The 259,354-nt window shown below is 39.2% G+C and overlaps 1 protein-coding gene and 1 long non-coding RNA gene across 2 annotated transcripts; one reads left to right on the forward strand and one right to left on the reverse strand.

The window, feature by feature from the left end:
- Window positions 1-17,814: 17,814 nt before the first annotated feature.
- LOC127196261 (tomoregulin-2) lies at window positions 17,815-174,650 on the reverse strand. The gene is made up of 7 exons (XM_051153815.1): window positions 174,617-174,650; window positions 140,163-140,259; window positions 79,098-79,246; window positions 78,323-78,382; window positions 25,081-25,204; window positions 23,095-23,253; window positions 17,815-19,170 (listed from the first exon to the last, which is right to left on the reverse strand). The coding sequence occupies exons 1-7, from the start codon at window positions 174,633-174,635 to the stop codon at window positions 19,074-19,076; spliced, it is 705 nt and encodes a 234-aa protein (XP_051009772.1). The 5' UTR covers window positions 174,636-174,650; the 3' UTR covers window positions 17,815-19,073.
- LOC127196262 (uncharacterized) lies at window positions 31,322-76,142 on the forward strand. The gene is made up of 3 exons (XR_007831464.1): window positions 31,322-31,502; window positions 61,025-61,082; window positions 75,686-76,142. It is a non-coding gene; the product is annotated as an uncharacterized LOC127196262 (long non-coding RNA).
- Window positions 174,651-259,354: the final 84,704 nt, after the last annotated feature.

Here is a 259,354-nt window from a genome sequence, read left to right on the forward strand (position 1 = left end):
ACAGCAATATTGGGATGTTCCCTTGAGTGTTTTATCTGACTTCTTATGCTTGAGTTTGAATAGACAGACCGATAGTCTACTAAAGGTCGTTCTTCCCCACTTTAGGGGTTGATGCCTGCCCTGGCGAACCCGACATCTGTTTTCGCTTTTCTTACTTCATAGCCATTCTACTGGTACAGACCAGAGATGGTTAGGCAAAAAAGTCAGAGACGAATAAGGTAAGATGTTGCTGCTCTGGTCAGAAAGTTATATTTCTTGGGATTTTCTCTAGTAAGTGTTTCCTTCCCAAGCACTATGCCACCCACCACTCAGGTGTGGGGTATTTTTCATGTGACTTCGGTGGGGGGCAGGGGTAAGAGACTAGTGGTAATCAGCATACAGTCTCCTGGAGACTACTGTCTTTCTGCTAGACCCAGTAAGACTTTTCTAATTTGATAAAATGAGCTAGGAAGACCAGAGGGAGAGCTGAGTGACACATGCCATAGAAGCCCCCGAATGCAGTGGGGAGCCAGTGCAGTGGCTAACCAAGGAAACTGCTGTGGGGATGCAGCCCGTCATGTGAGAGCTGCATTCAGCACTGACTTATAGAGTCAAATGAATTTGCCCTCAAAACCAGTGGCCCAGATCACATGAATCCAGTACTGCAGAGAAATCAGTTGGGGAAAGGTTGCCAGAATAGCAGAACGTCTAAAAGATTCTCTTACGTCCATTTCTTGGACCAGTAGAGTTCTTCTTCTTCTTTAATGTCTTGTTATCTTTTTGAATCCATTATAATTTCAATGACTCTACAACTCCTTTCCCATTTCCTCTTCCTTTTTCTTCCTCCTCTTTCTTCTCCCTCTTCCAAAACAACATTGAGAAAAGTAAGTTTCACATTTATTCTTTGATTCCAATGGTCTGTTTCCTTGAGGTTAAGCCTTTGGCCCCTCACTATGCCTGATCATAAAGGCTAATCTTTACTTTTCTATCTTTTTTCTCAAGCACCCCTTTGTATTGGCCAGCAACCCTGGCAGTTGAACCCACATCATTCACTATAACGAGCCTTTTTGTGTGTGTGTGTTCTCTGTCATCCATCATTGAAAGCCACATAGCCATTGAAAGCTCCTTATTCAGTGTGTTTGTGGGTAAAGTTGGTTTGTTGAACTAACTGTAGGGTGTTAATTTTTACGTTTTTAATGTTAAGCACCTGTCTCTGTAGCTGTGGAAGAACGGAATGTATTCCATGCCTGAAAACCACAATGACTCAGAGGCACGCCTCTGCCAAGAGCGTGGTGGAGATTCAATTGCGCCTGGCACGCAGGGTTGGCAACAGGGCTGCAGATCTTCAGGGGAATTGTTCCATAACAGCATCCGCAGAGCCACCAAATATGTGGCATTGGAACCAACTTGCTATTATGGGCTGCTTTCGAAGGCATTTTAAATGGTAACTGTTTGTTCAAACAAGGTGTTTTTATCACTTCATTTACCAGCATTTAGAACTTCTTTTCTCCCCTTGGCTGTTTCTGACCTTTCCACTGTGTACTGCAAAGATCTCCAGACCCTCAGACTGAGGGGTGTTTCTGCTAAAGGTGGCCTTTTAGCCTCTTGACATACCCATTGCTTGTTTGAACTTTTGGTTGACCCACCTTTTTCCCTCACTGTAAGCCACAGGTCAGAAGTAAGTCCCTTTGGGCAGCACAGTGACTTGGTGATGTGAACAGGTTCATACAAGTGAGAGGGTTCTGTGTCTGTTCAGTTAGCATGACTGGTTTAGATTCAAAACTGGCTTTAGTTTTTTACAAGGATATAGTCCTGGGTAGACAGGCAAGTGTCCTTGATCAGAACCATCTGGAGTGCTTATTAAACATTTCAATTCCTGGATCTACTGTGTATCAACTGAATCTGAAACTATGGATCTAGGGTACAGAGTTTTCTTCAGAACAGCTTTCTCAGATAATTTTCATGCATTCAAAACTTTTCACACATGACTTCGATGGCCAACTTTTTTCTTTTATTTCCTTCCTTTCTCCTTCCTTTCTTTTGTTCTTTCTCTCCACTGTTGAGGCTTGAACTCAAAGCCTCATGAATGTTAGGAAATGCTCTGGCAACTGAGCTATAGCCCCAAACTTTTTATTTTATAATTTAAAGTGCTTCTGAGGTATTTATAAAATGCGAAGCAAAGGATAATAACAGGGCATACTCCTTTAACACAAATTCAGGAGGCTGCTGAACACATTTAAACAAATGCAGGCTTCCTATTTGTGTTTCATAATCACTGAATTAAAAAGCATTGAGTCCCTGCCAAGGCATGTTTAAGGCTTCTTCACTACCGTAACTGGTCTTTTTCTTCTGTTCTTTGCTATGAATGCTACCAGGATGTCATAACTTCTTATCCGGCAGCCATGCACTTCGTGCACAAATACTGGTTATAAAAGGATGAGGCCCTTCTTAAAGGGAGAGCTGCGTTTTCTCTTCCATGTCAGAAAACACCCCAGTTGGCCATTTTTATGAGGGAAGGCTACGAGCCAAGACTGTTCCATGGGCCAGGTGACAGTAAAATTCTCAAGTATAAGCAAGATGTCTATGTAATATAATTTATAGCTTAGCTTAACTTTGAGGGTCATGAGTAATTTTCATAGCAAAGTAAAAGTTTTAACAGTTGTTAGTATTCTCAAATGTGACTTTGTAGGGATGCAAAGTGCCTGGTGGCCCAGTAGGTCTGTGGTGCGGAGCATGTTAGTGAGTTCCCAGAGCCAGGTATTTTTCATTTACTAAGGAGCCCTGATTACTTGGTAGGAAACCATGACCGTGGTTGTTGGGAAAAATCAGAGGCCAAAATATGGAGGCAGGGAGCCTATTAAGGAAACCACAGTGGCTGGGCTGGGGGCATACTGTTCCTTTTGGAAACTATGTCTATCTATATTTTACTACGTGATACTACCCTCTTGCAGCACCCTTTGAACTGATTTTCAACAAGAAGAGAGCTAACTTAAGTGTAATCAATCAGATGTCTTTGAAGACGCATGATATAAAAACAAGGGACCACAGGAAGGAAACTAGTGGCCTTCATTTGATTTCTGGTAGTGTGATAGACAACAAAACACTTTTTGCTGTTGACTCTCCTTCTTTATTAAGGTTTTGGTTAAAACTTTTCCTAAATGTTTGAAGTTGAGGGACTGTAGCCTTATACAACAGCAAGATCAGTACACCAGACTTCTTCACATAATTTATGTGAATTGAACATACAAGTGGTATAGCAGTCAGGCAGATGAATGGCGAGGCCCAGGGGAGGGCAGGGCCTTCTCAGGCCCAGCTGCTGCATTGCTACAGAGCTGCCTCTAGATGAGCTGCCGCCCATGTCTGGAGCAAGGGAGGTGTTGGTTATTTCCCCGGCCCAATGTTCTTAATAAGACGAGAGAGAGAGAGAAAATCCACGCAAAGCATTCACCCTTAAGATTCAGAGACCAATTCTATATGAGTTACCTGTTGTCATCTATTATTCTAAAACCTAGTGTGTGAAAACAATGAATATTGATTAACTCAGAATTTCATGGGTCAAGAACCTTCAAATTACTTATTTGGGATTTTCTAGCTTAATGTTTGTCACAGGTGACTGTCAGTATACTTATTGGCTGGGACTACTGAAGGTCTATTTGGAGAAGCATCTACATCCAAGCTAAAATGTGTGGCTGTTGAGAGGCCTCAATTCTTGCTTCATGAACTATGTCATAGCACTGGCTTGTGATTGTGGTCAGTGACTTTTCCCAGAGAAAGTGACGCATGGCCACAGTTTTAGGACCCAATCTTGACATGGCTTACTCATTAGAACTCAATATGTGGAACCAACAGTCAAGGGCAGGCTGACACTGGCAGGAAGAAGGGATCATTAAGGTTCTTATGCTGCCCACCATAACCTTAGATTCATTGTCTTTTTTCTGTCTCTGAAATGGGAATTATTTCACTACCTGAAACAACGCAGATTCTCTTAATATGATAGAAATGCAATAGTCTAGAACAGAGTTTGGGTTTCATGGTGGTAAGATCAGGAGACAGCCCATAATACTTTTTATGAAGTTAGAACTGATCAATCTGGGCATGCAAAGTCTAGAAAAGTGAGTTTGTACTGTGGCCCTGGTATTTTCTCAGTATGTGACTTGTGGCAAGTTGTAAAGCATTCTGAACTTATAATTTCTACACTCGCTAAAGGATAACTCTCTGTTGGGGGAGATGGTGTGTACAAGCAGTGGAGTGACTGGGCAGGATCAATAAAGGGGATGCTTTCAGAGATAAAGGCAGTGCTAAAGGAAGAGACAGAGGGTTGTGGTGGGGAATACTTACCGTGCCTCAGCGCAAGGGAGATCAGTAAAGCGTCTAGTATTTGTTGGAAATCTTGATAGGACACAGCCAAACTTCTCTGACAGGGCAAGCTAGAGTAATACCATACTTGTTTTTTTCTCCCTCTTTCAGCACTCTGCTTGAGGTGAAATGTGTGTAAGCCTAGGCTCCTGAAGAGCTAAAAGACAATGAGAGCTGAAAATATAGTCCAGAGTGGTCAGCTTCTCAAAGCCCAGAGAGGCCCCAGAGTAGGTGAGGACTGCAGGGAGTGGCTCTGAAAGCAACTGGAAGTTGTTCTGCAGAACAAGCCCGTGAAGCTCCTAGCAGCGGCGGCATCAGCGAACAGGTGCGCAATTAGTGTTAACTATTAATGCAATTATCATTGCCTGCTAACGGGTCTATGAATGCTGATTAGGATGTTCGAGTGCGGGGGAGGGGGGCAACAAACCTCACTTTCCTACTTACGGAGTTTGAACGTGAGTATCTCACATCAGGAAAGTGAGGCAGAGAATTGCTTAACACCATTTACCTCAGTCAAGCTAAGAGAAAAATCTCATTCGATAAGACACTCTGCCCACTGACCCATTAACAGCAGCTCCCCTCTTCACCTTCTCTTCGGCACAGAACGGTAGAAGGCTTCCTACGTTATGTGTTCTAGCAACTGCCGAGATCAGACATCAACTCCCTACTGAGAGCCAGCCTTGCTAGGAACGGTGTGTGGCTGCAGCAATGCTCTGCTGTCCAACTTTCCTCCCACCCAGCTGCCTGCCTCTATCAGCTCCAACAGCCATGAAAAGTGCCACTCCCATGTCATTCAGGACCCGGCCTTCTAGGGGGTTCCTGAGCATCAGGTTGGAAACCAGCAACAGATGGAGAGCTGTGTAACATGGAGAGGTGGCAAGGAGAGGTGGGCAGAGAGGCAGGAAGCCAAGAGGGCAGTCTGGGAGATGGCGATGCAGAAAACAGGGTGGCAGCTCTCGGTGCAGGCAGGAGATTCTTAGGAGGCTGTAGTTTTCACACATTCCCTTTCTTTTCTTTCCCTCCTTTTCTGTGACCAATGTCCAAACGGAGCAAACCTCGGCTGCTTATTTTTCTAACATTACCGGTAGTGTGTTTTCTCTGCCCTGCAAGTCTGAGCAGTTCTCCAAGTCTGAACTTCAACAACTCTATTATTCTTTGAGGAAGAAGCCAATGTGGCACAGATGGTATTTTAAACGTATTTGTTTCTGTGTCAACTGTTCTGTTCTGAACATAAACATCAATCCAGTGACTTCACTGTTGTAAGCGATAAGCTGCAACAGCATTACTTGTTTCCGAGTTAAATGACAGCAACAAAATGAAAAATCACCATTAAAAGGCTATATTTGCATATTTTATGCTGTCAAAGAACATGGCACTAACGTACCATAAGGAGAATTCTTAAACAGAAACCTCACAGTTTTCAAAATCTAAGGAAGGTTTTTAAAATGCTGAAATTTCATTTATAAAAAGAAACAGGGAGCGCTTATTTCACTGGCAAAATAATAAAAGCACTTTCCGGTGACATTTTTAATAGCATATTAATTTGAAATTGTAATTTTGAGAAGTAATTCCATTTACATAAACATCAAATGCATTCTAAATGCTTGGTATTATCATAATGACTGGAAATTAAATTAATAATGATAGGGAAGTTAAAATCTGACATAGCCTTCCTGAATTTTTGTGTTTACTCCTACTGAACTTGCACACTAAACTTCAGTTGTTGTTTTAGTTTTGCAGAGATGAACAATTCTTCAATTTGGGGAACTGGAATTGCCTTTCAAGTGGCTTTCCTAGCAGTGTGAAACAACCAAGCATTTTAACAGCTATAAGGCCGGATTGGCCAAAGGCACACACACACACACACACACACACACACACACACACACACACACAAACACAAATACACACACATACACACACATGCACAAACACAAACTCACACAAACACACACACACACACATACACACACCCCTCACAATGTTAATTACTTTGTTCCTACATTGCTGTGTTTTGCTGAGATGGGTAAACTAAAGGTTATTATTTTAATAGGGTGTCTTTAGTAGGGTGCCTTTCAATCTAAATTGTATCTAAGTTATAAATAAAATCAAGACATCCACAAGGCATGGAGAAAAGGTTTCTTTTCCTACCCCAAAGAAGTATACATGTACTATAAATGGCTCTGGTGTCGGGACTCCTTGGGGTCGGCTCTTCGTTTCTCTTTTCTCTTTCAAGTGCACATCACACTGGTCAGCAAGTCTCATCCTGCTGCTCCTCTCAGGACCTTTAATGAGACACAAGGCAGCAGGCAGTCTTGCTTCAGAAGGTTTGCACTATTTGGTGATTCAAAGATTGAGAAGTCAACCTGAAATTTGTTATATGAGTGATTTATAGAGTGGGCAATTCTCTCAGAAGATGTAAACACAGCCCAAAACACCCAGGGATGTCTGCTGCCTGGCAAGCCGTTGTCACTGTTCTACATGTCTTTGAACTTTTTGTTTCCTAGAGTAGACTATGACAAGAAAGTCAGGAGGACATGCCACTAATTCTGAAATATGGTGCAAAACAAAGCAAGTCCTCCTCCACCCAGGATCTGCAGCCACTGCCAGAATGTTCTGTTGACATAACTTCAGCTAGAAGATCGCATATCAAGATGGTGCTTGTCCTGGTGATCCCAGGTGACCCTGAATAATTTTCTTAAGTTTCCTCTGTCCAAGTTTCAAAACATTAAATAAAAGGGAATTATGAGATAGATTTCCATAATTTATTAAAAATTACTTATTCTGAGATTTTAACCCAGCTGGAAAACTACAGGGTATTACACAACAGAATGAACCCGTCACTAGTAGATTAAATTTCTTGGCTTCAGAGGTCTTAACAGTTAGGTCGTATAGCAATTTGTACTCATAAATTAAAAGCACATGCCTAGCATTCTGCTAAGGTCCCATGCTCCGAGTGTGGAAGGTCTCACAGTTGGATGATCCCTTTTTTGTTAAGGGTGTTTAGCTAAAGCTGTTCTTGTACTGGTTTTGTTGTTCCTAATATGGTTCTGTTCTCATAGCCTCTTGCTGGAGCAGTTGATTGGGTGCAAGGCCGATTTGAATAGGATCAATGGAGACAACAAACACAATACAATGAAGTACCACTGGGACGTCTAGTTTGCTTTCCTTAAACCAAGCAGGAAAAGAATAATGAATATACAAACACACAATAGTACTATCTGCAGTTAAAACACGTTCAGCCTCCTCTAGTATCTTACACTGCTTCCCCAGTATAGCTTGATCTGACTTAAGGTCTTCTCTCTACTAATTGTTCGTATTTATTATTAACAAAGCAGGCTCTTTTCATCCGGACATGCAAAGCATTGCAGGGTAGTATGAGAAAGACCATTTTGTCAATAGCTTTTCCTCATCTCCTCTCTCAACTCCTCCACCTGGCATGCAAAGCTTAAAAGGTGAAGTCCAAAGCTGTCCCCTGTCCTAGAGTGGCCTCCCCGCTTGCTGCTGCAAAGGGGAATTTATTCCGAAAACAGTTCTTTCATTTACAGATGACCTCGTGGAAAAGGTTCATTTTTACAGTTTTTACCTTGGTAGCTTTGGAAGTATTGATCTCCGGTGGCAAATGCTTTTCTTTTGTGTCCTTTCAAATGAATGGGTAATGATAGAATTGGGACCTGGGACTCAAACAAGAGATCTAGCAGTGGCATTTTTACTCCCTTCTCCCTGCCTAGCTTTATGGATGCTTGAGTTTCATCCTGCCCCTCACTCCATCTTTTGCCAATTCTGATCTCTGACTTACAGAGCCAGTTAAAAAGCCGTTCTGTCATATTACAAGAGAAAAGCCCAGAAATAAGAAACATTGATGGGAAATAAAATAAGAGCATATTTATTTCCATCATGGTTTCTCAAAAAGTTTGTACCTGATGCGTGTCACACTGCTTTCTGCATGATCTCTACAGCATCCCTTTTCTGCTTTGGTGAGTGCTGTTTCACAAAGCCCTGTCTCTTCACACTGCCTGTACTGAGTGCTGGAAGGACAGAGTGAGAGATAAGGAAAGACAACATTTTTTTTTTTTTCTAAATGTGCCCTGGAGTTCAAGTGCCTTTCAGAAGCAGCCGATCATCTTAAATCTGACAACTCCTAATTAAACTGGTTGGGAAATAAAATGCATCCAACAAGTGTCAGAATTATAGGAGTTAAAAAGCTCAGTGAGTTGCCAAAGCCATTTGAGCTCCTAAACCTTCAGGAGACTGTGTGTCCTTGAACACTCACATAGCGGGAAGTCCCAGCTCTCAGCTGGGGGCCTGCTGTCATGCTGTAATCACTATAATTTATAGCACACCGGCTCTATACCCTTTGCCCCACCAGGGAGCCACCTGGAAGCTAGTCAGCTTGATGGAAGATCAGAATAAAGAAAGAGGAAAGGAAAAAGAATGCTAAATTCCCCTATAGACGCTCTACGATCAGTGTACACTTTATGGCATGTTTTTGAGGACAATAACTTTCAGAATAAACATGTGTTCAGTTTCTGCTGCTATGTCTATTATGACATATAGAGTAATTTCTCCAGGATATTTGGCAGATGTTCAATAATGACTCCAGTTTCATTCTTTCACTCACTCACCCATTCATTCATTCATCAAATATTTGTTGGGGTCTTACGCACAGGACAAACTTCTAGATCTTATAAGGTTGAACACTCCTTTCAGTGAAGTTGGAAAGAGACAGGATAAGGTAAATACAGATGTGAAGAAGATAATGTGTGGCATTCTGATGCCTAAAGTTGTTCAACTTTGGCTTTGTCACTTGTACTTTAGCTAGAAAGAGACATTGGCTCGCTAAAATTATTCAGATTAGAGTAATAAGCAGGACATGAGAGAGGCAAGGTAGAAATGAGACTCATTATAAGAAATAAGTGAAAGAATATTCATAAAGGGCCCCAAGTAATTTCTCTCTCTTTGAAAGATGAGCAGGAATAAATGTCTGCAGTTCTCTGGTTTAATCTCAGTTCACAAATTGTAATTTTTGTGTATAATGCATTATTACGATCCATAAGCTAGAGCACCAATTTCTTAAATGTCTCCAAGATGATTAGTATGACCAAGTCAGTAACTTGTTACTGTTAACGGGGGAATTACCTAGCCTGAGTTGGACTGTTTGGATGTCTGCAGCAGTTGCTTTGATTGTTAGCTGGCGTGAGCAGATCCAAGCACAATGCAGGCAGAGCGGCTTCATGGATAGGACCCCGCACCATCTACGGATGAAGAAAGCTAGAGGCTTCTCAGCCAAGCAGCCAAGCAAGGGTGCACTTGCTCACTCTTTGTTCCTGACTACATGTGTATGGCCGGCTGCTGGAGTTTGTGCCTTGATGCCCCTGAAATGATGGGTGCAACCTGTAATCGGAAGCTAGGGGAATCTTTCGTTTCCTCTGGTGCTTTTTGTCAGGATATTTTATCACAGCCACAGCAACAGAAGCAGGACAGGACAGCCCATTGCACTGCTCCAAAGCTCCATGCCTGACTCCTGACTGACACAGGGGAAAGGTTCTGGTTTGTCTATTTAGTTTCAAGCTCAGCAGCGTTCCTTTGCATCTGGCCACTCTTTAAGTTTGAACTTTTGAGACATGTGGCACTGTGAAGGAACAACTCAACGAAGGATCAAAGAACGGAACATCCAAGGTCACTTACAGCATTTTAAAGAAAGGGTGTCGTCGCTCTGGGCAGGGTAGGAAGCAGCTGGAGCTAGGGAGGTGGCAGGCAAAGAGAACAGAAAGGCCTGGATTTGAAGGAGGCAAAACAGACAAACAAGAGCCAAGCATTGGATGTCTGTAGTTTGCTTGGAGCTCTGACAGAGAAAATTTGCGAAGAGGAAAAGAAGGAAGTAAAACAGATGACTGGAAGGATTTCCTCCTGAACTTCCACTGGCTTCCTATCATCCCTAGATTTTCTAAAGAAATCTTGGAAAATTTTCCTCAGAGAAGCTTTTGGGAACTGAGAGCCGAACAGCTCTCTTCCTGTAATATTTAGTTGCAGAACAAGTGGCAAGGAATTGTAAAGGACAATGATTTTGTTTCCTGGGCCCTGCCTCTGTACAGAAAATGCAAATCTCAGTTAATGGCCTTGAGTCAACGGTCCTGCCAAGGCAGTGCTTGGCAGGCTGTAGGAAGAGAGTGTAGGAATAGAACTCCAAAAGTAAAGCGCCTGGCTTAGAGGCAGGATTCTCTGTTATCAGTGCATTGACAATAAGATCCCTTCTCTGATTTTGAGCTGTAGTCTTTTCCCCCAAATGCCTTCTGCTCTGAGTAGATCTAGCTCTTCCACACTTTTCCTGAGAGCTCACCAGATACCTCGTCTTTCTCTTTCCTCTTCAAAGCTTTTCCTTTAGTCATCCAGCTCTTCCACCTACTGGGTGAAAGCAGGGCTGAGGATGTGGCAAAGCAAAACTGCTCTCTTTGGTGGCCAGCCAGCACTATGAGCATTTGATCTGTCTCCTTGAAGTATTTTTTGTGCAGTTTCCCCTGAGAAGCATTTACTTGTTCCCACGGAACTGATAATGACGAAGCTTCAATCTCTGTTGCCTTCAATCACCTTCTTATTCTTGCCAGCTCAATGAAGCTGCAGGTATGGCAGGGGTGGAAAGGATTTAAAAAAAAAAAAAAAAAACCACTACAAAACAGAAAAGAAAACAAACAAACAAACAAAAAACCCTTTTGGTAGAAGACTTAGCTTTTAGTTGTTTAATTTGAAGTCTTTCTCAGACAAAAAATTATATTCATGTTCGTGGAAAAGAAAAGAGGATGTAGGAAAGTGACAGAGTGGGATGAGAGCACTGACAGTGTGTATTCATGCTGATGTCAAAGCAATGCCAGCTGCTCTTTAAGGAGAGTATTTCCTCCTAGCTCCCTAGTGAGCTATGGCCTCACTCTTTGTCTCTGAGATTCTGCACCCAGAGGCTTCAACTCCACCCTGAACGGAAAACTTCTGAACTCTGCATCCTTTCCTGCTACAAAACAACTCCGCTCATCTGACCACGTTTCAGAAGTGAACCAGTGTCTTCCAGGCGGAGTAAGACTAACAACTCAGTTTACACATCATGCCCAAAGAAGGCATGAACACTTCTGCCAACATCTAGTGTCTGAAGAATTTCTTTCAATGAGTGGACCCATTGTATGTCACGGGAAGGCTAAATGCTAGAGCATATACCTCAAGCGAAAGCTTTTCTCCCTAATCCCTGTATGACTGTAATTAAGCAGGAGAGTTAATTTTATGTAAATCATGCATTACTGTAATTGGGCGCAAGTGCACAGTCATGTACATCTTATTTAAAAGTGAAATATAATGTTATTATGTGCAGCAGAGTCTCAGGCCTCTGGGGGGAAGTCAACAGCATCACGGCTGTTTACAGGACTCTCTCTTCGGTCTGGGAGCTTGATTTTAACTCATGCAGCCCTGCTTGGCACTGCCCTGTGAAAGATGGAGCCACCTGCCTCCAGGAAGGCTGACAGTACACAGCCGGGGCTTCCGTTTCCATTTCTCTCTTAACCTCCACTTAGAGAACAGCCATTTTTCTCTTTCTATTCATCTTTTCAAACCCAAATAGTACTTTCCAATGTCTTGTTCCACTTGGCAGTCCTAACCCATAGATCCCCAGGCAGACTGCAGTTGGATTTATCTTCTGGAAGCAAGGACTAGCCGGTTTCCTTTTTTAGCTTGTCTTTTCTAATGCGACTCAGGATTGCTTTATGATCCTAGGATTTTGTTTTCCAAGTGCAGGCAGATTAGATACCATCCAGCAGTCTGTGTTTGTGATTGCTACCACTCCTGCCCAGCCCCAGGAGGGAGGCTAGCCTGGGGGGACTTGGGGGTGGGGGGTGGGTGGGGAGTGGGGGGGCGTGGGGGGTTTGCGGGACAGTCACTGCTCCTCTGTTCTCTATCTCTATGGCTGATCTAGGGCTTTGAGACCAGGTTGCCCTGCAGAATACAAAGCATCTAATATACATATTTCAAGGTCGAGGTTTGTGAGGAAGAAAATATGCAGGGAGACTGAATGTTTACTTTAAACACACTCTGCCATTTTGGGGAGCTGTGCTGTGGCCAAATTCTTGCCCAGCTTGCCAAACCAGCTATTCTACCTGCAAGGCGGCGGGGGGGGGGGGGGGGGGGGGGGGCAGTGGGTTAGCCATCCCAGCCTCAAGGGCAGGAGGCCTCTGGGGCTCCTCCTTTGTCCTTCCCATGCTCTGGCCCCCATTCCACACCCAGACACCCCACTAAAATGCTTCCGATTCCTTTCTTCTAGGAATGTTTGAACAAACTGACTTGTGTTTCTTTTATCACCGTTCCCTTCCTGCCCGCCAGTTGTGTGATGTGCCATCTCTCTCACCCTCTGGTCACTTTTCATTCCCCACCCAGATCTTATCTGTTCTTCGTGTTGTCATGTTGCAGGTTCTTTCACGGCATGTCATCGGCTTAGAGGATATGGATGCGAACACAGGAAGTGGCATCTAAGATCGTGCTCCAGTTAGTAAGGAGAGAGGTGTGTTCCCTGTTGGCCAAAGTGTTTCATCTTCATCTTTGTTCTTAAAAACAGACTCCTTAAAGCATGGCAGTAGAATAAAATGTCTTTATTGGACTAGTTTGTTCAGTGAAATTCAGTGTCTTTTTCTATTAGGCAACTTCAGCTTGGGCAATGAGTGGGAGCTATTTTTATATTCACTTATTTAAGTTATGCTTACATATGTATATATATAACTATATACATATATGCATATACATATATATACTTATGTATACTGACACACATATACATATATTACTTATATACATATACATATATACATATGCATACAAATATCTATCTATCTATCTATCTATCTATCTATCTATCTATCTATCTATCTATAAAGTGCTTGCAGCATTGGCTTGAAGATCTGAGTTCAATGCCCAGAGAATATATAAAAAAAGAGCCAGATATGGTGGCATGCAGTTGTAACTCCAGACCTGGGGATGTAGGGACAGGGAGACAGGCAGATCCCTGGGTAATGCTGGTCATCCAGCCTGTCTTACTTGGTGTTATCTTCCCAAGCCCTTTCTATCAAAGTAATATTTTTTTTGTATATGTTAACGTATGTGCATGTGTTCTTGTGTGTGTGCATACACTTGCATGCCCATGTGTGAGGCCAGAGGTCATTCTTGGGTGATCCTATAACTCAGGTACTATTCACTTTCTTTTGAGACAGAGCTTCTCAGTTACCTGGCACTCACCAAGAAGGACAGGCTGGGTGACCAGCATAACCCGGGATCTGCCTGTCCCTATATGCCCAGCTCTGGACTACAAGTAGATGCCACCACACCTGGTTTTACTAATGTATTCTCTAGGCACTGAACTCAGTTATTTTCCCAAGCCCTCTTTATTTTAATTTGATTTTACTCAGTTTTATAGTGTATTCATGTTTGAATATATATCCATAGAAATGATCAGAAGTGATAGCCACAAACACAATGCTATTTTCTCTTGGTCTCGGCATGATTTTTTTCTTTTGGTTTGGGTTTATCTACATATTCTAATCTTAAACATTAATTAAACATAACTTCTTAATATATTCATTTAAAATCTGATATACGGTGATGACTATCTGGGGCATTGGCCCATGCTTTGTGTTCATGAAAAGCTGGGCTCATATAAAAGAGTCCTGTTCTCAGGGTCTAAGCCATGGAGAGAACTAAGCTGGACTGGGCAATGAAGGGCTGTTATAAAGGATGGATGCTTCCCGCAGTGAAGAAAACAGAGCTGGTTAACATTCTGAGAATGAACGGAAGTCCAGCAAGAGCAAACATCCACAGGGAGGAAGGGCATGGAGTCATCTCAAAATACACCCCAAAGAACAGGATGACTGTGGGGCTCCTGAGAGTACCTTCCTCAGCGTGCTTACTGTGCCCAAGCATCGGGTAGAGCGCGTGCCTTTGCTGGGTCATGGAGGCAGGAGAGTCTGCCCAGCGCAGGGGCCTGGCCCCCTTCCTGTCCTTCTGCTATCTCCTCCCACAATAACCCATTCTGCTCTGAGTAACTCATCCGAATTTTTGTTCTGCCTGGATTGGAAAAGTAAAGGCCAATACTATTTTTTCACTTCTTACCTGCTGGAAGGTTAGTAATGAAAAGATTCTGGTTAGTCAATTTTACCCTTTGTGGATCTCAACCAAGGTTGTATCCATAGAGAAGCTGACGCTATGAAGCAGATTTCCAAGCATAGCGAGACTGGGTGGGCAGCACATCTTATATATGGTCCTGATGCTGATTTCAAAGGGCCACGTACAGTCTGATTTATGTGCTGGTTATAAAACCAATCCCATTACTTCATATAACCCTTCATCCTTCCTCTACCTTTCATGGGCGCTTCCTGTGGGTGCTCATACAGATATATCAATTAATTCACTGAAGAAGCTTTCATTATTGATATCCAGATGATTAATTATGTGAGTGAAATGTCTGCTGTAATTGAGGAAGAACAGTCTATACAGGTGCAGGCTGAATTGGCAAAGGGAAACAGCATCCGAGGACAAACATTAGCAGAGTCTAATGTGACTTTGAGATAAGCTTTGCCATAGTTCAATAGTCTGGACTGGCTTCTCCTTGAGGATCTGGTCAGAGACTGTGGTGCTGCAGAGTCACCCGGATACTGACTCATCTTGCATCTGAAAGCACAAGGGGCTTAATGCTATGTGCGTTATCAGGATTTAAAGGAAAAGAGCAAACGATGCCCCCCTTCAGACATGATACTAATGGATGAATTTAGGAGGAATTAGATGAGTTAGAATGTTTTTCACCTTTGGCCTCTATATTGCCGCCATTTCCTAGAACTAAAACCAGCTTTCTTATCTCCAAAGACATAAGAAACCTCCTTTGAGTGATTATGATTGCTGGACTGTGTCTAACGCTGATCCTATGATTCCCAGCATGCATCACTCTGCTGATGATAAAATATTATAACTATTTACTGATACCATAAATATTTATTATAGCCCCACAATGTATTTCCATACATTTCCATTTCACTTTGTGCATGCCAGTGTTCCAAGCCCAAACATTGATTTCTGTTTTATTTCTCGTAGTCACGTTGTGTGCGGGAAGGTGCTGCTTTCTCCATTTTAAATCAGAGGCACAGGGAATGAGGGCAAATTGCCCAAGGTCAGGTGGGTAGTAAAGCAAGCCTTGAGCTGCGACCCACATCTGCCTCATTTCAGAGGCTGAATTTTCAATACTATACTCACTTTGACACCCTACTAATCAGGATGGCACCCTGAAATATTTCACTCTAGTTTTTTTTTTTTTTTTTAGTTCTTTGGGCAGAACTTAAAGCTTTTCATTTTATGGCTTGTCAAATCTTTGTCTATCACCTTTACCTCTTCTTAAAGAAAAGACCTGTTGCTACTACACCACAGGCGAAGAATAGTGCCAGGAAAGCATGGAGAGCTAGGAAATGTAGACTACATGGAAACCATTGGTGGGCTTTGGCTATTTAGATGCACATTGCTCTCAGGCTGTGAGAAAGACTGATTTGCAGGAATAAATGGGGCACAAGACTGGAAATCCCACACCAGGATGAGGAGACGGGCAGTGTAACAGAGGCTGCTGGGGGAGCCCATTACTTCCTTTGATCATTGTGAAGATGAGGTAATGAACACAGCACGGAGAGTGTAAAACTGCGGCAATGAGACACCAGAACATGTGTGCAGAGTGCAACCATTCTGTGTATGTCATTGTGAAAAGGCGTATAGGTCCACCAGCAGTCCCATGCACCCAGAACTGGCTGGTGGCATAGCCTCTGCTACTTTCTTTGTCATCTTTCATTTACCTCTCAAACTCCCCCTTGGGTGTCTGAGAACTCTAGTTCAAGGAACCAGGGTGGGTTGATAGTTTCTTTCAGGTAGAGATTTAGTTTCTTCAGATACTTTTCATTACTATCTCATAGCCTAGCACAGGGCTGGTAATTGGTGAACCTCAGTAAACATATAACATGTTATAAATGCATATTAAATAAATGAAGTGGATTTTTAGATGTTTATTTAAAAGCAACTTGAATTTATGTTTACAGTGACCAACCATAAAAGTTAATGTGTCTCTTATAGCAATAGTCAAAATATAGTGCCCTTTTCTCAACAAGCTTAGACTTAAGGTGACCAAGCAAGTGACCTGTAGATGACTGAATTTGGTTTTGAAATATGAAATTATTTGGTCAGAGTTCCACTGTAGAGCTGTGGGCACAGGGGAAACTGAACAAAGTAGGGAATAGGGTTCTTACATTTCCTTTTCCAAGTTGGTCTGTGTATTCGACTGTCAGACGACAGTACTTTACTAGACTATGCCACATGAGCAGCACGCTTTAGTCGGTCTATTGATAAAATGCAGTCTAGGTTAAGTCAGAAGCAAATGATGTAGATGCCAGGAGAATGTGGGGATTGTGTGACATGATGGACAGAAGACAAAATTAAAAAAATGTCTGCTTGGAGCAGAAAATAATTGTAGAATTTTGGAGTGATTAAGAAAACGTGATTCCTACCCTTATATTTTAAATACATATATATCATTGTTTCTTTGCCCTAGATAGGAAACAAGGTGAGAGAAACTGCGGAGTGAGCTTTAACTCAGTCTGAGGAAGGTTGCTTAGATAACCAGGAAGGTACAAGAAGGGAATTGCTCATGATGAGAGATGCAGTGGCCAGATGCTCATGAGAGATGCAGCAGCCAGATGCTCATGATGAGAGATGCAGTGGCCAGATGACTCCGTCCAAGCTGCATGGTGAGTGCTTGTGGGTTAGACACCAAGTTTTAGTTATATTTTTCTAGGAACTAAAAGAGCACCCAGCATACAGCAAATGTTCACTTAGGGCTCGTTTTGCAAGTTTTAAAAGCAGTTCTTTCATGGGTAGGTCAGCATGGATGGGACAAAAGGTAAAGAGGACTCTCTCAACACTTAGGTTTGTGATCTTTGATAAAAATTAACATAGTGATGCATAAACATGTAACAAACTCAATCACCTCACGTTTTTGTAAGCAAGCGTTGGTGGACTTGTTTCTTTAAGCCTATACTTCACTATGGGTAGTACATTTTCCCCCCTTCTTTTGGGAGAAGAAAGGGTTTATTTGCTACATCTATTATACAAGGAATACTATGGTTACTTATACCTCTGTGCATGTAAGGTAATTAAACTTCCACACAGATTAAACAGGAATTTGCCATCTTTATCTACCAAGAGAGTGATTCACAGAAACACTTGAGTGATGGTTATGTCAATAAAGTCACACTTTTCAAATTGATGACTTACTTTAGAAAAACACATTTTCAAAGTCTTAAGACTTACATAGATTGTCACCTTTATTATGTACTAACAAATGCCTTAAATTTCACCTCAACCTCTTATTTTCAATGACTATTTTACGTCCAGAACATTTTGATTTGATAAGTGTCTTTTGTTTTCTAGCAAAGGAGGGGATGCCGTTTCTTTTAGTCCATGAAGAAGTCATTTGAGGGAGACAAAGAAAACTTTATTGAAATCATCCATATGTGCTACAGGAGCTACTCAAAGGTGAACGATAATAAGGAAGCTATTTAATTTGGTATTTCAACTTATTCTTTGAGAATTTTCACAAAATTTACTTTCCCCCAGCAACGTGATCATGTATGACAGGTTGACAACAGCTCTTACGAAAGTCTCATAGCTTCTCAGGGATTTTCTTTCTTATGTATGTATATATGTGTGAAACATATCTCTCCATTGTCATAGAACATGGTCATTTTGTCTCTCAATGTTAGATAACAGTACTCTCCGGGCCATGGGGCATTTGTTTGCTAGTCTAACTTCTTTTCATGAGAGACAAAAACAGAGTAAGTATCTTCAGAGAAGCTATGGTTTGGGTTCATACTTACTGACACAGGTACAATTTTGTCCTAGTTGTTATTTCTGCTTGAAGAAACAGAATAGGTCTGACTATTGTTTAAATACCTAACAGTACCTTACTCAGAGCCCCGAAGGCAGGTGTATTTAACTGAGAGGTATGCTGCTTCCCAGTAAAAACAAGTATCTTCTTTACATTCTATTTTGAGTCATAAAACACTTTCCCTCCCTTCTTCTCTTCTTTAATTTATATGCCAGAGAGTTTCTGTTCTGGAAATGAAAGTGAAAGACAGGGAGGAAAGTAGATGAAACAGAGATGATTCAAGGATATGACATATTTTATACTTTCTCAATAAAGTAAATTGTTTTTTTCTCTTTTCCAATAACCATCATTTCCCTTGATCTTGGAATCACTCAAAACCTAGCTACAGAGTCCTGAGCAAACTAATGTGCTGTCTGAAGATGCACAGAAGGATGAAATACTGCCGTCTGCACAGCCCATGCTATTTGGACTGTGCTTACAGCTACGAATTACTGCAAATTTAAGAATGCCATTTTTTTTCTCATCACTGAGTATTTATTATATATAACAAATACATGGGAAAGAAAAAACTATATTGTGTGATATAAATAGTTTATTTACATTACAGAAAAAACATCAAGACAATGTATACTATTTCAAATATATCCATACATAATCAAATATAGCTGTAGTACATGTTTTCATTGGTGTAGATTACCACAAACGCAAGGCAACATGTGTAGATCTCGTCTTATTCTTTTGTCTCTAATACTGTATTGTGTAGTCCAAGCTGTCGGTTGTCCGGCCACTGGGAAACATGCTCCCTCTAGATTAACCTTGTGGATGCTCTTGTTGTGTTGTCTGAACTGTAGTGCCCTGTATTTTGCTTCTGTCTGTGAATTCTGTTGCTTCTGGGGCATTTCCTAGAAGGTTGGAAAGTTTACAAATCTTAGTCTAATGCGATCACCTAAAGTTTGCTCCTACAGTCAAAGAGTGACGCTCTAGAGGAAGCAAATTGCTAACGTTTTTCAGGGCAAACAACTAATTAGCAGTCCAGTGTTGGGTCACTTGTACATATTATTATTATTATTATTATTATTATTATTATTATTATTATTATTATTATTATTATTTATGTCTCCTTGCAGTTGTCTTTAGGATTCTGTCAAGAATTGAAGAACCTAAGAAGTTGAAGAAAAATACTTTTACCTTGCCTTTCACTGTTTCTTCCTTAAGTCTGTTCATTATGTTATGTGATGAACAGACTCAGCACAACGCAATCAAGCAAGCCACGAGCTCATTAAAGGTCTTTGACAACTTTATATCTCGGTGTCTTAATGATGAGTGTTATACTGACATTTCAATGCTACAAGTCAAGATTCTATCACAGCAGAACAAACCAACTGATAATATCTGAATGTAAGTACAAAAGAATATTGCTTTGGTTTAGCCTAATATCATTGTTTTGCACTAATGTTATAAAGCTAGAGACATAAATTCGCACCAATTATGTTGCTTCTATAAAAAGCTAGTATTCAGTCATCTGAAAGTCTCTGATGTAGTATTTTTTATTATCATAAGATATTTCTTTGATAATGCAAACAAGAGCAATATAAAACTAATATAAGTTCTATTATAACTAAGGGTGGAACAGGTGAAAATATATGTATGAACATACATACACATGCTCATACATGCTGAGTAGGAGAAAATATGCATATGAACATATCTACAATGTTCACACATTAATAGTAGGTGAAAATTGTGTGTATGAACATACATATGCTCACACATACATGGTAGGTGTGGTGCATTTTTGTGTAGCTGTTGTGGCCGATACATCTGTCAAACACAAACACAGATCTAAAAAATCTCATTCTTAGCAAGTGAGAGTTGGTGGTATAGAAGTGAAAATCCAACTTTTCAATGAGACAACTCTTCGTTTTGGATCATGTCTCTAGATATTAATATTTTATGAGATATTGCTTAGGGGGCAGGTTCTTGGATAGAAAGAAAAAAAGGAGAAACACATTCGGGCAGAAATGGGTAGAACAGAAGAGAAAAGAAAAAAAAGTTAGACTAGAGACTAGAACAGGTGAGACCAACAGTAGGAGAAAATTGAAGAGAATGAGGGCCCTATGCTAGGAATCATCCTGTAAAGTGTCCAGCATCAACAGGAAAGCAGGGTATCGTGGAGGTCAGGGGTGGGCTTAGCTGGAGGGACTGGTATATAAGCACACTATTTTTGAATGAATGGAGTGAATCTACCCTGGATCCTGGTGTCATGCATAGAGTTATACTTTCCCTGGAAAATATTTTGAAGGTTTACTTGTACAAGGGGGACGTTTATATAACGCACCACGACAACGCTGACATGTTTGCTGTGTTCTTTCTCTTCCCCTAGAGTAGATACTCAGTTTTTTTTCATTTTAGCATAAAAGGTAAAAGAAAAAAGCCATATGCTTTGAAAATACAGCAGAGAAATCTCCCTCGAACTGGAGCTTGGCACAGGTAGTCAACGGCCGAAGGGCACACAACATCACACCGTGAGCAGCTAGGAGCAGAGCGGCAGGGCTACATGCATAGCTGAGTCAGGAGACAGACTGGGCACCATTTTGGCTGCATTGCTCAGCTGTGCGATTTCAGTATTTGATTGTGTCTCACATTTCAGGGTCTCCACCACGAAATTGAGGCTTACTGCTCATTTTCTTTGTCACGTTGTAAAGTGTGTATACACGTGCATTTGTGTACTCAAGCAAACGAATATATATAAAGGTATGACACAATTATAACATAAACACAGAATTTTTGATAAGATAGTCTATTTTTAAAATCATGGGTGGCAATGAAAATGGGATGAATAGCTTACTTAAAGATGTGGTCTGAAGCACTGAAACTCTGGCTTTGCTATATGACACAGCAATCAAGTTGCTCCTGTATGGCAATGGACAGGAATTTTATCTTTTCTATGTGCCCTAGGAGAAGTATGATACAGGTTTCTGTGTTTGGTTTACAAACTATTTTGATTCTCCCTGCATTTCTTTTCATGTAATCCATTGGCTCACTCAGCATCTGAACATGAAACTACTTGATGGAGTCCACTTGACCCCAGGGACAGTCTTCCTACACCTATAGGCCAGGTGAGGGAGGAGGATCCCGTTTTGTCTTTTTCAAGAGCAGATCCCACAGTCTTTAAAGAAGATCGTGTAACACAGGTGCCAGCATACATTATAGTCCCTATGTTTTCATAATGCTTCTTATTTTCTATTTTTTTTTAAGAAATAAAAATCTAAGGGGAAATTCTCTGGTTTACTATAGAGCTGTATAAATGTATGAAAGTCCAGATGTCTTATGGATTTGATAAAATCCTAGCTCTTCAATGGAATTCTTTTTTAAAAAGAGATAATGTATTAAAAATAACTGATCTGTATTGGCTTTTTGTCTGTCACAGGACAGGAATGATGTATTGTGTCTCTGTCTACCATGTGCTTACACACTCAGGAGGTCCTTGTCTACCATGTGCTTGCACACTCAAGAGGTCCTTGTCTACCATGTGCTTGCACACTCAAGAGGTCCTTGTCTACCATGTGCTTGCACAATCAAGAGGTCCTTGTCTATCATGTGCTTATGCACTCAAGAGGTCCTTGTCTACCATGTGCTGTACACTCAAGAGGTCATTGTATATCATGTGCTTGCACACTCAAGAGGTTCTTGTCTACCATGTGCTTGCACACTCAAGAAATCCTTGTCTACCATGTGCTTGCACAGTAAAGAGGTCCTTGTCTACCATGTGCTTGCACAGTAAAGAGGTCCTTGTCTACCATGTGCTTGCACAGTAAAGAGGTCCTTGTCTACCATGTGCTTGTACACTCAAGAGGTCCTTGTCTACCATGTGCCTGTGCACTCAAGGGGTCCTTGTCTATCATGTGCTTGTACACTCAAGAGGTCATTGTCTACCATGTGCTTGCACAGTCAAGAGGTCCTTGTCTATCATGTGCTTGCACAATCAAGAGGTCCTTGTCTATCATGTGCTTGCACAATCAAGAAGTCCTTGTCTATCATGTGCTTGCACACTCAAGATGTCCTTGTCTACCATGTGCTTGCACAATCAAGGGGTCAAACAAATTCTGTCTTGGCCCTTTCCTTGAACTGACACTACTCAGGAGTCGTGGTTTGATTTCCTGTTGAAACTAGGTGAAACCTTTTTTCTCTTTCTATTTCACCCTTGTTCAAGTAAAGACCACCTTTTCCTTGGGCTGGGAATTTGCAGTTAAGTTGTGATATTTACTGCCTGTTTCAGATATATATTAAGGGTTTTGGTTTACTACAGCATAATCTTTCTCATTGCAATTAAAATACCACTATAAGCACTTCCCATCTTAGAATTAAAAAGCATTTTTTGTTGAAGCCAAGTATATTAACACTGGTGGTGCTGAAAGTTCTACGTGGGAATGTATGCTTCTCTAATGAGACCTAGAGCTTGAGCACTTGTATGATATTGTAGATTATATTATATATTAGACCTTATCTATTACCTATTATCCCATTTGGTGTAGTGGTAAAAACACACTGGTTCATAGTTGGAATAAAAAGTGGCTTTTTAACAGATAAAAGGAGGAAAAAGAGGTTGACATTATATGTTAGAGAGGAAAATAACCTTAGGACATAAACAATCAGAATAACATAAAGATAAGTAAAATAACTAGGAGAACCCATGTCTTCCCACTTGGCTATCAGGTGTTCTTACGATGGGGACCTAGGACTCATGGGAAGTGGTGGCCTCAGCCAGTCCACCAAGAGATTCAAGTCAGAGCGAGGACTAGTGCTACTCAAATCCAATTACTGACCTTGTGATGCAGAGGACCACTACACAGATGACAGCAATCTGAATCGTTCCAATCACAGCTGCAATCAAGACATACTGAAAGCGGACAGGGCCGGGGACAACGTAGAGAACACTGTAGTCCTTCTTTTCACAGTGTTGACCAGTATAACCAGCATCACATCTGGAAGAAGGACCACATCTAGTCACTTGGGCCCAGGACTTCTTACTTTAATTTGTTTCTTTAACCTAAATTAACATGTTTATTTAGCGCTTAATGACACAGTTCAAAACAAACAAACAGAAAAGTCTATTTATTTGTTTTAGACATTTTCTTGAACAATTTTTTCATTGTTAGAGAAATGGTGAAAAATATCAGAAAAAGAGATGCCACAGGAGAAATTTCTTAAACTTACTGACCATAAAGTCATTAATTTTGAAGAGAGAATTTTTTTTTTCAGAAAAATTATGGTGTAGGGAATACAAGTGTCCAAACCAAGCTAGTGTGAACCTGTTTTGAGAATGAGTTGTACTCCTCACTCAGTCAGCCTCCCAGTCAAAAATTCAGACAGATGCCTGGTGGCACTCAGAGGAAGGATAGCAGGCTACCAGGAAGAGACTTGATACCCTATGAGCATATACAGGGGGAGGAGGTCCCCCTCAGTCACAGTCATAAGGGAGGAGAGTAGGGGGAAGGCGAGAGGAAGAGAGAAATGGGAGGATACAAGGGATGGGATAACAATTGAGATGTAATATGGATAAATTAATAAAATATATTTTAAAAATCAGACAGACAATCTGCATATGGAAATGAACATTTGATATGAAACTATATTAAGCTGGATCAATATGTTGCTGCTTTGTGGAGAGCTTCTAGTACTTGACTTCGCATTTTTTGTAACTACATCCCGAGGAGGCTCCTGTGGGCACCCAGAGGGTTTAACTTAATAACTGCTGTGGAGGGAGAGGCAGCAGAGCTTTCTCTGTGCCATGTTCACTCTGCCTCTTGAAGAACAGGCAGCTCACAGTATATTCTGTGAGAAGAAACAGGTAGAGAAGACAGAGGTAGATAAAAGATATGGAGAGAGAGAGAGAGAGAGAGAGAGAGAGACAGACAGACAGACAGACAGACAGACAGACAGACAGACACAGTACTGTTTCTGTATATCTCATTGTCCTAATGAAGTTATTTCATTATATGCCAGATATATATCAACTTAAATATAGATACATTTTCCTTTTGATTTGACATCTCAGAAATAATCAGTGTATGTTCTAGACATGAATACTTAGCAGATATTTATAAACTAAAGCCAGACTAGCAATTTCTTTGCATCTCTTCTGAGTTTGAAACTGGAGGTATGGCCAATCATTGCATGATAGCAGGCTCTGCAGAGAAGAGAGCAAGTGCACAGCAGAGCCAGGTCCGATGGTTTTTCACAGGAGAGCTGCAAGATTTTGGAAATGATAACCTACTGACAGCAGCATTCACTTGCTTGGGAAACCCTTAGACATGCCACGCACAGCTCTGCATTCAGAGAAAAGAATGGTGAATAAAAAGTGGCCCATGCCCTTAAAAGTATATAAAGACAATGTGGTGTGCTGCACACTGGATGTAAGAGGTATGCACATCTTCTGGTGTGTGTGTGTGTGTGTGTGTGTGTGTGTGTGTGTGTGTGTGTGAGAGAGAGAGAGAGAGAGAGAGAGAGGGAGAGAGAGAGAGAGAGACAGCGAGAGACAGACAGAGAGACAGAGACAGAGAGAGACAGACAGAGAGACAGAGAGAGAGACACACACAGAGAGAGACAGAGAGGCAGACATAGAGAGACAGAGAGACAGAAACAGACAGAGATAGAGATAGCGAGAGACACACAGAGACAGAGATAGACAGAGACATTTTGATGCTTCTCCCTCATTCAGGAGAATGTAAATCCATTTCCCACTAACACTTAAAGGCTAGTTTTACCTTTTTACTTTATGTTCTTTCAAAGTTTAAGAAGGAAAATGTTACCTGCAAGACGGCTCCTGCATATTGATGGAGTGTTCGCACTTTCCGTGCATGCAGAAACCATTGTAATGTTCTGGACAAGGTATGTGGTGTTCTCTGGCACTTTCTTCTAATTTGTTAGCATTCTCTGTGAATACAGATAAAAGCAGGCACCCCTGTAAATGCTGGCTATGCTGGGGAGCATCAACCAGTGCATTAACAAGCATAGCTACGGTAGGCAAAGCTATTTAAAAGGGCAAGAACTAAAAGGCCATGCTGCAGAAGAAAAAGGGAGAGAGAATTGAGAGACAGACATCCTTACAATTATGTGTAGAGATGAAACTGCAGAATTACCCGGTGCTTTTTATGCTTTTACGCAATTTCCTACATCTTTAACAGCAAATGATGTGCCCATGAGTTGTCAGACAGCTTTAATTTTACTTGCATAGAGACTGTACATTGATCATAAAATAATCCAAGAAGAAATCCTCTATTTTTTGAATTTCAAAGCGCAGCATAACATCTCTGAGAGCAAATTGCTGAAACCTTGATAGTTTCTCAACATGAGGGCTTAAAAGTTAAAATATGGCCGTGTTCAATTGTTAAACATTTTCCAAACCACATGCAAATTAGAACAAATGCATTTTGTCACAGGCTTTTATAATGTACTGTGAGTGTGAAGGTTTTTGTTGTTTTCTCTCCTAGCATCCATATATTTTTTATTGCCACAATAACGCAACTGAAAAACTAAAAGTTGTTTTAGAATCACTTATATAGATGGCCACAGAGTATACGCTAAATGCTCTAAGTTTATTTTAGTGCATACAATCAGCTTATGTTAAGAATTATTCATGAAATTTAAACTTAAGGAAAATGAAACACCTTATATTCTAAAATGAACCACTTCCACCATCATTAGAATGTTTCGTTTTCTAATGCTTTTATAAAAACTTGTGTTGTTAGGCTTCTATTTGCTCAAATGTGTTGCATTCACATTTGTTTTGTAATACCATCTCCAAGTAAGTGGTCACTCAGTGTCTTCTGTTTTTTTTTTTTTTTTTTTTTTTATAATGATGGAAGGTCTGGAGAGAGATGGTTCAGTGGGTAAGAGTACTTGCAGTGCGAGCATGAAGACTTGGGTTTGGTTTACATGATCAATGCAAAAAGCAATGCGAGGCCGGGTGCATGCCTGCAATGCCCCTGCTGTCAGGGTGGGCGGAGACAGAGACTTCCAGGGCTCATGGGCTGCCACTTCTACTCTATGGTCAGTGAGAAACTCTGATCAAAGAAGTAAGGCAAATGGTGATGGAATAGGATGCATAATATAATATTCTCCTCCCTCTCTCTCTCTCTCTCTCTCTCTCTCACACACACACACACACACGCACACACACACACACACAAACGCACACACACACAGAAACACACAGAGAAACACATATAGATACATATACACGCAAAGAAACACTCAGAAACACACACACATGTGCACACATGTGAGCACATGTATACACGCACGCGTGTGGGTGACCAAACACACGCACACACAGAGTTTTGTCTTCATTGTCTCTTCTGAAATCTGATATCCTTGAAAATCCCTGCCTGGGTAAGTGACAAATATAACCGTATCAACCTCTCCCTAAAGGCATTTTTCAATCTACAAGTATTCTTTAGCGCCGTCAAAACTGGTCAGCAGCACGAAAGATTGCAAGTTAATTACTGTTTTTATGGAACGGATTACTCCCTAGTATCTCTACACAGGGGCACCGTGTTTTATTATAGTGCATCCTTATGATTTTCACTGGCAGTCATGGATGATGAGCATATTCATCAGGAGCAGGACGTGCCTTTGCCATTCATGAATTAGATGGATGTATTATTCATATTTAGGCAGAGCTGTAAAATATCTTTCTATACATTTTAACATCTAGATGCCATCTGCAAATCATTAAAGTTTGAAGCAAACTGTTAAAATATTTAGTGCTTTCTTTTGTAGGGATATTTATGTATATTGCTCAGATGGGTAGTATTTCAAGTTTCGCCTCTAAATTTATAAGGTATATACTGTAGCGACGGTAGAGAGATGGCAGATGACATTTCAGCACTTCATTTGTTTTATGTCTGTGTCATTTTAGCTATGGTGTGGCTGGTGATCTTCTGCATAAAAATATTTCTACATTGAAAATTGTCTTTAAAGTTCATGAGCTATTTCCACAGAAGAGATTGTGAGGATATGGTTTTGGTTTCTCTTAGAAGTATTGTATACATTTTTTGCCTTTTTTCGGTGTGTGTATGTGGGGTAGCAAATTAAATCCATAGTAAGGACACACAAGAAAAATCAAAGTACACAGTGTTGAGTAAAATCTGAACAAAATGGAATCAGGGAAGCCATAGTATTTCGATGCGCCTTGTGATGACCTGGTTATTCAAGAATCCAAGGAGAAGAGTGGACTTATTTTGTGCGGGGCCCAGCTGGCAACAATTGCAGTAGCCAGCCCGTCTGCTCACTCTTTAAAGAGGATTTTTAAGCAGTGGGGGTTTCCAGGCCCACTGCTCATGAAATGAGCCAGCACTGATTCCCACTCTTATTTCTGGAGCTTCTTCGCATAACAAACTATTCAACACTTGTATTTAGTGTTCGTTAGTAACACCTCAGTGCTTCCGCACACCTGTGCGTGTGGAGCTTCTCTCTGATTCCCCTGCATTCCTGCTGTATGAGGCCTTTTCTGTCATACTACCTCGCATCCTACCAAAGGGCTGGTTTTCTTTCTGCTGGCAATAAGAGAAGACCAAGCATTTTCAACACTCACAATGCATTCTTGAGGATATTTTTATATTGTACCTCACCCCAAAACTGACAGTTTCTGTATTCAAATAATGTCCATAATTATGAGCTGAAGCCGAAGCGCTAACTGGGAGCATGTTTGAATGCAGGCATTGCCTCGGTGTGCTGTGAGCTAGATTCTCCCTGCTTCCTGTCTATGCAGAATGATGGCATTGGAAGGGAATGGTCTCCATTGTAACATCTGCTAATTAGTTTATACCAGTCCTTGTGAGCTTAGAGTGCTCTGTTTTGCTGCTCATGTGATACTGTCAAATAAGAAAGTAGAGAAATTGGAAAATATATGAGTAGACAAAATGATCCCTGGGTAAGAAAATGAAGAGTCATCAATGAACGTCAACAAATTCATAGTCAATCCAACCAAGTAAACCACTTGATTGAAAACATGAATATACAACCACTTCTAGTGATGTAATAGATATGCTTTAGAAATGAGACTTAAGTATATTAAGACAAGCAGAAACACAGAAATCTAATATCGCAAGCAAAAAAATATATATATATATATATATGCATATGAGTCATGATAAATGTTTGTGAACCTGAAGTTTATGTACACTGGTTGTTCAAGCAACAATAAAGCATTTGGAGACTTGAAATTATGTAGATATGATACTTTGGCAGAGCACATGTTTCTTCTAGTGGCTGACAGCTTAGAACTGAGTTCTCAGTTTTCCATTTTAAAAGGGTTTAATGTAAGTCAGTATTATACTCTCTCTTGTAATAAGATTGTAGCTAGGGCACAAACTCTTACGTCTCTGTTAAAATCAGAACCTCAGTTTCTGCATAAACGTTTACACATGGTTTATTCAGAAAGAGAACTTTGCCCTTCTAAGAGGTGGTCTCTGGTATACCTTGAGTTGTTTGAAGCGGAGCTAATATAGCATATAGCTGCCATACCCACTGCTAGTCAGCAATTGTGAAGAATTAGCACAGTCACACATACTGCTGTTTGCAGGGGAAGACAGACATGGAAAGCCATAGGGACAGGAAAATGGCACAGGAGAGTCTCATCTTATTTCAGGCCACACAGGAGTGGGTAGAAAGGGAACAGAGTCAAACCGTGTGGTATAGACTTGAGTCAATACTGATCAGAGTGAGGTGTGCTTGTGTGTTTACCTTTTGTTCCACATTCTGCTCTTCTGCTCCAGCCCAAGCTGGAAATACATATTTGGAGAACTCCTCTGTTAAACCAAGATAGTGTTGTTCAAAGCAGAAACACTACAATGTGAGATCTGACTAAAAATCACCCATGTTTCTGAAGAACAAATGCCTTTCTTTCGGTAAGGGCTAGAGACTGGCCAAGGAAGTGTTGAAAATCAAGTCATCCCATTGGCTCACAGGCTCTCCAGGGTTGTGTGTCATGAAAAGGTAACTTGAAACAGAAAACTACGAGCCCCAGTTACAGAGACAGGCGTGGCATACTGTTCTTGTGTGAGGCTGTTAAACATTTTGGTAGCCAATTTATTTCTCTTGCTCTGATGCTCTACTCTGTTCTTTTGACATCTATGTATGTGACATCTATGTACACCCCAAGAGGGAGTAACCCTGAGAGTGCAGGAATCCAATCCATCAGATAGCTAAATATTTCATTTGAATTTAGTGGTACAGAATTTTTGATAATTTTCCTTTGGGAGTCTACAACTCCTCTTTCTTTAGCTCACTAGCTGTGGGCATTTTAAGATCAAACATGAGTGGGTCAAATACCTTAAAAGATGGAAGACCAGCCACTGTGTAATAGTTTGGTATCCCTTTGGGAAGATAACATGTATAAATGCTCAGGTGATATTTTAAAGTAATATTCCACTGTGTTGGCTACTTTTATGTCAACTTGACACAAGCTAGTCATCTGAGAGAAGGGAACTCCAAATGAGATAATGTCTTTATAAGATCCACCAGTAATTAATTATTGATTGACGGGGACGGCCCAGCCCATGGTAGTGATGGCTTCTCTGGGCAGGTGGTCCTGGTCCTGGGTTCTATGAGAAAGCAGGCTGATCATGCCATAGGAAGTGAGCTAATAAGCAGCACCCCTCCCGCTCCTGGGCCTCTGCATTAGTCTCTGCCTCCAGGTTCCTTCCTGGAGTTTGAGTTTCTGCTCTGACTTCCCTCTGGGATAGACTGTTACCTGGAGGTAAACTGAAACAAACCCTTTCCTCTCAAGTTGTTTTGGTCATAGGGTTTTTTTTTTTTTATCACATCAGTAGGACAGCAATCTTCCTTTAATCATACTTTTGTTTCAAATAAATCAAATCTGTGGGTCCATCAGTTCCTAGGAGGGAAGTGATTCTGTGCCGGTAATTTAGAGTAAGCTGGGAAGATGCTCAGGACAAGACAGCATCAAGAATTTAGTGCCTATTAAAGCATCTTCCAGGGAGGCGGACTCCTGTTCACTGTTGAACAACCAGAGCTGTTCCTTAAGCAAATGTGGAGACATGAGAGCACTGGGTCTCTGGAGCTATAAAGAAGGAGCCAGGCTGCCCTTTCCTGAGGCTGAAGCATGCTGCTACTCCGTGGTAGGCTAGATTACTTCATCCATCTTGATTCTTTGAACTCTAACATAATACTTTTTGGTAGTATATAGTTTTTTTTGTTTTTGTTTTATGAGACAGGGTTTCACTGTGTCATCCTGGGGGTCCTGGAACTTGCTCTGTAGATCAGACTGAACTTGAACTCACAGACATCCAACTGCCTCTGTTTCCTGAGAGCTGGAATTAAAAGGAGTGTGCCACCACTGCCTGGCGCTAGTATGCAGTTATAACAAAATACTAATCAATGGTTACTTTTATTGTAAATACCATTTTTTTATACCCTAAGAGAAAGATGTGACTAAATAGAGAGATTAAGCTGACTATATTTAAAAAGGAAACAATTTTTGTCTTAGTTATGCGGGTATCATACTTTGGGGAAAAAAGTGTAAATGACTTAAATTTTGACTATGCCACAATTCAAATATGTCACAGAGTGATCTTTTCTATGCATTGTCTTCTTTTAGAGAACAATATGTTTTATGGGTTTAAATTCAACTTGTGGCATTATTATTTAATATCCCATATTATCTTGGAAAGCACATATGTCTGGATAACTCAGAGTAGATAATTATCTTTTAACCTGCCTCTTCCTGTAGGCTCACAAGGTGAACCTTACTTTTATAGAAGATCAAATATTTCACTGTTGAATGTATATAATACTGGCATTTTATTCAGTGATACTACGGAGAAACACACACAGAAATACTCATGTTCTTCCACCGATTATGAAACCTGGTTTTATTCTTTTTCTACTTACCACCTTATCTCCAAAGCAATTCGAAAGTAATTTTATTTAACTAAGTAGAAAAGAAAAATAGCTAACTGTTCAGTGTATTTACATTATGTCTGAGACAGAAATACATTATGAATCTGCAGCTAAGTTATGATTATTCCTGTTGCTGATTAGAGTTAGTTTTGGAGAAGATTTTCAATTCTTATGATTTCCTCTCCTCATCTTATCAGCATAAACACATGAGGTGACAGGAAGCCACGTATCTAGTTTGAATTGTAACGGAAGATTTCAGATCAAAAAGGCGTTCCTGCTGGATGGATTCTGAATACAGCAAATATATGTGAGTTCTTGCAATATAACAGATTCCATAGTAGGCTCGCTCGCTGTCATCATTCCTTTAAGGCGTAGATGAGGAGATGAGAACAGCCTCTCGTTTTCTAAGGCTCTAGACAGAGACTCAAATAAGAGTGCAGAAAGTCACAGTTGGGTATACAAGACAGAGTCAAGTACACAATCAGCTCTTAAATCTACAAGGGAGGGGACTCTGGGAATGATTTGGGAAAACAAAATGAAACCAAACCAAACAAAACAAAAACACTCTTCAAAACAGTGACCAAGTCCTTAAAGTGTTACACATTTAACATTTTCCCCTGACAGTTAAGAATGCTGCCCCCTTTCACCCCAAAGCATAACTGAAAGTGCTTGTGGGAAATCCCATGTGGACTGTGTCATGCTGCTGGGGAAACCGAGGCTTCTTCCTAGGACTGGTGGTCTCTGTAATGAAAGAATTTAAGAGCTGACTCAGGAAGAAGCTTGGTGACAATTTTATTAGTTTCACAGAGAAACTACAGGGTGGGAAAATCTCAGCAGCTGCACAGAGATGGGAGATGGGGAACAAGAGAGAATGCCCTTTGGGTTAGGCATGGGAGTCTGCTAAGCAGCCACATGGAAAGAAATAGGCAGCTTCAGAGGTGTAGTGGAAAGTCCAAAGCACCAAATGAGGCATACGTAGGATCAGACCAGCAAGCAGATGAAAGAAACAGAAAAGAAGAAAGTCATGTCTTCTCAAGTCAGTTTCACAGAAGCAGGCAGACCTAACAGGGCCTCATGGTGGGTTCATAGTGACTGCAGAGAGTATGGTTTCCGGGAAGAAAAATTATTCCTCCCATCTCTTTAACATAACCTGAGGTGAAATAATCTTCTTCTTGGCCAGGGGACTGACAGGCCTGGCTACCTTAAACTTAACATCTGGATAGTTTGGAATGGCAGGTCTCTAATAAGAGCCAGAGGTTGATCTCATTCTTTTGACCGGAAGAAAATAACTTTCTCTTAATTGGCCTCAACAGAGCTCTGTTCAAGACTACAGTCATGTTTAGGTGTGAGAGTTTGCTAACTGGGCTGTAGGAGAGTTAGGAAGAGAATAAACAGGATGTAAAGAATCGCTCCAGAATTGATCAGACGTGATCATAAGATGTGAGTGGAGATCCTTATCACCTCCTATAGGAATTCTCACTGGACATAAAGTTCAAGTCAGTAGAAGAAATCTACTTTTCATGTCACTATATTCACAAGCAAAGTCTTATTGGTGATTTCAGGACTTCCTGAATTTGAATTGGAGTAGCAGAGTTATGCAGAAGTATATGTAGTAATTTGTGGACTGGGTAACTGGAATACAAAATTATGTAGCTGTTTTTTCCCCTGGACTGTTACTACTTATGATTCTAACTGTAATGTATTTACAGGCACCAATGCCAAGGAATCTGTGAAACCTTGGTCTGGCCATTTATAGTTAATATTTAACCGTGGCATCTAGCCACAGTTATTATAATTCAAGAGTTTGTTATAAAGAGGCTTATTTAGTAGCCCATAATCCTGGATTTCTAAGGAAAAATGATGTTTTGTTTTTTACTAAGAGCAAAATATGTCAAATTTTAGCCACTTGATTTCTTTGAATCAGACATTCAGAGTTCTCCATCTTGATGAGAGCAGCAGTGGAGACAGAAGTTCCATTCTCTCTCTAATGTGTCTTTTCCACGCTCACTATTCAGTCAAGAGCCCATCTTCCAGCAAGTGAGGTACTCACCAGGCTAGAGGATTTAGCTTGATGACCTTTTAAAAACACAGTGGTTTTATGGAACTTCATATGGCTTTAACAACACTTCGGTCAATATTAGTCCTTGGGAAGAAGCCGGGATCCGTGACTCTGTTAGTCTCCTGGGTGGAGAGCTAGAATTGTCTTGATATGATGAGACCAGTTTGCTCCAGCCCCATCCCTTAGGCTGCTATGCCATCTTGTTCTGCTGTCAACCTTCTCTTTAAAAGTCAAAGCTTGCTAGAAACGTTAGAGGCAGAAAAACCCAAGAGCATTTCATGTCAAGAATATTTCCACTTCTTTTGCCTTCAAATATATTCATTTCTGGCCAAATTTATATGCTTAGAGGCTAATCAGATCAGCCTTTTTCATTGAGAATTTTTGGAGACAATTCTAAAAATGACTCTAAGTGACAACAAAAAGAAGCAATGGGTTGAGGCCTCATCTATTTTAGCTTCCTGAACTGAGTGTCCAACCATTTCCTTGTCCTTGGGCTGTGTATGAGGAAATGGATAAACATTCCATGTAAATATTATCAGGTGATGTATTTCCTCTTCCTTGTGACCTGAAGTTAAGAACCCACAGAGAGTCACAGGATTGAGATTGAAACATTTTCTGGGATACAATGAGAACAAAGGCTTTGATAATATAGGGACCACAGGTTTGAGCAAAACCCAAACCACAAAAGCCAAACAGCTTTAGTCACTCTGTGTAATATGTTAGATGAATACTCTCAAGTAGCTACTGTGTCTAGCACTGCTACATACTATACATAATGTTATATATAATGTAAATATTTATTATCTCTCAGCAAGTTTATCTTATTATCTTCTAAATTCAGTCAAAAAAATTGTTAAGACAAGATGATAGTAGATAGATCTACAATTATTTCAGATCCCCAAATAAAGACCGTCACTGTCTTAATATATAACACAGTAGCAATAGCCCCTCAGGGAACATTTGTAAAACTTGTATTTTGTAGATATCAGAGTATCAGTGCTCAAGTAGATTTAGTGATGTTTTTAGGAGTTTACATGGGAGATAGTGGACGTGAAGGCACAGGATCCGAGCCTATTCCAGCATCACCCACATGAAGACCAACTTTGGTTAAGACAATATCTGACCTCTCATTTTTTCTTTTTCCCCTTTAAACTGTAGACGCTTTGCTTCACGCTGACAACCAATTCTCTGCCTTCTTCCCTTTACTTCAGTAGAGGGCCCTCTGTGACTCCCACTCTCCTATCTTTCCCAAGGGCTCTCTCTGTCAAATTTGTCTTGTTCTCTTGTGTCCTCAATCTCTGCTCTATCAGCAGTTAAGCATATAGGATGACATTGTGAAAATAAAACGAGAAGTCTTTCTCAATCCAAGTCTCTGCACAGCACTCACTGTGCTCCTTCTGCGCTTTCTACCCTGACTTTACTCTCTCTTTTGACCACAGCTCTTCAGAGACACTGCTGTGGGCAGGAAGAGCAAAAGTGGCTGTGTCACTAAGGTTAGTGTCCCAGTCATCTCACATTCAGCTGTTCAAGCTCTCTGGAATATTGATACAGTTGACCCCTTACTTCTTTCTGAAGCCATGACCACTCCTGGTCTCTATGTTAGCATCTTATTCTTTGAATGGTGTGTGTATGTGTGTGTGTGTGTGTGTGTGTGTGTGTGTGTGTGTGTGTGTGTGTGTGTGCGCACGCACGTGCGTGCATGCTATCACTCCTTCACAGTGTATTTTGCAGGCTCCTGCTCTCCAACTGATTTTTATAAATCCTTATTATTTCTTAAGACTCTTCTCTTTATAGTCTTTAACAATTCTGACACAAACAGACAAATAGACAGACAGACACACACACACACATAATCACACACACACACACACAGACAGAGAGACAGAGAGAGAGAGAGAGAGAGAGAGAGAGAGAGAGAGAGACTTTACCCACTATAAAGCATATACAGTAGCCCTAAAATGAAAGATTTGTAGCCACCTTTATTTAACTATTGAAAAACAAGGGGTCACAAGCCCTTTGACATCTCTGTGTGTGCCAGATAACAAAAGTACCCTGAAACTTTGTGCCACCATCTCCAACTTGGCATCACACTGTGTCTGCAGTACTGTGGAGGAAAGCTCCTGAGAAGAACTCCGCTGTGGCTGATTAGAATCAGTACTGTGCAGAGATGGGGATATCACAGGATCAGAAGGTTAGTCACCATACCTTGGGCTAGCTCTAGCACTCCATAAGAGATATCCCTCACTCACCTCTGTGCTGGAACTAACATCTTGTGACTAACAAAAACCATTTAGAATCTATTAACTTAGCAGGCTATGGTGTCTACCAACCCAAAAGCTAGGAATGCCATCATGTGACACCTTGAGCCCCTCTGATGTACCTGCCAATGGATTTTAAACTTCTCTTGATTCATGCTTTCTTTGTTCTGCAAAACTATAAAAACTTCATGAAATTGCTTCGACATTGAAGCATAGAATTTGGGGTAACCTACATGTGTATTCCTAGGTTACCCCAATAGCTCCAGGATAAACTCTCTCTTGTTCCATTTAAAATGGGAGCTGTGGGTTTTGTGCTGACAGCATTGTCCAGCAAAAGGTTGAACCTTTGAGTGAAGTGAAGACATTTCTATTCACAAAACAAAACAAAAAATCCGGCATGTATATTCAAAACAGAATCCAAGACTGTATATTAATGATGCTCTGATTTCCTTTTTTATTTTGACGCACAGTCATTCATTTATTCTGACTGTAGCTACTTCAAAACTGTTAGCACTCCCATACTTGGTGATAACAGCAATGACCAAGGCTAGCTAGCAATCAGCTTGCTTTTTTTTCCCCACAAGAACACTACTTCATGAAATGGAGAGCTTTTATTATTTCTTCAACTAAGGAGCAAAGATATAGCTTTTACTCTTCAACAAGCTTTCATGAGCTGAGCCTCAAAAAGGCTTCGAGAGAAGATATTGGAGAGCAACATTCATCTGTGGAAACTGCCGAGAGCTGAACCTTTGTGAAAAAGCAAACCCACAAGAAACTAAAGGCTTATAACTTTAGTATTAAAATAACTTTGAATGATTATGACCATTTAGCATTTTTTCAATTGAATATTCAGCTTCAAGGCTCACTTCTAAATATTAATAAACTGTTTAGACTAGAAATTGTAAACAGCTATGATTATAGATACTATATAATTCAGATGAGTGGGTGGCACCTTAGTATTTGGCTGTCATAGAATCTTTGAAGATGCTTTTGTTGTTTAAATACCTCTCAAAGTGTGTGTGTGTGTGTGTATGTGTGTGTGTGTGTGTGTGTGTGTGTGTGTGTGTGTGTGTGTGTGTATAGTCTGCCTGTATGTGTGTACTTGGTATGAATGCAATTTTATAATTTTCTTTATGTACACAAAATTTAATGAGATAAGTACTAAAATGTAATCCCCTGTTAAGGCAATGTTGCCTGTTTTAGGGTGGGCTCAAGCTATTGCTCCCAAGATGGATTTCCTGGTTTCATTCTGACTAAATAATATCACCAAGGGGACTGGATCTTTAAAAAAATTATTGCATATGACTCTAGCACTCAAACTGAGAATCAAGCCAGCTGACCTCTCCCAGCTGTTTCCTCTCCTCTGTCTTTCTTCTGCACTATCATGTGGCTTCTCTTATATCCTAGCCCATCTTTGTCATGTGGTGTCCATCCCATACCTCCACCTTCTAGCTCCCAAGTCTGTGCTGGCTCTTGAAATGCTGAGCTATCAAGAGTCACTGTCAGCTGTGGGCTGTGAACACGCAAGCTGTGGTTTTCCCTCTGCTTCTCTCCCTCTGTTCACCCTTTCTTGTCACAGGAAGCTGTCAGGGCCCTTTAGCTTGCCAGCCTCTTTGCACTATTGGTGGTCAGCCTGAACAATTCAATTTAAAATGTCTTGAGAAGCCAACACTCTACGTTCTGATGTCTGTGAAAGCCTTCCAAGCCCTGTTAAATCTAGACTTCTTTAAGGACTCTGTTAGGTAACTAGCAAAAGCCCAACAAGACCTCCCATTGTGAAAGCCAATGAAGCATCCCTTTGGAACTAGGAATCAGTAACACAGCCAAGAAGAGGCACAGATTGCACCAATGCTTATCGGAGCATCAGTGCCCACATAGCAGGGAAGGGATGCTGGCTCAGTGTTCATAGTTACCTAAGTCCAGTTAGTCTATGTGTAACAAACAGCAATAAGGACAAGAACCAAGGCAAACAGGGAAACACACCAGAGTGAAATTGGAATTTATGCCTATGTGATGACTGCGCGAGGGAAGGCTAAGATAGCTAGTTTACACTGTGTTGTGCTAAGAAAGGACATACCTTATGCGGAATTCCTGTTCATCTGCTTATACAGCCTTTCTCATTCCTTTCCCTTTATTTCCTTTTCCCTTTTCCCCTCTTCTCCCCTCCTTCTTCTAACTGGAGATTGAGTTTAGGGCCCCTTGGAATGTCATCACTGAGCCTCTTTTTATATTTTATCTTGAAACAGGTTCTTATTTGACCAAGCTAAACTTGCTTTGAGGTCCAGATAGGCCTGGAACTTGCAATCTTCCGGCCTCTACCTCCCAAACAGCTGTATCATATGGCTTAGGCTACGAGGCCCAGCACTCCCCCCCCTTTTTTTTGAGGAGCATCAGTAGGCCCACTCATTAGACTATACTCTGGGGACACCACCCTAGTCATGGCATCGCTAAATGTTTTCCACCATGACATATATAAAACATAACATTGAGTTATTGGATCAAGGAGACAACAATTGGTCTAAGGCCTGTGGTTGCTTGAGCTATCCTGCGAACCAATGCACTAACACATATGTCATATGTTTAGGACACATGATAAAGCTTTGTCTTAGGCTACACCTTTTTTTGAGTCAGACTGTTTAGTTTTCTTGGCTGTCTTGGGGGTTTCAGTACATGGACTGACACAAAATGGGTGCTCCATGTCGAACATGAGTGAGTAAGCAATACAGGCACAAAAGACATATTTGGCAACCAACCGCCTGTGCCCTAGTAGAGGAAAGAGGCTTCGGAATCATCAATACTTCAGATATCTGTCTCTAACACCAGCTGCACTTCAGCGATGTGATTTTCTTCCTAAGACTCCAATCCCTATCTTAATGGCAACGTAAAGTACAATATGGTAAAGAAGAGTTTTTCTCGATGAAAGTATCTGTAGTTGCTGTGACAGGAGTGGGTGGTTACGGGTAATGCTATATTTGCTATACACTCCAGTCTTCATCAATGAGATGCAAAAAAAAAAAAAAAAAAAAAAACCATGAAGGGCAAAAATGTTCTGCTAGTTGTAACCGACAAAGAAGGATAGTTTTAAATGAATTGAGAAGCTAGTGTAAGCGAATGATGGGTTTGCATATTTCTTCTAAGTGATGTCATGGCCCAGAAAGGGCAGCTAGAGAATTTATAGCATGGATTTAGTTTCATTTACAAGTCTGGAGCATTGCCACATGATGGTATCTGACTAAATTAATGTAAGTGTTCCCCATTGAAAGGACAAGGAGGTAATAGTCTCTTGTGTAGTCAAGGATGAGGCAGAACAGTTTTAAGAAACATACACAGGTAATTGTTCAATGAGCAGTTTTAAAGATGAATTTGCTATTTCAAACTAGGAATCTAGATCAATTTGATTTAAAAAAAATATAGACTAGGTTCCAAGACAAATTAGGGAAATTTTGTTAATAGTTAACTTTTGAACAGTATAGCTCTTGAACAGTTTAATTGTGGAAAGCTATATTGCTTTAATGGCATTTCTCTTAGTACATATCATACATAATCAAACATTTGTGTTTCAGCAAAAGGATGTTGTTTAAGGTGGTATTGTTTTCTAAGACAAATTTTTAATGCTGAGAGAATCCGTCATAGATTTCCACATGTCCTTCAATGAATGTTAACCTGCTAAAGAAATGTGGTGTCTGTGAAAACAGCCTTTTAAAATGTATTGATAAATGGAAGAAAGGGGAAATAGTAGGACCCACAGGGTCCTGGAAACCTACAAGAAGAACTTTATGACAGGCAGATCTGGATCCTGGGGTCCTCCTCAAACTAAGGCACCAGCCAAGGAGAATATAGGCAGTAAGCTTCGAACCCCTACCAAAACCTAGCCGACGAACAGGATATTCTCCACCGTTGAGTGGAGAGTGAGATCTGACTCTCACACGAACTCTGGTGCCCCTTTTCTGACCATGTCCCCTGGATGGGGAGACCTGGTGGCACTCAGAGGAAGGATAGCAAGTTACCAAGAAGAGACTTGATATTCTAAGAGCATATATCGGGGGAGGAGGTCTCCCTCGGTCACAGACATAGGGGAGGGGAGAAGGAGAGAAATGGGAGGGAGGGAAGAATGGGAGGAAACAGAGAAAGGGCGAACAATCGAGATGTAATATGAATAAATTAATAAAATTTAAAAAATGTATTGGTAAAATCAGTGTATCTACTGATTAATGCAATTTTAAAAATTGTTTTTAGAGGGTTTCTGTATTCTTGATCACATCATGTCCCCTCAAAGTAGTAAGTCATATGGTGATAGAGGCAGAACTTAGGGCTACAGACCCATACATGAGGAAATATTGACTGGGAAGAGGCAAAGAAAGATGCCTTCTCTGAGTTTTTGGAGAAAGTTGGTCTTTACCCTTCTTGACTTTCATATTTCGGGCTTCTGGGACTGTGTGATAAATACATTTCTGTTAGATTACTTGTGTATAGAAGTTTATTGCAGAGCTTTAGGAAACTAATATAGTTGTTACCTAAAACAAACTTTTATGTTGATGAAGTCACTTTTCAATATTCATATGGAGTTGATGGACATGAGCTAAAGATTAGCTTCAGTTGCCAAGTGACCTGGAGAGGCTAGTTCATGCCTACTTTCCCAGCACAATTCTCAGTAGACTCCTGGTCATCCACAGATGATCTCTAGCATGTTTGGTAGTCTTAGTTTTAGCTTAGGCTAAAGTACTTGTTCATATCATTTGCATAACAAAATTATGTCTTTAGGGTGTCAATTCTAGCAGCTCCAGTAAAGAAGAGAAGTCCTTGAGGAAACTTTGAAAATGCAGTTATTGAGCAGTTATTATTCATCTATTTACTTCTCTTCTTTTAAAAAGACCATTCATTGTTCATTGTTTACCCTGCTACAGAACAAATGGTTCTAGGTGTTACTTTTAGTGCCTCAAAGTAAATGGTCAAGAAGCTGACTGACATCCGTGGCCTTTGTAACAAACGGATTCCAGGTAATGCGTAGAGTGTGCTTGTTCAACTTAGCTCTGTCTACACTTTCTGGATGCTCAAAAGCGGATGAAATCCAAACTAATTAAGGGGGTCCTAGAAATCTACAAGTAGAACAATATGATAGGCAGATTTGGGCCCAGGGGTCCCACTCAAACTAAGGCACCAGCCAAGGACAATACAGGAGGTAAACTTTAAACCCCTTCCCAGATCTAGCCAATGATCAGAATATTCTCCACAGTTGAGTGGAGAGTGTGATATGACTTTTTCACGTACTATGGTGCCTCACATTTGACCATGTCCCCTGGAGGGGAAGACCTGGTGGCACTCAGAGGAAGGACAGCAGGTAGCCAAGAAGAGACTTGATACCCTATGAGAATATATAGGGGGAGGTAATCCCCCTCAGGAACAGTCATAGGGGAGGGGAATAATGGGAAAATGGGGGTGGGGGAGGAATGGGAGGATACAGGGATGGGATAAACATTGAGATGTAACAAGAATAAATTAATAAAAATAAGAAAGAAAGAAAATGCAAGCCCTTTCTTGGCAAATCTTGTTTGTAAGAAGAATTCAAGTATTCCATTTTAAAAATTGAAATGTTTTCTACTTCATTAAGAAAAGTTCAAAATGTAATGTTGTGGTTTTTTATTAAGAAAATTTGAAAATGAAATGTCTGTTTCTTTTATTTGATTGAGAAAATTTCAAATTGACATATTCTTACATTTGAAATATTACCTCTCAGTTAAATACACACAGGCATGTATACATACATACATAGATACATTCATACACACATAATAAGTTGTGGACAGTAACCAAGTATTTTAAATAGCTGGGACTCCTTTAATTTCCAGCTTTGGGGGATCCAAGATGGCGGCGAGCAGTGTGGACCGCGTTTGGAGGCTCCAGTGAACAATTCAGGGAATTGCACAGATTTCTGAGCCAGGAACACCGAGATCCGAACATCACGGCAGCGGGAGTGCTCCACGGTTCGGAGGGACCAGGGTGCGGTGGACCTGCGTGCCCCTGCACACGGGAGGAGCGTGGTTTTTCTCTGATCGGAGCGGCAGCGGTAGAGGCGGCAGCACCAGCGGCACCAGCAGCGGCGGCTGAGGTTTGCAGCTCATAGCCTTCCGGTGGAGGCGATTGGTGTGGTGGCTGGTGGGAATTGCTGCGGGAGAGGGGACTCGGGGCAGGATTTGGGTCGCGTGGAGCCTTTGGACCCAGATTGGACTCGGCGGACAGTTCGGCCCCAGAGTCCCGGGTATTGGCCCGGCCCAGCAAACAATTCTGCCTGAGGCACTAACTCAGCGTGGCCATAGCTCCCCTGCTGTGGCGCAGGCGTAGTTGAGCACGCTGCTCCACACTAGGCACTACCTCAGCTCAGCGGCAGCTCCCCTGCGGTGACACAGTCTGGGCGGAGCACTTGGTTTCACCACAGGCGCTAACTCAGAGCAGCCGCAGTTCTCCTGCTGTGGCGCAGGCTTGGTGACGTGCTCGGTTCCATCCTAGGCACCACCTTAGCTCAGCGGCAGCTCCCCTGCGGGGACACAGTCCGGGCGGAGCACTTGTTCCAGCACTGGCGCTAACTCAGAGCAGCCACAGTTCTCCTGCTGTGGCGCAGGCTTGGTGACGTGCTCGGTTCCATCCTAGGCACCACCTCAGCTCAGCGGCAGCTCCCCTGCGGGGACACAGTCTGGGCGGAGCACTTGTCCCACCACGGGCGCTAACTCAGAGCAGCCGCAGTTCTCCTGCTGTGGCGCAGGCGTGGTGACGTGCTCGGTTCCATCCTAGGCACCACCTCAGCTCAGCGGCAGCTCCCCTGCGGTGACACAGTCCGGGCGGAGCACTTGTTCCACCACTGGCGCTAACTCAGAGCAGCCGCAGTTCTCCTGCTGTGGCGCAGGCTTGGTGACGTGCTCGGTTCCATCCTAGGCACCACCTCAGCTCAGCGGCAGCTCCCCTGCGGTGACACAGTCCAGGTGGAGCACTTGTTCCACCACTGGCGCTAACTCAGAGCAGCCGCAGTTCTCCTGCTGTGGCACAGGCTGGACAGAGCTCTTGGTTCCACCAGCTCTAAGACTCTGGTTGGACACAGTGTACAGTTTGAATCCAGAATTCCTGGCTGAGATTGGTGGTCAGTTCGGGCCCTGAGTCAATAACTGACCACAGCACGCACTTTGGGCCAAAAGGCCCTAGTGGAGCTTGGTGCGTAGTCCCAGCCCAAAAATTCTGGCTGGGCCCTGTGTGCATTTTGGGCCCAAAATCCCTAGCTGAGCTTGGCAGACGGTTCTGGCCCTGAGAATCTAGCTGAGTTCTGCCCGTGGTTCGGTCCCAGTGCTCCTGGCTGGACTTGGCAGGGAACACAGAAGGCTGTGGATACCTTGGCCTGACCCAACGCTCATTCAGAGACCCAGAACAATTGCAGGATCCACAGCAGAGAGGGACTGAGGATCACTGGCTGTGAGAGACCAGAACAACAGGGCTAACCTCCTAACATCCACACCAGTGAAGCTTTGAGCTCGCAGCCTAGGGAAATCGTAAGAAAACAAGTGAATCTATCATCAGACACCCTCCATTCAACTCTGGAAGCTACCCAACAAAAACAAAGACGGCAAGATGTCTAAAGGACAACGAAAAAGCATACGCAAAAAACCCCAAAACAACATGGCGTCTCCAGTTTCCAGCTATCCCAAAGAAAACCACCCAGAGAACTCAAATACAACGGAAATACAAGAAAATGACCTCAAATCCTTAGTAATGAGGATGATAATGGAGGAAACAAATAAAATTCGTAATCAAATGCAGGAAGACGCAGACAAACAGGTGAGAGACATAAAAGAAGCACATAGAGTGGAACTGGAAAAATTGCAGGAAAATGCAAACAACCAGATGAAAGAAATAGCTAAAACGGTTCAAGCTCTGAAGACCTATAAAGAGGCAATGGAAGAAACTCAGGAATATACAAAAAATCAGATGAAAGAAATCAAAAAATCAGTTCAAGATCTGAAAATGAAAATGGATTCAATGATAAACACACAGACAGAAGAAAAACGAGAACGTGAGACCTCAGAGAAGAAGGCGAGCAACACAGAGGTGAGCTTTTCTAACAGAATCCAAGAGATGGAAGAACGAATCTCAGGGCTAGAAGATACAATCACAGATATTGAATCAACCATTAAAGAAAATGCCAAATCTGGAAAACTCCTGACACAAAACATCCAAGAAATTAAGGACACCATGAAAAGAAGAAATTTGCGGATAATAGGCATTGAAGAAAGAGAAGACATCAGACTCCAGGGCCCAGAAACTATTCTCAACAAAATCATAGAAGAAAATTTCCCCAATCTAAAGAAGAGATGCCTATAAACATACAAGAGGCCTACAGAACACCAAATAGAATTGACCAGAAAAGAAAAACTGCCCGCCACATAATAATCAAAACACAAAACATGCAGAACAAAGAAAAAATATTAAAAGCTGCAAGGGAAAAGGGCCAAATAACATTTAATGGTAAACCTATCAGAATTACACCTGACTTCTCAGCAGAGACCATAAAAGCCAGAAGGTCCTGGACAGAGATCCTGCAAACCCTAAGAGAACACAGATGCCAGGCCAGACTACTTTACCCAGCAAAATTATCAATAACCATTGATGGAGAAAACAAAATATTCCATGACAAAAACAAATTCAAACAGTACCTATCCACAAACCCAGCTTTACAGAAGGTACTAGAAGGAAAACTCCATCCCAAAGGGTCAAGCTACAACCAAAACTACCCAGGAAATAGATAACTATCCCATGGCAAAAAACACAACTACACAAACGCTCGACTGGAAACAACATCAAAATTAAGACTCTTAACAGTCACTGGTCATTAATATCTCTCAACATCAATGGCCTCAATTCTCCAATAAAACGACACAGACTAACCGAATGGGTACATAAACAAGACCCAACATTCTTCTGCATCCAAGAAAACACATCTCACCCATAATGAAAGGCATTACCTCAGGGTAAAAGGTTGGAAAAAAATATTCCAAGCAAATGGTCACAAGAAGCAAGCAGGTGTAGCCATTTTAGTATCGAACAAAATAGACTTTCAACCAAAATTAATCAAAAGGGATGAGGAAGGACACTTCATACTTATCAAAGGTAAAGTCAACCAAGATGACATCACAATTCTGAACATCTATGCTCCCAATACAAGGGCACCCACATATGTAAAAGATCTCCTAAAAAAGCTTAAACCACACATCGATCCCCACACAATAATAGTGGGAGACTTCAACACCCCACTCTCACTGAAGGATAAGTCATTGAAACAGAAACTAAGCCGAGAAGAAATAACATCATTAACCAATGCCATGGGTCAAATGGATCTAACAGATATCTATAGAACCTTTCACCCAAACAAGAAAGAATACACCTTCTTCTCTGCACCCCATGGAACCTTCTCCAAAATTGATCACATCGTAGGTCACAAAGCAAGCCTCAACAGATACAAGAGGATTGAAATAATACCTTGTATCCTATCAGATCACCATGCTCTTAGGCTGCAATTCAACAACAACAGAAATAACAAAAAGCCTACACGTTTGTGGAAACTAAACAACTCTCTGCTAAATGACACCTGGGTCAGGGAAGAAGAATAAAGAAAGAAATCAAGGAGTTTCTGAAATTCAATGAAAATGAAGAAAACAACATACCCAAATTTGTGGGATACATTGAAAGCAGTGCTAAGAGGAAAATTCATAGCACTAAGTGCCTTTAAAAAGAAATTGGAAACATCGCACATAAGCATCTTAACAACACAACTGGAAGCCCTAGAAAAAAAAGAAGCAGAAAACACCCAAGAGGAGTAGACGCCTGGAAATTATCAAACTCAGGGCTGAAATTAACAAATTAGAAACCAAGAAAACAGTCCAAAGAATCAACCAAAACCAAGAGCTGGTTCTTTGAGAAAATCAACAAGATAGACAGACCATTAGCCAAACTAACTAAAAGGCAGAGAGACAGTATTGAAATCAACAAAATCAGAAATGAAAAGGGAGACATAACAACAGACACTGAAGAAATTCAAAGAATCATAAGATCCTACTTTGAAGGCATATACGCCACAAAATTTGAAAATCTAAGGGAAATGGACGATTTTCTTGATCAAGTTCACTTGCCAAAGTTGAGTGAAGAACAGATAAACAAGTTAAATAGTCCCATTTCCCCGACAGAAATAGAAGCAATCATCGATGGTCTCCCAACCAAAAAAGCCCAGGGCCAGATGGTTTCAGTGCAGAATTCTACCAGACCTTTAAGGGCGAGCTAATACCGATACTCTTCAAGCTACTCCAAAAGATAGAAATGGATGGAAAATTACCAAATTCATTCTATGAGGCCATAGTCTCATTGATACCTAAACCTCACAAAGACTCAACAAAGAAAGAGAATTTCAGACCAATTTCTCTTATGAACATAGATGCAAAAATACTAAATAAAATACTTGCAAAACGAATACAGGAGCACATCAAAGATATCATTCATCATGACCAAGTAGGCTTCATTCCAGGCATGCAGGGATGGTTTAATATACGGAAATCCATCAATGTAATCCATCATATAAACAAACTGAAAATAAAAAACCACATGATTATCTCCTTGGATGCAGAGAAAGCATTTGATAAAATTCAACACCCATTCATGTTAAAGTTTTAGAGAGATCGGGGATACAAGGCACTTTCCTCAACATACTAAAGGCTATATACAGCAAGCCAATAGCCAAAATCAAAGTAAATGGTGAGATACTCAAGGAAATTCCTCTCAAATCGGGAAAAAGGCAAGGCTGCCCACTCTCTCCATATCTCTTCAATATAGTACTCGAAGTTCTAGCCAGAGCAATAAGACAACAAAGGAGATTCAAGGGGATCCAAATGGGAAAGGAGGAAGTCAAATTATCCCTCTTTGCAGATGATATGATAGTGTACATAAGTGACCCTCAAAACTCCACCAGAGAAACTCCTAAAGCTGATAAACACCTTCAGCAAATTGGCTGGATACAAAATTAACTCAAAAAAGTCTGTAGCCTTCCTATACACAAATGACAAGCTTGCAGAGGAAGAAATTAGGAAAACCACACCTTCACATTAGCCACAAGCAATATAAAATATCTAGGAGTTACCCTAACTAAGCAAGTGAAGGACTTGTATGAAAAAAATTTCAAAACTCTGAAGAAAGAGATTGAAGATGACCCTGAGAAGATGGCGTGATCTTCCTTGCTCATGGATCGGGAGAATTAACATAGTTAAAAATGGCCATCCTACCAAAAGCAATCTATAGATTCAATGCAATCCCTATCCAAAATAACTACACAATTTTTTAAAGACATTGAAGTTCAATTCTGAACTTCATATGGAAAAACAAAAAACCCAGAATAGCTAAAACAATCTTGTACAATAAAAGATGCTCCGGAGGAATCTCCATACCTGATCTCAAAACTGTTACTATAAAGCAACAGTACTTAAAACAGCATGGTACTGGCACAGCAACAGGCTGGTTGATCAGTGGAATCGAATCGAAGACCCAGATATGAATCCACACACATATGGTCACTTGATTTTTGACAAAGAAGCCAAATCATTCAATGGAAAAAGGATAGCATCTTCAACCAAATGGTTGCTGGTCTAACTGGAGGTCTAGTGTAAAAAAAATGAAACTGGACCCATATTTGTCACCTTGCACAAAACTCAAATCCAAGTGGATTAAAGACCTCAACATAAAACCAGAGACACTAACTCACTTAGAAGAAAAAGTGGGAAAGAGCCTGGAACATATTGGCACAGGAGGACAACTTCCTGAACAGAACAACAACGGCCCAGGCCTTAATGTCAACCATTAATAAATGGGACCTCATGAGGCTGAGAAGCTTCTGTAAGGCAGGAGACACTGTCAAGAGAACAAAGCGACAGCCTACAGACTGGGAAAAAGTCTTCACCAACCCTACATCTGACAAAGGTCTAATATCCAAAATATATAAAGAACTCAAGAAATTAAAACACCACCAAACCGAATAACCCAATTGAGAAATGGGGCTTGGAAACTAAACAGAGAATTCTCAACAGAGGAGTATCAAATGGCTGAGAAAACACTTATAAGAAATGCTCAACCTCCTTAGTCATCAGGGAAATGCAAATCAAAACAACTCTGAGATTCCATCTTACACCCATCAGAATGGCTAAGATCAAAAATTCAAGCGACACCACATGCTGGCGAGGATGTGGGGAGAGAGGAACACTCCTTCATTGCTGGTGGGAATGCAAACTAGTACAGCCACTTTGGAAATCTATCTGGTGCTATCTCAGAAAAATGGGAATAGGGCTTCCTCAAGACCCAGCTATTCCACTCCTTGGAATATACCCAGAAAGATGCTCCAGCACACAACAAGAAAATTTGCTCAACCATGTTCATAGCAGCCTTATTCATAATAGCCAGAACTGGAAACAGCCTAAGTGTCCCTCAGTAGAAGAGTGGATAAAGAAAACTGTGGTACATATACACTATGGAATACTACTCAGCTATTAAAAACAAGGAATTCCCGAAATTTGTGGATAAATGGATTGAGCTAGAATGATCATAATGAGTGAGTTAACCCAGAAGCAGAAAGAATCAAATGGTTATATACTCACTTATATCTGCATACTAGCCCAAGGGACATGTCCCACGAAAGCCTTCACTTACAAGGAAACTGGGACAGAGGGGAAGGATCCTATTGGGACTCTAAATGAGAGACGCATGGAGATGAGAACAGCAAAATAAAAGGATCCAGAGGGTCCTAGAAATCTACAAGTAGAACAATATGATAGGCAGATTTGGCCCAGGGGTCCCGCTCAACTAAGGCACCAGCCAAGGACAATACAGGAGGTAAACTTTAAAACCCCTTCCCAGATCTAGCCAATGGTCAAGAATATTCTCCACAGTTGAGTGGAGAGTGTGATTACGACTTTCTCACATACTCTGGTTGCCTCACATTTGACCATGTCCCCTGGAGGGGGAGACCTGGTGGCACTCAGAGGAAGGACAGCAAGTAGCCAAGAAGAGACTGATACCCTATGAGAATATATAGGGGGACGTAATCCCCCTCAGGAACAGTCATAGGGGAGGGGAATAATGGGAAAATGGGGGGGGAGGAATGGGAGGATACAAGGGATGGGATAAACATTGAGATGTAACAAGAATAAATTAATAAAAAAAAAAAAAAAAAAAAAAAAAAAAAATTTCCAGCTTTGAACAATGGGTTTGTTTCTGACATTTTATACCTAATGGTGACTTTAAATAGTTAACTCCACATGAATAACTGTAGAAGTAGTTAAGAATGTTGTGAGGTCCTACACAATTTCTTTCTGCCTAGACACTACTTAGAGGTTGAAATAAGTTATTACTAAAAACTACTTTACTTGTTTACCTTTTCACAGGTCTATCCCACACCCAGAAGATAATTTACACTTTTCAAATACATGGCAAGGCACTCAAGAAATCAATAGAGGTTATAAAACATGTACACTTTTGAATTTGGAAAGTCAAATGTATTTTGGTCTATTGAAATAGAACAGCTGACAGTACAGTTGCAGCTTCCAGACGACCATTTATTTAGAAATAGAAACATAAGATGAATATATTCAGAAACAGGAGTAGAGTGAGATACATAGTTTAAAACCTCCACTTATGCTTTACTTGATGTTGCTAATATCAACCTATGGCTTTAGGCTCTTAGTATTTGACTATGTAACTCTTTGGCTCCTAAAATAGTAAGAAATGCTTGCTCTCATGAGGTGTCTGAATTTACACAGCTTTCCCCTGACTGATCTAATTCGCTCACCTACTGATTCACTTAAAACAATGACTTATTTCCTCCTATGTAGCTGGTGCTACAAACATAAGGAATAAGTGGTAAGTCACAAAGAGTTTCCTTCCTGAAGTGAATACAAATTAGACAGTGAGATAGACAACAGAAAATTAAATAATAAATAAATAAATAAAAACTCAACATGTCAGCTTGAAATGGTACAGGAGAAACCAAGTGTGTTCAGATACTGAACAGTGGGCTAGGAGACCTAGTTCAGACAGGTGTGGTAAGGAAGAGCTGTGAAAAGCTGGCCAGCTGAAGCGTCCATGGAGGGTCCTGATGGAATGAGTGGACCACAGAAGCAAGGTCCTCTGTCAGAGCAGAGAGAGCCAGGTAAAGGAGGAGGAGAGGGAGAGACAGGTAAGCGAGATGGATGCAAAAAGAAGACAAAGAGGTCAGCCACAGTCCTCTCGTAGCAGAACTCTATATATCAAGAGAAGGAATATTACTTGGATTTCAAGGGCAACAGGAAAGTCTCTAGCATATCTCATTGGGATGGAATATGGATCAATAAGGGGATTCCGAGGAAACAGCAGACAAATAGAAAATCAGTATTAAAGTTTAGGTGATAGAAATTGTCTAAGGCTTGGATATGGCTAGGCAGAGAGAAAAAAAATACTCTTTTCCAAGTATGTCTTATAGGAAGAGTGTGTGACCCATTTGTGTGTTTAAAATGGAAGGAGCAGCAGCAGCAGCTGGTGTTGACCCTGGAAATTCCAGTGCTTTGAATATCGAGGCAAGAGAATCATGAATCTGAGGATAGTACATGCCACAGAGGGAGACTGTCCTGGTTCTGTTGTACTGTACTGTTCTATTGCTGTGACAAAACACCATGACCAAAGTAACTTATATAAAAGAACGATTTAATTGAGGGTTTATGGATCCAGATGATCAGAGTTCATGAGCATCACAGAGGGGTCCATGACAGGAGGCAGGCAAGCATGGCATTGGAGCAGTAGCTGAGAACTCACATATGATAGACAGGCAGGAGGCAAAAATAGAGCTAACTGGAATGGCATGGTCTTTTGAAACTTCACAGCCCATGTGACATCCCTCCTTCAACAAGGCCACGCCTCCCAATCCTTCCCAAACAGTTCCAGCAACCGAGGACCCAACATTCAAATACACTAGGCTGTTGGAGCTATTCTCATTCAAAATGCCTCAAAGACCCTATCTAAAAAGAAAAAAAGGAGGAACACCTCAAAAGACTAAATTTGCCTCAAGTAGCTAAGTAATGTCATCTTATATCATAGAGACTTTGAGAAGAAATACTTTAACTTCAATACAAATATTTCAAAATCAATGATTTTTAAGAAAGCTCTGATAATTTTAGCATGTATACACTAAAATTGTATACACAGGAAAGAATATTTTTTATTAGAAAAATAGTAGAGGCTGAAATAGCTAATGCTAAGTGAGATTGGGGAAATTCCCTAGAGGCACATGGTGTATGAAACAGAAGGAAGGACATTGATTGGTCCAGAGGACACACAGAGGCAAGTTTAAAAGCATGGTAAGAAATATGAAAAGATGGGAACTGAGACAATGAAGAAATATCACCGAAGAATGCTGTTAAACAAAGCATTTCTCTCTGCTTTTGAAAAATGTATCACAAGGAAATGAAATTCTTTAAAGAGAATAAATCTGTAGAATTTCTTCCTTTAGCTTGCATTATAATAACACAGGTCTCGTATTGGTCAAAAGATTATTAAGTGGCATTGTTATTTTATGACAATTTAATACCTTCAAAGTGTCATTCTTACAAAAAGACTGAACCACTCCACAGGATAGTTAGTGTAGGTGTGTGTGCATAAACATATAAAAGGTTATTTGCATACATATAAATATACATATAGACTTGTTCTATAAATGACACACCCTCTCACATTGGTACACATCTTTGATAAGTTGGAGGGCGAAGGCAGACATATGGAATTTGTTCCTATAACTGTGCAGTTAAAACCAGGAACTAGCTCCAGATGCCATGTGTGTCTAAGTCCTGAACTCCACTTTAAAGGAAATTCAGATGAACGTGGTCATGAGGATTGTAGAGCCAGTTATCAGCCCTTACATCCATATTCTGTGTGCCCTCAGTGTAATCTGGGGTTTTCTTGTTAGAGTCTCAATAGTAATGGATTGCTGTAGAGTTGAACATGCAGAGTTAGGGGAAAAATGAAAGAAGCAGTCATGTGGATAATTTCAGGCTGGAAAACAATTTTGTCTGAAGGTACAGATAAATGAGATAGAGATGTCTTTTTGCCTGGAGAGATCCCTGAGATTGCTTCACTACTCCACTTGAATCTGTAGGTAGACTCATAACCATAGGTGTTTCACTGACTAATAGAAACTATACCATTCTATGTGAAGAATGTGGTTTTCTGGAGAGAGCTAAATTGCTTAGTTCTATATTTTTTCTTAAAAATAAAGTATATTGGATATTTTTCATTATAAAAGCAATTCACATTGAGTTGACAATAGTAAAAAATACAGATAATAAAAGAACAACAACAACAACAAAAAAAAAACCCTCAAATTTTACAGCCTAAAGAAAACTGCCACCAACATTTTATATGCTTTTTTCTTTACTACACGTAGTTTTAGGATTTGGTTGTTTTGGACTATGTAGAAATCTCTCTCTCTCTCTCTCTCTCTCTCTCTCTCTCTCTCTCTCTCTCTCTCTCTCTCTTACACACACACACACACACACACACACACACACAGAATTTTCAAAGGCTTCACCTCAGGCTTCTAGGGATCTGAACAGGAAGCTCCCTGTGATCAGCTTTTACATCTGCTGTCCTGTCATTAGGAAGTCACAACAGACTTTAGCTGGGCAGTGGTTGACAGAGAAGATATGAGAATTTAAGATGTCATTATTAGGACAGTGTATGCTGCATGCTTTCAAATCTGTGAGTTAAAAGCCTCAAAAGTAGGCAGAGTTATTAAGTGCAGCATCACCTAAAATAATGAAAATTGGAAATTATCTAACATTTTGAAGCAATGTAATCATCAAATTACAGTGTAACAGAAAGGCAAAATATTATTCAAATTGAAAAGAACAAATTTTGATGGCATATCAAGTAAGTAGGACTCCAATTCTAGCACATACACACACAAGTATGCCTACACATGAATATGCATACCCATATACACATACATATAAAGAAACATACATACAAGTATATATATGTATATATATATATGCAAAAGTTTGCACACATACATATATACAATCATGTAGACACACAAGTATGCATGCACACATACACACACAAATTTATATACATACTTAGATATGTGTATATGCATATACACATACATACCTATATACACATACATACAAACATATACATATGTACATGTATATACAGAAATTAATATGTACACAAACAGTATGTGAAAAATACTAAAAACAGAAAGACACTCATCAGAAGTTAATAGTGATTATGTATATGAGGTTCCTATAATAAACATGCTTTCATCATGCAAAATATGATTTTCAAGTAACTTCTTTTGGCCTGAAAAGTAATGGCGAAGCTGTTGAATTTAACTTTTTTTACTCTTACTTACTTGTTTAGATTTAGTAGATCCTGAGGTGTTCATTATTTATTAAGAATCTTACGGGCGTGATGGATGGCTTATAGGTTAAGAGCACTGGCTGCTTTTCCAGAGGTCCTGAGTTCAATTTCCAGCAACCACATGGTGGCTCATAACCATCTCTAATGAGATCTGGTGCCCTTTTCTGGCAGGAAGGCACACATGCAGGCAGAACATTGTATACATAATAAATAAATCTAAAGACAGAGATCTTAAAAAAAAAAAAGAATCTTATTGAATAAAAAAAAATCAACACCGTCCTTCAAGTTTTTAAAACTCAAATCTCCATCTGTTGTCCTTACACCCTTGTATGAGAAACAGTTTCTTCTGCTGATGTGTCAAGAGTGAGATGAAGAGAGAGGGAACAAATGAGAGAGGGGTACCAAGAGAGAGAGAGAAAGAGGGAGAGAGAGAGAGAGAGAAAAGAAGAAGAAGAAGAAGAAGAAGAAGAAGAAGAAGAAGAAGAAGAAGAAGAAGAAGAAGAAGAAGCAGAAGAAATACTTGGAAAGTCCAAGGGTGGCTGACGGCTTTGAAAATCTAAAATTTCTCTCCATATTTTAAATTTCCATTATTATTCAATCACCAGAGACAGCTACTACAGAGTCCAGACTTTGCCAGAGTTGACTGTCCTGTCCTTCCAAAGCACTGTCAGACTAATAACATCACTGTACAGCTCATTATCTGCACCTCAGAGCAATGGATCATCCACTGGACAGAGATGATTAGTTTAATACAGAGAAGATGAGGTTTACCCAGCACACAGACAGCTGAGTGGAGCTTCAGATGCTCTGTCTTTCTATCACACCAAGCTGGACCCATAAAAGCCCTTCACCATCTTTTAGGCTATGCTGTCCTAAAGAAATCAAGAACAAAGTTCAACCTGGAAAGAGCCTTAGGTGCAGTCTTTTAACTCTGAGTATTTTGTGGTATTATCTAGAAATATTACACATAAGGAATGTTTTCTGCTAGTCTTTCAACATGCAATTAATGTATCTTGTGAGTCATTAGTATGTTAATAGACAGTTAATTTTTGCAACACTGAGAGTAATTTTTCCTTTGAATGAAGTTATCATGCCATGGTCTGTGTTCAGAAGCCAGTGTCCCTCCTTGCTACTTGTAGGGCATGAAGAAATTCATGAATGCCTCTGTAGCTGTTTTGTCATCTCTACAGTAAAGACAGGAAGCCCATGTTGGTCACAAAAAGACTTTTGCTGAAACTTTGAGGTGAAGGAGAGGAACAAAAGACCTCAGCTTAAGAATGTTAAAAAGCAGAAACCTGTTGTAAGGTTCTCAATACCAGGAAATAGACCAGCTGAGGTATCTATCAAGAGACAGATGGTCTATATACACAATGGAATTTCATGCACTTGTAAAGACAGTTGACATGTGCGAGAAAACAGATGAAGTAGAGGTCATCATGTTAAGTGTAACAAACCAATAGTGCATGATTTGTCTTAGACACAAAGCCCATATATAACTTTTTATGTTTGTGTATGTATGCATAGATATGATTTATCATGCGGGGCAAAGAAGGAAGCTAGAAATGAGGATCATGAGAAAGAAGGAACATATCTTGGTGGAGTGAGGTAAAGAGGGTGTAACACAACACATGTGATATGGAAGCAAGAAGGGGGAACCAGGCAGAGGGAGCAGGGGGTACAGGGGAAAGCAGTGGATGAAGAGAAATGACTGAAAGCAAATTATAATACATATATATGAAACAGCTGTAATGAAATACTTTATGCTAGAAAATAGCAGTCAGTACCTTCCTGGAAACACTGGTTAGTGCTAAGGTAAGGCTGGGGAGTGTGTCTTCACTTCCTTTTCTCCCGGCTTTGCCACTACAGGCAAGTTTTTAATCTGTAATTCAATGTTGTAAAATTTGTCTCAGTGTCTGGCACATGTTAAGTGCCCAGACCACTATAGCTGTTTTAAATAAATGAGGTTTAAAATGTAGGTATGTATTGGTACATATTGTTATAGCACAAAGTATTCAGCACGTAGACGTGTCTATTCTAAACACTGTCATTCGCAGGGGAAAGGTGTCTAAGCTGACATGTGAACTGGGAACAAGACTTTGGCAATCGAAGAAAAGCAGAGGTATTCGTTGATGCTAGAATGACTTATAGATCTATAAAAAGCCACACGAGAGTCTAAGCATCATTCAGGGTAACTGGCTATATCAGGTGCACAGACAATGAAAGATATGAGGGCAGGGTGTGTGGCCAAGAGTGAGTGCCAGGCAGGCAGTAAGAGCTACCGAGGTGTCCTGCTACAAAGTGCTACAGTGCTGTGATCCCTTCTGGGCAGCCTGTACTCCACCACCACACCTGTTCTAGCCTTAGCCACTCTTGAACTGCGTGTCAGTGTTGGCTGCCTGCATTTGATGGAAAGGATTCAGCCGTTCAGTAGTGGGTTCTTATAAAAAGCCACAAGTAGCTGAAGCAATCCTTAATAGGAGCTGAAGGTTAAGCAAAGTTTATAAAGTCAGTAGAGACAACTTCAATTTGACAGGCTACAAAGGAGCCAAAAATGATGGTGCCTTTCTATCTAATAAAATCATCTCTGCTCCATAAAGTCTTATTAAAGAAATGGAATTCCGTCTTGGCAAGGCAAGTATCTATCAAGTTGAGGTAGTTCTTCAAACTTAAGCCAATATTAAAAGTATAATGTGGATCATTATTAATAATGACAATCATGACTTGAAATGGATTCTAAGCTCTTAGATGCAAGTGTTGCTGACTCAATATGGTCTATTCTGATGAAAAGAAATTTGTTATAATAAGATAATATTCAGATTCCTCTATTGAAAAATAACTTTATATTTTTTTTGTTTGATAGAATGGTGAGAGTCTGTGCGGTGGGAGAATTCATGCATAGTATTCATTTATTGTGGCAGTGTGTCCTAATTATTCAGCTTTCCTTTTTATTAATAATAGAGGATTGTGAATAAAAACATACTAACATGCACCAGATGTTCAGAAAAACACAAATATCCCCACATGTCAGCACATTTTAGCAGAAAGTCAACAAAATTTTCCCTACTTCTTTTTCCTTTTTTAGTTTTTGAAACATGTTCTTTGATATGATATTTTTAATCCTCATTAGGGACTTGCTTTGGTTCCTTTAATATCTGCCACAAGGGACTGTGTATTTTCAGATGTATCCAATGTGCATCTCTCCCTTTTCCTGTTGCTCTTTCTGCCCGGACACAGGCAAGAATGGTAGGGCCAAGCAGACTGCTAGAGAGAACCCTGTCCATACATATTCGAAACTTCTGCAATAGTGGATGGCCATGGATGAGGGTCTTCAACTTTATGATCCTAAATTTTAAATATTTTCAGTGGTGATAACTCCTTTACTGAATGGCCATTTCAAAGAGAAGGACTAAGAAGTTGCCAGACATTCTTCTATATTCGACGAGACAGCAACAATTTAACTTTACTTATCTTTCTTCAAGACAAGCCCTCCTTTGTTGGTTATCTTTGGACTCTCTGTTTTCTTCCCTATTGCTGCCTTATTAAGCTTCCTAAAATAGAGTTCACTCCTAAATTTCAAGTTTTCCCTTCCGCTATCATTCTGGAAGCATATTCTTTCAGTCCCAGCTCTTGAGGGGGAGCCAGGATATGCTTCTGTACCTAAAATTAAATTGTGGTGCAGACACTGCCTGATTGACTTCGGTCAGTTCTCACGGGTATGAAACTATAAGTCTCACAGGGATTACATGAAATGGTCAGTAAAATCATGTAAATTAATTTATCAATCCCCCCCCCACCCTGCAAGTTACTCTGCCATAATCTGGGAGCACCCTATTGTATTAAGGCAGTGGAGCAAATGTGAAATTGGAAAGAGGTCAAAAAAACTGTTATTGTTTTTTGTTTGTTTGTTTGCTCCAACCTTTAGAACTCTGTGTAAGGAAAAGCAAGTCTGAGCCTAGAGGTTATGTTAAAGATCTCAGAGGACTTAGGTTTCCATGTCAGTGTTTGGCAGGGTAGTAAGTGCTTGGTAGGGACTTGTCGGGATCTGATCTGCATGAGTCCCTTTTCCTCTAGCTGGCCTATTGCCATTGTCCTTCAAGCATGTGGGCTTTGGGTTTCATTCTGGCTTGGACTTTGTCCAGTTGGTCTTTGACCTGGAGTGCCGCTGCTGTTAATAGGTAGTGCAGATCCACCCTCCAAGTCTTGACTTGCTCTGCTCTATTAGTTCCCTTTACTTTGATATAGAAATTGGCTAATGCTACACAAAGTCTTCCTTCCCTGGAATCCAGAGTGCAGCTTATTTATATGTAGATGTAGCTATATGACATTTTCAAATGCCAGACATTTGCATATGAAGGTCTCTTTCTTCCCCTTTTAGTAAACAGTCTTTCCTATTACTTCCAAAGCAATGTTTGGAATTAAATTTCCTATAAAAGTTCGTTCTTAAAGTGTTTTTTAAATGTCCAGTTCAGATGAAACATTAAACTCCCAAAGTGGAATACATTAGGTGTTTAAAAAAATGTATCCATAATTTGTGATACACATACCTACACACCTTAGGCTTGTGTAGCTTTGAACAAAAAGTTTGTGAAATTTTATTAATACAGGTAATATTTCTTAGGAAGAAAACAAGAGGACATTGCTTTAACATGGGGACTTCTATAAAAACACTCACAGTTCTACTTCTGGAGAAACGAGCACTGGTCTTGACCAAATGCTTGTAGGCTGTTGACCATGTACCAGGCATTTTTCTAGGCACTACATTTATAAGGGAGACTGGGATGACTTACTTGCCCTCCTGGAGTTTCAGTGATAACTAGAGAGGACAAGGAACAAAAGAGATAAAACCACAAATGCATAAACAAAATTCTGTTCACGTTAAACAGACTGGGAAAAATAAAACACACGATTTGCAGAATGTATGAACTGCAGGCAAAGGGCCATGAGGGAATCCCAGCAGGCTGACTGCAACAGTATGAAGAAAAAGGCGAGCACTTTGCTCCACACATAGATAGCAGCCAGGGCAAATAGCAAGCTATGGACACAATTATACTGAAAAGTAAGTTTGGGAACAAAAGGAATATTTTTAGGCACAGCATTTAATAAAATATCCATTTTTTTTAAATTCTAGAGGCAGAAACATGAAATAGGACATAGGGGGGAAGCCAACGACAGGAGCTTCTGTGGGTCTCACTGCCATTAGCTTCCAGAAGTCCTCTATACCACCCATGGGTCCCTATTTATTTATTCTCCACCACATTTGCTTTTTCTTCTTGCAATACCATGGCACCTCCAGGCTCAGCCTCCAGGCTTAGCTCTCCCCTCCTCGCACACCAGCAGCGTCATCTCTATGTTGATGCATCCAGGGACACTTGGCCACATATGGGCTCTTCCTCATGTGGTTTTCTCTATCTTAATCACACAGGCATCAAAACAAGGAGCCAGCGTATTTTTCTTCAGTCTTATTCTACTTCTCTTGCCATTCATAACTAGACAGCAAATCGGCTAAACTTATACATCCTAAATGCATCTAAAATATTTCTTCTCTGCTATTGGTAGCATCCATTCTTCATTATCCCTACAGGGCAGTCTTAATTTGTCTTGCCTTGTCTTCTTTTCTTTGCTCTTCTGTTCTTCTCCATGCTGCCAGGTTTGTTTCTTCCATTTAAAGACTTAAGTGTGGCATTAGTTAATAAGACCTCAACCCATAGGCCCCCCTACCAAAGAATACATTTACACATTTATGACAAATAAGGAAGAAGGCTTGACTGACTTATAAGCCACCACCTCCACTCAGCTGTATCTGGTACTCGTTTCTACACAATGCTTCTGAGGCAGCAAGCCCTGTGCCAGCTGCAGAACCCTCCAGCTCATCAAAGCTTCCTCTTCCTTCAAGCCCCGCCCGTCATCTTCACAATGTTTTCTCTTCTCTGCCAGGTAAACCTGGTACCTAAAATGGCAACATTTTGGCTTTTCTTTCTGCCAATCACGTCACTCCACAGGTCTCACCAGCTCTGCCGCATCAGTCTGAGCTGCTTTGCCTCATTCCTAAAAGACTTGTGATGTGTGCACTCTTAAGGTAGCTTTAGAAGGGGAAGGCCACAGGCTGTCTACAAATCATAATGCAAAGTAAGTGCAGTGCAAATGTGAGTTCCTGTTACTCTGTTTCTTTCTTTTTTTTTTTTTTTTTTAAAGATTTTATTTATTTATCATAGATACACACAGTGTGTTGCCTGCATGTACACCTGAACACCAGAAGAGGGCACCAGATCTCATTATAGATGGTTGTGAGCCACCTTGTGGGTGCTGGGAATTGAACTTAGGACCTTCAGAAGAACAGCCAGTGCTCTTAACCTCTGAGCCATCTCTCCAGCCCCCTACTCTGTTTCTTTAATGATTGATTGTTTGTCATAGAAATCATCTGAATATATGAATGTTTATTAATGTTACACGAGATTCCGAATTTGAAGCAAACAGGAGACTTGGGCACCATCTGTGCCTGGGCATTTTTTATCTATATAAAGCTAAAACAAATATTACCAGTGTTAATGATGAACTGATCGAGCCTCCTAAGACCCTCACTAGTGAGGGGCCAGAGGTGTAGCTGGACCGTAGACACACGTAGGCCTGGGTCCAATTGCTAGAGCTGATTTAAAACATTTTCTAAGGTTTTCATTAACACAAGTAGCTAACAAAATAACAGCTCCTTTAAGGCATTTATCTTCCTTATGAGAAGACTTCGTGGCTCTCTGGTTGTTTTGTTATATCTGTTGCTTTGTAGTCCTAGACATCAACAGCTATGAAATAGGCAGCTTACTTCGCGGATGACACAGTGACACTCCTGTCACGTGGGAGTGGCTGAAAATAACTGGTACTCGGCTAGGCTTTGACCTTATCACTTTGGTGTGCTCAGGCTAGCAAAAGGACTGTCCCAGCCATTATCAGGATTCCAACGTCTTTATGCACATCCCGGAGAAGAGAAGGTCCCAGTTAGCAAGGGGAGAGCATTGCATTCTGTGGCTTTTTGAGCCATTAATCTATGGAACAATAGGAAGAGAGATTCTCCTGAAGCAAATATTGGAGATCGTTTGACATCTACACTTTGCAGTTCAGAAAACTAAGAATCATGGGGCCAAACACCCAAGGCAAGACCTAGCCCAGTCCCCCTCAATGCTACTGCTGAGCAGAGTCTGGAAGCCCAGACCTGTTAATCCCTGGTTCTGGAATTTCTCACCTATGGTGGGATGCCTTCTCTGCAGGGTTTGACCTATCAGCTAAGCTGAATTAGGAGCTGTGGCTGTTGTGCTGAGTGACGGCTGAGACAAACCTTCATGAGCTCCTAGTGCTGCTCTGGATTGTTTTCCAGCCTTTCTACTTTATTTTTAACTCATGTACGGCATGCTTCTAGGTATTCAGAACTGACAGCTTTCATCAGAACAGCTTCCTTTGACCTCTTAATTTCTGAAGGTTTGTTTCACTTGTAAGCTGTGATTTTTAACCTCCTGGAATCATTTCCAGGGTCACAGATGCTGTGAGTTTTACAATAAAATTCATCAAAAAATATATAATCCACTGCCTAGAAATAAGACAGATGTAGAACTTTTGGTAGGCCACAGGGACCTCAAAATGTCTGCCAATCGTAAATGACAGCCATAGTAATTTCTTGGGGGCGGGGGGACTCTGGCCTGTAGTAGAACTCCATTGTCTCACACACTTCTGACAGTTTCTACACACTGTATACTCTCATGCTCTAAAAACCACAATGCAATGGGGAGATAGCCAGCAGCAGTCATTGGTAGCTCAGGATAGCATGACAAATTGGATGAACTGACAGGTAGGTGATGAATAATGTTAACATGACCCTAAAAATAGTGAAGGAATGTTTGCACATTGACACTTCTCTAAAGGCAGATGGATATGCACGACCTGAGCCTTAGACAGGTGTCAGCAATATTGATGGGCAGTACGAGGGTGATCATTTTCTTGGCAGTGTTGCAGCAGACAGTCTGCATGATTAATGATGCATCTTAGTCTTTTATGTTTTCCACCTAGGGCAAAAAGGGATGTGAACTTTTGTCATTCCAAGGAATGTGAGAATCCTGCCTGAAGGGTGAGACAAGAGAGCTTTATTCATCTCAAAGTATCATGTTTGTCTGCTGGGTGTAGAAACAGCAGTAAAAAAAAAAAAAAAAAAAAAAAAAAAAAAACCCAACACATGCGATCTAGACACATGAAACAGCAGTGCCCAGTAGGATGATTAGATTTGGCTTCTTACGAAGAGGTTCCACCCAGGGCTCAAGGGCTTGTGTAGTCTGCAGTATAGAGTGCATTCTGCTTGGGCTCAGACAAAAGCAAGAGTGCACTGTGGCTTTGGGGTGCATCTACACACATGCACACTTTGAATAAATATTAAGAACCACTCAAAAGAAACAAAACAGGACTAAGGCAGGAAGCAAGAGGTGAGATCATCTGCCTAATGTTTATATTCATTTCAGGTTTTCAGAGACAATTTTCTGATTCAAATCAATTCAATATTGTTTCTAAATGCTGAATCTAGAGAGAAAGAGCTTTTCTTTCCTAAGAATAATACTGTTTGCTCAGGTTTTTAAAATGTCACATGCAGCAGTGAACGAACTATGCTATTTCAGGGCTCAAAATTAAATCCAAAGCCTAATAATAGTCTGTACATGTATTCTACTAAACCCTAGGTAGCCAGCCCATTTACTGAAAATATTATGGTAGGTAATGATGCCATGAGCTATGGAAGTAAGCTACCAATGTGTGCTTTGTTTTCTTTTACTTTTAAACAAAGATATGCTTGGAAGTCAGTTGTCCATAGACAATATTTTAAATGAAAAGGTATATTCATTTTGTAATCAAGGATTAATGATTAATGGGTGAGGTGATCAAGAAAAAAGAGGAGATTGATTTCTCTAAAGACATTTAAAACAGGATAAAGTCTCTTTTGTATGCTGGGAAAGGAGTAGAAAATAATGTTTGTGACCATCAGTGACGAGGCTAGTTCTTATTTTATTTCTTGTTTACAAAGGGTGGTGGGTTCAGTGGGAGTGGCACTCACAGAGGTCATTAATTGGTGGCACTTGTTAGGAAGCATTAGGGAGTGTGGCTTTGTTGGAGCAGGTTTGTCACCCGGGACAGGTTTTGAGGTTTCAGAAGCCTATGTCAGTGCCAGTTACTTCTCTCTGTCCCGTCGTTATCATGTTTTAAGATGCGAGCTCTCAGCTATTGCTCCATTATCATGCCAGCCTGTCTGCTGCCATGTTCCCTGCCATGGTGGTCATGGAATCACCCTCTGGAACTGTAGGCTCCAAATAAGCTTTTTCTTATATAAATTGCTTTGGTCACGGTGTCTTATCCACAGCAATAGAAAAGTAATTAAGACATTAAGAGAAAAGAAATGACTTTGAATTAAAAATTCCTCTTTTAAAATACTGAAAGGGTTTATGTGTTTGTCTTAAATTTCAATCTCTCAATAAAATCTAGTATCTTGAAATGCTGGGATGGAGAGTTCTGTCTTATCTGGAATATGCTCTAGACATCTTTAATTTAGGACTTGAATTGGCATGCCATGACACCAGATTCTGTAATAATTGTTTTCTCATTGTCTAAGTAATATCGCTTTTAGCTGGTATTATCATTTCATTCAACTTGTGAAACACTCTGTGCATTGACTATAGTGGTGGCTTCCATGTCCTTGTCACAATATAAACCTTCTGACTCAAACAATCCCTACACTTCCGGAAGATGAAGTGTGGGTGAAACTTAACCTAATGAGTAGAGAGCAGAATTACAGGGGTAAAAATTCAAACTTCACACCTAATCAAGAGAAGGTGACGATCAACAGACTTGCCATCTAATTTTTATATTACCCAGTTAATATTCTGATACACAAACTGTAAGCCACAATTCAAAAATTCTTCAGGAGGAGGAGTATTAGAACAAGATCAATTTTTACCATTCAAGTCAGATCATTACTTCTCTTGGAAAGTAACCCATGTTCTGAAGCCACTGTTAACATCAGCAGCGCACACACTCACATGTGCCAAGGATCCCTGCGGAGAAGCTCTCCTGCACAAGTGCCCTCCTGTCGGAATCACATGAAAGGGCAGAAAACACGCAATCCTCATTTCCAAATTTCTTTAAGGGCTTTCCTAGGTTATGTGGTATTTTAAACAGAAAAAAATAGGTTTCAAATTTAGGTTCTTTGAAACCTAGTAGTGTATGTTACATATAAGAAAAATATCTCAGCAGATATCAGCCAATTACATAGAGAATTATACTCCCAGGCTGGCCTTGAACTCATAATCCTCTTGCCTTCTTTCCTTCAGCAAATGCTACCAGCATGCACTACCACAACCAGTAGAGAATAATACTCAATGTGTAGATTTTATTATTTATAAATTGTCAATTTATAGAATAGAGTTATCTTCGAGATGGGTCACAGGGCATGTTGTGGGGGATTTTATGGCTTGATTGCTATTGGAAGACCCAACTTAATTGTGAAAGAGACAATTTCCTGGGAGACCCTGTGCTGTATAGTGGAGAGAGCAAATGAGGCAATGGCACGCATCCTTCCCAGCTTCCTGACTGGCTGCATATCAGCTGTCTTGAGTTCCTCCTCATGACAGACTGTTTGAGCTGTGGGCTAGAGTAAATCCTTTCTCCCTAAAGTTTCTTTGCTTAGAGTACTTCCTCTTAGCATCAGGAAGGGAAACAGGCAAGTGCTTTAATGGTTCAGCCACATGCCCAACTCCATTGATGCCTTCCGTGTTGCTCAAAACTCTTAAGGAGAACAAAAGTAGACAAAACTTCAAATTTGAGAAAATCAGTTCTAACAGAAAGTGGCACAGACATTTTAAAACACACATTTCTCAGGCAACTTATTTACTGGATCTTTCTTCTTAGAGATTTTTCTCCAGTAGGGAGAGCACCGGAGCACTCAGTGAAGAGCAGGTAGAGGTACGGTCTCCGATGGAAAATAGCGTTCCTGAGAAAGTTATTCATTTGTTGCAATGCGAAAGTAATTACTGTAGCAGAGACTGGCTCATTTATCATTTCCTGTTGTCTTTGCTATTTTTTCAGGTTGTCTTTTTAAACAAATACCCTCATCGTCCTTGCTGCAAACCCAATAACTTTATTTCATGAGGGAAGACAAGATACAGATGCAGCAGGGCTTGCTCCTAATTCCAACAAGGATCTGTCTCCAGGAGCTGCCCAACAGGATTGCACATTTGTGTCCTTCCTTGGGGAATTAGGATAGTGTAGTTCATCAGTAAGCAGACATATTTGAGACATCGTTAAGGTCCCCTCTCTTCAGCCACAGGAGTTTCCATGAACTTTTAAGTTCTAACAGAGTCAGACATTCTGTTCGATGAAGAACACACCGATTTCCATTTTTAAAGGATTTCTGTTGAATGCTTCAGTAGGATTCCGCTAGCAGGATTTCAATTTATTTCTATGAACCAATTGTTACAAAAAAACTTATAATGAGAAAGGGCTAAATAATAAAAGGAAGCTTTGAAAGGGCTTCTCCTGCCTCCTCAAAGAACATCATAAAAAACATCTTTCAAACAGGCAGTGTTTGGTTCAGCGATTTAGTCTGAGTTTGTATAAAACATCTAATGCGAGCAAAAATATGATAAAGCTTTGAACAGGACCAAAACAGAGCCCCAAGTTATGAGAACACTACTTGAGGATGATGAATAGATTAGAGATCCACTGAGGTAGACGAGGCTCCCTGGTAGCATGATCCCCAAAAGTAGAACTTCTCTAAGCACATGAAACTTTTCATTCTCATATGTCTCAGATGAGACAGATTCCCCCTCGCACTTGTGAAACTTTAACATTTCTAGTGTGACTCAACTATTATTTTAAAAACATGTCTATGTATTTGAAACAGGAAAGTGAAAAGAATCTTGATAAACTAATTGCCCTTGCTGGCTAATTGCATCTCCTTCTGGGAAACAAGAGAGCCCAGTTTGGGTTAGTCAATACCACTTAATTTCTAGACACCATGTAATGTGCTTATTCTCACAATTCCTAGCCTTAAAATGCAGTTTTAAGCCTTAGAGCTACTGGCATTTTGAAACTAAGTCAATAGTTTCTATACTGCTATGCCAAGCTCTTTGCCCTATAAGATGCGATCTGTAAGTCATTTGCTCCAAAAATTCAAATGAAATTAAGAAACAAATATAATTATCCACATCACTGGTGAACAGTCTCTTGGAGAGTCCAAAACAACAGAGAGCACATGTAACTTGTCGTTTGTTTTGGAGTGAATTGAGTGAGTCTATTTCAGTGGTACTTTTACTGATGAATATGATGATGGTGGTAGTCCTGATTACAATGAAGATAATAGTTGCTTAGGATAATATTACAATTAGCTGTTTCCTGAGTGTTTATCAGTTCATAGAGGAGGTGAGGAGTGCAGAAGCATGCAATGTTGCAGAAAACAATTTCATTTCCAGAATACAGTTCTGCTATTTCTCTGCTAAGAGTTAGTGGTTTTTCTGGCATTGTTGATGGAAGGCTTTGATAACTTTTGATGGTTCTCTTTATAGAACATAAGTGACAACATATTGTAAGTACCTTGTTAATAAGTTTCTATAGTCTGTCTGCTGGTTGCCCTCACATCTTCACAGATGTATTTCATGGAATGCGTGCAACAGTGTAGAATGTATAAAGGGACAGGGGTGTGTGGACAAGACTAGAATTTATTCTAAAGTTATTTCAATTCCTTGGGTTCTTTCATTAAACCAGGAATGATTCCAGTGGTACAAAACTGTAGAATAACTGTGGCAGTATAGGGACAATCAAGCTGCTGAACTGAACTTGGATGGGCACTCCTCCACAACGCATAAATAACTTGCTGTTTTCAACTGATAGTATGATCTTTCTGGAGTATTTTATTTCTGGAGGAAAACAAAAGGTTGTTATCAGTCTTCACTTAGGTGAGACTTTCCTAGAACATTGATACACAGCTTTGGACCTCTAAAAATGTAATTTTTTCCAAAAATGTGTAACAGTAGGATCTTTTAAATAATTTGCTTGTGAAATACTGTCTAGAAATGTTTTGCAATGCCATTAAATATTAATAATGTAGTAACAGCCCCATGCAGAACCCCTCACCTCACTCTATGTGTTATAATATCTGACATTATTTTTATGTTATATATGATTAAATACTTGCAATTTCATAATAACATACATAAAGATGTGCATTAGCAAAAAAAAAAAAAAAAAGCTAAGGATTGTTTTATAAAACCTCCAAATATTAAACATTCTTTCTAAAACTATTCAAGTTCTTTTGGATTGTTAAGTTTAAAAACAGCATTTTCAGTATCAGCTTTTCTGTAAAGCTGTTGGATGCTACATGATGCAGAAGGAACTGTAGTCAGTACCGCCTGAGGTCCACCAATGCTGTTTGGGCTTGGGGATGGAGGTTTTCATTTGTCCACTTGTTGGTTTTCTTTTACTTGAGCTGGAGGTCAAACCCAAGTCTCCTGTTTCTAGGCAAGCACTCTTAGTGAAGGGGCCAGCAGCTCTCCTAAGGATGGCAAGGGGATGCTTCTAGAGATCCCAGGATTGCTCCATGTTTGTCCAGGAGAACAGGTTTCCTGGGAGGGGCCTAGTAGAAGCCCAGACTGAGGAGGCTCATAGACTGACTAGGGAGAGGGCTTCTGGCCTTGGGCATGCTGTAGTTACACTGATTTGAAAGCAGACGTGTTCCTATCGCATACATGTTTGCCCCAGATGCCTTAGCTTCATGCCTTGAGCATCTACAGGCACAGTGAGTAGTTTCATTACTACTGGGACTTTAAAAAAAATTTTTTCACTTTACATCCCGGTTGTAGCCCCCTCCCTCATTGCCTCCCAGTCCCACCTTCCCTCCCTCATATCCCCTTCCTCCCTCCCCTAGTCCTCAGAAAGGGGGGGCCCTCCTGAGGACTAGGGGAGGGAGGGTATGTGGAAGGAGCTACAATTGGGATGCAAAGTGAACAAATTAAAAAGAACAAAAGAAAAAAGAAAAGAAAAGGAAAGAAAGAAAGAAAGAAAGAAAGAAAGAAAGAAAGAAAGAAATGGGATCCCTCTACCCCTAACGCTGTCCTCAGCGTATCAAGTCTCATCTGGAATGCCTGTATTTTCTTCCTCTTTGGTCTCTGGCAAGGCCGTTCCACCAGGGGGAAGTGATCAATGTGTGAGTACCAAAGTCTGTGTCAATAGTAGTCCCTACTCCCCATATTATGGGACCCATAAGGAGACTCTGCTGCTTGTCTACCACATCTGAGTTGGGAGTCTAGGTTCCTCAACATGAGTGGTCCTTGGTCAGTGCATCAGTCTCTGCAGCATCCCGCTCCTCCACCCAGATTTGTTGGCTCTATTGGAGCTCCTGACCCCTCTAAGTTCTTCTGTTCCCCAATACTACTTAGCTATCAAGAACAAGGAGGTCTTGAGATTTGAAGGCAAATGAATGGAACTAGACATGATCATCCTTAGTGAAGTAACTCAGACCCAGAAAGACACACATGGAATATACTTACTTCTAAGTTGATATTAGCCTAATGACACAGGATAACTACACTACAATACACAGATGTAAAGAAACCAAATAACCAGAAGGACCCTAGGGAAGAAGGACAAATAGAATAGATACCAGAAGAAGTTGAAGAGAAGGAACAGGAAGGGAGCCTACCATAGAGGTCCTCTGAAAGACTCCATGCAGCAGGGGATCCACATGTGTGCTGAGACACACATCCAAATTTTGGGGTGGAGAACAGGGAGACGACTGAGACTTTTATACAATCTATATAACTTGTTAGCTGAGGGAAGTCCTCTGGGAGATTGCAAATCAATGTGAGAACATTAAAAGTTTGGCTAATGCGAGTTCCCCAGAAAGGGAAGTTTACTTTTGGCCATCTTAGGGCTTAGATTTCTCAGTCTGCAAGTCAGATAGCAACACTTGCCTTTCCGAAATGGAGTCACAATCCTTCCCCAGTTACCAAACTCCCAGAAAATCACATCCTTTCCTCTCAGTTCTGTTGTTAGTGAGGCCTGGTTCCAACATCTACTTCCCAAAACCTACCCAGAACGGTGGCCTGCCTATTTCCAGCCCTGCAGCTCAGGAGTCAGAGATGGTGTTCTAGCCTCTTGACTGCTCGTTACAGTTTTGGTCATTACACCATCCTTTCTCTCAATTTAGTGCTAATATCCCCAGACTTGTTGTGCCTGGAGTTTGGACTCCTCTTGGTCACAGTTAAGTTTAAATTAAGTGGTTGTATTGTTTTGTTTTGTTTTTACATGAACAAGTGGTAGAAACACGCTATCTACATGAAACAGTATTTGGAAATGTGGTTTAGACAAAAGATTTAGTTTCGCAGGTGATTTTGTTTGCATATGCTGGAATGGCCAAGATAATGAAGAATGTATTTCTAATGCAGTAGTTAAGACAGATGCTTGTGCCGAGGGCCTACTCAACTTTTTAGAGAAGATTCCGGGCACTCTTAGCACATTTTTGAGCTGTGTAAATTTTATGGAAAACAGTTGTATTCCTTTGCTCCAGGTTCATTCATTCATACCTGTACTGTTCTTCTTGGCAATGTAAAGAATATGGCAGTGGGATATTGTCGCATTTTCACTGACTTCATTTGAGTTCAAAAATGTTTTTCTGTTTTGTTGCCGATGCTACACAGATCTATCTTTCTTTATGATCATCTTGTTGAAAACATTTGCTTTTTCTCCTGAGGGAAAACACATGTGTGTATGTGTTGTGTCAATCTTCACATGTGAGCACTGACATCTTTATGAACAATGCTTTATAACAACAGAAATATACTATATACTATGTTCTTCTTAGTTTTGTTTGGTCACCCATTCCATGTTTTTTTTTTAATTAATAAATGTGTAGGTCTTTTAAACACATACCCTGTATTATAAATGAATATTTTTATTATGTTTCTTTTTAAACATATACATTTATATTATTACACATGAGTAAAATAAACTACACACAGCAGGGAGAACCATGAGACAATCAGGAATTATATAAATGTTACATTCATAGTGATTTGGCTATTTGTATTTGGAAAACTTGATGTAAACATCTTTCCTATCTTGTTGGATCTAAATTTCTGAATGGAAAATAATATCTATCATATCTCATCTCTATTCACTTAAAATATGTATCTTGATCTAAAATCATCTTAACCCCTAACCTACTTAATTGAACTGTCTCAGTCACTCTTTCATTTTGGAAGCTGCTAACCCACACTCTGGGTTTACTCAGGTATTTAAGCTTTATCCCTTCTCAAGTCTCTGATGGGTTTGAAGATCAGATAATTTAGTCTTTCAATGAATGAATAATTTAATGGTCAAGTTGATATCATTTCCAATTCGATCATATAATTACATCATCTTACAAACTTGTTACTTACATCTTAAGTCATAATGGTCATGTGACCATAAATAGTTATTAAAATATACTGTACATAAAATTATGTTGTCTAGAAAAACAGAAGAAATTGGCTGAGTAAAATTTTATATACATTGTTGTATTGATAGCATAGACATAAGTGATTGAGAAATATTACTTTAGTAGTTTTTAGTTGAAAAGTCCAAAGGGTTTTTGCAAAAACTGTTGAGTGGCTTAGGTAGGAACGGCTATGCATATCTACTGTGCTTGAGTTCATAAATGGTGAATTTGCATTACAAATTCTGATCACATATAACACAGGCCATACTCTATAAAATGGGTCATGTTTCTCATAAAAAAAAATCCATCTTCACTTTGAGACAAAAAAAAAAAAAAAAAAAAAAAAAAAAAAAAAAAAAACCACAAACAAACAAACAAACAAAAAAAAAACCCCTAAGATTATTTATCTCATTAGTTCCTGGTTAGTAGCTTACATGATGTCTTTTAGTTCAAAGTTCAACTGTTTGGAGTGAGATTTACCATCATTTCCACTGCACAGACTGAGAAAAGAGCTGAGAAAGTCAAATGATCAGCTCAAGGCTGAGCATTGAGCACAGCACGGCCAGTGAGCAAACTCGGTGCTCCCTGACTCTACAGCAAACAGTAGTAGCACAAGAGCTGCCCCACATTTAGAGGAGAAGGTAGATGGATAGATGACACCTCCAGGTGGGAAAACTGTTTCAGCAAGGGGCACTTCAAATAGGAAAAAGTGCACATAAATGATGCAGAATGCATTTATGAACTGGGGCATAAATATAGTTTCTTAGAGTGTCTCTCAGGGAGGGCCCAAGGCAACTTTTCAGCCCCAGCTTTCATCTGTATTGCAAATACCACTTCTTTGTTTATCTATAACCGTGAACATAGTCTAATAGTCCAGGTGACTGGCTGCATGATTTCAGGGAGAAAACAATGCGAGCACTGGGGCTTAAGAAAGCAGGAAAATTGTGAGATAGCATTCCTAGAAGCCGTTTTGAGTTTTGCAGCACTCCTACTCTAAGTCCCAGAGGGGGCAATACTTGAATTGAGACATTCCTTTTACCCTCAGAAATCTCGACGTCTAATTTCATTTCCTGGGCTTAAATATTCTGGACTAGTCTAGTGGCACTGTAATAGCCTGGGCAAACATTTTTATTTGTTTCACTGCCGATCCCAATATTTGCATTACAAGCTGCTGCCTACATTTTCTGCTATTTACTTCTTACAGATCAAATTTTTGGCCCAGATATAACATGTTTTCCAGTGAAGTGCTCCTTGCACTCATGAGAAAATGGAGAAAGCTTCCATTTTAAGTGTAGATTTTTGCCACCTGACTGAATTAATTCATTTTATAAATATGATATGAAACCACTTGATATTCATGCCTGTGTATCTGGGGTAGAGGAGCCATCAAGGCAAAAATTCAGCAAATCAACAACTGCCCCAATTGTGCAGGTAGGTGGACAAAATTAAAGCACTGTGGCCAGATCCAGGCCAGCCTCTCGGGCATTAGTCCTAATATTTGTTACCTTGTTTTCCTGGGTTGACATTAAAACAAGTAGAGTACTGTGAATGAATCTTTGTAAAGTACGAAATATCACAGAGAAACTGGGATTTTCTTTTTAATTAATGGGAGATTTATTAGTAGCAAACACTACTGAGGATTCTCTGCTGTGTGAAGAAACAGAAAACAATAGAAGCAGGGTGTGTGTGTGTGTGTGTGTTCATTCATATTTATGTGTGTATACATCTTCATGTGTGCAGGCATGTGGAGGTTTAAGGACAACCTCAACTGTGGATGATGCTCACCATCTTTTTTGTTTTCTTTTTCTTTTTCTTTTTCTGTTTCTCTTTCTTTCTTTCTTTCTTTCTTTCTTTCTTTCTTTCTTTCTTTCTTTCTTTTTTGAGACAGGATTTTCCACTTTGGTTTTTCTGAGACATGGTCTCTCACTGGGCTTATCAAGTAGGCTAGGTTGGTTGGTTGGTCCTCGCACCTGGGGGATCCTCCTGTCCCCGCTCCCTCAATGTTGAGATTACTACTGCATGCCTACTTCTGTCTCCATGGGTTTTGAGGATCAAGCTCACCTCCTCACACTTGCAATGCGAACACTTTACTGACTGCATTATCCCCCAGCTTGCAAGGGAGCGTTCTCAGAATCAAACAAAATGGCTCTTGGGGCATGATGAGACCATACAGACAGATTACAGAGCATTTCAGACTATTTCACAGCAGCACAGACAGCAAGGTAAAACCTGTGTGAAATCTGAAACCCTCAAAGGGTTAAGCTCAGGGTGTAGTACCCATTCTATAGCTCCGGAGTGCCAAAACACTCACACTTTGCTGGGGGCCCCCTCACTGCTCATGCTTGCTGGCGTCTGCAATTAGCAGTGCTGTCTTGAACCTCAGCCCTGCCAGGCAATCGTTTTCACTTAGTCTCTTTGAACTTCCATTTCGCACCTGTCAGATGCTTCTAATATCTCTTCACATTTCTGTTGTGAAGAGTGAAGGAGACAATCAGTGTGGAAAGGCTTTGTAAATTGCAATGGCTTCCACAAAGAACAAGTTATTGGTCAATTCACTTAGGCTATGTTGATACCCTTTTAGGATGTCAGTTTCTCCTTTGTGTGTGAAATGGGTTGATGGGATATTAATAGGCTAGAGAGGATTTGGTTTGTAAGTCTGGATTCTTTCACATTTCAGACTTGTGCATAACATCTCAATTATTGTTTCAAGATAAGTGCAGCTTTAAAGTGAATGTTTCCTAAATCTCAAGACTTCCTAAACAGTGCTCAGGGAGATAGGTAGATGCCTGCTGCTAGACCCAGAGGGTGGGCCTGGCTTTTCTGAAGGGTTACGGAGCAGGACTTTCCTTTCTCATGAGCAATGTAACCAGGGAACTCTCTCCTACTACATATAACATTATGTGTCCCTGAGCACTGTATCTAACCCAGGTTCTGCCTGTTACATACAACATATGTGTCCCTGAGCACTGTATCTAACCCAGGTTCTGCCTGTTACATACAACATATGTGTCCCTGAGCACTGTATCTGACTCAGGTTCTGCCTGTTACATACAACATATGTGTCCCTGAGCACTGTATCTAACCCAGGTTCTGCCTGTTACATACAACATATGTGTCCCTGAGCACTGTATCTAACCCAGGTTCTGCCTGTTACATACAACATATGTGTCCCTGAGCACTGTATCTAACCCAGGCTCTGCCTGTTACATACAACATATGATACAACATATGTGTCCCTGAGCACTGTATCCGACTCAGGTTCTGCCTGTTACATACAACATATGTGTCCCTGAGCACTGTATCCGACTCAGGTTCTGCCTGTTACATACAACATATGTGTCCCTGAGCACTGTATCTGACTCAGGTTCTGCCTGTTACATACAACATATGTGTCCCTGAGCACTGTATCTAACCCAGGTTCTGCCTGCCGTTTTACACAGGTCTTACTTGTCCTGCTCACCCAGGGGAATAAACTAGATGTGTTTTCCTCATCATTCTCCATCATTTTCCTGTGATATTAATCCTTTCTGTGGAAACATACATGAGTGGAACTCATTGTCTCAGTCATCCAGACACTATGTCATTAGGATACACATATTGTACTTTCTGTGGCCTAGAATTTTATATACATTAAAAAAAATGTACAATTTCTCAGCCACACAGAGAACCTCTTTGGATATTTTATGAGTACTATGGTTGAAGATTCTATCCATTTATGTTTCCGAGTGATGGTTCATAAACATTTCTATGCTAAATGTTTCATATATAATTAAAGCAAAATAAGCTTTCTTTTTGGTCTCTGAAATTATTTTAAATTCATTTTTATCGGACCCCAGTTCCTGTTCATAGAGATAGGGCCTGCTCCGCTGCCCTTCCTGGAGCCTGGATGGCACTGCTGCACAGCGGGGACTCTGTGAAGATTTGTGAAGTTAATGGACTCAGTCCTTTCTTACACTGGTTGCAAGGAAACTTAGAAGAATTGCTTCAGCTGAAATCTCCAAGCTCTGGATGCACTGCTTTCCCCTAACCGGTCTGCTGTTTATGTTTTCATTCTGTTTAAACACCCTCATTGACTGTAGTTTAATTATAAAAACACTGCACATCCTTTTTTTGGAAACTGGTATAGGATGGCATAAAATAAAATCCATTTTTTTCTAGATGATAAAAAACCAAAGTAGTTGAAATTTGAGTTTTTTTTAAAACATTTAACAAGCTATACAATTAAGTACATTTTCACTAGAAAAAATGTGTAGCCATGTTTTCCTCAGCCTGTGAGGAACCCGTCAGGAGACACATATCTAGACATACATTGGACATGGAGAAGCACAACTTTCCTCTTAATACAAGACTTGGTGAGGACAACTGTATCTATCTATCTGTCTATCTATCTATCTATCTATCTATCTATCTATCACTATCTGAAGTATTCACAAGGGAAATTCAATATTAGCATATGGAAAGCCCTAGCTTTGAGATTAGGAACCTTTGATCTGTGACTCTTTCTATAGTAAAGAGACAGACCTAAGTCTAAGCATAAGGCTTAGAACAGTGTGGGGCAAATGACATCAATTGGTCTTCTCAGTGTCACGGCAGAGACTTGTCAATGGACCCGGAACAGAGATGCAATGCCTTTGATTCAAACTCAAAAATGCCTTTAGTCTCATTAAAAGAGAAGAGAGGAAGGTGAGCCAGACAGCCTACACAGAGAGGACTTCTCCTTGGGATGCGATGGGAACTTTCTCAGTTTTCTGGTGTGGACTACACGAGGATCATGGATTCATGTCTCGGTACAAGGTTGACACTTTCTGGTCTCCTGCACTTGTTAGTTTGGTTTTATATATTATTCTGTTAGTTCTTTTTTTTTTTAAATCCAAAATTGTAATCCAGTCTTTGCTGGTCTTGGTTGAAGTCTTTCTTTTAGGTGTTATTATAAAGGAGGTTTAACGAATTTAATTTGAGATGCAGACTTTCTTTGAAAAAGATAGCCACTTTTGTAGTTAGAAAGGAGTGTTCTTGTATTAACAGCTTTTAAAGTAGGCTTCAAAGTGAGAGGGGGTTGGTAGAAGGGCCTAAGCTTAGAGTACTAATGTCACATCTGGAAAAATGAGTGAGTTACAATAGCTACTTCCTTCCAGTGGGAGCGTCCCCGGACGTTTGTTTAACAAGGGAAGTTGCTGTGACATCAAATTCATTGGGAGCACAGAGAAAACTTCTAGGCCTGTGAGTCATACAGTTCCTGTTTTCCCTCTTTGGAGAGTTTATAACATGTGAAATATAAATTATCAGGACAATAGCAAACTGACTCTGTTTGATTCTTTTAACTTTTCAAAAATCTATATCCCAAACTTGGGAAAATGAAAGTCCTACTGGAAGCTTGGAGGTGCTGAGAGATGTGATTATTTAAGTATTTTCTAATACACTATATTTCAATAGACCACATATGAAAATCATGTGTGGCTGATGTAGCCTCTAGGAGGATTTACAGGGTTCAGTCTATTTTAACTATGAATTTTAGCCTCAGTTAACATTTTGTTTTTATATTTTATTTGGACTTTAATGAGTATGCATATTTAAGCACTACTTACGTGTGTCTGCAGACAGAAGTGAGTGAGAAATATGCAGGTGCTAGTTTGTCCTGCCACCTGATGGGCCCCAGGGAACCAAACTCTGATAATTAGAGTTGGAAGCAAGTGCCTTCACCTGACCAGCCAGTCTCCTGACCCTATACACTATACACTTTATCTTACAAGACTGTCTTTGAGATTTAGTAGGTTAATCTGTTGTCAAACCAGAAAAATCTGTAGCATGTGGAGTGACCTGATCATTTTTACTGGCAAATGACAAAAGAAAGACGGAGAACAATCTGTGCATCTCTTATGTGTGGGCCATCCATGGGGACATGAGAAACCCAGCCCACGTCACCAGGCAGAGCTACTCTCCCTTGCTCAGCATCCTCATCTGGACTCAAGGGTTATTAATAACAAGAACAAAAGGGAGATGTGAAGCTGGGAGGATGGCAAGGCAGAGTTACTGGTTGAGGTGGAGGGAGGTAATGGTGGATAATATGTTCAAAATATAGTGTTCAAATGCATGACATTTTCAAAGAAGAGAATGTATAAAATATATTAAAAATTAAAAAAGTAAAGTGAACTTACAACAGTGGTAATTAACACCAGAGGCTAACTGTCTGAAATAAGATATGAATATATCTGTTCTCTCTGAAGGTGAACTGTGAAATGCAACATGAGTGACACGGAGAGGGCAGCGGGTTCTATGTTGGTGTCTAACAGCACGGATGAGTACATTCACAGGCACTGCCCAAGAAGCTGATGAACCTCCAGAGTTCCTTGTTGAGGAAGAAAATCATCAGGGAAAGACTTGACTTTTTTTTAGAAGTCCAATGATGCATGGCTCCAGGAAAAATATAGTCACAGGATGCAATGTTTTTTTGAAGATTTTTCCACATTAATTAGTTTTCACAGGAAGCATAAAGTAGCTACATTTAGTAGCAGTAGCCTATAATATCATCAAGATAGTTGTTTACAATAAAATATAATATTCATATTTGCTTCTGTTTAAATCTTAAAGCATATATTATCAGTCTAATATATCAACTGTCACTGTTATATTTTATTACTTTTAATAATTTTCTATGGCTCAGCGTATCTGGGGAGCACACTTTTGGGGATTTTAGTTTTGTAAAATGTTTTACAAAAACATGCTTTTCTTACGTATTTTTCACCAAAGTTGTATACAGTAAGAAGTTTTAAGTATTTAAGAGATGATTATAGTACTGTGATTTTTTTAAAAAAGAAAAATTGTTCTTTCGAGATGTATGATAAATTATAAGTGGTGGTTTCTGACATTATCTTGCTTCTATGGTGGGAGGAGAGAGTGAGAAGATGAGAGTGGGGTTGGAACATGGCTTGATGTAACTGAGTTTTAAAAATAATTACATGAAGATTAATGATATTATTCCACATGCATTTGCATGAAATTTCACATTAAAAATTCTCATTACCAAAATGTAAAACAAAATGGCCCTCCAAGTCCATGTGCTCTATGTTCACGGGCTCAACTAATTGTAGACAAAATATATGTAAAGTAGTCGCATCTTCCAGAATATGTACATAGAGGTATAAAAAAATCATTATTCCCTAAGCAATACAATACCACAAACATTCTCATGCTTATCTAGGGATGATTTAAGACACGGAAGAAGATGCACATAGGTAATGTGTAAGCATCAGTCTGCTTGGTATAAGAGACTGCAGTATCCTTAGAGCTTGTATGTGTAAAGGGGCTGGAGCCAGTCCCAGAGCCCATTCTTTGAGAGATGATTTTACATAAAGCATGTATATTTATAAAGATTGTACAATGGAAACAAGAGCTGAGAGGAGTTCTGTGGAGGAGATCAATTGTTTACTGTATCACTTCCTCACCATACTGAATACTAGTCTATTCTTCTCAGGAAGCATTTGTTAATATCTATAGTGGGTGTTTGGGGAATAGCTATATATACATATATAATAGAACCAATGTTAATTCATTGCATAACTGATAGCTTCAGGCATTAGTTTTATCTAGATGTTGAAAATATTAAGGTAAAATATGCAAAAGTTAAAATCCTTTTATGTCCAGATTTTGATATATACAAGTAATTAAAATACTACTAGGGATTTATTTACATATAAACATAGTGACAATTATTAAGTAAATGAAATAATGGATAAATGGCAGGTTTTTTTTTTTTTTTGTTTTTGTTTTTGTTTTTGGACACAGGGTTTCTCTGTGTAGCCTCAGCTGTGCTGGACTATCTTTGTAGACTAGGCTGACCTTGAAGGACAAGAAACAATTGATTTAGTTTGAATACTATTTATAAAATTTGTTACAAGTGTTTACTAGCTAAATGAAAAGTTATGCTTAAAAGCCCTTGAAGCTGAGCGTGGTGGCTCATGCCTTTAATCTAGCACTGCAGGGAGGAAGGGAAGAGGCAAGCAGAGCACAGTGAGTTTGAGGCCAGCATGGCCAAACAGTGAGTTCCAGGACAGCCAGGGCTATACAGAGAAATCCTATCTCAAGATAGCAGAAATGAATGAATGAATGAATGAATGAATAAATATTACTTGAATACTTTTATAAAACTCAATAATTTTATTTTTATAATTTATCTTAAATTCCCATAAATTATAGCCATCTGATAAAGCGCCAATTGCTTTTCCATCAATCATTTCTTGCTGTAGGAGAATTAAATTAGGTAGCTTCTTTTATTACTCAAAGTAAGTTCCATAGTTGCTAAATAAGATTTATGTTTTCACATAAAGTTGTTATAACTTTGCATGTCTGAAAAACTACATTATAGAAACTAAATAAATGAGATGTTAGTTTCTTTAAAATTTAACTATGCATCAATTTTTAACTCTGTATGCACACAAATGTAGCCTGTGTTAGCACTTGCAGCTCTTAATTTCTGTCTTCCCAGAGATCAGCAAGCTTTCCATTGTTGACTTTTATGAAAATTCAAGCAAGAACATTTGCATTTATTACAATATACTGCCAAACCTTGCATTAATTTCCATTGATGCCCATTAATTTGATAAATGTTTTGTCATTTGTACCATTTACACTGTCAAAACAAGTTAATTATATCTTACTGACATCTTTGACAACTGCTTTAACTATGGCACCAAAAAAAAAAAGAAGTGTGCTTATTTGCTTCGACAAGAATTACAAGTTCTTGCCCATTGAAAGCTTGAACAAAGAAAGATCAGCACATGTTCATGTTAGGACAAACAGTAAACCCTGGTACTGAAGGATCTCATAAAGAGGCTCTCATCTCCGTAGTAGGACATTTTACGTACCTGCATAATCTGTCCTTGCATAATGCCCATCTTCAGATTTAGTGGTTGTTGTTGTGTTATCTACATTAAAAAATGAACAAGAAAAGCCAGTTAACCATTTCTTATATGCCTGTCAACTGTACTCTTCCAACGGTATCTTCACTTCTTCCTTGCAGTTAAAGCGTGTTGTTTTCCTCAACAACAACAACAAGCCCCCAATTAAGGTCTTGCACACTCCCAAGATTTCAAGTGCTCGTTCAGTCTGTATGAATAACAAAATGGTGCCGGCTTTCTGAAGTTTGACAGGAAGATTCAGATGTTACTGAGATACATTGGACAAAAGAAAAATAAGTCTGAGTTCTGAACAACAAAACAGAAAATTCTACTATGTTTGGCTTTCAAGAATGTACTTCAAATACTTCTACGGATCCAATACATAAAAGATTGTGATTTGCTTTTAATTCGAAGGTTTCTAATCAATTCTTAAATTCTTGACTAGGCTTTCTCTTTAGCCTTTGCCAAGAGAATGTCGGCTATCTTCTGAACGCTGGCTCCTGTGTTCGTGGCCCTGTGACAATACAGCCCCGTCATATTGAAAAACACGTGCGCTGTTGCTGATGGGCCCTCAAACACCGATAATCAACGCAGATTCTATAGCGGACTACACGATCTATTGTGAATCAGAACTGTCTTTCAGAAATGAAATAGCTGCCTAGTAAGGAATTATCTCCACTTTTCATTTCTGCACAGAGACTAAAAACATTTTTTTGAAATGAAATTTTGCTATGAACATTACCTTGACATCGACCGAGAGACATGACTTCAATTTTCTCCTGTTTCTGACATGACGCTTCTTTGATTTGACACGCGTTATCATAAGACTTCCCGTCAGAAGCGCAGAGGGGATTGAAGTTGGTTTGAGAACAGTCAATGTTGCATACACACCTAAAGAAAGAGAAATAAAATATGGAACATCAATAGCGACGTTACGACATTTTAAGTAAAATACAGACGGGAGAAGTGCTAGCTCGACAAAACGCAGCAGAGTCGAGTTGGACTCTTCCAGAGAAGTTCTGCCAGTTTTCTGAGATGAAATGCAAAACAGAACTAATAGTAACATTGATCCAAAAATAAACGGGCATAAACATCACGAGGCTGTTTGAACGGTTCAAACGGGCTAGTGTGGCAGAGCTGCTTGGGAAGTGATGGAAACGCACCCCTGCGCTTCCGTGATTGGACAGCTAAATGGTGAGAGCTTCAGAAAGATGTCTCAGAGGCCAGTGAGACAGAATACAATCAAATTTGTTGTTTGGAATGCCATCAGTTAGCTATTTCTCCAGCATAGAAGAGAACATGACGAAGTATGCTAAATGATACTCTTTAGTGGTCCTCAGCCTTTTACAGTGCCACAGGAACCCTTTGAGAGTGAAGTGTAAGGTGTAGGCAGCCTCTCAGAATACTCCCCTATAAACAGCTCTTTGCATGAAATTGCATGGGGGTTTCAGGTTTCTCTTGGCACATCCAAATATTCCTTCCAAGATATACAGTTTCTATTTTTTGCTCTTACTTTATACAATAAAGTGACAAATTCAAATTGGTTACCACTTAAAGCTTTAGCTTTATTTATTTATTTTTCCTTTAGGCTATAGAAACATCTGGTGAATTAAAGAAAATTAGGTGACTTAGAGTACAATTAAACACTGTAAATTTTTAAAAATAATTTTCAATGTTCTCTTAATTCTCTATTTTATAGTCTACTTTGTTATTTGGAATATTGCATTTTGGTTAAGAGCACTTGCTGTTCTTGCAGAGGACCTGGAACCCATATGGTTGGCTCAGACACATGGGTAATTCCAGTTTTAGAGAACTTGACACCTGTCTGGCCTCAGTATGCACTATATACATGTAGTTGCACATATATATATTTAAAAAACACCACTCATCCACATTAAAATAATAAGTATAAAAATTAGTATGTTGCATTTTTGGTGTGTGCAAACCTACTTCTTGTATAGAATAAAAATTTAAATATTTTTATTTATGTTTGTATTCTTCATTCTGTATAACTTCTTGAAGTTATGAAACACAATTTTACTTCTGAATACATTACAACACACACACACAATGATGATAATGACTACTCTATGCATGCTGGCTGTTAAATTCATTGCTTCACTTAAACTTTGTAGCAGCCTCTACACAGACTAAGATATTCGGTAATACGTAAAAGCAGAAACCTAGTAAAGTATAGATCATGCGCACACAGATGTGATACATGAGACCTAGCCCTCCTCCTTTTATATTGCAGCCTGTAAATTAAGATTGTCCACAAATCTTTAAAAGCATATACTGATAAGTAGATTCCTGTGCCTTGTAGAAGCCGAGATTATGCTTAGAAGCCTAGAATTCTGTATTCTTAAGTAGTAACCCTGGCGCCCGACTGACTCACTGCCCAAGAATGTTGAGTGATCAACGCAGTCCAGAAAGGGCTTGTCTACATGCCAGTTAATTTCAGAATGCAGTCTTTAGACCATCTGTATCAAAAACTAGCTAAACTACTGTTAAAAATATGGACAGGAAATGTACTAGTGTAATACACATACACACACACATACATGTGTGCGTGTATGTGTGTGTGTTTGTGTGTGTGTGTGTGTGTGTGTGTGTGTGTAGAAGAATTTTGCTAGTAGTACTTGATTAGTTTTATATTATTCTATTTCAGAAATAGTAGCCAGGACAGGTGGCAACTGTTTAGATCGTTAAGCATCCCCCTCCTCACAGAGTGACACTCCTCCCTCAGCCATGGTGGAAGCAAGGCCAGCATTGCTGCCTCCTGTGGTCTGAGCATCTGAGGTCAGGAGCTGCTTAAGCTCACAGAGTCTTGTGTGTTTCAGGATGGCCCTGGGGAAGTCACCTTGCCCATTAGGCTTCCCTGGAACACCGACCTTTAGGAAACCAGAGCGGCAAGGCCAGCTTGACTCATTGTATAGACAGTTCCTGGTGTTATTAAGGTTGTTTAGGTTTTAATTATTGGTCAAAAATTTCCAGAGTCTTCAGGGGAAGAGGATGAGCTCAGCCCTGATGCAACTTGAGGTGTTGGGGTAGGTTGGTGTTGGGAGGCAGGGGATGGGAGAAGAGGGATGGAGGGTGGGATTAGGAAGAGAGGAGATGACTATGATATAAAGTTTTATATATATATATATATATATATATATATATATATATATATATATATATATGTATATGTATAAAAAGTTAATAAAATTTTTCTAAAACAGACCGAAAGATACATCGTTTTATCTGTCTATGGAAATGGCAGCTGAGGTGTCCAGAGCTCCAAAGGCTTACAAGTAAAATCCAGAGAAACTCAGAAATGCACACCCTTTGTAGTTGGACTAAAATAATTACTACTTCTGAAGTCATTTAATATCATACCAAATGATGAAATGAGAACAGCAATGGGAAGAGACAATCTGATTGAGTTGAAGGGACCAGAATCACCATTTCCACTGAGCCACGCACAGCACCTTCCTGACAACTGCGCCGGACATTTTACAGGACCCGATTTCCCATAAGTCCCCACCTCCACCCTATGTGACATTGGTCCACTCCTGCTCTTGGTCAGTCCCAGCCTCCTTGAAGGTTTGCTTTCTTAATACTGCAAACAAAACATTTGGGGGTGGGGAATGGTTAAGGAAAGGTACATACACGTTCATCTCATTCTCACCTCAAAAGGAGGTCAGATTCTTTTCCGTGAAAATGAGATGCAGCTTCCAGTGAAGCTCCAGTGTGGAAGCCTGAGAAAACAGGAGCTATGTTGTCCCCCCTCCCTGCACACACTCCCACCCTTCACTACTCTTTCCTTCCTATCCTCTAAATTACCATATTTAATGTACAAACAAACGCTTTTAACATTCTATCTTTTCACTCTCAACATTGAGGGAAATGGAAACTGCATGAAGAGTTACCTCCCTCTCTCCCACCTTCCTCACCCCAGCCATCTCCAGAGTCTTGTGTAGTGCAGGCTTGCCTGGAACTCCCAGCAAAGGCATGACTTTAAACATCTGGCCTTCCTGTTTGAACCTTTCAAGCTAGTATCTCCACATCCTATTTTATGTGGCGCTGGTGACTGAATCAAGGACTTGGTACCTGAGAGATAAGAACTTTACAAAATAAGTTGCTTTCCTAGTCACTTTTCATTTTTTAAATGAATGTGGGAGTCTTCAAAGACATGCTAAGTTTTCTTGGAGACTATGTGGTATTGGGAGAAAGAAATTTGTGAGTGGATCGGAGGACCCATTCTGTCTACATTTCTATTAGACAAATAAACTCTGACTTTTATAATCATTACGTATTATATTTTATATATTTGCATTTGTTAGCTTCAGTGATTCAACAATAGGCAGGGTTCTAGGACCTTAGTGAATTTTTATCATGTTATTCTTTGGTAATGATTGGGTTATCTTTGCTATGTTCATTTTCCTAAGTATGTTAGTTATGCTCAACTTTCAATAACTACATGTTGATAAACAAGTGAAATGAATGAAGAAGCTATTTTATGCTCTCAAAGACAAGTAGCCACTATTACTATCTCCATCTAATAGATAAGAAAATTGAGTCTTGAGGAAGCCATATAGCTTGTAAAGAGAAGAACATCATTCTCCATCTAGGCAGCCTGACGCCAGAGGCTGCCCCATCTGCAAATTGAAGTTCATGGAAAGCCAAATCAGACGCATATTCATATCATTACTGATAGGAGAGGTACTTTGCATGGATTGGACTTAAAAAAGAAAAACAATGCTGTGTCCACTCCTGGGCTATTTATTACAATCTCTCAGTTTATATTGAACCTTAATCTTTGTCTTCTCAAACAAGTGCTCAAAGTTTTTTGCAATATTGGTATATTTTGTTGAGTGATACCGTCAAGACATTGTAAGCCAATGTCAGGCATCAGAATGAATAACTAATATCATGGGCATTGAATTGACCTTACTGCTTAAAGCATCGGTTATTCAGAATGTTATATATTTATGCTATGACTATACTTTCCTACATATAAATATACACATTTAAATATTCACACAACCATATGAAAACACGTAGGTCATGAATCAACTCAAGTGTGTGTGTGTGTGTGTGTGTGTGTGTGTGTGTGTGTGTGTAAAACTGAAGTGCTTTAGCAATCTTTCCCGAGTTTCTGCTTTAAAATTTTAAAGGAGAATTTTCCAAGTTATATTCCTGGGGCAGTAAGTAGGGCTTTCTGTTTTAGCCATAATGAATCTGTTTCCAGCAGGCTTATCTACCTCACAGTAGCATGTACTGCCTCAAATTAAAAAAAATGGTCTTTATTTTTATTTTATATTTATACCCTTTAAAATTTTCAGGATCAAGATATCCTATTTATTTTCGAATTTCTGGTATTTAGCACAGTGCATTAGAGCAAATGTTAAAAAAAAAAAAAAAAACCCTTGTTGGATAAATTATAGAGAGAATGGCTGGATGGACTCGGAAGGTTTTCAAGAACACAGTCTCAACACTAACACTGAAGGGAAGAATTTGCAGATGTCCTAAGTGAAGAGGCCTGGAAACTGGAGAGGAAATGAGACCAAGGAGGGTGAGCAGTAAAGAAATAAGGGAATGACTGCAAGACCCCGAATGGCTACATAAGGAACCATTAGAACTAGCTTTAAAAAAGAACCTGTCAGCATTTAATGCAAACAAACCCAAAGCACCAAGCTTTTACACTTCATGGACTGTCTGCTATTCAGCTGACCCAACTGGAGGTCATCCCACTTTTTAATCAATAAATGATGCAAATTCAAAGATGTTCTCTTCAGGGCTGCCAAATACAAGCAGCCAAAATGCTGAGAATGTAACATTTATATAATTCCTGATTGTTTCATTGTTCTTCTTGCTGTAGGTAGTTTATTGTATATATGTGTGATAATATAAATGTATATGTAAAAAATAAAAAAAATATTTAATAGAAAATCATCCTATGGACCAAATTTCAAAATAATATAGTTATGGAACTTGTAAAAATTACCCCTTACTCCCCCATTTTCTTTTCGCAGGACTTCTGCTTCTAGGCTCATGCAGTCACAGGTGCCTTCAACTTTGCTGCTGGTTATAGCAAACCTGTTCCTGGATTTGGCCTTTCCTTCTGTCTCTAATACCTGCTTTGAGAGGTTTTGGCAACAGAACTTGGAAAGGATAACCTGTGATAAATTAGTGCAACTGAGCCATGCTGCTTGACTCATGAGGAGCTGCTGAGAAGGGTCCTCAAGGACCCAGGCTCTCAGCCTCCTCCTCGTGTGCCTTTCCACAAATGAAGAGAACAGGATACTAGCTCTTCATGGCCTCAGTGACATAGATGACTGTCCACCTGTGACAGGACATACTTCAACCAGCCAATCACTGCTTAAGTCTTGTGATATTTGAGTATAGCTTTAGGTACTGATATAATGTGAACACGGTAGCGACTTGACAGTTCATTGTTAGTTCAAATCACTGTATAACGCCCTGGAAAGAAGCTGGCAGAATTATCATACAAAGTAGAAGTGATGTTGCAGGTACTGGTTTTAGCAGCTTATGCAAACGAGTCCTATATATATATATATATATATATACACACACACACACACACACACACAGAAATAAAAAGCACTTGTTTTTAAGAACAGAAACTATCCCTCTCCATTGTTTTTGGCAAATAATTGCATTATTATTCATTCTGAGAGGAGTAACTAGTTAATTACAGCATGCCACAAGCATTATATTCAAGGCAAGGATTTGTAGGGCTGAGGGCTGCACTCATGCCTTTAAAGATTTTGCTTTGTTTTGTTTTCTTTCTTTTTCTTCTCTTTTTCAGTGTATTTCAGTTTTTTGACATTTTGACACTGCGATTACATAGATCTCTTTTCTTTTAAGCTACAAAGAAAGAAAATCAGCTGTACATGAAAATAATAATTTCAGGGGTCTCTGTGTGAAAGGACCCCCTCAAACTGCTTCAGAGACAGCTAACACTGACTGAAAACCTCAGCTCCCTGGATTGCAGTGAAGGAAATAAGACTATGTGAGGCTATAAAGAGCATATAGTGTAGGAAATAAAAGGTGATACCTAAAATGACTGGCATACGTTTATAATCCAATCGTGGATATTTTGGGGCACTTGACATTAATTGAGTTGCCTGCCTCACTGAAGAGACCATTGTGAGAGTGATCTACAGTGAGTTAAATGGGTTTTCTGTGTATCTAGGAATGCCTGTCATCTGCCTAAGTGTGAGGAAGCAAGCCCTGCCAGCTCACGGATTACTTATTCATGTGTCTGGTTTGTGGTTGCCCTCTAATTCCACTAGATTTTATTTCATCTATTAAACATGGCTGACACATTCTTTTCTCAAGGTCCTCGGCTCAGTGTCCATGCCAAAGTTTGACTGTCTAACATTCTGAATCCACTTTAAAGCCCCAGCCGCATAGCAGGTAGTGAGGATGTCTTACTGGGCTGTTTTAGGCCATGTAGTTTGTGTCCCTTGAGCCTGTATTTCTCCAGGGCTATGAAATAGACCCTTCTCCCTCTGCCTGTGCTTGCTGTAATGGATGGCTGTATTACATTAATAACAGTAAAACAGCATACACCTCTCATCTGAGACTCGTGTGATACTTTAAATCCATTTACTCATTAACTCTCATTTTTTTTTCTTTTGGTGGAACTTGATTATGGGTATTTTATCTGTAAAGAAACTTCAGTGAAGGAATGACTCCAAACCGTGAAGGGGAAAATGAGGAAAGAAATGTGAAAATGTCCCAGAAAATTAAACTTTATATATAAGGGGCAGAAAAATGTCAACTGATAGTAAAGCTGGTAGGTCTGACATGTTGTCACTCCTGGATTTTCTTTTTAATGGCCATGGCAATCCTTTCAGGTTAAAACAGAGGAGCAATATTCACCTCAGTAAATATTATCCACAATGCACTGGAATTTTACTAGGATGGTAAGGTGTATTTTAATTTAAAATGTTTAATATATATGGGTGTTTTGCTTGGATGTTTATCTGTGCATCATATACATGTTTGGTATATACTCAGACCACTAAAAAGGGTGATGTATCCCTTGAGAATAGAGTTGCAGACAGCTGTGAGCTATTAAACCTGTGTCCTCTGAAAGAGCAGTCAATACTCTTTATTACCGAGCCTCTCTCAGACAGGCACACACGCATATGCAAACACACACACACACACACACACACACACACACACACACACACACACACACATACACACACACTAATGGTGAGGCATATCTTATATGTGGAAAAGGCTTATTTACTACTAATGTTGATAACTTGTAGGGAGCTGAAAGACCAAGGAAGTCAGCCTACCACAGGGAAGGCTGTGGAATACAGTAGCTCACTGACTGGATAAGACCCAAGAAAACAGTTGAAAGAAAACCGAGCTGAAGAATCCTTATAATAGGTGCTGCCAGGACTCCCCAAAACAGAATCCCATGTTGACTGGAAGAAATTACTGCCTGGAAAGGGACTGGGACCCACACACCAGTCTGCTCAATGTAATGAAGTTGGGTAGAGGCTGTGGTGAAAGCTTGGGATTTGGTGTCAGGCCTGCCAATGATCTAGGTCTGACTCTTTATTAGCAGTATGGCACTACACTAGTTATTCAACTTAGTCAAGCCTTAGAATCTGCACTTGTGAAAATGGAGCGACTGCAGCATTGTAGGGACTCAATTGAACAATTCATACGTCCCTTGCTTAGCAAAGGATTTCTGACCACGTCCCCTGGATGAGGAGGCCTGGTGGCACTCAGAGGAAGGATAGCAAGTTATCAAGAAGAGACTTGATACCCTAAGAGCATATATAGGGGAAGGAAGTCCCCCTCAGTCACAGTCTTAGGGGAGGTGAGTAGGGGGGAAGCGGGAAGGAGGGAGGAATAGGAGGATACAAGGGATTGGCTAACAATTGAGATGTAATATGAATAAATTAATAAAAAAATTATAATTTATAACAAATATTGGTCATCATTAACTTTGCCTTCCCAACCAGGGCTTCTAAACCCTGATGCAGATGGATGTTTGTCTTAGGAGCTCTGGTATGAGATCCAGGCACTGAATTAAGTGCTGCAGGTGATTCTGATGAATGGCCTACAGGGTCTCATCAGATGAGATTCCCTTGCCCACCGTTCAAGGCTACCCAAGGTGCCTCCCTAAGTCAGCATGTGTATAATTCAGTGGGAGCCACTCTGAAGCAGAGGGCTAGAACGGGGGCTCTCTGTGTAGCATCTGGAGCCAGAGCCTCAGCCTCTCCTGTGCAGGAATGTGTGGGTCAGCCGCTGACACATCTTAGCTATAGCTGGCTCCACACATCCTTTTCTGTCTCCTACATCCCATCCTGACTAGGGTTTAGAATTGTTTAATGCATGTTGTTCAGTGACAGTTTTAAAGGCTCTTGTCCATATGGGGTATGTGTGTGTGTGTGTGTGTGTGTGTGTGTATGTATATGTGTGTATATATATATATATATTCTTTAGATACTGTGAGGTCATGTTAATTGACAGGGATATGTTAAATGCCTTGATTCAAAAACATTTTGGAACATTGAGCAGAATTGGTTCACCAAGTAAACCAAGACCAACTGGTGAGAATGGAGAGGAAACTGCAAGTGGCTCAGGTGTTCCCCTGTGCCCGACGGCTTCTTCTAGCCTCCTCCTGATGCTCCTGATTGACAAGATAGGGGAGGAAAGGGTGGAGAGTGAACTCTAAAGACATAGGTAGTGTTTAAATAGGGAAAAGTGATGGGCAGAATGACAAGGGGAAGCATGTACAGGGCAGCTGCCTCACATGCTGGGAGGATATGACGTGGTCTGTCTGGTGGGAATGAAAGGGGATCACAGAGGTCCAGACAGATTGAAAGGGAGCTTAATTCCACTGCAAGGAGTGCCCTTCATCTTCTGGGCCAGGGTGAGTCCTGAGAGCTTTCTGAGCATAGGGTTAGCAGAAGGTCAGCATGCTCAAAGCTGTGCTTGCAACGGATAATGCTAGCTGGACTCAACAGACCACAAGGCAAAGCCACTGACTACAAGGCACTGGGATAGAGAGGGACAAGGACACAAAGCTGGGCAGTGATGCATTTGTTATATAGAAGAAAGGGAGGAATCGATAGGATTAGAGGGTGTTTCCTTAAGGCCCAGCAGAGTGCAGTGTTAAGGAATAAATACGACCACAACCTCCCCCCTGCTCGCCCTTCTCTTCCCTGCTTTCCTTACTGTCCTACATTGTGATCTGACTCTCACACAAACTCTGGTGCCCGCACACAGAGGAAGGATAGCTAGTTACCAAGAAGAGACTTGATATTCTGAGAGCATATATAGGGGGAGGAGGTCTCCCTAGGTCACGGACATAGGGGAGGGGAGAAGGGGAGAAATGGGAGGGAGGGAAGATGAGAGGAAACAGGGGAAGGGCTAACAATCGAGATGTAATATGAATAAATTAATAAAAAAATCTAAAAAAAAATTAAAAACAAACAAACAAACAAACAAACAAAAAAAGAATTGGAAATCCAAAGGGTCAGGCAGGCTCAGGGAGGAGCTGGGCATGCGATACAGGAAGGCTTTCTTCTGTCTGTCTTTGCTGTGGTCAGAAGGACCAACCAAGTTCTATTATAGTAGTGACACCAGGAAAACAACCATGACCACAGAAGAACCATTATTTGTCCATCCAGCTTGAGTGTTGGAATTAAAACAAAACACACTGGCAATGGACACCTAACTCATGACAATGTTTTAGTGGCCAAAGGACAGTCATGCAGTAGGAAGCACTCCCACACCCCTCCTCTATGGATAAGATGGAGCTAAAGCAAAAGTTAATTCTTGGTCTGTTGTCACAGATCACAGTTGCCCCCCTTTTCTAGATTATTATTTTTCCCCTTTGAAGCAGCTGCATTTACAGCTTAAAATAATCAAAGTAAACAATTCCTCTTCCTCATGTGCATCTTTAAAAATATCCTGAAGCAAAGCACTTCATTAGCATTCTGTGCATGCTCTTAGCCACTAAGCTGGCAAGCCCTCAGCCACCAGTAGTGATGTGGGCACCACAAGTGGGCTGCTCTGCCTGGTTGTGTCATAACCAAGGAGGACTGTGGTCACCACGAGTGGGCTGCTCTGCTTACATGGTCTTTATGAACATGGAAAACCCAGAAATTTGGATGATCAAAAATTACATTCAATTTAAAAATGTGATAGACTAAAATGTCCCCTTCCCCGCCTCATGTCAAGATCACATTGAGTGACATCTTCAGAGAGAGTTCTGGGGTCCCCCAGCCACCTCAGCCAGTACTGAGTTTCCTGTTTGTATCTGTTGGCTGCCTGTTCATCATGCTTTCCCCTGATAAAAGGCTGTCGGGAGCCCATGAATGTGGGCTTCATCACAGCCTAGACTTGCAGGAAACTACCTTGTCATCTTCCACTGTGGATTCTTTTCCATGAGAGATAAGAAACAGTGCGTGAATCATAGTTCTACGTTCGGCTAAAGTTGTTAGTTTGAAAAATCTGCCCATTATGGTGTATAAGTGGTTTCTCCTTGTCTGGTTAGTTTCTATTTCTTTCTTTTTAAGAAGAGCCATGACCGTTTTCTTCAGAGGAAAAATAAGGTAGTTTTATCTGATGACACAGCTGCCTTTTGATTTATTTTGATTTTATTTGTATGAGTGTTTTCCTGCGTGTCTGTCTGTGGACCATGCATGTGCCTATATGGGCCAGAAGGGGGCATCGAATTCTCTGGAACTGGATTTATAGACTGTTGTAAGCTGCCATGTAGGTTCTGGATATCAAACCTAGGCCCTCTGGAAAAACAGCCAGTGTTCTCAGCTGCTAAACCATCTCTCCAGGTCGAACATATTTTTAGACTATAAACTTGTGCCACTAGATCTGGTTATAGTTGACACATAAGCATGGTGGTACTGAATTATGATCTGAAGTATTTGAGGGAATGAGAAATGGAAGCTGAGTGAAGACTTGTCTGATCCATAGAAAGAGTTCAAATAGCTTATTGAGACCTGCCTCAAAATACAAGTAAAATAGCTGTGGGGATGTGACTTGGTGGTAAAATATTTGCTGTGAGTGTGTAAGATGCTGGGTTACATGTCCAGCACTTTAAACAAAAACAGAAACAAAACAAACAAGAAGGCCTTCTTCTCTTTTTTTTATTGCTAACTCATGAGCAAGATCAGAAATAAGCATTGACGAGGTATGCCTGGTGTGCTGGCATGCCTGCGTGCCTAAAAACGAATGACTCAGGAAAAGTTTCACGGTAGGAATGCCAGGTAGCATTCCCACCCTTGTCACAGATCCTCATGGAGTCAATTTTTAGTGGTTTTTGTTGTTTTTTTATAGTCACAGAGCTTCTGCTTATGAAATTGAGCATTGATTAAATTATGCTGGCATTAACTATTTGCATAATCAGTGCTCATATCAAGTGGTTTTCTTTTACGATCACCTCATTTTTCAACTTCCTCTCATGAATTCAGAGGTCAGTTTTATGTAATTTTCTTTCTAGATAATATTTAGGGACGCAGAGATGACACAGAGTTTAAGAATTCTGGCTGCTCTTCCAGAGAACCTGAGTTCCAGTCTCAAGACCCACGTGGCCGCTCACGACCACCTGTCACTCCAGGCACCAGTGATTTCATTTCCTCTTTTGGGCTTCTTGGGCCCCACAGGTGCGCACAAGGTACACAGGCGTACATGGAGGGAACACATTCATAAATATAAAATAATATTCAATAGACTATAACATGTGATCATAAATTTTATCACATGAAAAATAAAAACCATTAAAATAGTCAGAGAGTGCTGCTGCACTTCAGATCTGGAAAGGAGATGTGGAAAACATTAATAAGGCAATGAGATACCTGAATGTTCTTCTTCTTTCTTTCTTTTTCTTTTTTCTTTTTGTTTTATGAGACAGGACTTTTATGTGTAGCCTTGGATGTCCTGGACTCGATCTGCAGACCAGGCTGGCCTAAACCTCACAGTGATCTATCTGCCTGTCTCTGCCACCCTGAGTGCTGGGTTACAGATGTTCACCACTATGCCTGGCTGACATCATATTTCTTGAGAGAAGATCAAAGCGGGCATGGTGGCACACCTCTTTAATCCCAGAGTGGGCAGAGGCAGGTGGATCTCTGTGCATTCCAGGCCATCCTGGTATATTCAGCAGGTTCCAAGGCAGCCAGGGATCATTAGTGAGACTCTGGGTAGAATAATAAAAAAAGAAAGAAACAAACAAACAAACAAAATCAAAGGGAAATATACTGCAGTCTTGGGTTTGTTAAAGCCAGCTGTGGGTAAGCAGGGGTGGATTACTTCTGAAATGCTCTAAATATTTAATAATTCATAAAAATGTTCATTTTGATGTTTTTCTGTTAATTAAATTACCGATCTTGGTACTTTTTGTTTGCATTGACTTTGAACTAGAGGTATTTCTAAAGTTTAAACAAATTTTGTAGAAGAAGTGTGTGCATGGTGAGATTCTAGCAGAATAAGGAGTAAGGTAACATCTCTGTAAGGAACTGTTTAAGATTGAAATTAAGTCCCCACAAAATGACTTTCAAGCAGTGTTTATCACATGAAAGACTCAAATCAGGCTCTTGCCGGTTCCTTCTTTCAATGTTCGCCCACTGCAGTGTTGTGCTCAAGAACACATGGTGGCATTTTAGTTTGCAAGCTCGACCGAGCCGTTTGTCATTAACTTCCTGCAGTTTTACCGGTGAGATCTGAGTGCTCTGAAATGAGTCTGAAATGAGGATGTGGCCACGCTGCCAGCCAAGAATAGTTGTGAGCTAGTCCCAAATTCCTGGGAAGAAGAACTTTAAGTAGAAATGCTTGAGCATTTGCCTCAGGGGTTTTTCCCTTAAATATTAGCGTTTAAAAAGTAAAAAAAAAAAAAAAAAAAAAAAAAAAAACAGGCAAAGAAACTCCTTGAAAAACAAAGCAACAACAACAACAAAAAAGTAAGAAAAGTAAGGAAAAGTAAGGAAGTAAGGAGAGGGGTTGAGTGTGGCTGAGTGAGTAAACTGGACTTGATTTTGGATTCCCCAGAGCCCGTCTTCAGGTGGACACAGTTGCACACATTTATAATCTTGGGACCCAGTGGCAAGATGGGAGGCAGAGAAGGGACCATCGCTAGAAGCTCATGTGCCAGCTAGTCTGGCACACGCAATGGCAAAGGGACCTGTCTCAAACCAGGTAAAGGGTAAGATGAACACACACCTTCACACACACACAGGCCCACATGCACAGGCACATACACACAAATAGAGAGGGTTCCACAAACTCCTCCCTCCTGGACCCTCTCACCAGACCCCTTTGGGGGCCCTTGGGGGTCTGCAACTTCTACTGCCATCCTTCCCCTCTGCCTGGGGATGGACACTTTCACTAAGTACAAACCTCACTTAGTGTAGTACAGCCCTCTACGTGGTTTTGGACGATGACTTGGTATCAGTTCCTGTCCTGATCTAAGCACAAGGACTACAAAGATGGCATTTGTGATTCCAGTGGCAAGAGAGATCGCAATGTGATGAGCTGATATCCATAAAACAGTATCGTTGGTACCAGGCGTTGTAGGTATAAAGAGTCCTGTGAGATTCCCTGAGGGGCCAGAGTTCTACGTGGAGGATGGTGAACGGCCTCAGAGGGGAGCTTATGCTAGGACTGGAATAGTAATGGTGTGGAATTTTCCATAGATTCCCGAGGGCTTGGGACAAGTGGCTTCTACGTCCTTTTCTCCTACTGAAGAGGTCCACCTGCCATTCTCTACCTGCTGACCTGTGTGCGCTCACTGACGGACGTAGCAGCTCATAAACCAAAGCGTCTTTCTCTTCTGAAATTTCCTCTTGGAAATGACATTGTAAATATTCTACTTGGGTCCAGAGACATTGGGCCATCTCCTTCATAGACCATGCAGATTTGAAGACTCATGTTCTAGCTGTGGACCTGTAGCCTCAGCATACCACAGGTGTATGTAACTATGGTGACCTTTAAAACACCTGACTTCCTTTCTTTGTAGTCATGACGTCAACAGTTTCTGTTTATTCAGTTCATTCTGAGGCCCTTATAGCCTTTGCTGATGTTTCTCTGTTGAAGCCTCTGTTACACGCATTGAGCATTCTTCCCCTTCTCCAATCCCCAGCACAGTGCCTAACACCTCATAGTCATCCCGCAGATAAAGACATCACAGCGGATTCTGGGTTTGATTTTATGACTTCAGTGCGCACTCATCTGTGGATGCAGGGGATCCCTAACTTGCCGTCCTTGGTCTTCTGGAACGATTCCTTCCTAATGCTGCTTACTTCGCCAGCTGCTTTCTCTTTTTCTTTCAGCAGACTCAGTAACTTAATCCCTAACATGCTTGCTCACCTATCTTTACAGTTTAGTAAAAACCACATGACCATAGATCTTTTACTTAGGGCCTCAGCCCATTACTGGCACCTAAAATATGCTTAGTGAATCATTGTCTAGACTGAGGGGAAAATCCCAGTTCTACAAGACTTCCACAGACTTCTTCAAGAAACCAGGACCCAGCTTACCACGTATCCAGAAGAGGCTGTTCTGAGGATACAAGGGCAGGGAAAGCAGTCAGTCTCTTGTGAAGTTCTGTGCACAGAACATGAAAGCTCATTCTCAGTTTTTCATTCATCCAATAGTCTAGCTCCATCCAGGCGCCATCAAACTGTGCCACCCTTCCCCCACTCTAGAAACAAATAATCTTTGGCTCACTTTTGATAAAAGAACTACCCAGTGCGCATATTAACTTAAAGTCTATAAATTTAGGGTTGTTTTTGCTGTGCTTGAGAGTGCATGTAGACTGATGCTTCTGTTAGTTTCTTATGTTTTAAAGTATGAATAGCATCTCCATGTATTTTATTTTAAGCATGTGATAACGGTTACTCTCCTCTAGATTTTAATATTTGTATTTTTTTTCTTTAAAACGCAGATGCCAATGGCTTATTTATCTTATGTTTTAGAAATCTTAGAAATCCTTTTGAAATGTTAGAATACCACTGTGCTGAGCCATATTATCAATGTTAGTTTAAATCCTAGGTGTTTGCAGCCAGTATTTGCTCCTCTTTTTTTCTTTCTCTCTTTTTTTTTTTTAACTTTGCCTCAAAATATTCAATAATATGTACATATGGCCTAAGTGCTTAGGGAACAATTTTCCTGTTGTTCATGATTCTCAATCTTTAGCTTGGAAACATCCTGAAAGAGGTTCGAAGTGGCTGATAATAATATAGGAAAATGGTTCTACATATTGTCTATAAGAACAATGTAAATTTGATATATGTATATATTCTGTTATATAAGATTGATGAGCTGAATCTAACTTGTACTTTGGGACATGGTAGAAACAAACTCAGTTTATAGATTTTTAGATAAAAGTACATGGCAACATCTTTAAAGCCTCGGTGAATCCCTTTCCTCTCATTTTTTTTTCATGCTAGAGTTATTTGCTAATGGTGCTATTCTTTTTATTCTAATTAAAACGTCTGCATTTCTGCTCTTAAGCATGGCTGTACAAATTGTTCCCACTCTTGGCTTTATCTCAGTAGACCTTAAAATATTTTATTAATTCTTTGAGAGGTTCCTACAATGTACTTTGATCATATTCACCCCCCCCCCACTCATCTCTGAACTCCTCTGAGATCCCCCTTAAATTCCTATGCCCCATTTCATCTACTTTTTTTAGACTCCAATTCAAACTGCCCATATATTCCTGAGTGTGTGGCTATGCACTGGTTGACCTCTTAAGGGCCACATCCCTATAGAGATTTGACTTTTCTTCCCTAGAAGCTGTTAATTATCCCCAGCTCCTCAGTTAGGGGTGGGAATTCATGAGTCTTCTCCCCCAGCACTCTAGCACGCTGACTGGCTTGATTGTGTGGAAGTTTGTACAGGCCGACTCAGCTGTGGGGTGTTCCTAGGTGCAGTGGCCCAGTCTTGTCCACTGTGTTGCTCTCAGACCTCTGGCACTTACAAGCTTTCTGCCTCCATTTCTGCCTCTGAGCTTTGAAGGCAGTGTGATGCAGATGCATGCTTTGTGGCTGAGCACTCATCCCTTGGACTTTGACCAGTTGTACGTTCCTTCATTAACTCATTGCACAGAGCTACTTTGTGCCTTTCTACTCATCAGTTAAGGTAGTTCTCGACCTTAGAAGACTTCTTGCATTGCATGATCAAATGAGATTATTTTTTGTTATACTAAATGGCCATTTGAGAAACAATTTTTAAATGGTGTTTTGATTTACTTCTGGTAGGATATCTCACATGTACAAAACCTATAAACCAATGACTTACTAATAAATTCAGTGTCAGTTTGAGATACGACCTAAAACTGGGCAACATGTTCCCTATTTCATTCTGGTGAGGACTGAGCAGGTGGCTCAGTGGGCAAGAATCCCTTCTATGCTCGAATGCCTTGCCCACAGGTGACAAGCTGGTGTGGATGCATGTGCCTATATCGTCACTTTGAAATTCCAAGCCCAAGGAAAATTTTCTTCTATAAGTTGTCTAGGCCATGGTGCTTTATCACAGTGACAGAGGGTAACTAAGAGTCCTGGCTGGAGGAAGTAGATCAAAGGTACATTTCCCTGAAGGTGGCATCTCACCCTGGCTCCCTCCAGTCTGATTTTCTCCGCTCTGGCCACTATAAAGTAAGCAGATCTGATCCACCCTACCCTCCTGCTTCGCCATTCCGCTAGTCAACCAGGAACTGAAATGTCCAAAAGTGTGAACCAAAACAAGTCTTTCCTCTATTACTCTGTATGTGTGTGTGTGTATATATATATATACATATATATATATATATATATATATATATATATATATATATATATATATATATATATACACACACTTCCTGTATCTGAAACAACAAACACAAAAACCACCACCACCACCAACAACAACACAAACAAAAAACTCAAAACCAACCAACCAACTAACCAAACAAACAAAAATCACAACAGAAACAAAACCCAGTATTTCTTTTTTTTTTTAATTTGCACAGATATTTTATTATTAAGGAGTATTGGATGAATTTTATAGAATGTTTTTTTTAACTTTTTATTAATTTATTCTTGTTACATCTCAATGGTTATCCCATCCCTTGTGTCCTCCCATTCTTCCCTCCCTCCCATTTTCCCCTTATTCCCCTCCCCTATGACTGTTCCTGAAGGGGATTTCCTCCCCCTGTATATGCTCATAGGGTATCAAGTCTCTTCTTGGTAACCTGCTATCCTTCCTCTGAGAGCCACCAGGTCTCCCCCTCCAGGGGACATGGTCAAATATGAGGCACCAGAGTTTGTGTGAAAGTCATACCCCACTCTCCACTCAACTGTGGAGAATGTTCTGTCCATTGGCTAGATCTGGGTAGGGGCTTAAAGTTTACCGCCTGTATTGTCCTTGGCTGGTGCCTTAGTTTGAGTGGGACTCCTGGGCCCAAATCTGCCTTTCAAAATAAAACCCAATATTTTTTACTGTTACATAATATCCTTTGTCTTTCTATTTACATAAGTCAACTTACAGTTGGTTACAAAAAATGTAAAACTAGGTAGTAACTTTTGTTTACATCTTTGGGCAACTCCTGCTTTATACCTGGAATGTTTCTAATAGGAAAACCATTTTGTTTTTGCATGCTGGGCAAAGTACTTCTTAAATATGAAACTTTAATAAAAAGCAATTGTAATTTAAAATACATAAGCTACTTATACATGTTGACTTAGGGCTGGGAGCTGGCTCTGTTGGTAGAGTGCTTGCCACACATGTAGGAAAAGCTGAGTCCAGCACTTACATGCACAGTGAGCACGTGCTGCAGTCTGTAACACTAAGGATGGGGAGGCAGAGAGCGGAGGACCTGGGAGCTCACTGTCCAGCCAGTGTAGCTGGCTGGTGAGCGTCAGATGCAGCCAATAAGTTATTTTTCCTACGGCTGTAATAAACTACCCTGGAAGCAAGGATGAAATGACTTATTCTGGCTCAAGTTCCAGGCATAGCTCATCTCTGGGGGGAAATCGTGGAAGCAGGAACTTGAGGCAGTTGGTCACATTGTATCTCTGTCAAGAGTCAGGGAGTGATAAAGAGATATGCATGACCATCTAGCTTGCTTTTGAAAAATTCAGTGCAGGACCCAAGCCTAGGGAATGGTGCTGCCCATGTGGGCATGTCTTCCCAAATCAATTAACCTAATAGAGAAAATACTCCACAGGTGTGGCCGAAGGCTTGTTTCTCGCAGACTCGAGAGCTTGCCAAGGCAACAGGGAGTAATAGCATCCTGATCGTGTGTTACGTATTTGATCTTTCTTTGGTTTCTTTTCTCACATAGCATGGATAATCTGTGTGGAGAGAACCTTTGCCTGCTTTGTTTGCTATTAGACTTTTCTTGCCAAGAACAACGTCTGGCACATGATAGAAACATAAACATTTGCCAAATACACGAGTAAATAAAGATCACATTTCCAACTTAAAATCTTTGATTTCACTGATATAGACATAATATTTAAATTTAATTATATAGTTAATTAGCTCAATGCATGTTTCTTTGCTTCAGTTATCAAGAAAAGTATTTCTTCACACATGTAATAAATATGCATTAATTTTTGTTAAATATTTAGCTCATCATGGATGTGCAATGATTTTTTTAATAAACAGAGTGACTACATGTATAAGCTATTAGTGCACAATCAGCAAACTAGATCCAATTCTTTCTATTAGGTGAAATGGGTTATTTTAAACATAATGATGAATTTTGTGTCCCAAGGACCAGTTTTCATTAACTAATGTGAATGGTAGAGATCTTCCACACTCTGAAAACCCGAGTCCAAATACAGTATAAGTAATTGGACTTTTCATTATCTTTTATAAGATTTTATTTTATTTTTAATTATATTTCTGTATGTGTACTTTCTGTGTGTGAGCATGAGTGCAAATACTCACGAGTGCAGGTGCTTGTGGAGGCCAGAAGAGGGCGTCAGAGCCACTGAACACAGAGTTACAGAAATTTGTCAAGCCCCAACATAGGTGTCCAAAACTGACCTCAGCCATTCTGACAAGCTCTGTCTCTACTCCCAGCTGCTGAGACCATCCTTCTCCGTATAGTCTGACGTTAATATTTATGTTGTATAACTATAGATTTGTTGTTGTTGTTGTTGTTTTACTGGGATGTTCAGAATGATTAAAACTCCTGTGTAAACCTTTGTATTTTGGACAAAAGCTCAAGGAGCCTTGTTTTTTTTAAGAGTTACATAGTTTGTGCTAACTTTGCTGTTATTCTCTGGAGATCAGCTGTCCTGCACAGATGCAAGTCAGTAGGGAAGACTGAAGGGCTGTCTGCTCTAACCGTTATCTGATCAACAGTTTCTTCACCTCCAGCCATTTAGTATGTGTCCGATTTCAGTAATTTGATTCAGTTGATCATATTTATACTTAATATCACCAGATCTATCTCATTCCAGAGATTTTCAAATAGCTACTGAAAACTGAATAAACTCGGGCTTGATTTGGTTGACAGGACTTTATTTAAGTTCAAATATTTAGGTAGAGCAGTACCCAAATATTTTCAGTATATTGCTTATATTCTACCCAACTATTACTAAATAATGAATTATAGATAAAGACTTGTTAAATATTGCAACAAACCACTTTAGAGAAAAGTGTGCATTTCACAAGCATTGCTTTCATGTTGACTGTGGTGTCTGGAAACTGTGAAGAGAATGTGGGCTCTGGAGCACACACAGTCAATAACACAGTGAGTGGCAGCACTCAGAGCTGAGCTTCCCTCAGTAAGAGCAGTCAGCACCAGCACGCCCATCTTTCTCCGATGTACACTGCACCTCAGCTCACAGCACACTGCTAAGGCTCTGTAGAGCTAATGCTATGCATTAGGCTACCGTTTTAACCTTTAGCCATTAAAATGTATAAATATAAGATCTAGAAACACTAGCTGTGATTTGTAATGGTCTATTTCTATTGCAGAAGGACGTTTAATGTTTCAATGCCGCTCTAGATGCTGTCTCTGAAGACTTGCATGGTTGATAAGGATTTAGAGGTGTATACTGGCTTCCAGTGCTCACTCTATCATGATCCACTTGGCTACTGATTCTATATTACATATACAGCTTTAGATAATTTATGATTTAAGTCTAAATATATGTGGTGTAAAATTCTCAGATTATAATGTATTTTTAAAGTCTGAAGACTGATTACAGTTTGACAAACCCAAGCCTGTTAAATATAATCAAGTTTGAAGAACTCATATTAAAAAAGATCCCTACTAAATACAAACACAGCAGAGTTGTTTTATAGAATAATGTGTACGTTGGAAACAATGATGTTCAGTATTTAAATATCTCAGACGATTTGCATAGCAAGAGTGGCATTTAGAGGAAGGCTCCTTCATAGCAGAAGGTGCTCATTATTATATTTGGTGCATTCAAGAGTGGAGTCAGAGCTGTGAGGTTGCTTAAGCAATGAAGGTCCATCTGCTTTCTGCCAAGGAACAGTGATAGCATCACAAAATGTTGGTGTCATCTTGCTATATTGTAAAAACAGTCTCATGGTTCAAGCAATCATAGTGTCAACCTAAGCTGACTGAAGTGTGTGTGCAATCATAGTCAATGGAATGTTCCACAGGAGACACTTAGCATGAATGTGACTAAATGAAGGTTCTGCACAGAGGTGAACTGATATATGTACATACTAGTCTCACAGAAAGATAATTTTTTATTCTATGAGTTCTAGATATTGGTTTACATAGTGGCTGCTGCTGATGACATCATTTTTGAAAGGGAGAGACCTTACCACAAGAAAGAATGTGCTTTTATTTAGGGAGGTCCCCCAAGACCCTAAAACAATATCATCAATTGCCACTGTGGTTTGTTACCCTCCTGAATTGGGTAAGACCCCAATGCAGGAGACATAACAAGCTCTTACCAGAAGATACAGAAAGATCAAGATGGAACTGGGATGGATGCTTCCTTTATGTTGTGTAACCCTCCCCACAGCAGAATGAGCTATGCAGTCTGCTGGGGGAGAATTGTCACCAACAGTTTTAATAGGTGTGGACCCTGTGTGCCTCATGACAAGGCAAGATGTGCCCACCAATGCAACAGTAGCTAGCATATGGGAGAAACCAATCACTTTTGGGTTGGAATTAAGGCCCACTGGACAGGACAAAATCCATGTCTTTCACAGCAAAACTAGTCAAAAGCCCATCTAGAGAAGACCTAGTCCCTAGTATGAAAATATCACTGCTTTAGTGTGTTGTTGGTTTTGCTAAAAGGACACAATGTGCCTTTCAAGTCGCCTTCTAAATCATTATCTGAACCCCTGTAGATTATTACTGCTGGCAGTTTTGGTCAGAGAAGTTTTGTTTTACAGTGGGTAGTGGTAATTGCAGAGACTTATAATCCATCAAAAGCTGCTGAGCATGTAACTGGTAAATGCTCAACCATACATGGGACACCTATGAAATATCTGTTGAAGTTCAGGAAATACTAGAGAAGAAAGGCAGACTTGGCTGTTGCCCTGCAGAACTCACAGGTGATGTGATTAATATGGTTGGGCCTATCAGCAATCAGTCATGGAGTGGGAAGGGAGCTAGGCCCCACTCTTTCATGAGGATGTACAGGCAGCTATGGTCCTGGGTTGAGGGAGGTACATTGGCTACAATGGCCATTGATAATCTGTTTGTGTTTCTGTCAATAACTCCACACTCCTCCTGTAAGCTGTCTACTGAAATTCACTGGGTTGCACAGTCCCCCCCTCAACTCCCCCGCCAATAACTCACCCACTTAACACAGGACAGTACATGGGGGACTAGTTAGAAACAGCGATCGCTTCAGTAAGAGTGGGAAAGGAACAAGAGAGGGCAGTTTGGGTGAATACTATCAAAATACATAATGGGTTCCACTGACAGGTATAACTGACATACTCCAACAACAACAACAACAGCAACAGCAACCATGAAATAGACAACTTGTGCATGGACCACAGATAACAGAATCTTGCAAATTAGCTCAATTCTATTAAATTTGTTTGAAATAATCAATAAATATGAGGACACAGGAAGCTGCATAGATGATTCTCACTTGGATCAATATAGTCACATTAACTGGCAAATGTTAATATAGTCATATTAACTGTTTGCTTTTTCATCAGTAGTTTATAATTAGATTAGACTGGTCAAAGGCCATTCATACTAGGATCTTTTTGCACACTATACCTTAATCTCAGCTGCTCAACTTTTCACTATCTACCTCCCACACTCAATTGACTAATGCCATTTTAGTCCTATGCTTCATCAACTGAAACCTGAACTGTAAAACAGTATTACTCACTCCTGGTCCCAGGGAACCCAGCTCCCCACTGAGCAAACATACGTAGGATCTATTCACCGTCTTTCACACTTTCACTCATGTGCTTTTAGTGATTACTTACTAGAAGTCCAGAGAAAAATCAGCATTTCTCTGTATGATGCAGTGAGTGAGATTCAAAGCCCAAAAGATGCTCATTTCAATTATAGTGAGAAATACAAGGCAAATTGTATTTTTCAATTAGGTAAAAAAGAAGCATTGTAGAAAGGTATCAAAGATAACTGACAGGGGAAAAAAAAAAGAAAAGTGACAGGGATATATATTTCCTGTGTTTTAATTCATTCAGATGTTTGCTTAAGTCATAATATGTGGTATCACTTTTTGATATAAAGTTGAGTAAGACATTACTGTACAGTTATTAGAAAGAGAGAAAAAATGGTGTTCTGCCTGAGAGGCAAATATAAACCTTTGTTTGGTAGAATATCAAGGTTCCCTAAAGGGGTAACACAAATTGAATAGGTCTTAGTTGAACACAAAAATATGACATGTTTTCTAGCTAGAGGGTTAGGCTAATGCCCAAGCACAGAGGCCTGAAGCTTTCACAATGAAGCTACAGGTGACTCAGTGCAGATTCTCAAGAACCTGGCAGAGGACTGGAGTATGTGGAGCCAGATCACAAGGCACCTGAACATGAGCAAGATTGGGGCTAGCGAGAGAAGACCGATGGACCAATCCAGACCGTGCATGGAGAGGACCTAGGCCCCCTACTCAGATTTTGCCTATAAACAGCTCAATCTCCATGTGGGTCCCCTACTAAGGCGATCAGGGGCCGTCTCTGCCATGGACTGTGTTGCCTGCTCTTTGATCACTTCCCCATGGTGGGGTGGCCTTACCATGCCATACAGGATGCAGGAAGTCCTGATGAGAATTGACAGGCTGGAGTCAATTGGTAGGGGAGGAGGGTTTCCTCTCTGAAGACTAAGGGAGGGGAAAGGGGGGAGGAAGGAAGAGGGAGAAGGGAGAGTGGGACAGGAAGAAAGCAAAGGAGGGGGCTACAAGTGGGATATAAAGCGAATAAATAAAAAATAAGATCTTGAAGAATGAATGCATAGACATCTGTCTGCTTATGAAATGCCTTTAGTCAGGAGCAGTGGAGTGGGCGGGAGGGACTGGGACCAGATGTAAGGGAAGATGCTAAGCAACCACATGGTTGGCCCTCTCTCCACCTCCAGGCCAGTTTTTCATCTCTCTGTTCTCACTTTCTTCACTGCTACCTAAGAGTCCTATGCATAAAGACGATCTCTGGCTTATTTACTCAAAGCAAGGCACAGGTAGGAGCCTGGATTGTACCCTTAGATTCTGTGAGGATAAGTTCTACCAAAGTCTGTAAAAATGCAAGCCTGTTAAATGAGTTTCCGCTTCTTTAAGACTCAGAGATTTTTATTCTTAGACAAATAAACACAAATTCTTCCTAATTGGCAAAATCATCTGAGATGGCCGATGGAGGATATTTTACATAACCATGTCTGAATTTTTACTCAGCAAAAAGTTGAAGTGAATCAACATCTCCCCTTCTTTGTATTTAGTTCATTCTTCTTATACTGTTTCTTTTTATCTTTACAGATTGAGACACCATGAATAACTGTTTCCTGACTCTTCTTCCTCTGTTTTGTTCTATAAATGTTTCCTCTATTCACTGTCATTTGTGAACATTTCATCTGGTGTACTTGCCTTTCTTTCTCTCTCTCTCTCTCATTTTATTACTCTCAAAGTTTAAAGGGGGCCTTGGTTGGCCTCCTCCTATGAAACTAGCATCCTGTTGCTGGGCAGTGCCAGCTGAAAGTCAGCTAGAAACGGTGCTAGCCTTGGCTTTCCCTTCTCCTGTGAAGAACCCCCTGTTCCACAGTAATATGTATGTAAAGCTTTGAATGTATGCTCACAGGTGAAAAGTCTATTTAGCGTTTCAAAGAAAAGGACATGAAATCTGTGTATGGCTTGGCAGAAGTGCGCTGTCTGTGAGGTTACACAGATGCGGCTCTGTGGCCACTTGTGATGTTTTCTCTAGGTAGTTTTGTAGGCTTTATGAAGTAGCCAGGATATGATCTGATTTTTTAATTATTAAATTGTGTTTATATAATCCAATTGATTTATCCTAACTACAATATTATGAGTTTATACACAACCTTATTGTTTATAAACACACAATATCTAGCACAATGCAAAGTGAAACCTTCTTTGAAATGGTTTTGTAGCTCTTGAATTTCTAATGTAAACAAACCAAATGAAACCAAGGTAAGTGAATACTCACTGAGTATTTTGCACCTATCATTACAGAATCAGAAGTCACACTGTCCCAAAATATTACTCCGTGTATTCCCTTTCTATTAATCACTGTATGGCTTCAGCGTTGGCTTTAGGGAAAGAGGAACTGGGAAGGTATGTAGTGTCGCTTTTAAAATGTTTACTTTTGGAACTGAGAAAACATACAAGCTGTTAATAAATTGTCCACCCATGTTCAATATTTACACTGTTGGTTCCACCAGACCTATTACTACTTAAATGAACTATAGAGAGTGTGTTAGTCTCTCAGCTCACGGTGTCCTCACATACACAAATGCATAGGCTCTTTTGTTTGGTTTCTGCCAACCAATTTAACTAACAGAAAAACATACTGCATAGCAGGAAATTAACTTTGACTTAATTCTGAGTTTAAGGAAGGAAAAGCTAACACTACCAGAATGGGTGCACATTTAGAAAAAATAATGAACATTGGTATAAAAATAGCTTCGAAAATTTGTTTTTCAAATTGCTTCCTTCCTCTGCAGTGATGATCATAACAGGCACAAGACTTCACATTTAAAGCGTTGGCTTTGTTTGTTTCCGCCTCAGGGTTCCTGCGCCTCGCGTTGGTTTTTCACGATGGTGCATCTATGTTAAAGTGTGTACATTTTTCTTCACTGAGAAAAAAAAAAGTACCATGAAGTTGCTGGGTGGCAATTCCACTGGACAGATAGGTTAATTAAATAGTAGAATGTGGTGCAAACTCCAGATAGTGGGGACACTACATGGGGAACTGCTTTTGCATAATGAGAATTATTTTAAAGGCCTGTGTATTTTATACCATGAAAAAGATTTGCAGTAATTATGCTATTTTTCCTTGTTTTTACAGAGAAAGTGTTCTCTTTGGAAGTGTGTCTGCATAGTTGCACACTGAAATAGTAGTTTTTACATTATGCTTCTAGGAAACTATTTTGTCGGGAGCTCAACCAAGATGTTCTGTTGCTAAAAATACAATAATAACAGATTTTTCTGAGCTCTGATTAAAAACAAGTTAGGAAAAAAAACAGTATTCTCTGAATTTTAAGCTTTTCTTCTCTGTCATTTTTCTGTTATTTCTTCAGTTTGTCTACTGACATGTACTAGGGAAGATGACAAAATGAATAAGCTCAAAACGCATAGCCTATGAGACAAGGCTTGAGCAGGACATTTCCCAGATGCGTGCTCTGAATCATTATGTGTGAACCATCCTAGTTCTGTAGCCTTATTTCCTCTTAATTCTTTTAATTTAATTTCTTTCACATACATTTTTAATAGTGATTATGGTTTTCAGGTGCTCAGTTGCTTAAGTAAAACCAAGAACACTGAAATGACGTGCTGTTATTTGCTAGTTTATGTTTCTGAATATGAACTGCAAGATGTTTTTGGAGGAAATGGGAAAAAATATGATGGCCAGACGCATATTCTTCAGTTTTATGAAATATAATAAAAAAACACAAAAGAAGAGAGAAAATACATTAGCCCATGTCTGTGTTGGGAAAGTTATTTTCAACAAGTAAGTGATACCATTAATGGCTGCATACCTAATTTAACCAGAGACCTTGAAGATGGCCTCTGGTTTGCATTCCATTAAGAGTTTTTAATAAGATTTCAACAAAAATAATAATAAAAGCATCCCACTTCACCTTTGCTTCTCCTTAACAATTCAAAGTATCAATTATAATATAACCTTCATTTGACTTGCAACCATCCCTGTGAGCTCAACAGCATATTAAATTGTGTGCCAATGCTTTAAGGGCAAAATAAATGTCTTGCTTTATCTTGTAACTTTAGTTCCATCTTAAAGTGACCTCTCAAATGTATAACACTCAACTACACTTTCCGTTGGAAACAATTTTTCTAAAGATTAGGCATTTCTAAAAGTTTACGAATGCATTTTACCCAGTCTCAGAGCGAGACAGGCTCTTGAAGCAGTCACTCTATTTTAATTGCGCTCACGTGAATGCTACTCTTGGACTGGCACAACTGCTCTCTGTCCACAGCCATGTTCTAAGGAGTCCTGACCTTGCAGCTCATGGGAAAAACAGGGTGAAGTCTGGTATCCAAGAAAGGCAAGAATTACGGAAGCTTCCAAAATTCTCTACTCCTTTAAAGAAGAGCACAGATTAGTAAAAGAAACAAAAGAATTTGAAGGATAGATAAAGAAAAGGGAGAGCACGTAGGAAAAGCTAAAGGTGAGAACAGAAAATCCAATGGCATCTCAGAACAGACGCCACAGTTCTGAGACAGGCTTCTCACCTTGTTACCTCTTCAGTTGATCAGTAAAGAAACCATAAGTCGTTTTTCCCTAGCAACATTTTCCAGTGTTCTGCATAATATTAAAGGAAAGTGTCTGAGCTTTTTCCCATAGAGGGCTGTTGATGGGGGAAGGACCTCTCCTCTTTCCCTGGAGTCCCTTAACTCCTGGAGACCAGCAGCATGCGAGTGTGAGGCTTCAGGCGGACCAGATGAGGCACTTTGTCTGGGTAACATGTTTGGTAACATTTTTTAAAACTTACTATACAGAAAACACAAATACAAGATCTGTAGTTTGTTTACATCAGAGAAGAGTCATCACTATCTGGACCATGGATAAAATCACTTCCACACAGTGACCTATGACACCCCAAAGAAACGTGAGCCAGAATATGATACTAAATGGTTGCAGCACAAACAGCACTCAGATCAAATGATTTATATACCATTTTCCCCAACTGTTTTAGAAACAGGCTGTATCTTGACTGTCTATGCCATGTATCTTAATGAACAGGACATTAAACTCCTGGCTTTCTTTTTTAATATATTTTACTTATAAACCAAGTTAATAAATCAAGGGTGGTGAAAAACAAAAGCCAAAGAAGCATATATGTATACTCTATATTACTATAGGTATGTTATATATGTATATATAACTCACATATATGCACATTTATACATATACATACATATGTATATGTGTGTGTGTGTGTGTGTGTCTGTATACACATTGCCTATACTTTGGGACATGAGTATGTTGACTGATGTTGAAAAAAGGTGTGTGTGCGTGTGTGTGTGTGTGTGTGTGTGTGTGTGTGTGTGTGTGTGTGTGTGTGTACACATTGCCCATACTTTGGGACATGAGTATGTTGAGTGATGTTGAAAAAAAATGTTTAGAAGCCAGATCATAAAATAATAAGTGCAAGTCATGTCCTAAGAGGCAGTTAGCCAAGGAGAGCTGAAATTTTGTTAGCAAACACAACTTGGAAGACTTGAAGACTATCAATTTAGGTACTAACTTTGGGGTATTCTTGTGCCCCAAATTGAAAGAACCATGTCATACTGGAGACCATTTTCAAAGATGACTATGGATACAGCTGAGATGGACAGAAGGCACAAAGATAAAGTTGATGTGGTTTGTTCATGTAAGATGTGAAGAAGACATCCTCTGCGTGTTTAGGCACCAGGTGACTTGGAAGCTTTGAGGTATCTCAAGTACAGAGGGAGTGGATCAGGTGGATGCGTGCCAGCCTAAGGAAGCTGAACCGTGAGGTGAAGATCCCAGGTGTCTTCAGAGAGTGAAAAAAAAATGCCAACCGGAATTAAGTCTTTCATATAACAGATTAATTCTTGACAAATTGCATTGTTAGTATTTTATTACCATCATAATGTAGGTTGTAGAATAAGAGAAAAGAGACCTGGCATTTTCATTTTGCTCTTTTGTAGACACTCAGGCCGAATTATGATCGCTGCACATGCTCCCACCTTCATGGATCTGGACCAGTGCTGGTGACTCAAGAACTGTCTGGAAGTAAAGCAACAGCCTACCAGCAAGTTCATGGAAGGTTCCTCAGATAGCCCCAGGTCATATGGCTATTGTTAATCTGTTGGCGCATCTCTCTCTGTGGCCACAGGAGGTAGCTTGGTTAGGGCATCTCAAGTTCCCAATAGCACTCCTCCATCGGCTGCTCTGGGCCAACAGCCAGGTAGGCATGCAGTCCCATTGAAATGAGAGTCACTTTCTTATGCAGGTCATGTTGCTCATTGAAGAAGGAGGTTATAAGAGACATGTGTGATCCACTCTGTGCTCGCATGGTCTACTTGCCCTGTAGAGTTCCAGTTCATCCTTGCTGTCAGAGTTCTCTCGTATTACCGTCCTAGTTCCCAGTTGACTTTGATGGCCTATAACTACTTCAGAATCAACACCAGGCATGGAGACAACATCCTTCTGTCTCCTGTTCCACCAGCTACCAGACATGTTATCAAGACATTTCATATGGTAACATCCACAGTGGTTCTGTTAAGATGAGCCCTTCTGAGAATGGTGGGTGTGTTTGTCAGCATGTTTTCATCCTCGATCTCAGTTGTTTTCTGAGATTTATATCTTGGGCTGGGCATGTTTACTTACTTGCTGGTTTTATACTCAAGTTTTTTTTATTACATATAAAGTCATAGCTTTTATTTTAAGTATTCTGTTAATGTTAATTAGTCACCAATAATAATAATAATATTCTGTACTGATATCTAATGCATTCCAGGGCTATAATAAGTATTTCAAATAATGATCTTTACCGCATTAAGGAAATACTATGAAAAATGTCACCCAATGAGTCACATGACTTGATCTGTTGGCTCTATATATGATATTAAGTTTGGACAATGAAGAAGAGGCCAGAAAGTGCTTTGGTTGGTCTGTTTGCTTACTAACTTTGGAGAGAGTCCTGATTCACTTAATCTAATCAGCACATGAATTATAATTTATTTGGCTCCTCGCTCACTTGCATAATGTCCATATTCTGTTTTCATGTCTACTGCAGAGATAGGTATAAGGACAAGTTCTGTCTCTAATATCTGGAGCCTAAGCTTTGATCTCACATGGCCAGTCTTCCAATCAGAATATGCAAAAAAGTTCACTACTGTGAAGATGTCTGCGTCCAGGATTGTATATACTTCCTGTCTCTCTCTCCATAACTTTTTTCCTTCTTTGTTGGAACTATGTCAAACAAACTTTCCACCTCTTGCCCAGTAGTATTTTAAGAAGTGTTTCCATTTGCATTTGGAGTACTCTATCTTTCTCTAATGCAGAATAGGTTTACATCAAGACATGCACAATCTTCTCATCAGGTCTGTCTTTATGGTTTTCAATACTGCGTGGATGAAGGGACAAGCAGCCACTGTTTCTGTCAAAAGTTAGGAGGTTTTGACAGCATTTTAAAATCTGGTTTCTGAATAAGCAGGCTGCCAAGATGAGACTTGATAGCCTGTGACCATATAGTGGGGGAGGAGGTCCCCCTTGGTCATAGACCTAGGGGAGGGGAATAGGGTGAAAGTGGGAGGAGGGAAGAATGGGAGGATACAATGGATGGGATAACAATTGAGTTGTAATCTGAATAAATTAACAAAATTAAAATAAAAAATAAAATCTGGTTTCTCTTTTTGTTTTGTTTGTTTGTTTTGTTTCATTGGTCAGTAAAATATCTGCAGCTTTTGGTATTTTTAAAGTGTCTGTCTGCCTGTCAAAATATCTCCAGGATTTGGTGGCTTTTAAATCTCTATCTATCATCTATCTATCTATCTACTATCTATCTATCTATCTATCTATCTATCTATCTATCTATCCATCATCTATCTATCTATCATCATCTATCTGTCATCTACTCATATAAGTTCCTAATTATTAGAATAATTCTGTTAGATCTGGTAGCTAGTAATTATGTTTACCTGGGAGATGTTTCTTCTTAGTACTTTATATCTGTTTCTCACAATGCTTCTCAATTAGCCTTAGAGTATCTGAGATTAGGGTAGGCTCTAGGAGAAGGCTGAATGACTCGCAGTCATTAAGCATAATCACAAGATTCAAAGTGAATAAAGGCACATTGAAAAAGATTAACACTCAATAAAATCTTTCCTTTGAAATTCCGTGAAAGAACAAAGAACGATGTGTGGGAGGAGGATTGGGGTGAAAACGTGATCGGCTTGGATATACTGTGTGACAGTTACAAATCTCTGGTGCACATATTTATTACAGCTAAAGTACAACGTTGCTGTATTCCTTTATTCATGGAATGGTTTTGAATGCATTTCCCATACACAGGGTTTTCCTTAATTGATTTATCATAAATACTGAAGTGGATTATATTTTATGGGTACTTCCTGCTCTTCATTTTTTACTACAGGCTGCATTAAGTCAACAGAAGCAGTATAAAGCATTACTTCAGCTTAAATATAGCATGAGACTGTAGTTTGCGAGACAGTCAGGACCATCCTTCAGAGCTTTGATTTCTTTGTTTTGTCTTTTACATGGTGGGCTTTTGCCTCAGAGTGAAGCTGTGAAGTGTATCATATAAAATGGGAAAAATGTTTCTGTCCATATCATTGGATACGGACTGCAGAGCAGTGGCTGGGAACACGGGCTGTTATAGAACGCAATTTCAGAACAATTACTGTAAATAAAGTTCAAATTTCAAGTTAGAACTTAACCTACTTTATTAATTTTTTATTCTTAATTTTTTAGAAGCATTCACTTATTTTAGATTTGCAGATCAAATAAAATTTCCAATATTAAGTTCATTAAAATTGAAATCTCCATTGTAAGTTTAGCGTATGTAGTCGAGGATTCGTGCCTATGTTTTACAGGATAAGGAGGGTGGATGCAGGAGTGTCAACTGCTTAACCAGTTCATTTTGAATCTCTTCTCAGCTTTCCTTACCTCTTGCCCAGTGACTTCTGTAATAATGTTTTCTAATCTTTCTCTGTTAGTGACCACCCGTGGAAGGAGACTGGACTCTGAGCATTCTGCCACCTCCTCACGCAGCAGAGTTTTCTAAATTGAGTTCATTGCATGGGTAATTTCTTATAACCACAGGGCCCAGATATGGCTAGATGGCTGGGAGAAGATTAATGAAAAGCAGAGGCTGGACAAAGAGGAAATGAATGAGTGTACCACTGCCTAGTCGAAGAGAAACAGATGGATGCCCAGACGAAGGGAGGCGATCAGAAGTTTACTCACTCAAGACTAAATAATTGATATGGACGAAATGCCTTGGCAGTCAGCAAGAAATCCAGATTTCAAGCTATATTGGCCACTGTGTTGGTGACTGTGGGGTTTGGATGGCTCTTTTGAATGAACGACGCCTACCTTTCGAGGACTCTTAATGGTGTGTTCAATTTCAATTTAAGGCATTTTTATTGAGCTTTTGAATTATTGATCAGGATGTGATGAGGGATGCGCTTACAACCAAGTGTGAAGTTCCTAGCTAGGTCTGTCAGGGCTTATCAGAGGCAAAAGTTCAGCAGAGAGAGAAAAGGTTTTTTGTTGTTGTTGTTGTTGTTGTTTTTTTTTAAATAATACTGTTTTTAAAACATGCTCAAGGGAAAGACAAGAAAAACAGTCCAATTTAAACCCAAGGAGTTGGGGCCATTTTCATTTGGCAGTAGCTATGAGGAGTGAAGTAGGGAATCCCTATCCCCTTCTGTGTAACAATTAGAAAACCAGAATATCACCAGAAATTATAGAATTCAAAATCTGAAATTTTTTTTTTCTGATGGGAAGAGATTTGTGCCACAGCAATAGGGAATTTTACTCAAAAGCAAGGCACTGAACTTTGGCACGTGTCTTTGGAGCAGGAAGACTTGGGATTATGAAAGCCGACTCCTCATGCTTCCTTCCTCTAGGTGTGGCAGTTACTCTGAAATGGGGACGGATATGGGATGGGTCCTGGCTTGAATGACCGTGACAAGCCACAGGGAGCTACAGTGTGTGCACGCAGGGCCCAGTCACCAAACAGCAGCTTTTGTAGCTGAGCACAAAGAGAAAAATAGATTCCCAACTGAACTATTTAACCAGCACATTTATTTTTAAACTGCAGTTGAACTGTCATTTGGCTAGTCATACATTTGTACATAAAGCATGGTGAAAACATAAAGGCTTTATTGCTAAAACGCTGGTAAGCGATTGGTAAAGAGATAAATACAAACATGGCTTGTGAACTTCTCGCTCCCTATTCCTCCAAGCCCTTGGCCGGCTCTCCCTTTTGCTCAGCTCACAGTGTCATAAACCCAAAACAATAAATGCCAATGTTCTCTTGATTGCACATTAGCCCGACAGATATTTTATTGTAACTAAATAGGCCACCATGAGGACACCAGTGGCTCTGCTGCTGGGTTTGGCAGGAAGTGGGGGAACGGAGAGCTTGGCTTTGCTTGGGAGGAGGAGAAGGCAAAAGCTGAAGAGTGAAAACGAAGGTGAAGGCGGGTGCAACCCTACAGCCTCTCAGCGTGGGGACTCTGCTGCCGTAATAGATGGCTATGTGTCAATGCGCATTAATATTTGATGAGCATGGCCGTATTATCTTTTATGTGCACTTCCACACTGTTGTGAAGCAGTGAGGTTGCTTTAGACAAGGATTTATATGGGCAGGTGCAGTGGCTTTTGCTTGGTGAAATTAACACACATCCTGCTCTTAGGACGTCAAAGCGGATGCTTCTGTTTATATTGAATAAACAGGCAGAGGCTGGGTCCAGCCTTCTTTAAAACACTATTATTTTGAGTGCATAAACAAGGCTGACAAAATAGTTTCTCCTAAATGGCACACTGATATATTTTGTATTCTGCTCCTTGGAAACAAAGATTCAATTTCTGTCATTATAAAAGACCCCTGAAACAGTTCTGGAAGTGAAAGCGCATGCATTGTGGAGAGACCTAGGAACAAAACTGAAGAAAATGCTTAGATTCACAAAGGCTTCTGCTCATTTTTTAATTTCTTTTTTATGAAAACTGAGTACAAGAACTGTGAAGCATTATTTGTTCACATAATGGCTGACCACATGTGCAAGCCGTTAAAAGGGCATAGCGCCCCCCAAATCAAAACAGACCAAAAACAAAAACAAAACAAAATAACAACAAACAAACAAACCCCCAAACATAAAAGCCAGTGGAGAGCGTTCTCCAGACATGTCTCAGCTGTCCCATCACACTGATTTTCTTCTCAAGTATGATAGTTCTGCCGTGTCAATAACATAAATAAGATTTTTGAGGAAGCCTGAGGGAACCCATGCTCATGGGAGCCAGCCCTTGACAAGGCAGAAAGTAAAACTGAGAGAGACTGGTGAGTTAGGCTCATGAGGAGAACAGGCTCCGGAATGCTAAAGGCGGCCTATTGTAAACTTGCCACATTTGATGAAGACATCACAGGCCACACCACCCACTTCTCATTCTTCACAGCACTTCTCAATATCAAAACCAAAGTCCCATTGACTAACTTATTTATTTATTTATCTATGAGTATAGATTCAGTGCTAATTCTAAGTAGCATAGCATATGCAACAAAGAAATGTCAGGTTACATGTCAAGGGAGTGTTATCCTTAGGAAGGGTTCGTCTACAAGATAGTGTGAATGTCTGTGACTCTGATGGCTGATCAGTAAAAGTGATGGGCAGGACAAGCTTTGTGGAAACATGGGTCGTGTTTATATACCATCATTTTGGAATCCTTAAAGATTATCTTCAAGTTTTGTAAATAACTTCAAGAGCAGCAGTGGATCGTGCATATAAATGAGAGAGACATTTGCCAGACTTTTCACAAATGATGTGTTTAGGGCTCCAAGCACACAGAATTCCCACAGCTCCCTCCATGATGGGAGTTTGTTGATACTCAAAACAAATATGAGGTAGGTGGATTAGTTCTATAGCCAATTAGTCGAATATGCTGTCAACTTCAAAATGCCCATTCTGTTCAAGCCAGAGGTTACTTAAAAACATGAAAGGTCATGGCCTAAGACATGCAAATGACAAAGGAGCCTTATTCTGGTTTGGGTGTATGACTACTACCACGAGCTGGCCAATGGCTTAGGCTGCAAATCATGATAAAGACAAAAGGAAAAGATTGTGCAGATTTTGCTCCTTGTGGTAGTTAGGTGTTTTGTTAACTTTAGGCCTTTTCCAGGTTAGGAATGTAGGCATGGCAGGTTGCTCCGTTGTATTACCCTGGCCCTTGAGAAGAGCCAAGAAAGGATGAAGAGGAAGAGGTGGAGAAGAGACAGACAGAGAATGCTTTTATAACCTAATATTGGAAACAATGAAATATTGTTGGCTTTTATTCCTGGGTCTACTGGAAAAGGGATATGTGAAATCTCTAGTTCCAAAGTACAAAGGAGATATTGTGAAATATTTTTCTTATTTCTTTCGCTAATCTTGCACTCTTGAATTGGTGTAATGATTTTTGTTTGCTAGGTCATTATGAATAGAAAAAAGTTACAGTTGCTAGTTATTATTCTTTTTATATTGTATATGGTAAATAGTTGATTTGTAAATGGAACCGCTGAAATTCTTCTTCTTACCAGAAAGATGGAAACTACTATCAGAACTCTTGGGTGTGTTTATTTCACATCTTGATATTCAGATTCTACAATCCACCAACCTCCTGACTTTTAAACTGCTCAGTTGGATGATTTGTTATGCAACGATGGAAACTGAGCACAGTGGTACTCAGTGAATCTCGAGGAAGCACCACCCAACCTAGGCCTTTGTCGTAACATTTAGGAAGTGTTACCAATGGCAAAGATTCTGAGTAAGGATCAGTCTGCACTTCTCCACCCACTTGTTTCCAGGGTCCCTTTAGGATCCTAAAAATCTATTAAAGACCACAAGGGGCCTCTATTTAAGTACATTACATGTTTCAATGTTTACCAAACGTAAAATTAAAACAGGCCTTGGAATTTCTAAATATTTACATTCATTTGGACACAGTGATATCTCACTAAGTGTTGACATAGATACTATATTTTAATGAAAAAAGGGATACAATTTCTAAAAATAACTTTGGCAAAAAGAATGGCAATGTGTAAATTTTTGAAAATCCCTTTAATGTTTGCCTTAATAGAAGAAACCTGGATTCCATCATCTTTGCATTGAATCTGCTGAATAATAATACATTGGAAGTAGCATTTGGAAAACTCCACTGTGTATTTGTGTATGAATGAGAATGAAAAAAGTCAAAAAGTTTTGCAGGCCTTGGACTACATATTGAGACCAACTGATCTAGGGCCTGAAGATGAAAAGGTTTGGAACACAAATGGGTGAGAAACACACTATTGAAAGAGAAGCAAGTTTCCCTTAAACACTTTTATATATACACAATTGTTAGGACTGGGCAGGAATTATCTGATGTTCACTCAAAAGGCACTTTTCTCCTCATCTTTAACAAGGATGCTGGCTTCTATGCAGCCACCGGAAACTTCTCTACTGAGGTGGCACATAGCAAGTGGCCTGTGTCTCCCTCGTGCTTGTTATCAGCACACATACATAGTACAACCAAAGCAACAAAAAATCATATGTGTTAGGTGATGAGAACAATACAGTAGCTTCTTTTATTTTTTATTTTTTTGAAAAAGAGGTGTAATCCATCCATATGCTGCTATTATAGCCCTTTGCTTCAATGGAGAAGCTGGTCTGGCTCTAGTGTGTCACGGACAGAGACGGAGCATTGTGTTTCACTGAATTAACATGATCTCCACCTGCCCGGCCCCTTACTGTTTAAGTTATGTTGATTCAGGAAAAATATTAGTGAAGCTATTTAACCTACGGGCTGATAGCCTAGGTGTTTCCATTGATACTTAGGAAACCAAGTTGAACAACGTGGATTAGCCACCAGCTAAGGCCTTGAAATAAGCACATTAAACATATGGTGCATCTCAACTACATAAAAATAAAGACTGATGGGAGGGACTATGAAGGTAAAATTTGCAGGAGTTGGACTCTGCATAGAAGTATACTGGTATGCATGTGTGCCAGAGCAATGGAGAGAAAGTTTTAGCTGTGCCGTAGTTAGTTGCTTGCCTGAGTGACAGGATGGTGGCACAGAAAACACTCTATGAGTAATAGGTTTTGAGAGTGGTCCGTGATGGACAGGTGGAATAAAGGACATACAAGATGCACACGGCATATGGTTGGTGCTGATGAAAAGATTCATGATGCAGGACAGAACTGATAGGCATTGGACTTTCTTTCTAGTCCTGCACAATTTTTACTAACATTTTGTCTCCTTGGGAAATTTTTCTTGTGTCATCCCACCTAAAACGAAAGCACTTATTTCTACTGAACTTAAGCACTTATTTCTATTAAACTACATACAGCTACTTTCTTATTGTATTTTCTAATATGAAGCAATCTCAGTTCAGCAACTTTCTAATCTGTTCATTCGCCTCTGTAACTGCAGTGCCTGTGGCTTAGATTCTCAGTGGGTATGTGTCAGGTGAACGCATAAGCACTCAGAGTATGAGTTATGCTGGAAAATCATCTGTCCATCATACACGTGCAGGTGGAAACCCAAGCCTTGGGGACAGACAAATGCATCATAATTCAACACCCAAGTTGCAAATATAACACCAGAAATGTACTGAGCACCAGAGTACTCTGCCCTAAATCCTGTCTGGGGGGGTTGGAATCCAGCCTCTCACAGCCCTCTGGGTGGGTCCTGCTGCCTCTCCCATTTCACAGGCAGTGGAGCTGAAGATCAGAGATGCTGGGAAGTCGAGTAAGAAGACAGAGCTCGTGAGGGTGTAGGACAAGCTGTTTGCAGTTCCAGGGAGGGAACCTCTATCTCACAGATGCAATTAAAAATTATTCTCAGGCACGGTATGCAATTTCAAGGAAGGTGATCCAGATATATTCTTGTTATTTTTTTGACTTTATAAAAGGTAAAAAGAAAAATGTTTCAAAGAAAACAATCCCCTGGCTTTGAAATTGGGTCATTTTGATAATATATGCACTTTAAACTGGAAAGATGAAGCAATGAAAACTTTGACAGTTAAAAATAAAATTAACTGTTCTGATAAAATGACATGGCATTGTCAGTTCTAGCTGGGGCTACAGTGAAGTGACCTAGAGGGCTTTGTGGGATATATGACACTAGACAGTGGGAGAGACACTTCCCTTTAAGTCATGTATTGACTGTGAGTTAAAGTTCAGTAAGTTAGGTCAGCCATGCCATCCTTTTCCTCATAAAGCCTCAAGGATGCTTTTCACAAAGTAAATGACCATGGTCTACTTAAAACAGTTTCAGCCTAAGGGGTGGTTTCCTTCTTTTACAAAAAAGCAGGCTCAGTAAAGATAAGGACTCTTTTGGCTTATACCATTTTTTACCTTACACTTCTGGACATGAGATAAAAATTGAAGATCAAAATGATTCTTTTATCAGGCCTTCAATTAAAAAGTGTCATGACTTCCTCATTATTCTGTATAAATCCTAGATGCGAATTTCAACAAGAGTGGGTTATTATGCTGAGAGAAATATGAAGTGTATAACCTTGGGCAGATTATTTAACTTTTCTCTGCTTCACATTTATAAATCGTAATGCAAAGTGGTAAAGCTGTTAAGATCTCCAAAGTTCCACACAGCCAGCCTTAAGACATTATGCCTACTTGAGAAACTATTTTGTGATTTGGTGAGGAGCCTGGGTTCTGGGCCCTAATGGTTTCTAAACAGTCCCATCCCCCCACCTCATTCATCAGCGTACAAGAGGGTAGGATGTGATTAGGTAGCTATGAGTCCTCTCAGCCTTAGTTTGCTCAGCTAGAGAGTAGGATACTTGTGGGGTCTATTTGATAGTAAAAAAACTCTTATCTGCAATATGAAAAGTTGATGTTGAAGGCTCTTTTCTCCAGTCACAACAATAATTTTCTAAAAACTTCAGAAGGATGTGGTTCTTCTTGTTTTGAACAGTCTATACAATATTAACATAATCATTTTAAATATAAGAAATAAATCAAGACAGTAGTCATCTTTTTACAACTCCAATAATGGGTTTGAATGTTTTCATTCCTTTCAACTCTTATCCGAGGTGGAGTAAGTGCTAAGACTCAAGGCCTATTTAAATGGTTGCACTGGAGACAACATAGGAGGTAGTTCTTTGTTGAGTTATCATACTATGCTGCAGTCCCAGGAATGAAAAAACAAAACAAAACAAAACAAAACAAATAACACTAATCCGCATCACAGTCTGAATAATAAAGGTATACTCAGAAGTAGAGCTCCACAGTAGGGTACTATTCTTACTTGGTTTCTGTTGCTGTGATAAACACCATGACCAAAGCAACGTGGGGAGGATAGGGTTACAACTCATCATCAAGAGAAGCCAGGCCAGGAACTCAAGGCAGAAGCCTGAAGACAGGAACTGAAGTAGAGGCCATGGGGGAATGCTGCCTCCTGGCCTGTGGCTGCTGGAAGCATGCTCAGCCTGCTTTTTATATATCCCAGGCCAGACTAGCCCGGGAGTAGCACTAGATCCTCCCATATCAATAATTAATGAAGAAATCTCCCTGTAGACAGGCAAGTCTGATGGAGGCAATTCTGCAGTTTGAGTTCCCAGGTAAGCTTGATGCATCAAGCTGACTAAGACTAACCCAAACAGGTGTGGGCCTAGCATGAGTGAGACTGTGCCTTCAGTTATACACACCACAAGAAAAAAGAAAAAGGACCTAAGCAAAAAGAAGCACCTTCTAAATGAAGAAATTCAAAGAAAATTAGGCTCATACCAATGGCTCTTATTATCCAAATAATCTTAGAAAACAGGTATCCAAATTATCTTCCTATAGATGACAAACTTGGAAATGCAAGAATGCTGCAGAATTTGCTCTAAACTACATAGAAGAAACTGGCAGAACTAAAATCTAATGCCAGAGAAACAATCTGTATCTCAGCTCTTACTTAAACTGCTGTTAAAAACTCAGGAGCTTTTGATGAGGGCTGATGCTCTCAAGACACCAAGATGCTTTGTTGCATGGATCTAACCACTCAACCACCTGTGTGACCTTACCTCCATCCATTTGCCTATTCAAGCATCTCTCTCTACGAAATACAGCCAGCATGAGCTCTGGATTCATGGCTAGTGAATAAAGTAAGGCAGATCTGGCAGATTTAAATTCTGAGTCAGTGTGATCATTGCATTCCTGTGATTTAGGTGCAACCTAGTCAAAATTTGAGTATACACTCTGGCGCTGCCTTTTTCTGAGGTGGTAAAATTTCTCTTCTTGTGACAGAAGACTCCTAAGAGAATTCATTTTTACTACTTTGTGCCTCTCCTTTCCAAAAAATGAAGGAAAATTTATGAAACCACAATTACTCATTTTAGGTATAAGAATTGGTAAGTAGATTTTCTATTTAAACATCACAATAAGATATCCAGTTAGGGTTTTGATACTATGTCCATTTAGCCAAAATAATAGTAGCTTACAATGAGCCCCCCAGCTTTGGGTCCTTGGCAAGACTTAAATCTAATCACAAGCAGTTGGTTATCACATAGCATTTGTGCCACTATTGTACACCACATGGGCGTCGTTGGCCACACTGGTCAATACTTCCGTTCGCAGTTGCCACACTGGTCAATGCTTCCGTTTGCAGGGTTCCCAGCTGGGTCAGACTACCTACTTCCCAATCACCCACAGCAGCTTGTGTAGCATCTTCCAGTACTATGAAATCTGGGAAGCAGGAAGCTTCCTGATCAGTACCAACTTGAATTCTCCATTCCCTATGACTAAGGTATACGGTACATTTAGCAATATAGTCAAAATACACTGTGTGAAATCCCCAAAAGTATTACTAAAATATTTTTTTAAATTTACAAAGAAAATTTAAATTTTATGTAAATTAGAGAAATAATTGTCTTGATTACAATTTCAAGCTAGACATCTAAGTGTCTTTGTTTTTATTTATTTATTTTTATTTTCACATCTTTTTTTATTAAATTTTTTATTTATTAATTTATTCTTGTTACATCTCAATGTTTATCCCATCCCTTGTATCCTCCCATTCTTCCCTCCCTCCCATTTTCCCATTATTCCCCTCCCCTATGACTGTTCCTGAGGGGGATTACCTCCCCCTGTATATGCTCATAGGGTATCAAGTCTCTTCTTGGCAACCTGCTGTCCTTCCTCTGAGTGCCACCAGGTCTCCCCCTCCAGGGGACATGGTCAAATGTGAGGCACCAGAGTACGTGAGCAAGACATATCCCACTCTCCATTCAACTGTGGAGAATGTTCTGACTATTGGCTAGATCTGGATAGGGGTTTAAAGTTGACCTCCTGTACTGTCCTTGGCTGTTGCCTTAGTGTGAGCGGGACCCCTGGGCCCAAATCTGCCTATCATAATGTTCTACTTGTAAGTTTCTAGGACCCTCTGGATCCCTCACCTTTGCTATTCTCCCATGCTTCTCTCATTTAGAGTCCCAATAGGATGTCCTCCCCTCTGTCCCAGTTTCCTGGTAAGTGAAGGCTTTCGTGGGACATGCCCCTTGGGCTAGTATGCAGATATAAGTGAGTCTTTCTGCTTCTGGGTTAACTCACTCATTATGATCATTTCTAGCTCAATCCATTTATCCACAAATTTCGAGAATTCCTTGTTTTTAATAGCTGAGTAGTATTCCATAGTGTGTATGTACCACAGTTTCTTTGTCCATTCTTTTACTGATGGACACTTAGGCTGTTTCCATGTCCTGGCTATTATGAATAAGGCTGCTATGAACATGGTTGAGCAAATTTTCTTATTGTATGCTGGAGCATATTCTGGGTATATTCCAAGGAGTGGAATAGCTGGGTCTTGAGGAGGCCCTATTCCCAGTTTTCTGAAATAGCACCAGATAGATTTCCAAAGTGGCTGTACTAGTTTGCATTCCCACCAGCAATGAAGGAGTGTTCCTCTCTCCCCACATCCTCGCCAGCATGTGGTATCACTTGAATTTTTGATCTTAGCCATTTTGATGGGTGTAAGATGGAATCTCAGAGTTGTTTTGATTTGCATTTCCCTGATGACTAAGGAGGTTGAGCATTTCTTTAAGTGTTTCTCAGCCATTTGATACTCCTCTGTTGAGAATTCTCTCTTTAGTTCCAAGCCCCATTTCTCAATTGGGTTATTTGGTTTGGTGGTGTTTAATTTCTTGAGTTCTTTTATTTATTTATTTATTTATTTATTTATTTATTTATTTATTTATTTATTGTTTTTTGTTGTTTTTTGAGATAAGGTCTCATGACAGAGGCCTGGTTGACCTTGAACTCCCTACATAAACAAGGATACTCCTGAAATCACACACTCTCCTGCCCCTCTCTTCAAGTCCTAGGACTAAAGATGTGTGGCAGCATACCTGACCCAAAACACAAGAAATTTAAAATTGAGTTTCTGCAAATTTGAAGAAAGCTCAAAAAGAGTCCCTTTCCTTTGTACTTCTCGTTTCTTCCTCCTCGCCACTCCCTGCAGGGAGAGCCACGGACATGGGCAGATTCCTGGAACAGAAACGAACTTCCCTCCCTTTTTGTCCTCTTTTCATTTTGCTAATCTCCACATTGGTGAGCCCCATATGGGAAATCAATTTCTGCTTCCTTCTTGTAAGCCAGGTTTTATCTTCCTAAATACATCCTTCTCCTCAGAACCCAATCAAGCATTTGCTCTCTTGTGTGCGTAAATTGTTGTCCTACTTTTGCTTTGGGCTATGATCATTTGTTTCTCTTTCTTTCTTTCTTTCTTCCTTTTTTTTTCTGCATCATAGGCATTATGTCCCTAGAGATCTGGAAGAGCCATTCTCTGTCCAATTCTGATCTTCTGATTCTCGGGCAAGACAAACTAGTTTGTGTAAACTCTATGGAGAGGGAAGGAGGAGGAAGGCAGTTGGTCCATCTGAGGGGCCCCCAGGCTTCTCAAAGGAGAGAGCTTGGCCTGCTTTGCACCTGGTGAAGGGCACATGTGCACATCAGCACCCATGCAGCGATATTTCCAGGGTCCTGTGTGAATAAGCGTGTTGTAAGTTGACCATTATTGTTCGTCAACTTGGTGTCTTCACTATCCTTTAAGATTATCAAACTTTCCGTTTCCTTTTATCACAGGACTGAATCTCCCCTTCCTTCCTCTCCAGTGATGTTCAGTGACCAGTCAAGGTGGGATGCTACCACAGCCATCAACAACCCTAATGCCACAGTGGCTTCATGTAGCCAAGACCCAGTTCTCGTTTCAGGACCACCAAGCAGCCAGCTATTGCAGCACTAGTGGTGATGATTCCGGGACAAGGAAAATAAAAGCCTGCTGAGTCTTGTGCTGGCAATCAGATACTCAGTCACGGGTCAGTCTTGTGCTAGTCTAACTGCATGGCTCCATCCACAAAGAGGCCAGGCAGTAGAATTCAGTCTCTTACCTGCATGTCAGGATCCGGAGACGTTCAGCAGCTAAACTGAAGAAAATGGAAGATGACAGTGCTTTTCCTCGCTGTCTTATCTCTAATATTTTCACCTTAATACATTCAAATATTATCATATGTAATTTACTTATTTATTCTTTATATTATCCCAGTATTTTTTTTTAGTAACCATTTTATGTCATTTTAGCCCAGAGGTCTAGGTGCTTTTTTCCCTCCCCCCCCTGCTACCTCAGTACCTAGTCTCACTTCTCCCCTCAAATCTATTTTCTTAATGAGGTCACTCTGAACTCCTGCAGCCCTTTGTGTCTACATCACACAACTTAACCTTTAATTATTTGCCTCTTGGGCATTTCACTTGCTTCTGGTTTTTATCAGTTGACTCAGAACAAAACTTTCTCTTCCCAGCTTCCTCTTTCACTGCAAACTGGCTCTCCCACCTCATCCCTGACAGCCATCCCATGGTCTTCCCCAGTGCTCAGCAGTGCTCTCCCACCTCATCCCTGACAGCTGTCCCAGGATCTTCCCCAGTGCTCAGCAGTGGCCTTTTTGTGTGTCTTTGATTGAGTCACTAATCTCTCGCTTCTCACAGTGGTGAAGATTCCACGCCCTTCCCCATGCATCCCATATTCTGTGCACCTCAGATGGCAGAGACCATGAGGGCATGCTGGAGACTCAACACAAGGCCATGCTTCCCTCTTTCCCTTTGCCTGTCCTCATTCTTTCCCCTATTTGTCAACATTCATTTACTCTTGTGCCCTGTCACGAGCCAAGTGTTTTCTTGGAATTGCACTCGTTACCAAGGAAGTCACAAATTAGATGTCTTTTCACTCCAGGATGCTATGCTCCAGGTAAGGCTCACCTACATCCACCACGAAGGAACTAATGTTGGTGTGACTGAATCAAGAGAAAAGATTCCCTCGTATTTGAGAAAAGGCAGTGTGGGTGGTATTTCGGGGTGGAGTGGAAGGTGTCAGAAGGAAGAGAGTAGAAATTGCCAAACCATGTCTCTCCAGGAACGAAACATCAGGGGGTTCTCCTGATCCTTGCATTGAACTTGTTTATCAAGCAGTACTATATGTTTCATCCGTCTTCAACCCTCTTCCTCCTTCTCTGGGTAGAGGACACATGAACTTTGGTCCTTGTTTCTTCTGGCATCAGACTCATCCTTCCTCTCATGCCTTCGAACCAGGAGCTCTCCTTGTGGAGAACAAGTCTTTACAGATCTTTTCACAGTCGACTCTCATGTTCCATTTGTCATGATAAGTGTTAATTGTCAACTTGACAGGATTTGAAATGAGCTAGGAGACGGCCTCCTGGTGCACCTATGGAGGATTATCTATCCTATCAGTATGCCAGTCAGGGGTTCTGTTGGTTAGGTTAGCTGGTGTATGAAGACCTATCCTAAATGTGGGCAGCAAGATTCCCTGGGCTTTGGTTCTCAGCTGCACAAAAAGGAAAACGATAGCTGAGTGCTGGCATTTGATATTCCCTGTTTTCTGACAGCAGACATTGTGATTGATTAGCTGTCTAGGTGACTGCCACCGTGACCTCCCCACTACAGTGGACTTTACCCCTGAGCTGTGAACTAAAAAACAAACAAACAAACAAAACAAAAAACCCAAGCCAAAACACCCTTTCGCCATTAAGTTTGTTTTGTGGGGTTATTTTCTCACACAATAGGACAAGTAGTTATGACACCTCTGAAATGACAGTCCCCCCCCCCCCCGAAACAGGTCCCTAAGGAGCATGTAACACCCTCTCTTCCACAGTCCATCTCTGCAGAGCCCTGGTTGCTTTTGAAAACACTTATTACCCAAGAGTGTAATGCTTGTTAATTTCTTTACTGCCTGCTCCCTGTCTCATTTTTTCTCAGGATGCAAATTCTCTGAATGGAAGCTTGTTGTCCATGCTTCGTATACCACCTGACTTAGCATCTGTGCTGCATTATATCTCCTTATGGAGAGGGGCTGCCCAGAATCTAACATTTCTTTCAGGCACCACTGCCAGCCTCATTACCGAGTTCTTTTCTTTTAATGACACTTTTACCATATAGTGAATATTATAGCCAGTGAAATGTGAGTGAAAACATGGAATGTCACTTCAAAGACTACATGATAAAAATGCCATCTAGGATAATTCTCTCTCATCTTTTCTTTATTAAATGAATGAATAGGATTCCAGTGAGTCAAGAAAAGGCAGGCTCATTCTAAGTAGGCATATCTGTCCTGAGTTGCGAACAAAACTGTGTGTGTGTGTGTGTGTGTGTGTGTGTGTGTGTGTGTGTGTGTGGTGTTGTTACAGCTCTTAGAATTTAGTGCTTACCTGTTATAGAATTTCACAATACTTAGCCTAATTAATTAATAATGATAGCTCTCCTTGATGTGTTCTGTAAATAGTACGTAGCACCTTCTCTCCCACAATTCACCTCTTCAGAACAGTTGTTGCTTTTGAAAACATCTATTGATTGTTCATTTCTTTATTGCCTGTTTCTCTCTCAGAATGTAAACTCTCAGGAGAGAGTCACTGGAAAACTAAATTTCTAGCATTCAGTTACATGTACTTTGCTAACACTTCAAGAGCTATAAAACCATAAGCTGTCTTCTGAAAAGGCAGTCCTACTGTGTAAATTCTATCTTGATATCTACACAACAGCATTATAAAGTTTAAAGGACACGAGCCTTCTAATTAGAAATAGCTGAGGTTGAACTCAAATGTGATTTTGTGTAATAGCATATATGCCTTTTGGAACTGTGAGTTCATCTTTTTACATATATGGAGGAATATGATATCCAATGCATGGCTCTGAGGTTGAAGATTCAACTCGAGAGTGAATGTGATCGGTTAAATCATATATTCATTTCTGTTTTCTCAATAAATGCCTTTCTCTTGCCTACATTGTGGAAGCCTTCTAATCTTTGTGATGAAGATTAGAAAGACGTTTTCATCTTCAGTAACTTAAACAACAGCTTTATTGTCTTAGTTATTAATAAAATAAAATATTTGTAGCAAAAACTAAGTAAATGGCATTCTATTGTCACAGATGAAGTCATGTAATTCTCAAGATCTTCACAAATGGTTTGGAATAGAGTACAGAACGGTTAGGGCATAGCACTCTAAGAACACCTCAGGAGCCTGGGCTTCTTGCCTAGTCAGCTTCATGAGTAGTTTGTCTTCCAGCAACTGTTTTCTGTATATGGAGATCACAGTGCATGGTGTATTGGCAGAGATGCCTGATGTTCTGTCTAATTTCTGAGGCCACGCCTAAGGGGTACAAAGACGTGCATTATCTGTCTATTCCACTTGTTTGAATCCTGAACTGAGTCACATAAAGATAGCACAGAACATATCCAGATCTTGAAGAAATCACCTCCGCAAAGCCACACCTGATAACCTTACAGGGTTATAACTAATACATTAATTTCTAGTGCATATAAGCAGCTGATAATCATCGATTGTGTTTTTCATTTCAGTCAAAATACACAGAATAAAAATTGTTGTGGATCTCTCAACTGGATTAAGTGTCTTGACAAATTTCTTTATCGTTTCTAATTACAGTGGGAAAATTGTTTCTTTTACCTTTAATGCAAGGCACTCAGATAAATTTTATGACTAATTATAATAGCTTCTTTAGCCATAGATTTTCTTATAATTACTTTCTTTCTTGCCTTTCACCTTGCTCCTTTTCTGAAGCATTGTTTTGTTATTCCACTCAAAGTTTTCCTCTTATTTAAAGAGCTTTATTATATGCTTGCCTTTATACAGTGCCTGCTTTAAGTGCTTTGCAGAGGCTCCTGGTTTCTAAAGGGATGACTATCTAATATCAACATGTTATTTCAACTAATGTATGGTTAAAATACAGAGCAGGGAGTGCTGTGTTTTTTTTTTTTTTTAGAAAGTTGTTGGAAATCTTAGTCCTCAATGGAAAAAGAGAAACAGTGACCCTGGGACATATGTGCTGCCTAGGAGGAAATGCTTGCGGTGTATTAAGAATCCATGTGTATTGCAGTAATGGCAGAACTCAAGGAAACCATAGAAATTATGTAAACCAGCACCCTTATTTCCAGCACTGTACCTATGTCTACCTTTAGTTTAAGGATAGGCATAAAACAGCAACACAGACTAAAACTATGGAAATAAAACCCTGTATGTAAGGTTGACTTTTTAAGAAGGGGATCATGGGAGTCAGGAAAATTCAATGAAGAATCATCTTTTTCATGGAGTGTGCTAGAATAGACGCATATCATTTGTGAGAAATGAATGTGGTGTCAATTCTGGAGGAGAGAGACTTAGGAGGAAATGAGGAAGAGAATAAGTTGTATCAGTAGTCAAATAATCTTATGAACATACTAAAATCATTGGATTGCACACTTTTGATAGATTTCATGTTGATTGTATTACACACATACATTTTTATATGAAAACACAGAAAGCAAGACAAATCCTAGGAGTTTATCTAAGGTGTGGTCTCAGGTTCACAGCCCTGGTCCAGGGGTTTTCTTTTGTGTCATTTTCCTGTGGTTTATTTGTCAATAGAGATATACAAAACATTAGTATTGAACCGGTCATATCAACCACTTATGTAAAGAAAGGATCTGGGGAATACAAATGATATGTTCAAACATTTTTAGGAAATTAATAGTATAGTAATATTGGCATATTGTTAATTGTACTGGGGAAAGTGGGTCAAAAAAGGGATGAGCTCGGGATTCAGTTTCTTAGTTAGTGAAGTTAAATGGCTTGGAAAACCCTTTTTCTATGTATTCTGAAGGAAAATTGCTATAATCATAGACTAAGGTTGAAAATCAGACTGAGAGCTCCATCCTATGACTGACTGAATTACAGTTCTAGTCTCACAGAGTATCTACCAGGATCTAGTAACAGGCATCGACTAGAAAGAAATGGCATTTGAAATTTAGAATGCTGACACATGGGAGAAGCTTTGTACGGCCAAGGAAGCAGAATCAGCCTATTAGGATGAGTCTTTGTTTGTTTTGTTTTGTTTATTTGTTTGTTCTTTGTTAGTCAGAGCAGCCTCTCCATCTCTAAGGAGGCTAATGCTAGAAACACTGTTGCTGTAGAAGACAACACAAATTCTATTCATTGGCCACCAACACTGACACTTGGCTACTTGTCCAGGTCAGTCTTTTCTGTCACCAACAGGACAGGCTTGGAGCCTACCAGAGATATCCTCTTAAAGACTCCACCCAGCAGGGGATTGAAGCAGATGCTGAGACTCACAGCCAAACTATGGGGTCATATGGAAGAGTTGGGAGATAGAAGGACCTGGAGGGGACAGGAGTTTCACAAGGAGACCAATGGAGCCAGCAAATCCAGGCATAGGAGGCGGGGGGGGGGGGTGCTGCAGAGACTGATGCACCAACCAAGGATCATGCATGGTGAGGACCTAGACCCTCTGCTCAGATGTAGCTAATAGGCAGCAGAGACTCCTTGTGGGTCTCATAATATGGGGAATAGGCGCTATCTCTGACATGGACTCTGGTGTCCACTCAGATGATAGGAGAGGGGGGCTCCTCCTTTCTGAGGAGTAGGGGAGGGGTGAGGGATTGAGAGAGTGAGGGGAGACTGGGAGGTGACGAGGGAGGGGGCTACAATCAGGATGTAAAGTGAATACATTAAAAATAAAAAATTTAAATGAAAGAAAAACAAAAACCAAACAACCCTCCCCCGAAACCCAAACCAAGCAGACAGACTTCTAGGCATGTCTGTGACATTTTCAGAGAGGTTTCAGTGAGGATGGCACCATTTCTTTGGTTGTGGGCTCAGATGGGGATACACACACACACACACATTATAATCTAGAAAATGTAAAAAGCATTTACAAGAGGAGAAAATGATTTGAGCATAAGCATTAATCACAGTTCCTTCGCGGGGATGCTATGTGGGCACCTGCTACACACTTCTACCATCAGGTAATTTGATTAAGTTGAATTTCTTTTTCATGGGATCGATATATTAAAACAGATATTCTAGATATTGAATTTTCATCCTTGCATATAGTTTCCCCGCAAAGTTTCAGTGGACTTATCCCAAGGCCGGTGGGCTGGAGCTGCATAGGAGGGCAAGCTGAATACCTGTCAGAGAGCAGAGCAGAGAGCAGCCCTTAAGAAGCACTCCTTTGTGCTTTTGCCTTCAGTTCCTGCTTGAGTTCCTGCCCTGTCTTCCTTTAAGGATAGATTGTGACCTGAAAATATAATCCAAACAAACTCTGTTCTCCCCAAATTGCTTTTGTTCAGCGTTTTCATCATAACATTAGAAAAACAACCTAAAAGAGTATTCCATACCACACTGCTTCTAACCAAAATTTTATAGCAAAAAAAAAGTGTGACAATGGATTTATTAATTTTAAAAGAACCCTGGAGCAAGTGGGTTAAAAAAAAAAAAAAAAAAAGAAGGAAAGAGATTTTTGATGACTCAGTGAAAATGGTAGCTAACGGCTATTACTTTGCCCTGAGTCAATATCTATAGTTGGTTTACATAGTTAGGATCACTGTTTGAGAAATCACAATTTTGGGATAAAAGTGACAGCCTTAGTTTCAGTGACTCGCTAGTGTTTATTTTTCTTAATGTGTTTCAAACATTATGCTCTGATGACCCAGAGTTCTCACTTACAAAAGAATGAATGTACCAAAAGACATGATGCTGACCAACAGAATAGTAAGTTATGGCCATTACCTGGTCTCATTGGTCTCATGCCTCGGAGTCAATAGATAAAGGAGTGAAGTATTATGCTGACTGCATTAAATGTCTGACTCTCAAGGGTAAAGTGCTTTACTAGTATAAATGGGAAAAATAGAAGAGCCTCCGGTGGTCTCCTGATGACTACCATGCTCTGCGAGTAAGTCAGTGAGCAAGCATAACCCCAATCTAGGCAGAAGGGCAAATGACTTGTAGCCTCCAGGAAAGTTTGGTTACCTTACCAGGTAAAGAATGATAACCAGTTAGGTACTTGCTGAAGATAAAGAAAGCCCAGCAGAAGGAAATGGTTATAAGCACCAATTATGACTATGTGATTACTCACGGAGGTTAGGACTACAATTCTAATGATTATTTTCTCATTTTGTTTTTTAAAAATACAATAATACCATACTATGTCCCTGGCCTCCAGCTCATCAACTTCTTGGTTTTGTAGGTTTTTCTTTTCTTTTCTTTTCTTTCTTTCTTTTTTTTTTTTTTTTTTACAGTTAACATCTTTATCTACCTGCTTATCTATCTATCTGCCTACATGGCCATTTATAGTCAACTGTTTGGTGTATTGACCTATCAACCTATCTGAAGAATTATGACCAATATGTTAATATATGATCAGTTTAGGGATTTTCTTCTTCCTCTATTTCTTTTTAGTCTCCCAATTTGAGCATCCAAGGTTGATGCAAAGCAACTAGACTTCTTGTCTGTCCTTTCCCCTTAAATCAGCCTGATTTCTCATGAGAATTAATCATATTCAATCAGAATTAAATGGCATAGTGCTATAAGACATACTATTCTTATTTTTATCATAAATGATACTTGAATGTTTTAGTTGAATGTTCAAAAATTATACGCTTACGCATAGGTCTATGGTTTTAGTAGAAATGTGTCAATATTTCCTAATGTAAAGCTATAGTTTCCATTTTAACTTTCTATCCATTGTTGCACACTTCTCTCAGACATACTTACTTTAATATTTATTGACTTTAAGTAAGCCTTTATGGCTAGTTTGGACATAATATTTCTTTATGACTTCATTCCAAAACAATTTTGGTTGAAGAGATGAGCATAGAGAATGGTATGAACTGTTAAGAGCACTGACAAGGCTGCAGTGGATAAAAATAGCACCATGGTAAATAATGCACAGATGATCATTTATCTCAAGTGCATTGTCCTCATTTCTTCCATCTCATTCACAGCTTAGTGAAAAACGATGAATCAGCTCATTCCTGATTAATTTTCTTTTGCACTGAGGGGCTACAGAAATTCTTGTTTGCTTCCTCCATTTCTCCCTTCCGGCCATCTCCTTCCTCCCTTCCCTCATTTTTTTCCTTTCCTTCTTGTACGAAGTATTTAGACCTTCAGCAATACAGGTTTCTCTTGTTTGAGTGACTCTGTGTGTGAGCATACGAGTATATGTGCATGTGTGTGTGAGTGTGCATGTGTGTGTGAGTGTGCATGTGTGTGTGAGTGTGCATGTGTGTGTGAGTGTGCATGTGTGTGTGAGTGTGCATGTGTGTGTGAGTGTGCATGTGTGTGTGAGTGTGCATGTGTGTGTTTGCGTGTGCATGTGTGTGTGAGTGTGCATGTGTGTGTTTGCGTGTGAGCGCATGTGTGCACATGGAGGCCATAAGATAATCTTGAGTATCCTCCTCTATGGTTCTTCATCTTATTTCTGAGGTAGGTTCTCTTCCTGAACCTAGTGCTCACCAGTTAGCTAGACTGGAGGGAAAAGGAACTCGAGCACCTCTCCAATGTCAACTATCCCAGCTCTAGTGCCACTTTGCTTGGTTTTCACATAAATGTTGGGAGTCTAAACCCAGGCCTTTGTTTTCACAGGAGGCATTTTCCCCACTGAGCCATCTCCAGTGTTGATTTTTTTAGTTGGGTGTTGCATGTAATTTTGTAATTTGTTCAGTAAAGTAGTAGATGTTATAAACTCTGCTCATGAGGAAAATATCAGCAATAATGGATGTGAGCTATTGAGGATAGCTCACTGATTTGTTGCTTAAATGAAGCAACATATACGTTACTATTTGGAATTAACCACTGAAGACTATGATAAGTTTTACACAATTTAATATAGCTTTGGGCAGACAGTTTCTCAGTAGACAATGCTGGTTCCCTAGAAGGCTGCTTCTTATAGACTCTACAGACACAGACAGTAGACAGGTTTCTGCACACAAACTCCCTCTTCTCTTTAAGGAGTACAAAAAATTTGTCTAACACAGAGCACATTACGACGTCCAGGCCAATACCCTTGAATCAATTTAGTGCTGAAATTTTTGAAAGAAAAATCAGAATTGGGTCATTGAAAGTAATTCAGCTCTAATTACTTGTAGCTATGTGCCCAACTTTTCTAAAAAAGATCCCTGCCACCCCTTAAAATAATCCTCAGTGTATGTATATATATATATATATATACATACATATATATGCATATATATATACATATACATACATATACATATATATATATATATATATATATATATTGAAGAAAGACAACTGCATTGATGTACAAAATGTGTTTAGATTTTTTTTATACAGCACACAGATACATGGGAGACCATACCTTAGCATTTTAGTAGCCATCTTGGAAGAGATGCCACAGGACTACACTGCTTACATTTATATTTTGTTGAAAATCTCTTTGCTAAATCTGCAATATTACTATAAAAAGATATGTTAGATAGAAACATATGAAACTTATGTCACAGTTTTAGTCCTAAGTTAAAAGACTTGCCTATGGGGACCGAAGCCTTGACATATTAGACCATTTTTATTTTTTACTAAATATGCTGATTTCTTCTTTCTTTTCCTATTTGTCATCATAAACATTTTCCCACAGCAGAAATAGACATATAATACAACATATAGTATCATATAGTGTATGACAATATATCTTATTTCACCCGATGCAAAGGGGTGGATGTCCCCCCTCCCCACATCCCCGGTAGCAAGCAACAAAACTCAATTCTGTCCCTGAATTTTTCCTCACTTTTTGCCAGTTCTATGAAACACTGCTGAGTGTGGCACTCCAGTGGTTGGCACTGAAACACAGGCCAGTTGAGTAAAAGCAGCTTCAAAGGTAGGCTGTGGTGAAAATACATCTTTTTGAAACCTCCAAGCTTGTTACCCCATTTAACCACACACAAACATAGCCATAGTAAAGATACTGGCTATCTTTAAGAATTTAATACCCTAACCAAAAGTCAAGCAGATAAAAATCACACAATATTGATGGAAAATGAGAAGAAATACTGTATATAAACTTTCGACTTCAAGTGTGGCATGGTTTCCAGAGGTATGTTAACTGGTGAGTTTTATTGTTTCAGACGCATAAGATTTGTTATTGCATTTCATCACGAGGCGTGAAATCCTATGCTATGTACATGCTACCAAAGAGGCACATGCAGCACATGTGTGTGTACACATATGCATAGGCTTATCTATGTCACTGAAGACAATACTGAGAAAACCTGAGCAATAGTGAACATAAAGACATCTCTAGTCAACCTGACTGGCTCATATCAAGGCTCTTCTTCCTGTTTGTTGGCTTCAAAAAGTTTTATTTTCCTTTTTGTGTGAGCTATAGTTTCCGTTCCATAAAAAACATCAAGTAAGAATTATCGGTGTATTGAAATTCAGAAGATTGGTGTGAAAGTTAAAAGACTTCATAAATCTAAATATTTAGGGTAGTGGCATAGCACACAGGAGACACATTGGTGAAAGTTCTGTCTACTCTGAAGAATATAATGAGATGCCTATTTTTATTTCTAAGAAATCAGCAATCACAAACTCTAGAAGGAACAAAGTGTGGGGGTTTGTTCAGTGTGTACCAAAAGTTAGGCAATATTATGTTATTAATATTTCACTGATATTACAATTAAGATCAGTAGAAGACTCACAATCTGCGTTTAGAAATTTGTTTCCTTTGTTTTGCCATTTACACTTTTAAATGTTGATTTACAATATAAGTTACATGATTTATTCTATGTGGCCAAAATAAATACTGTTAGCACATAGAAAGCTTTGGAGTTAATCACTCCTGCAGTGCACAGTGCTCTACTCCAGACACAGTTTCTCACTCTCATGTTGTAATTGGTTTGTTAAACACTTGTGATAGCTAGCAAAGTTGAATATGGAACCTAGGAAAATATCAAGAAACTTGAAAACATAAGTAGAAAGGCCAGCTCCTTTTGAATGAGGCTAGGTGGGTAGCTATTAGGGATTGTTCAATTTAAACATTTTAAGTAACTTCATAAAACATAGTCTCCTGTCTTTCAGAAGGTGGGGCAGCAATTGGTGTGCCAGTGGTTGTTGTATATTTGACGTGTCTTTACTAAGCTACTTTCCCAGATGACCTTTGGTCTTTTTGCTTCGGTTCAGAATTTAGACTACTTGCAGCATATGCAGAGGAATGTGTGGGTCAGACACAGGGCAACTGTTGACACAAGGCATTGGCCATTGACTTGTAGACACCATCATACTGACTATGCATAAAATACTGGTCTAGTATCATAATAATTACACTTGTAAATTTTACTTAATTATGTGCGATGAAGGCAGGAAGATGCAGGCTCTATCTGTCTATCTATCTATCTATCTATCTATCTATCTATCTTACAGATAGGTAGACAAATACATAAAAGAAATAATAATAAAAGCTCAAACATTTACATGTGGCTCTTCCTTTGCTAATAGATACAAGTTTCTTCCACTTGCAACCATGAGAGTAGAACAACACTTCCTAAAATCATGATTGATTTCCACTCCTGTGAAACTTCCCAGGCCAGGAGCACTGAGTGAAAGGTACGTGTTCTTAGCCTTCAGTCCACACCCATTTATATGAATAGAGACATTTGCAGCCTTTAGAGATGCCAGTCATTTAATTTACCCTCAGAATGAGAAGCAAACAAAGAGGCATGACAGTTAGACTAAGAGAATCCCAGACAGCTACCATGAAAACCCTTGCGACTTTTCCTCAAAAAACCGTAAACAGATCAGCTATAGAACCAAGCTATACAGTTCCTATGTGTATTCCCAAAGACTGTACACCCTGCCATATGTGCTCATTAGTGTCCATAGCACCTCTGTTTATTATAGATGGGATATGGAAGCAGCACATATGTCCAGACAGTGTTAGTTTTACGAAAAAAAAATCGATAATAAAAATGTTGTACTTATACATAATGTAACCTTATCGAGCTGTAAGAAAATGGAAATTATGAAATTTGCTGACAAGTGGACAGAAGCAGAAATGTATATCATGAGGTCACCTGGACCCAGAAAGCCATGTGTCCCATGTTCTCATTCATGTGTGGAACCAGCATCTATTATTTACATGTTATTGTTTAATCTGTAGTGTGTATAGAGTCAAGGAAAGCAGACAAGAATGAACAGGGGTGAAGGGAGTAGGAAGAAAGACCTTATGGAAGGGAGGATGGTAGGACCCAGGTGACATGAAAGGAAAAGGGGAGCATGAGGAGGGAGGCTCACGTAGTCTTTGCCACTGCTCTTGACTGCCTACTAGAGGCTGGAGGTTAAACAATATTGCTGAAGATTGTACATACTTTGGTCACAGACTTAGTCAAATCAAGTTGGTACTGACCTAGGAAGTTTTCTCCATTTTGGATATTTTTCACAGTAACAGAAGGTGTTGAGCAGGCTACTGGGGCAGAAAGGGCATCAACAGTCTTATCTACCTGTGAGCTAAAATAATGATCATGATTAATAAGTATGATTTCCTAGATTCCATGCACAATCCTATCTGATATTTTCACCCAGAAATATTCTGCTTGCAGCAGGGGGTCTAGTCAATTTCAGCCAGTAGCAGCATTAAATGAAGCCATTTTCTATGTTTACTAAGAGGTGTCTTAATTTACCCTCTCAAATTCGCAACCTGAATGCACCGAAGTCAGCAGGATGCAGTGTCTAATTTACTTATACGTATGGTGAACTCCAGTGCCAAGGATCATCCACGGCCATTGCCCTGTTTCAAATATTCATGAGTTTCCATGGTGCAAAATGCATTAAAGGTGGGACTGATGCCAACAACACATGGTCTTCTGAGCGATGAGGAGCCTCCTCTGATCAAAGAAGCAAGATGTTAAAGACTTCAGACTAAACTGTCTTTGTGAGAGACTCTCATGAAAGAAATGCCAAATTGCACACCCTATTCCAATTATAGAACACGAGTGAAACAGCAAAACAAACAAAAACCCGAGATGCTCACTCTTGTGAACTCATGGTACGAGGGCTGGTGTTGCTCTGCCATTTCTTACCAGTGCAATCTATCACTGTGCTTTATACACACGTAGGATAGTATTTCAATACTGCGAAGCATTGTTAGTGCTTTCAGGGACCAATGATGGGCACTAAGAAATTAACAGCACTTAAGCCTATATAATTTTGCCAATAGCAGCTTGTGGCATGTAGCAAATACTATAAAAGCAAAGCGAAGAGGGTGAGGTGCTTTAGGCAGGCACATGAAACACCCCCATATAATAATTGAGCTTCTCCCCTTACGTTGTTTGTTAGCGGCTGCACCTGCTTTTACACCTGTCCTCTTGTTCTTCATCTATTCTGACGCTCTAGAAATAGCAGACACTCAGCCAGTTTCAAACCCAGCCATTCCTACGACCAGGGCCAGCTATCAACTTGCTTTTTAAAAATACATTAAATCAAGTACCAACCCCAGGGCTCTGCACTACTTTTGATTGACAGGACCAACAAAAAGTTCCAGGCTAATTACTTCTAAGGACTAGTTCCCAGTGCATGGAGTTCCTAGTGACCTACTTTGAAATCACTGAGATAATTTATCAGGTGAGATAATTAAAGGAATAGAGAGCAGTGTCTAAAATGAACCCAAGTATCAGAAATATTTGCTGAAATCATAAGTTCTTATTCCCACTGCTCTCAACTTGGGCTTTATTACTTTGCAACGAGTCAATTTTCTCTTATTTAGGAGCCATTCTTTCTCTGTATAAATTATATCTGGCAGGGTGTATTTGAAATTCACTTTGTAGTTTAAATGCATAAGTTTTGACTTATTTCCAGTGTAGCTGTAAAGAGAATCATCTTCTAAGTCCTTCCTGTTTTTCTTCCTTGAACTCCTCCCATGAACAAGCACAAATGTTCCTTTCTTCGTATCAGCGTTTCTGCTGTTCTGAGGTCCGTCCTAATAAAGGATGCCCTTGTTCCGTCATGGGGCACTTTGCAATGTGGACGGTCTCTACTCTTCCTTTTGGAAACCAAATCCTTTCTTGCACAGAGAAAAAATACCTAGAGCTGAAGACACTTTTGTAGCAAAGGTCTGGCTTTCATATTGAGAAGACATCATTTTCTAAGTTTTGCTGTCTTGATGTTTTCATAAGAAGAAAAAGGCTGGAAAAGGACCTCCGAATGAAATCTCAGACCATAACACTTTGTGCTCCATTAGATTATAATACATGTTCCCTCAGAATATGAGTTTTAAGCAGCACATGATTAATGTCACTCCCATCAAGACCGTTTTCTATTATTTTCATCCCTTTATCCAGCTCTTCCCCATCCTGTTTCTTTAATTTTGTTTATTCCTCATTTGCAGTGTGGCTTGCTCCTTATCTCAGAACCTCCTCTAACTAGGGAGAGGTGACCAGCTGACTGCACACCACTGGCTTATTAATGCTAACAAATTATTTATCTTTCTTTTGGAGGATCTTTGAGGAACTAGACTCAAACCTGATGGTAGACTAAAAATATTCATATCTTAGGCCAGGTTTAAAGAAATATCAAGATTAATGTTATAATTTTTATGTGTGTCTTCCAGGTATAATAATAACATTTGTCATTAGCATTTATTTATATCTAGTTATTATTTCGCAAGGCCAAGAGAGAAGGAATTTGTATGCATGAAACTGTATTTTAGTTATGTCAAAGGAAGACCTATCACAAAATATTGTGCTGTATTCATTATTGTTACATATCCCAAGAAGAATTTTTATGTTGGCAAGGGGATGCAGACTTACTTCCATCCCAAATTTATAGTGTCGGAGCTCCCCTGCTATCATGAGGATTCTGTACAACAGTCTGGTCATATCACTCCCTGAGTGCTAGCTATCTTACTTTATAGTCTCTTTCATCCCACGCCTACTTAACTTCATTCATTGTTTTATTCTCATGTCCTTCAGCTGTTTCCAATCTACTTCACGGTCAAAACAAACACAATATGTTAACATACAAAGATATTTAGGTAAATGAAAATCAATGCACTTTGTGTCAGCACCACTCTTTATTGCTTACCTCGGACATTTTAAATACACTCTACTTCAGCATTAACAACTTTCGCTCTTGTCTGGGAATCATAATGATGTTCTTGGCTCACTGCCCTTGCAGACTCTAATCTTCACAGCTATGGCCACTTAGTCCCCATCTGGAGGTTCAGGCTTATTCTGAATTTTGGAACTGATCTTGTCCCTAGGCTGGGCATACAAGCTATCCTAGCCAAAAGCTAACTAATCTACTATCTAGTTAGCCTTCCCGTTGGTTTCATTTTGACCTTGCAGTGTATTATCCAGATTTGGCCCATGTTCCCTCTGCCTCTGGTAATCAGGGCTCAGTCCTCTATGGCAGGACACTGAGAGGACCGGGTTTAGTCCCTAAGTAGTTTTCCTGCTTAAGGTCTGATTCCTGGAGGCCCTGCCATGACTACACTATCTCTTTCGTAGCAAAGTTATTTCTGAAGTCTATTTGTCATGCTGTGGCCCCAAGGACAACTTGTGAGCCTTTCAGATGCCACTAGCTTGGCACAAAAAACTCCTTGAACTTCATTTATACGATGAATCTGAAATTTTGCAATATACAAGAGTTAGTGTTCCACTGGCTTGGATGTTTTCCCGTTGCCCACTACAAGCATTTCCTGAGTCATTAGCTCTAACCCACAGCGCTTAAGAATCACTTCATATACACTGCCTACAATCTGGCAATTTCATTATTTAGGGGGGATAGCAAAGAGATATTTTAATTACATCTTTGATTGAATTGTCATGCCAACATTCTCCACATACTTTCTCTTATACTTTGTCTTGTCCCTGCCACTTAAACATTTCCTTTCTTCTTAGTAAAATAAAATAGTCTTTATTGTACCCTACATCGCTATTTTGGAAAACATCTGATAAAAGCATGTTCAAATGATGAAACACATAGTTAGCAACTCAAAACTTTTAGATAATGGTACAGTGCCAGAAAGTGTAACCATCAGTTAAAACTGATCGTTATAAAGATGAGAAATGGGAGAAATAAAGTAATTCTACAATCCTCTGCAAGAGAAATACATGGTCTTAATGGCTGAGGCATCTTTCCAGCCCCCATCCATGTACATTTTTAAAAAAAAAAAACCAGGAAACAATAGAAAAAGCTTGAAAATTGATGGGAAACTAGAAATGAAGTCAATGATTCTTTTCATCAGTCATTTCCTTTAAAGTAGCATTTCCATAATCATGTAAGAATGTTCAGAGAAATAATAAAGTTAAGTTCCACTTCACTGAAATTTTGATTTATTAAGTTTAGGGTTGAAGCTAAAAAGTTGGTATGTTTAAAGAATCTCTAAAGAAATTCTGGTAATCTCTCACACTTGAGGCTATACATTGAGTAGCATCAGGATGCATGGGGTGTTCTTAAGAAAGTATGTATCAGTTTTCCTCAAGACGCTTCAGCTAATGTGCACATCACAGATGCAACTGCTAGCTGTCCAGTCGCCGAAAGTGATAAATCTGGAAAGCCTACTGATGTCTCCTCTTATGGATGGATGGTTATTCTGTCTGGCTAGTTATTGGCAGTGCTCACACGTACATGTCCAAGTTTTCTCAGACGGAGCCTTTACCTCATTCTGCATTAAAATGCACCATAAGTGCCTAATGTTTCATTCCTGCCAATATGTATCATTTTTCTTTTTATTTAAAAAGCACTTGTTTTTAGAATAATTCTTTATACTAGTATAAGCTGTATCAAATGAGTGTTAACAGTTCTTGGTAAATAGTTTTCATATTGAAGAGTATGAATGGTTTTCTGTTTTCATCAAAGACACAAAGTGTATGTAAAAAAGAAAGAAAGGGAGGGAGGAGATGGAAAGAAGAAGGGAGGGAGAGAGGGAAGAGGAAGATAGATTCAGGAATGGGGGAGGGAGGGAGAGGCAGCAGAGGAAGGAAGGAAAAGAAGGAAGGAGGCGGGGGAGCGAAAGATGGAGAAAGGCAGGGAGAAGGATGGAGGGAAAGAAGAAATTGGAGGAAAAGGAGGAGGAGGAGAAGTGAGAAGAGGAGGGAAAGGAAAAGACAGAATGCTCTTCACTTTCCAGATATGGAAGACTGTCTATGACATCTATGGACGTTGTTAAACGGCCAGGGCAGGACCAGTTCATGCAGATGGTACAGGAGGCTAAGTCATGGACACCCATTCAAAGTAGCGCAAGTTATAATTTATTCATCTAACTTTATCAGAGAAACTGAATATTCTGCAGGGAAAAGAAAAGTCCAATGCAGGAGAGCAGCCCAGAGGTGGTGTTTTGTTTTGTGTTTTCACTCTAGTCTTGCTAGCGTGGCTGTGGGAGTGCACATGCGTCCTCTCTGTAATCTGCAGCTACTCAGACTCATGATCCTAGAAATCACGTTAGCCATTGCTGTGGTTTGAGCACTCTCTCAATACACGTGTTCAAATTCTCCACACCAGATTGTATTAGAAGAGATGGCTTGGGGAAGGTGATTATGTCATGCATACTGAATTACTTACTTTCTAATTAACTAATTAATCCTTCCATAGAAGAAGACCAGAGAAGTCTCCTGCTCCTTGTATCATGGGCTGCAGTGAGGTGAAGGCTGTCTATAGGAGCCAGCCCCTCAGCAGATGCTAAGCCTTCTCCCAGATATATCCTGAACTTCCTAGACTCAAGAAGGATTGGAAATAAGTTGCTGTTGTTTCCAGATGCCCACTGTGTGGTATTTTTGGTAATGCAACCCAAAGAAACTTAGAAGTCATGTGGTGTTCCTTGATGACAATTTTAATAGATATTCTAATAAATATGATTTCTCTTCCTGTCTAGTAAGACTGACCATCTTGGGGTCCTTCGTGATAGTTCTGTGTTTCCTCTGCAGACAACTGCTTGCCTGACCCATCTCACAACCCAGCTCCAGAAACTTCACAGCACTTACCCCTTGTCACCTTGGGTAGTCAGAAGAAAATGAAAGTTCTGGCAATGTGTCTTTGAAAGAATAGCTGATGAATAAAACAATTTAATTGCTGACATCATTTTAAGAAACCAGAATAGCATCTTACCAGACGTCCTCAGCATCTTCATCACACTCGGCACCAAACTGGCAAATGTCACAGGTGGATGTCTCCTTCTGGCTGGTCTCTCCAGAACCTTCATGGACTGTGGGACAGAAAGCATACATAAGGCACATGCACGCAGGAGGACACAGTAATGCCAGTGCTGTGAAACTCTCTGTCAAAGCTGCTGCTTCCCAGGAGGTCACTTGCTACCAGACTCCAAGAAAATGGCATATTTCTCTCCTTTCTGCTCATTAAAAAATACCAATGCCACTGTGGTACTCACCAGACCAGAATGGATACTTCTGTCTTTTTCTATGTGACATAGCCACAAACAAGAGGGCATATAGGGGTTTTGAATACTGCTTGGCTAATAAATAGACTGCATGGAAGTTATTTCATTAAGAGAGACTTAGACTGGTCTGTGAATATTTATTAAACATATTTTGCATTTTCTTCTGTTTTTCTTTCTTTCCTTTTTCTTTTCTTTTTTTCTTTTGGTCTTTCAAGACAAGGTTTCTTGGATGTTGGCTGTCCTGGAACTCATTCTGTAGACTAGATTGGCCTAGACCTCAGAGATTCCCCTGCCTCTGCCTCAAGAGTTGTGGGATTAAAGGAATGTGTCACCATTGCCTGGCTACTTTGCACTTTTTATTCCCAAAATTCCATTTTTAATTCAAAGGATTGCAATTTTTAAAATATTTGGACTAGTAGTCTTATTAGATGCTTTCATTTCTCCTTTTTCTCCTTTTTGTACTTACAAAGAAAACATGTTGATTGTAAGTATTTAGAGAATAATTTTTAAGTTTCCTTCCCTCCCTCCCCCCTCTCACCCTCTGTCTCTCCTTCTCCCTCTCTCTCCCTCTTTCTCTCCTCTCCTCCTCTTCTCTCTCTCTCTTTCTCCCTCTCTCTCTCTTGTGTGTGCACATGCATGTGCGTGTGTGTGCGTGCATGTGCGTGTGCATGTACATGTGTGTGTGTGTGTGTGTGTGTGTATGTGTGTGTGCCTGTAGCAGCCAGCTGAGGGTATCAGATCACACGGAGCTAGAGTTACATGTGAGCAACCTGGTGTCAATGCTGAAAACTAAATTCTGTCTTCTGGAAAAACAAAAAGGACTGTTAGTTGTTGATCCATCTTTTCAGCCACAATTTTTTAATTTTACATAGTTATCTTAAGTTATGAACATAAAATGTATTTAAACTATTAAGATAGCTAGTGCTTAGTATTGATATTGGTTCATCTTCTTGACCATTTAAGTATGAACTTGGACACAAATTAGCAGCACAAAATAAGCATAAAATGATGTAGGATTAAAAGAACGCACTGTAGTAATTTGATTGCAAAGACTCAGCCACACCTCTGAGCTGATAGACTAGTGTATATTCAATGACAGCAGAAAAGTTGAAAGAGAAGGTAGCATTATTTAAAAAAAAAAAAAAACCGTGATCTAAGCTCTGCAAAGACAATCAGTTTCCATGGACAGGAGACACACTTTTCCCTAGTGTTCAGACACAAAACGGTTTTTAAAGAGCCGTTCTGTGAGACTTCACATGATTTCAACAGAGAAGTGGCATGACTACACAAACCTTTTTATAAAAAATAATTGATTAACATTCACTCTTAGCCGGTTACATCCAAACTTGTTTTCTATCGTTTCTTCTCATTTTCTCATCACTTCTTTGGCAGTGAATAACTTTTTAGTATTTACAGAAGTAACTGCCCTCCCTGATTTTAATTTATTGCTGTGAAGAGAAATGATTTGCTGAATAAACAAACATACACGTAGGTCCCAGCATGCCTATAGGAGAGTCCTGCTCTAGATCTCTGCCAGGGAATCTGGGAATGTACTTTTTCCAAAATAATCAAGGTTTTCTTGTGCTTGGTGCTGTATCGTATTCCTATGCTATCTTTCCATTCTTTCTGTGCCAAGTAGTCTTTACTTGTGTTTAAGTTATGAACGAAAGGGGTCACTTTACACGGCCAATGTATTGATGATACTGCATGTAACCTAGATGTCTTAGGGAAAAATTTCGCTCTGAGCTTCTGAGGAAGAAGGATTTAACCCTGATAAAAGCGATAGGACCACTCTAGTGCAGTGAGGCCATTAGAGTGGACCATGAGCACGGGAAAGAAGCTGAGGCCTTCCCTCAGGGAAGACGGGGAGCTGAGGTTGGTCTCTTTATTACTTTCTTATTATTAATGCAACACAGAAGCTGCTAATGGGAGTGAGCCTTTTAGTGTTAGCAGGATTAGCAGCTCCCAGGCTACAATTTCCCATCACTCAGGATGCATACCACAGTGAAGGGAGGGTGCTTAATGATGGGTGAAAGCACTTAGGGGCAGGGCCATTGTCTTCAGCAGCTGAGATTCTGGGTTAGGGATCTACTGGAAGAGATGGATGGGTAAATTTTGCCAACTCAGAAAGACTGGCCATGGCTTTCTGACCTGAAGCCACACTATACCCCATGAAAGGGCTATTTTGGTAGAAAAGCTATGTTTGGCATTTTTCTCACAAGGAGGAGTAACTCAGAATAATGTGTAGCAGTGTCCTGTCATGAAAAGCACAACAAATAAAATGCCATCACATAAAGTCATCCACAAGAAAAAGGAAAGAAAATATTTCCTTTCTACCCCAAATACCTGTTTCATCTTTGTAAAATATTAGCAATTAAATCAGCTCACTTCTAATTAATCCCATGAGTATGGGTTCTTAAGTAGGGTTGACCTCAGAAACTATGATAGATTTTATTTGTTTATTTATTTTCTTATCTTGGAGGTACTGAATTAATGGCATAATTGGAAGCTAAAATACACATATTATAAAAGCAAACAACAAAAACAAAGCCCCAAACCCAGGCCACCAAGTAAGATTCTGTCCGAGGCAAAACCCAGATGGCAACAGCAGTCCTAAGCACTTCCATTATCTGGTGCAGACTTCTGGCCCTGGAAACACACCAAGGCCATCTAGGGGTGCAATAAAAATGTAGAGTCTCACTTAATAGGGGTGGAGAGTGGCTTCATGTTCTTAATTTCTTACAGCCCCTGAAGATGGGGATGCAGTTCCACATACCACACTTTGAGGAGAATGAGCAGCACCACACATCATTTCAAGCCACAATGCATATAGCCTATTAGTGGGCGGTGAAGCTAAGTGGGCCAGAACCAACATCTTTACAGCTATGTAACAATCTACACTAGACTAGGAACCATCAGTGTGTCTTATTTAGCCAGAATAAGCTTTGCTCTTAACAGTGCTCTCGCCATACATATGTATTTAATAAGGGCTGAGAGATGAACTGTAATTTCTAATAAAGGTCACAGACGTACAAGCTTGTGAACCCCTAATTTTGCACCTGTTACAAGCTCAGGGGCTGTGCACTACGTGAAACTGTTTCCTCTTTGCCTGTTTTCTACATTGCCAGAAAAGCAGAGAAAGGATAAGTGTTTAATTCATTGTATCCATAGAACGATTGTATGGGAGCAAATTTATTTATCCCAAAGTCTTAACTATGCACTTACACTTTAAGCTCTTCATTTTACGCTGCCGAGTAGAATAATTATTTCGTTTTACTTAAAAGAAATGGGTTTTAACAAGTGGTTGAAGTGATTTAGAGGGGCAAGAGAGACTTAGCTCCTGAAAACACCGGGCATTCAATACTCTACTGTAGACTGAGAATCTACATATTCCACTTAGGGAAGGTCAGAAATGGAGAGCTGTGAGAATGGATTCAACCCTACAAATGTCCCTGCCCTGGCAGCTTCTCCCGGGGGCAGCTACATTCCTTCATCCTCACTCTGTTCTGGCTGGAAGCAGCTATCTACCCTGGTCCTATGTGCTGACATGGACCCAGAGCCCACTTCTCTGCCTACCTCACCATCACACCTCTGCTTACAGGGCTCTTAACCTGGGCAATGGATTAGTCAGACAACTTGTCAGTGTCCATTTTGCTGAGAAGGAGGCAGAAATGGACACTTGGCAACACACTCATATCCTAAGGCAAGTCTGTGAGTTTTTTAAAATGCATACGCAGTCACAGAGCCATGGACTCTCTCAGTACATTACCTGTGCTCCTTCCTCTGTGCCCACAATTCTTGCTACTACCTTGTTTGTATGTGGGCAAGTAGGAAAATCTGTTCTTTGTCACTGCAGCCCAGTTGTAACCATTCCAGAATATCATATTAATAAAATAAAAAAAAAAGAGAACATAGCATCTCTGGGTTGATCTTTCAATAATAATTTTGAAAGTCAGGTAGTTGGAGTTTATCTGAAATACAAATCCTTAGATGTTTACTATTCCTTTAAATACTATGTGACAGCTTATCTATCCATTCCCTTGTTGAAGGAGAGGCCAGCATTTGGAGCTATTAGCTAGGGACTCTTATTGGGCAGGAGTATAGCAGCTCTGGAGCTCAATGATAGACTGCATGATTAGCATGCATGAGGCTATGAGCTTCATACACACACACACACACACAGTGGGGGCATTGGGAGGAAGACAGAATGAGAGAAAGGAAAAAGTTAGCAATTAGAATTTGGCATTTATGAATAAAACATCTATACATAGTTTTAACTATTATTTGTGATCCTGCATGGTGTTTGTGTATGCGCACGTCTACATGTATGAAGACAGGTGTACTATACCATGGCTGCCTATGCATGTGCTCAAAAAAACCAATATGAGGCTTTGGCTCTTGCCTTCTGCCTTAGCCAGGCTTTCTTTGTGTTTGTTTTTCTACTGTTTGGCCCACACTTGCTGGCAGGTGAGGGTCCGGGCACTCTGTACCTATTTCTCATGTCCATCGTGACAACAGATGATTGTGTTCTTACATGGCCTATGGGTATTCGAACTTGTGTCCTCCTTCTTGCCCAGAAAGTAAGCTTTATTGGCTGAGCCACCTCCTGGGCCTGCAACCTTCCTGTGAACTACTTCACAGCAGCAGTTTTACTGACACAAGTTAAAACTCATTGTGGCTGATGGTGTTTCACTTTTATTCTCAAATTTGGGATGTGTTATAATATTTTGGATATGAACATTTGCTCAAATACTTATCTTGCGTTTTTTTTTCTCAGACTACCTTCTTATGGTATTTTCTTGTGGTGAGCAGAGTGTTTATTATGATGAAACCAACTTTCTCTTTTTATGACTTTTATTTTTCTGTCACATCTAGAAAGTCTTCTACTCAAAGGTTGTATCTGTCTCTGCTTTTTATAAATTTTAAAGTTTAGTTTTATGCCCAGGTTTGTGATCTACTTCAAAATGAGTTTTGTGTTTCATGTGACGACTGAGAACCTTGTTCCCCCAAGTGTGATTTTTCTCTTGATCTGTAAATGTGATAAAATGCATTAATTTTCACATGTTAAATCAACCTTACACTCTTGGGAAAAATCAAGCCCGATTTAGTATATTAACTTTTTAATATGTTGCTGGATTTCATTTTCAATTATGCTCAGCAATTTTTGTACCTGTTCTGCTTTATTGTAGCTCCACTTTTTCTTTTCTCGTGTTCTGCATGCTTGGCTCAGGGAATGCTCAGAATCTACACTGAGAAGGGACAGATGTGTAGGAAGAGGCTGTCTTTAGCCCAGGGCTTGTTGTTCGCCAGTACAGGTGTGCTGGAGTGACTTCTATTATACACTTGACCTTTTAAATTTTATTTTTTTGCATAATGGTATCTAATTTTCCTGTTGTATTTAGTTCTGCTGTTATTTTTATTATTTCCTTGGTGCTACATTCTTAAGATGCAATGCATTATTTTTTTCAAGATTTTTAAAACACCTTCCTATCTTCTAATAGGGGTGTTTAAGTCTAATAAATTTCGGAGAAAGTTTGTGTTAGCTGTACTCCACACATCTTGATAGCTCTGTATTTTCCTTAAAAGCATATATTGCTATGTATGCTTTGGCGTTTCTTCTCTAACCCATGGATTAATTACTATTTTGTTTCTTGAGTACAAAATACTTAAGCATTTCAAAGATTTCCTGCTTTATTTTTGATTTACTACCTTCAGTATTTTTTCATGGGTAGGCTGACCCTGACGTCGCCGAACTCTTTAAGATTTGCCGACAGTACACATTCTACATGGAAAACACTCTGGAAAAATCACACCTAGAGCAGATTTCATCATTTCTACTCACTATTTCTTTCTTATTTCATAATGAAAGGATTGTACGCTTCATGCCACAGCTGTCTGACCTGTAGCTCTATGATACCACAAATTGCCTTTTGACACTAGCTGGCATTGAAATGTGAGCATAATTGAGAAAGCACAACTGAATAGAAGTTGTGAAAAAGCCATCATGTGGATTTGTATTTTCTTGTTCTTTCTGTTTGTATAAAAAGATACATTATAAAATATGTACTGTTCTCTCAGCCAGTTCCAGAACAAGAAGATATATGGGACAGGGCCACAGCTGACCACAGCTAGAGAAAGAAGAAATATGCCATTGACACTGTAAGCTTCTGAGAGTCTGAAGTCATTTGTAACTGTAACTTTACCTAGGGAGAACAGACTAATAAATCACAGGCTGGTGTTATTAATAAATTTCAAAGAAACAAGCATTTTTTTTTTACTTCTCAAACTTCGCTTGTTTTCCTTATCTATACAATTCTAGCCCTAGTATTTTCCTCCTCATCTGCCTTTGTATGTTTTATCATTCCCTTAACATGCTCTACAATGGTTAGAACATGTTTCCTCTCTTGTACTTTAATTTTCCTCCAAGATCATATTAACTCTGCCAGTCAGTGTATAGCCTCCATTTTCCTCTATGCAGCTTTAGGTTATCATTTTGATCCACATATAATATATGTATTTTACATTAAGTATAACATCAGCATTAAAAATAACGTAAACACATCCAAGTAGAAACCTGTTCAAAGTGTGAAATAAAGAAAACGATCCCTTAAATTATCAGATAGCATCAAGAAAATAAAAGAAATTTTTGTGGTTGGAAATGTGTTCAAGCTCACCCAAACTATTATGAAGCTGAGAAAAAAAAGATCAAATTTTAGATACATTTTATGGAAATCCCAATATGATTACTTTTCAACACTTATAACAATGTTTTGCTTCATTCTGTTTGTTAGTCAGTAGGAACTTGATACTAAAGTAATTCTTGGCAGATGTTGAAGGATTTTCTTAAACATATATATTGTTAATGAAAAGTTTCATTCAGTGTATCTGTAATATCCAACATCATTTTGTTTCTAAAATTATAAAGAATTATTTTATTTTGGAGTAAGTTTTATAAATATAGAAGTTCTCGTCACAAAATAGCCAAAGTGAGTTTGCCCTCCAATTGTAGACTCCATTTACAGACTATGAAGACAGTTACGCAAAGTCTCCATTCATTCTTTAATTTCTACAACTTATTTTTTATTCTGTGGCTGGTTTACCTCTGAGACATTTCTCTCAAATGTGTGTGACTAGAATGTAACTATTAATGTGGTACATGGGTGCTGTTAACAGTTCCTAGAAGTTCAGAAACTTCTAAGTTGTTTTTTGAGGCACTTGGTTCATTTTTTTTTCCTGGAAACTCTGATATGAATTTTGAATAATAAAAAGGAAAGTATTCTTCACTTCTTAAGCTATGTGAGGCCTTTCATCACTTGTATAGCAACCTGCTACACATATTAAGGACAGGAGTAAGAGGAGAGGCTCTCTGATTGGCTATTGCAGAAGTCATATAGTGTAATTCTTTGTAGGTACTCATGTCTTACTTCAATATGTGCTCATGTTTTAGGGAGAAAATCTATTACTTTTATTTCCATTGAATTTAAAAACATAGAACCACATGCAATTTTAATTTATTTAAATACCCCAAACTAAAGATGGCTAAAATTATTCTCACAAAAAGCACTTTAATATTCTAAAGCAACCTTATGAGAATGACATCATATTTCTTTCAAGGGGGTCAGGTAGATTTCTTGTTGCTTTCTAGGCCTATAGAAGGTTATTTTCAGTGGGAGTTGGTTATAAGTTATTATTAGTCTTATTTAGAGAGAAAACAAGGTTGGACTCAGGGATGTCTCTCTTATCTTTTATCTCCCATTCTTAGATGTGGATATAGGGGATTGAAAAGAAGGAAGGGGAAATATAGAAATATATAGGGAATATAGAACAAAAAGTAGATTAGTTTATCTACTCCTCAACTTAAAGTCTCACTGTCACTCACAAGGTTATTTTTAATTCACTGGTATAAAATTATGTATATAGAAGCAAAATAAGTGTAATTTTAGATACAGTTGTATAGAATTGAAATGTAAGATTATTTTTCACATACATTAGATATATTTCTACTCTAATATGATGCATTGTACCCATATAACTCAACTATAATACAAGATTTACTTCCAATGCTTTGAAAATGCTATTGTAGGCAGTTTAGGATAAATAAATTATGCAGGTTAATTGTCAGTTGATCAAATGATGGTCATAACAGTTACTAGTCTATTTTTATTATTTTAGGTGTAACAGATAGATATGATCCTATAGAAAGATAAGGTATAATAGTTAGACAAGATCTTTAAAGACCTCAGAAACATACAGAATATGGTATTTAAAATGTTTTTATTGTCCAGATATAAGTGAGTGTATACCATTTGACTCTTTCTCCTTCTGGGTTAACTCACTCCTTATAATAATTTCTAGTTTAATCCATTTGTCCACAAATTTAGGGAATTCCTTGTTTACACTAGACCAAAGGGCATGTTCCAAGAAAGTCTTCACTTACCAGGAAAGTGGGACAGAGGGGAGGACATTCTATTGGGACTCTAAGTGAGAAAAGTGTAAGATAATGGAAAAATAGAAGGATCCAGAAGGTCCTAGAAACCTACAAGAAGAACATTATAATGGGCAGATTTGGGACCAGGGGTCCTGCACAAACTATGGCACCAGCTAAGGACAATACATGCAGTAAACTTCGAACCCCTACCCAAATCTAGCCAATGGAAAGGACATTCTCGACAGATGAGTGGAGAGTGGGGTCTGACTTTCACACATACTCTGGTGCCCCATATTTGGCCACGTCTCCTAGATGGGGAGGCCTGGTGGCTCTCAGAGGAAGGATAGCAGGCTACCAAGAAGAGACTTGATACCCTATGAACATATACAGGGGGAGAAGGTCCCCCTCAGTCACAGTCATAGGGGAGGGGAGTAGGGGCAAAGCGAGAGGGAGGGAGGAATGGGAGGATACAAGGGATGGGATAACTATTAAGATGTAATATGAATAAATTATATATATATACATATATATATGTTTTTATTATTTTAAAGATTCATTGACAATGAGACAGGTAAACTCCTGGCAACACCCAGCCTACCTCAAAGAGGATGGTGAGCATCAAAGAACCTCCTTAGGGAAATGGCTTTAAATGTGGCAAACAAGCCAAGGGGAAAAATGTTCTCGTTTCTACCACAGGCAGAATTCTGCCTAAAAGGAGCAAGCTTGGACACAGGCAAAGTCAACAGCCAAATTCTGCCAAGACAGAGTAAGCAAATTCCCAATAGTTCCTGCCTTGCAAATATGCCTGTCAGATATATTGGGCAGAAGGTTGGAGAACATGTTCCAATGTTTTAGAGAATTTTGGGTGACTGTTCAGGTAGCAAACTGTCTCTGTCATTTTCTCATTTGGAAGCTAATAACCTGCACTCCTGGTATACTCAGATAATCAATTTTATTCTTTCTCAAGTCTCTGATGGGGTTGAAGACCAGATAATTTAGTTTTACAATTAAGCTTAGTTGGTTGGGTGTTAAGATGTTTCTAGGTCTAGATAGATGTTTTAAGTTGATAATGATGAAATATGATAGATATTTATTTACATTCAGAATTTTAGATGCACCAAGATAAGAAATATGTTTTCTTTAAGGCTGTCAACTACAAATAGCCAAAACACTAAGAATGTAACAATTATATAATTCCTGATTGTGTCATAGTTCTTCTTGCTATAGGTAGTTTATTGTATATATGTGTAATAATATAAAGTTATATGTAAAAAATAAAAATGTTAAAAAAGTTCTATAGTAACATATTAAGAAAAAATTTAAAGGCTTAAAACGATGCCATTAACAGAATTTTAGTTTTCTACAAGCGAGAAAGTTTGTTAGAACTTGAAAAAGTTTCTTTAGTAATTACATAATTTATCTTCACAACAATGAAAACTAATTTTGGAGAGTAATAATACAGAGCTAATCTATTGAGATATATTTATATTTCTACTACAAATTTAAACTCAACTAATATAGCTCAGTCCTATCTGAGTTGACAGTAAGGACGATTACTTAAACAAGGCAAAAAGAAGAAACAAATAAAATCAAGAAAGAGGAGGAAGGAAGGAAAGCAAACAGTTTGATACAAGGCATAGCAGATTTCACTTAGAGCTACTTGCTATGCCAAACTTCATGAAATGATATTATATCAATTATATGGTAATTATAAGCAAAAATAGTCTTATTATTCAAAGTGTAATTAATACAAACCACACTATGAATATTCATATAAATGGATTTGAATTTTTCTTTAATGAATGTTGGAAAGATGAGAAATTCAGTTTTTTTTCAATAATTTATAAACATTGGTCTGGGGTGTTGTAGGGTATGGTGGTCAGCAAATTGTGCTAGGAAGAAACTGAAAATCTCAGAAGTTACTTGGTGTAAACAAGAAATGTAGGTGAGACTGGTACACAGAGTGGACAGACAATGAGGCGTGATGTAGATTATTTCAGGCCCAGACAAGGATTTCTGCCTGAGTGATCTGAAGCATCAGCTCATATTGAGAGGAAATGCAGCATAGAGAACTTCAAATCTTGCCATGATTATAGGAGTCATGTCTTAGAGAGGAGATTGGATTACGGAGAAGTTGAGTGTTGGTCACAGATAAAGGAACATATTTTCTGTAGAAAGAGGGAAGGTCAAGTTCATGGGGGAGGAACTGACACTGAAAATAGTAGATGAAACAGGTTTTGTTTGATAGAGATTGTGTCTGTACTGTCTCTGTCTAGAGTGATAATCAGTTAATATGATACAATCACAAGCCAAAGGTGTAAAATACTTCAAGAGAATGACTGTGACTAAAAGAAAGACTGATGTCTTTCTATGTCTTTTCTACAAATTTGTCTTACCAATGCATTTTCTTCTCTTTTTTAAAAAAATATTTTATTAATTTATTCATATTACATTTAAATTGTTATCCCATCCCTGTATCTTCCCATTCCTCCCTCCCTCCCATTCTCCCCTTACTCCCCTCCCCTAAGACTGTGACTGAGGGGGACCTCCTCCCTCTGTATATGCTCATAGGGTATCAAATCTCTTCTTGGTAGCCTGCTATCCTTCCTCTGAGTGCCACCAGGCCTCCTCATCCAGGGTGTAATAAATAAAGACATATGTTTATTAAAGCACACTTCTCTATGTTTTTAGCCCAGTATTTTGTGTTCATAGTATAAATGTATTTTCATAATGCACATTTATGAAGTAAAGACTAATTGCCACCTGCATTAGCTTTTACCTACGTAGTGTTTATTTTAGTAGAGCCATCATAATCTAGCAGAAATCTATGTATCATGCATATGCCTTATTTTCTAATTCTGTTACCATTGCATTACTTAAGATCTCTTCATTTTACCTACGTTTTAAAGTAACTTTCTATGGTGCTGATCTCCTTAGTCTTGAGCTTGTCTTTTTCCAATGTATAACCTATGTCCTTGCTGAAATGAAAATCTGATGATAGCACTCAAATCTGGAAACAACACACAATGGTCTACCTGTTTGACTACATTCGGGCCTAGAACTAGGAAAGTTAGGAGCATGTGCACAAATTATTTATCCATTCCCAGATTATCCTGTAATAAAGTAACGGTTTGCTTTGCTTAGCTCACAGGCTGGAGTGAGGATTAAACAGGAGAAATGTGCCAACGCTTTGCACCCTCTAACTTGCTCTGACACCCAATGTGTTAACATTCAGGAAGTGTTGAAGGTGAGGCAAAGTCATTCTCTCATTCCAAGTAAAGATTTTGGAGGAAGTCCAAATGGCTCAGCATCTTTCACATAAATTCTTGGACCGATGAGTAAACTTATTATGGTGCTGGATTAAATTTTTTGTGTGTGAAAAAAGTACAATTTTAAAGCAGCATGGGAAAAAATAGAGAAATAGAATTACTAAATTCATGGAGGAGGTCTTACAACAAAATATCTGAATTATGCTCCTTGGTTAAAGAAATACAAAGCCTGAGGAGGAGCCAGAGAAATGAAAAAAGAATCACTGATAGACACTCTGAACCCAAGCTCTTTATAGTGAAGTAGACCAGGGAGCAAAGATTAGACTAAAGAGATTTTTCTCTATTTTGCTATGGATGAAGACAAGAATGGGATCTAGAACATTCTCCACTTCTTTTAGAGCTTGCCCTCCTCAGGGATTTACTCTTCACGGTTAACCTGAAAATGTCATCATCTAACCTCTGAGTCTACAAGAAAGTTTCAGATAAAATTTATAAAGATAAAGGTTTCTTTAAGCATATAACTTATTTAGTATAAGTAGGCCAATGAAATAAAAGCATAATGGTAAAAAGCCAATTTTGAGAGGCCAGAGCATTTTATAAAGCTGGCAGCTACTGCAACAATTATTTTAAATTGACTGTAACATTTTCCAGCCTCCTTCTGCTATAATGATGGAGTCCTTGGGTTTTGAAAGTAAAATGACCCATACTCTAGGAACATTAGGGGCAGAATGCAGTGTTTATGATGAGGTTAAGTACTGGCCACATCCATGACCTCTGCTTATTTTATGTTGAGATATCATGCTTCCTTCTGACAATAGCTCCTCTGCTGTCTGCTCCAGTCATTTGAGTCCGCTAATCCCTCCTGTAATCTAGTTTACACATACCCCGTAACCATGGTGTGTAGTCTTGACTACTGGTCTACCTCTGAGAACTGGTAAGGACCTCTTTGATACTGCTTCCCTTTGGAAACAGCCAAGGGAGGCAGCCCCAGAACTAAAGACAAAAGTTCTCATATGCCTTAATTCAAATTAACATTTAACATACAGATAAATCCAATCAAGAAGAAAAACATATTCCTTAGTGTGTAATCCAGATGGTCAGATTTTTTTTTTTTTGAGGTCTGAAATAAAACATGGCAATCTAACTCAATCTGGAAAAATATAACATAAATTAACCCAACAAAATGGTCTGTAGACTTGAAAGAGCTAGAAGAGGTTAGAAAGGGACTGAGCTGATTGAACTTTTAGCCATTGACAGTGTCCTTAGCTCAGTGTAAAGCTGTAAAATGAAAAGAATAGTTGTAAAAAAGTATCTAGGTATTGAAAGGGCATGAATATTAGGAGGAAGGGTTTTTTGCTATGAGGTGACTAAGTCATCCAAAAAGAAGCCTACAAAGTTTATAAAACTGACAATGTTTTTGTTTTTTATAATCCTGAGACCAGCTTTGTAAATGTGGTATTTTTAAACAGGTTGCTTTCATTCCCGATCTTCGTCAAGATTTACAGACACTTCAAGATTGAACATTTACACGTAGTATACTATAAGATGATGAATTGGATCATTTTTCATATTTTTTTCTGGCATTAGAAAAGAGATATTTTTAAGTTTGGGGAAAATTGAACTTGTCATAACCCAGGTATAGCAGGGTAAGGCAATTAGGACTTATGTCTCATAGTTGTTTTAAAATTACAGAATTGAAGGACACATTTCAGGTATAAAATATGATATTCACTTGTGAGTGAATAAAACCACATTCATGTACATATTAAATGCAAGAAGCAGAAATCTGAAAGGTCAGAACACCTCTCCTATTGCACCTGTCCTATATGCTACCCTGACACAGCAAACAACAAAATAAAAAATATTCCCATAGAACTCAACTACTTTTTATATTTAAGATGATAACCACTGTTTAGAAGACAAAAAGGATCCCTAGCCAATATAGTGTATTGTTAATAGAAATGTGAACGGCATCTAAGAATACCAGTGTAGTTAAGATAGAAACTATTTGAGTTCACAGTGTCTGTTGCTTAAAGAATAACTTTTATACAAGAAGTTTCCCCAGCCAACAACTCTCCTTTCACCTCTAGCCAACGCTGGGCTCTTTCATGCCTTAGTTAAGCATATCACGCTCTCCAGGATGTACACCTGCTGACATCCCTGTCCACGAGTGCTGTCTCCTTCAAATTGTAATACAGCACAGTGGTGGCACCACAGGCAGCAAAAATGGTCTCACTATCTCTCTACTGCATATTAGGCTTAGTTTTCACTTAGTAGTTGTACTCTAAGATACTTTAAAAAATATTTTCATATTTATTTTATGTTATATGTAACATTATTTTGTTTGCATATGCATATATGCACCATGTGCATGCATGCGGATGTCAGAAGAAGGAATCAGAGCTACCAGAATTGGGGTTACAAATGGTTGTGAGTCACCATGGGAGTACTAGTAACTGACCCTGTGTCCTCTGCAAGAGTAAGTGCTCCTGACTGCAAACCCATGCCTCTCCTCTACACCAATTATCTATATTCTTGGAAATTATTATCTTTTCAGGGCTTGAGTGAGTTATCTGGTTTCCCCATTGTCCAATAAAATCTTAAGGATCAAATTCCACGTCCCTCCCTCTTTCATTTTCTTCTTCCTTCTATGTCTGTTGTGCTGGGGACTGAACCTAGAGTCTCACATACACTCGACCACTGAGCCACATCCCTAGGCCTCATTTGATCTCATATCTATCTTAGCACAAGGCTTAAGGGATAGCATGTAGGAGCACTACAGAGTGGAATTTCAGAATTTATGAGCTGTAAGATGAAGCACGCTTAGATGATTAAACTAAAATTGAGGGGTCTATGTCAGTGTGAGGGTAATGTTAAAAATGTAGCCCCAGAGGTCATTGCTAGAGTTGTCCTCTAACTGTCTACATATATGCATTTTCCAGATGTTCTGTGCAGAGTAGAACAGGGCAGACCTGGGCTATAGCATTTAATTGCAGCTTGCAGGCTTTACAAAACATTCTGTCCCTCCTTTGTTTTTTTTTTTTAATTTTTTATTATTAATTTATTCTTGTTACATCTCAATGGTTATCCCATCCCTTGTGTCTTCCCATTCTTCCCTCCCTCCCCTTTTTCCATTATTCCCCTCCCCTATGACTGTGACTGAGGGGGATTACCTCCCCTTGTATATGCTCATAGGGTATCAAGTCTCTTCTTGGCAACCTGCTGTCCTTCCTCTGAGTGCCACTAGGTCTCCCCCTCCAGGGGACATGGTCAACTGTGAGGCACCAGAGTACGTGAGAAAGTCATATCCCACTCTCCACTCAAGTGTGGAGACTATTAAAAACAAGGAATTCCCGAAATTTGTGGATAAATGGATTGAGCTAGAAATTATCATAATGAGTAGTTAACCCAGAAGCAGAAAGACTTAAATGGTATATACTCACTTATATCTGCATACTAGCCCAAGGGGCATGTCCCACCAAAGCCTTCACTTACCAGGAAACTGGGACAGAGGGGAGGACATCCTATTGGGACTCTAGATAAGAGAAGCATGGGAGAATGGCAAAGTAGAAGGATCCAGAGGGTCCTAGAAACCTACAAGTAGAACATTATGATAGGCAGATTTGGGCCCAGGGGTCCCGCTCAAACTAAGGCACCAGCCATGGACAATACAGGTGGTAAACTTTAAACCCCTACCCAGATCTGTCCCTCCTTTGTGAAGGTCACCTGACAGAGGCAAGAGAGGAGGACAAATCAGGAGGCGGAATCAGAGAATAGTAAAAAGTACCCATTGAAGAGAACTAGCCAGACTTTCTAATGTGTTGGTTGCACATATAAAGTCAATAATCAGTGACACATCTTTCCATGTCCCTGAGCGACCAGAATGGGCAAAGCCAGCTACTCTCACTTAGCATCTGGGGCTCCTGCAATGACCATATAATGAGAGTAAGGAATGAACGTTGGTTCTTCTAAGCCACTAGGTTTAGGTGGATGTTTGTGGCTATGGGACAACTTTGCATAAGCTAGAGCAACTTGAGTGTTAGAGGCAAAGTTTGAAAGGCATGGGCATACATTTTGCTCTCTTGTCACAATTTTACCAGCAACTCCGGTTTCCTCAGCTTCCAAAGTTAACTCTCCTTGAGAGGATATGGAAAGTTAGCCAGCTGTGACCACGCTGAGCAGAATGGCAGTGACACAAAGTCCAGTAGTTTATGAAGTACAGGGACAGGGAACATAAGCAAGTATGTCTGAAAAGGGAGTGGTCTGTGTCACATGTCGTGGCTCTGGTCTGTGGGAGGCTGAGATAGGAGAACCATCATGCATTTAAGCCATTTTCGGGTACAGTATGAAAGTCTGTCTAAAATAAAAAAGGAATAGAAAGTAGCTTATTGATTAATGGCATTGATAGTGGCTTCAAAACAACAATATGAAAGAAAAAGTCTTCTATTCTTGTCTAAGGATGGAATGCAGAAGTGGAGGAAGCTCCAGGAGGCATGTGGCACTCCTGTGGGGGCCAAAACCCAGGAAGAAATTGTGGAAACATTTAGAACATTTGACCCTACTTTTAAAAGATAGCTAATATTGCAAATTAACTACCATAAACTTAAAGAATGTACTAACATCTCATGCCCCTCAACAGGCCAATTTTATTTCTCCACAGTATACAGGGTTATGTCTTAAGATTCCTTCTTAAGAATCATTAGTATTTTGGAAGCTATGTTTACGTACATACTTTCAATGCTTTTAAAGACTTCATATAAAGTTCAGATTTAAGCTGAATCCAGGTATCCTCACTATAGATGGCTGTGAACTGTCATATGCTTGCTGGGAATTGAACTCAGGACCTCTGGAAGAGCAGTCAGTGCTCTTAGCCTCTGAGGCATCTCTCTGGCCCCACAGGTATCCTCAATTGGAAAAGTGTTTATTTTCCCCTATTTTGAAACACACCTTGCTTTCTCATCCAACTTATAACCATACAACATTCACACTTCTTCTCCAATGCTGCCTAGATTTCTTAACGCATATTCTTATTTTTAGATCATATAAGACGAGGAAGAAGTTTTCTCAGAAAAATATGGAGTGTGACTCTGTCTCTACGACTGAGTTTCTAACTCTGTGCTTCTGAAGAGGCATTCTGATGAAACTGTGTATTGCACCCATTTTCCATGGAAACCACCTCCGCTTAAGAGATACCTTCTGCCAACAAAGTCAGGGGCTCACTATGAAGAGGTCTCTGGCCTGTTTTGAATTCTGTGTCACAAGTTTGGGCTGTGTTTCCTTACAAGCGCTTCATCCATTCGCTGCTCCCACACTGCATGCCCAGATGTTCAGAAAGGAAGGGTGGTGGCCTAAAAAGAAACTCCAAACAAAACACTCACTCTTGATTTACTGAGAAGGGGTCATATGGCTGGAGTAGGGACCTATTTGTGTACTGATGGAGGGGTGCAAAAAATAGGGGGAAAGATTCATTCCGAGGAGACGTTACTTATTGGATAATAAGTGTTCTAAATACTGATCTCTATTTTGTACCAGCCACTCCTTGAGGAGGTCCAAGGCAAGGTGAGTAGACTATAAACAACTGTTTCCAAGTGCAACTGGCAGTAGATTGTATGAACTTGGTGGGTGGGAACACACAGCCAAAAGTCTCACTTAAATAGTATGTTTTTAAAAGTAGGTTTCGCATGAGTTCAAATGCAGCTGTGAAGGACTTCTATTTTTGTCTTTTTAGAAAAATTACTTTGATTTTTAACTCCTATTTCAAAACTTAAGACTATATATGATCAGGAGACTACATCCAGACTAGAAGTAAAATTCAGCCTTCAAACTTGAGCACAATTAAGAAGCCAGTTGCATTCTTGGTGCATAGAAATGTACATTTAAAAGCCTTTTCATTTGTTTAGCACATCTGTTAAATGATACAATATCCATACCTATGATTACTCCAGAGATCAAATTAAGAACCATTCCTCATTTGTTGGTTTGTCTCCAAGGAAAACACAAGAAAACAAATGCTGATCAAAAGATTAATGGGCTTCTCCATGTATAATACATTAACGACAGCTCAAACTTTGGGAAACAAAATGAAACAAAATCTCGAGTAAGGTGTTTTTAATAGATTCCTGTTAAATATTGCACAAGTTTTAGGTTTTTGTCACTGTGAATTTAAGCATTTGGATCTTTTCTGAATAACCCTACATCTATCTAAATAGAAGCATCATACACAAAACGTCCTGTATTACAGAATGTATGAAACCCTCAAGATTTAGGTGTTTTCTTAGCATTCAGCAACGTAACTTGCAAATGGGTCAGTACCTGAGAGGGTCATAAGAGATCAGTCATCAAATGCATCAACCGTTGAATGGTACTAGAGTGGGTACCCATAGTAACCTCATGCCTTTGCTTTCAGACATCAAATCTTTCTTCTGACGAGCCAGGGGAGAAGTGAGCATGCTTAGTCGTGTGTGTTGTGTTCACATGTGAGCATCGGCTTGCTTTACATTGCTTCTCATAATTCTAGGAAGGTTTGCGATCATCTTAGTCATGACCATGCACGTTTTAAGACTGCCACACTGAACAGGTAATGCATTTTAAAGGCTTGGCATTAGATGGATTTTATCTATAAATTTCTTGCAAGAGTATTATTGCAGCATAGAAAATGACTTTGGTGGGAGGATCTTAGCATAGTCCATAAATACATACTGAGTGATGACTCTAGTATCTTTAGTTATGTATCTCCACTGGTTAGTATTTAACAAAAAAACAGCCTTTTAACTTGCTATCATAAAATAAATCTCCTTAAAAATTAGATGTAAAATTCTCCATCTGGTCTGTGCTGTCCAATATGTAGGAGTCACAACAGACATGAACTAGGAGGGACATATCTAATAACATGGTTGTTGCCTTGCCCTGGCCAAGAAGACAGATGAGCTGGGAGCTGCTGTATTCAATGTGGTGGCTGTCCCACATTGCCATCAGACGAGTTACTCCATCAGTCTCCCTCCTGTTGTGTGAGGCAAACAAAGACCACAACAGTATTCATGAATGAGCCTGCACACGTACATTAGAATGGGTCCTTAAGTCCATGAAAAACAAGAGATGGCGGGATGGGCATTTTTGTCTTCCCACAAAGTGGAAAGAATACTGCATCATGATTATTTTATGTGATGTGATTATGTATCTATTTTGCCTGTATTGCTCTTGATTAATAAATTAACAAGACAGGAATGCTCAATAAAACACACATTTGAACCATATATCAAGAGCTTGAACACTGCTCTCCCTCAGTATCTCCCTAAATATCATGATAATGAGCATCAACATTATTGTGGCTTGGAGCATAACAGATTAGAAAGAGAGCAGTAAGCACAGGAGAATGGATATGGCTGCAGTGCACACCTTCTGTTCCTCTGTCCAGGTCTCTGAAAGCTCCACCAGCAATTCTATTCACCGTCTGGCTTAGCATGCATACCTCATCAGCTGAGGTTAATTACTGTGCTTAGACTACAGCACTATTAATATACAAACTGTGTACATGTTTGCAAGATGCTTTCTTTGCTCAGGAGCTGACTTCTTCCACACGTAAGCTGAGCGGTGTGAGCTTAAATGAAGTCAACACAGGAGCCCAGGACACATTTCATGTTGAGCAGCTAAAAACTTCTTCCAGAAGAATTACCTTCTAAAGTTACATCCAAGAGCCTCTCATTACGTGCAGTTGTGAAAGAGATTAAAGCGACATGTAGGCACATGGAGGTTTAATTATGTGTGCACATCTAGGAGTGATATGCCCGGGGTCTGCCATTACCTTGATATTTGGGCAATAAGTGGATATCTGAACAAATAAGAGACTTCAGCCTTTGCAGCTGTCACTAACATATTTCACTCTAATTGCAAAATATTTATTTTGAACACCAGAATGCACACTTAGAAAGTTAACCTTAGCTGGAGACAAGACTCTCACTTGCTGACTTTTGCAAATTAACTGGAGTCATGTGAGAGAGAATGAGGATAATATTTATGCTTTTTTTTTTCCTGAGAAGAGAAAGAAGGAAGTAATAAAAGAAAAAAAGGAAAGAAAACCAAAGGGAATCAAAGGACAAACAAGGAGGAAGTGGGTAACAAGCCACTTCCTATAGATAAGAACTTCTCTGTGGACAAGAACCATTATGTCTTACTGGTGTCTTAGAATTCACATTGGGCATAGCACACAGAATTCAGGGTATAGTTATTGAATAAAAAGAAAGAATAAAATCACCCCAAATAGTTATGGTGTATATGTGTTTATGAAATATACATTGTGTTGCTATATCTGAAAAGCCAATGAGTCCCCCCATACTTTTCCTTCTCTTCTGCTATTATTGGAAGGTTTTGAATTCATCACATTATTGATATGGGAGTCTGTACAAGTAAAGAAAGTTCTCTAAATATTTACCTTCTAAAAAAATACAATGCCATTAAAAATCATAATAAAACTTTAATCCAGTGAGCTAGCGCAACCTCTGAACATAGCCTTTCCTTTTTATCAACATTTACTGAACATTGCCTGTTAGAGAAGGTAAGGAAGTTGCATGACAAGTCCCCGATGTGACATACCTTATACTGTAGTGGGAAAACATTTTAACCGTATTTGAATACATTAAACCTATGCACTGTGTACTCTTCCACAATCAGCAATTCTCATTTATTTATTTAGATTAAGTCAGTTCTCACACTCCTCCCACTACCACCACCAAAGCTGAAAGTGATGGGAGACAGAAGTTGAAGGGAATGCCATTGCATTCCTGGAGCCCGGGGTTGGGTGCTCCATCACAAATGTGAGCAGGAAGTGAGCCAGAGGTCTGCAGAGAAAGCAGCAAGGTGTGCAATTAGGTGGCAGCAACAATCAGCCTAAGCTTGGGTGTTCTGTCTGCACATCACCTACTGCATGTCTTCAAATGCAGCAATCTGAGGTTCCGCTTGACCCTCTTACTGCTCTCTGCATTTCCTTTTCTTTTAAGGAAGATTATGGCATCAGAAGATGATAACTAAATGGTAATGTGTCATTGTCCTGATGAGTAAGGTTACAATGCTTGAGACAGAAAGAAACATGTGAGAGGCAGCTGGATGGCAGATCAAAGGCATTTCCCGATCAGAAGGTGAAGAAATAGCAGTCGCGCGTTTCAGCAAACGCACTTAGGAAACCAGAGGAGCTTCTTAGGCATTTATTATAAGCCAATTCAAACCTTTAGGGTTATTGGAGATTTTGTGAAAAGCACCTCTTAACTGACCAACTGTCAATTAGCAAAGGAGGAAATGCCTCAAGTTCTCCATTATGACGATGATCAAATAAACGGGCTTTGATTACTATAATAATAGCGCTACAATGTATAAAAATCATCAGTTTTAGATATGAAAAGATTCATAACTCATGATCATCTGTAAAATCTACCATAGACTCCAATGCTCAGAGACTCCAATTTATGTTTCTTCCTCCAACTTTTCAGGTGGTGTATTATAGCAAGTAACAATTACCATTATAGTTTGATCGTGCTAACCTAATTTTCTGGATGACTTACCAACCTTCCAAGGATGCCTTTCTTCTAATATCTGATCATTATATCAAGCAATAATTAGGCTGAGAAGATATAGGACTTGTAGCACATGTTTTGCTTCATTTCTAAAGTTTGATTACATTCATGTGTGCACACATGAATAAACGTATGTATTTTACATGAATTATACATGTAAATTCTCATATGTGCGTGTCTGTGCATGTGCCTCTCTGTTTTTTTATGTGCTTTAGCAATATACATGCTTCCAAACATTATTTAATTATTTTTGTACCAAATCAGCCCCCTCAACATTTCAAGACACGCATAGTTAAAAGTCAGAATGTCTGTCTAAAATTGATCGTCTTCTTTTTCACCAGACCCAAGCCCTTTAAAATGACCATTCAAAGTCCTGTCCATACATCATTGAGAAGTAGTGGGTCCTGGGACACATCTGAGCAGGCACTACCCTTTATTTGTCCCTTTATTTGAGTAGTCACCTAATTCTTCCAGGCTTAATTGTATCCTGTGAAAAAGTCAGCATAACACATATTGAGGGATTCACAAGATTAGATGTAACACATGAGATGATCCTGCCTTTAACATGATTGGGTCTCAAGTGGGAGAGATGATGTTTTTTTTATCCTTCTAGGGAATGGGTGTAAGTCAATCATGCTCTCCTTTTGGGGAAAAAACATAGGAACTCTTAGGGTTTATGTGGCCAAGCTGTACAACAGGTTCACAAATCATGCCACGTGGCAGGTCCACATGGGAGGTTTTATTGAGGAGGGGTTACAGATACTTTTTCTGGGGATTATGAGAAGAGAAATGGCAGAGGGGAACAAGCCCCCTTATAAGGTAATTCAGCACATGCACAGAAAGAGTACATGTGGCTTAGGGTACATCTGCATCTTGGCAGTTGGTGATGATGCGTCCTGCTGTCTCTGAGTTCTTCTGGGTGGCAGCAGAGATGCCTGCTGTTCTGCTTGTCACCAGGTCCCCTGGGGCAGCCACAACAGTGCCTGATTATTAACAGGCCCTATCCCACTGAGCTGTACCCAGTTCCTGATTTCTTTATACTTGAACCCAATTTTGTGCTATTTCATTATAATTAGTCCTAGTTATTGGATTCCAACAACACTAGAGAGTAAGAAGTTAAACACGGCACTGAAGAAGTATTGCAGATGTGCCCGATGACATAGGTCAAGAGAGTTGTTGGGGGATGGTCCTGCGCACTGTGTATTCAGATGCTGATTTCTGTGTCCTGCGATCAGGATGCAGTCCAGATATGGGCATTGTCATGATCATTGAAGAGTCTCCTGTATCACTGTTGTGTAAATAGTGCTCCCTAATTTTCTGATTGGTTAATAAAAAGCTGAACAGTCAATGACTGAGCAGAGGAGATAGGAAGGTTAGGCTTCAATCCCAGTGAGGGGCAGAAAGATAGAACGAGAAGGAGAAAGAGGGAAGAGGGAGAGAAGGCGCCATGAGAAGGGAGAGAAGTTCACCACAAGGCAAAGATGGAACAGAAACAATCAAGGTGAGATCACAAGTAACAAACACATGGCTGGGAAGTAGTCAGATTAGCATAATTGGGTTACAGTAGATGAATATCTGCCCAGTTGTAGTGCTTAAAGCTTGTTGAATAATTCTAATAGGTCTCTGTGTCAATTATTTGAGGGCTAGGGCAAGTATTAGAAAAAGCCCCTACTAATACCAACTAATTCAATAGAGAGGAATAGAGTTTAACCCTGCTGATTTTTCTGTGTTACCAAGCGTTTGTGTAGACTTAGAAAAAAAGACCTTCATTTGATCTTTCTCAATATTTTAGTGAATAAATCATATTTGGAAGAGTATCAGTTTATGAATAAAGATAATAAGTAAATATTTTATATATAAAGGAGAGAAAGCTCAGGTCTGAAAATGGTATACTGATTTTTTAAAAAACTGAATAAGTATACTGCTCATCTCCTGGCAGTCCTCTGGACTGATTTAGCAGGATTTAGCCAGTGACTGAATCAGTTCTCCACATTCTATGCACACATTGGCCATATCTCTAAAATACCCATTCTTTATTGTGTGGTATGGCAGTGCTGGAGGGATCCATATCAGATCTCAGTTTCCCAATTTAAGAAGCTGTCTTTTAATTGCCAAATTGGCAGTTATTCATTGGTAGTTATTGCCAATGCCATCAGGCTCACATCAACTTTCAAGCACAAGCCCCAATCCTTTCTGGCAGCACAGCCAAAGGCTGAGCACTGCAGAGCTGTGGGGCACAGCCACGTCTGGCCAACCCAAGCTTTTCCCAGTGGGCATTAGTGCTGAAGACACTCAATTCCCCGACCTTTGCGATTTCAAACTCAGATTTGCTCAGTATCCATCCACTGTCTTTCTTCGTTTTCACAAGTATCAACTATGCATCATGGTTGGAAGCCTAGGATATTCCTAGCCCAGGTCTACGTTCTTTCTGCCTTGTCTTCCACTCCTCGAACATACCTTTGTTCTTGTACATTTTTATCAATGTATATTATCTACAGTAATCAAGTCACATGTATAACAACATAAAACCTACCCAAAGTCCTCAACTCACACATACAGCAATGTTAAGACCAAACAATACAAAAATACTGGATTTGAGTTGATCACGTTTGGGACAAAGCTGTGTATCTGTCTTTCATACCTGGACTGACTCCTGATAGAGGCAAGAACTGCATCTTCTAAGCCCCTTTATCTTTCTGCTATAGTATAAGACTGTACCTAAAATGTTGCAAATGAATAAAAGATTGAGGACTAAAATTTACCTATCACAGTTGTATCTTTAAACTTCAAGCACCTTTTCAAAAATAAATTCCTCATGTGTTTATTAGCTTTATAAAGACCTAACACATTCCTCAATACTTTGTCAGCCTCGAAATGAGCTAATGATTATTTTGAATGCATCACGTATCGATACTGACTAGGATGATGTTTAAAATCAACTATTGTGATGATATAAAGGGCATTAACTCCTCTTATAAAAGAGTTTATTGTTATTCTCAGAGCTGGCTTTTGTCTTACGCAAACATATGATAATAGCAGTGGCAGAGGAGAGACTGCAGAAACAAAATTCCACAAATGGCTAAACAACAGACTTTTCTCTAGCATTTACTGTGAATTAGAATATATTAACTCACATCGATTAGACCACATTATGACAAATTGATTATCCTCTTGTCCTTGTGTTAGTCACCTAGGAGCTGATATGGCCCACATCTCCTGAACACTTTTGTAAATCATATATCACTACAGCAGGCTCAAAATAATTTGGAATTTCTAGGTTCATTGCAGCTGCACAGATTTAAAATACAGCAATTTAAAATGGTGGGCTTTAATGTACTTTGACTCTCTTGTTTCCCTTCAATAAAGACTTGAACCCTATAATTTCCCTGACAAATCCAATGTGTACTCATTAGGGCTCTGTGTCATACATCCAAAAGCATTTTCCAAACTCCCCTCTTCTGTTCTTTATTGTATAAAATGTTTTGTAAAATACTGAAGTTCAGGAAGTATCTAAAAAACTCTTGACAAAGAATTGCCATTTATAATTTGTGTTCACTGAACAAAAGTATTTTAAAGTTCTCATCCATTGAGTGCATATTTAGGAAGATAAAATGTGAATATTACAGGAACAGAAATTCGTTATGACAGTGAAGAAAGAAGGACTACCTTGGGGTTGGTATTTTAAGATGTAATGGTGGGGTCTCCAAAATGCAGATAAATAACAGAAAGAGCAAAGTGATACTTCTGTTTTTTTTAGTGGCAGTTTCCTGTACAGCTTTACTCATATTCACAGGAAGGACATAACACTTCATCATTTAGCCTAAAAGTCGGCTCTGAAGGCAGAGACGCTTGTGTACTTTAGAATCAAGCCAGAAAACATAGGGCATAACAGATATTTCATCCTGAAGTAGTTTGAGGTTTGTTTGTTTCACTCTAGATAGGCACAAGATGGGACTCATTTCCTTCCAGCCTTATTAATTCTCATTTAAGTAAGAAAAAACAATCAGATGAGGGATATGACAATTTATTAAATTCACATCCCTAAAATTTAATTTCTACCAAGCTAACTGTGATAGAATACCAGACTTTTCAAAGAATCAAGGAGTTAAGACTGTTGCAAAAACAAAAAAAAAAAACCAAAAAAACAAAAAAACAAAACAAAAAAACAAATGCCAAGAGGCCCTGAGTGATGCTAAACATACCTCAGTGTCAGGGCAGCTCCAGTGCTTTCAACCAGCTCAGTTGCTTCTACTTGTCTACCCAGGGCAGGTTATATGAAAAACACACAACCAAGAAAATATTGAGTCCTCTGCCAGAGCTTTAAGATACATTTTTCTAAGTATAAAAAGCAAGGGTGGGCCACTGCAGTTTTAACCTGTATAATTTGTATTTGAAGGTGCTGCTTTTCCTTGAAATTCTACAAGGAAAAACTCTAGAAAAATTTTTATACATTTTTCTTCTGTTTGTTTGTTTTGTCAAATTCTGATGGATTTTTTTTGTTTTATCTTATTATATTATTTTATTATTGGTCCTTAGACACCTGTTCTGTTTGTTTGTTTTAAATATTTATTTATTTATCATTATGTATATAGTGCTCTGTCTGCATATACATCTGCAGACGCGCTCTTGATCACTGAGCCATCTCGCCAGCCTTTGTTTGTTTGTTAAATCCCAATGCGAGAAACAAGAGCATGGATCTGAATGGGAAGTGGGAAGGAACTGGGAGGAGTTGAGGGGGTGGAAACCTATTTTATATGGGGAAATCTGTTTTCAATAACAAGAAAAAAACTTCCGTTTTATTTTTATTATGTACATATGAGTGTATTTGTGTGTGGGTCTGCATAGGTGAGTGCAGGTGTCGGCAGAGTTTAGAAGAGCATTGCAACCCTTAGAGCTGGGGCTGCAGGTAGTTGGGAGCAGCCTAGAAGGGTGCAGGGAACTGACCTCAGGTCCCCTGGAAGAGCAGCACACCCACTTAACAACGGAGCTGTTGGTCCAACCCAGAGTTTGAAACTCCTAATTCTTCCTTACTGCCTTTCCCTCCCCTACGCCAGACACTGCTACTTCAGAGTAGAATTCCATTCCGCTAAGACCATGGGTGGCTTCAGAGTCCTATCAGCATAGTGCCCCTGTGGCCACAGCTGAGTAGGAAGCATTAGTATGATACATATATGATATATATACACATATATACATATACATGTATATATATGTATATATATGTGTGTGTGTATATATATATATATATATATATATATATATATATATATATATATATATATATATATATATGTTCTTCTACCTGTCTCCTTTCACCTATGATTTTCTAAAACAATCACCCAGTGTTCCTTGTTACCAAAACCAAACGAAGAGGCAACCCCACTGCAACTGTGTGAACCTTTTATCATTTGTTAACTTATTTTCCCTTTCAGCTCCTTCTTAGGCATCAGGCTGTTACCAGGCATGTGGAATCTCTTTAGGAGAAACACCGTGCTGCACACACAAAAAAAATCTTTGCAACATATACTCTGGAATAAATTTTTAAATCAAACCTATAATTGCTTGATTGCTTACTAGGATTTCATAGGGGAAGAACCTTCCAGAGAGTTAGATTTGGTTCAAGTTCACTCCTTTTGTTATTTATATTGGTGTGCTGACCCAGATATCTCTAATGCCCCAATTTTATCCAATCGATAAGTGACATAGCTAATTTTCAACCATGAAATATGTTTTCAATTAAAGAAAAAAGGATATTGAACACTAGAAAGCTAAATAGAGCATTTTATCTCACAAGTTACACTTCCTATATTTTGAAACATATCCATAGTAAAGAACATTTTGGATTGGTAACTATTTTCGGGAGTGAAGTCTCACATGGTTTCTCTGCACTCTTCTCTAATATTGGGGATGTTCTGGAAACCTACAACATTTGTAGGTTTCTTTTTTGTTATTATTTGAAGCTTTAAAAATTGTGTGTGTGTGTGTGTGTGTGTGTGTGTGTGTGTGTGTGTGTGTGTTTGTGTGTGTTACACGTGTACCAGGGCAAGTATGTGTAGGTCATCGGGCAATCTGAGGTTTGGGTCTCTTCCTCAGGTTGTCAGGCTTGACAATAAGCACTGCTCCCCAATGGCCCCTAGAATGTTTTCCTTAAGGACACACAAATCTCTCACAGACACAGTATATGTTGAATTCGTTTACATGCAACTGAGTCCTGGTGTTGCTTTCTTATCCAGTGGTAAACATCACGGTCTTCTTTCAAGCATGCTGCAAGTTCATTTAGCACAGTGGCCGGCAGTCTGGGACCAGGATATCAATTCTGTGTATGTGGTTTGAGGAAAGACTGGGGTCAAGATCTCCAAAAAGATGGTACTAAATCTCCAAGGATTCCTGCTTGTGCGGAAACATTAAGACGGACAGTAACCGTATTGGCACTCACTTCTGGAAGGGGAAGGCAGATGTTGATCAGGAATATGCCCATTTCTGGCATTCAGCAATTACAAATGCTTGATGAAGTGAACTGGGTTGAACTTTTTTGCTATTATTAATTTAGCTTGCATATGGAAAAAAGTTATTGCAAAGTCAAGTGCTAGAGAAATTCCACACAGTGGTTCCCCACATGCACTATTCAGAGATCGGCTTTCCAGCATGAGGAGCCACAACATGATCAGGACTCACTCCACCAACGTGCATGGTTCCACAGAGCCTCATTGTGTGTTGATGGCTCACATTTCATTTACTAAATCGTGAACATTCACATCTGGAATATCTACCCTGTTTATAAAGTTATTGGCGTTCTCTTTGACTTAAGGTTCAACTCAAGCAACTACAGAGTTAAAGGGTGTAGGGCCTACAAAGTGGCCCAGGGCAAAGATCCTTGTTTCCAAGCCTGAGGACCTGAGCCAGTAACTGGTGGAAAGAAAGAACCAATCCCTGGTACTGGTCTTCTGGCCTCCACACATGCGGCTCAGGGACGTGTGAGGATATACGTGTGTGTGTGTGTGTACACTTGTACATACACATGCACACAATAAATAAATAAATGAAAAAATTGCATAAGTGAAGGCTTAATAAAAGAAGTTAATTTCTTCCTTTGATGCTTTCTTTATGCCGGGGATGGGCCTAAGTTGTTTCAAGAATGCTCTCATTCCTACCACTGTCGGACCATTGCTGTCCTGAACTGCACTTTCTGTGCCTCCGTTAGTTAGTTTTTTCTACAGCTTTCAACTTAATAAAAGGATTGATCGTAGTAGCTATGCTTATCCCCCCGGCACACCAAACATGTCACAGTGAGGTTATATTGTTGAGAGAGGTTCAGGTGTGATAAGCACAGGAGTCCATTGTTACCCTATTCCATACCTCAGCTCTGACCTAGAAGATTCCTGTTTTTCTCTGATATGAATTTCTTATTTAAATGAGAGTAAATTTTACTGTGGTGTCCCTTGATTGGCAGTTACTTCCTTATCCACTGATGCAAGCATTAGTCCATCTTTATACTTATTTCAGTATATGTCTTATTCCATAATCAGATGATAACTTTTATTACATGAAAGGTCAACCCTGATAGTCTGTACTAGGTAGATACCTACACAACAATTTCCCTAAAGCTCTTTGGTAATGCTGGTACCCCAAAGTGAAGTTCCGTACTTTTAAAACTAGAGCCAGTTGCCACCAGAGAGGCTTCCTCTGGCAGCTGATGGGAGCAGATGAACAGATTCAATAAAGAATCTCTCTCTGAATCCCGCAGAAGAGGTGGGGGAAGCATTGTAGGAGCCAGAGGTGTCAAGGACATCACAACACTCCCACAGAATCCTGTAAACAGGCCACATAGGGGCTCACATAGACTGAGACGGCAATCCCGGCCTACTTTGGTCTGTGCTAGGTCATCTTCATATATACTGTGTTGTTTAGCTTGGGGATTTTGTGGAACTCCTAAACTGTGGGAATGGGGGTATCTATGACTCTTTTCCTTCTCTCAGGACATTTTTCCTCTTACTGGGGTGCATCGTTCAGCCTTGATATGAGGATTTATGCCTAGTCTTCTTGCTATACCGTATTTGGTTCATATTATTGGGCGTCCCGTATTGTCATTTAATGTGTTATTTAATCAGAAAATGAGATACCACCAATAAAGTGAATTGATACATGCCTCATAATGATGGAGGAATTTTAAAAAAGAGAGTGTGCATCTACCATACCTTGATTTTTATTTAGTTTTACATTAACTCTATATCTGGAGGAAGTTTTTCAGGTTTTTGTCACTGTATCCAGGCATTTTTTTTTAGCTGTCTTGCTTTATAGGATGCTAAAAATGCGACTGCAGCTATTCTGAACCATAATCCTGCCTGGGTCTCCTTTAAATATTTTAAAGTGAAAACAGAAGTAAAAGCTCTTTTAGGTCGAACTATCATCCAATACAAGTAAAGGTTTAGCTTCTTTTCTCGTCTCCTTCTGAGGAACGAAATCTGTATTCCGGATATGAAGCTCCTTCTGAAGTGCTTGGAGAATCAGAGAAAATGGGCCATTTTCATTTTAATGAATCATGCTGGAGAATAAATTTACATGATGTTAATAGTGAGACCTGGAGGATGGTATGTTATAATGCTCATAATAAAGGATTTAGGAACCATGACAGTTCTGGGCTATGAATTCTGGTAAGCCACTCATGTGTGACTTTGGATAAGTTACTTGAGAGGTGGCGCATGCTGAACCCAGCTCTGTGAGGCCAGAAGAAGATAAACAGGCACCGCGCTTTGTTCCCCTTATGCTCCTTCGAACTTTGTGCACAGAAACCATCTGCACATCCTCGGGGACCATTCCTTGTGGGCTGTGCTCCTTAAATGCAGCTGACAGTAGTAAGTGAAAGGCTTTGCTCCAAGGTGGTGGAGTGCAAGCTCACTGCAGCAGCCTCACGAGGAGGTAGAAGGCAAACCATGCCACAGTGAGGTTGACTCCTTGTCTTCCGGCTTCTCACCTGTGGAATCTACAGTAGATTGTACATAATAACATGAAGAGGAAATCCACGTGTACAGAGACCAACGGAAAGTGAACTCACAGAAGGAGAAAGAAGGACACAGAGTCCACAGACAAGTTGAATTACAGAAGTGAAGCAAACAAAGACACGGATGTGTTCACTGGGCTCTTCAGAGCAGACAACCACCATCATTACCTGCACTGGCTCCCAAAGCCCCTAGTGCCCCCAGGCAGCTCTGTGCTTCATAGGGTTTACTTGTATGGAGAGCATCCGTTTCCTAAGTGTGACAGATGCAGGGATGCCTAAAATGGCTGCCGTGTTAAGAAGATTGTCTTATCTTATTGTGAATCTTTTCATCATAGGAAAACGTGGAAAGTCATACAGTACTGCAGACCATTGAAAATACCAAAGGACTTACAGATAACATAATAAATTTGGTATTTTTGTTAAATATCCATCTTTGGCTAATAATAATAATAATAATAATAATAATAATAATAATAAATCAGAAAAAGGAATTTATGAGGGTATAGGAAACACTGATAATTATCCACAGAGAGAAGACATTAAAGGTTCCAGCATATTTACTCAGTTCTTTATTCAACTTGGTATTTAACACCAAACATGGTAGCTGCAAGAAAGGATATGCAACAACCCAGACCAAAACAGCTTAATCCTGTCTGATCCCCCATGCTGAGGTTGTGGAGGTTGCAAGGGAAAAAGAAATGAAACACAGATTAAGATGGAGAGAGAACTCTGTGGAACCAATACTGGTTCCATGTGGTCATGGACCAGGTCGACTCAGGAAGACAAATCTCAGAGTTCTCACATGCAGAATCCAAACATTTAAAACAAGGAAAGGAGAAAGAAAGGAGACTACAGGGGGTGAGGATTAGCAGGGAAGATTGGATGGGGATGAACATGACCAAAGTACATGCATACGTAGATGAAAATGGTAACAAACCCGGTATTTTACACAGTTAACATATATGAATGATATGCTGAAGTGTGTGGATGCTTTTACCCATGTACTGAGTTCCAAAGCTGAATGAGCAGTCACCTTAGGGACAAAATTTACAGGCGCAGAAATATCTGTGGGGCTACAGTTTAGAGACAGCCCATCAAATCTTTGTTTGTTTAATAAACCTAAGGCTCAGTGCCAAATTGGTTAAATGTAGCATGGCCGAGTTCACTCAAGCGTGATACCACAGTGAAATTAAAGAAGAAACAGAAAAGGGAATTGATCCAGTAAAAATAGCTACAATAAAAGGCACCAGATCATATTAGAAACTTTTCTATATTTGATGTACAATATGGATGATGCTCTCACAAATACAGTTTTTGAGAAGTTATTTATGTCTTCCCGGCTGACTCTGATCACTGTATTGTGTCTGTTGACTTCCTGTGTTAATATCTGTATCAATAAAGCCTTATTTTAAATTATTCATATTTCCACAATATGTTTCATCTATATGTTTGAATACAATGAAGAAATTCTTGTTTGTTAAGCCAAGAGCAAATTTACTTCCAGGGAATTAGAGCTGAGTGGCATTGTTTACCTCAGCTCGTTCCTGTTCCCCACTTGAGCCAGGCCTGATTTAGAAAAGACAGACTCTAGTGTGTTTCCTTTCCTCTGGCATCTTGATTCACTGAGGAACTAAGCAATTCAGCATCAGGTTTCCTGTCTAGGGTTCAACAATGAGAAAACTGCTCCCTGTGGGGAATCTGGAAGGCAATGGAGTTGTAAGAATACCAGTCCTATCACTTCATGAAATTTGCCATTGCTCAACACCAATAGGACATTTACCCCATAAACATTAAAGGGGCCTAAATTGTCCCTGTGGATAGGAGGGGACTAAATCCACGCACAAACTCGAGGGCTGGTGAAAGAGTCATGAATAGGAGCCTCACAACTCTGTGGACACTGACAATTTATCGACATATCTTGCATAGACTTTAAAATATGAGGCAACTTGAATTAACTCCTGGAATCCCTGTGTGGTCCTAGATCAGGATGACTGAATTTACAAAAACGAGGGGTCCCATCTAATCTGATTAACAGAATCAGTGAGTGACATACGACCCAGGGGAGTTGACACTGATAACTTTACAGATTTCCCTGGAACTGGTAAGACCTGCACCAGCTGCCCTGAAGGCAACACACAGGCAGCGTGCAATGCAAAACTGTACCAGTTACCATACTATCTGAGAGAAAACAGCTATGTGCCTCTAATCTCTAGGTAAGCTCATGTAGTTAAGCCTGATCAGTGTCTATACTATATGTCTAGTCCTTGTACCTTTTAGTCTTCTGTTCCCAAATTTCTTACCATCTCTGAATGTGCAAAGCTGACCACACACATTTCAAATATCACTTGGAAAATTCTTTGTTTGTGGCCTTGCAACTGTACTTGCTTTTTCTTCCAGAAGCCTTTCTTTTCTGAAGTCAGAGTCACCTCATCAACCCTTTACCCAGGCTATAAACCATGTCTGCTCTGGTTACAGAATTAATTATGGTGCTGTGACTGCCTAACGGTCAGTGAACTCAGCCTACGCCATGGCTGTAGCTCTTAATCGACTTGCCATACTAGGCGCCTAGTAGATCTTTTTAAAATGAATACATGCATTAAAAACGGCGACAAATATGACAAGTGGGGCTACAGCAGCCTTCTGCTCTGATTTCTCACTGTATGTAGGGTATTGAGATATGGTCGCCTCTCCCTGGGCTCCAGCACCATGTTTCCTAACCTCCTTTCCTCTTCTGTTTAAATCCCTTGGGCTCAGGTACAGTCTGTCTCCCCAGCCCCACCCATGCATCTCCTACTTGACCTAGTTACTTTGGAAGAAGAATTAGGTAAGTAGCCTAGGGAGCAGCAATCTCCGTCTTTTTTCTCCCAAAAGTAAGCTTAACTGTTTCCTCTATGTGGAAAAGAATTCTGATCTTGAAATCCTTTGAGAACTCCAAAGAAGGCAAGGTCTATAGAAACAGTGTCTCCTCTCTGGACAAGGCCCCAGTTCAGGCCACTAAGGGAAGATCTGCTCTTAGAGTTGCCTTTGCCATCCCCTTTCCTTTACTCTGACCTAGATGTTGCAAACTACCTTCCGGGAGAACAACATCTTCAACTTGCAACTACGTCCTGTGTCCCAGAGCTGGCCTTGCAGACGGAACACAGGCATGAGTGTGCACGGCTGAGACTGAATTCAAGCTGTCCTTTCTCTAAGCTGTAGGACTCGGTCTAACTGCGTCCACATTTTCATCTCATCTGTAAGGGGGATAATAATATCTACGCCACAGTGTTACTGGGAGCTTTGAATAAGAAGAGCAGTAAGTCAAATGCCAATTGCTTATGGCATGAGCACAAGAAAGCTTAAAAAACTGGTCACTGGTTTCCCTTATAACCAAATTCTTTTCTTCTTCTGTGAGTTGATGGCCTAGCACAACCTGTGTCCATTTGTTCTCGCCTTGAGAAAACTTTAAATCCATCAATTAACATTGAAATTGATCTATGTCTTTTTCTGTAACAACACAGAAATTTGAAACAGTGTGTGATAGTTTGTATTCTCTCTTGTTGTTTCTGTGTGATAAACTTGATTGCCACAACTCTATGGACAAGGTCCTCCTGTACACTGAAGACTTAGTACTCACATACAAAAAGTAAACAGTAAGAACCTATTGACTCAACAATTGAAGGAAATACTGAAAAAGAAAAATTGTACATTCCTTATTGGAATGACTAAGCTTTCCCAGAATTGTTCATAACTGTTCCTGAGTACTAATTTTAATTGTGGAAAAAATGTTGAGAGACCATTCATAAAGTTTCTGGCATTGTGATGTATCTTTAGTCTTTTGCTGTGAAATATCATCATAGCCAAATGCAGTGATATAATAGAATGCAATCTATTATCATAACAAGTTGCTGGGATTCAAATCACTCACCATGGCAGTTTCTTGTCATCTTGCCATGCCCAGGCTCTCCCTCTACAATGTTAGACATAAGCTAATTTACATGTTTTCTCTGTAAAGGAGAATCAAAGAAGTCTGATCATTGACGTAGGAATATTCGGAATAGCTCAAAATTGATGCATCATGTTTGCCTATTACATGCAGGATGCAAGTGAGATGGAGGCATTTGCATATTAATCTATTACAGTTTTAATCAGTTCTGAAAATGCCCTTTTCCAAAGCTTAGATGCCACAGGTAGTTAAGCACCTAAACTACAAATTGGCTGGAGCAGCTATGATGGCCCAGGTGTCTCATTAGTTATGCATGGAATTTTTATGGGATAAGAAAGACTTCTTTGGCCTGACAAGAGGTAATTCATCTACATTTAAAACTGGCAAGATGTTACCACCTTCATGGTTCTAGTCCTATCACTCAGCACACCATGGACTCCAGAGCTCTGTTAATGTGTAGGAAATATTACATGAGGGAGATGGAGAAGTCAGCTTCTGTCGTTTGCACTCAAGCTGCATGCACTTTTTGCTCCGGTCCTTTGGATATTGTGTCAACTCCATGCTCCCAAGACTGCCTGTAAGTAGTGTCACACCTGCTATACGGCTTCAGGGCTCTCAGCAGCCAATTCATGGTAGCAATTGTGGTAAACTCCCTCATGTGTAGCTGTTTAATGCCTAGATGGCTACTTAATGGTTTATATCAAACACCTATTCCTGAATGACAGTTACAAGCCCCAGCTAAGCAGAAGCCACACAGTAGCGGAGACTGGAGAGATCATTAACATAGTACAACAGTAATTGAAATAGTTGTAGTTTTCCCAGCCCCAATTCAAACCTAACTTAATAAATTTGTAGTTGTGTGATGGAAAAAAAATTAAAGGATTAGCTGTCTGAGAGAGAGGGAGAGGAAGATGGAGGGAGGTGGGAGGGGAGAAGGGAAGGGAAAGAGAAGGAGAGAAAAATTTACTTTCTTTGCTTGTCTGCAATCAAGTACAGCAGCTTATTCACACATTTTAAATTAAACTCTTAATAGCTAAACACAAAGAGCAAACACTCGGCAAGTGGACTAGATGCAGCATTTACTGGGGGGCGTTCGTAGCATTCGGACTAATTACGTCACTTTATGAACAAGAAGATTACATTTTTCTGAAATGCAATTTATCTGAAAAGAAAATATTAATTTGGAGGTTATTATTACAGTATTGAATTTCAAAGTAATTCTCTAGCATTTCAAACCCCATGAAATGCTATGTGCCCTTCATGCCAAAGTATCTACAATGTGGGAGGGAGAAAGAGATCAAATTCTCCGTGTCCAGGACTATGGACAGGCTTACATTACACTTCCTCCAGGAGGCATACATTGTCACTACTTCTGAACACTTAATTTTTCTCATGATCATTTTATTACTTCCTCCTAAATATTTTAAAAACCAGATAGCTGCCTTTCTCAACCAGCCATTCAAACAACCCCGATTCGAACTCAACTTTCAGATTTTTCTCTTCATGGAAAAATTGAGTTATAAGAAATGGCATTTTCCTACCCAACTTCCACCCTCTTGAAGACAGCCAACCCCTGACACTGTTAAGGATACTCTGCTAGGCTTGCAGACAGGAGCCTGTCAGAGTTGTCCTCTGAGAGGCTCCATCCAGCAGCAGTTTGAACAGATGCTGAGACTCATAGCTGAGACTTGAGTGAAGCATAAGAAATCTAGTGGAAAAGTCCAGTGGTGGCAGGGGGTGGGGTGGGGTGGGGAGAAGGATAAAAGGACCTAGAGGTGACAAAAGCTCCACAAGAAGACCAACAGAGCCAGCTTACCAGGGCCCAGAGGGGCCTGTGGAGTCTGAAGCACCAACCAAGGACCATGCTGTGGACTGGACCTAGTTGCCCAAATAGATGTAGACCATGGGCAGCTGTGGCTAGTAAGGGGAGCAGAGGCTGTCTCTGACATGAACTCTGTTGCCGGCTTTTGATCACTTATCCCTAATGGAACTTCCTTTCCAGGCCACAGGGGAAGAGGATGTGCTTGGTCCTGATGCAACTTGATCAGCTGGGGTTGGTGGGCAGGGGCTACCTTTTCTGGGTAATAGGAGAGAGGGACGGTGGGACTGGGAGGAGAAGAGGGCTAGGGCTACGAATGGGATATAAAGGTAATAGCAACAGCAACAACAACAATAATAATAGAATTAGGATCTGGAGTGGGTGGAATGTTGTGTATCTGTTTGGTCTGAATTGAAATGTCCTCTTGTGAAGCACTGATAGACGCTCAGAAGACTCAGGAAAGGGCTCTTGTTTAACATCACTTAGCCAGGAAACACTTTTTGGCAGATAGAAGTCTCTTAGGAACCCCAATGTTGCAGAATTTGTGAGTAATTACCAATGCAATGGTGAGTATTTAATTGGTGCAGCTGCCTGGGTTACTTATGCTCTTGTATGTAATCCTTCCCCCATGCGCCTATAAGCAACTTCAATAAACTGGTTCATCAAACTAGAAGAAAAAAAATGAAAAGAAAGAAATGGCATTTCCAAAAAGTTGGCTCTCTGTTTGGCAACTCCTGTTGTGATATCATTTCCTATTTCTGACTGATTTGGTATGAACAAAGTAAAAGCATATCAAGCTTTACCATGTTACTCAGCAACTCAGTCTTTTCCATTTATATCCAATGTTTTTTATATTGCCAGATGACAGTTCATTTTTACTACATGTGTGGTATTGAAGTGTCATTGACATATTATTTGGATTTTGAAGAAGAAATCTAGTGGCCATGTCAGTGATCAAGGAAATAATTTTAGTTTGTCTCTCCAAGGGCTGCCAGTTTTGTTTTCATTGATTAGAAGTTGGTGTTCTAGTTGGCTTGCTTTCTGTGGTTGTGATAAAATGGTGACCAAAGCCAATTTGGGGAGGAGAGGGTTTATTTCACTTTACATGTTACAATTAATCGCTGAAGGAAACCAAGGAAGGAATTAGGAGGCAGAAACTGAAGCAAAGATCAGTGAGGAATGCTGCTTATTGGCTTGCTCAGCTACTTTTCCTACAGAGCTCAGATACCCTACCTAGGGTAGACTTACCCACAGTAGTCGGTTCCTTGTACGTCAATCAGCAACCAAGAAAAGATATGTGCAGCAGCCAATCTCAACTGAGATTCTTCTTCCAAAGAAACTCAAGGATTGTGGCATTTTGTCAGCTGAAAACAACTGTGACGGTTGCCTTGACAACTGTGACGGTTGCCTTGGAGTGAGGTACTAGTGGTACCCTATAGTAGACAGACTAATGCCCACCCAAGGTGCCCATCCTCTAACCCTCAGAACTTCAATTAGGTTATCTTACAGAGCGGGAACTTTTACTTACATGAATAATGATGTTCTGATAGAAATATCATATTTAAGTATCTTTTGCACACTTAAACAAAGGGAAGAGAAGATGAAATTAGTGTAGGATGTCACGAGAATGGAAACAGAGAGGGATAAAATAATATTAAAAAGAATCACAAACTAAAGAATGTGAGTTGCCCTTTGAGCTGGAAGCCTCAAGGAGAGAGGTTTTTCACTAGAGTGTCAATAAGAAAGCAGCTCTTCATGTACCTTCAAGAGATGCTGAAAGACACATCTGGGACTTTAGACCTCCAGAGCTGTAACAAAGTTGTTGTCGGTCAACATGTGGTGATACTTTACAGGACTGGCAGATACGTTACTGGCAGCTTCCTCTTTGGTGGGCAGATGCACAGCTCTACTGTGTGATGAAGGCTTACTCCTTAACTATGGGTCTGTGAGACAGGTGTTCTCCCTGCCATGCATGCTGGACTCTCCTGGACTCATACTTTTCTGAGAAGAAATAGATGTCACACTGTAACACACACATTTTTTTAATCCTACTTTATTTCGGTTTCCTATTTTTCTACCTCTCTTCCAACCCTTACCAACCCTAATCTCTTCCCACACCCCAACACTAGGGAGGAGAGAAAGAAGGTTAGAAGGAAAAGGGGTGGAGGTCTCTTTAGCTACTTCTAGCTGTTTCAGGTCAACATCACGTTTGTTGGGGCAACACTAATATCAGTTGTCAGGATATCCAGCAGTCCTGTGAACGAGCAGTCTTCTCCCTTCTCTGACTATCTCCTTGAAGCATCCTTCCAAAGTGTCCTTCTCTCTCAGAGCATCCTCTTTTCTATCTTGGAGTCCTCTATATTAAACCATCTGCAGATGGCAAAGACCATGCTGTTCTCCAAGGCATGCAAGGTTCTTACCAACTGGCAAAGACCATGTCCCTCTCTGAGCCCGCATGAGACATTTATCAGCTGTGGACAAACTAAAGGCAGCCCACATTCCACACTTGGGATTAAAACAAAAGCATAACATAACTGGGCTTTTTTAAAGAAACCAAAACTATGACTACATGTCCCCCTTTCTGGATTTCATTGTTCTGTTTTTGTAGCTTCCTCCCCTCCTCCACAATAACCACTGTACTCTCTGTCCTGTTTCTAGCACAGCTGATACCAATCCCTTTCATCTTGAGGAATAATTCTATTTGAGTAACCCAGTTACCTAATATTTGTTTAATAAATGGGAGAGTGCATTCTATGGGACGCAACAGAGTCTTTAAAATGCTTTAAATGTAACATTTCTACTGGGCACCATGTTATCTCATCATATTCATGATCAACACCATTAGCAGGCATGTGCTGCACAATTACTGTGAAAACGGACGGGACTGATGTAATCCCAGGCAACTCCTCTGGCAGTGCACTTGGCTCAAGATTAACCTTTTGCCCTGTACAGGGTCCTGCTCTTCTTCGTACCTTGCCTCATGTAGGGGCTTTGGACCCTGGCAGTGAATGTTTGAGAAGCAGGGTGAGGCGGCAAGAGCGGGGACACTCTGGCTCTCAATTATCTGGTGTGGATCCCTCTGTCCTCCCTTTATCAGCAGTGCTATTTGCTTTCCATGGCCTTCCATCTCCACCCACAAACTCTCTTGCTGCATACCCAGCTCTACAGTCCCTTCCAAAATGAGAGAATCTGTGGTTGCTTCTGGAAAGGTCGAAGTCTGGCATTTACAGATAGCCTCTGAGCTCAGTATACAGGGATAGAACTCATTTTCTCAGCTGGTCCTGACTTTGAACCCTAGAAACTCTAAGGAGCATCACATAGCTATCAGGGAAGATTACAGGACCAAGCCTTTCCTGATAGACCCTGTTCAGCAAGGACATGGGGATTCTTGGGAATACCCAGCCTATGCTAAGGAGATCCTAGCCTTCAGCAACCAACCTTTAATCATACCTGGAAGTTCTTCCCCCACCCACAGGATAATTAAGTACTGTGTCCTTCTCGTGATAGGACCCTATGCTACGAGGTACTGTACCACTGCATGTTAATCAAGTATCCTGGTATCTCTAGGCCTAGCAAATGAGACACATTCACCTACAAACCCCTCCCCTCTGCACAAGGCTTATAAACCATGAAAGTATTCATGAAAATGAAAGTTGAGTTGGCTTGCTTTCTCACTCCACCATCACGGTCCGGGGTTTGTCATTTATTTTGGGGGAAGGAATTGCTCCTGAAGAATGCACCTAGCTTCTGGACCAGCTGGGGCTTCTGACTTTTGTGATCTTCCACTGCTCACCCACATGTGGAAGTGCTTTGGCAGCCACTGAAGCACACTCCATCTCGGTAGCATTGGCGCTGACTGCTGGTGAAGCATCCACTGTGCCTGCATCTCAATGCAACTGCCTTCCTGGAGTTCGCCTGCATCCCCTGCTGTGCTTAGCACAGCAACTTAATCAAAGAGCTGTAAGTCTGCAGTATCATAACAGGTGTTTGGAATCCCTGAGTTTCCACTGCCTTCTGATACCTGCAATTTCATTCCACACCCAGTCCTAGTGCACGGGCCTCGCTCTAAGGTGTTCTGGGAGAAAGGGGACTGTTGAGCTTGTCAGGAAGCAAGCAGCACCTGGACCAACCCACCAGCCGAGGAGCAAGAATTGACTGATATTTCCAGTTTTTCAGCAATTCTACCAACCTTTTTAAAAATGGAACACAGGAAGACAACAAAGCAAAGCCAGAAAAATCACCTGTGGGAGCAAATCGAGATGAAACCTGGCAGCTGCTGCCTTTTGTTGTTTGTTTGTTATTTTGTTTTTGTTCTTGTTTTTGACACCTTGAAACAGCATTTTAATTTCTTCACACCTTGTGGTCCCCTCTACAGCATCAGAAACCAAGTTTCCATTATGCCTAGGCCCACTTGGGTACCACTTGTAACTAGTATTTTTAAAGTCTATTTTATTTTGGTTTCTTATCACTGTACCTCCCTTCCAACCCTTGTCCACTCTAATGTCTTCCAACACCCCAACGTGAGGTAGAGGGGAGAAAGAAAGCAAGGCTATGGATTAGCAAGAGGAAAACATATGCCAGATCAGCATGAATGGAGGAAAGCAGCCCGGATGAAAAACTTGTACAAATATTTATGGATTATAGATGGGAAATAGCCCAGATAAGAATGATTAAAATAATTGGTGTAGAATATGGGACTGAGAGATAAAGGGTAGTTTAAAATGCTAATATCTGCCCTACACCAGATAAAATAAGGCTTATTTGAAATACAATAGGGGTCTATGTCTTTTATTGATTATGATGACAGGGTAAATAATAAATTTTTTAGCCATATTTACATTTACTATCACACAAAGGATGTGCTTAGTAGATTATACAATAGATGATGAGGAAAATCAAAATGGAGAGGCAGATACCAATGGTTAGTGACGTTCAAATATTTGTGGATAGCATTTGAGCTGATTTAAGAGCTTTAAGAAAACTACTTCTTATTTTCTGCAGTTTATAGCACTGTTACTTTCTTGTTTTGCAATGTTACTATTATGACTTCTTTACTACAATGAAGGGCTCACTTGCTAGTCTCATTCAGACCTTCAAGGTTCTATATAGCATCAGACCTTTCATCGGGTTTTAGAAACCTTGTGTTGCTTATTTCCCAGAAGTAGCTGTTGCTTCTGAAGTGCTGTATTTAAAAAGTACCACAAGAAGAGACTTGATACCCTACGAGCATATATAGGGGGAGGAGGTCCCCCTCAGTCATAGTCATAGGGGAGGGAAGTAGGGGGAAAATGGGAGGGAGGGAGGAATGGGAGGATACAAGTGATGGGATAACAATTGAGATGTAACATAAGTAAATTAATAAAATATGTTTTTTTGAAAAAGCAAACAAACAAACAAAAAAGAAATCAGATAGATACAAAGATCTCAACACATGGTCATTTCTTCTTTAGTCGGTGCTGCATAAGAATCTACAGAAGGTCAAGCCAGAACTTTCTTGGGACACTATTATTCAATGATACATACACCAGACCCAGTCACATCTTCTCCACCATTTCTGGATAAAGTGTCACACTTGAAATCCCAAGGTGAAACTAACTATGTTTTTGCCTTTTTTTCTTCCCAAGCTCCTGGGTTGTTTTCATACTAATTTTGTTAGCAGAGAAGTACAGCAATTCTCTACAGCCCTAGATGCAACTCATGAACTTTGATATTCTCTGGTCACTTACATGTGCCCTGGCTTATACATGGAGGTCAGAGATCAACCTGCAAAAATACGTTCTTTCTTTACCCTGTAGGTTCCAGGGACTGAACTCAGGTCCTGATGGGCATGCCTTTACATACTGAGCCATCTCACCAGTCCACACGTGGCTCCTTTTGAATGTAGTTGGATGGAATGGAATTTGATGATTTCATGTTCTAAAATGCATGGCCAGGAGGGGCAGTGAAAGACTTTAGTTGGGGTGAAGTTTAGCAGGGAATCTTCTTGGAATGAAAGGGTCAGGTGCCATTGGGGCTTATAATGGATGGGTGGATGTAAAGTTCATGAAACACACGTTTTATTATATGGCTCCTCCTGTTTGTTTGCTTTTGTTTCTGTTTTAGTGTGTAGTACGGACTTCTGACCTACCTGCATACGGTGCATTGTAACAGCACTAAATACCAAAGCAGTGTGCCCAAGCAAAGCCTTTCTCAAGTGCTGTTTCACATAAGCCAGGAGGAAGATTCTCATTCATAATCTGTGTTTCTGTCTCCAACTGTCCCTTCCTCGCCACCCTCTGTGTGTGTTTGCATGTATGGGCATATTTGGTAAAGCTATCGTAGTTTTTACTTTGTCCTTGAGCTATGACTTCTGAGTGAAGAAAGAGTAAAATATAAGTTTCAAATTTGAGAAGCATCTTCTTAAGGAACATTATATTTTATAATATATCGCATTTGAAAGTTTAGTCATGTTTTCCTTGCCATTTAAGCCTCTAAATGTATCTTGTGATTTTAATGTGTTATTAAAAAATAATCTTCCTCTTCCCTCCTTCTAGTAAGTGTTAGATTCATCCTCTAGGATGATTATACTTTCTATTTGTGTCATGATTTGCAAAAGCCATGGCAATCAATAACAACTGTAAAATAATGTGGAACAATTAGTTTTTCTTGCATGCCCATAATTTGTGCTGACATCAGTGGCATTAGGTGATGCATATATCACAGACAGGCAAATTAGGCTGCTGATAATTAAGTTTCAGACTCACTACTATCATTTTGGCAGTTTTTGCCTTAAGTAAAGGATTTTTGAAAGTACCACATTCTAGCATTCTACTGGCTACAAAAATACTTTTTTTCTAGAACCCAGTAACTTTTCAAGTATCATGTCCTTAAAAATAATAAAATGAGTCAGTATATTTGAAGTTTATCCCATAACTGCTTATGTCTGTATCAAGAGGAAAAATATGATTATCTTCATAGCCTCACATTTCACTTGTGAAAGACAGAGTTCTCATATATCTTCAAGTACAATATTTTATGTTAAGAAACTGAATTTAGGTGCCAGGGCTGCAGTAAACTCATACATACAGGTCTTTATAGCCACTGATGGCCAGGCATGTTCAAGGTTTTCCCCCATCCTTTATTTCTTCATGTTAATCTGCTATTGCTTCTTTTCTCTCCTTCTGAGCTTCTGTAGGATTCCTCTTTCACAGTCAGTTCCTCTTGCTTGTACTCAGAAGAGTCCTGTTTCATTGGTTTCCTCTCATTCTACATCAGTGTGAGTTGCAAGGCAATTTAGGGGAGAGGAAGTAGTTGGACCACCTAGAGGTCCATGGTTTTAAGGTGTGGCTTATAGTATGTCAACATTTTACAGTGAAAGTCATAGGTGAAGGAAGGTAAACTTTAAGCATTTACTATTTAGGTTTGGAACTTGATGCTCATTTTAGTAGTAACCCAAAAGCTTTGAAGATATTATGAATTTTAAGAAATAGTTTAGGAAATAATGGAATTCAATTCTTTCACCATCATATTAATTGGAGATAGTGAAGAATTTTGCACTTGTGTCCAAGCCATGTTTCTATGCAGACACCAGGACAGTGGCAACTTACAGAAGGAACGGTTTATTTGGGCTTACATTTCTAGAGAATAAGACTTTATTGCCTTCACTACAGGGCAGATGACAGGAAGACTGGAAACTCAAAACTTAACCACAAATTCAAGGCACACAGAACAAACTTGGTATGGCTCAAATTGTTGAACCACAAAGTTCACCCTCAATGACCTAGACCTCCGAAATACACACAAAGTGTGCCATCAAGTAAAGATCAATTATTTTAAATGTCAGAGATGATGTAACATCTCACTTACAAAGGATGCTCCTACAAGAAGCCTGGCATTAGAATCCATCTTTCCACCAGTTGGTTTTCTTTGGAAGCCCCTCTGTGAATAGGAAGGAACTTATTTTCTGAAATAACTGCCATGGAATTTGAGTGGTAGTGTGGTTTCCTTTCTTTAGTACTTATTTGAATGTAACACCCATGAACAACAAGTAAATACCAACATGTTTAGAAGCCACAGTGAGCAAATAAAGCATGCATATGCATAAGATAAATATTCTTCATAGATTGGAAATAATCCATAATTTGAGATTAAGCTATTTAAAAAAATCACATGACCCCCATATTTGACCACTTTTCCTTGGTGGGAAGGCCTGGTGGCACTCAGAGAAAGAATAAGCAAGATGAGACTTGATAGCCTATGGGAGAGGAGGTCTCCTATGGTCATAGACCTAGGGGAGGGGAATAGGGTGAAAGTGGGAGGGAGGGAGGAATGGGAGGATACAAGTGATGGGATAACAATTGAGACATAATCTGAGTAAATTAATAAAAATAAATAAAAATGTTAAACTAAAAAAAGAAATCACATGAGTAATGTAAAATGTTCTTAGAACATTTGTGGCAGATTTGTCTCAGTCATACTGCAAAGTATGAGCAGGTTTTCACAATGAGAAGAAAGGATGCTGGTAGGAATTGGAGCTGCCACACAACAGAATACACAGTGGCAAGAAAACAGACTTCAGACTTTACTTCTACAGCTTTGAAAGAAGTGGTGTCTACTAACTTTCTTTCCTCTTTATACTGGGTTTGGGTCACCCATTCATAATACAATAATAATATTGAATATTAATTTCCTCACTGTCTTTCTAAGGGACAGGTAGAAGTTTTGCTGAAGGTTTTCAACTAAAGTTAATGTTTTTTTCCACGTATAGGTGATGAAATAATAACAAAATAAGAAATGTGACCTCATCTATTAGGAGAAACGTTAGTGGTTTAAGCAGCACAATTAGAAGAGTGCTTTGGAGCGGGTAGGAACCCTTTAGAAATGAGCACATACAAAGAGAAGACCTTTGCAAAGATGATCCCTTTCAGACTCTTCTTATAGATTTACAAACTAAATTCCATCTTTTACAAATGAACTCAGTATTTTCAAAATCCTAGAACAAAAACCAATTTTTCAACCAGTTGTCTACTTAAGCCTAAGGGTTTTCTTTTAAGCCTAAGTTTTTATACAAGTATTTTCAAAGGCAAATGTTCCTTTGTGCTCATTTTTAGTGTTATGTGAGATAGAATACTTGATAAAGAATGGAATAATCAGATTTGTATATACACAGCATTTTGCAGATACAATGGTATCACCAAAAAACCCACTTTAAAAAAGAACTTAAGTGAATCATGTTGGTTTTTGTCTACAGGCGTTTATTGAAATGATATTTTAAAAATTATCTGGATATCTCTCTGCCTGAGAAACCTGCCCATTTGTTTATTCTAAGAACTACACTGTGTGCATCATGTCCTGCAAGTACAGAAATCTTACAATAGAATTAGGTGGATTTTCTTGTAACTCCAGCCTATTTGTTTCCTAACTCCGGTATCATGCCATCATATCGGATCAGTCTAAACTTACCAAAGCATGTGTTCTTTACCAGAAATGCTTGCAAGAAATTACCTGCCGGTTGAGACAATGGTTGACCTAGACATTTCAAATACATTTTAAGATGCAACAGATGTCTCCCAATGGCCTAGCATCCAGTCTCCTTTCAGAGAGATAATCATTCAACTACTCATTTTTAATCTCCTTAAGGGGTGAATTTAATTACAATTGTGATTTTTGTAAAGCAATAGAAGTAAAACAAATCATCCTTTTTTAGTGGCACTTCACATGTGAAATGATTATCCCTGCTAGTGTTTTCTATTTTGTTCTTTGAGAGTTTCGTACACTTATTCAATAAAATATGATCATATCCACTCCTTATTTACCCCTTCTAACTCCTCCCAAATCTGCTTTCACACATCTTTCTAACTTTATGTCCCCTTCAGTTTAATAACCCATTAAATATAATTAGTGCTGCAGGTATGTGAGCTTTTGTGGGTTGGTCCATCCACAGGAGCATAGGCAACCTCTGAGTGGCCACACCCCCAAAGAAGAATGAGTCTCTTTACCGTAGCAATTATCAGCTGCCAATTGTTCTTTGTTATAACAACCAATGTATAGATTTATAACTGGTGAGTGCTGGAAATACATGACTATGAGTTCTTACTCCTAAATGGATCATTTTTAGCATTTTAAAGTGAATTTCTCTCTTTCCCTTTCTCCCTTCTTATTATCTTTCTGTCAATCATACACATGAGGCAAATGTTCAAGAATGGTGCTATATTCCCAGACCTTAATTTTAGTTGGCTTGTACTAATCTGTTATTGAGGAAAGCATGTTTGGAACTTGAGATATTGGGTCAGCATCCTAAGACCACTGGCTGTTCTTACAGAGGTCTCAAATTCAATTTCCAGTAACCAGACGGTAGTGAACAGTCATCTATAATGGGACCTGATACCCTATTATGGAGTATAGATGATGTGCGTAACAATAGAGCACTCATATACATAAATACATAAATAAATAAATCATGAAAAAGGAGAAGAAAAAGAAGAAGAAGAAGAAGAAAAGAAGAAGAAGAAATAGAAGACATTCATAGCCAGACCTTGTGTTGGCCTAATTTTTTTCTCAAGGAAATAAAGGGATTTTAAGCACAATACACATGATTGTATACATATATTGATCCAAATAGTATTAAGTAATAATAATTCTCTGTTTAATGCAGTCTGGGAAATGGTAAAAAAGAAAACAAGGCCAAGTGCTCGGTCAATGACAGCACCTAGATCCCTTGGTATGCTTACTCCCCCTTCAGCTGCATTCTCAGAAACACACTGTAAGCTTGGAGATAAACACTTGTCAATTTAGACAACAATTCACCAAAACATTTTGAATAAACTTTAGATACAGACGGCGTTTGAACAGGGACATTCTAACCTCCTTAAACACAAGTAACCTGATCAATGGAGGGTATCTTTGTATCTTAAAGAAGCATATGTAAGCTTGTGCTTGTTACGCAATAATAGACCTAATAATATGATAATAAGGCGATTATGTGCTTCCATGACAAGAATATCAAAGTTGGATTAAAGTACTAGCTAGCATGTTGCTTAAAAACAAAAGTAATTTTTTCAGATCAGTTCCCAGTTAAAAAATCTAAATCAATTTGAATGGAATTTTGACATCATGTGTTAAATTTTTGTTGTTGTTGTTTTGTGTTTTAAATGCTTGATCAATATTAAATTATCTATGTTTCAAAACAAACTAATTTGTCATTCATAATGAAAACAGTCTGTGGAAAACGTTCTTAGTAATTCTTGGCAAAGCAAGCTTCAATAACAAGCCTGGGTCTTGCGAGATCAGAACAACATTAGATACTTACTTCCTCATTTTAAAGTTTTCTTAGGCAGAGGGTAGAGGCAGGCACCTCTGTGCTTTCTAGTTTAGTTTCCAGGTAGAGCAGCAGCACGATAGGTACAATGGTGTCTACTGCCCTCCTTTCCAGTGGATGTTAAAAGTAAAGGTTGTAACTCAATAAAAATTAGATAAATTATCAGATAAATAAACTTGTCATTCCTGAAGATTTCCTTACTGGATAAATGACATTTCTGTGCAGAACAGAGGAATTTTGATGGTGGATATTCTGCACTGTAACCATCAGAATTCACCCTGTTTTTGAGTGTATAGTATACAAATTGTTTAGTATGTTAAGAAAAAAATGTAACTAAGTTCTACTCAGTTTAATTATTTTTTAAAAATCCAGTGAGCAAAATGACATGTTTCTCTTACTAAGAATAAGAACTAAAGCATTAGATAAGGTTAAGTTAAATTCAGTACCAGCAAATATATATTTATGCATTTATCTGTCTGCTCTGACCTCAGTCACACCTAGTCAGCTTCCACGCTTAGGAGTAAGTCTATGGACTATAAGTGAATCCACTAAGAAGCTTAGAGGGCTAGAAGTGTAGACAAGTGTCAGAACTAATAAGAGTCTGTGTTTAATTTTAGCAACACATACATGAGAGAGAGATAGAAAGAGGAGAGAGAGAGAGAGAGAGAGAGAGAGAGAGAGAGAGAGAGAGAGAGAGAGAGAGAGAGAGAAATAGAGAGAGGGCTTAGGATATTAGTAATTTTGGTAGCTTTCATATTTACACCAGCCACACACTTTTCCATGTAAGTTTCTTGATATTATTGTGTTTCTTCTCTTCTCTTCTCTTCTTTTTCTTCTTCTTCTTCTTCTTCTTCTTCTTCTTCTTCTTCTTCTTCTTCTTCTTCTTCTTCTTCTTCTTCTTTTCTGTCTCTCTCTCTCTCTCTCTCTCTGAGTACTCAATGGATTTTTTCTAAAGTTTTACACTCAGACCGAAATAAATCCCCTTATTCACAACTGTGGAAGAATAATGTAAATTGTTTGTTGTCTCGTAGATCCAGATGGCCTGTGCACAAAACTACAATTGGCTTCAGTAATTTTGAAAACTGTACTGCGTTAATTAGTAGCTTCACAGGATGCTTTCTTGCCCACTTCCTCAGCATACTTTGCAGTACTGTACCCTCCTCCTCCTCCTAAGTGCCACTCCGTATGCTGAAACACTAAAAACACATGTCCATGTGTGTTCATCTTAAGTTCAGCTTTTACTAACTTTCTTTTTGAGATTGTGTTTCACTGTGTAGCCATGGCTGTCCTAGACTCCCCTAGCAGAGCAAGCTGGCCTTGAACTCACAGAGACCTACCTGCCTCTGCCTTTGCCTCTGTGAGTGCCAGAACTGGAAGAGTGCACCTTCATGCCTGGCTTTTAAAAACTTCTTTAAGGGGAACTGGCCCCATTAGTTTATTTATTTTGTCCTTTAGAATTTATGTCCCCCAAATGTCTAATGACTTTATCAAGACTACATCAGAAAGCAAATTAAACTTGAATAAAGAACGGAGAATCTTACTTCTATTTTTCTGTAACCTTTGAGCACATTATAATGAATACTCTTTTGCTAACAGAGTGGTGACAGTACCCGTGGGTTCTAGAGTGTTTCTGAATCAACACAGTTGACGAATTCGATGAAAAAAGTGAACATCTTTTAGTTTTCCAACTACTTTTACATGTATTACTCTATATCATGGCCAAAAAGTTACTGCATAGTGCTCACAGTGAGAAGAAATGCTAGCCTAATAATGAATTATGATGCTGTCCATATTTCGTTATCAAAGCTAGTAATTACTTTACAATAGCCATAAAATCATGTTAGAAACTCACTAAGTCTCTTCTTGTGTTGTATCAGGAAAGCAGGTTAGCCCAGTTTAATTGAAATTAAATTAAGCTGAGCAACACATAGACTACCTACAGGGATCAGTTTGGCTTATACGCTGTATGTATTTTCTTGATTGGCTTGGAGGCTCACAAACTTATCTTGTTTATGTTGCTGTGTCAGGATTATAACCCTCTGGAAGGTCCTGGCCTGAGAAACTTAGCTTGTCCGTGGGTTGCAGAGGAGTCAGTGACAACTGTTAATTTGCATATTTGTGGTGCATGGACTGGTTCCTGTTTCTGGTGAAAGCTGGACTCATTCATGTGAATTGTGTAGTAACCAGAGATTGATTATTCCCCAGTCATTTCTTTACAGTAGGGTCGCTAACAGAAGCAGGGTCTCTTACTGAACCTCTCTCTGAGTCATTTGTCTAGACTGACTATCCAATGAACTCCCAGGATCTCCTTGTCTCTATCCCCCATGCTGAGGTTAAAGACATGTGGCCCCACACCAAGCTTTTCACTTAGAAGCTGGAATTGAAACTCACAGTCTCTCCAGCCCACAGCAAGTGTCGTGTCCTGATATGTGCTCCTTTTGAATTTACAGCTCATTGCCACAAGCTTAATTTGCTCCTTTGTTAGCACATGGCACATTTGCCCATGGATGAGGAGTTTTACCAGCTTTGTCTTTACTTTCACTTAACACACAGCACAGTTAGAAGAATGTCCTTTTGTGTCTTATAAAGCACAATGGCTTGCCAATGGTTTTCCATATTATGCCGTAATCCGTAAGATATCAGTATACTGTGAAAGAAAATGCTGTGCAATAATTTCGCAAGGTTTGCCTTCCTACACTTTAGCAACCTAGTTTCTGGAAGGTATGAGAGGTTTATAAAACACAATATAAACTAACTGTTAAAGCTGATATACACTGTTGTCATGTACCATGTAGAAATAAAGGAGCAAAGTTAAAGCCTTTACTTGACTCCCTTGCAGCTTTTACCCAACTCTATTAGAATAGTAAATCCAGGGCTAGAATCGTAAGCCCAGGATCCAGACATATCACTGGTACACAAGTCCTGAATGTTTCTGTAAAAAAAAAAAAAAAAAAAAAAAAAAAATTTATCTACATTTTATCTCACTCAAAAAGAAAGATAAATGTCCCTACAAGAGTGGTATATAGTGCCCTAGAGGCTGTATCCAACTCCAGGTTCATTTTCCACACTTTTCTTCCTTCATTTCTCATGGTATAGCCACAGTTAAACTGGTCTCATAATTTCTAAAACAGTACCTTTATTCTCCATATGGTTTGAATGTTCTACTTCTAGACGCTTCGACCATTCCCACTCCCTTGCTCCCTCCCCACATAATCTTTGCTTTAGCAAAGCCTTTATTGACTATCCTACTGAAAACTGCATCTGCATCTACACACACACACGCACACACACACCACACACACACACACACACACACACACACACACACACACACACTCACACATTGAAATACTGAAACTGTATCTAACCAAGTTTCCTCTTAACCTGTGGTCACTTTCTGGATCTTAAGGATGGATGTAATGGCATTTCACTACTTTAGACTTGGGGCTTAATGGAAATACCCAGAAACTGAACTTCAGTCTCCTATTAACCGTACTCACCACACTATAATTCTGCTTCTTCTGGATGTGGTTTTTTTCTTGACCTAATTTCATTTCCTAAAATTTCTAATGAATGTCCCTTGACATGAGGGAGATCATGTATTCTGAAAAAAATATCCTAAACTGTATAGAGGTGAATTTCCTTTCACCAGATATATCTCCTCACCAGTGACAAGATTGTTAGACTCCTCCCATTTCCTTCTGCACCGCTGCCTAGATCTTAGCCTGGATATAGGTTTTTAAATTTATACGCAGCTTCAGATATCTGTCTCCATATGTTTTTTATAAAAACAATTGTAGTTTGTCTTAGTTGCATGAGGCCATAGAACTAATCTTTTTATATTTTCTGCTACTGACTTTGAAGAATTACATAAAAGCAGAACTCAGTATCTACTTCTGTTTTTTAATTTTGTTTTTGTTTTCTTGAGACAGGGTTTCACTGTGTAACCTGTCCTGGACCTCACTCTATAGACCAGGATGGCCTGACGTCACAGAGATCCACCTGCTTCTGCTTCCTGAATGCTTGAATTAAAGGCATACAGCAGTAGCACTTGGCTTGAAATTTAATTCTTGAGAACTACTGTTTTGATTTTCTTGAGATTATAATATAATCACATATCATATATATGTGAATGTAAAATATATATCATAAAATTTGTGAATACTCAGCCAGGCAGTCATTCTATTAGCATTTAGAGTTTGATTCCAGGATTCTTCTTAAGAATCAAACTAACCATGAGGCCCTTATAGCATATAAAGAAATTTCTGTTGTAGCCTTGAGGTCAGAACATGCTCAGTGTGTTTGAAGAGACAACAGAAGGTGTTGGGGGTTGGTCTGGGGCAATGCAATCATATACTCATTATTGGCCCCCAAGACCTGGTTGCAGTTGGGAGGAGTACATCCTCACATACACCAGTCTTGGTTGTGGAAACCTTGCTCTACCTATCTTAAAGTTAATTCGTTAATAAAGTTGCTGAAGCCTGTAACTAGGCAGAAGAGAAAGAGGTGGAGTTTAGGCTCCTGGGCTTGTGGTCACAGAGAGACCAAGAGACTGGGAGCAGAAGATGTAGCAGGAGGAGAGGAGACCAGAGAGAAGGAAGTCACCATGGGGCAGTATGGAGCATGAGCACATGGCCATGAGGGCTGGCCTAATAGAACAGAAGCAGCCTACACAGGAACAATTAAGGCGAGTTACATAGGGGGGGGGGGGTAACTGGGAAACAGCAAAATAGTTAATACCTGCCAAGTTACTGGGCTTTACAGCTTTTATAAATCCAAGAGGTCTCTGTCTCTATTATTTGGAACTAGTTGGAATAAAGAAGCTCTTTATACTCTGATATAAAAATCTCCCGCAAGAAGGAAAAAGAATAGCGAGTGCTAGGAGATAGAGTAAGAGAAGTGGAGAGAGTCTAGGATATCATACTACTGTGATCTTTATGATAAGACCTTTGGCTTTTATGCCGAATCGAATGGAAAGCCAATGGCTGTCTTAAAAGACTGATAAGTTCTGACTTATTCATACAGCAGCATTCTGGTAGGTGCTTCAGGAAAAGGCAAAGGAAAGCAGTGACAAAAGCAGGAGAAATTCCAAAAGACAGTTTCAGTCTGTTGGAGGAGGCCAGACAGTCAGGGTAGCACTACGTTTTGGTGAGGAGTGCACTGGATATAACTTATAGGTAGCTTAAGATGGAGTTTTCCAATGCATGTGAGAGAACAAAGTTAATGATGATGCTAATTTTTTTTTTCATGAACAACTGAAAAATGCTGTTAGAGTCAGAAATTGGAGAGTAAGGTGGGTCAATTTGGAAGGAAAACTGAATAATTGCCAGTTAGGTTATGCTTTCTTTAAATGAATGCAGAACACACCTTTGTGAGATTTTCATTTAATGTCTAAAGATGTAGGTCAAATATTTATAGCCCTGAAAACTCATTACACTATGTACTCTAGCTTAGTCTTCTAACTCCTATTCCAATATACAAAACCATTAAAACAGTAATTAGAAAAACAGAACATGTTTATTGGCAAACATTCTAATGCAAAAACTTGACAATTTAAAACCTCATCTCATCTTGTAGTCATCTTGGATAATTTAAATGGATGAATTAAATATAACATAAATTATTCAACTGTAAATGATTTAAAAGCAAGTAGCACATTCATTTCATCATTTTTCCCCTTAGAGCATTTTGTTAGAATTCAGCAATTCTGCAATTAATTGTTAGAACTTTCTGGTCAATACATTCATTTCCTGTCATATTAAAAATATTTGAACTGAAAATCTACTCTCCATGTAGTATATTGAGCATTTCAAGTCTTGACAGTTTAATTCTGTAATTATCCTGTGAAAGGCAATGCTTTCCTTTGTACCTGCATCATTTCTTTAAGTTAGGTGTAGGTAAAAATGTAACCTCGATTGTTCTCTCATGCTAATGGAAGACAAGAAAATATGTGTGAATATTGTGAAGAGATTGGATGTGGAAACCTTGCATTTATTATTCAGTAAGGCTGCTTTTGGATTTTACCACATAAATCCTTACCAGTAGCCTTTAAATATTAAATTGCAGTCAAATAGGTATCAAGCAACATACCGTTTAACTGACCTGTTAGAAAGGACATAGTGTTTCCATATTATCTTACTATTTATAGCTATGGTAGTTATATAATCATGCAATAGATATATATTTCATGAAATACTCCAGAAGGACATAGCAATTTTTACATATTCCATCCTATATAGTATATGCTATTTTACAACAATATACCACTTTTTGAACGTATGTACCATAAAATAAACCTGTATTTTAGGAAGATATTTCACAAATACTGTAGGCAAAATTAGAAGTAGCCACTATTTTGTTGAGATCTTTTCTTGGCAGTCACTGGGATACTTTATGTGTATTATTGAATAAAAATTTCTTCCACTTTTAGATGGGAGTTAAAATGGATCTTGGCATATATGGGTTTTTACTTGGTAGTGTAAAAAGTAATTTATTCTTGTGAATTTACTTGTCTTTCATTACTTCATACAATTGCCATAACATGAGATTAAAGCAAAATTGGCCACAATTCATACATTTCCTTTCTCAAAACACTCACACTAATTAACACTTGCCATTTTTAATAGATGCCCATGATTTGCAAATTTTTGTTAACTCTTACTTAGCGAAGAATATACTTTACTGTACCTAAAATCATCTTTCATAAATTATATATGGAAATGTGGATTTCAACTCAATTTTAAATGATGACTTTATTTCAGCATCCACCATCTATGTATTATCTATTGGGTTTGGGAAGTTTCAAGATAAAGAATATATGACCCCAGAATCCAAAAAGCTCAAATATACAAAAAATACAGCTCAGAAAGGCTAACAGTAATTCCAGAATAATGTAGAAAGTATATTTCAGTAATGATGGGAGATCTCATTGTAGCAAGGAGGTGGTAAGAGTTTGCATTTGTGGAATTATGTAAAGTACAAATGGAGAATTCTGACTTTGTCTTCAAAATTGGAGCTCACAAATGAGTGGGACTGAGTACTTGATAATAGAGAACATCTAACTGAAAGAATTGAAACAAAGTAAAAAATGACAAGTAGAGGGCCTGGGTAGATAGACTTCATTTTCTTCTTACTGGGGAGCTAAAATGCTGTTAGAAAGGATTAAGCATCTTGCTAAAGTATACATCGTGTAGCTGTGAATTTAACATAGGAGCAAGGGGTTGCCACTTCATATGCTGATCTTCTGAGCCCTTGATTTCCAACTTCCACAGGACACAAGTAATCTTGATATTTTGATGCGGGGAGGGAGAGACCGAGGCGCAGAATAGTCAAATTTTGTTCTTTGAACTAGAAGATTCAGTCATCCTAGGTCTTATCCAAAGTTTCTTTAAAAGGTTGTTCAGTATCTTAAAATGCTCTACACTATTTAATTCTTACCATGAGCACTGCTGCAGCACTAATGTTAGATGCCATCCCTTGTGGGTAATTAAAGACTACAGTGAGGAAGATGGCTTCTCTAAAACACATCTCTTCAACATATATAGCATCACGAAAGCACAACACATCTCAACACAGAAGCAAGGCTATTTGTCTATACGGGGAGTGTAGACACAAGTTATTCATGCTAGGCTTACAAGGCCCAAAGTTTGTGGTAATTTTACAAATACAATAATTTGTGACTTCATACAGGTGAAAGTCAGTATATATATGCTTTCAAATCGTATCTGACTTTCTTTTTTTTTTTGGTTTTTCGAGGCAGGGTTTCTCTGTGTAGCCTTGGCCATCCTGGACTCACTTTGTAGACCAGGCTGGCCTCGAACTCACAGCGATCCGCCTGCCTCTGCCTCCCGAGTGCTGGGATTAAAGGCGTGCGCCACCACGCCCGGCTCTCGTATCTGACTTTCAATAAAAATGTCCTCAATGCATTGTAGATCAGCCCAGGGATCACAAGGTAACACGAAGTTATAAGAGTGTCTGTTAATTCCCTCTGCTCCTCATCATCTATTCCTCTAATTATTCACAAAATATAAACCATTTGCCTTCTTTTTTGAAGACACAATTTCTGTTTAATAATTTCATGATGACTAACTGTTATAAATTAAATTTGTTACTATTGTTCTGTTATGAAGCAGAGAAAAGGAGAAGGTGGCTTATCACTCATCCATTCTATGTGACCCGCTGTGTTCCTCATTCAAATAGGCCCATTTTTTAAAACTGATGATTCTCACAGACAATTAACAATCCACTCATTTCCAGAGAGAGATTGTCAATGTGTTAAACAGGCTCAAAATAAACACATTTGGTCATATCAAAAGACACAAAGAGGTGGCTAACTAGTGATGAGTTATTGATAAACTAAGGATAGATAAATGAAAGTACATGTTATACTCCACAAGGCTATTAATGCAACACAAAGCAATGAAGGAAAAAACTGTGTTAAAATGCTAAAGTTTCATCACAAAAATTCATGTAAGGCTATGCCATGCCTTCTACAGACTGACTTTTCTTATCATTGAACTGTTTTATAAGTTTGATTTTTAAAAATTATTTAATAATTTTGTTTTTTACATTACACCAGCTTCTACATAGAAATTCTAAATTACCATGCACTAAACTAAAACCATTTATATCTTGAAAAAGAATTAATAAAGGTAACCCCTGTACTTAATGATCATGATGTAAATTTTGTGGGGATCCTTTAGACAGTGATGGTTCTTAGGTAAACAGAATTATTATACTGTATATTTTGGAGCATAACACGCACCTGACCATAAGATGCACTCAGTTTTTAGAGCAGTGAAACAAAAAAAACAGTGAAACAGCAATTGCACCATAAGGTGCACCTCATCTCCACCTCCCCACTTTTGAGCCGGGAGGAAGTGTGCCTTGTGGCCCAAAAATATCGGGATTGGGAAACTTTCATTGTGAGTGAGCATTAAAAATACTCAAAAATATTGCACAATGAGTCAAATAGTACATTGCAATGTAATTGTCAAGAGCCAAAAGTTAGAAATAACTAACTCAATTGTCCGTATGCTCAAAATTGAATAAATAAAATGTGATATGTATATAGAGATGGGTATCATTTAGCTATAAACATGATGAAATTATGATTCAGGATAACGCAAAGGTAAAGTATTATCCCACATAAACATAAACCAGCCACACAAGAATGAATCTTGCATGATTTTCCCTGCATGAGTTTCTTAGAGTAGACTCCACATAGTCAGACAGTAGATTGGAGGTTACCAGTGAGGAGTCATTGCTTAGAGAGTGTGGCTTGTGTTTAGGATGTTCACAGGTTCTTATGATGACAGCCTTGTTGATTGTGTAATGCTGTGTGACTAAAATGACTGAATTCCTCACTTGATAGAGTTAACCTGGCTGATGTTACATTACATATAGTTAACTTAATAAAAGTGATTAAAACCATGAGAGCCAGTATTTGTGATATATTTTTACTTATGGATCTTAGATTGCCTTTGAGAGAGCCTGCAGACCCATACTGTTGATACACACACAGCCCACTGTCAGCAAAAATCACTGCAAATGTCTCTTCACTACATTACATTGCTGATGTCACATATTAGAGACTTCTGTTACTTCAAGATATTTTCCTCCAATGTATATTGATTCTTACAGACTTTATTTATAACTTCTTACAATTGTCCTGCAAATGCTACATTTTAATCAACAAAAATGTTTCATTGCTGATGTCTCTGGACTAAGCCAACACTTTCCTCTTAAGATCTCTATTATTAGTGAGGAAGAGAAAAACTAGACAGTTTCTAGACAGACCCGAGAGCTAGCATGTCTTATCTAATGACTGAGACATATGATGGAGAGGCAGGATACCAGACAATCATTGGAATGGGTTACCTAGCTGAGGGAGAAAAATCAGAAAAAGAAATGCGTGTCCCTAGAGGACCTCTCATACCTTATGTATGCATAACAAAACCAGAAATGTTGCTATTGGAGCTATGAGAACATAATAGATCAGGCAAGCCACAGAAGACAAAGAAACATTTTCCAGAAGCAAGAGGTCAATGGGCCAAGTTACTGTAAGGTGTCCAGCTGAAGAAAAAGAGATACAGCACAGGACCCCCAGGTTATATGTGATGTCATGGACAGATGTTTCTAAGGCACCCATTGGAGTGAGTTTAGAGATGATTAGAAAGTGAAGCAGAGAAATTCAAAAGCATAGTCAAGCATGAATAAGAGACAGTGAGTGGGTGCATTTGGTGAGAGAGGAAGGAGGAGCTTCGCAGTTTATCTATGATGAAAATATAACTCGACTTTATTCTTTGCAGTTTAATGGCTTTCTTAGTATCCAAGACTAAAACATTGACTAACTCCATTCTACGTTCTCGTTGCATAACCACCGATGTACAAACCCAGTCCTGGCAGATTTGCTGCTATCCTTGCACATCCATTAGTGTCACGCATTCATCGGCTCCTGTCACTTCGCGCAGGCTAATAAGACCTTAAGATACTTTGTCTGTTGTTTGAATATCATGTACCCTTTTCAGGAAGTATCTATAAAATATGTAATCTTTTTTTGATGTGCATTAATATGCGATATTATGAAGTAGGACTCAATACTACCATGTATTAAATGTATTTGTTGATTTCCAAATATTGAGGTTAAAATATTATTGAAGATATGACACTGTAGTAAATGCTGGATGAGATTGGGCAGCCACCTCATTCTTCCTGTCATTGTTCACAGTTATATTACTGTTAGGCAGGTTGAATGAAAAAAAAAAAAAAAAGAGGTCTGTATGATTGAACTTTCCAAATAAATTACAAAGTTGTATAAAAAGATGAATCTGTTTAATATATTCTTGACTTGGTTGTCATCATATATCTTGTAATAAAAAGCTAATTTACACAAATTAATAACAGACCTATGATTTTGCAAAGTAAGTGGATTCGTGGATAATAGGCCAGATATTTCTGTGGGTTATTCTTCATTAAGAAATTTATTTCCTCTAAACAGAAATAACATAGAATAAATATGGTATTTAATCCTATTCAATCAATTCTTAAAAACTCTTTAGGTTATTTTGAATATATATTTTGGTAAAGACAATTATCATATTTACAATAATAAAAGAACAAAAGCATTATTAAGGTAGGAAATTATAAAATGAACACAATGCAGGCTCTCAAATAGAATATGTGGCTGCAGGAAGGCAGGTAACACTAGAAGGAGCTGTGAGCTTAAGGTTCTGCTGTTATTGTCATTGATTGGTTCTAAGAGAATCTCAGATATGGGCAGGTAATTGATAATAGAGCTGAAATTCCTGCCTGAGTCTTTTCATCTTAAATATTAGCACTCTGCTTTGACAATATCTGTGACCCAAACTGACACAGGTTTATATTTAGACTTAATCTTTTATCATCAGAATTGTGTGAGTGTGTGCATTCATGTGTGCATGTGTGTATGCCTGTGTGTGTGTGTGTGTGTGTGTGTGTGAGATCAGTCTCAATACAAAGTTTAACAACAATAAAAACACCGAAGAACACAGCTGTCCTTTAAATTATGATGTTACAGTTTTTAACAATATATTTTTACTTTATTATGTTGCTAAAGCTACATGCTTTCAGTAGAAGCCATACTTCAAAATTCAAAGTTTAAAACTGGCTCAGTATAATAACTTCTGGTATGATGCTGCTGCAGCCAGTCTTAGAGTCATGAAAAAATGACTAAGGTGACAGCATCCTCTATTGCTCAGTGATGGTGCTTTAAGCATAGGTTTACCAATCCCCTTTTGGTAATTGCTATTTTCTATGTGCAATAGATCTGTCAGAGCAGAGCTCATCATACATTGAAAACATTGTAAAGTAAAACCAAAGCTCAGAGTGTGGAATTAATATTTCAAATGTATTCCACATTATTAGTGGAAGTAAAATTCAGATATTACCTATTTTTATAGATGACTTTATACTATTTAGTATCAATTTGATCATTATACTGTTTAATCTTCAATTATCAAAATGTATTTGGAATAGATGAAATTAAAGAGGAAACATTAATATACAAAGATGATATGGAGAAAACAAAGCAAGGATATTCATTTTTACTGCTTTTATTCTAAGTAGCACTTGAAGTCTTAGCCTGAGAAATAGGACAAGAAAAATTAGAAATTAAGAACAAAATCCCATTTGTAATCAGATAAAAATATTTAAGACTAAATGCAATCAAGATAACGGTATTGGAAGCTTGATACACTGAAAAACTGTGAAAATTTCTGAATTAAATGGGAGAGACATTAATAATTAATGTACCATGTTCATGGTTTAAAAGAATTATTATTTTCAAAATGTTCATACAACATTAAGATTATTCAATGACCAAGTTTGTGAATCTCATGTGCATAATTGATGGTTAAAAAATGGTAATATAATTTTGGTAATCAGGATACAATAAATACATATATGAGTTCATCACATATATACTTAATATATTAATTTTACTTGTCAAATATAAATTCATACTACCTAAAATCATCTATAGATTAAAAAATCCTATCAAACTTCAAATGCAATGTTTCACAAATATAGAAAAACAATTTAAAAATTCACATAAACCCTGATTTCCTAAGACAATATTTGTAAGAACAAGACAGAAGTATTATATACTCTAATTCCAAATTTTATTTCAAGGCTACAGTGATCAAAGCAACAGTCCTACCATGAGTCAGATAATAAATCAATAATAATAGAAATAGCCAATGAATAAATTTTTAATATACCATCAGTTGATCTCTGATAAAGGTGTCAAGAATGTAGATCCTAATCAACCCTAATAACGGATTAAAGACTCATAGAAAGCCTGAACTCATGAGGGCTAGAAAAAAACTTACATGACTTTGTTAGCTAGAAATGTAAGGAGGTAAAATAAACAAATCAGGCTACATTAGTCTAAGAAATATCTGCATAGCAAAACGTACAGTCATTAAGGTGAAAGGCAACCTACGTAATAGCAGAAAATGCTTGTAAAGTGTATACTATAAGTAGTTAATAGACAAATCATAAAATATAATTCACTTCAAGAATAATAAAATAACCAAAGTTTTTAAATGGGCAAAGAAGCTCATTTCCTTAACAGACATATACAAATGCATGAAGACGTGTTTGACATCATGACTCATCATAGGAGTGTAAATCATAACCTCAGTGAGGCATCCTGACTTTTATGAATGGCTACTGTCCAAACACGAAAAGACAGTACATATCAATGAGGTGATAGGGAAAAGAGAGTACACCGTTGACAAGGATGTAAATTGTCACACCTATTATAGAAACCAGTATGAGAGTTTCTAAAGAAATTAAAGGCAGAACTAATATATATTTAGCAATCCCTCTTTGGTGCATATAGCCACCCCACAAAGAAACTGTCATCTGATACAGAATTTCCATGCTGACATTTTCTGCAGAATTTCTAGATAGCCGAGACATGGGAACAGCTTGAGTGACTGACAGCAGATAAAGGGATGAAACAACTGTGTGTAAAGGTTTATAATACTTTTAAAGGTGTGTGCTGAGAGTAGATAATACATATTCTTCACACATATACAAATAAATGCTATCTATGTAAGACTGTGAATCTTTAATCATCTGGATTTTGCTATTTATTGCATACCATGTGGATGCGCCTTTCAAAACATTGTATGCCTGAAATGTAAACTGTTTTTACTTGTGAAGTATGCCTCAACAAACCTGGAAAAAGTAAAGTTTCCTTGTGTTATGTAAGATTATATTTTCTAAATACTGATAACAATGACACATGAGGACATAATTTGTGACATATTATAGTCATAGAGAAAATAGATTTAAAGTCTTCTTGATAACTGTCTGAAAAGATATCAGGGTTTCATTAAACAAGTAACTGCTTACATAGAATTTCCATGACTGGAGATTTAAATGTCTATACAATATATTTTAGAAATATTTTGGTATAAGAGGACTTCTTTTGTCACTGATGTAAGTCAAGAGAAAAACACCAATTTCACCTTAATAGCAGAATTCTTAGAATGTCTACCCCCTCAGTGGGTTTTGACTTATAACTGTTTTAAGATTTTGAAGACCTTTTAAGCAGGAGGTCAAATTATCTGTGGCACAGTTGTCATCCAAAATAAAACATTTATAGTTATTACTATTACAGTGAATATTTTTTCTTTCCTCCATACCTAATAGCATAATGTTACTAAGTTCTGCTCAATGTATTTTAGAGATGCTTGAGATCTGCAATCCTTCTATTATTTTTAAGTGCTGCTGTATAGTGTGATTGCCATCAGACGGAGGCTATAAGGATATCTGTAATCAGAGGTAGGGAACTGATTATTTCAGGACTATTAAGAAGTCTGTGTTAGCATCACATAGCACAATCCTTAGATATAATCATTGTAACCTATATACTATAGTAGAATTTACCAAGACCTGTAATTGATAAGTACACTTAAAATTACCAACTACCACAGACTCACAAGAAATTGGAATTGTCAATAGTTAAAGTTGAGTTAATGATACGTATGGGAAGAAGATAACAATTTAGCTAATTAAAGCCAGGGATTCAAATAAAGAGGGGAAAATAATCACAAAATGTGTTTATGTTAAATTCTTGTTTTCTATCAACAAAAGAAATGGGCAACAAGATTAATCAACTGGAAAGAAACTGCTTTTATTCCTGTACAATTTTCATTCTTGAAGCTCCTGAGTACCTTTCTGTGTCTGCGTGAGCTCCTTGGTGCTATTCTAATCAAAACAGAAGGCTTTCACATAGAAGGTATCAAGACTGAGAATAGAGAGCTTTGCACACGTGACCGATCTGCATCCGTTGTGTCTGATGCTCCTCAGGCGACTACTTTAGGCAGCTGTTGGGTTTTCATCTAGTTCTCAGGAAGCTGTGGTTCGAACAGGCAACCACTTTACAGCAGGCGTTTCAGAAATGACATAACTACCCCACCATGAAAGCTTTTAAGAGAAACAAAGTTTTGACACAGAAAATTGCTTTGTGTTTAAGGGATATATACAAGTCACAGTGAAATAAAACGCCTTTCCGCCTCTATTCTGAAGAGCCCTCAGTATGTGTTCAGAAGCACCGTTATGCCAGGAACATTGACAGTAAACATCAGAAAGTGACTTGCTGAGTTTAATTATGTAAGTTGTTGCAGGAAGCAAAAGTGTATTCAGCCTTCATACACCTGAAAGCAATTGGCAGCTTTTAAAAAATTATAACAATTTACTACCTGAAGTGAATTTCCCTGAGCATTGAGTTGCTGCTTAAAGCGGGATACATAATGTGTATATGTGTACATATGCAAATATGTATATATTATGCGTTATTATAGTATATTGTATATACTATATATGTATTATACATGTCTGTATATAACACACATACTATATATTATACATATAATATACATAAGTCTGTTCTAGACATCAGCTGTCTTAATATAAAAATTTTAATGTTTTTCGTTTTTTTGTTTCCTAATTGTTTTCCACAATCTTGTATTCTGGTGACTAATTCTAGAAAATAAATTCAAATGCTTATTTTAAAAGCCCTGATTTCTTGTTTTACTTTTTAATCAAAAGTTTTTATGAACTCTTTATGCATATTATATGCTATCATAACTTTCGCATCTTTGCAAATGCCTCACTCTATCCCAGATGCGATAAATATGCTTCCTTGTCCTGAGTGTCTCATCTGCTTTTGCTGGTAGAGCAGAGGTTGGCAATCTTTTTTTCTTAGGTACAAAACAGAAAGTATTTTAGGATGTATAAACCAAGAAGCAAAATCAGGGAAATTATGTTCTTATGTGATAAGATAAAAAAACCTATCAGACAATGATTTTATTGATAATAACAACAAAAAATATAACTGGTAAGGTACACATGCTTCTGGGAACCAACTCCCACCCATATGCTTTAAAAACACTAATGTACTCTGGTGCCTCACATTTGACCATGTCCCCTGGAGGGGGAGACCTGGTGGCACTCAGAGGAAGGACAGCAGGTTACCAAGAAGAGACTTGATACCCTATGACCATATATAGGGGGAGGTGATCCCCCTCAGGAACAGTCATAGGGGAGGGGAGTAATGGGAAAATGGGGGGGGGAGGGAAAAATGGGAGGATACAAGGGATGGGATAACCATTGAGATGTAACAAGAATAAATTAATAAAAAACAAAACAAAAAAAAACACTAATGTGACTTACTAGGTCACAAACCAGAGACAAAGAAGTAGAGTGGAGGCTAGTTGAGAGATGGAGATTAAAAGGTTTGGGAGGATGATCAAAAGGAGTAGGAGAGGACAAGAAAGTCTAAAGGAAACAGGGTAATAATTGACTGAAATATGGTATATATTTGTATAAAATGTCATAATGAGACCCATATCATATATAATTAGCATATGTTAATAAATGAATTTCTAAAACATTACAACCTCTCAAACAAACAAAACAAAATTCAATATATAATGACAAATTACAGTAAAGTTTTGTAGAATTCAACTGTGTCGGTACAAAAACAGAATTTTCTTAATTGAGACTCAAGTTCACTCTCCGTGTAATCAAAACTTAATTGTCATAAAATCTTACATCTTATGTCTTGATATATCTCTCTTCATCAAGATAGGCATGAAAAACACTTCTCTAAGTGATTGCAATTGAGTCTGTTTGTGCTCTGGGAAAAGGGCAGAGAAGCCTACCAGAGTCATGGCTTCCTGTGCGAGGGAAGAGCTTCTTCACTGAGTCATCAGCTGTCTTTGAAAGATCACGATTGCCTTGAGCCTCTACAGACCATGGCTGGACCATGACCTATGCACTTCTGGGACAGTTTGTGGGATGTGAGTGTCACTCTTTGCATTGTCTTTGACAATGTTTCCAGTGTTGAATTGACATTGACTGTCAGCCAAACAATGCAAGATGGCTTTGAAACAATAACGTTAAGCCTATTTTTGCATATATATCCTGTTGGTATTATAACGTCAGGTATAACTTATAAGAAATATTATCAACTTTATAACAACACCTAATGTCTAAGCCGACCTGTACTAAGTCACGGTGGCTAAGGACTGGGCTTGACCATATTGGGGTGCTGCACAGGAGCTTCTGATGCCATTGCTCCTGTAGGAGAGCTGGGTTGGTTGTGTGCTGGGCAAGATGCAAAGAATTGTCATGCAATCCTCTCCTCCACAGTTTTTCGACAGGTATTTCTGAGTTGTTACATTATTTGAACTCTATTAAGTATCGGAGAAGTAAAAACTATCTGGTGAGGGAAAGAAACAGATTAGCAGATGATTCTGACATCAAAAGAAGAATTGGTGAGATGTGCTATAGAAGCAGAGAAAAGTGGCTGCTTGGCTTTGCAAAGAAATGCAAGGTTTCAAGTTATTCTGTTGTTTACGTTTTTGTGAATGTAATGCATGCATGACATGTAATTATGCCACGATCAATATCAGAGTACAACTTTTAGGAGCTGGTTCTCTCCTTCTACCATGTAGGTTTCAAGGATAACACTAGGGTCCTCAGGCTTGGTGGCAAGTGCCTTTACCTGCTAAGTCTTGCCTCTGCCTTGAGATATTTATTCTTGGCCATGATGTGTATCTAGGATTTTATTAATGGAAATGGAGTTCTGGGCAAAGGCATAACTTAGTATATGGAAGAACAGAGTCAAAAAGATCATTCAGAGTCAGGAGATGTGTTTGATGATTCAGGAACAGTAGGAGCCTGTGGTGATGAGAGAATGCATCTGCACAGACAAGATGGCTTAGGGTAGCCTATGCCACTAGGACTTCATACACTGTAAGGGACAAACAACACCTAGCGATTCTTTTAAAACAAATTCTGGGGAACTTGGATTTTTAAAAACTCCCTTTAACTGAGAAATAGAAACAAATGAACAGAAACATCAAAACCTTAGGCTCTACAGGATGTGAATGAGATCACCTTATTGTCTGGCTTATTTTTTACTTAAAACCAAACCGTGACTTCTAGCACTATCCAATGTCTGCAAATGACCGGACTTTAGTCTTCTAATGGATAAATAGTGTTCATGGTGTACATATGTCTTATTTTATTTTGTCCATCAATTGATAGTCACTTAGCTTGCTACTATTTCTTGGCCATTGTAAGTAGTGTTTCAATGAACATGGAAGTGCAGATGTCTCTTCCAACACACCAACTTTATTTCTTCTTCACATTTACCTGGTGATGGGAATTCTGTATCATATGGTAATTTTGCTCATTTTTTATTAGATTTTATAAACTCTTCCATCATTGTTGCACTATTTTCCAATCAAGGGTGCATCCATGTTCTCATTTCCTCACACTGTTGCCAGCACTTACCTTTAGTCTTTTGAGGGCCACCATTCTTACTAGGGAGAGGTGACATGTCATTGTAGGTTTGATTGACATTTCCCTGGTGTTTAATGATGGTGGTTCAGTTTCATGTGTCTCTTGATCTTTCCTGTGTATAAGACTTATTTTATCTGATTCTTTTTACATTTTTATTGAGTTTTTTTTTAAAAAAATTCTTATGTATTCAGGATACTAATCTTGTTACATGTAGTCCACAAATACTTTGGAGAATTGTTGAAATGTGAAATCTGACTGAGCATGCCTGGTTCCTTCTTTTCTAAAATTCTGAGGAGACTGCATGTGGTAATGAAGCCGCTGCTCTGACGACCTCAACTTCCCACTGTGTTGGGAAGGCTGGTGCTTCATATGATAGCGAATTGGATGCAGTTTGTATTTTTTTTTCAAAAGGAGCTCTGGCAAAGTTGTATTAAAGGAAAACCTTCCTGGTTTACTTTTCTTTTCTTTTTTTTTATATCCCTCAATTATTTTATTTATTTATTTATTTATTTTTAATTTTATTAATTTATTCATATTACATCTCAATGGTTATCCCCTCCCTTGTATCCTCCCATTCTTCCCTCCCTCCCATTTTCCCCTCACTCCCCTCCCCTATGACTGTGTGTGTATTTTTATTTATTTATTTATTTTAATTTTTTATTAATTTATTCTTGTTACATCTCAATGGTTATCCCATCCCTTGTATCCTCCCATTCTTCGCTCCCTCCCATTTTCCCCTTACTCCCCTCCCCTATGACTGTTCCTGAGGGGGATTTCCTCCCCCTGTATATGCTCATAGGGTATCAAGTCTCTTCTTGGTAACCTGCTATCCTTCCTCTGAGTGCCATCAGGTCTCCCCCTCCAGGGGACATGGTCAAATATGAGGCACCAGAGTACGTGAGAAAGTCATACCCCACTCTCCACTCAACTGCCCATTGGCTAGATTGTGTGTATTTTTAAAGGAGCAGTAACACGTTAAACTTTTAGAGCTGCTTAAATAAAGCTCTACCTTCCAGAAGTGTGAACCACATAGAAAAAGAGAAGCTCAGGGAAGCATCCATGAAAGAAAACTCCCCAGAATCAAACACTGTTGACTGGATGGTGGTCAGTGATTCTAAACAGTCAGGCAATAGGTTACATGAAGTTTTTTTCTCTCAAGCATATGATAGGCATTTGTTCTTTGAGAGTAGCTTAGTTTTCCTAAAGAGCTATACTTTTTAAAAGGCCACTTAAAAATACAGTGTATAGTGTTACGGTATATGATTTCTGCAGTAATCAATAGGCAATGAAATAGACTGTGTCGTGTCATTTGTTTATACAATGACAATTTTGTACAATTGAGAAACTGGATAATAACCTTCATAGAATAAGAGAGCACAAAAATGCTGCATAGAAATAGCCATCCACTTAAAAATTTATTGAACATACTATTACATTCCAATAGACTGATAGAGCAATGCTTGGGTTCTGAGATTTACATCAGCCATAGAATAAAGTTGTTTATCACTTTTCCACGTGAATATTAAGTCAACTTCTTCAAAATACCCAGCGGGGGGAAATGTATAAATCACGACATCACTACACTTTAAGTTCACATTAAAGAAAAAATTGTTTAACCTTTGACCAGCTACTTGTAGTCCACTCATGATGGCTGCTGTTCTGTAGTTTCTCTGAAGGAAAGACTTGCTCTTTGGTATGTTTACTAAGGCATCTGCTGTGATGTGCCAACAGCATCCGCTTTTCATATTGCGTTATCTTACACTAAACTTCTGTTGACATGCTAATTTGATCTTCTTTTATTTAATTTAGTAATACATTTAGGATTCATTTCTAAAGCTAAAAATTGAAGTAATTGTGCTATATTACATAAACAATTAAAATTAGTGGATCAGGAGGGTCCACACATGTGTTAATTGTAGAGGCTAAAATTGTGACTTGCGACGTGTATAGAGAACTGGCTTTTTGTAGTTTTGTCTGCGGTGTTTGGAAAGGATTATATTGTAAGTCCCAAGGATCAGTATGAGAAAGATATTTATGGATGCATCATATTTGCTATTTGCAAAATAACAGTTTAAATTTGACCTGGCTACGCCACTACAAAGGACCTTTAATGTAAGGCTTCAGTGTTTGAATGTTTGCAATTTTCCATTAAAAATGATGCTTCCAAAATCAATATTGTTGTTTATAAACTAGTTCGCTGAGTTATTAGAAATCACAAAGACATTTGAGCAAGCTGATGGTGAAAAGAATGCTAATCAATTTTCCTCTCTGGAAGAAGGTTTTTGCAGCTATTCCTGCTTTGTTAATATGGAGTTGGTTCATTTGTAGACTGATTTCATTTTGATTCAGCCGGATTATAAAGAATAGGAAGGTGCTTGAATTCCCAATTTACTCCTTTCTGTTGTGACATTTTCTTCTTTCATTCCATCATCTCCATTAGTTTGCCAACTGGCTCTGACAGGAGTGTAAAACTACAGCAAATTGTGACTTCAGCAGCATCCCTCCTGCCAAGACGGGATCATCTACTCCTGTAGATACACCTTCCCCTCTTTCCTAACTGCGGCTGCGTTGCTGGACCGTAAATCTCATCTATGTTTATTCACCTGGCTCCCATCATTTCTATGTCAGCCTGCTTGAATGTATTCATTATGAATACAAACGTGTACCCTGCAAACTGGAAGGGATTTGAGGTACAGGACCACGGAGTGGCATGTGTGCTGTTTGCTATTTATGGCTTCATTTGAGCTGATTTATCTATCTTTCCGATCTTCCCCTTCTCAGCAGTTATAAACAGCATCACTCCCTTTCTTTACCTGAGAGCTGAGCCAAACTTCTCTCTGTAGAGGATGCTGTAACAAGGCCCTGGAGCACACCTGACAAAGGGCTGGCTGAAAGGATGCCTGCACCGTTCTTCTGTGATTCCGAATGCTTTTACGTTCTCTGAGAAAAATTAAGACTCCTGAGAACAGTATCTGGATCCCCCAAACAGTGGTGAAACTGGCAAGATCTTCAATATGGATAAGATCAGGAAGTCTGAAATTTATGGGGCCAACCACAGAAAAATAGACTGTACGCATAAACATTTTCAGATGACATAATGTCCGGATAAACGGCTAGAAAATAGGTTTCTTGGGTGACATCTGGCAAATGAAGTTTAAACACATAAGGACACGCAAGTAATTCATATTGATCATAAAGCTGAAAAGAATCACAGACATGCCTTTCTGCTCTTTCAAATTGGCCACACCTTCAGATATCTATTCTCCAAACTGTCCTTGCTGCTTCCCCAGAATATCCCTCTGGGAGATGTTAGTTATTATGTAGAACAATTGAAGCCATGCATGGTACTGCCATTGAGTAATATCCAAAAAGATGCTGGGCACAGTGGTGCGTGTCTGTAATCCCAGCACTTTGGGGGAGGCAGAGGCAGGCAGATTGTCGAGGCCAGCCTGATCTACAAAGAGAATCCAGGGCAGCCAAGACTACACAGAGAAACCCTATCTTGAAAAATCAAAAACAAGGGGCTGGAGAGTTGGCTCAGTGGTTAAGAGCACCATCTGCTCTTCCAGAGGACCTGGGTTCGATTCCTAGCACCCACATGGCAGCTCACAACTGTCTGTAACTCCAAGATCTGACACCCTCACACCAAGGCACATAAATTAAAAATTAAATAAAAATATATTTAAAAAAAGAAAAATCAAAAACAATGAAAAATAAAAATAAAGTCCAAAACGATGTCCTCTATTAGGTAGCAAGACTGTGCAGTCTCTGAAAATCTATAATGACAAAGCTTCTCGTCATTTACTGGGGACACAGGCTCTTGTCGCTCATCCTGTCCCCAAACTCATCATTTCTATGAAATTCAGGGTAAAGAATTATGATTACACAAATTACCATATCCCTTAGGTTAATAACATCTTTCCCTTAATCTTAGGACTAAGAGCAAATAATTTTAAACAGAGAGACAAGTCTTAAAATACAGGTTACAGGGGAAGGTTATGCAAAAAAGTGTACCACAAGAGTATTTTTAAACTACTACATGAAGCTAAACAAACTCTGAGTCAAAAGCACGCAGCTCAATTCTCACAAACAGGAACTAGCCTCTAAGTTCATATATCATTGCAAAAGAAATATCTTTGGTTTTATAACCAGATATATTGGCTATTTACATGTAGGTATTATTACAAAATTAATTTTTAACCTAATAATAAATATGTTTATTATTGTCTTTTAAAAAGTAACCAAAACTTTTCTGGGGATACTGTTTCTTTGGGTAGGCTTGTCTGCCACTCTTTAGACCAGGCTGGCCTCAAAAATCAGAAATCCACCTGCCTCTGCCTCCCTAATGCTGTGCTACCACTCAGCAATGAAAACATTCTCAAAGTTAGGCTAACTATTCATTTCACATAAGATATGGCAAAAATAAAATAAAACATTAGAGGGAGCAATCTTAATAAAAATTTATTCAAATATGTACAAATAGCCCCAGTTAACTCTAGGTAAAACTTTAAAATTCAAGTAGCTATTTAGAAGTTTGAAAAAGAAGAATGTAAAAAAGTAGTCCTCTTCACTTAAATAAAAGGTGGGTGCTGCAACCTCTAGCTGTTAAAGCAATGCATCTGCTCTGATTTTTCTAAGACATTTTAATCTTCATTCATTGCATACAGTTGCATAGTATATTATACATGAAAAAAGTCCTTAATATGCTGTGTTAATTAATGTGGTGATGGGGAAAAGGACAATCTGAATAATTTACCATATCTTTTGTGTAAAAATATTCTCAATTGCGAATCCATTTGCAAAATGTATGTGATGACAGGTTGGATAAGAGAAAACCCTGTAAATTATTCAGTTGTCTCCAATACACAGAAATAGTTTGTGGGGATCGTTTTGTGGTATGCTTCAAGAAAACTGTATCAGGACTAACATGTAGACAATAAAACAAAAAAACAACTGGACACTGCCAGTCCCAAACTCCAGGTGTAGACTGGTATCTTGTCACAGAAGAATCACTCTAGTTCTCCACTGAAATTAGACTCAGAGGAAGACAAGGGGCAGTGACTAATGCTTATTGAATAACTTGAAGTTTAATGCCTAACATTCATGTTCCTTTCTCCAGGGAGTCAAGTTGGAGAAACTAAGGCTCAGGGAGACGTCCTGACTCCAAGCGACTTTGTATCATCTACATCAGCATGTGTGTATGTGTGTGTGCATGTGCCTGCACATGTATGGTGCCCATGTGTGTTCCTCTCTGTATGAATGTGAAAGCCAGAGGATGACATCAAGTGTCCATCTCTGTCACTGCTCATCATTTTTCTCTCGGCACAGAATGTCTCACAGGAACTGGGGACAGGGTGGGAACTGGCCAACCCTGGAGGTCCTCTTGTCTCTGACCTATCCATGTCACAATTGTGGTTACAAGCACATGGAATTTTATAAGTGCCTGGGATCAGAACTCAGATCCTTGCCCTTGAACAGCAAGCACTGCTGTGTGCTGCGCCCTCTCCTCAGACCAGCAAACCAATTTTTATTTATTAGCAAAAAATGACACACAACATGCCTGTGCTGAGCTCTCTGCTCTCTGGCTGCCCACTTATTTATTCCCAGTGCAGGCCATCGTATACAGGGCACTTGGACCGTCGCCGTTTAACTATGTGTGAGTATGAAACTACAAGGCACTCTTTTTGATAGTGCTGACCCTCAGTGCACCAGTGAGGTCACTAGTGCCAAGTAAATGGTCCTTGATGCCGCCCCCGCCCCAAGGGTTCTAACAAAGGACACTCTTATGGCTTCTCCCTCACGATGGTGAGTGGATTGCTTCTGACTATTTCTAATTCTCTATCAACAAAGAAAAGGAGATATTTGCCTGCATCCTTGTTCACTATGGCAAAAATTTAAAGTCTTTATAGAAAGCTGAACATCAAGGAGTGATACAGGGTATTTATCAAACACCATGAAGCAGCCAAGCCCAAGCTGTCACCTGAATGAACCCTTCGTAGTCATAGGATGGTCCCTTTACAGTTGTCACTGCAGTCTTTTCTACTTTCTCTCGGACCCCTGGGTTCTCTAGCTCTAAAATAGTAAAATTATTACACAGGAGAAACAATCGAGCAATCATCAATGTAGTTATTCTTGGTGCAAACTGAATCAGAAGTCATTCTCTTTTTTCACTTTCTCACTTGGCACCACTAAATTGTGGGGCAATGTCTGAAGCAGTGTGGTTAAGACACGCCAAGAGCACAGTTGGCTGTGACTAAAGTCAAAAATTGACCAACAGTAAAATTTCACAAGTGTATTTTACAGCCGTTGAAAAGTCTACTCCCTTCTTAAGCGCTAAAAATAGCAGTTGGATAAATCTTGGCCATTTTCCGCAAGGATCTTCCTTTGTTTATGGGCAATTCTTCCTACAAGCAGTGACGCTGAGCTTAGAACCAATCCTTCAAATTACTATATAATTTTTCTACCCAATGCAACTTTTGCTTTTACAATCTCCTCATCTAAAACTTATTTTTAATGTGATATGTGGAAACCTATTAATTTAAAGTTTTGAAATCTGCAGTTCTGTGTGGTTCAAAGCATTTCCTAACATAAAGTTGCAAGTCCTTGTTTGCAAAATACTGGTGATTAATAGTCCACTCTTCGATTGCCATTGCAACTTTTGGTTCCAGATCACGAAACTTCCAGTCTTTTATGTAGCTCATTAAAATTAAATACAAAGAAACTGGCTCTGTCACAAATACATATAAAACTGTATTATTTTGCTGTTAGAGACAAAATCTGCTTTTAAAAGCTAAAAGAACTATTCTTGCTCAGATGTCTATATACATTTATTTTCTACAAATCCCTCAACCTTAGTAATATTCAGGTACTAACAGATGATATAAAAACAGCATTAGAGCAGCCTAACATTTAAAATGTTCTAATAAATCACTAACCCTGGATCACTTTATTACTTCCAGATTCCCGTCTTTGTTGCCCATGATAAGCACACCTTCACAAATCCTTCTACAACCAAATTCAAAATATGATGCTGAAATGATTGCTTGAGATTACTGAAGAAAATTAACATCAGGACAAGAACACATTTGATATTTTTCTAATCTCAAGAAGGAAGTAAAAAGCCTTCATGCTTTATCTTCAAGTAACTTACTTTCAGTGAGAAAGAAATGCTGGCATAGGCGGTGTTGGTGAGGTCGCACAGAACCACCATGGTAAGAATCTTATCAGGTACGATATGGTAATTTTTCTAATAGCGTAATGAAGTCTGAAGCCTTCAGAGAGATGAGACTCTGATAAGAATGGCTTGAATATGTGCTGCTCAGCAGCTTCCAAGAGCGAAGGGACAAAGCAATTGCTTCAGCAGAGGCTGTAGCTCAGGGAAAAAAATGCACTTTGGTTTCAAGTGCAGCAGCACTGCCTTTGGACATCCCCAAGAGAGAGTGGACGTCTCCAGCCTGGTCCACAAGGGCGGTTCTGGGTGACTTGTGAATGTGACACATATCACAAAAGTGTACCTACCAGTAGGCAGGATCTTGCTGAGTGTCAAGTGTCTGAGTGTTCAGCACAATCATAAGCTGGCCTGGCCTGAGGCACCTCCATTAGATCTTGGAGCTTTTGAGCCAGTTTCTCTCTGTGAATCCCTCTGTGGTCTCCTGTGGAAATGTGCTGAGAACCCAGAGATCCTTCCACAGACCAGTTAGCTGGCTGCTTGAGAGTTCTCTAACCATACATTCTGGCTTTGTATTAACTTTTCTTTGAAAACTTACTAAGTCACTCATTTGGAGTTCTTTTTGTTTCTCTGTCTTTGTCTCTGTCTCTGTCTGTCTCTGTCTGTCTGTCTCTGTCTCTGTCTCTCTCTCTCTATCTATCTATCTATCTATCTATCTATCTATCTATCTATCTCTGTTTGTGTGTATGTGTACCCATGACTATTTGGCCATTGGAGTCAAAGAACAACCAGTGAGTCAGTTCCCTCCTACCCTGCAAGCCTTTGGGATCCAACTCAGGTTGTCAGGTCAAGTAGCAAGCATGTTTATTTGCTAGACCATCTCTTCTGCATGTAAGGTTGTCTTAAAAGTATAAACTTCTGGTTCATTTATAGGAGAGTATACCAAGAAGCCTTGACCCTTTCTGTCACCATCTGAAAGCATATTCAAGAGACAGCATGAGAGAAAGGCTTCTGGCCATGATGCCCGTGGTTCAAGGATGAAGAATATTTTAGAAGAAAAAACCCCACCCAGGGAAACCTGACAAGCCATCAGACGACAACTTGGAAGCCTTGTATGTATTCTTACATTGTAGTAATATTAAATATAGAAACTGTGCACTGTAGAATAAAGGAAACTTGCTATTTACAGTGAAGAATTTGATAATGTCACTCCCAAACCCAGCTGGGAAATTTGGGTTGAATGTGTGCATCATCGAAGAGTATTCCCTTGTGCACATCTGTGGGAAGAGCTGAAAAGACCCAACTTCTGGTGGGTAATTATTTTCCTCTTCAAGTCATTATGTTTTTAAACAGATGTACTCATACCTGTTTACACTACTTTCAAATGTAGAAAAAGGGAACAAACAACTAATTTAAAATAGATCCACTTGGACTTAAGACTCAGCTATACCACTCCTGAGCATATACCCCAAAGATGCTCCACCATACAACAAGGACATTTGCTCAGCTATGTTCATAGCAGCTTTATTCATAGTAGCCAGAAACAAGAAACAATTCAGAATGTCCCTCAATCAAAGAATGGATAAAGAAACTGTGTGCAGGTTAGCAGCTTCCCAAATGAGAAGATGGCTGCCTGAACAGTCACCCAAAAGCCTCTATGTTGGAGCATCATCTTCAGCCTTCTGGCCCAACATATCTGACAGACATATTTGTGAGGCAGGAGCTACTGATGACTTGCTTACCCTGTCTTGGTAGAGTTTGGCCGTTGATTCTGTCTGCATCCAAGCTTGCCCATTTTTAGGTAGAATTCTGTCTGTGGTAGAAACGAGGACATTTTGCCCAGTGGCTTGTTTGCCACATTTGAAGCCATCTCCATAAGAAAGTTCTTTGATGCTTCTCTGTATACTAAGGTAATTAATTTTATTCCTTCTCAAGTCTCTGATGGGGTTGAAGATCAGATAGTCTAGTTTTACAATTAAGCTTAGTTGTTTAGGGGTTAATATATTTTTATGTCTAGATAGATGTTTTAAGTTGATAATGATGAGATATGATAGATATTGATTTACATATAGAATTTTAGAAGCACCGAGATTGGGAAAATATTTTCTTCAAGGCTGTTAAATACAAATAGCCAAAACACTATGAATGTAACATTTATATAATTCCTGATTGTGTCATGGCTATTCTTGCTATAGGTAGTTTATTGTATATACGCGTAATAATATAAATGTATATGTAAAAAATTAAAAATATTTAAAAAAGAAACTGTGGTGAATCTACACAATGGGTGCTATGCAGCATGAAAAACAAGGATGTCATGAAATTTGCAGGGAAATGGATGGACCTAGAAAACATCATCCTGAGTGAGATAATCCAGACCCAGAAAGACACATATAGTATGTACTCACTTATAAGTGGATATTGGTCATAAAATACAGGATACCCAGGTACAACCCACAAACCCAAAGAAGCTATGTAATAGGAAGGTTCAAGTGAGGGTGCTTGAATGCCACTAAGAAGGGGAAATGGAATAGACAGCGGAAATAGAGGGAACTCAGTGAGAGAGAAGGAAATGGAGGGCATGGAATCATATGTAAGGAGAGTGGGGATGGGGATGAGAGGGCACAAGGACACCACGAGAAGACCTATAACATTAACCAGCCTGGGCCCATAGGGGCTCATAGAGACTGAACCACCATCCAAAGAACATTCCTGGACTGGTCCTAATCCCCATACACATACGAAGTTGATGGTCTGCTTGCTCCTCAAGTGGGTCCCCGAACAATTGGACTTGGACTCCGTTGCCTACCTTTGGATCCTGTTCTCCTCTCAAGGTTGCTTTGTCTTGCCTCAGTGAAAGAGGAGGCACTTTGTCCTGATGGAACGTGATGTGCCAGAGTGGGTTGGTGTGAGGGTTGGGTATGGGGGAAGTAGATGGGAGAGAGTGGGGCTGGAAGGAGACAAGGGAGTGGGGATTGGGTTGTAAACTGAACAAATCAACAAATCAACAAATCAATGAAAAATATATCCATTGATGCTGTTCACTTTTTCTACTTTAACTACAGCTGCACCTCCCCCTAAATATGCAACTAAAGACACAAATGTCTGTGAATGATTTATATTGTGCCGGATTATGATTTGTTGTTTTTAAAAGTAAAAATTCCTTTTAATTTTACTAATAGCATTAGAATATAAAACTTAGGAATAATTTTAATTTTTCTAGAGATTAAACTAAAGTATTAATACAATATTTTTTCAAGGTTGGGAATTTAAAATAATTGAGTTTAATTATTTAAAAACAAGCTTTCTCACTCACCCTTCTACCTTGAATGGCTCTGGGATTTCCACCCCTCCCTCACCTTTTTATCCTCTTACTTATGAATCAAAATCTATATAATTTTGAGTTCAAAATAATTTTTAAAATAACACAATGCTTTAAAAGAGTAATTTTTCCAAAATAAATACACTCATAATTAAACTCGGTGTTTCATGACCTATTAATTCAGCAGTTATTATAATCCATCTTTAATTGGATTAGCTATAATTACAATTAAATGGCTTTCTGAATCATAAAGGTTAAATACAAGTCATTTCCATTTAAAGACTTAAGTATGAGTTGATCATGGTGAGAAAGGAAAGCTACTTCATCTTAAGGTTAATTGCTGATCTTTTCCTCCTATTTTCAGAGGCAGCTCCCTCATCTCTAGGCATTTATGATGCATAAAACCTCTCAACTCTACAATGTGATGTCCAAATGCATGGCGCCCTTTAATTTATGTAATTCTTAAATTAAGCTGGCACTCACCTGTTTCTAAGGATGGACTAAGACAATATCCCCTGTGTTACTGGGGTATGCTTTCTCTTCAATTTGTGTTGGAATTACTGGCTGGAGGGAGGAAGGAAGGCTAGAGATGGAAGCGAACAAGGCTTGTGTAGATTCATTATTCTCAGTGATGCCTTTCTTTTCCCTTCTCTTTATCTCCCTCTTCCTCCCTCCCTCCCCATCCCTCCACTCCAAATACACAAATCTTTATAACTACAGCATGGTAGAGCTTAGTATTTTCTATTTATTATCATTTAGAAACAATAATTCAAGAATGAACTACTAACTTTGGACTTATCAAGAGAGTAACATTGTTAATAAGACAATTCCTTTCTGGACTAAATTGGTAAGTTTACGTCTTTCAAAGCGAAAACTTTTTCTAGGCACATTGCGGTGAGTGATGTCATTTGAAAATGCCTTAGCAAGGTGAACATACAAGTTAAAGAATAACACTTGTAAAGCAGTAAGTAGGCATGGGAATCCTTTGAGAGGATCTGGCTCACTGTCATATAAAGTCATTCACAGCCAGATACCTGAATTTCAGTCTTTGCTACTGACGCATGGGTGGGACAGAGGGGATGTCACTCAACAGTCACACAAGAAACCAATCGCCAGGGTACGGGAGTGTGAGCTGAGAGGCTTTCAACAGCCAAGTGTTGGCAAACAGCATGCTAGGAGGCACAAAGAACATGGACAGAGGCCTGGGGACAGAAACAGCAATGCAGGCCCATCCTGTGAATTTGAGGAATGTGGTAAGAAGCCGGGGTTATAAATGGAAGTCCGAAGAACACGGTTGAAGAGCTGTTATAGAGAGAGGGTCTCAACTCTGTTGCCAACATCATGCTATAAAACTCACAGGAGAAAATGGCAACTGGTGGAAAATTCCAGCTACCTAGATTGTTTTTTCTAAGCGAGAACATCTGAAATTTTTGTGCTCTCTGGAAACAATATTTCTCAAAATGAAGAGAAAAATAATAAAGGTTTCTATTTCTGAGGTAATTTTTATTAGCAAAGAGAAACTTATTCCTTAATGTGAAAAATAAACAGGTCACTTTTTGGAGCAAGTTGTAAAGATTGCAAATGTATACCATGGATTTTATCACATTATATTGACATTTCATTACAAAACGGCTTAAAAGGCAGCAATGATAATCCCTGGGATGTCATGACCAGCAACACAAAAAGGAGGTGGGGAGTGAAAATTGAAACTCTGATAATACTGATGAGGAAAACAAGGAATTCCTACCCAAGAAAACCAGTATGGCTCTTAGGGCTCTCTTTCTGATAGCTCTGAATTAAATGAACAATCTACAAAATATGAAGAAAGGAACATATGACCAAGTGTGCATACAGAAAAGAGGCAATAGTCTTCATGAACAGGTGTAAGAGCGTAGAGTTATCTTATTCTTCTTATCTTCACTAAGGATTAAAATTTTAATTTAGAGAGAGTTTTTAATGTGTAGCAAAGTACATGTATATATGATACAACTACTACATCTAGATTAAAAAGAATCTTTAAGATGATGGATATAATCACTGCTTGGGGAAAATGGCATATAGTTCAAAGTGTATGCCCGCACACCAGAAGAGGGCGTCAGCTCTCAACTTAGATGATTCTGAGCCACCATGGGGTTGCTGGGACTTGAACTCAGGACCTCTAGAAGAACAACCTCTTAAGTGCAACTTATTCTGTTTCTGTCATTGAAGATTCCAGGCATGGGAAATATCCTCTGAATGCTCTTACCAGTCTAGACTCAGTGGAAAGATTATCTTCTTCCAGCTTATAGTCACTGTGTAAAATAATAGGTTGTGTTAATGTCTCTTCACTGGGAAAATTAACTTCACATTGGGAAAGGTAACACCATCAAGAGATGATTGAAGCACAAAGTAAAAGCAAAGATTATGACAGCCTTAGAATCTGTAAATGAATTCCCCAGTCAAGACATAGATGACTCATAATTTAAAGGCGAATCAAATAATTCTAGGTAATCACTAGAAACTAGGATGAATATAGAAACAATCTTGTAAGATTAGGAAAAAGCCAACAGCACAACAAAACTGAATACAAATCAAAATATGAAATCCAACATTGATGAGTCAGTTATTAACCCCACCCCAACAGTTCATAAAATCTCATTACATGGTTAAAGTCTGTTGCAATGGATGAACATGGCTATCTAAATAACTTTGTATATGTAAAAATACCAAAGTGCTTTGATATTAAAGCATGCCAACCAAAGTGAAAACATCATGAGCACACAGTTTTTAAATAAGACACTTAAAGAAAGTTTGTGGTGTCTCTGTAGCTGTGAGGGAGGCTATGGGGTTAATGATGGGGCACACAGGTACCTCTGTTGCTTGGAAGAGTGAGAGTCTGTTTCTGAGTCAGTCAGAAGGGAGAAGGGGTCACAGAATGTGGCTTCCAACATTGACTTGTGTTCCACTCAATTTAACATATTTTCAGCAATGTCTTAGCTGAAAACTAAATGGCATCTTTATCAAATAGGTTGTTGATACAAAGCTGGAAAAATTGAGTACTATCGTTGATGCCAGGTACAGAATTTAAAATGATCTTGACTCTAAAATGTTGAAGCAGAACCAACACAGTGGAATTTAAGTGGGGTAAGGGTAAAACAATGCCAACAAAATGTAACTCGGGTAGCTGGAAACTCCCTTTTGTGTCAGGATAACAATTAAGAATAGAAGATCTATTCTTGACAATATATTCGCGACAAAGACTTTGAATTATTAATCAATCACAAAATTTTCTGAGATGAACAACATGTGGATAAACTGTCTGGGCCAGGCAGATGGACAGCACTCACTAAATAGTTTGTGCTGAAGCTCACTTCAAGCCAAGCACATGACTTGGATGCTTGTGTGGAAGGCTTATCACAAGAATGTGGCAATCACGCCTGAAGGAGATAATCTTTCCACTGAGTCTGGGCTGGTAAGAACATTCAGAGGATATTTCCCAGCCCTGGAATCTTCGATGACAGAAGTAGAATAAGTTGCACTTAAGAGGTAAATGGCCAAAATGTTCTAATTAACAAATGACAAACAAACAAGCAACAACAACAACAACCAGACAAACCAAGGCGGCAATGAAGAGCTAGCACGTTTACTCATGAGGAGAAAATGGCGAGATCCTGTGGCCATATATGAAGGGCTGGCATGTAGGAGACAGAACACTTCTTGATATTTAAATCTCATATGTGGGGGTAAAGGTAGAAGAAAAATAGTATTTTACCTCAAGAAGAAGTAACTTTCTAAAATTTTTCAAAAAGGAAAAACATGATGTGATGAGGCAAGATCTATAATTCTCTCTCTCTCTCTCTCTCTCTCTCTCTCTCTCTCTCTCTCTCTCTATCTCTCTATCTATCTCTCTCTCCCTCTGTCTGTCTGTCTGTCTCTCTCCCTCTCTCTCTCTGTCTGTCTGTCTCTCTCCCGCTCTCTGTCTGTCTGTCTGTCTGTCTGTCTGTCTCTCTCTGTCTCTCTCTCTCTCTCTCTCTCTCTCTGTCTGTCTCTCTCTCTCCTTTCTTCTCTATACCATTTCTCTGGTTGGTCTTTTTGTATAGTATATACTGGCCTTGAGCCTACAACCTTAGGACACAAGCGGGAAAAGTGGTAAAGCAGCTGTCACAGGCATTGCCTCTCTTTTTCTTGGATATCTAACAAGCCTCTTTGCTCTGACATACTCCATCAACAATAATGGACTGGAATCTCACAGTCCACAAACCAAAGTAAAACCATCTTTCTTGGACATTTTGTCATAGTGATGAAAAATTGAAATAGTAACCTTTTCTTCTTTATGTATAGAAGAATAATCAGATTGTACCATGAAAAAATGACTATCATATAAATTAGTCCTCTGTGGCCAAATGCATTACCTGTTGGTTTGAAGAACAGCTATATACCATAACAGGAAAGATATAACATACCCTTCTTTCCCTTTATTTATTTATTTAATCACTTTACATACTGATCCCAATCCCACCCCATCCCCTCCTTCCATTACCTACTCTCCTTCCTCTTAGAGAAGGGGAGGTCCCCAATTGGTATCAATCCAGCTTGGTATCTCAAGTCACTGCAGGACTAAGCACATGCTCTCCCAGTTTGGAGTGACAAGGCAGCCAAGCGGGACAAGAGTGACCCAGTGGTAGGTAGCAGATTCAGAGAGCCCCTACTGTTATTGTAAGGCAACCCACATGATGACCAAGTTGCACATTTGCTACATTTGTATAGGGAGTCTAGGTTCTGTCCATGAAAGCTCTTTGGTTGGTGGTTCAGTCTCTGTGAGCCCCTGTGGGTCCTCTGGTGCCAAATGCAGTGCCTGTTGGTTTGAAGTTCGGCTGTATACCGTAACAGGGAAGACATCGCATAATCTTTTATTATTACAAACTCACAAAGGATTGTCTATGCATGAATTTATATCATGAAAGGTACAAATGTACAAATTTCCATTATTTCGACTAAAATTTTGTCTGATGGTACTGTTATTATTGGTAGAATTGTGTCTCTTATTGGAAACTACATAAGCTTGTATGGTGAATCACAGTCAATTATTTTTTAAATCCATTGTACAAATGTGAAAATTGATTCTGAAATTTAGTGGCTTATCAAAGGCAGGCTTACAGACTTTAGTGAAAGTCACCACTGATACAATGCAGACTGCACCATGCTCACAAACCTGTCACCCAGGTGTATTAACCAACAAATTTCCAGGTGATCATGCCGTGGTGTACTTATTAGGACTCTATGCAAAGACCCACAGAAGACCACAAATTCATACTAGCTGTTTTCTATCACATGGCTTACATGCTTTGAATTAACTTCCAACATCTAAAACTTAGAAGATTTCCATAAAATCTAAATGTAAAGCATCTTGTGAGAATAAAATAATCATGTATAAATAAATTCATTCAGGGCTGCCATTTGAGAAATACAATTGTAGCTGCAACTTTAGGCAGAGCATAGATTCTTTCCTTCACTAGGGATGGGTGCTATGTCTCCTAAATTTTAAAAAATATCCCCTATTTTGTTATATAATTGCTTGATTAGACTCCTCAAATACAATCTGGAGCCTTTGTTTCTTTGATTTAGAATTGGCAACAAAGCTAGACATTTGAAAGCTGTTTAGACCACCTCTATGTCATGAACTACTGCTTGGAAGTGTAGGGCATTTTCAAACTAGCTTACTTCTGAGCTTGGTGGGCCATTGTAGGCTCTGATATACTTCTTGGCCATTAAAAGTAAGAGTTATAAAAGTCATCTTTCTAATTTTGCAAATAAATATACATTTATTTATTTATTTGTGAAAAATCATATGAGAAAATTAAATTCATCAGTGAGTAACTACACTTTTGTATTTGTTGTGAACATCAAAAACAAAATTTGCCTAATTTACATATATTGCAAATTTAGTATTCATTTTTTTTAATATCACGGATCACTAGACACTCACATAATAAATATGCTTTTACCTTGCATCAGTTGAACTTCAAGAAAAATTAATTACATTCATTATTTCTTGATTTATTTTTTTTCTGTTACTAAGTATTCCCATGGCAACCACACATTTTTTGTTAATTTCTGAGTTGAGGAAGCACCTTGCTGTAGCATTCTCTGCATTTATCAAGCATTTTTTTGTTGAAAGATATAAGACCTATAGTGTCTTCTTACTAACTCTTTACAGCTATTTTTAATTTATAATATATATCACAGCTATTCATGTAGCTGGATTTTATACTCTGTAACTTTCTGCTCCCAGTTATTTTAAGGCGTTCATTAACTATGAGTTTACACAATCAATTAGTATTAAAAACAACAGTGCAACTATTATTAGGTTATTTAAAAATCTCAGTTGCTAAAACACACTTATAAAATCATAAATCTAGAGGTATTATTAAAAATGTAATTCCTGCTTTAAAAATTCTGTATAAGTTCATCAAGGAGAACTCTCATTATGGCTCCTGTGGTCATCATCACCAACTGATCTCTCCATTTTCAGATTTCACTCATTAAATGTCCCTTGGTAATTTTTTCTTCCTTTTGCTCCATTTGCAAGAGCTGGTATGGAAAATCAATTTTTTCCAAATACTTTAAAGGTGATGTTTTCAACACTAGATCAGCAGGCTAGTCAGACGATTTAACCATCTGAATCCATGGCTTGTCTTCCATTCCATTTTAAGTTTCGTTTTCTTTGTTTTTTTTTTTTTTCCTTTTTTAATATTAGCAAGGAGAAATTAAAGACTCTTAGATGATTGGTATTTTTTAACAGTAGTTTTACTGAATGGTTTTCCATACTTCTTAAATTTTTATTATATGCTTTATGTTGTAAATAAACCACAGAACTGGTTAAACTATTGTGTGTGTGTGTGTGTGTGTGTGTGTGTGTGTGTGTGTGTGTGTGTGTGTGTGTATACTTGCTTATGTGCTTGTGTTTTTGCCTATGTGTATTTGATGGTATATCAATTATTTAATTTATGACTCTCCATTCTCCATTTAGTTTTTCTTTGAGACATGGTCTCTCCCTCAACATGGAGCCTGTCATTTGGCTAGGCTGCCTGGTTAGAAGTTGCTGAGGTCCATCTGCCTCCATTAGCAAGTGTTGAGGTGACACACATAAGCTGACACTCCCACGCTTTTTACAAGGGTACTGGGGATTATCCAAGATAAACTTGTTGAAATATTTCTTAACGTCTATATTAGGTACCTTAGAGGTTCCTTTTGATGAGGTGTTACATTTTAAAATATGGTATGTCTACCATGTATTAAAAATGAGAAAGCTCTTGTTTTCCAAAATTTCCAGGATATCTCCTCTGTATTAATGATCAAGCATATGTAAATATCTGCCTGAGGAGAATAGAATATTTGTAAGGTCACAGGTTCCAGAACAGTTTCTCATATTCGATTACCAGATAAAACATTGGTTAACTTCTTTGTATCTCATGTCTCATCTATATTTTGTGGACTTGTTAAGGTAAAAATGTTTATTTATATAAATCAAAGTAGTGAACAATATAAATATAAAATTTAGTTTTATCCTGTTAGTCTGGTAATTTCTTGAAACGCATGCCCTTATAAAGACAAAAGAGGAAAGACTATGTCTCCTCTCTTTTTCCTCTCCCCTGCCCAACTCCCTCCATGACTGATGGTTGAGAACCAGTTTCACTTGAGAGCAGTCTTGTACATGTCACCATTTCCCTGGAACCCACTCACAGAAGTGGAAAAAATGGTGAGCATGCCTTGCTCCACATCTCTCTCCTTTTCTCTCTCAGCATTCTGTTTCTGCTCTCCTCATCCCATCTCACCCCTCTCTCTTGCCCACCATTTCGCCATTTCACTGTTTTAGAGTTGAGAATGCATCACATCTCACTGGAATCCTGTATTTTTCTTCTCTAATTGGGACCTGTTGTTTGTATTCTTACACTGTTGTATAAGGTGCTGGCTAACTGTCTCTGTGCCTTATATTCCCACTCTCTCCAGTCTGTCTGTCCTAACTCTCCCTCCTCTTTCTCCTTCCTCTGTCATCCTTCTATCTCAGCTCACTGCCTACATGAGCCAACTAGCTACATGCCCTGCATCCAAATGGGAACACATTGGAGGAGTAAGAATACACATGTCTGTATTTACTATCATCCAAAAAGATACAGACTAAGAAGAGCTGAAAGTCTTCACAAAATGTAAATATAACACAAGAGGAAGTAACTGACGTCCCAGCACCATTCCAGATGCCGTGGCTGTGAAAGCGATGAGAAATTTTAAACATTCTAGGTTGGAGAAAAATAGAGTATTTTCTGAAAAGTGGCTGTTGTCCAATAAGAATATTGTAGAAAATAACCAATGGAAACTCCAGGTTTTTTAAAAGGCATTTCTCTGATATATATACACACACACACATATATATATACATATGTGTGTGTGTGTGTGTGTGTGTGTGTGTGTGTGTGTATGATGGGCTCTAATTGAATGTAGCTGGAGTGGGTGTGAAGGCAGAAAGAGATGTAAGAGTAGAAAAGTCACTTACTGGCTTAAAATATTTTAATTAATATTCCACAATGACTGCCTCGATCCAAAAGTTCTGTTGGCATTTGGAGTCTAATGACAGCATTGTCCCTAAAGCCCAATTCCCAGACTCTTCAGTGGAGTGTCTGCTTAGTCATCACATCAGGCACATGGAATGCTGCAGCGCTGACTCACTGACAGTGTAAATGCCTTGTTTCTGAATCCGTAAGCTTCACAGAGGCCCCCTAGCAACAGCCTACACTCGTGTGTGTGTGTGTGTGTGTGTGTGTGTGTGTGTAAATTATTTTTAAGTTGCGCATTATTTAACAACACTTTTGCATCTATAAAGAGAACAAAGTCTTCCCACAAACCATACCTAAAAATGCTAGCTGACATGAGCACCAGGGGCCTATAGTCGTATACAGGGCTCCCTGATTACCATGCCTGTCCTCTCCATGGTCACAGGCTTTAGAGACCTAAGCAATGTAGGCTCCTTATAAGGTTACATGGAAAGTTTTCATGTGGGGAATTTAAAGAAAAAGCTAGAACTAAACAAGATAAGCTGTAGCTACAGGAAAAGCCAGCATTTCAATGTTAACTTTCAAGACATCGCAGTTGGTTTTCGTGTTTAACCTGCGTGATGTATTAAGAGGCATCATTGAAATTCTGTGAGACTATAAAGAGATGATTATGTGAGTCTACTTCAGGTTGGTGCCTCTGGGGCTCACCTCCTCTTTTTAAAATATCTTGGTCAACTTCTTTTTCCAGACTTCTTGGTATCAGTTTCTACAAAAAAATATAGGGACACCGTATCTGATAGTTAAGCCAAGGACTAAATCACAGAGGGCATGCACATGTTCAGGTGGGCTAGAGATAGAATGCAGCGCTTTAACAAGCTAAGCTTTTATTTTCAGTCAACATTAAAAAATGTTATCTGTGTATGCCACATTTTAATTGAATTTTAAGTAACCTTCACATTTCTTTATACCCAATCCTAATTAATTACTTCCATTTGGTCAAAGAGAGGTCTGTCCCTGCAACATCTCAACCGTTAGCTGTAGGTAGTTACAATTTTTCAAGCTGTAAGCAGTTTGCTTTCTTGCCTACATCCCCAAGGTACAAATAAATAGATACAATAGTGAATTAATGCATGTTTTACAAAACTGCTTCGGTTGTGGGTTGTGATATACATTTTTAATATAATAACCTGACTGCACTATGATGAAATGTTCTAGAATGAATGAACTCATAAAAATTCATTGGTAATGCCTTGTCTTCAATTAAGGAAAGTCTGTCTATGCAGCTTAGGAGAATTGCTCGTAATGAGTAGAAAGCTCAGTCATGTTGCTCACAATTATTGCAGCTACCACTTGCATTTGGGTTGCACAGAGTGTCAATTTAAGCTATCTTCCAAGGACAGACTCCATTAACCTTCTGTGCAATGGTTCCCTCAAAAAGAAAAGAAAAAAGTGTCCTGATTTGTATGATTCTGTTACTATTCCATTTGGAAAATTAGCAAAGGAATTTGTCCAAACACAGCAAGCACTGTGAAGAATGTTCTGGATCTGAAAGGTTTCACAGCTTCTAGTACAACTTGACTCCACAGAAGTGTAAGACAAGGTTATCAGAATTGTAATTATATACTTGATTGACAGCCCATGGACAAACTTGAGATTTCTGTTCCCCCAGGCTTGCACTTCCTTTGCCTTGTCCTTCTTCCTGTACTTGACACATTAAGGAATTTTGACAATTGAAGAGCATCTCTGGGGTACTTATTACACCGCCTATGATCTCCCTGCCTAAGCAGAGCTGTGTGGCAAGTTACAGATGATCAGAAGGATTTTTCACAAGGCAGTTTACTCTTTGTTAATACTGAAGAAATGTTACAGCAAGTGATCTGAGGGAATCCAAATGGCCAAAGGACACATTAAAAAAAATTTTTTTTTGTTCCAAGGCACTGCAGAGTAAAAGCACGGTACAAAATTAATCTAGCCAACTAGAGAGTGCAAGTAACACAAAGCATCTGCTGGTTGCCTCTGGAATAGAACAGCGGTTTTTGTCTAGACTTTATTTATGAATCATTTTTGGCATAAGATGTTACTGCTGGAAGCCAAATTATCACAGCCTCATCTAAGAGATTACCTCCAAGGAAGATTTTTAAACATGTATGGCTTTTGAAAAATTTAAACAAATCCATATTTAGACTATTTTCTGTGTCCAGGAGGTCCAAAAGATCCACAGAGACTCCAGGTTTTTTGTTTTTGTGTTTTTTTTTTTTTTTAATGACAAGAAAACCAGAAAGAAAGCATCTCCTGCATCACAAGCAGCCAATATTTTAGTGGTTATGGCCTGTAAGCCTTTAATTTTGCCTACAAATCCTGCTCACTGTCTTCTAGAATTTGGTGGGTTGGGCGGCCTCTGGGTTCAAGCAAAGAGCCCCAGGAAGCTCTGTCTCGTAGACTAGCATTCAGAGGAAGCTTTCTCTGGGAGCTCTTGCCAGTGTGGCCAGTGTGTTTCAATTTCATGTCAACATTTTTCTCCTTTGCTATTTAGTTTGCATAAAAGCCAATTAAAGCAGTTCTCTTCTGCCTCCCAAAATATGCATGAGTGGGTGTGTGTATAAGTGCAAGTGGAGAGGAAGGGGCAATAAGGAAAGTTCAGCTTGTGCCTGTGCTAATGTCCAAACTTCTTGTGGGTCTTTTCTGTATGAGACTCATGACCATAAAGCTCTTTTGTTTGTGATTGGGGTGGTGGTTATTTCTTGAGCAACAGAGTTCTGACTCTGTGAGATGATGACAAGAAAATGGTAGAAGCACACAGAATAAACAGTGCCTTAAAGTGTTAAGTTCAGAGTGTGGGTTTCATTTGTGAATTTCTTCTCTACTACACCAGTAAAATCTACTCTGAATTGAAGCTAACAGTACAGGCAGTTAAGAGCAGGCTACCAAGAAGAGACTTGATACCCTATGAGCATATACAGGGGGAGGAAGTCCCCCTCAGGAACAGTCATAGGGGAGGGGAATAATGGGAAAATGGGAGGGAGGGAAGAATGGGAGGATACAAGGGATGGGATAAACATTGAGATGTAACAAGAATAAATTAATAAAAAAAATTAAAAAAAAAAAAGAGTGTGCACATTACTGTCGCCAGAGCAACAGGAAACACCATGAACTGGAATATGGTAGAGCCTCAACTTCCAAAGACAGAAGTGCATAATAAACATTTGCACTTACCACGATGTACTTTCACATCATTATAAATTGGTTCATCTATTATTAAACATATGCCACATAAACATGAGCCAAATGCCACCGGCCTCATAGCTAAATGCATTTAGCTTTTGTTTGCTATACAATCTATGCTATGCTCCCTGACCCAGGAGACTCTTCACAGAAAGTGTTCTTGTAAGGCTCTGAAGTCAATACTCTGTTGCGAGTCACCATTTGTGCTTATGTTAATAAGCTCCTCTTGTGATGCTTACGTTGCATAAATAAAAGATACCATTTTAAAAATTGTTTACTTCTGTAAACTTCCTTCAAGTGGAAATTCAGTTAATCTATTATCTATTTAAAAATACAAACAAGAGAGTCAGACATAGAAACTAATATTAACTATAAAATCAAGTTTATAATGCTCAAATACATAAATAAATAAAATAAAGAAAAGAAAAGAAAACTTTTGAGTAGCCAAGTGCCAGCCATAACCCTGACGATACAGATCAACGTTGAAATCTTAAGCCTTTATCTCACACCTTGGGCAACACATTCAACTGAATCTTCCAACACTGTCCTGTCCAAGACTATTTGCACAGTTTAAGAAACTAACCTATGAAGCAGAAACCTGAAAAGTGTGTATGGTGCATCCCACTGTGCACAGTTATTTCACAGCAGACCGCAGAATGGCAGTGTCCTGCCCTGTGCTGTATGCCCAGTCTCTGCTCTACACTCAGCTTTCTTCTGCTTTGAATCACATTCCCCAAAGTGCCTCATCCCCAAGGGACTGGTATTGCTCCTGTAAACACAGTCCAATGTCTAAACAGAGTTTATTTTTACATTGGTTCTTATGAAAATCCCCGGAGAGTAAGCAGACAGTGGTGGCAAGGATCTTGTCTGTACCATGTTTCCCTTGGCACCTTCTCCATTGTCTGGAATCCCAAGTCCTCATTACTCCATACCCTTGGAGAAAAGGCTCACTCTGGCATGTCAAGTTTGCATTTCCCTTCTTTTTAGAGAGCAGAGCATGAGATGGGTCACACAATATTATCTCCCTTGAGTTTGTTTCTTTTAAAGATGATGCAGTACGTTGTCTAATGTCAGCATCACTCTTCTAAACCTCTCTCACTGGTTCCAGTGTCTGGTAACATCCAAAGAAAATCATTGCTTTGTTACACTTTCATCATCACCATAGCTATTGGCAGTAAATTTGTTTAGAAAATTAAAGATATATGTATTATTGACAAGTGAGTTTTGATATACCTAGAAGCATGTCTAAGAACAAATGTGTTGAAAGAACTCTAGCCAAACCCTGGGGAAGCTGTGACGTTTCTCTCTGGATTTCTTTTGTTTATATAACTCACAAGGTGGCTGGTAGATACATTTCCAGGTTTCGTTCTACAGATCCACCACATAAGAGACTGGAAGAGTATAACAGGAACATCTTTGGACTTGACCTTACTAGGGCATCAAAGGGACGAAGAAGTGACAGACATGCAGACACACCTACAGTGCACGCTCTGATGGGGAGCGTGGCACCAACTATGCAACAGCCCCTGGGTTTAGTATGGACAGCATCACTATTTTATTTTCCTAGACAGAGGGTTTCTCTGTGTAGCCTTGGCTGTCCTGGACTGGCTCTGTAGACCAGGCCGGCCTCAAACTCACAGTGATCCACCTGCCTCTGCCTCCCTGAATTCCGGGACTAAAGGTGTGCGCCACCACGCCTTGCATGCACCATTTTTAACTGACTAAAGGCAGCACTTATTCCAAGGTTTTGCTGTAGGTTGCTTTATAGATAGTACACTAGGTGATACAATTGGTATTGCAATCATTTTTAACTTCATGGGAGGTAGTTAAGGAAGATGTTAGCTAAAACAACAGTATCTTGCAGAAATGATCTGATATTGCTGTAAAGGTAATGAGTGGCCAGAAGGGAGCAGAATGCACTTATCAATTGACTGGCTGTTATAAAAACATAGCGTCTATGAATTAATTAACATTATGCCCCACACATGGTTGATGGCCACTTGTTTTGTGCTATACTCCCCTGTATTATATAGATAGCCATCTATTTAGTAACGATTACAGATTGAGCAACTGGAGATTATTTAATCAGCTGAGCCATTAGACCCATTAATGGTATCTGGCTTATGTCGACTAGCAATTGTTACTTACTTAATACATATGCACAAGAAAGGCTGTACTAACTTCTGGGCCATTAGATTAAAAGGATAAAAAAGTGGCTGAAAATTGTTTCTTACTATAATAAACAAAGAGAGCTACACTTGAATATAATCAAACTTGTTTCCGTGTTATAAAGAGAAAGTGTTCATATGTCACTGTCCATTAGACTGCTAATATTGAGGACGTGTGCATAAAGACAGTAGCCAACCTACTGTCTGGTGTCTAAAACTAACCATTTAAGTTAAAATTCTTCAAAAGTACACAACTTAGGGTTAGATATTTAAACTATTATTCTCAATAATACTAGTGAGGCCAACAATTAGCTTAAGTGCTTAGAAGATATATTAGCCTCTCATTAGAGAAATGTGTTTAAAATTTTTGAATGTAAATCAGTATCTATCATATCTCATCATTATCAATTTAAAACATCTATCTAGACCTAAAAACCTCTTAAACTCTGAACAACTAAGCATAATTGTAAAACTAAACTATCTGGTCTTCAACCCCATTAGTTAGACGCACCAAGATAGGAAAGATGTTTTCTTCAAGGCTGTCAAGTACAAATAGCCAAAACAGTAAGAATGTAACATTTATATAATTCCTGATTGTGTCATGGTTCTTCTTGCTGTTGATGGTTTATTGTATATATGTATCATAATAAGAAAGAAAAATCTAACTTTACTGTTTGTAATTTTATTAACTTTGTGTTATTCTATTTTCTATAACATACTTGACAAAACTGAAATAACTATTAAATCATTAGTTTAATAAGAAAAATTTTTAAAAATGTATAAATGTGAAAAGAATGTACTTTATAAGAGTGTACTTCTTTATGGTACTAAAGGCTTCATGTGTGGAGGCAAGCACTGTACAGAGTTAAATTGTGAGACCAATCCTTCTGACTTAACTTGAAACTTAATGTTACTTGCAACTTACCAAAATTTTAAATTTTAAGTAAAAAATTTTTAATTTTCTGCTAAAAGCAGGAAACTCTCATAGACTTTAGGCAAAATTCTATGAGAGTAACTCAAGCAGAGGTTTTGTGAACATACAAATGCATGTTAACATTCTAATGTAATTCTAGGCTAAACAAAATGCTGTAGCTCCTATAATTAAAAAGTATCTATTTTCATGAAAGATGACAGCAATAAAATCTCTCTCAGTTGTATATTATTTAATTATTTGAGATTCCATACTTTTATATAATGTGCTTTGATCAAATACATTCATTCCTGTCACCACTCCCCCTTCCTGTACGTGCACCACCACCACCCTCCCTTCAAGCTCATGTGCTCTCTGTCTTTGGAAAAGTCATTGAGCCTGCTTAGTATTGTCTCTGTGTAGTAGGTACAGTGTAAAGGATCATCACTTTAGAAACAATATCCCTGAAGAAAACATACTTTACCTCTGCTCCAGGATCCAGCATAGTCCAAGAGCTCCTCCACAGGGGAGGGACATTGTGCCCGCCTCCTGTCTTCATGCTATGGCTTAATTCACTTGATATTACGCAGGACCTGTTTATGCAGTCATAACCACTGTGAGTTCATGTATGCAATGACTCCATCATGTCTAACAAACAATCTTTCCTTACACACATGTACTACCTCTGGCTCTTACAATTTTTCCAAAACCCTTCCATAATTATGCCTGAGCCTTGAGGTGAGCAGTTGTTTTGAAGATGTCCCTTTTGAAACTGATTGCTCCACAGTCTTTTTCACCGCATGTTGACCAGTTATGGTTCACTGTATAAATCCCATCTACTATAAAAAGAAGTTTCTATGATGAAATGAGATGCATTTATCAATGGGTATAAAAATAATAACTTGGAGGATAGTTTACTTCTATCTACATTTAACAGAATAATAGTATTATGTTCTTCCCTAGGACCTAGGACCTAGCCAGTCATGAGTTCTTTGCCCATTAATGGTACCAAGCATGGGTTCTGTCTTGTGGAGAAAGTTTAAAACCCAAACAGAAAATGGTTGGTTATTCTGAAACTATTCCTGTCACTAATTGCTAAGCCGGTCAAGCTGTGCACAGGCTTCACAATTTGGTAAGGCTAGTAATCATTTTTCTACACTAGTAGCACGGATACATGCTTTCACTACTACAAAAAAACAGGCAGTAAAGATGAAGCTTTCAGGCTAATACCAGCATGATTTCTCTGTGTCTTGTCATTCAGATATATAGTATTTTCAGCAACAGCATGTTACTATCACACTCTAGAGAGTAACTAAGAGCAATTCCAATTGCAATAGTTTTGGGGTTTCTATGGGAACTCACTCACCAGCAACTCAGAGTCTATGCCTGGCATGGGCTTTTGATTTGATATTTGATACTCTATGTTGTCCCTGTGATAGGGCAACTTCATGTGTGTGTGTGTGTGTGTGTGTGTGTGTGTGTGTAAGTTTCAGTAACTTATCTAGGCCAGCCTTGAACCTTTAGTTTATCCATGTCTTGGACTTGCAATCTTCCTAATTCATCCTTCCCATAGCCAGGAGCACAGACCTGAGCTACCAGGCTGAATTTTGTGTATTTTCAAATGCTAATCCTTGTCAATAATTTAAATACTATTTTGCGAAGCATAATATACCTGACTAATGGTATCACTTAAACAAACAAAGATCATTTCCACAGTCTTTGTACTTTTCCAGGGCATTTTTCCTAGCATCTACTTTCTTCCTCATACACCAGTCTACTGAGGAGTGTATATTTACTGATGCAGCAGCACTCCATGCCCAGTTACCAAAGTGGGCCAATTTTCAGGTGCCAGGGTTGATTCTACACTGTCCACGACAGACCACCAGTTACTGAGCAGACTGATTTTCAAATATTTTGCCAACCAAGTGACATTTTAAATAGACTATTTAAGATGAGCTCTCAAATATAACTCACAAGAGTTAATATCTGTTGATTTACCATTCTTATATTTCCTGGGTGGAAGAAATTAACACCTGTGTTATGAAAACACACACACCACAGGCTGTCTTCAGTTTCTGTTCTGTTTGAAAGATGCTGATCTGCCACAGATGCCAACATACATTCTAATGCTGCAGCACATACTCTGGAATAGGGGTGAAAGTGCTGATGCTCCTCAAATATGCATGAGATAGCTGATACCCACTCAGAACGCCCCAGAACTGCTGGCATAGATTCAACCAGTAAACAAACATAAAACAGACTTTACATTCAATATAGAATCTCATCAAAACCAGATTATCTTCGTACATGGTTGAGGAAGGGGAATGCAAGGTAGTGTTTGTATCTGTTTGAAGGCCGAGGAAATTAAATGCAGTGATTAAATCCCCTAAGTAAGTTTGTGCTAGGCATACCGTTGCTTTTGGGAATGGGGACTTTTTTTTTTTTTTGTTTTGTTTGGGAATGGGGACTTTTAACTGTCTGCACATGGGGACCAGTGAAATCCTGTGAATGGAAGAATCAAAGAGTAATTGAAAAGGATCCGATTTGGCAATGTTGTGCTTCAGAATTCAGAAGTCAGGCAAGTAGGGCACTGGATTTCTTCACTGCATAATTATCTATTGCAGGTAGGGCAGCAAAGACTGTGTAGCACTCTGAGGCAGCACTGGCTCCAGAGTTTTGTGCATCCTTGGGATCACTGTGATTGATAATAGGGTGTGTGTAGGGGCTTAATGATGGCACCAGTAGACCCTGAGCTTTCTACATAAGAGCAGCAGGTATACTCATATAAATTTCTCACTTAGATATAGCTAATATGCAGTCATCAAAGTCCATAGACAAAGAATGGTAGACATGTTCTATTTAGAAACTTTTGATGCTTGCATCTCCTATGAAGACCACAAACAAGACTTTGTGCCACTTTTCATGAACTTTGCCATTTATTGCATTTATTTGGGAACAACAAATAAAGTAGCATTTCTTTTCCAATAAAACCCATCTAAACTTTAAGAGCTCCCATACTGTTATCAGCAGTGTGCTCTCTTCTCTGCTTGCTCTTTTCTCTTTTTATCTCTGGGATGTCTGGGCAGTCTCCAGGGGGTGATTGATTTCTTCTATTCCACCTCCACAGCAGCACTGAAACACATAGGCACCCTCAACAGGCCAGGAACACTGGAGCCACAATAGGTACACACTGACTTGAGCAGCTTTTTGCCTGATAGTTGGAAAGCCTCTTCCTTTGCTCTAACAAACAGGTCTCGGTAACATCCCATGGTCAGAATATTTCTAAATGGCTTTTCCATTCTTTCCTTCTAGAAAAAAATTGAAGGTTTTTTATTGATAATTTCTAAACTCTTAGTTAGAATTTTAAGCTAAGAATTGCTATTTCTTTCTGAAAGACAACCAGACCAAAAAAAAAAAAAAAAATAGTTTATTTTCTTTAGTTAATGCCACTTCAAGGCAACAGCTATTATTTGGCTTTGGTGTTATATTATAGGACATACCTTTGGCTTTCAAGATTGCGCACCCAATAAAAACATTTAAACAAAATAGTATGCTTAAGTCACTATGAAGCTGGAGGCTGCAACTTATGTTCATTTTTTTGCACTTAGAGCTTATTAGAAGGGCTGATTTAATTTCATTAACTAAGGTACTGTTCTTGTCACTCTGGCAAATCTACATAGATTTGCAAAGAGTGTCTGTAAAGAAAGAGCAAAGAGGAGAAAGGTTAACTAAAGCAACATAAAGACTATAGAAACCCTTAGGGGACATTTGGATCACACAGGTATGATTCCAAGCACTATTATGAAATCCAAGGCTGAGCAGGAGGTATTTTCCCAACTTAAGCTATTTGAGATGCACCTTAACTTGTACCCAGAAGGAAAGGATTGCTGAATTCAGAATATATGGTTCTAGGTCACAGCCTGCAACCAGACAATGTTGAAGGGAGGCTTGTAAGTATTTATGGAATCCATGGATTGGTTTTTCACTCTGAAATCTGTTTAAAACCATCTGAGGCGCTTGGCAATGGCACCCAGCAGCTGCCCAAGTAGCAACTGCAGCAGCTGGATCAATACAGCTGCTACTAAACAAAGAGAGCTGCCAAGACCCATGGAATGTCCAAATAAATAGAGGTCTGATATTTTTATTTTAAAAATATTGTGGTCTGACATTTGTGTCTATACGAAATTATCTTCAACGTTGAGATATTTCCGTTTAACACTGCAAAGAAAAGCTGGGGTAGGAGCAAAATGTTATTTTTTTGTTCAAGGTACATGACTAATAGCACATGGCTAAATGCTCTCGAACTTGGGAAAAACTTAAATACAGGGCAATGATTTGTGCAAAAAAATAAAAATAATAGAAACTTCAGTTTCATTAACTCTTGACTTGTTCTTTCAGTCAGTATCGACAGGGCACCTAATCTGAATTATGTCTTTCAGGAACACTAGTTATTTATTTTATTCATGAATTCTATAATTTGTTTAGTTGAAAAAGTATCTTGGGTTATCAAGATGACGTGGAAGGCAAAGACATTCATTACCACACCTGAAGACCTGAGGTCCGTTCTCAAGACCCATGGGGTAAAAGAGGAGACCCAAATCCTGCAAGTTACGTCTGAACTCTACATGTGCACTGCAGCATGCCATGTGCCCTCACGTGTGGACATATATCATAAACACTCAGCAACTAAATAAGAATGTCGGAAGATGATATGGTAAGCGGCATGCTAAAGGCATTTCTTGGCAGACACTGTTCTAAGTGTGCCACACACAACTGCAGATGTGAACATTAAGATTTCAGAATAGATTTACCCATGAAAAGCTCTATAGTGTGAAAGTAAAATCCCAGGATTCAAAGGCACAGTCTGAGCCTTTGGTCCCTGCAGCCTCCTCAGGCCTCTTCACATGACAAACCACCTCAGTATGTAGTTGACAGGTAGTTTTAATCGTTCTATTTCTACTTACCCAAACATTAAACACTCTGGTACCTTGTTTTTAAATAACAGGCTTCTCTTTATAAACTGGGTATATTACATCAGTTACAAATCCTTCAAATTCTAGGAATATTCAGGCCATGAGAGCTCTTAAAAATAAACACAAACACTGCAGTTCTCAAATTCCATTTTGAGGTTGGCAGTTATAAGATAATCACACTTAGAGTGTGCTCTCACCTCAGAGCCAGCACACAGCATGTATATATATATACATATCTGTTCTCCTTTTCAAAGGGAGCGTGGGGTATGCACAGAGTCCTCTGAGACAGTTGGGCCAAACTGTTCACTTCTAAGAGAAGGAAATAAGGCCAAGAGATGCTAACATTTATGGTAACATATATCTGCATCCCACTTGAAGATTTTGTCTGAGACGCAGAGACTTCTAAATGTCCCCACTTGTCCTTTAATGTAATCTGAAAATAAATAGACTGCGATGCAGCTTGTGTAGTAACTTGTAGAAGAGACAGTTAGAAACTATTTTCGTGTCATTTCCAGAATATTTAGAATGGATACTGTAATCTGAGGAAGTCAATAATATTCCCTAAATCATTTTGAATGATTTAATTAGAAAGTCAAATTACTTCTGAATAGTGGGCATTGAGTCACAAATATGGTACACATAATAACCCTAAAAAGCATCACAGTATGAAATATTCACTTTGGCATTAACATATTCATGTACAAATCTGAATTTCTCACTTCCAATAAACTGCATATATAGGACCAACATATTGTTTCTTCTATCTGAAATGCTCCAGGTGTAAAATAGGGACAGAAATATATGGCTATTTTTTGACTGTTGCATACACTAAACAAAGTAATGAATTAAAACTGTTTTTCACTCACATTTAAAGATTGTGTGTGGCGGTACATGCCTGTAATGCCAGCATGGGAGAGGCTGAGGTGGGGTGCTCTCAGTTAGAGGGCAGGAGTGACAACAGCTTTAAAAAGACTCCATGTTTTCTTAATTGCTGGTCTGAGAAGAAGATATTACTGACTCACATGATGTTTGTTCTGCAAGCCTAAGCTTCTTCATACCACTTATTCCTTCTGCTCCCATTATCTGAGTTTTAGTAAAGGTATCATCTCCCCAAAAAATGACTAGAATTTGATACTGACTTGGCAAATAAATAAATAAATGAATGAATAAATAAAATCTTTGATAGTAAAAGGAATTTGTCAATGAGAGAATAATTATTCATTGTATGGCTTAAAATAACTCATTTTTAGTGCCATTCTTACTTTTTTTCTTCTTATATTTACATTTTTTAAGTCAAACTAAACTGTCTGTTGTTTCCTGCAAATACCATACTGTTCTGTATTGCCTGTCTTTAGGTGTCACTTCCTCTGCCACACTGGCCTTTCTAATAAACTTTTACCTGATTTACTGTACTGGGGTCAGGTTTTTAGAAGCAAGATCCTGCCCGACTGAACACACTTCCATGGGACTGTGAGGGTGTGCGTGCCATCCCAGTGTGTGTCAAATAAAGGAGGGAAGCAGATGATTTAGCCATGTAATAGCTTATTTGCTTAAATGTAAACTTCAAAATAATACAGGAAGCCTTGTGTACTTGTATATTGGCTTTTACAAAAAGATAGAAACAAAATTTAAAAGATCTGTTGTCTGATGGCATTATTGTTGAAAATACATTTTTCTTATAATATATTCTGACCATGAGTTCCCTCCTCCAATTCTCCCAGATTCTTATTACTCCCCACTCACCAACTCCATGGCTTCTTTCTTCCTTTAAGGAAAATAAAGGAAAAAATAATAACAAGAAAAAGCACAGAAACACACCCACACCTCCACCCACGCCCCCACAAAACTCATAAAAATAAAAACCAGAAACCATAATATGAAAACAAAAGACCATTAAGTAAAAAACAAAACAAAACAAAACAAAACAAAAAAACCCAACTAAAACAATCTAAGTAAAAAAAATCTGCAAAACAGCATTACTGTGAAATTGTAACTGTTCATAACTAATTTAAAAGACCAATACTTCTACAGAAGTTTTTGAGATTATAGCTTCATTGTGTTAATAATTAATGACCCAAGCTTTTTTACCTTTAATTTGTCAACCACAATATTGAACTAAACAGACTATTCATTTTTCTCTTTTCTTTCACTTTCTTTCTCTCTCCCTTTCTCTTTCAGCCCCTCTGTACACACTCTCTTTTAGGCAGCCCAAAGTGGCCTTAATATACACTTAGTCTAGTTTGCTTTCTATTCCTGTAATTCATCACCATGACCACAGAGCAGCTTCGGTGAGGAAGGGCTTGTCTGGCATCCAATTCCCAGCTGCGAAGTTAAGTCAAGAGTCTGAAGAGCTGGTCACACCACCTTCACAGAAAAGAACCCAGAGAAAATAATGCACCCACACTGCTGGTTTGCTTTCTTCTGCTGTCATGTCATCTATTCTTTTCCTATGTAGTCCCTCTGCCTAGAGAATATTGCTGCCCACAATAGGCTGTGTCTTTTTTTATATTTATTAGTATTTAGACAGGCACGCCCACAGGGCACCTTAATCTACACAATTTCTCAATTGAGGCTCTCCTTTCAGGTGATTCAGACTGAGGAAAGTTTTAATGTAAACATAGCCATGGTGACAGCACGAGAGAACGATTCTGAGCATCTGAGCCTACTGGTTCCACCTCCTGAGAGCTGCGGTTCCACCTCCTGAGAGCTGCGGTTAGAGGTGTGTGCTATCACCTGGGTGTTAGGATGTGCTCAACATCCCATCCTTAGCTAGCAGCTAGGATACATCCCCAGTCTGCATAGATATTTACTAACATAACCTCAAAGTAATATTCCATGATGCTCAGCAAAAAAAATCGTATTTAAATCTCCTTTAAAATATTTACATAGCAAAAGTCACAAACCATAACAGTTAACCATGGTTAAACAGCAACACTGAAAATTGGCATTTCCTTTTCCTTTTGTCTCTGCCATCTTCTACTGACACTAAAACTTATACCTCAGTATTTTATTATTTTCCAGAACCCATGAGAGACTCAAAACCAAGGTTTTAGTATGCAAATATTTTTAGACTACAGAAAATTGAGTGAAACTACTCATAAATTGATCTGTTGAAAAGAGAACTAAGCATAATGATGCATTATTCATTTCTTATTAAGAAATTTATACCTTGTGGAATTTAAAAGAATAAAAAATTAGAAAATGGTAAAATGTGTCATATTAGCCAAAATAAAAATGACCCTTTAAGGTTTACTTCATATTCTGCCTCCTTTCTGAAGTCCTCACTGGCTACCATTCTGTGATGAACTGCTCTTTCCTGCAGGGCCTGCCATGCTTAGGGGCCGAGAAGTCCACTCGTGCTTTTCATTAAGGCTGAAAAGTCCACGCCTGCATGTTTTCATCTTCCCCAAAAGAGTATAAAAGCATCTCCGAGAACAAGTGATCATTTTAAACATTAGTTTCAGTTCGCACCGTGCTGTAATCTATAGATACATAACAAATATTTGGTGGTGCACATCTGTTAACAAATACCAAAGTGGGAATTCCACCCAGAAGGATGTACAATGTTTTGTGTGTCTATGCTTTGTTTCTAAGGGAAACCCCAAGGCAAGAGTGTGCGTTAGGAGGAAGAGTGCTCAGAGGCCTGAGAGGGAAATCAAGACGGAAGGGCAGCGTTGGTGACCAATTTTTCACTTGAAAAATGGATTGTCTTTTGTTCCTCAGACTGCCTGCTGCTGAGCATTGATGAGCTTCTGTATCCAGATTCGTTCATTAAAATACGGTCCCTTTAGCTCAACATGACTCATCTTTATGATGAAGCGGCAATTCTGGGAACTAACTGTGCTACTTTGCCTGTGCTCGTGACACCCGTATGAAAACATACAACTCAGTCTTCAGTGAATTCATGTTCTGTGTCTGCTGCTGCGTAGCTTACTTACCTCTTGCCCTGGCCCTCCCACTTAGTGAAGTCTGGCAATGCAAAGAGCTGTCCTAGGAGTCCTTTGAGCAATGGCCTACCCTAAAGGCTCTGCCCTAAAAGTTTGTCTATCGGTTTCAAGAAAATAAAGTAAATAATTGAATGATCTTTCTTCCTCTTCTCATGTCTTTCACCTAGTTACCACACTTCAACAATTTCTAACATGCTACCACAGTTGTTCGTTTTTTTCTTCACTTCTCCACTCTCAGAACTTGAACAGAGGCCTGGGATTTGAACTGTAGAATGAATGGGTGAAACTCACTAGATACGTTAATTTTTTTTTTTTTTTTTTTTTTGGAGACATATAAGTCTGAACCGAAGATTTAGGATTTTGCTTTTCCAAAAGCACACTTAAAGGTACGTGATAAGCCCTCAAAGAGTTCTACAGCCACATTGCGCTCTGCAGTAGTGCACAGGCCTCATGGCTGGTGACAGCTTAGCATTTGGAGAGTTTTTCTATTGTAATATTACTGCCTGGGAAAAGGAATTTTTTTGGTTGCTTGTTATCTGTTTTTGATTTATTTTGAGGCAAGATCTTGCTATATGGTTCAGGTTGGCCTCAAACTTGCCACCCCCAACTCTGCTCCCACCCCACCCATCTCCAGAGTGCGGGGTGACAGGTGTGAGGCATCACACTCAGATCCAACCAGGACACTGTGTTTGGACTGCTTTGTAAAACACTGAGAGCCTTAGATTGCCGAGATCAAGCAAGTTTATGTATCTGGGAACTGGAGGTTTCACAAAGCACTGGTAGATTTCACAAAGAGCTTAGCATTAATTCACAGCTGAGGCTAAGATAGGAGTGGCTGGGTAAATATTACTAATGGTTCATAATACCATTTTGTTTGGTTCAAACTTAAGCATTTTCCTCTAATATCTATATTATAATTTTTACATGAGTGATATAGGCTTAAGATACCACATTCTGTTAGATGTATTGACAAAGCCATTAAAGCCACTCAGCTTGGCTTCTGCTACAATCCTGGACTAAAGAACTGCCTGGGAGAGTGAAATATATTTAATCCATCTACTAAAAGAAGGGGCAGCTGGACACTTAGCTACAAAACCTCAGAGCCACAGCCACAAAAGCAACCGCAGGGCAAAGGACGTGAGGGAAATGCCCAGACACCAAACTTAGAAATAGATCTAAATTCTTGTGGAACCCAAGCAGATAAAATGAATGGTACTTCCTTAGGAAAAATATATCCTATTACAAATGCCAAATCATGTGTGGGACCCTCAGTGTGATCTCTGTCCAAGGCTGGGAGATCTGACATTGAAGCCAGGTACGCTATGTGATTTCTTGGACTCTGTTTTCTGCTGCGGTGGATAAGCTCGGGTATGGTAACAGTGTCCACAGCCCGTTTTTTTGTTAAAATGTATGCCAGCTAAAAGAAGACACAGGGACAAATAAATGTGTGCTACAGAAACAGACACTGTAGCCGTGACAATGCTGTAGTAATCAAACACTAATGAGAGAATAGTAGGCAGGAGGCTCACTGACAGAGAAGAAGGTCTGTGCCAAAGAAAGTGACGAGAAAGAAAGCTTTGCCCTAGTATGGAAACCACAGAGCTATTAAAATCTGAGAATCCAGGCTAAGGTCATCAACTCTATCATGCTAAAGGCTAATCAACCACAGGACAGCTATTTTATTGCTAGGAAATTGCCGGATGATTGTGGCGTTCACCCTGAGCAAACAGTGTAAATGCCTGAGAACCTTTCACCATCTTTCAGCATCCTCTTCCACTCCACCTCTCATTCTTCTCCCCATTATCCCTCCCTCTTCCATTCCAGGATTCCAGTCACATGGAACTTATGAGACAGCACAGTAATTCAGGTGAAAATTTTATGACACAAGTGATTTCATAATTAATGTCCATCCAGAGGCACGCACCGCACACGTTCTAGCTCAGACTTTCACATTTGTTACACATAATGCAAGCAATTAGTCGGCAGTCCTGACTCAGTGATGATTTGCACAGTCTGGAGACAACTGTGCTCTTTTATTATGATAAGGAAAGCACACTCTGGAATCTTCCTTCTCCCAGCTCGCTGAATGGTGCATTCCTTAGAACACGAGTTTGCCGTGGGCGGAGCAGCGCCTTGGGCATCCTTGTGTCTGGCATTAGACAGATAGATGCCCAACAGTGGGGGAAAGGAATAAACAGAAGATGTCACTCCCTTTCTCATTTTCTGAGGACATATTAAATGCCTGCAGAAAAGTATAAGATGAAGAGATGGTTGGTGTTCAGCATCTTAGAGATTCTGAGATTACAGGCAGAATTTGGAAAATTGCTAACATCTCAAAGGGAGTCATAAATAACAACCCAGAAGAAGAAAAAGTGGTAGAATGATGCCTCTGTTCTGAGTCCTGGGCTGAATTGGGTAAGATAGAACTAACCAAGATCTGTGTGCCTTTCAGACTTTATTTTATGCAAATTTAATGACAAGTACAAATAGCCCCAAGTACTTCAAGGATATCTATGAAAAAAAACCTGAGTTCACATTTATGTCCACAGCCACATGTCAGTGCCTGCCTTGTTTATGTTGATCTACAGTCATCCTCCCAAAAAACTCCCAGACCACGTCCTGTGTCCGCTCTTCATAGAAGGAAGTAATTTGATGACATCCAAGGAAAAGAACCTTTTAATATATTGTAAAGCTTCCGCGTTTTAGCTATCTGAATACTTCAACCACATTATGGCAATTCATTAGCTAAAGACTTAAACTGTTAATACGCTTGAGATTTACAACTTCAGAATATTTTAACTTTTCAACCAGAAGAAATAACTTCTACTCCAACACTAATAACTGTAGGCTTTCAAGTGAAAAAGGCTCCACCCTTAAGTACATACAAAGCCGCAAAATTAACTTCAAGCCAACCCATAAAATAGGCATAGTATGAGCGCCCCCTACTGGTACAACACTATTCCCACTTCAGGAATCAAATAAGCTTCTCACATCTGGGAAAAGGTGGACAAAAAAGAATTACACTTTAGAATCCAAGAGAAAGAAAAGCTAAAGGGGTTTGTGAAAACCAACATATAATCCAACTAAACATAAAAACGCTTCTTCTCACTTTAAAATAATATCCATGAAAGACAACAGAAGACAAATTTGTAAGTTTTCGAGCCAACCTGTAAGCCCCTCCCTAAGATTAGACAGCCAAGAGTGAAATAAACAGCCATCACTCTCAGGACGCCCATCTGCATTTGCATTCAGACAGAGCCACCCAGCAGAGCTTAATTGAAGTGATGCTTACACACTGACAATGGATCCCTCCCTTAGCAGCACATGAGAAGCGCTGCAGGCTTTAGAGAAATAAAATAAATTATGTAGCACCACGGAGGCTGAACAAAGTCTCAGGGCCTTGGGGTTTTCTGCACTGGGAAATGACTTCTATATTGTTATGTGAACTGGGACACCGAAGGTGAAAGCTGTAAGTTTTATATTTCTAGCCACTCAAATTAGTTGTCTGCAGAGCAGAAAAATCCAATGTGCAAGAATCAATGATAAATATAGGTAAAGTGCTAGTGTGGGGACATTCACAGTAACAGCACAGGGGAAATGCAGCAAAGGTGTTGAGGCCAATATGCTGTTATAGAGACTATACAGGGAAAGAAATGGCACTCTTACTCTCAGTCAGCAGAAGGCAGCTGTTTCATGGTATCTGTGATATTTGTATGGCTGCAATTTGATTATAACTGATTCTGTTATCACAATCTGTTACATATCCTACATAGAATATAAATACATAAAGCCATTTAAAAGCCAAATTACTGAGCTCTCTATTATTGTATTTTACCTTTTACTGCCATACCACGGATGATACTGAAAGTGTATAAATTTCAAACAGTAAATTAAAAACAAAAAAGATCAGTATACACAGGCTGTATTGAAAAGCAACCAACTGAACACTCCCAAGCACATTGATATGTTTGCCTCTCAAAGTCTCAGAAAATTGCTTTCTATGAATATAATGGGCTCAGCACGCGGGTTTTAGTTCTTATGTGATGCTCTTTACGGAACATTAGTGTTATAAAACTAAAACCGTATGTTGGTTTGCTTTGGATGTCTGTGGAGGATTTGGGGAGTTCAAAATGAGACGAAGAGATTACTATTGTTCTCCTTACCCTTTTCCAAATATTTTCTTTCTTTTCTTTTCTTCATGAGACAATGCCTCCTGTACCCAGGCTGACCTGCACAGCCATCGATGAAGTCTTGAACATGATGTTCCTGCATGCACTTCCTAAGCACCCATCTACTCCATTTTGGCAAGTAACACCTTTTCACACCCAGAATGCCACAGAAATGACTAGAAAGTAGTTTATCTGTTAGCTCCTCAGCTGTCCTTTTGCCAACACTCTAGTTGGTCCAGATTACCCTACCCTGTTCTATTGTGCTCATCTTTGCATGGGCGTCTTGCTTCTAACATTGCCTCGCAAACAATTAATTTTCCACATGGAGGCAGGAAGAATATTTTAAATATATAAAAAAGAATACCCCTCAAACTTTTTCTGTAACACTGATCAAAGCACAGATTTCTTCCCTCTTCTTCCCTTGGCTGGATGCTTTCTGCCCAATTGCTCTGCAGAAGTTGGATTCCTCTGTCTCTGCTTTTTGCTGAGACCTCGCATGGTATCTCAGTTACTTTTCTATTCTTATGATAAGAGTTTCTTTGGGCTTAACCTTCTGGAAGGAGGAGAGTGTGGTAAGAGTGTGACAGCACGGCAGCTGCAGCTGGCAACTCAGAGCCTACATCATGACCAGCAAGCAGGAAGCAGAGGAGGAAGCCCCAAATGGGCACTGGCCTTCAAAACCTCAAAGTCCTCTTCCAATGACACCCAGTCAGCACTAGCTAGGAGCTAAGTATCCAAAGGCCCAAGACTACAGGGGCATCAAATGCAGATGACTACACTTAGGGACTTGGCATTTGTCCCAGCATCCCGCCTCTGTACCTCTACTTGCCACATTTCCTTCACATAATAAAGTTAAAATTTCACTCCTTTCCCAAGAATGTAAGTTTGTCTTATAGAAGCTGTTTCACTTTCTGAAAAGCAATTATCATTCTTACTCATATTTTTGGTTTTTGTCTCTTAAACTTGGTTGGTGCAAAGTATTAGTCAATGTTACCAATACGTAGAAAGTACAAAGAATAACAATAATAAATATTATATAATCAACAACACTACCGGATTGACACTGTGAATGAAAAGAGATTGTGTGTGTGTGTGTGTGTGTGTGTGTGTGTGTGTGTGTGTGCGTGTGTATTCTCATGCATTCTTGTAGCCAAATCATATAACACAATTTTGCTAATTTATAAAATTCTTTCATTTAACAGTAATCACTTACTCTCAAGCACATTAGCGATGCTTAATATGAAATATTTCTATTTTAAGTTCCCGATGTTAAGCTTACGACAATTTACACATGAAGCAGTGAGGGAAGTGGGAACTGTGGAGCCCAAGGAGGCTAAGTGTATGTTTGCTGTTTTTTTTTTTCCTAACAATATATAATGATTTTGAATAAATAATGTTTGCGGCCCTTCTTGCACAGTGGAAAATGGAAATGATGTATGCTCTCCAAAGAGTAATGTCAAGTACTCATTACATGCCACAAATAACCAGACCACAATAGTCACTCATGTGTTTTTTTTTAATCAGTGTTTTTAGCTGCCTAATCTGAAGGCAACATGCCTAATATTAATATACTGTTTGGAGAACTTTTCCATTTGTTATTATTTTGCCATTCCAATAGCTTTAGAAAGTATTAAGCAATCATTGTATTTTTCTTTTGTATGACATTATACTAGAGGAACAAAAATTAGAAGTTTTATCAAAAGACATTTCATTATCACTCTCTGGAGATTCCATGTTAAGAGTGTTAGAAATTTTATTTTTTAATTTTTTCAACACTACTCAAAAAGTATCAGGAGGATCTATCCAAGTTTGGGGTATTTTGGAGCTGGAGATGTGGCTCAGCTGGTAAAAGGTTATGTCTCTGAGCTCCATCCCAAGCACTGGATCTGGAGAAGCAGAGGCAGGGGGATTGCTGTGGCTTTGTCCACAGGTCTCTGTCACTGACTTGGCAAGCTCCACATTCAGTGACAGACTGTCTGAAAAGCCAAAGTGGAGAGCAAGTGGAGACGACGCCTGGCACTGCTGATCTCAGACTATCACTTACACAAGCACATACCACCTGCTGCCATGCCAGGCTTAAACATATGAACTCACGGAGACTGTGGCAGCATGCACGGGCCTGGAAAGGATGAAGGGGCCCCAGTGCTGAGAGGAAATGTGCACATGAGCTCTCACATCTTACCAAGAGAGATAGGTAAAGAAATAAATAAAAGCCAGTTTTGGTATGAACAAATTCATTTTGAACACTGTATAGTATAACAGAGCTTCTGGTGTAAATTCAGTTGTTGAGTCCTTTGGTTTACAACGTAATGGGTCTCCTTGTTTGCAGCTGCTTTGCTCATGAAGACACTGAACTTTTTTTTTCCCTGGTGCAGCCAAAGTGTTTTTAGTGTGTTTAGTCAGGTGGAGTTATTGATTGTTGGCTAAATAGTTAAAAATAAAAATTACAAATAGGTTGCATGCGAGTAAATAGCTCTGAATGTAATTTTTTTTAAAAAATCCTAGCAGTTGGGAGGTAGAGACAGACAGATCTCTGTGAGTTCGAGGCCAGCCTGGTCAACAAAGTGAGTTGCAAGACAGTCAGGTCTGTCACACTGAGAAACCCTGTCTTGAAAAAACAAAACGAAAGAAAAAATGAAAAATGTTTGTCATCTACTCTGTCTCCTGCTAGGATTGTCACCCCCTCCTCGCCTTTCAGATCTTATTTCTGCAGAACCAGCAGAGGGGAGTTGCCCCACAAATCTGGACAGAGACAAGTAAATATTTGCGAAAGATCTAGAGAAAGGAGAATTATTCCATTGCAAAAATATTTCTGAGTAGGAATTATATTTCAAGTTTATGAATTAAGATACCTCTGTTCCGAGGAATATCAAAATAATGTATGGATTTTTTTCAAGCTAAAATATAACTTGTTCATACTTCTTAATGCATACACACAGAGAGAGGCACCGGCAGTGGTGAGGCTCCTCAGCCCCAGGTCTATGAGTGCTCAGTCATATTTGTCCCCTGGAGCTGGATTATCAGTACTAAAAGTAAAAAAAAAAAAAAAATCCAGATAAAGTGCATATAGTTAGCCACCTATGAGACCTAGAAGGCGTCAAAGCATCAACATTCCTTACTCTCACTTACACGACAGACAGCCCTGGTGGAGCAGTGCCCAGGGGCTTTTATATTCCTCAGAAAGCTTTTAGAATTGCCTGCTTAGGGGAAATTGTCTAACTAGACTCATACTGCACACTAGATCATTGATTTTGACAATTCTGTTTGGTACAAATGAAACCTATTCTTCCTAATGAAATGTATGCCAACAACATTAAATGTTATTTCATATGAGTGACAATGTGTGTATGGTAGCAAAATTAGGAAGAAAATCTAAATTTAGAGCACATTGTTGTTCTTACAACTTAGAGATTGCAAGCAGAGCAACAACCAAATGGAGAAATACCTTACACAAGTAAGTATTGCATTATTAAATAGAAAGAAACATCAGGAGTTAGAATGCACAAAACCAATATGGTGTTTGCAACTCTGATACAACTTAAAACTCTACCTTTTTGAACACCAAAACTCTTTTACACAATACTGAGGCACACTGCATTGTCTCTGTGACACTTGTATTAAATAGTCCTCTGCTGGTGTTAGAATTCTTCTTCCTAACTTTCCCTTTTCATCCTTCTCAGGTATCTTTCATATCTAAGTACGGCATCAAAGCCTTGCTCCACCTCTTTATGAGGTGGAGGGAGAAGGCATGATGGTGGGGAATGTGTCCTGGCTTTAAGTTACTGGACAAAGCAGCAGAATGGAGGAGGATTGAGGACGGATGCTCGTTCTGTGGGCCCAACCCCTACACCGAGAGAGAGCCTTGGGTAGCAATGTGTGGATACAGAACAGTGACCCTCTATATTTATGTATACATCAATTAATTACAGCCATCCTGGTTGACACCACTGGTTCGTCAGTGCAGTGACCACTCCCTGACATTCACAAAACACGTACTCTACCCCAGGCACTGTTCTCTCAGGCTCTGCTGATAGAGTCTTGACTTCCAGTTTGAAGATGATGATACGGCTCACTCTAAAATAGTGTCTACTAGAATCTCACGGGCAACGTGCAGACGCTCCTTTCTCCCTGCATACTTATCTTTGCCAATTTTGCAAGTTAAAGCAGAATAACACACAGAGTACTACACTTTTATTAAATGGAGAAACTGGATGTAAGTAATATCCAATGCCGCATTTTCTAAGTAGTATTACTTGTTTGCCAAAGTATAGTCATGTAAGGTAATCATTGTAGTTCTTTGGAAATCCAGAAGACAGCCCCACTCTCCCCTGATTCAATGTTAAAGTCAATGAGAGCATCAAGTGGATTTCTAAGCGATGCTTCTTCTTTTTCTTTTTCTTCTTCTTCTTCTTCTTCTTCTTCTTCTTCTTCTTCTTCTTCTTCTTCTTCTTCTTCTTCTTCTTCTTCTTCTTTTTGCCATTTTGCACTCTAATAAATAATCTGGCTATTGAAAAAGTATTCACAGAGGGCAAAAACCATCTCAGTTACCCCCAAACTAGCTAGAGTCCCAGAATAACTTCAGTTACTTTCCCTGTACTGCTTGAGGTGGACCACAGGTGAACAGGTTCACATCCCACTACTGGGTCCTGTGCCCTTCAAAAATAAAGCAAATTTGAGGAAATGGAGAGTCAACACAAATGGGCTATGGAGAAACCACTGTGAAACCTAGTTTTTTGTGTGCTACCTTAAAAACAATAGGGAAACTATGGTGTACGGAACACAAATAAACAAATTGCAAAGGAGACGCATCTTGCTTTCACAAGGTTCCTATGGGGTTTCCTGGATATTTTTTGGGTCCTGGGTATGGAAACTGGTGCTTATTTCTGAAGTTGGCTTAAGTCTGTACCATGCTCACACCTTATTCCTCAGGCTCTCTTCAGCTATCTATCTCTCTGCCCCATAACTGAAACTGAAGCATGGCTGCAATGCTGTGTTCGGGTAAAAGATGAGAAAGTTTTTGTTGTTGCTTTTCAATCTACAAAGTTAAAATACATCTGTAGTTTTTATTTTTATTTTTTAGTACAGCAGGTTGGTCCTTCATGTTTAGCTCTCTTGAAGAAGAATTTAAGTAAGCTACAGCAATCAATGTGAAAGAAACCTTCAGAAATGTGGGCACTTTTGATGCTAATATCAATACCTTGTTTGTCATAAGAAAGCGTTGGAGAGACTTTCTAGGTCTTCCGTTGTGAGTGTGGTGCAGTCACCTCATTCACCCACCAGTGCACTCACACACAGACTGTTTCCATGAGTCTGATTGTGTATGTAATACAGAACTGACAAGAGGTTATTTCAATCAGGAAATTTAAGAAAGGTGCACTTAACAAAACTAGGATTTATTTTTAAATCTATTTATTTTCACATAGACTTTGCGTAAATGTTTAGACCGAAAAGTTAAAACCCCAATTCGTGATTTTCCTTTCAAAACTGGTGCAACTGTCCTTCTTGTTGTTCAGTGACCAAAGCTTAGAGGCCTGAGCTAAAGTAGACAAAAGGACAGCCAAGGGTGAGCAAGATGGTGGTCAAAGATGCCTGCCAAACTAATCCTGATGACCTGACTTCTGACTTCATTCTCTCAATTCCATGTGACAGAGGAAAGGAATTGTCTCTAGCAGCTTGTCCTTGGACCTCCACAGGTGCACTATGGCATGGACACACACACACACACACACACACACACACACACACACATTCACACTCACACATGGGCACACACACTATATATAATTATATATAATAAAGAATATATATACTTTTAATAGGTCACTATTGTGGACTTTGTTCTCCAAGAACAAAAAATCCTCTTTACAAGTCTTTTCTGTAAGTCTCTTAAGTTTCTATCCTTTCTTCAGAATCCACAGAGACCCCAGATATCCCCAAAATCCACAATTTATTTTGGAATATGAGTACTATTTAGGCAAATACAAGAGAAGGGTTTTAGAAGAGGAAGGAACATCAGAGGAGAACAGAATGAAATCAATTGATGCTGCTTCTCCACTAGTGAGAGAGGACACTGTCTAAGGGAGCCAAGCCTAAGGGAGGGAAGAAAAAGGACTGATGTTGAAGGTCTTTGCATAACCTAATGAGATGACTGTGTTTCATTCTAAAGGGGATGGACAACCACTGCTGAGTGTTAAGTAAAATAATAATATACTTAGGTAAGTATTTCCTATGCATATTCTGAGTGTGGTAGGAGAAATGTTTAGGATCAGATGCCTGGGAGCAGACATTCCTGCTAAGAATCTCTTTCTAGTATTGCAGACAAGAGATGTCTAGGGGCCAGAGCAGTGATTGATGGAAGGTCTGGAGACACAGATCTGAGAATGTTTCACAATGGGCATTCCACAGTGTGCCAATTTACAGCACTGAGCTTGCTATCTCTGCCACGTCCTGCCATAATGGAGCTCTCTTAGTGACAGTCCGAGGAAGGTTCTGGAATTGGTGCCTGGACATGGCTGGGTAGCCTAGACTTCAAAGGTGTGTGAACATGAGTTTCCAGGATGTAAGTATTTAATGTCACCTCCTATTTAAGATGCAGTAAAGAAACTTTACTAGCAATTCTTTTTTTTAAACTGTTAGCTGTGTTTCTTATTAATTATATTTAAAAAATAACACATGCTTTTAAAGATAAGCACATTCAAGCCGCCTTTTGAGTAACTAAACAAAATCGTGAACATTGTAAAACTCTTCAACTCCTAAGAATTAGATGGCATGTGATATTCTGAGAGTCAGAAAGGATGGGACTTCACAGCTCAGTGTGTCATCATGTTGCTGCCAATGGCATTCAAATCAATATGTCAGAAATCCTACTTGCTAAAGGGCGTGCCTGCTTTGTGTGTTAAGGACAGTCACTGTCTGGAAGGATGCTCACTCTATGTCTCGCTGCTTCCTCGCATGGCCACGTAAAATTTCTCAGCATCCACAGTGTACTATCTTATGTAGATATAGAAACGATTGCCTCTTCTAACTGATAGTACCAACAAGACATTTTGTCTGCCACTTTCACCAAGAGAAGAAAATGCTAGCACGGCACTCCAATTAACCATGCTCTAAAATAAAAGAGAGAAAAATGCAAGTGGAAAGTGAGGGAACAGTTCACAGTGTTTAACCAGGCAGGAATGGACCTAGCTGAAATGATTGGTCCACAAAAGAGCTTCTAAGAGCAGAGCAACGCGCCAACATTATTTCAAGTGCAGCCAATTATTCTTTTATTGTTGTCTGAGAGAGACCACCAACGAATCCACAATTAAAAGTTTTGTGGAGTTTTGTTGCTGCTCATGTTGTTTTGACTGTTTTCAGAATCAGTCCAATAACCAAGGAGCACTGGCACAATTCTTTAGGCTTCACTTGTTGAAACAAGATGCAAACATCATTTAAATACATTGTTTCTTGTTTATTCTTGGATTTCTTTTAGACTCCCTCAGCTAAAACAAGTGTGTAATTTGCCAGAGAAAATGAAATTGTTCTTTGTTAAGTACACATTGGAAATCATATGGTACAATGTGTATGTACATCTAGTACAGTTTCAAAAAAAGCTTTATTTTTCAAGTCCAAATTTGGAGCCAAGTCAATGCAATTGGGCATGCATTGCAGCATGCAGAGACATTCTTTTGCCTTAAACAGTGTCTAGAAGTAAGAGAAATTTCTGCTTGCTTAAACCTATCAGATCAGGAAAACGGAATCTTAAATAAAACCTCAAACACAAAAGAATGTGATATTGGATGACAGCAAAATCTAGGATTTTGGTCACTAAAGACGACATCCGTCAGAAAAGTAGCAGACAGGGATGTCTAAGACTGAACAAGGAGTCCTTCAGAGCTGCGGGATATACCATAGCCTCTTCAAAATCAGCAGTAACCAAACAACAGAAACTTTACCTTTCCTTTTAAAATAAAATTTACTATATAGTTTGTGTGTGTGTGTGTGTGTGTGTGTGTGTGTGTGCGCGTGCGTGCGTGCGCCCACATGTGCATGAGCATGCATGCAGATACAAGCACTTATAGATGGCCACAGAGGCTGGACAACAGTGATGGATTTACAGACAGCTGTGAGATATTTGATGTGGTTCTAGGAACTAGGCCTCTGGGCCCTTTTCAAGAGCTCAAACACTCTTAACTGCAGGGCCATCTTTCTGGGCCTTGAATTTATAGTTTAACTGCACTCAGGGAGGCAGAGGCAGGCGGATCTCTGTGAGTTCGAGGCCAGCCTTGTCTACAAAGCAAGTCCAGGACATCCAGGACTACAAGAGAAACCATGTTTGGAAAACAAAACAAAAACAAGAAACAAACAATAACAACAATGCAAACAAACAAAAAGGAACTGGAATACAATTTCCTATCTATTTTATAACAGTCTACTTCCAAAAATAACCGTCACTGAGAAAAATGGCGGTGTTACAGCCCTTGGTGAGACTGTATATATGAAAATAGATTGTCTTATAAATATATTTAATAGCTCGTATTGCCACTCTACTTTGTTTTAGTAGGGCAATATGCCCGCCACCTAATTTTAAGAACAAGTATTTTTGAGATTTTTTATCAGTTTTATTTCTTCTGTATCTTTCAAAATCCTACCTTTTTTGGATTTTTCTTTTAAAAAAAATTTTTTTATTAATTTATTCTTGTTACATCTCAGTGGTTATCTCATCCCTTGTAACCTCCCATTCTTCCCTCCCTCCCATTTTCCCCTTATTCCCCTCCCCTATGACTGTTCCTGAGCGGGATTTCCTCCCCCTGTATATGCTCATAGGGTATCAAGTCTCTTCTTGGTAGCCTGCTGTCCTTCCTCTGAGTGCCACCAGGATTTTTCTTAACCATCCTGTGTTTCAATCTTGTGGTTTCTTTTTCCATCTAGGTGCAAAACTGACTGCCTCGATATATATTGGAAGCCATTGCATTCATATTGTTACCATAGAATCAACACTATTGTTACTGTCGATGGATTGGTATGTGGAGTCTTGCTATATGGACCTAGCTGGTGCAAAGCTTGCTGTTGAGCCTCCTTTCTCAGCTTCTCCACATGCTAGGACTACAAGCTTTTACCACCACTCCCAGCCTAGCACCAACATTTTAAATCATGGACTACCAATCAAACAAGCTGATATTCTAATTAAACACTTCATAAAAATTATGTTCTCAGAGAAAATATTAGTCAGCAAAAAGTCGCAGAAACTCCTCTAACTCAATTTCTAATTTCACAGAGTTCAAAGTTCTCTGCGTTACTTTATTGTGACCATCTTCCTCTAAGTGGTATGAGCCTGTTTAAACAATAAGATGAATCACTCTCCAAGGAGACTGAGAGGGAAAACACATCTTAATAATAATATTCTTCAAGCCAATTAAAAATCTACACCAAAAATCTCGTCCAAAGCTGTACTACACAGGATGATTAGCCTTATTTCCCTGTAGTTTCTATAAACCCAGTTGGATCACCTGGAAAGGTTGGTAGCCTTCATTGCACTCTCCCAGACAACGTAGAGCTTCAGAAGCCATCACTGCTCCACTGTAAGAAATGCATGTTTTATGTGTAAGATGGTATTCATATGTGAAAGCAATCTACTCCCTGCTTGTGCTCATAGCAAAGGCTTCTCCCTCTTGCATTTGCCTTTTCCACTATGCTCACCGTCTCTCCCTTTCTGTTTGCTTCTTAATGGTTTCCCAAAACTGCCATCCGTTCCATGTTCCTCACTCGTGCTGCTTCCATTTCCTTATTCTATCTCCATCTTCTTTGTTTTTGAGGTAAAGAGAAACATGGATGCCAAGCCACAGAAGCCTGAGCTAAGATCTCAGGTGCTGCTAAGAAGGCTATATGCTTATTTCTAGCCAGAAGAGCTGCTCTCAGGCGTGGGAGAGAGAAGAAAGGCTTGTCTCTGCCTACTCTCTGTTTGAGTTGTCTTGGAAGACCTGAGACCTTGTGCAATCAGGAGAATTTCTTTATTGAACCTCTCTTCTGGCTGGAGCTCCTAACCATCATTGTCTGTCAGACTTTGGCTGCAGTGTGAACCCAGTGGGGACAAAATCGTTGCAAAGTAGGTTGCATTTGCCAGACTTCACTGTGACAGCAACTGAAGAAGGCACAAAAATGCTGTTGAGGCCAGGGAGGAGTACAGCAACATGGAAAAGAAAATTACTTACTCTTACATAAAAGCATTTTATGAAATGAATATTCATTTCTTTTATCTCCAGTGTGCTTAACATTTTACTTCTGCAGGGGATTATTCCCTTTTATAATCAGCATCATAACTTTTCCCATTGTATGCAAAGAGGAGAGTTAATATGTGATCTCCTTGAGCATAATAAAATGGTCATGACTGGCATCACAGATGCCACACAAATCTTGCCACTGTGCCCAGGCAATACTAGACTTCAACTGATTCACAAGAGAAAGAAAAAGACTGCTTAAAAACAACTTTCAAATTCTCAAACATCTTAAAATAGCACACCAGTTATTATCGGTCCATTTGTTGAGCAGTATGGCCGAGATTTATATTTTGTTGCAATGGAATCCCTTTTTATTAGTGCAAAATTATGTATGAGGTAAATGTTTTAATTATGGCAAACCTGGGGAATATTATGTAAAGGCAACTGGCAAAGGGAATTTTTCACTAAGGCAAAAAAAATCAACTGGCTTTCTATTTTAAAATTATCATTATATTAATTAGTTTGAAATTAATAGGAACTATAAAAATACTAGATATAAACTTAGCTTTCCACTGTGCATATCTAATGTTAATCTTGTAAAAGTTATCTTAGAAGCAGGGTGTTAGGCTGTGTACCTGTAATGTCAGAAAGTGAGGCTGAGGCAGGAGGCCCACAAGTTTGAGGCCAGCTTGGATATAAGGAGACTTCCTCTCAAGGAAAGCTTACAAGAAACTTTTTCCTAGAAATGTAGAACTCTTCAGTAGTTTCTGTTGGCTAAGTGATTTTTGTCCTCAAAACAAAACAAAACAAACAATCAAACAAGAAACCAACCAACCAAACAAACAAGCCCTTGCTTCTATAGCATGTATCTCAGAATCATATTTAATTCTACAAATACTGAAGGCCTCGAGGAAGATGCTATTAAAAGTTGATTGTGGATTTTGCCACATGTACAACAGGACAGCACATCTGCAAACATTTTAGTTGGTAAGATTGGGTTTCATTTTGTGGATAGACTTTTTCTCCTTAGGAATTTGGTGAGAATGTATGCAATCCAAAAGTACTTTGAAAAGGAATGAAGGAAATTATTCAAAACCTTGTGTTTATAATATAGCTTAAACATGCAGGAAAGCACAGGCTAACCGGATCCTCTCAGCACCCACACAGCCTTAGATCTTGAGAGCAGGCTGCTTTAACACTTGTTCCTCCTGCAGTATTTGTTGCCTAAGGAAGTCTGTGGGTGGATAGGAGGTGCTCATTCCTCCTACACACCCACTTCTGTATTTACAACACTAAATCTCCATATACAGACTTAGAAGCACTTGAGTTGCTAATCACATTCAGTCAGTTTCTCAAGTGCTTAGGAGTGTGGTCCACACACTATCTTCTAACACACAAAGCAGAAAGTTATAGTTTATCGTGACTGTTATTCCAGTGCAAGCCAGTTCAGAGGAATGTTTGATGAGGATGACTTTTCAAATATAACTCTTCATGTTCAAAACTAAAAATGTAAAGTTATTTATTATAGGTTTTCTTGAACACCAGAAGACAAAGACACAGACACTGAGATGTGTAAAGCCACCCTTCACTCTTCATGTGTTAATACGATACTCATCCATTAAAAAATACAAGCCAATCTAAAACAAGTAAAATTGATGCATTTTAAAATGAATTTGACTTTGGGGGTTAACCATTTCATTTATCGTCATTACTCATGGCACATGTGTGCACACAGTTATTTCACTAGTCATATCAATGCAGTCCACTTGAGAGTCATATGAACTTTCTGTCAGTTAAGACATTATAAACATAATCATCAGCCTCACAAGGTACTTGAAAATATGACCCAATTCCTATATATTCACATTAGAACAGTCACAGCATGTACAACCACTTATGTAGTTCATTCAAAGGAAGAGCCTGGGTCCACTGAAATATTTTAGAATCTCCTAATAAAAAGACATTCCGTTCGAATGTTAGAGTCAATAAGACAAATCCCATTTTACCAATCCAAGGGCTATGTGACCTGAACTTGCGTTTATCACATACTGCAGTGACTAAGCTATTTGGCATCTTATAATAAAGAGTTTAAATAAAATTCAAAACTGTTAGTGGCATAGAATACAATAATAGATAAGCTGGTGGAAAAGCAATCTGGCAATAATCCAAGTTTTGTTTCTAATTTAAAAATTTTATTCATACTGCTAATTTTTTTCAGAACATTTATTATTTCAAAGATTCTAACCCAGAATTCAAAGCAGCAATTCTTAACCCATGGGTTGTGACCCATTTCACAAACCTCTATATCCAAAAATATTTACGTTACAATTCATAACAATAGCAAGTTATAGTTATGAAGTAGTCATAAAATAGTATCATGGCTGGGGGGGGCCATTGCAACATGAGCAACTGTATTAACGGGTCACAGTGTTAGAACATTTGAGAACCGTAGATTCAAAGGGTTATATGTCCTATTTCTTTAAAGTAAATATATCTCATGGATCAATTTGGTTGGACACGGGAGCTCCTGTCTGTGGTCTGCTATTTGGGAGGCAGAGGCAGGAGAAATGCTGTGGGCTCAACATTAGCCTAGCGAACTTAGTGAGTCTGTCCAGGCCAGACCGTGTACAAAGTGTGGCTATCTCAACAACAGCAACAATAATAACAAAAGGCTTTTTCAAAAAGCTTCACAAGGTTATTATTATTAAGGAGTCTATAATTGAAATGAATAGTTAGAGAGAAAGAGAGGGCACAGGCGAGAGGTGGGGGCAGGGATAAGGTGTTTCCCCATGATGGAACCCTCTAGCTGTGAACCATGTAACCAATGTCATGCTCGTGAGAGGAAAATGATTTCTTTAAAAAGCAAACAGCATTATTCAGGTCACAGCAGAGCACAACAAACCAAACAGTTCAATCACAAGATAACAAGGAAAGATGAGCTTGGCTTGGCTTCCATTTTCTTGGCTTAATACCAACTAGCAAGCAGTACGTGCATGGACAGGCTACCTGCAGTAGCACAGGCTACTGTTTTAGAAATGAGACAAGATGCACGTTGGGTGAGAAAATCAGCTGGAGGAAAGCATGTGGTGAAAGTTCAGCAAAATGATGGAGAAATTCTATGTGCTGTGGGTCATTTTTGCTTTCTTTATAAACGTACCAGCCGAAGAACAAGATTGTTGTGTGAACAGTGGAACAGGTAGTCTCAACAGAGTGACTGTCAGATTGGTCTACAAGCTAAAGGAAATGCTCAGAAGCTGTACAGAGTTTGCATAGAAACAACTTCTTACCAAAGCACGATTTTGAAACTGAACTGATTTTTAAGTACTTCAATGGCGAAGCTTCTGCTACAAGCATTGCATTTTCTCTTTAATATATATATAATTTATTTATATACTTATTCATTCTCAATTGTTATCCCATCCCTTGTATCCTCTCATTTCTCCCTCCCTCCTGCTTTCACCCTATTCCCCTCCCCTATGACTGTGACTGAGGGGGACTTCCTCCCCTTGTATATGATCATAGGGTATCAAGTCTTTTGTTGGTAGCCTGCTATTCTTCCTCTGAGTGCCACCGAGCCTCCAGAGTGGGGACTCACTTAAGCATTGCGTTCTTCTATCTTTATGTTAAGACTGAATTAGTTTCCGAAGCTCTCCCTTTTAAAGCTTCTGGGAAGCCTTCTTGAGAGGACTATGTTCACTACCTAGGGAGGAGGCCAAATAGTCGGACTGGCAGTCCAGAGCCTTGCACTGTCAAACACGCTCTGCATTTGAGCCTTGACTGCTGCTTAGCTTTAGCCCATCTGGAAAAACGTTGAACTCCAATGTGAACCTCTGTGGTCTCCAGGTGTACCTTATATGAATTAGCTAAGCCTTTTTCCCTGTAAGGCTCAAGTTTCCTAAACTGCATAAAGTATGCAACGTTGGATCGTTATCTTCCTGAACGCAAAGCATTCTTTTATTTGGTTTCATCAATTCTACATTTACTGAGTCATAACATAATTATTTTACACAGCCTAAGAAATCACTGAGATAACATTTATATTTCAAATCCATTTTTATTTTAGTAATCTTATAATTATATTTTGCATTTTGTTCTTTATTTGTGGTATACGTATAAAAGTGGCAATGGGGAATTCATTTGGAGAAGCTTGTAGGATATTTACAAGACATTTAATATAAAAATAAAGCATTTCTTCGGTTGTAAGCACGTCTGATGGGACTTGTAAACTTTTTACTTCTCTCTCACGTCTTTAAATAAAATTAAGTAATCAAAGCATATATGTTAACTGGCTGGGTGTGGTAGGATAACACATGCATGCCTTTAATCTCACCGTTCAGGGGTCAGATGAGTAATCCTGTGAGTTTAAGACCAGACTGTTGTGCACAGAGAGTTCCAAGTCTCCCCAGGCTACACAGTGGACCCTATCTCAAACAATGCAATGCAAAGCAAACAAAAATATATCTCATTTTACTAATATATTGATTTCATCAGGGAAGAAAAGATAATACCACGTTGTCTTTAACTTAACTTTTGCTTTATTTTTTTTTTAAATAAACAAATATTCTTACTTTAAACTTAAAACTCTGATACAGGAAGTTACTTGTGTGTTAATCTCAGTGCATGGTGATTGAGGGCA

The sequence above is a fragment of the Acomys russatus genome, chromosome 12 (assembly GCF_903995435.1).
Source record: "Acomys russatus chromosome 12, mAcoRus1.1, whole genome shotgun sequence".
Taxonomy (NCBI): Eukaryota; Metazoa; Chordata; class Mammalia; order Rodentia; family Muridae; genus Acomys; species Acomys russatus.

Bases quoted from the DNA above. Each gene is read 5' to 3' on its own strand.
- LOC127196261 (XM_051153815.1), bottom strand. The intron at 25,205-78,322 runs GTACGTAAAATG...CTGTATTCACAG, and splicing joins TGCAAGGACAGATTATGCAG to AGAATGCTAACAAATTAGAA. The intron at 19,171-23,094 runs GTCAGTAATTGG...CCAACCTTCTAG, and splicing joins GTGGTCCTCTGCATCACAAG to GAAATGCCCCAGAAGCAACA.